The following is a 280,448-nucleotide window of genomic DNA, read 5'->3' on the forward strand; positions in this document are numbered from 1 at the left end:
GTGCTCACCAGGGTGCCTTGTATCCAGCGTCTCCTCTTGGGGTGAAGGGCAGGATGGCAAGGAGGACCATGACTTAGCAGGATGCTGAAGGTCTCAGATCAGGTGGGAGGGAGGGAGAGGAGAAGGTGGGAACAGAGGTGCTACAGTGCCTCAGAGATCAGCTGTAACCAACCAGCGACAGGGGAGCAGCACCTCTGGTCTGGGAGGCCTGTGTTCCTGCTGCTCAGCTGTGGAAACACTCATGTCGTGGGGCATGAGACACTGGAATTCTGCACACCCAAGGTGGATGCAGCCACCCAGTCCTGGCTGCTGGCACCTTGCCCACGCAGGGAGGGAGGGAACACACTGCAGGTTTGCACTCCTTTTCCCCTGTGCAGATTTCACAACTTCTTTTTTTTCTCTTTTGTGCTCACTTATTTTCCCCGTATCTCAGTAAAATAAGTTGGACCTGGCCTTTCACTTGTCTTTTGATAGAGGTGTCCCTCTGAGGGCTGAAGGCAGCCACAGGGAAGGGAGAAGGAAAAGGCAGAGCCCTTTAGTGGTCCTGTATGGGGCATCCAACTACAGCCGGTTGGTTCAGGGCAATAAAGTCCAATCAATATGCCCTAAATAGGGTATCAGGACATCCCCAGGCAAACAAGCAGGGGGGATATGGAGGGACTTTAGCTCCTGGAGTGACCCCAGGCATGTGGAAGGTTTGATGGGAGTGATGTCTAGCCCAGCAGAGGAGTTTGCAGAGGGATCATCATGGGGCAGGACCTCTGGGGAGGAGGTGCTCAGCCATGACACATCCCACTCCGGATGGAAGAGCCTTCAACGAGAACCAAGAGAACTCAAAACTGTTTGGAGCTGAACTCCTTAGGCTTGGGAGACCTCAGGGCAGGATGTTCACAATGGTTTCTACCAGGAGATGCTTCAGCCTACAGATGGACTAGATCCAAGGCACAACAAACCCCTTTAATTTATTCAATAGAAATTCAGCCCTCATAAATCTCACCTCTCATACCCTTGTATGTCTGATGCAACAGCACAAACTTTTCCTTCTGGTGAGGATGCTCTTGAGGAGGAATCATGCCAAAAAGTAGGAGATTAAGGTTGGAGAGAGCCAGGTAGAAAGGATGGGAAACCCTTCAGCCTCCTGTGCTTACAGTCATGGGATCTGTCCCACACCAGCCCCAGCAATTTGTGGTTGGCTGTAGCATCTTCCCATCGATGCCTTCATGCCTGACATGTTTGGATGCAAGAAATTCTCAAGAAAGGATCCTCCTTATATGCCATAATTGTGGGGGTGCTGCAGCCACAGGGACCTGCACTCTCCTTTGCCTAAGGGAGTTTTGTTGGTTTAATCTTATGGCTTTTGTCCCACCACTCAGGTAGTTAAAGTCCTTTTGAGGTTCTCCTACACCCTCACAACATGCTGCTCCTCAGGACAAAGGTTTCTCAGTGGCTTACCTTGAAACGAGACTTGTCCTTCCTTTGGGGCATCCTCTCCGTGGGAAGGCTGCTGCTGCTGGGGGCTCTCCAGAAGTCACCTTCAGATGTGCCCCACAACCCCTCTTAAGAAACCAGCCCCCAAATGCCCACAGTGTTTCAAATGAGAGGGTTTTTAATAAAGTTTTATTGAAAATAATTCTCGTACATAACAAATCACATTAGTGCAACACAAATATCGTGTGACAGAAATATGTAACTTAACAGCAAGGGTCTTAACAACCCTCCGAGCATCTCCAGGGCCTCCTCTGGCCTGGCTCCAGCAGCTCCATGTTCTTCTGATGTTGGGCTCCAGAGCTGGAGGCAGCTCTGCAGGTGGGGTCTCACCTGAGCGAGGCAGAGGGGCAGAATCTCCCCCTGTCCTGCTGCCCAGACAGCCCAGGTATGCTCCAGGTGGACAGGGGTAACTTCATTCTTCCCTCTCCCTCCTTTCCTTAGGCATCTTTTTGGCCCACACCTGACTACAAGTCTTGTCTATTAAAGCCCAAATCTGAAAGTGAAAATAATCCCACCATCACATTTTCCCCAGAAAACTCCATTGTACATTTACTCAGTCATTATTACTGGAGCAGATTTTTTTATTCCAGCTCCTGCAACATCCAGCCTGAGGAGCCTGGATCTGGGCCTGGTTTTCCTGGCTTCACCTCAAGTTCTACACTAAATGTCAGTGCTTGGGGAAGAAAGGAGCAAATTTAATCCCTGGAGTCGTGGGTGTTGTGGGTGCTCCCCATGAGGAATGTCACCTGTCAGCTCAGATTTTCACTTTCAGTAGGAACCAGCCATTGGAGATTTCTGCTCCACACTGTGCCAGGGCATAGAGCAGGAAGGGATTTTCTCCTGGCACAGAGACCCCCAGGTGAGTGCAGCTCAAGTCTCTAGAGCTGTGAGCTGCTCTGATTACAGCTTGCCAGCAAAGCTTGCCCTTTTCCAGAGGGCACTGTCAGGGAGGTAGTCTGTGCAGGTACTTCCCAGCACGGACCTGTCCGAATGCGGCCTTCAAAGGCAGTTGAACAGGGTAATGCGCCTGTGGGGACATCAAGAAGGGTTTGTGTTCTGCCCTTTCGGGCTCACCTTCAGGGAAGGAGTGGGGAAAACTTTCTTCTAGAGGTTGTTGGTTTCGGAGGGCTGAGGAGGAGCCAGTGCCTTGTTCACAAAATAGGAGTTGACATACACTTCAGCCATTTCCTGGTGCTCCTCAGCTTTGTCCTCGCGGAGATCGAAGAAGGTTTTCAGTAAGTCCAAGTTGAGGTGGTGCAGTGCCACAACGGTGATCCCAGCCACAAAACAGAGCAAGCCTGGAAACAAACGTGCTCTCTGGGAGGGTTCCTGTGCACACCAGCACAGTTCCCAGCCCACATCCCTCCTCTGAGGGTCCCCTGCCAGGGGACAGTGCCTTTGCTTATGGAAGATGGCCTTCCACTGTACGAGGGGGCTTCAGCTGCACTGAGTATCTTAAAACCCAGGCAAGTGATCCCCATCTCTTTGCATCTCAGGAACTAAAAGTCCCTTCACTGCCCTTGAGATGGGTGCTCCCTCTTTTGCCACTCCTGTCCACACCTCTGGCCAGGATCTGCTTTGCCAAGGCACAGGCTGGGGCTCCAGGGGACTGCACTTTCCACCTGGGATGAAAACACCGGGACTCTTTCACACCCAGAGGGACAAGGTGGTGCACCCTGGGGCACCGTGGTGTCCTTACCAACCACTAGGGTGAGCCAGAAGGATCCCCCATAGGCTACATGCAGGGTTGCAGCCCCAATCTGGATCAGGCACATTGGGGAGTTCCTCACAGTGGAGAATGAGAGCAGTGAGAAGGTCATGAAGGCCCCTGTGACCAGGAGCATGTAGCCTCCATAGACAAGGGCAGGCATGGAGAAGAGAATGTTGGAGATGATCCACGTGCAAAAGGCCACCCTGGAGACAAGAGGAGACCAACAGATGAGTCGTGTGAGTGCCACGGACTAAGGTGATCTATGTGAGGATTTCCATGTGGGAAGAGAATCTGGGCTCCAGGGTGCATTGTGCAAGGTGGAGAAGCTCTGTAGGCAGGCAGAAGTGATCCCTAATCCCCAGGCTGAGCCAACAGATGTGCAGAGCTCACACTGCTACACCCAGAAGGCAGAAACATGTATTTTCTCTTTGCATTGCTCAGCCCACAGACAGCACCAGCCTGAAGGAGGCCGTGGTAGCCCATTTGGTGTATCTGAACCATCTCAGCTCCCTGCTCTTCCACACATGGGGCCAGAGAGCCACACACAGGACTGAGATAAATGCAGAAACAGGCAAAAGTCATTGGCAGCAGCTCTGCATTTTGCTGAGGAGCTGGGTGACAGGGGAAGTCCTCAGTTATGGGCCAGGAGCTTTTGCTCCATAGCATCACCAGGCCACTTTCTTAACTTCTGCATCCCTGCTGTCAAACACAGAGCAGGGAGAACAGCACTGCAATGGCCCTTGACCTCCACAAGCCATGGTGGAAGGGACCACATCCTGACAGCTGTGGGCCAGCTTTCCCTCATCCCAAGTGAGCAGTGAGCAGTTGGAAGAGTTCTTCATGTGTCTGTGGCCCTCTCTGGGCCACTAACTCCATCCATGGACCTCTGCCATAACTACCACATCACAGCAAGGACCTGCACCATGTCCCTCTCTCCTGTGCCAAGCCCTGGTGGATTTGGCCAGCAGAGAGAACCAGGACCTCCTCTCTGCTCACTCTAAAGTGCCTACAGGGCAACCAGTTTGACTGCAGGCCTTGCAGGGGCCTCTCCATGCACACAGCATTCCTACTAGTAGGATGCAATCCCATCCATCTCAGAGGCCTAGGGAAAAAGCTTCAGAGCCCTTCCTACATCCCTGCATCTCCTGTGCCTGCACGAGCAGAGGAAGGCTCACCAGAGCGTGGCCGAGGCGTAGTGGCCGGAGATGCGGTACTGCCTGTGCACGGCGCAGGGGCTCTGCGAGGAGAACTTCTCTGCCACGTAGAGGATGGGGCTGGGCAGCCCCTTCTCCAGCCCCTCGCTGTAGCTGCGGTCATAGTTTGAACTGAAGCTCCAGGAAAAGTACTCGTTGTAGTTGATGGTCTCATTGATCTGCTTCACTGGGTTTCCTGAAGGAGGGGGAAGCCGAGGTCCTGCTGTGTGCCAGCACCTGGGCACTGCTAGCCAGGAGCATGGGCACAGCAAGGTCCCGGAAGCCTCATCACAGACCAAAGGCTCCCACAGGGCAGCTGGGGACTCCTGGTGCCATGGCCACTCCAGAGCTTCAAATGGGGATGTCAGACTCACCCTTGAGTGTGATATTCACCCCCTCCAGGCCGATGTGCAGCCCGATGTCCGCGTTCACCACGGCACGGTTGAAGGACTTGTAGGAGGTGTTTGCCTGCACCCAGCCAGTCTCCCAGTCCCCTGTGAACTGGACAACTGCCAGGAAAAGTAAAGCTTGGGTTAAAGTGGGGCTGGTCTCAGGCTTTGTCATGCTCAAGGGGAGAATCACGGGTGAGCACCAATGGCAGTGTTCCCACTACGGCACTGGAAGGGAGTGTTAGGAGGGTAGGAGACCTGACTCAGCCACCAGGACGTGCCTCAACCAGCTCCCACACCCTGCTGAGCTCAGGTTCTCCCCTTGCTACACATCAGTCCCCTGGATCTGGGAGCAGCAGAGCTCAGATCACCAGGGATGAACGCCATGACCTGATCCCTCCCTGGACATCCTCTCCAGGGCTTCCCTTCCCCACCACAGCAAGTGCTACAGCACCCAGGGACAGGGCTCAGAGGTGAGTCTGGTTATCAACCACAGGAACAGGGGTGAGTCTCAATCCACATATTAAGCTCCCTAAACTGCACTATTAGTGAATAGTGAAGGTCACTGTCAAAGGGAGGTGACGCAGAGGGGTGGGAAGTGCCATCACAGCTCAGACAGTCATTCCAGCTGGGGTAAAAAGAAAAATTTGCAGTATTTCTGGTATATTTTTTTTGGAACAAGGTATCCTTTCCTGAAGCACTTCTACTTTGCGATGGGCTTCATTTTCCAGCAGGGAAATGGGCTGAAAACGAAGCCAATGATTTGATCTCAGGCTGAACAACAAAACATGCCTGAAAATAAGTTTGGCTGCTGAATCAACTTGTGAGAGCACTGATCCAGTGGCAGCTCCACAGGAATGTTTTCTGGCCGCAGGAGCGAGGGTACCCCGCTGCTGCCAGCAAACTCTGACTCTGGCTCCAGAACAATTCATTCCTCCCGTGTGCCCAAGCAGTACCTCTCTGCATCCTTGTCACGGAGCAGCACTGGATGGCTCTCCAGGGATAAGGCTGGATAAGGCTGTGGAGCCAGCCCTGACCTCTACCATTTTCATCCTGGCACCATGTTCCCAGGCATCTCCCAGCACCTGGACATCTCCAGGGTGGCAACCACATGCCAGGCTGGTCCATGCGTCTGGCAGCTGGTCACAGCCTGGCTACCTGCTTCTCGTGCCTGGTTGAATCAGGGGCTGAGTCTTTTGGATTGTACTTCATCATCCCTCTCTGAGCAGCCCTGTAATCTACCCTGTCCTTCACAGCAGCAGGATTTCTTTGACTTAGTTCAGGGCTGGTTGCTCTCACCACCTGGTGTCTTCTATTCCCTCAGTACCTCTTTTCTTACCCATCCTATTGCCCTGTCCTAGCTGGAAATCCCACTGCCTGGTTTCCAGCATCAGGTATTACAGAAGATTTCCTGTTTTTTACTAAATCAAATCCTCTCCATCTCCTCTCACCTTGCCTCCGGGAAAGTTTTTACCCTACCACCACAGCCGCTGCCCTGCTTGTGTTTTATCCCAGCCTGCTCCCTCCACATCACTACAAGGCTCCTCACATGCCCAAAATGTGCCTGGTCACAGCCCTGGGCAGCACAGGAAGGCTCACACAGCGGAGGAAGAAAATAGAAAGTTGGTGAGGAGGATTGTAACACTCTCAGTCGACTTCCAACTGGAGTGTAGAAAAACCCATAGACCATACTAATCACTGTCTAGCCTTGTGTGTTGGAGAAGTGGAACATCTGTGTTTAGATAGCTCACAGGTACCTATTGAATGGGCTTGAGATCCTGCCCTGCTACAGGAAAGATCAAAGTACATCAGTAAACTACACCTGCACAAATCCCTGGAATACTGAGAGTGAGAACAGCAGGTTTGGTGAGCCTCTAGCATGGACTGAGCCACGCCGTACCAGTGTCCCCTCCCTGCCTGTGTGCCACCACCCGGTGCTCTTAGAAGATCCTCCAGTAGAAGAGGTAACGAAAATAAATCTGCTCTTTGCACTTCACCCCTGGTTTTGTGCCTGTTCCTGTGTCCTGCCTCTGTCGGGTCACACACACGGCAGGAGGAACACGGGGCTGTGCAGCCCGGTGGAGCTGGGGCTGTTTGAGTTAAAGTCAGCAAAGCTCACAGAAGTAACCATGAGCACCTCCAAGTGCTCTCAGCCCCTGTGCCAGGGATGGGGAAGCCCTTTTAGAAAGCTGTGTGAGTATTTTGCAGAGCAGGGGTAAGGTAGGCCCTGCAACTAGTCTCGACCAAACCACGGCTGTGACCCCCAGCTCACATTTCCCAGACACAGACCCTGCCCTGGGGTTTAATCCTGCCCCCAAGTCCCCCTTCGAGGACTGCACAGCACTTACCAACGATCACCACTCCCATGAAGAGGCTCAGGAGAACACGGAGAGTCCAGTACAACCTCTGTAGGGAGAGAGGTGGGACATCAGGCAGGGAGGAACAGCCCCAGCTCTCCTCCTGCATCACCCCAAACCACCCGGGAGTGTCCCAACATCCAGAACACAGGGAGCAGCTGCTTATCCCCGGGGTCACGCACCGCCCGTCCACGGATGCCCGGGATGATGAGCAGGAAGCTGCAGGCCAACGTGAGGAAGACCACAATCACTATAATGATGCTGATGTCGAAGCTGGCAGCTTTCCTCTGCTGCGGGTAGAAGGGGTAGATCCCATCAAAGAGAGTCATCCTACACCTCCGGGAGCCTGCGGGAGAGAGGTGTCACGGCGGGGTCCCTGCACTGCCCTGCCCAGCTGCCCCCAGCCCGTGGTGGCCAACCCCAGCTCAATTAACCAGCTGCAGGAGGTCCTCAGAGCTCCCCGGAGGGACAAGGAAATGTGACGCTGCAAGGAAACAGGCAGGCAAAATTCCCAGCAGAGAATGCACCACCCAAAAGCCCTCGGTGGAGGAGAGGAGGTGCCTGGGGCAGGGCTCCACCAGCCCAAGGAACCAAAAGCCACCGTTCTGCTGCAGCGTGAGGAGCAGCCCAAGGGCAGGAACCTGCTGAGCAGCTCCTGCCCGGACAGAGCTGGGTCTTTCCTTCCAGCAGGTGCAGCCAGGGCTTTCCCCTTTGTGGTGAGCCCTTAGGGGAGGCCCACGAGCCAGTGACTACCACAGAGGAGCTATCCTTCAAAATTACAAGGAACCACTGAGAACACAAATTTCACAGTAGCAAAATTATCCCCAGTCAGAGGCCACCAGTGCCAAGCAGAACAAAGCCCACTACTCCCATTCCTATTCATCTCCTCCAAGAAGCTTTTACCCAGGAGCTGCTGATTTGGGGAACTGCACTTGGTCCAAGGGGGCCAGAAGCAACCCCTAGTCCTGGGATGTGGGTCCAAGGAGCACACAAACACTGGGAGCACATCTCAAGGCTAAAGGAAAGTGGATTATATATAATGACAAGGTGTGTAATTCCTGCAGACGACTTTGAACACCCTCTGACACTCCAGTTCCAGTAACTACACACCTTCACTCTGTGCCTGGGTTTAATCTTTTCTACCAAAACTGATTACATGCTTAGTCCTCTTATTTTGCTTATTTAATAACCTCTCTGCATGTAACTATCCTGGGAAGTCAGCTAAAGTCAGGGAATGCCAGAACTAATCTGACTCATGACCAAACACCATTTCATTCTGTCCCTGTACAGAGCAGTTGATTTTATTCTTATTTTTTGCCAACAGTATTAATCATATTTTTAGGTAATATCCAACCCAGAGCAGCTCAGCCACAAAAAAGCAAGTCCCAAATCGCTAGAAGTGGGTGGGAATCACAGTAAGTATCATAAAACAGTTTGCCTGAGCAGCTGAATCACTTTTCAATGCATAAAGCAGCATTTGGTTTCAGAATCATTTTCTGTCCAGTAACCCAGATAATAACAGCAAAGTGTTTAATGGAGACTGAGGTTTTACAACAGATCTGGACCTGACCTTATCTTGACTCTGCTCCAGACTAACAGAGCTGTCATATGCTCTTACAAATCTTCCTTAGGGTTATTTTGCTGTAATAGCTTTGGGTTATTTCCCTGGAAAGATTAGCCTGGAGAATGATAGCTTTCAATTGCCATGATTACCTGGCAAGCAGGAGCTGTAGCTGATTCCTGATGCTACTGAAGTCCAGTAGGGTCCCGAGCCCACAAAACAGTCAGAGCTGCTGCCAGAGAAGAAATAAATGAGCAGTTAAACCTTGGACGAGTTAAATCTTGATGACTTGAATTCCACTGGTTTCCTTGTATCTTTGCCCAAATTTGCTATGAGATGCAAAAAAAGGAAAGAAAGATTTTCAAGTCTGTATTTACCAAAACACAGCTCTTCACACCTTAAAACAATTAAAAATCAGAACATAACATGGAAAATGTTGCCTGGTTAAATCTAAATTTATCTTTAAACCAGCACCAAGGGGTGTTTGCATTTCCTCTTCGCTTTGCAATTTCTGGGACTTGTTTTATAGAGATTTTTCCAGGGAAACAACTTTTTTGCTGTCCACCCAATCTTTCTCTCTTGATTACCCTGCATAGAAGACCAGCTCCTTGGCATTTTTGCAGCTTTCCAGTGGAAAAGTGGTGCCTGTAGCTCAGGGCAGGAGAAAGCAAACCTCTAGAACCTTGGAAAGCATCCTCTGTGCTGAAGCCTGGTTGTGGCACTAGAGACCCCTGTTTTCCTCTGTCACAGTGTATGGAGAGAGGAAAGACAGGAGATATCTTTAAGGAAGGATCAGTAATTCAGCAGAAATGGACAACTTATCTCACGTTTAAAATATTCTGGCCTTGCAGGGGAGAAAGACAAAGGAAGCAGAGTTTGCCCAAACCCCAGAAGTTTCTCCTTACAGAAACTCTGTTTTCCTGCTCCAGTATGAATTGAGGTAAAAAAAATTTTTGGAAGTGCTCAGCCAAAACCTCCTGCCGGCAGAGCCAGCAGCAATTCGAGCTGGGGTTGCTCAGGGCTGCAGGTCGGCATTTTCCGTAGAAACAAGAGAAATCCTGTCCCCTGGAAACTGAATGATAAGAGCTGCAATCCGCGAGGGGGGAAGCGGGGCGAGGGGGGAGACCTCCTTGCACTCTCCTGCCCCTGTAAGAGGGTCAAACCGGGATAGGAGAAACCGAGGGTTAATTCCAGACGGGAAGCATCCCTGTGAGTCGGGACCACCGGAGTTGGGCGGGCAGTGCCGGGGGCCCCTCGCGGGGCCGCGGCGGGCGGGGGGTGGCCACCCTTTCCCCCCACCTACCTCCTGCTGCTGCTGCTGGTGCCGCGGGCGGCGGGCGCGGGCGGCTCCGTCCCGCACGGCGCTCTTATAGGCGGCGGCGGCGGGCGCGGGCCGTATGTAACCGGAGGCACGGCCCGCCCCGCAGCACTGCCCGCACAGCGCCCGCAGGTGAGCGCCGCGACACGCGTGTCACCGCCTGCGCGGGGACAGGGGCACTGGGGATGGGGGGCACCCCAGTCACCACCTGCGGGGGGACAGGGGGCGTGGGGGATCAGGGACACGCGTGTCACCGCCTGCGAGGGGATCGGTAACGCGTGTCACCCCCTGTGGCGGACAGGAGTCCTGGGTGTTAGGGACGCCCGTGTCGTCGCCTGCGGAGGCGGGACAGGGGTCTTGGGGGATCAGGACACGCATGTCACCTCCTACGTGAGGACAAGGGTCCTGGGGCATCGGGGGACACGTGTGACCCCGCTGGCGAGGGGATTGGGACACGCGTGGCTCCGACTGTAGGGGAAAAGGGGTCCTGGGGGATGGGGGTCACTCCTGCGGGGGGGGGAGGTCGGGACATGCGTGTCGCCGCCTGCGTGGGGAAAGGGGTCCTGGGGAATTGGGCACACGCGTGTCCCCTCTTGCTTGGAGTAACTGGGGGATGGGGGACATGTGTGCTATCACTTGCATAGAGGCTGGGGATTCAGTGTCGCGCGTGTTCCCACTTGGGGTGAGGGGTCTGAGAGACCGGGACCATGCGTGTCCCTGCCTGCGTGGGTGGGGTGGGTCCTCGGCATCAGAGCCACGTGTGTTTCCACTTGCGTGGAAGTGGGGGGTCGGGACCGCGCGTGTCCCCCCTGCCCCCGCGCAGGGACCCGGTAGCCGATGCCATGCACGCTGCTGCCTGCGGGGGATTCTGTCTACGCGCGTTGTCACTCGTGGGGGATACAGGGGAGAGTGCTACTCCCCTTTTCTCCTGCTGGGAGAAGATGTTGGGATGGGGTCGTATAGAAGAGGTCGGGCCACACAGCCATGTCCCGAGGACGGGGGGCTCTGGGTGCTGTGTGAGGACGGGTGGGATGGGGCCATGCGCGTCCTCACCTGCAGGGTGCGATGGAGCCACGCAAGTCCCTGCGGCGAGGGAACGGGGCACGGGACACGGCGGTTTGGGGCGCTGCGTGTCCCTGCGTGGGCACAGGACACCGCGGGGACAGACAGGGACCCCTTATGTTCCACCGGGGGATGGAGTCCCTGCTGTGCTCTGGTGGCACTGAGGCAGCTGGTCCCAGGGGTGTCCCTACGTGGGAAAGCTGGGGAAACCGCTGGCTCCTGTGTGCAGGCTGGGATATTCTGGATGAGATACAACGCTGGGGAGATAGAGTCTGTTCTGAAACCCAGCTGGCTGGTGTGGGAAGGTGGCAGCCCCCCAGTCTGTCCCACCAGCACTGGGGAGATATAGAAATTAGCTGTGACTAACAAGGACCATAGGGATCAGGCTCCAGGCTTCTGGAGTGACTTGGATCTCCTCTCCTCTGCCAGTATGACCACACTAAGTTCTGCAGCAGTGCTGCTGCTCTGTCTATTTTCTTTAGGTTTTAATTAAAATAATGAAAAGCTGAAACCTGTGCATTGCTGCATCTCTTGGCAGCACAGCTCCTCTGAAATGATGGTGGTCTTTGGATACACACCCACAGTGCTGGAATGGAGACAAAGAGCCGTATTTAGTGGAAAACCGTCTTGGAGTTAAATTCAGATTTGGAATTCACGTGCATGGAAAGCCAGCGGTAGTAGCATTGTTTCATTTGTGACTGTAAATCACTTCACTGTTCAGGGCTGGGAATCCCTCTCTTCTGTCAGCTGTTGGCCGGAGTTTTAAAGGTTCAGATCCCACTGATGAAATCTGCTCTGGATCCAGGGGTTTTGTGGAAAAAGAGATGGTAAAGCATCATGAGAAAGGCTGATCATGAGGGAGTGCTGTTGGGTTAGCTCGGAGGGGATCAAGAGGTCCTGTATGCAGTACTCGCACACTTTGGGATGCCTGACTGTGAGCTGAGGCTCTTCCATCATGTTTACAGCTGGATTTTGCTTGGATGGGACAATACCAGAGAAATTCCTAGCTGAAATGTACTTATTTTTGTAACAAAAAGTGTGTTTCTGTAACAGAGCTGGCACAGCTGAATGTGGATGATATGTGAGCCTATAGCTGGGATACTCCAAGGGCCATTGGTCCTGCTTCAGCAGAAATGTCTTCTCAGGCCAACTGACACATCCTGACAGAACTTCCCCAAGGGGATGGGGTCTCACATGCCCCCTGCCAACTTCCCACAGCTGGGAGATACTGCTGCTGATGGCAGCGGAGTTTTACCAAGCAGTAGAAATCACAAGGAGCTGAGATTTTGGCCTGTGCATGTTCCCAGCTTCTGGGAGCAGCCCAGCTCCAGCTCCCTCCATCTCCTCTCCCTTTGCAGGTCTCTCCTTCCAACAACCCAGTGGTCAATGCAACGTGCAGCAATGATGTTGAGTTTGACTGTGGTTCTGCTGGGGACGTGGACCTTGGGGAGTAAGTGCAGCTTCAGGGAAGGGGACCAAAAGGGAGATCCTGGATAGCTGATGCCCCTCAGGGGAGTTTCCTCTATCCCTTGGGGCATCATATCAGAGTAACCTGGTCCAGTGGAAGGTGTCCATGCCCATGTCAGGGCAAATGGAACTAGATGATGTTTGTGGTCCCTCCCAACTCAAACCATTCTGGTAATCTAAGTTTTTATGATGCAGTTTGTGAGGAGATAAGAAAAAATGGAGTAAAATGCAGGTTGGGAGACTCCCCTACTGCAGTTCAGATATATAAATAGGAGTGGCACCTCCTTGATAGTACTACAGTAAAAGCAAAAAAAATTAACATAAAAGCTAACTGATCCTGAAACACTAGCATAACTCCATTGTCAAGGTCTTTCCTTGACTCACACAGACATTGTGGGAATCAGAAATAAGGAGAGACTTCTGATCCAGTGAGAGAGGAGGAGAGGACGGTCTTTTGGGAGTAGACTTGTGGTGGCCACAAATTGATTTGGGGACATCAGGACCACAAGCATGAATTTCTAGTTTTAGATATTATCCCTCAAAAGAAGTGCAAAACTTGTCTAAAAAACTGCTTGTATGGAAAGTCTCAGAAAGAATATGGGAAAATATCATGATACAAATATGATTCTGTAGTGGAGTTGCTCATTTCACACTTCCTTTTTCACTGCTCACCAAGTGTGTCCGATCTCTTCCAGGAGCCCAGGAGAACATCACCTGGGAGGTCCAGCGCTATGACGGCTGGTACAACAACCTTCTGCACCACAGCCGTGGCTCTGTGGGTGAGTGCCAGGCTTGGGGAGGGGACAGTGAGACGGGGTGAGGGGAGCTGGCACATTGGCATCTGGGTTGCTTTATGGCTGAGAAAAGAAACCCTTTCTGACTTCAGCCTGAACCAGGCAGGTGAGCAGGCAATGCCACTTCCCATGGCCCTGAGGTCCCTTGATGCACCTGAGAGCCCTGTTACAGCAGCCTGGAGGGGACAGACAGCGCAGTTTGTCTCAAATGTCCTGTCATTGCCACTTTTAGCTGCTACCCAAGCACTATCTGCAGGTTGGATCAGTCCCAGGGAAAAGCTGTGCCTTTGTGAGGCTGCTCAAAATGTCCAAGACAGGGAGGATCCAACTCTTCCCAGCAGGTGTTTCAGTGATAGTCAGGGAGCCCAGAGTTGCAGAAAGCCATCTTTAGCCAAAATGGGCATGGAGTTCAAGCAGGATTCAACAGAAGGGTAGAGGCAGAAGAGTTCATGGTCCGGCATCCTGGACCTACTAATTTTCTGCCCTGCACAGGGCAGATACCATCTATTGGTCTGTACTGGCTGAGGCATTAGAGATTTCCCTCTGGCAGTGGTGAACTGCTTCCTCATGCCTACAACCAGCCCAGGGGCTCAACTCTAGGAAATGTCCCTGAGCCAGTGACCAGGGCAGATCAAGCAGGATCTTATCTAAAATATTCAAGATTCTGAATTATCTTTACTGCAGCCCAGATTAGTTACTGATCTGGTGATACGGTAACACAATTGCACAGCTTCCTTTGAGTCCAAATGGCTTTATAACATGTTATAAACCAGTCCTTTGGTTACACCAAAGCCTGACAGAGAAAACTGGCAGGTCTCTGGCAGATTTCCCTCTTCCAGAGCGGACAGATCAGACTTTAACTTTTCGAAACCAACCTATGGGAACTAAGCCCCAAACTAAGGCAGGAATTCAGGATTTCCCCAGTTCTGGGGAACTCCAGCAAATGAAACCCACCACACTGGTGAGGAGCCTTTCAAAATTAACTCATTCTTCATTGAGAAACAACCTCTTGCCTCTGGGCTTTTCAATTTTGGGACTGGCAGTGGGTGCAAAGTTTCAACTTCTCATCTGTCTTGCTGCTTCTCTGGCTGTTCCCTCTCCTATTCCTTATGGTGCTGGCAAACCTCACACTTGTGTAGGGTTGCATAATCAACATGCGGCAGCTCAACGTCACTCCAGTTGCCCACTGGAGCACCACCCCAGACCTCCAGGAGGCAACAGGCATGCACATGGACAAGAGAAGGACAGCTGGAAGAGAGGGAGATGGAGATCTCCCTGGTTTTAAGAGTACTGACCCCAGTGCTGCAAGAAGTTTTGGGTAGGGGCACCAAAGCTTGTATGTTCTTGGCCACTAGGACTATCTGTGCCAACCTCTTGCTCTCTCCTGGGATTCTGGCAGGTGTCCTCTTGCTGTGCCTCCTGTTGGGTACCACCTGGGCCCATTCCATGTTGTTTTGGTGCTGCAGGTGCTCAGCTGCGGCGTCTCCTGCCGGCCAACTTTGCCGACGGCGTCTACCAGGCCCTGCAGGAGCCCCACGTGCCCAACGCTCGCCAGCTCAGCACCGCAGTGGCACGAGGCCCCTCCGGGCTGCCCTCACGCAGGAACACGACCGTGCTGGCTGTCTTCTTTGGTAAGACCTGGGGCCTGGCACCGCCTGGAAAAATGCTGGTTTGCGTGGAAAAATGTTGATTTCTCACACACCCAAGGTCACAGGCTGGAGCGCTCCTCACACACCCCTCCATAGCAGGCCTACACCAGGAGCACAAAGCCTTGGGTGCTGCCACATCCCAAAGTAGTGTCCAGCCAGGAGACAGTGGCTTTTTGATGGCCTCTGGCAGTTGACCCAAGTACTGATGTTTATTGTTTGAGAACTTCCTCTTTTGTTTTAGTGGTGGAGTTGCCCCACTGCCTGTTGGATGTGATAAGGCTGTGCTGGGAGTGATTGCTGGCCTGAACTGCAAGTCAGAGCAGTGGGGTCTTGGGTCTCCAAGCCCAGGGACGCCTGTCTCTGGAAAATCGCAGCATCCCAGAATGATTTGAGTTGGAAGAGACCTTAAAGGTCATCTTGTTCCACTAAACCAGGTTGCTCCAAGCCCTGTCCAACCTGGCCTTGAACACTCTTGCTGCACGTGGTGGTCCCCTCAGCCCACCTACAGCTCAGCTGCCCACCCTCATGTCCTGCTCCAGCTGCTGGTGGCAGCTGTCCTAGCTGCTGACCATGCTTGTGTCTCTGTCAGGTTTCCATGTGCTCTTGGACATCCTGGAGACGGAGAAACCCGGCTGCCCTGCTGAGTTTCTCAACATCTACATCCCCCCCGGAGACCCAGTGTTTGACCCTGCTGGCACTGGAGATGTGGTCCTGCCCTTCCAGCGCATCCGCTGGGCTGTGGAGACAGGGCAGAGCCCCAACAGCCCCCGGGAACAGGTAAGTGTGGTTTTCTTTGCCCTTCGCCCAACATCAGGGGCTGCATCAGCCAAGGGAGTTTGCAAAACTCAAATGAGAGCACCACTATTTCCTTAAAAATATACACCTGTCAAGTGTTTGAACCAATGAAATGAACCCAAAGTCACAAAGTCCAAGATTCACACTGAGCGACACCAGTGGTTGCCTGAGGTCAAAGCTTTTCTTGGGAAAGGAAAACATGATTAGGTCAGTTAATCATGCAAGATTGTTTTAAGCATGAACTCTTATCTTTGATTACATATCACAAAGCTGAGCCGGCACTGTATATAAAGCTGTAAAGCTTCCCTGATTTTCAGTAATTTTGGAAAAAAATCCAGGTTTCCCCCCAGTTTCTCTGAATTTTGCTGTGCTGTTTGTGTTCCTAAGATTTCTTTCATGCTGGAAAGCTTCCCAGCCAAAATCACTGGAGCGAAATACCCTCCTGAACCTTTCACGTGGCAAACCATGATGAGACCAGTTTAGCAAGTCATGTTTTTAGCAGCATTTAAAACCCTAGAAAAATGAAAACTCCAGCGTATTTTCAGAATAAAAAGGATGTTTTAATGCAAACATTTGGCAGAGGAGATACTCAACATGCTGCCAGGACAGCGGGACTCCCTGCTGTGAGGATAGAGGAGACAGCTCTTTTGTTCCCAGTTTCCCCAGAGATGGGTTTAGTCCCCTTCCAGCACACATAGGGATTCACAGATGTCTGCTTCTGGTATAGCAAAAATAACTGCGGGAAAACCCCCAAAATGTACTTATGAAAAGTCCAGACGTTGTCTTTTCCGGTACCTTGCACTAATTCCTGACGTTTGCACAGAGATTGTCGTGTTTGCATCCTGAGAGCTCAGGGGATGGGGCGGCTGCTTTGCAAGAACAAAAGAGCCAGGCTGGGGCTTTTCACACCTCTTTTTTGCACCTTTCTGCCGAAACCCCGGCGCCTGTTAACGCCTGTTCCCTGTGCCTGCCCTAGACCAACGGGGTGACGGGCTGGCTGGACGGCAGCTCCATCTACGGCCCCTCGCATTCCTGGAGCGACGCCCTGAGGAGCTTCTCCGGGGGACAGTTGGCGTCGGGGCCTGTCAGACGCCTCCCGAGGCAGACAGACGGGAGGGTCCCCATGTGGAAGGCGATCGATCCATCCACGGGACAGGGTGGTCTCGAAGGCATCTACGGTAATGGTGGCATTCCCAATGTTTTTTCACCTGCTTTGTCCATTCCTGACTGTGAGCAGGGAGAGCGGGAGGTCCCTGGAGCTGAGCCTGGAGTGAAAGGGTGGGGGGTACAGCGGGGCAGGACATGTGGGTCAGGAGGGCTGTGGGAGAGCAGGCAGCTTCCCAGCCCAAGGGGGAGGAAGGTGTGTGCCCCAGTGAAGACATCCCAGCAGGGACACCCCTTGAACTCCAGATGCCACATGCCCAGGGGGCAACAGGTCAGAAACCAGCAGGTGCTGGTCACTCTGATCCCAGGAGATCTTCTCTGGGGAAAGGGGCTGCCACTGATACAAACCTGCTCAGCTTGCTTTGAGTTCCTCACCTGCCCAACCTTTGACCCATGCTGAGATGCCAGTCCTGCTACTCACTCACTCAGGCTCCTGGTCTCCCTGGGGAGGGAGGAAGGGTGAGGAGATGAGGGGACACTGGGCTGCAGCCACAGAGCTGGGAGTGCTTCTTCAGCCATGGGCAAAGCTAGACCCAGTGGTGACATCCCCCATTGAAGGTCCTGGTGGCTCTTGCAGACCTGGGAAGCGCCTGGGGGAATGAGAACCCCTTCCTGCAGGCTGAGAGCATCGCCTGGTTTCGGTACCACAACCACCTGGCCACAGCGCTGGCCCAGCAGCACCCTGCCTGGTCTGATGAGGATCTCTTCCAGCACACTCGCAAGAGGGTCATTGCCACTTTCCAGGTGAGGGATGGGACCCCTGAGCTCTGCTGGGACCCCCAACATCCTCCCTGGTGTTGGCCCTGACCCATCCCCTCTGTTCCCTAGAGCATCGTTCTGTATGAGTGGCTGCCGACCCTGCTGGGGTCAGACATCCCAGAGTACAAAGGTGAGGGGTACGACAGGCAATAGAGTGTGGGAAGGAGGGGTGGGGGGACCGGGGAGGTGGGGGATGAGGTGGGAGAGGGAGCTTGGCCCCTTTTTCCTCCAGCCTGGCTGCTGCCTCCCAGGTTACCAGCAGCACCTGGACCCCAGCCTCTCGCCAGAGTTCGTGGCAGCTGCTGTGCAATTCCTGGCCACCATGGTGCCACCGGGCATTTATAAGAGGTAGGAGCAGCCTGGCAGGGCTGTGGGAATGCAGTACCCCTGCCAGGGAAGGGGACGCCCAAGCTGGGGTGGTAGCTGGCAATGGTGCCTGTCCCTTCCCTATGTCCTGCTCTTGGCTTGGACAGGCAAGCCCTGTCAGCCCTGGGCAGCTGTGGCTAGGGCTGTAGGTCCAGCCCTTCTCTGCTCTTCCAGAGACACCGAGTGCCGGTTTCAGAACGTGTCTGGCCCCAGTGGCTCATTCCCAGCAGTGCGGCTCTGCAACAGCTACTGGAGCAGAGAGGTACAGGGAAGGGAGTGCAAGATTCCTGAGGATGTGGGAGGCTGGCTGGGAAGGGACTCTATTTTATGGAGGATGCCACAAAGGAAATTAGGTGCAGAGCATGACAATCAGCCCAGGGTGTGAGATCCTCCCCATCCAGCATCCCAGATGCCTCCTTCAGCTGCATCAGGCTCAGACTACAAGGTTGAGCTGACATAGAGGAAACGAGCCTGGAAGAAGTCCCTGATCCCCCTACATCCAGAATCTGCACCCCTGTGGGGTGTGTGGGGCTACCTCCCATCCTTGGTCATTTAAGGAATCACCTGCTCTTCCTATCTCCCCTCAGAAGCCAGGGCTGCAGCAGGCAGAGGATGTGGACAACCGCCTGCTGGGGATGAGCTCACAGATTGCAGAGAGGGAGGACAACATTGTCGTGGAAGATCTCCAAGGTCTGTACTGCAGCTGCTCATCAGTGGGGGACCCTCACTCCTGGGGCTGTGCAGGGAGTGAGGTGTGGAGGCAAGCCCCATTGTCATCACCAGCAGCACCCAACCAAACAATGCTTCAGCTTCAGCCTTGTTAATGGAGGTGCAGAGAAGCCACAGGATGTGTTAAGCATGTCCGTGGGACCATTTTGGCAAGGGCATGGAGATGATATCTGCGTTCAGCACAGCCCAAGGCAGAGGCACAAGGCCAGCCCAGCAGCTATAGCTCCTCTGGTTCGGCCTTGCCATCACCATGGCTTCAAATCCACACACAGATTACTGGTATGGGCCCCTGAAGTACTCCCGCACTGACTATGTGGCCAGCTGGATCCAGCGCGGGCGAGACCTTGGCCTGCCAACCTATAACCAAGCCCGGGAGCAATTTGGGTTGAAACCTCTCCAGAACTGGTCAAACCTTGCACCACACCTGGAGCCACAGGTAACAGGGAAGTGGCCTGGGCACCGAATGTATGTGGGTCAGAGAATGCTGGGACATTCCAGGCAGGAACTGAATTCTGCAGCATCATAGGAAGAGGAAGTGCATGCTCTGCCCTATCTGACTTCCATGCCTGCAGAGTTGTTGCATTGGGATAACTGTGTAATTACATGGCATGAATAAATCATCCTGCCCTGGTGCTAAGGTCCTGTGCCACTGGGCACTATGCTCCTCCCAGAGCTGAGATGCCCTGGGAGTGATGCTTAGTTACTCAAGTCCATGCCATGAGCTCCAGGCTGTGTGGGGCTCAGCACCTTCCTAGCCCACAGATGTGTGATGCCTGGGAAATGCACATTCCTTGGTTCTCCTGAGGCTTGCCAAGACTTTCTGGTGCCCTGGCAGAATTCCCGGTGCTCACCTATGTGCGGTGGGCGTGTCTCACCAGGTCCTGCAAAAGGTCGCTGCCCTATATGCCAATGACATGGCTGGGCTGGAGCTGCTCCCTGGAGGCATGTTGGAGGCCGATGGTTCCCTCTTCAGCACCATCATCCTGGAGCAGTTTGTGCGCCTGCGTGACAGCGACAGGTTTTGGTTTGAAAACACCAAGAATGGGTAAAGGCCTCTTCCCTATCTGGCAGCTGCCCACTGCTCTGCAAGCCCCAGTAGGAAACTGGAGCTGAGGGAAAAAGCATCCTCCAGCTTTCTCAGTTCCCTCCTGTTCCTGGTTAGTAACACCCAGGGCCACTCCTTGTCCCTATGTCCTTTTCCACAGGCTCTTCACAGAGGAGGAAATCAAGGAGATCCGTAACACCACCTTTCACGACGTCCTGGCTGCCGTCACCTACGCCAACTCCACAGACATCCAGACTCACGTGTTCACCTGGAGAAATGGTGAGTGCAGGAGCGAATGGCTCCAGCAAGGCAGTGAGGGAAGCAGAGCCATCCTGGTGACAGAGCTGGTGACTCAGTGACACCGGGAACACATTGGGGTTGTTTCCCGATGTGATCCTAAACCCGCAAAATGAGTACAAAATGCAAGGATTGCTTGTGAGCAAAACATTGATGCAGTGATGCAGATATGAAAGAGGACTGAAGTCCAGGCATGACCCCAAGGTGAAAAGGCATAGAATCATAGAATCAAGTGGGTTGGAAAAGACCTCTGAGATCATCAAGTCCAACCCTTGATCCAACACCACCATGGTTACTAGACCATGTCATGGTACTGTGTTTGGCAATATGCCTTTTCCTCTTGGAATCTTGCCACACCCCTCCCATTTACCATAAGCATTTCATCTCGGTCGCATTCCAGCCCTTGTAAGGTGGTTTTGTTTCCTTGGTATGCACTCCATGTAATTGCAGCAGGAGAGCTCCCTGGATTTGCAGTGTCTGGATGAGCAGAAGCTCTGAGCCCAAATTTTCCATAGTCCAGGGTGCTTCTTGCTCAGACCATCCCATTGGGGGAGTGATGGTGCTGAGCCCACAGAGCTCTTGAGTCCAGTTCTGCACTCGGTTTGCTGTGGCAGGCAAAGGTTCAACCCAAAACCAAAGGCTCTACCCAGTATCTGGAGTTTAACTCAAGCATCCCAATTTTGAAGTGCTCCCTGGGTGACTCAGCCATGAGCCCCATCCACACTTTAGGGCAAAGTTTCCTGGGGGTGATGGAGGTGAGATGGGTAAAAGGTTGGTGACACTCACAGGCTGTCTCCCCCTTGCAGGGGACCCGTGCCCCCAGCCCCAGCAGCTGACAGCTCAACACTTGGCCAACTGCACTCCCATGGTGGTGCTGGACTACTTTGCAGGCAGCGGTGCAGGCTTTGGGATCATCATCGTTGTCCTCTGCTGTCTGCCTTTGGGTTTGTCTCTCCATTTCCTTATCCTTATTCTCTTCCACCTCTCCACCAGAGAAAGGGGCTGAGTGCCCATGGACCAAGCACCTCCCAGCAGGAGCTGCTGAGTCCTGGTCGCTCCCGAGGTCCTTGAGCTGGCAGGGTCCTCGGGCACCAGGAGGGAGCCAAAAGTGGGAAGGAGCTTTGTGATATCTCACACCTCCTTCTCCTGTGTGTCCCCAGTGACTCTGTTTGTTGCCTGGATCGTCGCTGTTTTCCGCAAGAGAGATTTCAAGAAGCTGCAGAAGCAGCAGAGCACCAGAGTGCGCACAAAGGTGACCGGCGAGGCCACACACGGTGAGGTGGCACTGCCAACCCTGTGACAGTGTCTGGTGATGCTGCTGGAGTCAAGGCACACAATGAGGCAGGGCTGGGCCTGGGGCTTATATCCAGATGGGATGTAAGGAGGAACTGTTTCCCTAGGATGGTCAAGAAGGGGAGCAGGGAGCCCAGAGGGCTTGATAGCCCATCCTATCCAAGACCTGACCAGATAAATCCTTGAGCAGACTGACCTGTGGCTGGTCCTACTTTGGGCAGGAGGTTGGGCAAGGAACCCTTCCAACCCGAGTCCCCTCCAACCTGAGTCATCATATGACCCTCTAATTCCAACCCTCCCCAGATCACACCTTGCCTGAAGGAAACCCATGTAAAGCAATTGTACCAGTAGCTCCAGGACAGGGACTGTATCTCCTTGCTCTGGGTACTGGAAAAATCCTGCCTCCCTGCTCTGTAGTTTGTACTCCTCCTGTGGCTGTGTGCTTGAGCTGTGCAGCTGGGAGATCATCATTATTCCTTTAAGATGTGCCCGGTCGAGAAATCTCTCCCAAACTGCATCTGGGTGAAGGAGGTGCTAGCATGAGTAGGAGCCTGGGTGCCCCTTTCCAGCTGAGTCCTGTGCTCTCTCCCATCAGCCATGGAGTGGCACGGCCCCAAGACAGACAGCTGTCCTGTCTACATCCAGCTCCAAGCTGACAAAGTGCTCAAAGTGCTGGATGGGAGAGGGTCTGTGATGCGGAGCATCAACCTGAAAGCCTACCAAAGGGTGGAGGTGATCCTCTCCAACAACAAAGGGAACAAAGCTCTGCTCCTGAAGAGCCCCAAGGAGTACGACCTGGTGAGTACCATGGTGCCTGGGGTATGACACCTTTCTCTGGACCCTCCACAGTCCTCTGCACCACTCGGTCAGGGCACTGGAAAGAGTGTAGGTCCTTAAAGGATAGTTGTGGCCTCCTGAAAACCACCAGGTCCAGCTCATACCATGAGCTGAGCCTCTGATGATCACAGCCAGTCGGTGGGGTCCTTTGCAGGTGCTGCTCTTCTGCGAGGAAGCCGAGAGGAGCAGCTTTGTTGGAAAGCTACAAAACTACTTGAATGAGAATGGCCTGTACCTGCATCTGTCTGAGACAAAAGAGCAGAACCTTATGAAATGGGCAGTCACTCAGGAGCAGAGAAAACAAATTCTGGAGACTTTCTTCAGGCACCTGTTTGCTCAGGTGTGTAGAGGTGTGGCAGGCTCTGGTGCCTGGAAGAAGGTATTTCTGTACTGATTAAACAATGAATGCTGGTGCTGTTGCTCTCCATAAGAGCTGGTAAGCCAGATACAAGGAAGCTGCTAACACTTCCAGGACCGAGGGACACAAAGGGAGATCTGCTGCAGTGATGTAAGCATCTAAAGTTGCAAAGAGGCTTTTGGATGATGTAACTGACGTCTCCAGAGTGGTCAGTGGTATGCAGTGTGAAAGTCACATTGTGTAGGAGAGATACGGGACTTTCCCCATGGTATTTGTCATGAGTTTTGTGCCAGGAGAGCCACCAGTCTTTGTGCAATAGGTCAGGAAGGAAACAAGAACCAGTATTCACAGGATTTCTTCTGTGGGACACAACCTGCAGGTGCTGGAAATCGACAGGTTCGATGCAGGAGAGCTCAGCTTCAAATCTTCACAGAAGGCAAGGGAGTCTCTGACGTGTGAGCTGAGCAGGGCTGAGTTCGCCGAGGCCCTAGGGCTAAAGGCCCACTCCATGTTTGTGGAGTCCATGTTCTCCCTGGCTGACAAAGATGGCAACGGCTACATCTCCTTCCGGGAGTTCCTGGATATCTTGGTGGTCTTCATGAAAGGTGGGAGCTGGGGCTGGTTGGTGACTCCATCTATTATCCTTAGTCTCGTCTCTAAGCTCTGACAGAAGGAAGGACAAGGTCCATCCAGCAGGTCAGTCTGTAGACACTGCTACAGATTAAAATTCCCTTCACTTAGGACAAGCTCAACTTGAGTTATGAGGCAGTGACCATGTAATTGTGTTTTCTGGAAGACTGTTAATGAGGGGAGCTACTTTCCACCACCACAGACACATTTGCCCTGTCTCCTGAAGGGACCATACATCCTGTCCTTGAGAGATCATAGCAACTATATTTGACACCTGAATCTCCCTAAATGACCACCGGAAAGCTGGATTCATAGATGGAGGCATTAAATGTCAGAGTCAATCAAAACATCTTTCAGAAAATCATTGCTGTGTAAAAGCACATTTTGACTTTGCAAAATAATGCCCAAGAATATATATCTACCCAATGTTTCACCTTGCACTTGAGAAAGTCGGTGGAAGGGTGAGGCTTCACTGCTGCAGGTCCACGTGCTCAAAGACAGTGTTTGAAAGCATCTTTGTTAATGAAAATGTGATCTTTTTCTTACTTCACCTCTCCCTCTCCCCACTAGGGTCCCCAGAGGAGAAGTCCCATTTGATGTTCAGGATGTATGACATCGATGAGAATGGGTTCCTCTCCAAGGAGGAGTTTCTGAGGATGGTCAGGTACTTCTCCTCTCTCAATATGTTTTCACAACATCTATAGACACACATGTCTTCAAAAGTAGGTCCCAGTTTCTGTGATTCAGTCCCTAAGAAGCTCATGGGCTCAACATTCACAACCACTCCCATAAAACTTGTCAGGGGCTCTGCCATTTTATTTGAACTGATTAACTGATGTTCCCGTCTCCCCTCCTTGCTCCAGGTCCTTCATCGAGATCTCCAACAATTGCCTGTCAAGAGAACAGGCAGAGCAGGTGACTGAGTCCATGTTTCGGGCCTCAGGGTTTCAGGACAGGGATGAGCTGACGTGGGAGAATTTCCACTACATGCTGAGGGACCACAACAGCGAGCTTCGTCTCACCCACCTCTGTGTGAAAGGTCAGTGGGCACGAGCACTGGCTCACCCCAGGCCCTGCAGGGCGGGAGGAAATGGGCAGCACCCATTGGAACTCCCAAATCCTGTCCCATCAATCCCTCCAACCCAACTGCAGTAATGGGGCACCAGCTGTTGCTTCATGTGCAACAGGTCTGGGTCAGCTCAGAGCTTCTCTCTGCCCATGGGAGAATCCTAATCCTTGTCTTGTATGCTCTGAATGGCTGCTTGTCCTTTTGCTCCTCAAAGGTGTCCCTGAGGTGTTCAAGCAAAACCTGCACAACTGTGTCTCCTTCATAAAGAAAGAGCCAAAAGGGTAAGCCCCCCTCCTTGTTCTTGTTTCTGCTATTCCTTCTCTTTCTGCCCCAGTGCATATCCCCAGTCCTTCCAACAAATGCTCCCACCAGGTGTTGGCACTTCCAGTGCTGGGGAAGGGGGATGATCCTGGTGGGAGGTGCACACCAGGCACCAGGGTGGGGCTGCTGCCCTCCTCCCTGGGCACAGCCAAAGGGGAGGAACTGCCCCCTGCAGAGCCCCTATTGCATCCCCTACATGGGGGTGGGAGTCCTGCCTTGCTTTTCAGAGGGAAGGGTTATGTTGAAGCAAATCCAGCCCACGTGCAATTAAAGTTAACAAACAGATTTGTGGGAAAGAGCTGGACACCTTCCCAACTGAGCCTGAGATGGGAAGCAGGGAAAAGGGGATAATTTTGCCAAGCCTTTCCTGCAAATAGGGCTTTGGGCCTGACATAGCTCTATTTCCAACAGAACCATCTCAGAGGAGGAGAGAGACCCAAATCTGGACACTGTGAGTCACTACGTGGAACGAGAAGGGCAAGAGCTGAGGAAGAGACCAGGTAGAAAGTGAGTACAGCCTCTCCTCTATGGTTGTGCTTCTGGGGTTTAGGTTCAGCCTGTTTGCTGTTTCTCATATGCCCTAGTCAGACTGGGCAGCCCTCCAGTCAAATGGCACTCCTGCAAGGAGGCTCCCACTGGCCAAGGAGCTACAGGAACAGCCCCAACTTGGCAGGGACAGTGTCATAGCTGGGTCTGGGTGATGTGCCTCTAAAAAAAAAAAAAAAAATGAAGTGGCCAACTCCAGAGCCTGGGATAGTGGTTTTTAGAGAAGGGTCTTGTCTGACAGTTCCTGCCTGTGCTCCTCCATCCCTTGGGATGCTGCTGGGTCACCTGGGCTCTCTGCAAGATCTGCAGGAGAGACTCTGGTCCTTGCTGCTGTGGCAGCAGCAGGTATTTCTGCAAGGAATCAGTTCAGTTGTTTTTACTGTTGGCAACAATATCTTGGTTTGCCATAATTGCTCCAATTAAGGAAATTGGTCCCATGCAGAATCATTTGGACAGTTGATTATTACTATGAAAATTATCTCTGGCAGTTCTTATCTATGGTTTTATTTATGAGTCACTGTTTACACATTTGTTATCAGGTTTTACAACCGTTAAGGCTTGCAAGGCTGGCCTGAGATCACCCTCTGACTTGCGCTCCGCAGGTCACCCCATCACTGATGTGCAGAGGTGGCCACAGCACTTTGGGAGGCAGCCCCAAATCTGGGCAGCGTGGCCCTGAGCTGGGGAAACCTCGCAGTGACACCAGCCCTCCTGTCTTTGCCAGGGGGAACCAGTACCAGCTGCGCCTGTACACTGAGGCGCAGCGGAAGAGGTACGAGCGGAGCCGAGTTCAGCAGAAGATCCAGGAGTTCAAGCGCTTCGTTGAGAATTACCGGCGCCACATCGTCTGCGTCATCCTCTTCTCCGCCATCACCGCCGGCGTGTTCGTGGAGAGAGCCTACTGTGAGTGCCCACCCAGCCCCACTGCCCCCCACGTGGACTTGGTGCCTCTAAGCTGCTGGTTGTGCTGGGTGTGGTGGGGCGTTGCATGGCACAGCTCTGGGCAACAGTGTCACTCCTCCCCTGGAATAACCAAAGGGTCACTGAGGTTGGAAGGAACCTCTGGAACGGTCTGGTCCAATGCCCTGCTCAGGGCAAGGCCATTTCCAAAGCTGAATCAGGCTGCTGAAGGCCTTATCTAAAGAAGGTGCAAAGAGCTCCAAGGTTGGTGATCTCACCACCTCGCTGGGCCTGCGGTAGTTTTTGACCATCCTCCCTGTGAAGAGTTTTTATTTTACATCAGACCTGAGCTTTTTCCTGTGAAATTCGTGCTGTTGCCTCACATCCTTCCACTGTGCATCTCTCAGAACAACTTTGGCTCTCCCACCTCTGTACACCCATGAAGTGGTTGCAGACAGCCTCCAGGTCTTCCCTGACCCATCTCCTCCAACCTGAACAAACCCATTTCCCTCAGCCTTTCCCCTACGTGACATCCTCCAGCCCTCACCCGTCCTAGTGGCCTAAACTGGACTCTCTTTCAGTTTGTGGAGACCTCTTATATTGGATTCCCCAACTGAGGCCACAGTTCCCAAGGTGCAGTATCCCAGTGCCCACCAGAGGAGGACAATCCCCTCCCTGGATCTCCAAGGATACCCTTTCACCCAGCAGTTCTGGGGGATCATGCCCCTTTTCCCACACAAACCTATCCCTGGGAACCTCTTTTTGGTGAAGCCACAAAGGTGGTCACCCCCTTGTTGCAAGAAAGGTCATGGCTGGGGACACTGACTCCCTCTGCTCTCTCTCCCCAGACTATGCCTTTGCATCCCCCAGCACCGGAATCGCACAGACCACCTTTGTGGGGATCATCATCTCCCGGGGAGCAGCTGCCTCCATCTCCTTCCTGTACTCCTACATCCTGCTTACCATGTGCCGCAACCTCATCACCGTCCTGCGGGAGACCTTCCTCAACCACTACATCCCCTTCGATGCCGCCGTCGATTTCCACCGCTGGATTGCCATGGCAGCCCTGATTTTCTCAGGTGGGTGGGCTGCTGGGGGATGTGCCACCCACAAACCACAGCTAAAGCAAAAGGGCCAGCCCATCACACCATGGCAGGACCAGGCAGAAGCTTGAAGACCCTGTGGAGACATAGATGGGCTGCACTAGAGACGAGGAGGAATCTCCGTGTCCCTGGGGACATCAACAGGGTCTGACACATCTCCATCCACATCAAATGATGCTTCTTTCTCCCTATTTTTGTCTCTCACAGTGCTCCACACTGCAGGTCATGTAGTGAATGTCTATATCTTCTCAGTCACACCTCTCAGCGTGCTGTCCTGCCTCTTCTCCAATGTCTTCACAGATGATGGGTAGGTGGGATTTAGAGCAGAGTCCAGACAGAGTGTCCTGGGCAGGATAGGAATGAAAATGGAAACCAAGAGTTCATTCTGGTCACTCCATGGTGCAATCTCTTGTCCCTCTCCAGGTCACAGCTCCCACAGAAGTATTACTGGTGGTTCTTCCAGACTGTTCCAGGTGAGAACACCTAGCAGATAGACCTGCACACCTTTGTGTGGATGGGCAGCTCTCTGCCCAGCCCAGGGAGAGCCCCTATGGGACTGCTTTGTTCCCCCTAGGACCTTCCAACCTTTCCTCTCACAGGTATGACAGGAGTGTTGCTGCTTGTGGTCCTTGCTGTGATGTATGTGTTCGCCACCTACCACTTCCGACGCGTCAGCTTCCAGGGCTTCTGGATCACCCACCACCTCTATGTGCTGCTCTATGTCCTGGTAAAGGATTTGGGCTGGGAGGGAGGGGTGGTGCCGATGCACTGCAAGCCTGTGGCTTCAGTCAATACAGCTGATGAGATGGTTGCAAGGGAGCTGGTGGCCCCACTCCTGCCTCCCTGCTGCTGCTGAGCTGCCACCAGATTAGCCCTGGGGCAATGGCTTGCCCTGTTAATGGATTCTGCTCCCTGCCCAGGTCATCATCCATGGCAGCTATGCGCTGATCCAGCAGCCCCGTTTCTACATCTACTTCATCGTCCCGGCTCTCATCTACAGTGCGGACAAGCTGCTCAGCCTGAGCAGGAAGAAGGTGGAGATCAGCGTGGTGAAAGCCGAGCTCCTGCCCTCAGGTACCACGACATCCCTGGCCACAGGGCACCAGCCCAGCCCAGGCTCTTTGCAAGAGCATCAGGGGTTGCAGTGATGCAGGAGCCTCCACCTCTCAACATCTCCACCTTACCAGAGCCACCATCCCCATCTCCCCATAGGTGTCACCCACCTCCAGTTCCAGCGGCCACAGGACTTTGACTACAAGTCTGGGCAGTGGGTGCGCATCGCCTGCGTGGCCCTGGGCACCACGGAGTACCACCCCTTCACCCTCACCTCGGCGCCACACGAGGACACGCTGAGCCTGCACATCCGTGCCGTGGGGCCCTGGACCACCCGCCTGCGGGAGCTCTACTCCCCAGAGAGCCTGGCCCTCATCGGCAAGCTGCCCAAGGTGAGCCCTGCACAGGATGTCACGCACAGGGACATCTGAGCCCAAGAGCATCTCAGCAAGGGGTTGTGCCAAGCCTGAGGTGCTTCTCCAGCCCTGAGGGCAATCAAGACCTGGGCAAGCAGAGATGGGAGATGTTCTGCTAATGGCTGACTCCCTTCCAGCTCTACCTGGACGGGCCCTTCGGGGAGGGCCACCAGGAGTGGAACAAATTTGAGGTGTCAGTGCTGGTGGGAGGAGGCATTGGGGTGACACCCTTCGCATCCATCCTCAAGGACCTGGTCTTCAAGTCATCCATAAACTCCAAGCTGCTGTGTAAGAAGGTAAGAGGAAGCATCTGAAAGACAAGCCCTCCCAAGATGCCTCCTGCTGCTTCTGGCCTCTTTGGGGGTAAAATCCTCCAGGGAGCCCATGGACTTGCATAAGGGTGCTGGCCCCACTCTGAGCCTCATCCTCATGTGCCACAGATCTACTTCATCTGGGTGACACGCACGCAGCGGCAGTTTGAGTGGCTGACAGACATCATCCGGGAGGTGGAAGAGTCAGACAGGAACAACTTGGTCTCTGTGCACATCTACATCACGCAGCTGGCCGAGAAGTTCGATCTGCGCACCACCATGCTGGTGAGCCTTGCCCCCCACCAGAGAGGCTGCTGTGCCGTGCCAGGCCACGCCAGGCCGTGCAGGGCCATCTGACGTGCACCGATCTCTCTTCCAGTACATCTGCGAGCGGCACTTCCAGAAGGTGCTGAACAAGAGCCTGTTCACGGGGCTGCGCTCCATCACCCACTTTGGGCGCCCTCCCTTCGTACCCTTCTTCAACTCGCTGCAGGAGGTGCACCCTGAGGTCAGTGCCTGGCTGGGGATGGGGCGCAGGAGAAGGTGCACCCACTGGCCAGTGGAAGACTGGTCCCAGCTTGTCCCCAAGGTCCTGGAGAGCTTGGTGGCATCTGCACCAAGGACAGGGCAGAAGGGACATGGATCCTGCTTTCCCTCTGGAGCCAGGTTGAGCTGCAAGAGTCAGCAGTTTCCCATGCTAGCCAAACACCCCCTGCTATTGCAGGACCCTGGGTGCAACCAGGTCTTGGGGCTCCCATCCTTCCTTCACTGCCCTCACAGCCTCCATAGCCACCACAGATTTAACAGCCCTCACAGAAATGACAGTCTCCCCAAAAGCCTCCAGAGGCTGGGACAGAGAGCACGGCCATGGTCCATGCCCAAAGCTGTCAGAGGGCAAGGGGCCAAGGGGGGCTGGACTGCAGGGAGAGCTGGTGTTCCTGGGTCTGATCCCTTTGGCTTTCCCCTTCCCAGGTGCAGAAGATTGGGGTGTTCAGCTGTGGCCCACCCGGGATGACAAAGAGTGTGGAACAGGCTTGTCGGCAGATGAACAAGAAGGACCAGACCTACTTTGCACATCACTATGAGAATTTCTGACCCTAACCCATGCTTTTTCACCCTGGGCTGCAGTCTGGTCCATCCCAGCACCTGGGCAGCAATGCAGTGGGTGGCCATGGTCCTGGGCTCCCACTCACCATCACACCCCAGAGAAAGCCATCCATGGCCAAGAGCAGGGACACTGAGACCTGCAGAGCTGAGACTGGTGTGCCAGTAAAGCATTGCCATCCCATCATCACCCCACACAGCCCCAGTGTGAACCCCTGAGCCCAGGGCATACTAATACCATCCACACACTGCTGCAGCCCCATGCCCAGGGTTGGGCTGGCATGTCCCAGTCAAAAAACCACAGTGTTTGAGTTAAGCCCAGTTCTGCTACATTAATCCCACAACACAGAGCTTGTGCTCTGCTGTGGGACTCAGGGAATGTCTCTGCCCAGCTTTGGGGAACAGCTTGGTGCCTGCACAACCTGAATCCAAAGCACTTTGCCCCAAGACCAATGTGGAGCACACATGGGGTGAGGAGCCAAAGAGCTTCCCACCATCTCTCTCCTTGAAACAGGCTCAGCTTTACTAATACACTTGTGGGTGCCTGCTTGTTAACTCTCTGAGCCTTTTCTGGGTTTGCAAAGGGCCTTAGTTGTGTTTGCGTTGGCTTCTTTCAGCAGCGTCCCTTCTTTCAGATCACTTGTGCTTTTTTAAGTAATGCCTGGCTTTGCGTTGCTGTCTCTCTTGCAGGCTGTGGTTGAGCTTAAATAAAGCTGTTCAAAGTACTAAAACACTTTCTTGCCTCTTGCAGTTGGTTCTTGGTCCCCTGGAGGTTTGCCATACTCATGGTATAGTGCTGGCCTTGCTCCTGGCACAGAGTATTAACTCCAGCTCACTGGGAAATGGGTTAAACTGGAGTGAGTGTCCCCTGCACTGGTGATGTACATGGGGTCAGAGGTGGGGAATACAGACACAGCCCCCCAGACTCTGCCCCCCCAGACCCATCACACCCCACAATACCCCTGCAGTGGCCATGACCCCAGCAAGACCAGGCATGGGAGCCAATTAGCCAAGGACTCCAAACAGGCTGAGCCGTGGGAATAGCTCCAGCCCTCCGGATGTTAAACAGTCTCCCAAGAGCACAGGGAGCAAGCTTCCATTTCCCAGTAATAACAGAGTGTTGTGATGGCCATTTGTCCCCCAGGCTGACTATGGGGCTCCCTCCAGCATGGGAGTCAGGATGGTCAGTGGTCCCCCAGCCATGCCAGTGGGGATCCCCCTAGCACTGGAATGTGCTGAGCACATACTTTGGCCACTTCTCCTTCTGGCTACAGAAAGTTCCCCTGAATTATGTATCATCCCTGTAAAACTCAGCATGGAGTTGGGGGCTTCCACTTCTGCCAGGATTAATTTGGTCATCTCTGGAATAAACATAAGCTTTGATTTGCAAGTTGTTGGGTCATTTGAGGTCTCGCAGTCTTGCCAACACCGAGCTAAACCTGCAGCCTGGCAAGGCCCAGGTCTGCACAGTCACCAAGGCCCAAAGTCAGAAACTCCTCCAACACTGTCACCCCACACTTTAAGGGACACATCAGGTAGGTCTCAGGTAGGCAGAATTTATTGAGGAAAGTTCAGTACCGGCCCAAGGAAGGAATTGATCTCTCAGTACTAAAATTAACATGACTGTAATCAAAGATTAGATTTTATCTGCAACCTGCTACCTCATTAGTACCTCGTTCATGGCTCACAAACTCAGCAGGAAGGCTCGATATTCCCAAAAAATTATGATTTGTTCACAGTGGTAAAACCTTTGAATGATGCTGTCCCCTTATGGCTCCCCTGCACTTCCCTCTGTGCTAAAAGCAGCTGTATCCTCCAACAGCAGCCCCTCCCTGGGAACCACATAAGGACAAGGCCCTCAGCAGGCCCAGTTTCCCAGCCTGAAGTGGTCCCACAAGGAGCTGCTGGGGGGTGACACAGCAGATGTGGTCCCAGCTGGCCTCCAGACCAGCTTCACAAAAACCCTGGACTCTGAGCTTTGGGATATTCGCAAAGAGCATGGAGAGAATGACCTGAATGTGCTGACGCTTCCTATGGAGGGGGGATGGCCAGGCTTTGTTCCACAGGCTGTACAATCCCTGAGCATCCCTGAGGGAAGGTGCAATGGGAAGGGGGAATATTCACACAGGGCTATCTCACATCCAGGGATTGTCATGCAGGAAGGGCTGCAGCCAGAGTAGTGCAGGGTGAGAAGGTGGAGTGCCAGCACCTCCCCCAGCACAGAGGCATCAGGCCAGGCTCTGCTGGGGGGCTGCTGGAGAAGAGCCAACTGTGAAAACCCTCATTACTAACCCAACATTTTGATTCAAACTATTGGTTGTCCATTTGTAGCTACCTGCTAGTGCTCTAATGGTGAATCCCAGTGCCACTCACCCTCATCACCATTTGATTTTCTAGTTACAAGAAGCAGCTGTGCAAGGTGACTGCAAACACACAACAGCCCCACATCAGCCTCCTTCCTGCAGCCTCATCCTGCACGTCCCAGGCAGGCCGGTGCAGTGGGGTGAGGGCTGGGCACTGTAGCAGCTCAGGGACTCTGGTCAGTGGGGTCACACTTCAGCATGACTTTGACCCCCTCACCCCTCTTAGTGGTCTCAAACGCCTCTAGAGCCTTCTCCAGGGGGAAGCGGTGCGTAACCAAGGGCTTGATGTTGATCCGCTTGGATGCGAGCAGAGCGATGGCCACGGGCCACCTGCAAGGGAAACAGCAGGGGATGAGAGCAAGCACTGCTTTGGAGCCCAAGGAAAGAGCAGGGAGGAGCCTGATTCACTGCAGCTATTTCCTCAGCCCAGGCAGCCAAGGGGACTTTTGCCTGCAAAGGATCTTCTGGAGAGGGAATCTCAAGCATCCAGCATGGGAGATGGGACAAGCCAACTGAGCTGGGCTGTTGAGCACTGAGGAGGCAGGCCCTGCTTCCCAGACAGTTGGCTAAGTAGGAAGCAAGTGAAAATCAAGCAAATAACTTCTTTGGAAGCATCAAATGAAAACCAAACTGCCATGCTCCGCTCCCCCCTCACCTGGCCTCCTCACTTGCACACTGACCACTGTGGAGCTCAAACTCATGGACTCAGTGCAGGAGAGGAAAGGAAAAGCCTCATTCAGCTTCCAGCCTCTTCAATTGGATTGCATTGCTGCTCCACTTAGAATCATAGAATCATTGAGGTTGGAAAAGACCTCCAAAGATCATCAAGTCCAACCACAACCATGGAGTCCAACTAGGAATGGACCAAGTTAGAGCAATAGGGATACAAAGGGGTGCAGCACCTAATCTAATTCCCAAATTACCTACTTAAAGACATTTCTCATTTTAAGATGGAGCTTGACAACATCCCATAAATTCTTCCTTGAGAGCTACCGATCAAGCAAAGATTCTTGCTCCACTGGTAAGAAACTACAGCTCTGAATAATTCTAAAGATGGGCTTGGAGATGCACGAGCCCCCCCCTGCATGAGACTCACGTGTTGCAGTAGCGGAATATCCCCCGGATATCCACCTCCCGCACGGCAGCATTCACAATGGGCACCGTCACCATCTCAGGCCCCAGCCCCACCAGCACCAAGGTCCCACCAGAACGAGTGGCCTGGAGAGCAAAAACACAAACATGTTACACTTTGCAGAATGCAGCTGCTGGAGCCCGTGCAGGGTCTGTCAAAAATAAAGGCACACTTTGCGGCTGCAGTGAATGATGGAGAAGCCAGGGGAGAGGCAGGATGCTGTCAGGAGCCTGTAAGAGTGAAACACACAGTATTCAAGGCTAAAAATGCAATCTTTTGAAAATCTCCAAAGGATTCTGGTATCTAAATCTCATTCTGAAAAATGGCTGGTATTTAGGACTACAAAGAGTGCTTTGGGATTTCAATAGGAAAGATTTAAAACTAAGCCTGGTGCTTCACTGCAATTTCTCTTTTTGCCACTTGTCCCATTCCCCTCTTTGTTTTTCCCTGTGAAACTCCTCACTACCTTCACCCCATCCTCTTCTTAATATGTTCATGGCAGCAAAATATCGCTTCCTTAACTGCTTCCTTCACCTTCTGGAATTAATTTTCTTGATTATTCTCCTTATTTGGATGTAACTTCAACTTAACAGAAGGTGATGTCCTGCTCGTACCAGCTGCCCTGACACTGCTGCACAGCCATGCTTGGGTTTTGGGGTCTTATTGAGGTCTCTTTGGGAAGTGGTTTAGCACCTGAGTATCAAATTAATTATCAATTATCCCCATGCCAACGTTAACTCTTTAATTGCCTCTCTTCTTTTGCTGTCCAATGAGCACCTTCTCTCCCCACACCAAGCCCAGTGAAATTAAACACAGTGAGAGTGAAATAACTCATTCACTGCAGCATCCCAGACAAAACCAGACCAATGCCATCCCTGCTCTGCATTGGGGACAAGTGGTACTCACATAAATGCCAGCCTGGATGCAGGCCTGCACCCCTGTGCACTCCACGGTGATGTCGGGCATGCAGCCAAGCACACCTTCCACTTTGGAGGCCACCTCCTGAGGGGTCTCGTTCTTCACTTGAATGGTAAAATCTGCCCCCACCTCCTTGGCCTTTTGCAGGCGAGAGGCAGATAAATCTGGGGAAAAGCAAAACAAGTCAAGAGCTGGAGCACTGTATGAAACAGAAGGGGAGGAGCAACCTGAGTCTGGAAACTGCTTCCTACATGTGTGCACAGGGCAGCATAACCAAGAGAGGGAAGGGTCTGTGTTCACTCCTTCTGGGCAGGCAGAGAAGGATCATGAAATCACAGACTAGTTTGGGTTGGAAGGGACTTTAAAGCAAATCCAGTTCCCTCCTGTGCCATGGGCAGAGACACCTTCCACTAGACCAGGTTGCTCCAAGCCCGATCCAACCTGGCCTTCAACACTTTCAGGGATGGGGCAGCCACAGCTTCTCTGGACAACTTGTGCCACAGGGCCTCACCACCCTCACGGGGAAGAATTCTTTCCCAATATCTCATCTAACCCTCCCTCTGGCAATGGGAAGCCACTGCCCCTTGTCCTATCACTCTGGATCCTTGTTCAAAGTCCCTCTCCAGCTCTCTTGGAGCCCCTTTAGCACTGGAAGAGGCTCTAAGGTCTCCCCAGAGCCTTCTCTCCAGGTCGAACAGCATGAGCTCTCCCAGCCTGTCTCCAGAGCAGAGGGGCTCCAGCCCTCCCACTTGACCATCTTCATGCCCCTCCTTTCCTCTAACAGGTCCACATCTTTCTCGTGCTGGGTGGCCCCAGATGATGAGGACGATGAAGGATGAGCAGTGAGGAAAACTTTAAGACACAGGAAATGCCAAAGGCTCTCCAGCTGCAGAAGAGGGTGTGCTTCAAAGAGACTAAAGCACAAACCCACAGACGAAACTCACCATGCAGAGCAATGTCTGAGTGAAGGAACAGATGCCACCACTAGACTGGAGGAGTGACTTCTAAAATGATCATTTTGTAGTTGTCCCAGTTTCTCTTTGCTACTGCATGAACACCAATAGTGCCAAGACAAACTAGAAGGCCAAGCTTAACTCCCAAGGGCATGGGTAGAGATACCACAAAAAGGAACCAGAGCAGGAGCAGCCATGGTTGAGCTGTCATGGTTGCCATGGTTGCTGTCCCAACACTGCAGAGCAGAGTAACCTCAGTGCAGGCAAAGGCAAAAGGCAGTAGGAGGCCAGGACAGACAGGGCACTCGCTCCAGAGCAGACTGTGACCTACCTAAAGCTGCCTCTGGCTCTGGCTGCACTGCTCAGTGTCTCTCTGGCAATGACTGATGAAGCAGCTTCACTAGTTCAGGCAGGACCTTCATCCACTAGTGAAATGGACTGTAAGAAACCCTGTTACACACCTACTCAGTGAGTTAGCCCAGGGAAGAGTCCACAATGAGGCAAAAAACCACCACTCTTGCATTTTCCTTCCCTGGTTCTTCACATTATTTACTCCCACCCTCAAGGACGCTTCCCAAGGGGCAGGAACCAGGGGCAAGGTTGCTCTGACCTTGCTCCTTGATGGCCCAGAAATCACCTGGGTATGGACAGCATAGCACCAAGAAGCCTTTTCACAGGAGACTTCGGGCTCAGAGGATCGTTAATGTGGCACCAGATGACAGCAGACCATGAGGTCTCTGAGGGCTTCCTCAGTGAACCCTCAGCTGGTGCTTTTGGCTGAGTGAACTGCAGAAAGCATCAGTTGTCAACAGTACATGTCCCTGCTGCCACAGACATCTCCCACTCCTTTACCCTCCTGGTAACAGCACTGGAGACTGCTGAGCGTCTCTCAGGCAGTTTCTGTCAGAGGTGAATGAACAGACAAGCCCATAAAATAAAAAGGGAGTGGATTTGGTAATAGGGTGGACTTTGGACACCCCATTAAGACAGAGCAACAAAGCTGGTGATGATAAACATCTGTGAGGGCGTGGCTCAATTCCAGTACTCTGTCTCTAGGGTTCTTGACAGCACTGTAAATACCTTCTGAAGATCCACAGGATGGTTTGTACCATGGAGCAAGCTGCCCTGTCAGGTAGCCACACTGTCTCTGCTCTTCCACATCCCATGGAAAGAAGCCACCCACCCCTCTGCAGGCACCAGTGGTGACCAGGACATCTCTGGAGATAAGGAGGTGAACAGCCAAGGAGAAGAGTGGCATTTCCCAGGTCAACAACCTTTTTGCCCTGCACTAAAGCAGTAGTCTACAGGGGTCTGCAGGCTGGCACTGGAAAAGATGGGTGAATCAAGAGCTGTAACAGCCAAGATTTCCTAGACCCAAAACTGAGGGGTGAACAGTGTCTCCTCCCAGGGGTCCTGAGCTTGAAGACTCAGAAAACGATGCCTTTGCCACAGGCACACTCCTCTCCAGGACACACAGTAAGGTGCAAGACACCCCTCTCACCAGGGCACAGTCTTCAGAGAAGTCAGAGATGGGATAGAGTGAAAATATCAAGGGAAAAGGAAAGGAGGTTGAGGCCAGTGCTCTGACATGAGCCCCTCCGACTCAGCCACGTGCTGGGAGGGAGCTGGACCAGAGGCTCTGCCTGACCATCACACAGGGAACAGGATGGGACTCACTGGCAGAGCAGGTGATGGACAAGACCCTACGGGCAGTGGGAGGGCTTGGGATGCCAGGTGTGGCCACACCCACTGAGATGAGCACCCAGAAGAGCTGCGGAGGGAGTTCCAAGAAGGGATAACAAAGGGTAATGAAATGTAGATGAAAGAGGAAAAGCTAAGGCTGAAAAGTAAGGGCAACATCACCCTGGAAGCCTCAATGTGGGCTCTCATTCCTGTGGCTGCAGGAGGATTAGTCAGGTCTGTCCCTCCCAAGCTCTGGGCATTGGGCTCCAGGTCATGTGTATGGTAATGCTAGACCCCAGCTGAGCTGCACTCAGAGACCTCCTGTGCTCCAAGAGCATGGGCAGGGACTTTTGGAGGCACCTGAAGTAATAAGAAACACTTCTGCCCAGCATGGTTGTTGTATCCCAAATCTGTGTATGCCAAGGAGACCACAAGGCCCAACAGGGCTCCCAGCAATGGACCCAACTCCTCGTGAAGTTTGGTCTCACACCAGCTCACAGCAGACACAGCTGGACTCAGCCATTTTTAGTATCTGCCCAGTGACTAAGGTATTTTAAACTGTCTCTCTGGCAGAAATAATCCAAAGACTTTGTCCTGGAGTGACAGAACAGCCAGTGTGTTTCAAAGTGGCCAAAAAAAATCACTCTCGGGCAACAAAAAAAGCCCCCCCGCCCCCACCGTTGCTGTAGTTGGCCTCTGGTTTGCTGACCTGCTCAGGAAGGAAGTCCTGGCTCAGAGAGGCACATGGGACATGGCAGCAAATACCGTCAGCCCTGCTCAGGGCTGCAATAATATCTCTGGCCTAAGTGAATCAGCATGAAGCACTTCCTGAAGCAGACAGATCTGCAGGTTACTGGTTTGTTCGGAGCTCCAGACACTTGTGAGTCTTGGGAGGGACCAAGTCGTTTGAATTTCAAACCTTACTGAGGCCAAACCCCACACAAGTCTTGCAAAAATGGTCCATTATACAATTACAGGGTTGCATCTTGCCTCTAGTGAGAAATCTGTTTTCACTTCCTGGCCACTGGAGCTAATTAAAGTTTTGGCTGCCAGAACAAGAGTAGTCCTGTGTCTCTGCTTCCAAATAAGTTATCAAATTACCTTTAAGCTTCTCATAATGGTTTATGAGCCAATTTGACAGGTAAATATTCTTGAAGCTCTCACACTTTCTGTGTTGATTTTCTTTCTCAAAGGACCTGAGCTCTGGACAGTTATTCGTCCTCCCTGACCTTGACTTCCAGGGTTTCTGGAGGCACTGACACCCAGAACTTAGGATTCAGATAGCACAAGAGGAATAATTTCCCTTACATAGGAATTACTAAATGCAACTTTAGTGACAGACAGAGCAAGGCAAGAGAGCCCAACACTGCCATACAAACACCTAAACTGTCTCTTCGCTTGATGGGGAGTAAGGCTGAACTTCTATGTGTTTCTAAGGAGAAAAGCAGCTTTTCAGAGCAGCAGCAAGGCAGAAGGACAGGAGAAGGTTGTACATAAATATCAATCACGTCCACTCAGCAGTGGAGTGGAGAAAGACATAGACCTCTGTGAAGAGTAGATGAGGACCCAGGAAACAAATTGATCTTCTCACCCAGCTGGAGCCTGCTAAATACATCAATCACTCCAGGTGAGCCAGACAGAAGCTATAGGAGATGAGTTCTCCCCAGGCGAGGAAAAAGCTTTTCTAAATATTTCTAAATATTTCTGTATTTGTGAGCAGCTTGTCAAAACAAACACAAACATTTAAAGCCTTAAGTGCTGCACAGACAAAGCTCTTCACAGACAAACACATCATAAAAATTCTGGGCAATGAATTCAAAGAATCTGATTGCAAAGTACAAGAGGTCCTTTGTGGGCAGACAGGCATCTCACAGGTGTTGGCTCCTAAAGCTGACACAAAAAGCAATTCTCTGAGAAGGGCAGCAAAATCCCAAGGGGCAACAAGCCAAACCAAACCCACTCCTCAGCTCATGTCACACACAAATAATTGACTAGGGACAGCACCTCCATGGGTGTCTCTCAACACCTCAGCCAAACCCCTCTTGTGTGGGAGATGTCTACGAGTCACAATCAATATCTAGGCCAGCACACAGAGATAAGGGGTAATTCCATGTATCCAAGCCTACTGACCCTACAAACCAGGCACCAGGAACTTCCTGTGGCCACTTGGAGTCCTGTGGCACATGATATGCAGAGCAGCTCACCCAGGGCCCCCAGCAGCAGCCTATGGGCACAGGCAGCAGCAGCTCCCAGAGTTACAGGGAAGATACACTCAGGCAGGAGTGGGAATGGGGTGACAGGCTGAGCCAGCTGCCTCAGCCCCACCAACCCCTGCCAGCTCACCAAGCCCTTCCCCACCCAGGAACGGGGTCACCCCCAGCCCCTGCACCAGCCCAGCTGGGCAGCAAAGTTCCTCCTGTGTGATTCAGGAGGAGAGCTGTTTTTCCTGCTACAGCAAACACCATCCACTAATGACAACACTTCTCAAAATCTGAGGTGTGGACTGATCCCGTCCATCAAGCACACACACCTTCAAGGGTGAGGCCAGCAGAACTAAAAATGCCCTGGACTTGGCAGCAAGAGGATTAAGGGAGGAGAAGGCAGTAATCTGCCTTGGTTTTTGATCTGAGCTACTACTGAAGGATGTTTCTGCAAAGGCAAGAGGGTGGGACCTGAATTTTATCTCTCAACCCAAAGATGGAAACACAGTAGTCGAGAGGTCAATTATACACCTGGCCTTAAGAATGGGAGGTGAGTAGCAGCCTTCTGACAGGTCCAGGTTGGGGCTTTGACCCAAAAGCACTGCAGCAACCCTTGCTCATTGTCCAGTGGCACCTGTAACTGCTCCTCCTGGCCATCACCACTCAGAAAGATCAGAGAGTCTCAGTGAGAGCTGGAGACACCACTTCCAGGCCCTGCTCAAACCCCAGGTGGAGATTTCAACCAGTGAACATCCTGAGGTTTCTCCAGCTCTCCCTTCTTTTGGGCAAGCTACAGAGAGAGAGACTGAATCCTGGAGGAGAGGTGGAGGCAGCTGGGCTGGCTTAGCATGAGATAAAAAGGGGAGATGGAACAGCTCTGCAACAACCTGAAGAGCAGCTACAAAGGTGATGAAAACTCGTTTCAGCTCTTGCAGACAAGGGTAAATCCCCACAAATGACAGTTTGTGAGTGGACCCCAGAAAAAGCTTCTTCGTTAAGAGGTGGTGCAAACTTTGAGTAGGTACCTTGAAAGGTGGGATCTCCTTCCTCAGAGGTTTTCCAGATGCAGCTAGACAAAGACATTGCTGTAAGCAGCAGCTGGACCAGAAACCTCAGTTGCGCAAGGAAGGCCCATTTCTGAAATGCAGGGACTCTGAAAAGGCCATTTCAGTCTATGTGGATAACCAGTGGAAAATGAAACCCCCAACAGGAGCAGAAAAAAGGGCAGAGAAAGACAAGTGAGAAGCACAGTGTGGCTGCACACAGAAAAAACTCAGAGCTGACATACAGATGCATTGACTCTTCCAAAATACCTGCTCAAAGTCTGAAGAAGGTTTCTAGGCCTGATCCACAGACCATTGATTGCTTCTTTATTCTGGATTGTTCTCCTTGAGGCTACTCCACCCACACAACTTGTCCATGCTGGGAATCAGGAGTTATGACCCTGGTCCTCTAACCCAGCAGAGGAGTTGCAAACTGCATCTTCTTGGATATCCCAGTTAGGGCAGAGATCTAAGTCTTGTCCCGGGGAACAACAGGATTCCCTCCAGACAGGCACATGCTACTACTCCAGTCACAAACAGATTTGCCTGGGCTGCCTTCCTCAGCAGTAAACTTGAAGGAATAATTTGGAATTAGTCAAAGTGCTGGAGCATATCCAGAGAAGGGAACAGAGCCAGGGAAGGGTCTGGAGCACTAGGAGCAGCTGAGGCAGCTGGGAGGCTCAGCCTGGAGAAAGAGAGGCTCAGGAGGGACTTTCTCATTCTCTACAACTCCCTGACAGAAGGGTGGAGCCAGGTGGGGGTCAGGCTCTGCTCCCAGGGAACAAGGGACAGGACAAGAGGAAAGCACCTCAAGTTGTGCCAGGGGAGGTTTAGGTTGTATATTAGGGAAAAATGTCTTCCCTGGAAGGGTGGTCAGGCATTGAAACAGGCTGCCCAGGGAAGTGGTGGGATCACCATCCCTGGAAGTGTTCAGAAAACATGTGGATGTGGCACTTATGGACACGGTTGGGCTTGGCAGTGCTGGGTTAATGGTTGAGCTCGATGATCTAAGAGGTCTTTTCCAACCTTAATGATTTTGTGATTCTGTGAAAGTGTTGTATCATGGGAAATAGGCACACAAGGGATACAAGGACTTACCTGTGACCACCACAGCAGCTGCACCCATCATCTTAGCAACAATCACATTAACGAGGCCAATTGGTCCTGGGTACAAGGGGGTGAAAGAGAACATGTACCACTGCCAGGCAGCACCAGCCACAGGCTCTGAACACTGAACCCAGAGCCCTGCATGTTCCTGGGTTAAAGGAGGCTCTGGCAGCCTCAAGGTCCCCCTTGGCACCCCTGGAGCTGTGCCATGACCCCCACTGACAGCGGAGCCCAGGAGCTCAACCTGAGCCCTGCCCATCCCCTCCCAGCAGACAGGGAACCAAAGGACTGAATGTGTTCACCATACCAGAGCCAGACACGAAGACTTTGCTTCCCAGAGTGACTCCTGCTCTTTTACAGGCATGGATTCCCACTGACAGAGGCTCAATAAGGGCTCCTTCTTCAAAGGTGACGTTATCTGGAAGCCTGCAAGAATGGGACACAAGCAACAGTCACCAAAGAGGTTTATGAGGGTGATAAGGAAAGCTATGACACTCGAAGACCAAACGTGTGTAAATCACAGTGGCAAAACCCACTCTCACCCTTGGTGAGAGAAATACCAGGCTGGAATGTGTTTCAAGAAGTTCTATTGCCTGGTTTTTTCCTCTAAAGCAGCATCAAGTGCACCTAAAACAGTGAGGTTTGCCCAAGCACCAAACACAGGGACCCACAAACTTCCCCACATCAACACTCCAGTACTTGATGAGTGAACCCAAGGACTCCTTTGCCACTCTTTCCCTTTGGAATAAACGCCCCAGTTGCACATGCACCACCCCAAGGGTTGCCCTATGGCTGGGACCCACCAGTGAGATCCCAGACCTCTCACCTGGGTTGGATCACTCAGCTCCACGCTTTAGAAAACATCTGGTTGCCAAAGGTGATGCCACCAGGAAAGGCAGCCAGGTCCAGGTCTCCCCATAACACCTGGGACCTGCTCCCCTGACGCACTAAGTGTTTTAAACCAGGGGACTGGTCCCAGCACACACCCTCGCAGCAGTCTTTAGACAGAAACAGCCCCGTCATGCAGCCAGTGTGAGTGATGGAAAAAAGCAGAGGGGGGTGAAACCCTTCTGAACAGCTGACAGAATAAATCTCAGCCCCACAATGCTGCCCACCAGGGAGCCACCAGCATGGGCTCCCTCATAGAGGGTGCTGGGAGCTGTACCTGCCAGGAGGGTTTTTCTGACAGCCCTGGGAAGCTCAAGGTCGGATCTCAGCCAGGACAACACAAAGCCAAAGAAACAGAAATTATGGTTGTGGGAAGACAGCTGTAAGATATCTGCATGTCCCTTATCTCCAGGAGGCTTTAAAGGTCTGACTGCAAGAGTTCATCTGTCACAGAGTTTGGCATCACGTTTGCTCCTGCTGGATCTGGGCACTGCCCTGTCAATGGGGAGGGCAGGTTCACAGTGTAATCCCACCTCCATCAAGTTACTTGGAGCATCCAACAGAGAGTCTGCTCACCAGCAGGACAGACAATAACTGGCCAAATGTGCGAGAGCCCACTGAGCTCAGCCATCAGCTGTTCCCAGCAAACCTGTGCTGGCAGAGCAGCTTCATGCCAGGGAATCTGCTCGGCATCAGCCAGCCACAGCTCTGCAGATCTGAAACCAGGAGCACCAAGTCCAGGCTTTGCATTTCAAAGCTCAAAAATAAAATAAGATAGCCAAAGTTATATTTACTCAAATTGGAGGGAAAAAAAGCAAAACCCTGGAAGAAGCCGGCTACAAACCAGCCATGTCCTCCCACGCAAAAACTTGTGACATTGTCAGAAAATGTTATTTTAATACACAGGAAATCAGTGACAGTGGGTCTGGACAGTGAGATGTTATTCCCATCCGGAGCAGCACCTCATCCTGACAGCAGCTGCTTGGGATCTGCTTTGAAAGCTTCCTGCCTTAGGACTCTCAGGAGAAGAGCAGTCAAGTGCCTCCTTCCGACTGCTGCAATCCTGAATGCTCCCTGTGCAGATACCAAGGATCGATCCCAAGGACCTTCCTGCTCATAGAAGAACCAGCTCTGTACAGACTGAGAAAGAACATGCTGGACAGGTAGAGCAGTCTCAGGGGGGCACTATTTTTAACTGGGCTGTTTTTAACTCCTTGTTAAAGGCACTTACGTGGGTATAGCATTGGAGAGGCTTTTTCAGGTTTCCAGAGTGTATGAGGTCCTGGCACAGGTTGCCCAGGGAAGCTAGGGCTGCCCCATCATCCTTGGAAGTGTTCAAGGCCAGGCTGGATGGGGCTCTGAGCAACCTGAATAAGTGGAAGGTGTGCCTGCCCATGGCAGGGGGATGGAACAAGATGAGCCTTAAGATCCCTTTCAACCCAAATCATTCTGGGATTCTATGATTTGCCAGAGTGTTTAAACACAAATTTGCTTCTAAGCAAATGTGTCAGTCCTGCCACAACTAATAACATACTCAGGTTTGCTGAACTGGATATGAAAACAGATGTGTAAAGCTGGCAGCTTAGTGGGGACACTCAGAGTCACACAAGACAAACAGCTCAGCAGGGCCACTGCTTACTGTTCCTGCTCTGCTCCGAGTGGGATGACTCTGTTTCAAACGACAGAGCAAGGTGTCAGCAGTCACCACGGTGTTTCCTGAAAAGCAGCAGCAAAGCTCAGCTCAAAGAACTAGATAGAAACCTTCAGGCACCAGCCTAAGAAGGCAAGGATATAAAAAGACAGCAGAAAACAAACTAAGAGCAGGGAGCAAAATGGGAAAAGGAAAATAATTAAAGGGTAAAGCAGAAGTGACATCCCAGAAGACATGCAAGAAATGTTTATGTCTGGCACCGGAGGGGATAAACTACTCCTGCCTGACAAATCCTTTGCAAAGTGGCTGCCATCCAAGTTTAGACATGTTATTTATGGATCAGAAGGCAACAAAACCTGTTGGGATCATGTAAAGAGTACTCAGAAGGGCCAAGAGGTGATTGCTTCCCCCAGGGAGTGTGTATTTCCCTGCAGAGCAAGCACGGACTAACTTGTAGCAGTAGCTGGCACTGTGCTTGTAGTAGCGGCACAAGTTCCCATCGTCGGGGGGGGTTGCACAGAAGAAGATGGTTGGGGACAGGTTGTAGCGGCCAGTTTTGCAGAACTCATCCATTTCCCTCGGGACGCCCGGTTCGATGGCCACACGGTCACCTGCCAGGGAAAGGCTGTGTCAGTCAGGGAGGGGGTGGCACACAGGTATGAGTAGCACCAAAAAACACAGGAACCCTGGAACAAAAGAGGCATGAGGGACCAGGGCAACCCGGTCTCGTGAAAGGTGTCCCTGCCCATGGCAAAGGGGTGGAATGAGATGAGCTCTAAGGTCCCTTCTAACCCAGGCCAGTCTATGATTCCATGATTATCAAATTGCAATCACGAGGCAATTATGTTTTCTCCATACTAGAGGAAAGAGTGTGACCACAGTACAACTTGCTAGTACACAAGGGACACAAACCAGCCCATTTATTTGGAAAAGGAAGCCAATTGGAGCCAAATCTCTAAGTGAAGCTCCACCAAAGGCTATCAGCCAGACATGGTGACAAGCAGGAGGATGGACAGAAGCAAAGAGCCATCTAGGCCACAGCATCGCCTCTGAGATGGCCTCGGGGGATGTCTGGGGGTGAGAGGAGCAGGACACACACATTCTGAATGCTCTCCCAGCCTCCCAAACTGTATGTGATTCTTCTGTATTTAGTAACACTGAACGATTTCTCCTCCTCTTTTCACTGTGTAAACTACGTGGTCTGCTACATCTCAGTGGATGCTGTACGTGGTTCTGACTGTCCCTTGCTCTTGTACTGGAGGAACCAGAGAACAGGAAACTTTACATGGCCTCTCCCTGCCCTCCATGAGTCCTCAGACATGTGCCACACATCTTTGAGTTGTCTCTCCAGCTCCCAGTTAAAGTTCCTGACTTAGATATGCGTCACAGAGATGCTGCTCCACGTCCCGTCATCTCCTTGTCCTCCTCTGTCCTCACCTCTTTTACATCCCTTTGGAAAGAAGGAGACTGGAACTGCACACAGAATCCAGATGGGCACTGATGTCCTCTGACTGAGTCTCTGTACCTTTCCTAACAGTGATTTGCATTTTTCACCATTGCTGAGGCAATACTCCCATGCTCAGTGGCAGAGCCAAAGGTCTCACCCCTCAGCAGTGAGCATTTTAGTTACAAAGCTGGATTTGTTTCTTCTGTTGTGGACATCACTTTATGTTTACCTGCATGGAATCTCACCTGGATCTTAATGGCACCTCTCAGGTCTCCCTGTAACTCTTGCTAGATCTCCTGCCTCCTCTCCATCCCGCCTAAGTTGCTCTCATCAGCAAACTTTGCAAAATTCCCTGCTCAGCCCATTTTCTAGGACATTCAGGAGCACAGCGAGCAGTGGAGGTCACATCACAAGGCCTGGAGCAGTTGCTCCAGTGACCTCTCTGCACTGCAGGAGGCCTTTTGCTACTTCAAGAACACACACACAGAAGAAACATTAACAGCAGGTTGCTGGCAAGAGCAACGCACGTGGTTTCTGAAGCTTTATCAAGCTTCCTTAAAAGGCACCTTGTACTGGCATATGCTCTGCTCTGCATTAAAATACAGCCAGGCAAGCTCGAGATATCCCAGGATAAAGCTACCTAGGGAATATCATACACCACAGTGGCCAAGCTGGGTGATTAACAGCAGCACAGTGACACTTTGTGAAGGAGAACATCACGCTGTGACCTCAGAACCCCAGATAAATTTATGTGACCTAAAGAAGCCCAGCCTGCTATGGACACATTTTTGGGAGCTGATTAGCAGGAACACCAAACAGTTTTGGTCGCAAATACCTGGTTTCAGATGAGTCACCCCTGAGCCCACTTTGACGACAGTCCCGGCAGCTTCGTGCCCCAACACCATGGGGTCCTTGACGACAAAATCCCCGATCCGACCGTGCTGCCAGTAGTGGACGTCGGACCCGCAGATCCCGACGGAATGCATGCGCAGGAGGACCTCTGCCAGAACAGCAGGGAAAGCTCCTTGTAGAAAACTCACCTTCTCAGGCACTGGGAGAGCAGCACGTTGGCTGGCCCTGGGCCCCACAGCAAAGGCCAAGCCAGTATTGACACATCCAAATTTACTGGCATTAAATAAATACACCAGAACGGCACATTCACACATTCATGAGCCATGAAATACCGAACTACGCATGTACTCACAAATCAGGAAGGTTTAAAATATGGTGAGACAAAAGCTAATGTCAACAAAAAATATGGTCCACAAAACAATACAATTTAAGAGGGGCGTGACTATTGCTGGAGCAGGAATAAAAGAGCAAGTCCATTTAATTTTTCCTTCTCCCTAAGCTGTGGTTTCAGCCCTGGAGAGTTAGTGAATCAAATTTCTATCAGCCCATATGCCCACCCTATTAATGTTTAGTCCTGCAATCAGATCATCTGACATGTCCCAAGAGCCATTTAATGTGACATACATGAACTGATGGAACAGGAAGCAGAAAAAGCCAGATAAAGGGATGTATCTGTGACTGCTCCAGTTCCTCTTTTCAGCTGGAAAAGCAGTATTATCTGTTTCAGCCACAGTCTTTTTCGGATTATTTTATGCTTCCTCTGAAATATTTTATCCATATATAAATTTATAATATCAATGAGTAACAAGAGAGAATGAGAAAACCAAGAGATCAGTAAAGAAAGCAGACAGAAGCATCATCTGTAGACCTACCATTGGGACCTGGTTCTGGGACTGGACGGGTTTCCTATGGAGAAAAGGAAAAAAAAACAACCATTTAGCTGCATGTACATAGCCCTTGGAATACCTTGTGGAAAGCCAGTCCAGGTTAGCTCACATAAATCCAGAAGCAGATGAGGGGTTTGGTCCTGTCTGCTCAGTAAGACCCTGCTGTGCAATGAGGAGCGTCCTCTTAAGCGCAGCTCGTTTTCCAGGCTCAGGGGAGGATTATGGGATCCATTCTGAGTGAGCAACTGCCAGCTTGGAAATCCACTCTCCAAATTATTTTGCAGTACATTTCCCTTCCCTGCCCAAACAAGAGCCACATACTAAACTTCTCTGCCCCGGAGCAGCCTCAAGTTTCAGTTTAATCCTTCATCCCTGAAGGCTGACAAAAAAAATCACCTTCTGTGACTGGGAAGATTCTGAACCACCACTTTCTGTAAAGCCTTAATATTGTGGTGATTATGTTATTATTATAAATAATAGGAAATATTTTTAGTACATAATCAGAGAATCACAGAATGATTTGAGTAAGCAGGGATCTTAAAGATCATCAAGTTCCACCCCCTGCCATGGGCAGGGACACCTTCCACCAGACCAGGTTGCTCCAAGCCCCGTCCAACCTGGCCTTCAACACTTCCAGGGATGGGGCAGCCACAGCTTCTCTGGGCAACCTGGGCCAGGGCCTCCCCACCCTGTTCCAGTGATACATAATTTATGCATAATATTTATGTATAATAATGTGTACATAATAATTGCATAATGATTTATACATAACAATGTATAAATCATCTTTAAACTTTACTGTAAATCCCATTTCAGGTCATGTCCTCTTGTAATTGCCATGGCACCTCTTTATGGGATGAACAAAGTTAGAGTTAGAAGAGTTAGAGAATGGTCACTTGGCCTCAAGTCACCCTTCCACCCAAAAGGTCTGCAGGCATTTTGTCTTCACTGAGCTCCCTCAGCTGCATCAAAACCCAAAAGGAATCATCTTATTGGGTTTTACAACACCAAGATACTACAATACCCATTGAGCATCCACCTCAACAATCACGTCTCTAAGAAAAGCCCCCTCAAAGTAGTGCCAACAATGAACCTTCAGAATCCATCTGCTGCTCAAATTTTGAAGAGCACTGTTCTGCATTTTAACTAATTAAATACATTCTCAATCCCAGCATATTCCTCAACTCCTGCTTTGTACTTCGCCATTCTAAACATCACAGAAAGAGAAACTCTGAAAACACATTGAATTGTTCTCATACAATTCAACCAACTGAAATTTTCCATGATCAGACCTCCTATTCTCCTCCCCTTAGTTTCCCTGTAAAGAATTTTTGTGTTTGCCTGGGAGGTTTTGTCACCCTCAACAGGGTCCCTCTGAAGCTTCTTCCACATCCCAAGGTCACAATTCTATTTCTGACCAACTAGATCAAAATGTTTTCTCTCAGACTGGCAAAAGAAACTGTCTAAGATCAACAAGCACCTCTGACAATGTTAGAAAAAGAAATCAATTAATTAAATTAAATTAATTAAATCAAATCAATTAAAAAACAATACTAACCGTAATAACAGCACCTCAACCATAAAGCCACCATCCTGTGACAGCCTTATCTCACCTCTGAGTCAAAGGGATCTTGAATGTTAGGGCTGTGTAAGATAGTTATCTATCATCGGACCTAGATTAGGATGAAGTTCAGTAATCCTATGGAAGAGCTCCAAGTGGGGCCAATTAGGTTCTGAAATAATAAGCCAACTGCCCAGGCAGCTGGGTGAGGGCAGGAGAAGGCCCTGGGAGCCTTTGTGCAAACGTATGAGTTTTTGCATGATTGTTGTGTTCTGGGTTCAGACCTGTATTTGCAATTTTAATATGTGGGAGGGTTGTTTTGTCCCACTGAGGAACACAGCCCAGAGCATTATTTTTAAAAGAGGTCTTTCTCTTACACAAAAAATGCAATAAGCACTCGATCCGGTGACACACCAGAGGTACAGACCACAGACTGAACAAAATAGTCCATGGTAAGAGATAAAGCCAACTTCCAGCTGAAGATGGGGGTGTGCAAAAAAAAGAATACTTTTTTTTTTTTTTTTTCAGTTACGGTTGTACCCAGAAAAACCCAGACACCTTGGTGAGAAGTGAATCCTCCAGCCTGATTTGTAGAAAATAGGAGTGACCAAACCAGAGAACACCAAAGACACGAGTTCTGCTATTGTTTGGTGTTCACTGAGAAGTTCAGAAATGGTGACTGGTAAAGGAAATGCAGCAAATGTTTTCTGTGAAAGGAGACAGGGAAAGACAGGTCATGGTACAAGCATAAAACCAATAAATCCTCAGCAAGCACCAAACAGGAGCCTGTGGTAACCACCCAAGGGCAAGAGGAGAGTCAATAAAAACAAAGTCAATGCATTTTCACACAGTGCAGGGGTCACAGTGACTCTCTCATGGGAAACATGTCCAAGAATCAAGAAAAGTGTGGGAATTGCAGGAAAATAGTCTCACCCAGCTTTAGGTATCAATAACAGATAAGTTCAGAGCTCACTGCTGAGACTCCTTCGGTGATCAGTGGGTCAATACAGTGAGTACCATCCACATTGTGGCAAAGAAACTTTAGGGAAGCCCAGGAGGATGACACCAAGGGGCTGCCAGTGAGGCAGAGGGGCACTGGTGACCAGCTCCAATGTCAAACATCCCAAGGAAAACTCACACATGTGGGTGTAATCCAGTTTAGGGACCAGCAACACAGCTGTGATGGAGTCAGTGTCCACCTCACATGTGTCACAAATCACAGGAGTTTGAAAACGTTTCTTGAAGTAGAGGGACCACCTCAATCCTCAACCCATTTTATTTCTTTTGGTAGTCAGGCTCCAGGCCCAGGCTTTACGTGCTCGTAGTGAAAGTGCAGTTGTGTCAAAGGTGCCTGGGAGCTGCACAGGAACCACCCCCACAGACACCGCTCAGACTCCGGCACATGCAGCTTGGGCTGGGTGGGAATGGTGAAAAATCCCTGATAACCATCCTCCAAACGAGGCACTGTGGGTATCCAAAGTCTGTGTGCTCCCAGGAGCCCTCCTGCCAGGACTGTGTGTCCTGCCAATGTTTGCCCATGGAAATCTTCCTTCCCCCATTTGGCACTCGTCAAACTGGCAAACACAGATCCCCAAGCAGCACTGTGATGATTCAGCAGCCAGGAAGAGCCAAGTGTTCACAGTGACAGAAGCAGAATGAGCCTGAAGTACTTTAAAAGTACAAAATAACCCCCCTACACACACACACTCCGAGTGAGGGGGTCCTGCAGCACCTGCTCCCTCTGAGACCTCTGTTCTGCTGCTCACCTGGGCTCTGACAGCCCAAAGCAGCTACAACCACCCTCCATCCCTGCTCCCTGGGAGCACTTGTCTCAGCTATGAGAATGGCTTGTGTCCCCTAAAAGCATTCTGCAACTGAAAGCTTCCCAAGCTTGGAAAAACAACAGAAAACGTACAGGATTTGTCATGCAAAGTTGCCAGGACCATCTGAAAGCAGACCGTGCTTCTAACAGTATTGGGCCCTCCTGCTTGCATGAATGGGTGTATTCACGAATTTATTTCTCTGGCAAGAATGTTTCACCTTCAAGGCACACGAGGGCAGGTGCGTTTTCCTTTCCCTGTACCGCTATGGGGAGCCCGAAGCTGCCATACAGGGAGCGGGGCTGGGGGTGCCCCAACCACGGGGCACCCCAGAATTTGGGCGCCTGCGCCCCCCGGGTCACCCCCACCCCCAGGAGTGTGGAAGCCGCTGCCTTTCCCCGCTCGCAGCCCGGCACCGGGAGGGAACCAGAGGGGGAGAACGGGAGGGACCGGGTTGGCCGGACACCCCCGCGTGCGGGGGCTCAGCCCCGAGACCCGCGGGAGCTGCCGCCGGGCCCCCCCAGCCCCGCGGCCCCCCGAGCGCGGCCCCGCTCCCGCCCGGCCCCGCCGCCCCGGCCGTACCAGCCGCAGGTCCCCGGCCCGGTGCACGACCACGGCGATGTTCTGCCCCGCCGCCGCCGCCATGGCTCGGGCTCTGCGCGGCACCGGGTCCAAGGGCCGCCGCCGGGGGGGCCGCCCCTGCCCCGGCCCCCGCCCCCCCTGCCGGGGCCGGCGCCGCCCCCCGGGCACCGAGCGGGTACGGACGGGACGGCGACACGGACCGGGGACCGACCCCGGCTCCAGGCCCAGCCATAGACCCAAGCTCGGCTCCAGGCCTCAGCTCCAGCCCCTGCTCCAGGCCCTGCTCCAACACTGAGCTCCAGCCCCAGCCCTGCCTGCAGCCCCAGCTCCAGGCCCCAACCCCAGCTCCTGCAGCTTTAGCCCCAGCTCCAGGCCCCAACCCCAGCTCCTGCAGCTTTAGCCCCAGCTCCAGGGCCATTCCCAGCTCCAGGGCCATTCCCAGCTCCAGGCCTAGCCCCAGCCCCTGCTCCAGCTCCAGCTCCAGGCCCTGCCCTGGCTCCAACCCTGAGTTCCAGCCCCAGCCCTGCCTGCAGACCCAGCTCCCGGCTCCAACCCCAGCTCCTCCACCTCCAGCCCCAGCTCCAGGGTCATTCCCACCTCCAGCTCCAACTCCAGCCCCAGCCCCAGGCCCTGCTCCAGCTCCAGACCCCGCTCCAGGCCCAGCTCCAAGCCCAGCTCCAGCTCCAGCCTTTGCTCCAGCCCTGACTCCAGGCCCTGGCCCCTGCTCCAGCCCCACATCCAGATCCAGCCCCAGCCCAAGCTTCAGGCCATGCTGGTGGCAACACCGTGCCCTGCACTTTGACTAAAATCCAATATAATGCTGATCTATGGGCTTGCCTGGACATGGCATCATAGGAATGTGGTTATCTCAGCTGCAAAAATGGCTTGCTGGGGAAAAAAGTGCAATTTTCAGGGGTTCTGGTTTTGGGGAATGAGAGGTTTTCCACTCAAAAGGAGTTGGTAAAGATCTCAAAAAGATTATCCCCTCCAGTGTCATAGAATCATGGAATATCCTGAGTTGGAAGGGACCCACAGGGATCAACAAGTCCAGCTCCTGTCCCTGCACAGGACACCCCAACAATCCCACCCTGTGCCTGAGAGTGTTGTCCAAGCACTTCTTGAGCTCTGTCAGCCTTGGGGCCATGCACACTGCCCTGGGGAGCCTGTTCAGTGCCCAACCACCCTCTGGGGGAAGAACCTTTTCCCAATATCCAACCTAAACCTCCACTGACAGAGCTCCTGCCTTTCCCTCAGGTCCTGTTGCTGGTCATCAGAGAGAAGAGCATTCTAAGAACATTCTGCAGCTGAAAGCTTTCCAAGTTTGAAAAAATAGAAAATATACAGGATTTTTCATACAAAGTTGCCAGAACCAGCTAAAAATAGCCTGTGTTTCTACTATTATTTCTTCCTCTTCCTTGCATGAATGGGTGTATCTATGAATTTAGTTTCCCTGTAACAATGTTTCACCTCCCAGTCACATGAGGACTGATGCTTTTCTTTTTCCCCTTTCAGCATAATTCCCTGGAAGACTTATCAGGGTCAGAGTCAGCATCAAATCAGTGCCTGTGAGCCGCTCCTGTGGTTACTCTGAGGGCAGGGGACGTGTGTTTGTGTGTGAGAGAGAAGCTGTGACAAAACACCTTAGTGTTTACACAACAATGCAATTCCCGCCACATCCATTGAAGCGGCAGTATTTGTCTTTCATGGAATAGCCATCTTTTCTTGGATATGGTTGTTTTCTCAAGGCACCAGCTTGTGCCTGTCCTTTTTAGAATGTGTTTGCCTCCAGACTTGACTTGCCACACTAATTATCTGTGTGGGATTCACCATGAAATCCTGCACACAGCACCACACAGCTGGACACTGTGGGCTGTTGGGCTCCCTAAATCTGAAGAAACGCTGGAGGTATGGACTGGGAGCTTCACTGGGAACTCGAGGCTCTTGCTATGATCCAAGTCCTTCGGGTTCTTGTGTCGGTTTTGCTCCCCAAGTGCATTGCAGGGTGTCAAGGTCTCCACTGGGAGCTGTCACAGGAATCATCTTCTGCAGCACTAAATCCTGCTTTCCTCACGGACTCTCTTCCACAATATTGCTGATCTACAGCTAAAACCCTGAATAAACAGACTTCTCTAGAATTAATCATGGCTGGGGATGCATGGGAAGCTGGTCATACCCATGCAGCCTTTTTTCTCCTTTCTCAAGGGAGATTTCTCACAGACTCAGTATTTGCTCTGGACAATTTCTCTCCATTTGAACTCCCTATATTTCCTGGAGCCCAGTTGCAGGCTGCATTGCCAAAGCCATGCTGGTTCCTTGCATGCAGCTGGGATTTCCTCTGTGGGCATCACTCAGACCAGGCTGATGGCAGGTGTGTTGGGCAGCCCCCAAAAATATGTGTTTCAACCACCACGTGGTCTGTCTTGCTGTGAAAATGGCTTCTGTGCATGCCGGGGGATGCTCTGGAGAACCAGCCTGGGCTGCTGGTGTTCCCAGGGTGTCACTTGACAGGGCAGGGGGACAGGTTTGAAGTACTGTGGTTCTGTCTTCTCCCTTCTGGCTCTTCTCAAGGTGCAGTGATGCCAACACACCTCTGCAGCCTCTGCTCCTGCCCTGCAACAAGAAGGGGAGGAAGAAGGTTCCTTGCCAGCCTTTGGGCAACAAGTGGCTTTTTGCTGGGGCAGGGGAACTGGTTCCTTCAGCTCTTCTGCTCCTCCCTGCCATGACTGTCAGCATTTTGCCTCCAGTTGCCTCCCCTTCTCTTTCCCGCTTCCCTTCTGAATCAGATCCACATCACATTTCCCATCTGTGTTTTTCCTGCTGGCATTTCCTGCCTGGCAGCTATCTCCAGTGTGCTGACTGGGCCTGCTCTTGCTTCAGGATCACAAGGACTTCACCAGCTGCTACAAGTCTTCTGAGATCTTCATTTCAAAGATGTTTGGAAGCACTTGCCATGGTCCATTTCTCTTTGTTTGCCTTCAGGTCTGCCTGACAGGCCCTTTTGACTGCCAACCAAAGACAAACCACACTTAGGACTTAGTCCTAATTAATTTCTCTTTCATTTATGTGTGTGGGCATCCAGTTCTTCCTTACCACAGAGGCCATCCATGTTCCTTCAAGGCACAGAATAGCGGTGCTGTGGGGATTATGTCATAGCCACAGGTGACCTCGCACAGAACCCTTCCATTTTGCATTAACTCAACCAAAAAAAATGTTTGCCTGTTCAGTCAATGATCAGGGTTGTTGTGGTATCACTGGATAAGGAGATAGGTGCTTTGTTGACTTGAAAATAACTCAGTTCACTCGCAGCAGTCAAATTCAACAGGTATTTTCCTTGTTTGCAAGTTATGAAACACCTCTCAGAACTAACTCAGTGAGGAGAGGTTTGGCAGGACCTCAGGCTGATGCATCTCCATATCTTGGTGGATGAACTCCCCCAAAATAAATAGCAGCATTGGAGGTCACCTGCCCACCGGTTTCCCGCAGAGGGTGAGGACAGTGGTTTGGACTCCGGGATCCTTGTGGTGATCCTTCAGCATTCCCATGTGCTGGGGCAGCCTCAGGTTTAGTGTTGGCTTGGGGGCCCTGTGTGGAGCAGCCAAATATCTGCTGTAAGTTCAGATGTCGGTGCAAGCCTCTGTCTGGTCCTAAATGCAACCAAAGGGCTAAATTCTCCATAGCCTGGGCCAAATCTCTTCACCTCCATGAGCTCTCCATCTCCATGCAGGACTTACATTGGAGGCAACTACTCCTATTCTTCTCCTCTTAGTTCCCCTGTAAAGAATTTTCACGTTTGCCTGGGAGGCGTTGTCACCCTCAGCAGGGTCCCTCTGAAGCTTCTTCCACATCCCAAGGTCACAATTCTATTTCTGACCAACTAGATCAAAATGTTTTCTCCCAGACTGACAAAGGAAATTCTAAGGCTCCTGTCTAAGATCAGCAAGAACCTTTGACAAAGTTAGAAAAAGAAATCAATTAATTATCACAGTACTAATCTTAATAACAGCACCTCAGCCATAAAGCCATCATCCTGTGACAGCCTTATCTCACCTCTGAGTCAAAGGGACCTTGAGTGTTAAGGCTATGTAAGATATCAGGGACCTAGATTAGAATGAAGTTCAGTAATCCTATGGAAGAGCTCCAAGTGGGGCCAATTAGATTCTGAAATAATAAGCCAACTGCCCAGGCAGCTGGGTGAGGGCAGGAGAAGGCCCTGGGAGCCTTTGTGACTGCTGGTTATAAGTTTTTGCATCATTATTGTGTTCTGCATCAAGACTTTCATCAGTCCCTGCACATACGTGCCACCCCTCCCTCCTCCTCTCCTGTCGAAGCCATTATTTCATCAGTCAGGTATTTACTACACAAGGAGTTATTTGCACACTCAGATTTATAGTTTCCACAGAAGCCATACTCAGTCCTGACTTCCTTGTCTACACCTGCTGACAGCTCTACCTGCTGCTAAGTCATGACACCTCTTATCATCCCATCAATTAATATTTTGCGTGTTTGTCCCCAGAGGGAGGCACCACTCAGGAAATCATTTGAAATGTCCTTCTGAGACAAACGTTTAGGGACCACATGCTAGATTTTTAAGAGTGTGAAGGCGAATATGTTCTCCCTTCCTGGGAGAGTGGCTGTTCCCTTCATGTCAACCATTATGGCAACCACTCTGTCTCCAAACCCGAGACAGGACAGGAGTCCAGTGGCTGACAGTCCCTTGGCACCATGTGTTTACCCTCAGAAATATGGAGCTCACAACCAAATTTTTTTTGCAAAGGAACTTTGTCTGAACAGCAGCAGTGGATCTGGGACGTGTGTTGTGTGGCTGACAGTGGAACAAGTGTCTACCTATTTTTTTGGTGTACTTTCCTGGAATATCCTGTAGCAGAGTGAGTCACCTGGAGCCTGGCAGGCTATGCCAGAGCGGGGTGCACACTGCCAGAGTCATCCAGAGGAGTTTGGGGTTTTGAGGTCAGGGTGACAATCCAGGGAATTTCTGCTTTGCTTTGTGAGTAACTCCTGCTCTACGTGCCCTCAAACACCCCTTCTCCATTCTTCCAGATATCTGTGGTTAATACAACCAGTTTACGAGCACTAAGATCTTCTTGTTAATCTATTTTGATGCCTCCCATACCTCTTCTTTCCTTGTTTCAATGCTACCACCCCAAGAGCAGGTTAACAGAAAAAGGTTCTTCACCAGAGTGTGGTTGGGCACTGGAACAGGCTCCCCAGGGCAGTGGTCACAGCACCAAGGCTACCAGAGCTCAAGAAGCATTTGGATGATGCTCTCAAGCACATGGTGTGACTCTTGGGGATGGTCCTGTGCACAGCTATGAGTTGGACTTGATGATCTTTGTGTCATTCCAACTCAGCATATTCTGTGATTCTCCCATATCCATGCACCAGCACTGTTCTGTTAGTGGTGTTGCTGTGCCCCCACCTGTCTTCTCTGATCCCCTTCTCTTTGAAGTACAATGTTATTGATTTTACAGCCATTTTTCACTCAGGAGACTGACAAATTTCCTTTGGCAACTTTCTCTCCAGCCTTACTATCCTCTGTGGGAGCCAAACACTGTCTCAGTTCCCCAGGCTGCTCATGCTGCACATTGGTGGAATACAACCAGAAGTGTTTGGACAACACTCTCAGGCACAGAGTGGGATTCTTGCAGTTGTCTTGTGCAGGGCCAGGAGTTGGACTCGGTGATCCTTGGTCCCTTCAAACACAGGATATTCCATGATTCCATGATCCTCTGATCTACTTTTTGGTTCAAACCAGCAGAACTTGGCCTTCAGCCCAAGCTTTGCTCCTAACGATCTCAGTCACATAGGCGTCAGTGCTGGTATAAAGTCTGTGTTTGCTCTTCCCTAGAAGAACATTTTCAAAATTATCTGAAGCAGCTGACCAGTTTTCCCCACAAAGAGTTAATGCATCTTTTCATAGTGACCAGAAATATCCACAGTAGCAGGAGATCCTAGAAAAGGAATAAAAGAGCGGGATGCAAGTGACAGAGAGAAGGGATGTGTAAATCAGTCCAGAATCCATGGGAAGAGGAGGTAGAGGAAGGTGTTCATAAGAGCACTCTCAGGTGCTGGACATGAGTGTGCCTGTCTCTCTAGCCCCAGAATATCCACAGGGCAGGTTGGTTTTGCCCATGTTTACTCTGAGGCTTTGCTTTGAGCAGTAGTGGGATCTTTGTAGGCAAGTCAGGGCACCCCTACTTACAGAGGTACACCTCTGTAAGTATGAAACAAAGACTGTCAAATGCTTTCCTGACACCAATGGCATTTCTGAGGAGTGAGATCTCTTGCTAGGTATGACTCAGGCCAGGCATGGCTTGCTGGGCTGACATGGAGCTGGTTTCCCTCAGTCAGGTCCTCTGTTCTTTCTGGGGTGGTTTTGAGGACCAGCTTGTCCAAGGAAAGGCATGTATCCCTGCTCCATTACCTCAGGAAGGAGATGTCTTCTCTCTTAGCAGCTGTCCATCATCACAGGCTCTGGAGGTGCTGTTCCTCACTAGTTCTGGTAGCACTCTGACACTTGGGTTTTCTTCTGGGACTGTCCCAAAATGCTGCCTTACACCCTGCCCTGTCTATGCAAGGCTATGCTGGGAGGAAGAGATATGAATTTAAATGGAAGTAGTTATAAAAATGCTATTTTCCACAGTCCACTGCAAAAAGCCTTTCATGTGGTGGGTCAGTGATAGTTCTACCCTGAACAGCTCAGCCCAACTCTTCCCTTTCTTTTCTTGGCTTTGGCTTTGGTCAGTCCCTCTCTGTCCTTGGGGCTGCAGGATCAGACATTCATGCCTGTAACTTTGCCCAGAAAGGACAAGTCCATAGTTCTGGCTATTCCCACTGAGCAAAACATGAGAAAACCTTTTGTTTTCCAGTGTTCACCCAAAATCACCTTCTGTGAGTGTCACCAGTGCTTCCTTCCATTTTCTAACTCAGGGACTTTCCGTGCATGGCAGCTTTACTCTGATCAGATCCACAAATACCCTGCTGGGAGATCGATTTTCTCTTAACTACAAGATATTTCCTTTAGAAACCAAATATTTACTTACTGGCTTGGGATTTGTGCGTCTGTTTGTAATGGTCTTTTTTAAGAACACAAACAGATTAAAAAGAAGTTACTATCTTTCAGTTTTCTGTTATATAATGCTTTTTTTTTTCTAAGGGCAGTTGTGATGAGAAGTGAACACCAAGACGTGCCCAAACACTTCAGAGATGTTTAAACCCTTCGGAAAACACTGGCTGCATTCAATATCATGTATTTAATCCCAAAACAATAGGTATTTTGTATTCTGAGCTAGAAACTTAATTTTTTAAGCAAACAAACAATAATCTCTTCGTCCATATGTATTAAGTGATAAATAACCACTGAGTGTGGCCAGAGAGACCTGCTTAGCCAGAGCTATACCTCTCCCATGCAATATCCCCTAAATTGTGAGGACTGGGGGAAAGTTTGAGGGTGAAGGGAATTTTGGAGGTCTCCAGGGATGAAGATCCCCCTCACCACATCTCCGTCCTCTGCCCAACCACTCCACTGCTCTTAATGTGAATTTTTTTCCCTTGGAAAAAATCCCTTCCCAACAAGGTTGCTTCCCAGCCACAGGTCCTCTCTGCCAGAAACGAAAAATAGTAATTTTAAATTGTTAAATGCTAAGAAAGGAATTTTAGCTAATTATTTAAATTTTAGCTAGTTTAGTTAAATGCTAACATTGTTTTTAAAACTGACTTGTTTTTGGTTTTGTACTTGTTTCTGTTTTTGTTTTTGGAGAAAAGAAACCAAGACAACAGGCACAATGGTCCTTGGGATTTCCAGGGAAGCCTTTTTTGGTAAATAATAATGAAACAGGTCCAAGTCAAAGTGCTCAGTTCAAGCCAAGAAAGGGTGGTTTTAAGATGCATCTATTGAAATCCACTCATTGCATTTCAGGAAGATCCTCGCACAGCCAGGCTGATCCACAAGAGAAATACTTCAATTTCCCCAAACTGCCACCAAAGAGGCAGGGGGCAACTTCCGTGGAAGAGCAGTATTTCCTTACTGATTCTCAGCCCACGTCTGAGTGCTATGCCCGAGGAGTAACCCAAAAATAGGGGGTTTATTTTACTTTAATCGAATTTTACCCTGTTTGGTCCTTGTCAACGTTTTCATGTGCTCAGGGCACATGGGCAAGGGCTGGTTCAGAAACAGGATCATAGAATTCTGGAATTATCTAGTCTGGGAAAGGCCTCTGAGGTCATCAAGTCCAACCGTTCCCCCAGCACTGCCGTGGTCACCACTAACCCATGTTCCCAAGTACCACAACTGCACACTTTTTGAACACTACCAGGGGTGGTGACTCCACTACTTCCCTGGGCAGCCTGTTCCTGTGTCTGACCAACCTTTCCATGAAGATATTTAAAAATATCCAAAGAAGCCTTCCCTGGCACAGCCTGAGGCCATTTCCTCTTTTCCTGTCCCTTGTTCCCTGGGAGCAGAGCCCGACCTCCCCCTGGCTCCACCCTCCTGTCAGGGAGTTGCAAAGAGTGAGAAGGTCCCCCTTGAGCCTCCTTTTCTCCAGGCTGAGCCCCCTCAGCTTCTCCTCATCAGACTTGTGCTCCAGTCCCTTCCCCATATGCCCTCATTACAGCCAGGTCTGGGACTGGGAAGCAGAAGCTGCAGGTGTCTGGCAGGAGGGCAGGAGAAGGCACATGTTTTTTTGTGACGCAGGGACGTGTTGTGAGGCTGTTTCCCACCCCACCAGGGGCTCTGTGGATGCAAGCATGCGGAAGCTGTGCCGAAGGCTGTTGACTTTGGCCAACAGTGGCATCCGTGGCTCAGACTGTTGGCATTAGCAGAACCTGTTCCCAAGGCAAGGTGCTGGAATGGATTGATTGGCATCCACCTGCACCAGCAGGCACTTTGTGAAATGCCACATGTGGTCACCCACAGCACAAAGACCTCCCGGGGGCATTGGCAGAGATGAACCAACTCCTGGCAGGGAGGTGGCAGATTTTTGGTCTTCCTGGAGCTCGGCAGCCATGATGCTTCTTGCTGAGGGAAGCAGGGCATGATCCAGCTCAGGCTGAAACCACCGACACTGTAGGCAGAGTGGAGCCAACAGCCTTTCCCAGACATTTCCAAGATTCATGGTCTTCTGCCAAAACCTTGGTCGTGAGCCCCCCCCAGCCCCTGTCCCTAATGTTGGCAGGTCCCATGGGAGCCTCTCAGATGGGGCCAGCAGATCTCTGGGGAAACTCAAGCACATCCTGTGTGAGTCCGACTGGGGGTGGACAGATCTTGATGTCTTTGCCACCAGAGAGAGTAAAAGCACCTGTTGAGGACAGCAGGTACCCACCTCACCAAGACAGCACGAGGTCATGCTGTCACCCACAGACCCCTGAGCAACCAACCCAGCCCTCAGCATGACGCCAAGGATAGAGGACAAAGGACAGATGGAAGCACAACAATTGTGGGACCAGCCTGCCTTGGAAGCCAGTAGTTGCTGCACCAACCATTGGCTTTGACAAGCTGGCAAAAGCTGGCACTCCCATTTTGCCTGTTCCAGGTGAACATTTTGCACTCCCATTTTGCTGTCCCAGGTGAACAGCATGGAGATTTGGAACCCAGGAGAGATTCAGGAGGTCCCACTCACTCCTGTCACCTCGAGGAGGATGAAAGGAGTGCGTCAGCCAAAATGGAGCCCAGGGATGAAGGCCACCAGGTGAATATCACCTGAAGAAGCCCAGTGGATGAAGCTCAGGTGATGAGGCATGCTCTGCCTGCCATGCCTAGGGAGCAGGGGAAATGGAAGGAAGGGAAGAGCTGTGGATCCCCACAGCAGCACAAACATCCTAGAGATTCCAATCCATCTGCATCTCAGAGGAAGAGCTGGGATTTCCCCTGGTTTGGGTGCCCCAGACCAAGGGAGCAGGATATTTCAGGTGTATTTGGAGACCCTGCCAGGTTTTTATCAGGAGCTGGTGTTTTCCTGCTTTTCCTGTCCCTGGGGTTGCTGCAGCTGGTTCTTTCCTCTGGGTCCTTCCTGTGCTGGGCCAAGACCTGCAAGCCCAACAGGTCCCTCTGGGCACCCCAACACGTCCCGAGCTGATGTCCCAGTGTCATCTGCTGTCTGTCCCGACACCACCAAGATGTGGCAGCGGTGCTCCTGCTCATCTCCAGACTCACTTTCCAAGGGAGCTGAACAGGCAGCCCACTGCTCCACTGGGGAGGCTCCCAGTGCCCTGCACAGAGTAGAGCTGAGTGTGTCATCACTCTGTCACCACAGAGGGCATCACGTATCTTCTTTTTTAGTTAAATGAGTAATACCAGGAGCTATGCATGGGAGAGGCACCCACAAGAGGGACAGCTCCAGCCTCAGGGGGTTTCCCGGCTCGGCTGGAACAAGCCACGACTGGCCTGAGTGGTGACAGTCCCACCACAGCCTGGCTGGGCTATGAACCTCCCCCCCTACGCAGCTGAAATTGAGTGTATTTTTGGTAACAACGCTGCAGCTGACCAGAAAAAAATAAAAATATTTTCCTATATTAACTTAATACAGAGATTCTTTGCCTAAAATACCTCTACTTCCCCATCCCAAGGAGAAGTGGAAGGTCCATGGCAAAACCCATGAGTGTTTTCTCCACTGTCCCAAGCTGCAACCTGCTGTTGAGCTCTGGCTGCAGAAGTGTCCTGGTTTCCTGTGCTCAGGTCTCGGATGCCACCTCCTGGCTTTCCCGCTGTACTGTGCATGTTGTGATTCAGCGCAGACCGGCAGCACCTTTCCCATCGCACTATCCCAAATAACATAGCCGTGTAAAGCCTGAATGGTTCAGAGCAGCTTTTGTTCTTTGAGGATCTGACCCGATCCTACGTATTTTGTAATTGCGATGGAGGTAACTCCTATACCTAATAACCCTCAGGACTCCCACTGCAGCAGCACCTTGACTCCCAAGACACCTCTGGGATGTCATCCATCACTTTGGGGGTGGGACTGGTACCTCACCTTTCCCCAGCATCTATTGTGTCCCCGCAAACTTACATGATCCCTGTACCATCCGTTGTACCATCTGCATCTTTCCATAGGGGATTGGGATGCCATTTCCAAATCTCTACACTCTTCTTGCTAGGTTGGGGAATGATTTAACAAGTGGATGGATGGCAGGGGGATAACAGAGGTATTTTTGGAGCTAGAAAACCGTGTGGTGATATCCAAGCAAAACTCCTGAGCAGGGGCACTGTGCAATAAGGAAACAGGAGGTGAGGAGCAGCCAGCACATTGTCTCCTCCCTGCTTGGTCTCCATGATTCCCTGCCTCTTCCTGCCTTCCTGGTGACGTTTGGGTCTTGGGTGATCCTGCTTGTACACCCAGCAGCCCTGCCTGCCTTTTCCAGAAGTGCTACCGAGTTCATCCAGCATCACACAGCTCAGACAGTCATTTTGTCTTGTCATATACCACAGCTGGGCTGGGCCCCCACAGGGCTGGGGCTGCTCCCTGACCTGCTCCTCATCTTCACGGGGCTGCACCACATGTGTTTGCCAGGGGAATCCCAGAAATGTTGCATGAGCTGCAGCTTCTTCCCACAGCTCAAACCTTGTGCTCAGCTTTGGGGCTCTCACAACAAGAAAGACATTGAGGGTCTGAAGCATGTCCAGGGAAGGGAACAGAGCTGGGGAAGGGGCTTGAACACCTTGGGGAAGGAGCAGCTGAGGGAGCTGGGGGAGCTCAGCCTGGAGAAAAGGAGGCTCAGGGAGGACCTTCTCAATCTCTGCAACTCCCTGACAGGAGGGTGGAGCCAGGTGGGTGTCAGGCTCTGCTCCCAGGGAACAGGACAAGAGGAAACGGCTTCAAACTGTGCCCAATACCAAACTGGGTACTGGGGAAAATCTGTTCCCTGAAAGGTTGATCAGGCACTGGAACAGGCTGCCCAGGGCAGTGGTGGAGTCACCATCCCTGGAACTGTTCAAAAACCATGTAAATGTGGTGCTTGGGAACATGAGTTGTTGGTGGACCTGGCAGTGCTGGATTAACAGTTGTACTTGATGTTCTTAGTGGGCTTTTCCAACCTAAACAATTCTGTGATTCTATGATTCTTGGAAGTCAGCTGGGAGCAGTAGGTGCTAAATCTTGCTGCAGGATGAATCTGGGGGTCTCTGAGACATCTCACAGTTATGCCTGTCGCTGCCTGCCCGACGGACCAACAACTGGGGGGGTCATGAGGAGTATTCAAAATGGTATTCAACCACGACAAGGCTTCAGCCCGAGAGAGGATGGGTGGAAAGGAAATGTTGGCAGCGGCTCCTCTCCCTGCACTGCCGGTGCAGACCAGCAGGTGGGAGTTGCTGGGGTTTGATACTTTACAAAAAATAGTTCATCACATTTCCCGTAGAAATGGGCTGAAGGCACCGATCGTGCACCTGCAAGACTCACCTGCATCTGGGGACCCTTAACCATCAACAAAGGTGTGTGGGACCACGAGGGGAGCACAGCACTGCGGGATGCTCTGACCTCGGGGACAGGACTCCCTGGGAGCAGCACATCCCTGGATGAACGTAGTGTTGACATGAATCCCTTCCTACCTCTCTGGTTGGAGCAGGGACCAAGTTTTGGATTTGCCCCCCCTGCACACGCCCTAGTCGGCTGTAAGTGTGTCTGATCAGCTCCAACAGGAGCAGCTTATCCAGCACAGCTGTGCTGAGAGGCCCTTTTGCGTCACAGCAGCTGGATTTTCTATTCCCAAAATGCTCCTTGCTGCAGTGCCCAGACCACGCTGTGGCAGAGCACAGCATGTTCAGGAGAAAACAGCCTGAAAGAGCCCAAATTGACTTATTTTTTGTCCCACTTTCAAAACAAGGAAAAGAGGAGGAAGTTTCCAGTAAACTGTAAAATGAAAGTGTGCCCAAAGCAGCCTTTTTCCCTATATTTCTTCCAACCCCAATGCCAGCTTCCTTATTCCCTGCTCAGTTTGTTCTACAGCCACTGGCCAACAAGCCTAGGCAGCACAAGGACCAAAGGTGCCATGACCTGATCCCTTTTTCCTGGTGATGCCACCAGCCTATGCCCCATTCAGAGCTTCCCTGCACCCCAGAGCTTCATCCTGTCTGGGAAGATGGACACTTTGGGGACATTCTCTGTATTCCCTGTATAGGAAGGACATTGATCTGCTGGAGAGAGTGCAGAGGAGGCCACCAAGATCATCAGAGGAGCACCTCTGCTATGAGGAAAGGCTGAGAGAATTGGGATTGTTCAGCCTGGAGAAGAGAAGCTTCAGGGTGACCTAACTGCAGTTTTCCAGTATCTGAAGGGAGCTGAGAAGAAAAATGGAGAGAGACTATTTACAAGGGCCTGGAGTGACAGGACGGGGGAATGGCTGCAAACTGACAGAGGGCAGGGTTAGATGGGATATTGGAAAGAAATTCCTGGCTGTGAGGGTGGTGAGGCCCTGGCACAGGTTACCCAGAGAAGCTGAGGCTGCCCCATCCCTGAAGTGTTCAAGGCCAAGCTGGACAGGGCTTGGAGCAACCCACTGTAGTGGAAGCCGTCCCTGACCACAGCAGGGAGCTGGAACTGGATGATCTTCAAAGGTCGTCTTCCCACTCAAAATATTCTGTGATTCTATGATTCTACTCCCTGAATTTTGAGGACATTCTCTGTCCCCGAATCACTGTCCAGAGCATTCCTTTGAGCAGGACCCCAGCAGGGAGCAGCCAGGGAGGGGCAGAGGCATTGCACTCCTGGCCGGGCCGAGGCAGCAAGTGAGGACACACGTGTGTGCCCACACGCCTGCACCAGCCCCGCTCCGGCCGGGGAGGGGACGCCCGGGGACCCTCGAAGCAGACGTGACCTACTTTAGCTCCAAGGCAAGCTGTGTTGAGCAGGTCCCAGTGTAAAAGCTTAATAGAGCCAGGCGTAAATTATTCATGGCCTGGCCATGTTAATGCATGTGCTAAAGGCTTTTTTTTAAAAAAAAAAAAAAACAAAAAACAAAACCAACAAACTCAGAAAAAAAATCTGCTCTATAATTTAAAGCCTCGCACGCTCCCATCACCAGGTCCCGCTGCTCTCTGGAGTGTTTCTGCTCAGGTGAGCAGAGCTGTGAGATGTGGACAGACCCAGCAGGGAAGAGCTGGCCCGCTGGAGCTGGGATTGGAGCAGGAGCTGGGATGGCGGGAATCCCACGGGGAAGGGGCTGGCAGTGCTGCTCTGGCCCGGGCAGCCCATGGCCCCACAGCGAGTCACTTCCCGGAGCAGCAGCACTCAGCCGAGCCCATTCCCAGGCATGGTGGCCAGCAGGGCTATTTTTAGACATGCCTTTTGCTTTTTCTGATTTTTTTCCTTGCTCCTTGCTTTTGCTCAGCACTGCCCTAGAAGCCCTGGGGAGAGAGGAAAACACTGATCCCTGGGGCGGGAGGCTGTGTGGGAGGGCTTTGGAGTGCCCACGGCAGGGACTCAGGGAGCTGAGCCCCAGGGGCTCCTTGGGCACAGCAGGGAAACCCCAGGACACCCCACAGGGACAACCACCCCCTGCCCCACAACTGCCATTCCCACAGCTGCTTTGGTGGGTTCGGATAAGGCCACAGAAGGATTTGGGCAGTCCAGGCCAGGGTGTCCTGCACCAGAGCAGGAACTGGGCAGTCCAGGGCGACGCTCCAGTCGTGGAGGACATTTGCCTTCTATGGACATCTCCTTGCTGACTGCTGGCACGAAGGAGAGGCCTCAGCCTCCCCAGAAGCTGGGAGGGGGAACAAAAACACCCAAAAAAAGCTCAGGGCTGCCCTCTCAGAGGCCTCCAGCAGAGCTCAGCACCAACAACCCCTCCAACACATGCCAGCAAGGACTTGCCCTTCTCTGAGGGGGTGGGGGAAGATGCCATCTGATAGTCCAAAGCAGCATCCCAAATCAGCCCCCCTCCTTCCAGGCTGGGAAATGGAAGTGGGGAGGGCACAGGCCATGGGTAACACCAAGCATGAAGCATCCCACCCTAAGCCCACAAGAAAACACACGAGACCAGAGAAAGAGTCACAGCAGCCTCTGGGTATATATTTTTTTCTTTTTTTTTTTGGTTGCATTTCATATATTATCCAGTTTCACATTCTCATAGGATCAGCAATTATAGAGCAACTTATTCTCAAATCTTTTAATACAAGCGAGACAGCCATGGTCAGATAATACTTAAAGCACTTCAATACCAAGCAATAAGATGCTAAAACAAAAATTGCACAATTTCTTGTTTACTATGCCTGACTGAATCATTGGTACAGAAGACAACCCTTCTCTTTCAAGCTTTTAACTAAACATTAACTTATCTTACAGGATTACAATTTCTCTTTAATAATAATAATAATAATTAATTGCACACAAACACACAAGAAATTCTTTATGATGCATAAATATTTCCTTATTACACATGGTACAAAAATACTCGTACTTTTTATCTTTTTTTGTTCGGTATTCCCATAAAGATGGCTGATTATTTGGCAGGACTGGATGCTCTCCAATCAGAAGGATGTGGAAAACAAAAAAGAGGTTAGATATTTTACAGCCGTTCTATATATAGAAGTCTGAAGAAGGAAGAAAAAAAATAATAACCCTGACTTTAAAACAGGAGCAGAATGGATGAGAACAGAAACCCAGTGCATCGTACTTGGAGGAGGAGAAAAAAAAAAAAAAAAAAGAAAAAAAGGCGTTTTTCAAATTTTTCTGGTCGTCCTGGGGAGGGGAGGGTAGAGGTGGGAGACAGGGTGAGACAAGGACAGTTAGTATTTCTCAAAGCCAAGTCTTCACCGGAGCAAGAGGAAAACCTTGATGGATCATTCCGTTGGGCCAAGACCTGTTGCTAACGGTTACACAAACGCTAGAACAAACAAACTTACACTCACACAGACACAAGTTAAGTGTTTTAATTCATGCCAGAAAACATGCAAAACCCATTTTGCCTTTCGATTCCTTCAGCCGAGCCGCCCCCCACGCAGGGCGAGCCCGGGGAAGCCCAGGACCGAGCCCCCCCGGCTGGGTTTCGGCGCAGCCGGCCGGCGAAGCTCGGTCAGGGAGGATGTCCTGGGGATGGATAGGGGGAAGGATGGAGGGAGAGGGGGATGGAGGCGGCGCACAGCCCCACGGCTGGGGCCGCGGCGGCTTCACAGTCCGGGGAAGGGGGTACCCCACAGTCCGGGGGGAGCGCGGCGGGGCCGGGCGCCTTGTCCGCTGGCCGCAAACCAAACCGAGAGGAGTCGGAGCGATCGTCCCTGGCACATCCCTCCGCGGAGAGGCAGGGGGGAGGAACACGAGTCGAGGAGAGACACTGCGGGAGAGGAGCGGCCGTGAACGAGGGGGGTTGGCTGGATCCGCCCCCTGAGCAGCATCACGGCCCCCTCTCTACCCCGGAGATCGCTGGGTCCCCCCGCTCCCATAACCCATCCCTGAAACACAACCGCATTCTTGGGGGATGGGTAGGACTGAGCTCGAGCTCCCATCCCTCCTCCCGCACAAGAGCCCAAGGAAGAGCAGGACAAGGATCTGGCTCCAAGAGTAATTAATTACTTACTAACGAACTAACAAAACTGACGAGACTTCCATCCTTGCTGAGTAGCTTCAGAGGGAGGATACCAGCGCATCTGGAAAAGAAAGCCATGGCAGAGGTCCATGATCCAGGATTATTTCAACCAGAGCACAAACCTTCAGCTCCTTCAAGCCATGTGCAAAGTCTACGGACCAAAAGATGTCTCCAGTACAGGAAAGGAGGCTCCAGGTTGAGCCCCAAATACTATTTGAGTAGCATCTCATCCTGGGGCTGCACCACACCGGCACAGCCCAGTATGCCAGCCTCACACTGGCCAGCTCTGGTGGCACTGGGACCTGGCCAGGTCCTCCCTGAAGGAGCACGGCAGGATCCCACACGTCCAAGAAGGAAGCCAGCAGCCCATCTCAGGGCTTGTCTCAACACCTCGAGCACTCTCTGTCTATTGGCATAACCAGAAGGCAGCCCCAAAATTCACACCCACACCTGGCCCCCACTCACTACAGCACACACCACCCTTCATGCTTGGGAAGCTCCTCACCACTGAGCTATCCATGAAGTTCACCACTACAGAAGCAGGCACAAGGAGGGACTCTTCACCCCCAGCACACTCTCATTGCCCCCCCCCCTCCAAGTTTACTTCTTTCCCCCCTGTTCAGCCTCAAGCAGGGAAGAGGGGCTCACTTTGAGCACATAGCATCCCAAGGTGGTGGCTGCTCCACCCTCAGCCAGCCAAAGGAGGCATCTAAAACTACGCATTAAAACCAGACAGCCTCTGCATGACATGGGTAAGAAGTGGCTCATCCACCACTGTAAGACTCAGAGTCACAACTCAGCCACCAGAACAAGCTGCAGGCAAACCACATCATGGGAAGAACCTGGTAGAGCTGCAAACTAGCAAGGCTTGGAGGCTTCCCTGGCAGGTCCTTGCTGCTACTTCTATTGCTCAGACCTGCTCCTTGCCAAGGAAGGAGCTGCATGGGGCCTCAACAAGCAGACAAGGGACAGTAACTGAACAGACACTTTCCAGCCCATCAAGAGACGCAGAAAACCTGGCAACATCCAGCAGCATGAGACATCCAGATGTTTCTGCTGGGTCAGCAAGGCTGGTTGTCAGGCTGGGCTGTGTTAGCAGCTCCATGCCTGGGAGCAGCAGGAGATGAGCCCATGCCACCTGACTGAGCACAGAACCAGCAGCAGGAGCAGCGAGTGGAGCTTCATCCTGCTGCTGGTTGCAAAGGGAGCTGGAGCACAGCAGTGATCCCACGCTCCTCCCTCCCCAGCTGCTGGCAGGGGAGCACAGCTTGGTACATTCAGGGCTCTGGGAACCAGCAGAATGATAGACTTGGCTCTAAGATGGGGAGAAAAGCAGCAGAACCCCCCCTTTAAGGTCCCTTCCAACCCAAACCATTCTATGGTTCCATAACCTGCTGGATTCTTGCCAGACACTTTCACAAGGCAAGTGGGTGCCACTAAGTCAGCTCTCAGCTGGCCCCATACCTCACTATATGACACAGCAGCCAAGTGCATACCAGTCAGTCCAGCCTTGAGGACATGAATATTACCAAGACCTTCCTCCCCAGAGAGGGGTCCCATCCAGTGCCAGGACCAAAGTGCTGTCTTGGTGCCACACCCAGCCTGTTTTCACTTCTCCATTAGCCTGTGAGAGGGGCCCTTGCTGCCCTGTCAGGGCCACCATGCTGCACTAGACACTGCTGTCCCCTTGCACTGACACCACCAGGAAGGCTCATAGTGGGCAGCAGCATCATAGACAACTTTACAGGGCCACCACAACAGCTGCCAAAGCAAGGACAGTTGCTCCCCCCAAGCCCTGTCACCAGGAGGTGCTTGCTCAGCAGAGCCACATCTCCTCGGCAGCCAGCAGCCGTCATCCCTGGCCAGTGTCTCCCACTCCAGCACCCCTCCCCTCAACAGCTGGAAGCAGTTTCCTCCTGCCCAGCAGCAACAGGAAACTCCCCCTTAGTTCACAAGGCTTCGAGTGCTTAACCCCGAGAGCCGCCTCCGTCCCACGCTGGGCTCCACTGAGCAGCAGGGCCGTGTGTGAGCCGGCACAGCCCACTCCACTCCCTCAGCCTGGTGGCCCTACAGCCTCTCCTCAGGGGTCTGAACTACCTTCTGCCCCACGTGCAGAGCCTCAGCACCTCTAGTTTCAACAAAAATCCTGCTTTTCTCTTAAAACACACACTGTTCATAGCTTTGGCACTAATAAACCTTCACTGCTGATGGACACCTCTCCTCACATTCCTCCTGTAGGTCCTCCAGTGCTCACACACCAAACCCACCCAGCCCAACCCACTGTGGCCCCACAGACCACCAGCCTAGCCCTGTATCCAGAGAGGCTCAGCCTGGAGCCCAGCAGGAGCTCCTGCAGACGTGACAATCCTGGGTATAGTCCAAGGCTCTGACATGATGTCAGGGCGAGGGAATGACCTGCCATGTCTTTCAGCCCACAGAAAGATTAAGGGCTTGATGGGATGAGGCAGGAACTCACTAGGAGGGACGTTTCTGAGGGCAGCAGAAAGCACTGGAAGCAGCAGATCGGAGGCAGTAGCCAGCCAAGAGGACACACTCTTTAGGCACCTGCCAAGGTAGTTTTCTCTTCACACCCCTCAAAATACTACATCCGTCAAGGAGGAAGCTGAGAAAGAATGGAGATGTCCAGCACTGGGCAAGGAAAGCAGAACAAGGGAGGTTTTTACTGGAAGAGACACAGTTGTTTCTGGAGAAGCATTAGCTCACAGTTGGAAAGGAGGCTGGTCACACCACTGAAATATCTCCTGCTCGCCCGCCTGTAGGGACGAGGCAGAAACTGCCAGCTGACTGCAGCAGCCTCATGCTGCCACCTTCAACATCTGTCCAGAAAAGAGCTGGAGAGGAGAAATGTGTGTCTCTACCTGCCACCTTCCAGAGGCCAGGTGATACACCCCTCACTTGCTGCAGCACACCAGCAGCAGCTGCCTAAAAGTCACAAAGAAATGATAAATACAGCAGAGAAACACCACATCAGCACTTCACTCTCCTTGTAAAGACCTCCTTTGTCTCTCCCAATTACCCTCAGAATTTAAGTATCCATTGCCCACCATTCTCATGGAGAGCAATTCCTTCAGAAGGAAAGAGGGAAAGGACTGAATATACAGGTCCCTCTATCCTCAGGCCACCTTTGACTTGGAGGACCTGCCTTTCCTCCTTAGTTACCTTTAGGTCTGCAAGCAGCCCCAGCAGCTCTCGGAGCCCCGAGCTATCCCTACAGCTGGAATAGTCCCAGGGACCAGAAAGGCTTCTGGTACAGGCAAGAACACAGTACTCTATTGTGCTGCTGGGAGCTGGTAGGATCCAACCAACACATCCAAGAGCTGCGTTTTGTTGCCAGCTGCTCAAATGCAGAGCAGCATCTTCACTCGTGCTGCTGAGATCCTCAGCCTCGCAGCCACTGCTCCCCTGGCTGAAGGTCACCAGGAGAGAGCCTTGGGCAGCCCACACTGATGGCCAGTAAGAGCTGCTCTGCTCCAGCTGGAAACACAGCCAGTGGGAACATGACCCAGGCAGGCCAGGACAGCGGTGCAGCTGCACCCACAAGGCACCTCCTCACCCATTAGTGCACACTGGACACACACCTTCTGCCTCAGCAGCGGGCACTGCACCCAGGTCACCTGCTTCCAGGGTCCTCCAGGGAGATGGGAACAAGCATCCAAATGCTGGCATGATGTGTGAGACCCAAGCAGCTCAGCCCACCATCAGGAAGGCAGGATGCAGTCAGATTGAGCACACATGTCTCCCCAGGCAGCTCTAGCAAGAGAGAGCTGGAGGATCAGCACATCATCCCACCCCAGACTGAGGAACACACAGGAGAAGACAGGCACTGATCCATCCTCTTGCTTAGGAATGTTTGGACAGGCATCCATCCATCAATCCAATGCCTTGTACCCCTACAGCTCATGGAGACACACTCGCCTCACAGACTGCAGCAAACAAGCATTTCCCTTTTTCCTGGAGTGGAAGCAAGTTGTGCTGCTTTCCTTTGGGTTGAGCCAGGCAGGGAAAGTCACTGATGGCCACAAGTCTCTTCTGATGGCATCTCAGTCCAGTTCACCCACCATTTAGTGAGGACGGCTGCTCAGCAGGTACCTGGTGGAGCTCGGAACATCTCCTGCCTGCTTTTCCATGGCTAGGAGAGAACTGCCTAGGGCTTGGGGCTGCTTGGTCAGCTATGCCACCACTGAGTCACTTGAATTTAGGAAGACATTACGACCATGAAGGTCTTGAAGAGGTTTCACACCCCTGGGAAGCATGGAGCTTGCCCAGAAAAAATAATCCTGCCAAGCCCCTACACAACCACCCAAATAAAGAGGCAAGAAGTTATTAAGGACAGAAAATCCATCACTGTCTCCATCCATCCCAGGGAGGATTTGTCAGAGTTTAGCTGCAGAGAAAGGGGTTTTGGGGTACCAACCTCTTGCATCACCACCACCCACAATCCAGGACTGCTCCTTCCAACCACCACTCACTTGGACAGGTTCCAGCATCAGAGACACACCTCTGCTATCTCTTCAAAGTCTCCCGACAAGGCAGCAGCAACACAGATGCCCTGAGGGCACCCGGGGCAGCCCACTTCCTAAAAGGATTGGCATCTCCAAGCTTTCAAGCCATGACCTGGCTCCCTGCCTTCCAAGGGCCTACCTGGGCTCTGGATATCCAACAGGTCAGCAAGCACCATGTGGCCGCCACCAGCAGATTCACTCATGCTCTTATGAGCCAATCCTGGGCGCAGCCCATGCTTCCCAGGGCAAGCCCTGCCCAGAGCAGAGTCCTGAAGCCACAGCCAGAAGCACCTCTTTGCAGAAGAGCTCCAGGAACATAGTGACTTCTTTCCCCAAAATCACTTCCACAGAGAGGAAAAAAGTCTGCTCAGAACCACTACAAGGAGAACTGAGGCAGGACTCGACTCCTTCAGTCAAACATCAACCATCTCCCTGCCAACCAGTCCACCTTCCCTCTTCCCAAGCTCCCAGTCTCCTATGCCACTCCCCTCTCTCCCAGGCTGCCAATTCCCTCCGTTACAGCTCACACAACCTGTGTCCTGCCTGTGATTTCAGGTTGCACGAGAGAAGCCAAGCTCCAGGTAGGAACTGGCTTCGTTTCCAGTAACTGGAGAGGAAAGATGTGAGATTAGACCCATGATTAAGGGCAGGGTCTGTCCCGGTATGCGATTCTGGAACAAAGTGACCGGCAAGTGCTGTTGTCTAAGGTGCCCACTAAAATTTAGTCGTGTGCTATCACTATCACGTCACTCACCTCCCCCACCGTGTGCCAGGAGTGAGGTCAAGGTGTATTTCTGGTTGCCCTCAAAGGGTCAAGGTTGGGGAGAAACCAGGTTTCTTTCACGCCAAGTGGCAGGGTGGTCTCTGCCCTGGCTCAACCGGGCTGCTCCCCTCTGACCGGCGGGGCCTGGCTGAGCCTGGCTCAGCTGGGAGGAGCTGATGTAAGATGGTGCCATGCTGTGTGCGCCATGTCATGTGCTGCCAAGTTGGAGATGTGGGTTAGAAAGAAGGCCTGGTATCTCATTCCCCAGGCTCTGGTGGGTGGGTAGCGTGAGGCCCATGCACTGGGTTGCCAAGGAGATACGGGCTACAGAGATGGGCAGAAGCTTGCAAATCCCATGGTGCACCTTGGAGGAGAGATGGTTACCTTACCAGTCTTTCCAGATGTGGCTGCCATCATGCTTAACACTTCTAGGAATGGAGCTGTGGTACAGCCACTCCACTAGCTGCAATAAGGCATCACTAGGGCGTCCCATGTCCAGGGACAGCTCTGAGCTTCAGGGCTAGCCTGCGCTGGCATCATGGCTGGAGTTCACTAGGGACATCAAAGGAGGGATTTGAGAGAAGGTGGGAGGGAGGGAAGGCAGATGGGACAATCTTAAAAGTCAGCAGAGTCCCCAGCAGGGCAGGGTCAGGCTGCAGTCACAGCTACAGCTGCCTGGTGCCGCCAGGATCGTCACCGTGGCGCAGCAGTGCCGGGAGCAGCAGCCATCAGTCTCATCTGGGAGTGGTTTACCAAGGGTTCCCAAGGCCAAGCCAGCCTCACACCACCTCCTGCCCCTCATCTCTCCTGCCAGCCCTCTGGGCAGCCCTTCAGGAGGCCAAGGGTAGCCACCTCCTCTCCCCCTCGCTGAACTTGGCGCTGCAAAAGGACGAGTCCTTCAGGTTTAAATCTCTTGCAACAAGATCTCTGTTTAGCTACAGCCTCCAACTGCTTTCCTGCCTCAGGGCTGATTGCTGTGGAGCTGCTACAGCTCCACCATCCCCATGAACGTCCTCCAGCCAACACCAGGTTCGGAAGAAAGAACTGTGGCTGTCCTGGGGAACAACCCATGAACCCATCACATGTGCAAGCCAACCCCTACAGTGAGGGCAGAGGGCTCAGGACACTGGGACTAAGGGCACAGGTTTTAGCCCAGTCTGTGAGCAAAAGTCACCTCCCTAACTTACTACACCCTGCCTCAGCTCTGCAAGGGAGAGAGCTCCAGCCTGGAGACTGGGCAGCCCACAGCTGCCAGCCCAAGTAATGTTTAACCACGTAAAACTTTATTGGTAACATATACTGTGCCAGAATGTGCCCCTGCGAGGTCACCGCTGGCTCAGCACAGTGAGGAGCAGTTGTGGCTGGCAGCCTCTTGGGAAGAGAGCTGGGTCCAGCCACGGCCTGGAGGGGCTGCACTGGCTTCCTAAGGGAGCCATCACCACCCATAGACCCTCTTAGGCAGGGAGAGCTCTACCTACACAGGGGGCTCCTTGGAGTCTCAGGGTCTTATAGTCAGGCCAGAAAATCTCTTTTGAAACTAGTAACTTGCCAACTGGAGGGAAGAAACTTAGACCCCAGAGGGTAAAGATCTGGCTGAAGGCCTCCTTGATAACTTTCCTCTTTCCTTCTCCCCCACCATGCTCCATAAAGTTTTGGTGTCCAACCCTCACACTCAGGGTCCTCATACAGTCACCAATGACCATCTTTGAAGGAACAGCAGTAAATGTTTCACCTCCCTCAACCAGGTTGGAGGGGTGGTTTGTTTTTTCTTGGTCCTCCCTTCCAGGGACAATTCAACCTTGGCTCCACCACCTTACACACAAGGGGCAAGAAGACACCTGCTCTCCTGGGTCAGTGAGGAGCACAACACACCCCTCTAGTTATGGGCACCACCACTTTTGGAAAACACCAGCAAGCACAAGCCTCCCAGGGAAGGACTAGCCTGGCTATGGAAGTCCTTGGAAAAACATCCCAGTCCCTGGTCCAGGTCTAAACCCCACATAATTCCCACCTACCCTACGGGAACTTCAGCACAACACCAGCTCACCTGTAGAAGGGCAGAAGCAGGAGAGTTCTGCAGGTGTGAGAGGGGCAGGACAGAGGCCAGGAGTTTGCATCCCCTTCCATGTGGCATTTGGGAAGCAAGCTTGGGTTGAAGCTGGGCAGTTACCATCACAAAGCTTGCTGGAAGCACAAGGACGCCAAAGGGCCAACAGAGCTAACTGCCAGCCAGGAGGACAAGATGAGTGGACACAGCTCCTCTGCCTCTCCCTTTAAGCAGGGAAGAGCAGAGGCAAATGCCCTGCTTGGCAGGCAGAGCTCAGAGGTTAAGCCCCAATGGTCAGTCCCGCTGCCCCAATCCCCCACAGCACCGCTACGGGAGCAGAGACAGAAGCAGGAAGAGCACAACTGGCTGGGAACACTGAGCAGGGCAGGGACAGGGCTCCAGCTTCTCCTGACAAGGGCTTCAAGTCAAGCACCTAAACCTGGAATTAGGACACTGCTTCTGTTTTGGCTTTCCCTTTGCATTCCATGGTTTCAGGGACTTTGTGCTGGTCTCTGTACCTTAAAGCATCCCAGTTTCAGACCACTAAAGGCATCCCTACGTCCCCAGCTGTCAGCAAGCAAGCCCTGGGACACCAGGCAGCTGGTTGCACCACCATCAGCACTTCCAGAGGCTCATGCACAGAATGACCCTTCTCTCTAGCCTGCACCCAAAGTGGCTAACAGGCTGTCCCATCAGAATTCCTCACTGTGGCAAGGCTCTGGTCACTCATCTCCTGCTGGACACCCTCCTCCAGCTTTGAAAGTGTTTGAGTCACTTGGGTCACAGTTGAGCCCCTCGGTTTTAGCACCAAGATGAGCCTGTTGCCTTTGCTGTGACTTCAGGGAGGATCTTTCATAGCTATTTTACTTGCTGACAGGTAGCATTTCCTCCCAGCAGTCCCTCAACATGGTTCTCTAGCCATGGGGACCAACAGAGTCAGCCAGACATCGAGCCCTGGCTTCCTCCCACCTGCCTGCCCCTCACAGGAAAGCAGGCTGGACCTGCAGGGTCAGAAATCATGGCCCAGCTCTGCCTGCTCTCGGCCACACAGACCCCTCCCCTGCAGCTGGCTCGGGGCTGAGCCCCCCATGCCCACAGCCAGGGGCAGGCTCTGTCCAGGAGCCAAAGGTGCAGAGGCCAGGGTCAAACTGGCAAGCAGAGACCACGGGAATGAGCACCAGGGCAGGGAGAGAGGAGGGCCTGGATCCTGGCACGGGAGGTGGGGAGCGACTCACCTGAGCGTGAAGAGCAGCAGCCGCAGCAGCGGCCGCCGGGTACGTGAAGGCGGCGTGGGGGATGGCAGGGGTGAGCTCCGTGGTGTACAGGGGGTAGGGAGCCCACGCCTCAGGGGACGCTGGGATCAGAGCCGCTCCAGTCAGGTCATCTGTGCAGGAGGAGACAAGGGGACAGACCTCAGTACCTCACCCCAAAGGCCTGCTCTGGGGGCGGGCTCTGGATTTCCCACCCCAGCTTTGTGCTGCCATCCCAGTGAGGTACAAAATCTGTGTGCCCAACTGCTCCTCTGACCTCCCGGCCTTGCCAAAAGAGGTCATGAACAGGCTTCACAGAGGCTCTGGACAGGCTGGTTCACACATGCAGCACAGGGCTGGTGCCACAGGACAGAAGATGGGGGCTCTCAGAGAGGACATCACTCGTCACCCAATGATCCTCAGTGGGGCTGCTCACCCTACCAGGCCACACCAAGGGTGATGGCACAGCACTCATTCTTTATGCTTCACACCTAGGGATGATTTAAGGGATTTATGGTATCACTTGAACTACCAAAACCAACTCCGCTCTCCCAATAGTTCTACTGTTGGCCTCAGCAGATGTCTGTTATTCTCCTGCAACTCCAACCTCTCTGCACCAGGCAGGTTTCAGTCAAAGCAGATGTGGACCGGGGTTCCTTTCACCCTGACAGCATTCCCAGGGGGGACCAGTAATGATCTCCAAGCGCTTCCCAGCATACTTACAGGGGTCCCGTGCAATGAAGTGTGCACCCAAGGCAGGGTGGATATTGGTGGGGTTCGGTGTGGCCATCAGCTTGCTCTTGGCCATCTTTGTGTTGGCTTTAGCGAACTCTAACCGCAAGGTCTGGGGGTTCTCAGGGTCGAAGCGGATGCCCTGTCACAGGAGAAAGCACAGGAGTCTCTCAGACGTGAAGTTTCCAATCCAAGCACAGACTTTTCCCCTGAACCAGGGAACTAAGGCCACCATGCTGCAGTCACATGCCCAGATTTTTGTCATCTCACTGCAACACTCAAGCTCCTACATGCTTTTATTTTTATGTTTAGCTGGCCCAGGACCACTGCTTCCAACATGAGGGACACAGTTCTGCTCCTCAGGTGCAGTTCATCAACCATTATGGCTGCCAACATTGGCCAGGAAAGATCTGTCTGCTGGGGCTGAGATAACCCTGTCTGTACTCGAGTTGGTATAACCCCCATCTATGGTACCACTACATCTTCTGCCAGCCTGAGCAGAGGCACTTGCTGGTGTACCAAAGCCCAAGGCAAGGTCTATACCAGAGCAGAACCATGTCTTGCTGACCAGATCCCACCAACTCCTGCAGGCCCACATGGGATAGGGATTATTTTGGGTCCCATGATGACCATCCTCCTCAAGACCTTCTTGAGCAACAACAGTTCCCCTCACCCTCAGAGGCCCCAGAGCTGTCTTCCAGCCGTCAGAAACAACATGGACACAGCTTGCATCCATTTGCTCAGCTGATGTCAGCCTTAAGCAGCTCTCTTGCTTCCCTGGTGTGATGCTGCAGGACTGTTTTGCTTCCTTACTCAAAGGCACAGCTGGGAGATCCTCCTGTCCTATCCTACGGCCAAGCCAAACCCACAGCTCCAGGCCTAGCTACAGCAGGGCATGTGGCCCCCAGCCCCCACAGTCCCCCAGCACTTTGGAGACTCACATTCAAGGCGTTCTTCGCTGCTTCAGCACCAGCCCGGCTGTCAAAGGTCACAAAACCAACTGGCTAAAAGAAATAACAACAATTTCAGTTTTGAAGCCTCTTGCAACTTCTCAGACTACCTTCCCCCTGCCTCTGCCCCAGACAGCAAGCAAAGGAGACCATCCAAAGCTGCAGAGGGGCTTCAGGCAGAGCTTGAAGGGTCTTGGATCATCAGCCCAAGATTCCCACTTTGTGCCTTCTCCCAGCACACCAAAACATTTTGGCATCCCCACGTGTGGGGACACCACTCACCCCAACAGCCCCCAGATAGGGGGCCTGCTGCCTTGGTCAGGATGGGAGTAGGGAAGGCTGATGGCAGCACAAGGTGTGAGGCTGAAGCCTCAGGTCTCACCCAGGGCAGCAAGAGAAGACATGGAAACATTCAGCTTATGCTTGGGACCACCAGGACAGTGGGGTCAGCAGAACCCAGCTGTGTACATGGTGCTGATCCCAGACAGTGCTTGAAAATAAAACGGGATCCCCCCTCCCCTTCCGGCACGTCTGGTTTTCTAGCAGAAGCCAAAAATACCCAGGCTGGAAGAAGGAGGTACCTGCTTTGAAGTCAGCTTGATCAGTGACCCTTCATAACCCTGCAGGAGGGAAGAAAGCAAGTCAGTGTCAGGCTCCCAAAGGAGCCAAGCTACAACTGAGACACGACATGACAGCCCCAGGAGTTCCTGTAGCACCAAGCCCTCAATAAGGCAGCAGGAGCAGGGACAGTAACACTTCTTTCCCACCAAAGGAGAAGACTGAGGGCAGAGCAGGTATCTTAGCTATCCCATCCTGGCCCCTGGGGAATAAATCCCATTTTCTAGCACTCCTTCCAGCTACGAAGATGAGCACCTTGCCCTGGCTAGTGCCTACAGAGCACAGACCACCCACCCTGTGCTAGAGGAGTGCAGACAAGGGAACTGCACTTTTCCCAGGGACAGCCCAGGTGGTGATTAGAGAGGGATAGAGAGTTTAGGGGATCAGGATACATCCCCAAGGGAGGGCTGGTCCAAGCAGATTTCATCAAGCTTAGAGACAGCACGATTCCAATGGTAGGCTCCCGGGGAGGCTCTCCATCTGAGCACAAGCATGGGACACCATGTTGGCTTCAGGTTCCCCAAGCTTGCACAGACACCACCTTCCCACATCATGCTCCCTTCCCCCTGACAGACCTTTGCTGCCAGGTCATCCACAAAACAGCATCTTTGGCACCAAAAATCAGATTTGAAGACCTTACCTTGAATGGTCGGAAGAGTAGGTAAAGCTCTCTGGGCTTGATATCCACAGGAAGGCCACTGACAAACAGCGTCCGTACCTAGGGGAGAGGCCAACGAGCTCTACTGAAAGGAGGTGCTTGGTGCCAACGTGGGAGCAGAGCTTGGAAGCCACGTGCAGCAAGAGTAGGACACCTTGAACCAAAGGTCCACTAACCCTTCCCTGCATTAGAGGAACATTGTCCAGGATAAAAGACACCCAGCCCTTTCATTCCTGCCACAAAGGATGGAGATCTTTACAAAAATTCAGTGCCCAGCAGAAAGGCCTGGGTTGATCAGGGCAGAATCACCCACCCACATCCTTGATGGCTAAACTGGAAAAGACCATACATTCCATAGGAACTAACAGTTTGACACATCCCAAAGGTCCAGAAGAAACCAGCAGAAGACCCAGTTGTCTCTCCAGCTCTTTCTACAGATCACACACTAGATGTCCTCTCCTAAGCCTATCCTGACACTTTACTCCAGTCATAGATTCAAAGACAGCCCTCAATTTTGAGAAACACTTCACTACTCCACTCACATCCTTTGACACCTACAAGAGCCCTACAACACCACCGGAGGAAGATTTTTGTGTCCCGGCCTAGATCCTTCCCCAACACACATCAGACCCTTCAGAAGTCTCTCCCAAAGCCATTCTCACAGTGTTTGTTCTGCTGTGCCTTGCCAACAGCAGCCCTGCTGCACCAAGGCCCTGAGGGCTGCTGCTCTTCCCAGGCTGTAGAAGTCATGGACCAAGTCCAAACACACTCATGTGTAAGCAAAAAACACAGTGCCAGAGGAGGATTTCAATAGATAATCTATTAAAATTAGAGAGAATAGTTCACTTGAATAGCCGGGAAGAAGAGTGCTGAAGGCTCATGGTCTGGTAGAACTCTGCTCAACAGGCAGACCATTGTGGCCACTTTCTCCCTGCACACTGGCTGGCAGACTGTTTCCACAGGAAGCAGCATGATGAAGCTGCAGAGACTTCTTGTAAACCAGCAAAGAGCTGGAAAGGGAAGTTATGCATAATGGGGGTCATGAAGACACTCGTCATCATTAACAAGGAGCAGGAGCCTCAAGCCAGAGCCCATCTCCTGGCCTGCTTCCAGTATGGAGTGACCCCATTACATTTGCAGGGCAGAAGGACTCTACTCCCACATTTTTGGTTTTGCTCAGCCTTCCCCAGGGAAAGGGGTTGTACCCAAAACCTCTTTTACCATCAAACTGAGCAGCACACACTTGCCTTGCTCCTGGGCTAGAGACAGTGAGCACATGAAAACATGGGAGCCTCTGCACTCCATAATTCCTCTGGGGCAGCCAGATCAAGATTCCTCCATGCAGAGAAGTTTCTTCTATTTGCAGAAGAAAACTCACCTCTTTGACCTCCTGTGCCCAGGACAGTCCTGTCAAGGCAGAGAAACACCCCTCACATCAACTCAGGGAGCAGCTGAAGCCCCCCAGGATGGACAGTGATCGTGAAAGGCTGGGGTGTTCTCTGTGCATGCTGAGATTGAGGGCTGCCACCACCCCCCACCAGTGTGGGGAGCCCTTCTCCAGCCCAGCACATCTCACGACTGGAGAATGCAGTCACTGAGCATCCTTCCCATCCCCTCCCCTGATCCCTCTCAATATGGATGGCCTTACCACACAACTTTGCTTTGTCCTACCTAGGAAAGCAGGATGTTATGTGGAGCACTCCGGGAACACACCAGACAGTCCAACAGACTCCCCACCCCAGCCACCCTTCATTTGATGCCTCAGTGCCTCACTCCAGGGGCACCACATGCACAGACAGAGGGGGCAATGTCACTGTTTCTCAGTTTTCTGGATGCCTTGAAGACTCCAGCGCTTGCGCTCTGGCATAAGCCACAAGGAGCGCCTGCAGTGCATTCCCAGAAGACCCACGGCCATCTCTTGCAGGGGAGGACTGCAGAGTGTGGTGGCACACATGTGCCTCAGCCATGTGAAAGCTCCATCCCTTTTCAATATTTCAGGATCTGAGTGTGCTCAGCCCCCAGAATGGATGTTTCTTTCGAGCAGATAGAAATCTGCATCCCTGTTGGGTCTCTAAATGGCCCCGTGACACGTCGCTCAGTAAGTCCTTGCGACAGGCATGACAGGATGGAAGTTGTGCAGTGGCTCAGGGAAGGGGAAGTCGGCACTTGGAGCCCTTACAGTGGCCTGAACAGAGCAAGGCAGGTGCCCAGGAAAGCTCTTTGTCAGGGGCAACAAGCTCCCAGTACCAGAGGTAACAAGCTCCCAGCGCCAGACGTGTAAGTTGCTGCCAAGGATGGGAACAAGAAACGTTCTCTCACAGGCCAAAGGATTCCCTTTGCCTCCAAGTCCTGTCTGCCACCATCCACAGCATTGGAAAGGGGGTCCCACAGCCAAGCCACAGCACCCACCAAGGGTCGGCATCACCCCAAAGCCTGGGAAATCCCAAATGCCACCAGCCAACCACCTCAAAGAGGGTGTATGCAAGACAAACTAAGAAAGAAGTCCCTGCTCAGAAGAGCTTGTTAGAAGCAACAAGACCAAGAGGTTTGTTTTCCAAGATCTCTGCAATTTAACACATCCATAAGTGATCAAGAGAAGGGTAAGAGGAAAGAGAGACCAAGTTATTCAGGGAAGGGAGGGTGAAGCTGATGAGAGACCTGAGCAATAATGCAATGGATAGAGTGAGGTAAGCCAGAGGAAGTTCACTTCTAACACCAGGCATAAAGCAAAGGAGATCTGGGTTATCCCACAGAAGAAAAGCAGGAGGCAGCTCAGCAGTCTGAGCCTCTTGTGCACCAAGAGCAGTCCTAGTCCAGCCTCCTCCCCTGCTCCCAAAGAGAGTAAACTGTAGATGAGGGCAACAGGATCTGAACAAGCATCTTCCAGTGAATTAACCAAACTGAAACTCTCCGGTCAGCCCTTTGCAGCCCAAGTCCTGCAGGCTTTGAGAGGCCGGTAGGACCACGCTGAACTGACAAATCTAGGCATTCAGACCTCACACTCAATATGCCATGACAGGGTAAGCTTCTGCTAAAATATAATTGCCCTGCTTCAACTCCCTGCCACTAAACACCAGATCCATGTAGATCTTGAATCTCCCCACTGCACAGCTGGAAAAGCCACTGGACAGAAAAAAAAAAAAAAAAAACACCCACCAAAAATATCCATCCAGGGCTGGGTCAGGAGCTGCCTGAGCCAAACTGCACATCCAGACGTTCAGCAGGAACAGATCCCCAGGAATACCACATTCTAAGCTTGCTCTTGGGTTCTGCTGCCACCCACTCAGATACCAGGTGAGAACAACCCCATCCTACCCAGGGCTGATGCAAACTGGACACACAGGCACAGAGGGAAGCAGGGCAGGGAGCGGCTCTTGCCTAGGACAGCCCAGCAAGATCACACTGCTGCAGGCCCTGCAGAAAACACTCTCCCTGCCCCATCCCTGCCCCTCTTGGGATGTCCCCAGTCCAAACACCTGGCAGAGATGAAGGAGAGCCACGGAAAAACAGGATTCATGCCAGGACGGACAAGACCATCTAGGTCATCTCTTAGAGAGGGAGGATCCCAGCACAGCTTCCCACGCAGGAGGAGGGAGGGACAAGGACAAACCCATTCAGCCCTCAGTTCTCAGTGTCAGTCCTTGCACAGCTGCGTCTCCCCGAAGAGACACACACCTTGTGCCAGCACACCCAGGAGCTTCACACCAAGCCCTCAAAGGAGCCAGGCAGCAGCACCTACCTCGACCTGCCACAGCTCCAGTGCCACCAGAGGGTCAGTATGGTTCTTACAGCATCCACAGCTCCTGGCCATGGCTGCTTTTAAATAAGAGCTCTCAGAAGGGAGCCCTAAGCAGAGCCAGAGGCTGCCCCACAGCCCAACAAGGGTCAGGTTATGTCAGAGGTGCCCACTGTAAGGGCACAGGTATCTACCCCCCACAAGGCTGCTGTGGGTGATGGGTTTTTGTTGGGAGACTGCTCTGATTCCTCCCGTGGGAACCAGTAAGGCTGACCCTCCCCTTCTGTGAATTCAGGCCTTCAGCTACATCACCAACAACACAGCTGGGGCCACTCCAGCCCCTCCAAACTGGCCGGGTCCTGGATCCACAATCCCAGCACCTGGAGCACACAAGCCTTTCCCAGCAGTGATTCCAGACACCCGAGGACAGCTACAGCAGGAATGGGCTCTAGTGCCTCCTCCAACGCTGTTCCACTGGACACTCCCCTCTCCAGGAAGCTACCCCAGCTGCATGCAAGTTTTTCCTGCAGACAAGCCATCTCCCACTCGTTCTCACAAGGCCCATTGAACCTTCTTCCTACACCACCAGCCCTGTGTCATCCTGCTGAGGACAGGGAGAAGCTCCATGGCAGCATCCTAAAGGCACTCCTCACTTCTGGCAGCCAGGACATGTCCCAGCTCAGGGACATGGACTCCAGCTTTTCCCAGAGGAGAGCATCCCAGCGGGGTGCCTCTGAGGTACCCGGGGCCACCGGCAGAGCCGCAGCAGCACACGGAGCCCCGGTCCCGGCCACGGCGATGCAGCCAGGGCCACTTGACGCGAGGCCGCTGGAATGCGGCGAGGCTGCGGCTGCCCCGGGAGCCGGGACTTATAAGGCACGGGAGCGAAATCAGGGAGGCGAGCTTGCACAACAGGGCTGCGGGGAGGGGAACGCGAGAGTCCAGCGGCGGGGCTGTAAAATGGGACAGCACCTTCTTCTCAGTGCAGGTCTTGCCACTGCTCGGGGGAGACCCAGCACGGGGCAGTTTTGCTCCTCAGCGCATCCAAGTCCCAGGAATCACAGGGGAGGGGAAAACTGGGGAAGAGAGATGGTGGTCTGTGCAAGGGACAGCTCGGCAGGACAGCAGGGCAGCCTCCACACCATGGGCCAAGACACCGAGAGAAGGGGCTTGTAACAGGCTCCTTCCCTGATCCGTGTTTCAGTTTCCCCTCCCCACATCAGCAGAGAGGTGGCAAGAGCTGGCTTCCTGCTGCCATTCCAGCCGTGGCAGAGCCCTGATGTCCTCTGACAGGGCTGCACTGAGCTCCAGTGCAGGATCAGGTCAGAAGCTGCTCCAGCCAGGAAGCCCCAAGCAGGCACAGAGCTTCCCTTGCCACCAGAAAGATGTTCACCCATCCCCAGATGGGAAAGAAGGCCTTGAACCTTCCTAGCACTTGAAGCAAGGTGGGGCTTCAGGCATTTCCCTCCAAAATCAGCCTTTTGCATGAAAGACATCCCAGGAACAACATCCTACTCACCCAGAGGGAGGGAGGCTGACCACAAGCAAGCCCAAGTGCACAAGCATTTTGTCCCCAAGGCTGGGGTGTTTCACACTGCTCATCGATGGATCAGCCCCTCCTCAGCATTGCTTGTCTCCCACATCAGGCAGGGGGATGTCAGCAGGGCTCAGCCACCCCTGCGGTCAGGGTGAGGGGGAAGCAGGGAGAGGCACCAGCCCCTGCCCGGGGGAGCAGGAAGCACATGGGAGCTGATAAGGCACAACGGGATAGTACCCAAGAATAGCCCTTGGCCCTGGCAGAGGAAGCACTGCTGGTGTGGCTCTGCCATGGAGGCTTCCCTGTGCTATCAAGTCCCATCCCCTGTGTCTCTGCAGCATCTCATGGAAAGGATGGCACCTGGAGGTGTTCGGACCACAACAGGAGTTCAAAGCTGATGAAACATTTGGAAAGGCCAGCCCTGCAATTCCTAAGAGATTGTTGTCCAACGGGGCAGCTCCCAGCTCAGGAAGATGCTGGCTCAGTACCCTCAGGATGTCATTGTCACCTTCCACCTTGCCAAGAGGTCCACTAAGCCAGGAGACAGGCACAAGCACCACAACCAACATGCTGAAGGACACTCACATCCACACTGGCACTACCAGCCACCACACTAAGCCGTGGGCTCCAGAGACCCACACTTGCCACCCTATGATGTCAGGGACTTGCAGACACTGGTCACCATCGGCTGGAGTCACAGACCTTACCTGCTGTGGACCAGCTCCTCCTGCCCACACCCAAGCAATCCATTCTCCTGGCAGGAGGCAGAGAGGTGAGACAAGTATCTGCTCAGAGTAGAGGCTGGTAGGAGACATGAATCTGGGTGCAGGACCCCCACAAGGAACATTCTCACCTCAGGTCTTTAAGCAATTATATCTGTATCTGCTTTGCCCTGCTACACAGTGATTCCTGGGCACTTTTCAGTCTTGTGCCTCCCAGGACACATCCAGAGGCAAATGAGTCTCTCCTCAAATCAACCCAATTCAGGACAGCACACCACTGGCCATGCCCCAGCCCCATGGAGCAGGTCAGGTACCTCCACAGCCCAACAGCAAAACCCAAGTGATGGTGAGCTAAAAGCTCACAGCAGCTCTCAGCTGCGGACAGTGAATATTGGAGTGTCACCCCCAAACACAGGGAGATCCTTGGGGACACCAGGAGGATGACAAGCACCCACAGGACTAAGCCACCATTGCATCAGTCCAGCTCTTGGCAAGACAAGGCCACTGGGCAGCAGGGAAGGGCTGTGCCACTCAAACGTGGACCAAAAATACCAACCCTAACCAGCAACATGCCCTCCTAGGTGCTCTCACAATCCATAGCTTGTTCTGCACTTCAGACCACTGCTACAGGTGACCCAGGGCAGTTACACATTTCAGGAGACATTGGCCTTCTGCCCTTGGAAGCAGATGGGAAGGACACACATCCCCAGGCCAACAGCTTCTGACACGCGGACACGTGCCAAGACTGACCCCACACCAATGCAAGAACCTCTCACCACCTCCTGCAGCACAGGAGGGAAGGCACCATCCCAGACAGTAAGGTGCAAGGTTCCCACAGTCTCTCCTGGGCTGTACAGCAGGGCTGGAGATCCCCCCCATGGGTAAGACCACCTGACTGGGCCCTTGGGTTTCCAGTCACCCAACCCCACTATGACCCTACGGGGCAGTGGCCAAAGCATCCTCGCCAAACCTGCAGCACCAACTTCTGCCATGCCAAGGGCAGGGTCACCTAATGCCACTGCTCCTTCCTCATTGGCTGTGCTGAGCTGGCTCAAGATCACACAGTTCTGCAGCTCCAGTGCCCCATTACCCTGCCCCTCCAAAGGTCCAGCTCCACAGTGCTGGGCACACAGGAGGAATTCAGTTTCCAGCATCCCTTGTGGTGCAAGAAGGTGTTGAGCATTGTAGTGAAGTCTGACCACCTCACTTCTACACTCATGCCATGGTGAGACTTCAAGCTGAAGTCTTTCTTTGAGGCACTCAGAGCTCCAGGACAGGCATTGCTAATTGCTCCGTGATCCAAGCAGCAAAGTCTCCATGACTTGGTACGGCCAAGACCAGCAAGCTCAAAGGATCTTTTTGGCTCTACAACCTTCCACACCAGTTCCAACAAGCAACTCTTGAATTCCCACAGCACCAGATCCTCTAGCAGAGCCATGAGGAAGGACAGGAAAACCTGAACTACTCTTAGCTACCTCCCAGACATCTCCAAGGGCATCCTTTCAATCTCGGTGAGGGAAAAGCAAGGGAGCCTTCGGGTTTGGCCCTTCCTAACTTCCACAGGCACCACCGAAAACCCCTTCATTCTGAGGCCAACTAGGGAAAGCTCTGCTCAGCAACTCCTCAGATTAGCTGAGGAGGAAAACTCATTTCTGAAGCCACAATAAAGAATGCCTGCCTGCTAAAACTCAGAAACTAAGTCTTAGAGGTTTCTTTGAGAGCCTGAATTTTAGGCATCAGCTGAGTCTCATTTACTACCCCAGTTACACAGCCAGGTGGCAGGTGGAAGAAGTTACCCCCATCACAGGACTAACTGGGACGTTGATGCTCAGACTCATGTCTAAGAAACTTAGATTTTAAAGAGCAAGAAAGAAGAAGAAAGCTCCTTCAGAGGGTATTCACAGGCACCAGAACACAAGGAGACAATGGGGAGATTCCCATATCCCTCCCCCGTCAGTGCAACTCAGTGATAGACCAAGAGGAGGTCTGGGAACACACCAGTTCCCAGAACCTCTGCGCGCATGGTGACTCCAGGGTGTCTGCTCAGCCAACAATCTGTCACTGACAGAAAGCTGCATCTAACACTGAGGAGACTTCTAGGATGCATGAAAACAGCTCTGAGGCACCATCCTGCTTCAGCCAGGCCAAGTGCAGAAGGATTAGCGAGTGGTGACTGTAAGCACTACAGCCTCACATTCTTCATAGTGGAGAGCAGTGTCACAGAGATATTTGAATCCAGAACTTACATTAATCTTGCTTGTTTCCAGCCAGAGAGCTGGAATCCACACATGCACGAGGTATCTAGGTCCACTCAAGCAGAGATTACAGAAGTCAAGAGATGCCTGGCACCAGTCCATGAAGTGCTACAGACATCCAGCACGTAACCTGCTCACCAGCAGCATTCCCAGGCGATTCTGGCAGCCCTGGTGCACAACAGCCAAGGAAAACCAGGGATGAAGGACTTGCTACAGAGGGGGTTGTCCGGGAGCCAAGAGCTTCTGCCTCCCCAACAGGGCACTTTCTGACTCTAACAGGGAACACTGCAGCCTTGCCAGGGACCAACAGGGAAGATCATGGAATGGTTAGGGCTGAAAGAGGCCTTAGAGACCATCTTGTTACAACTCCCAGCTATGGGCAGGGACACCTTCCACTAGACCAGGTTGCTCCAAACCCCATCCAGTCTGGCCTTGAACACTTCCAGGGATGGGGCAGCCACAGCTTCTCTGGGCAACCTGTGCCAGGGCCTCACCCCCTCACAAAGAAGGATTTCTTCCTAAGACAATCCTCTCCAAGTAGAATTTAGCCAGGTAACTTCTCCTGGTCCTCATCTGGTCTCTGCTCACATTACACAACCTCACGTTTGATGCTTTCTACCTTTAGCAGTCCAGGACACCCAAGCTCTACAACAACAGCAGCAGCCACCACTCACGGAGCTGCGATCAGGCCCTTGAGACCAGCCAAGAGGGCACATGGGATAACCACAGACTTCAGCTGCCTGGTTTGGGCATCTAGACAGCTAGCTCCAGATTTCTCACACTCCCTCTGGGCCTACAGCCTCCCAGGTACCTCCTAGGAGAGCAAGGATGAAGTTCCAGAGTAGAACCAACACTTCTGCATCAGGCACCCAAAGGAGCAGGGTGAACACACCTTATTGCAATATGGCCATGGACACAACACACAGCATTCACAGGAAGCAAGAAAGCTCCTCCAGCTGCGAGAAAAAGCTCTGCCTGCCACAGGGGTGGGAGTGCAGCACCCAGGCAGCTGCCCATCTCACAGCACCCCTCAGGAGCACTGGGATAGATGCTGTCACGCAGATTGGCGGCTGCCTGGAAAATTAAACAGAAGATAGCAGCAAGTGGGGAGGGACCACGTTTGGGGAGGTGTCTGGTGAGGAACAGCAGGGACTGACATTAGGCCCTGTTTGTTTAACATTCCCGTTAACGACCTCGAGAGGAGAGAGAGGCATTCCTGTCCTCCGCATGTCACCGGCCAGGAAGCGGCTGCAAGATCCAGGGGCTCGCAGATAAGATAAAGGGAAAGGCTGAATTTGGGAGCTTCGCCTCGCCATATCTGGGGCACAGGGAGCCCTTCTGCCAAGGCTCGGGGAGGTGGCGAAGGAGGCACACGGCAGGGGGGACGGAGGAGTGTCCACAGCGCCAGGATCTGGCAGTGTTATCCATGCAGTGTGGGAAAATATTCCAGCACACCCTCCTGCGTATAGTGGGACTGAAGGATTCCGCTTTACTCTAAACGTATTTATCACTTTGTATCAAGGGGAGCTCTGGACAAGAATTTGGGCCCCTAGACCATGCTTGGATGATGAACACAAGGTCACTCCTTGTGCCTCCATTAGCTTCTGCAGTGAGGAATAGCTCCTGGTCAGCCAGAAGGAGCTACCAGAAAAACAAGCGTTCAGAGGGCTCCTGTAGGCTCAGAGCAGCCACCATGAAGCCCAAGCTGTGCTCATCACCCACAGCATTTTTTATGGTGGATCCTGGCAGAGAGAGGGCTTTACAACAGCAAGTCCACCAGGGACTGGGACATATCCCCTCCCCAGTCCCAACGTACCACCTCCCAGGCACCCTCAGCCACCTCTAGGGTGGTGGGTCCTTTGCTGCAGCTGTGGGTGCAGGGTGACAGACACACCCAGTGAGGCCACAGACCATCCAGCAGGGTGGATGGGACCGTCCCCCTCCCCACAAACATGCAGAGGCAGCACAATGGAGAGCAGGAGCCACTTCCGTTCAACCCCCACCATTCCCTAGAGATGCCATCTTTAACTCGGTTTTCCAGTCACCGAGCACCATTCCTGGGAGGACCAGCCTCTCCAAAGAGCAAGGATTTCTAGGCTCCCAAAATGCTGCAGCACCTGCTTTGCCAAACCACCGCCCAGCATTGGGGAATGGACCAGCTTTGCCCCAGCACCATGAACTCACCCTACCACCACCCATGAGGCACCAGCCTAGCTGGAGCAATGCCATGGGATGGGATGCCTCAAGCGGCAGCAACCTCGGGGGACTTTGCAGGCCAGTGAATAATTGGATCAAGGAGCCGCATTGAGTCTTCTGCGCACGCGTTCACAGCCCGTGAAACCCCGTTTCTGAGCCTCCCCACACCAGGAGTGGCACAGGGCCCCAGATGCTCCGGCTCTCAACCCACCCACACCAGTGCCACCCAGTGAGGCTGGGACATCCCACCAGCAGCATCACATTCACCTCCCATCGCAGCAGCGCATCACCTAAGCCCTGCTCCACACTGGGGACTGAATTGCTATGGCCACCACCTGCCAATCCATTCCACCCCATTACCCGGGTCCCCCTTGCTGGGATTGAAGCTCAGGGGACACGATGGCCCCAAGTCAGCTGGCACTCAGGGCCAGTCCGGCCCCAGTGGGTGGTGGAGCAAGCCAGGCGCCATGTTGCGGCGGCGCGAGCGCACGGAGGAAAGCGAGGGGAGGGGACTGAGCACCTCCCTGGTCCTGAGGGCCGGGCACGGAGGACTGCAGCAAAACATTACCGATACCAGGCATTTTCCAGAGCCCTCTCCAAGATGGAGGGCAGCTGGAAACCCACTGCACCAACACTCGCTCAAGGGGTGCAGTGATGACAGCAGCCAGTGGCTCTGACAGCCAAAGGGCAAACATGGAGGGTTGCAAGCTCAGCTCTTGCATGTGGCTATAGACAACTAACCCCTGTTAGCCTTCCCAGCACTGAGTCCAGCAGCATCTAGGCTCTGGCTTGTAATGGCATCCAGGGGAAAGGGACCACTGGCAGGGCAGCTCACAGCCCTCCAGCCCCAGCCAGGCTGCCAGCACACAGGCAAGGACTCCATCACTATCGTCCAACTGCGTCCCTTGCAGCCCACACGGGCAGAACAGTGCTAGATCCAGAAGCTGCAGGGACTTGGGGAGAGGGTTCACTGGAGTGAGCGGGGACCTTCCAGCCCCCTGCCCTGCAGGGCTACAGGAACACGGGGCTGAGCAAGGAACTCGCCCCACCCGGGTCCGGCCCCTCCTCGGGACGGCCCGGGGGCTCCAGCGCCGACTTCCCGACACCTCTGCACTCCGGCTCCCACAGCCCGGCCTCGGCTCCTCAGCCCAGGGCATCCTCGGCATCCACGCTCCAGTCCTCCGACGGCCCGGGAGTCCAGCCCCGGCGTCGAGTCCTCTGTTCCGCGATCATGGCGCTGCGCTCCTTCCCGGCTTCCCCGACGCCCCAGTGCCGCTTCTCTGGTCCCCGACGCCGCCGCGCTCCATCCCCGACACCCCAGTCCCGGTTACCCGACGGCGCCGCGTTCCATCCCCCGTCCCCCAACACCCCGGCGCTCCACCCCCGCCGCCCCATCCTGCTCCCGCTGCCGCTCCCGGTTCTCTGCCGCCGTCGCGCCCCAGCTCCGTTGACCCGCTCCGTCCCCAGTCCCGGCGGCCCCGGTGCCACAGTGCCGACGCCGCTCCCGTTTTCCCAGCGCTCCATCCCCGACCCACCGTCCCGTCCCCACCTCCTCCTCGACGTTGCCGCCGCTGTTGGTGTGCTCGGTGTCCTTGTTGAGGTTGCTCATGGTGGGGTGCCGGGGCAGGGGGTGGTGCCGGCTGCTCCGGAGCTCCGCAGGGCCGAGCCGGGGTGCCGGTGAGGTGCCGGTGAGGTGCCGGTGCGCGGGGGCGGTGCGGGGCGGTGCGGCGCTGCCCTCCCGGTTCACATGCGGCGTCCCGGGACGGCGCCGCTGTTAACGGCCGGGCCGGGCCGGGCTGGGCTGGGCCGGGCCGGGCGGAGCGGGGCCGAGCGGAGCGCAACGAGCCGCAGCTGCGGGGCCGACGCGCCCCAGCCCCCGCCGCCGCTCCCGCCGCTCCCGGTGCCGCCGCCGCGCACCGAGCAGCGGGACCGGGACCCGCCCGCCTGCCCCGCCCGGGGCCGCCCCCGGCCGCCGCCGCCGCCAATCCCGGCCCGGCCCGGCCCGGCCCCCCCGGGGCCGCGGGGAGTTTTTTTTTTTGTTGTTGGGCTCGAGTTATTTTAATTATTTTTTTTCCCCTCCTTTCCACGAAAAACTGTCTCAACTTTGATGAACTTTCTGGTTTCGACTTTCTTAAAGGGCCCGCCGGGCTCTGAGCTCGCGGCGGGGCCAGGCCGCTCCTCCCGGCCATCCCCGGGTCGGGGGAATGTGGCTGAGCCCCGCGGGGGTCCGAAAGCCCCGAGGCGGCATCTTTGTGACACCCCGATGAGAGCTCCGAGCCCCATGAACAGCAGCCCTGGGAGCTCAGGATGGGGGTCCCGTAACTCCAGGACAGCAGCCCTGAGCTCCCGGGTAGTAGCCCCAAAGTCCCCCCATAGCAGCCCCCAGTACCCTGGGAACAGCAGCCCAGTTCCTTCTGCCAGGGCAGCCCCACATCCATCCCCACAGACATCGGTGGGTGCCCGGAGCAGAGCCCTGTTCTTAGGCTTGGGAGGAGGAGCAGGATTCAGGCATAGAATCATGGAATCTCAGAATGGTTTGGGTTGGAAGGTACCTTAAAGATCACCTCATTCCAATCCCCAGCCATGGGCAGGGACACCTTCCACTATCACAGGTTGCTCCAAGTCCCATTCAACTTGGCCTTGAACACTTCCAAGGATGGGGCAGTCACAGCTTTTCTGGGCAACCTACACCAGGGCCTCACCATCCTCACTATCCACCTCCAACCAGCCTTATCCTAAAGGACAGCCCATGGTTGGGTAACATGAGCAGAAAATAGAATACATGGCCCATTCCTGCACTCTGCATCCCCCACCTTGGTCCCTGTGTGAGGCAAAGGTGTAAAACTGCAAGAGTTTGGGATCAACCTATGAAGTGGCAGATGTTCAGGGATCTGAGCCCTGTTATCTTAACCAGCATTGCTTGTACCCAGTCCTTACTGCTTCCCCAGCACCGAGGACAGGTGAAAGTGAGGGGAAGTGTCAGCCCTGCCCTGCCCAAGGGGTCCCAGAGTCCCCTGGGCTGCAAAAGAAATGAGTGCTCCCTGTCCTCTTCTGGCCCTGGCTGGAGACACCTGTTCTGTCCCCCCAGCACTGAATGTTGCTTCAAAATCCTGGCTCCGTGATCATTTCCTTCCAGCAGGAGCTCAGGGATATCATTTTGCTCATGTGCATGTTGTGAAGAGGTGTGAGCCTCTCTGGGGACAACCACAGACGATTTCCCCACCACACCTGGGTCCACTGCCCTGTTCAAGCCCCAGCCTCTGACTCCATTCACCACCTGGTTACAAAGAGACTCCCTATGAAAATGTAACCCTATAAACTCAGCTTTCCCCATGCACAAGCATTATCCAGCACAACCCACGGTGCTCTGTGGCCAGTGCCGGAGAGACAATGCAAGGAACACCATCACCAAAGTGGTGCCCACAGTCAAGTGCTTGTCGGGGGCGAGTGGTTCCATTGCAAGAGGTGTGTTGGAGGAGAGGAAACATCCTCCTGGGAGCACTGGCTTTATGTTTCCTTGCTTTCGAGGTTAAGGCTTTCAGCAGTAGCAGCTGTCTGCACGCAGCAGGGCGGGTTTGTGTACAGAGTCCTCACACAGACAGCGGCAAAGCCACCGCTTCTTTTTCCAAGGCTTTGTAACAGGCTGCTAAGCCAGAGATCCCTGCCAGGACCTGCACAAGGGGAGAAAACCCCCACTCTTTAACTAAAAAACTGCACTTTATTTATTTAAAATGTTGTCCTACAGAGTGCTCTTTTGGAGGACTTCACACACCAGCCCTGTACACAACAGTGAGAACCCCTCAGTTCATCCACAGAGCTCGGCATGGACAGATCTGCAGCGGAGCAAGGGCTTTCCCTGATCTTCAGGGTTGCTGTGCTTCCCCATAACTTCATCCCCAGCGTAAGGCTGCACAGGAGTAACTAGGAAGAGCATTGCCTGCCATGCCACAGAGACTCCAAGTGAACTCGCCCTGATGAAGACCAGGAATATTTGCTTCCTGTGCTAATTAAGCAAAACCCAGCATAACCTTGCAGCTCCTTCTCTGTGTTTAGGTTTGGTGTTTTACTTTCTACAGACTTTGAGTCCAGAGCCTGCGGCCAGAGGAAGAAGGCACAAACGGGTGGACTTCAGAAGCAGCAGCGGGTTTTCATCAGACTCCCAAGGAAGCCACACTGCACACACATGTAGGGGAGACGTGCTGCTTCTTCCACGGCAGGAAAACCCCAGCCACAAGCAGAAGAGCTGCTGCGTCCATCACACTGGAGTGATGATGGTGGGTCTGCCACATCACTGCTGCACTGATGGCCACAAGCTGTGGTTTATTCTGTAGGCAAGTTCATCCCATTGGGCTAGAAGAGCAGCATCCTCCTTGCATGCTCACCCCTCAGAGCTGTGTGTGGTGTCAGCATCCCTACGTCCCAGCATCCTGTGGCTCATCATCCCTTTGATGTCCCAATAAACATCACACCCAGGCAGACTCTCCCCTCCCAAAGTGCTGAGGCACAGCAACATATGCTTCAGCACATGGAGCCCTTGATGGTCCAACCAGCTGTGTGGGGAGATATTCCTGCCCCTGGGAACCCAAAGGGGTGGACACGTGAAGCAGTCACTGCTACCAGCTTGTAAAGGTGAGCCAGTCCACCAGGTTTTGGCTGACAATTCTCTCCACTTCCACATGGAAATGCTCAGCTTTAAGTGTGCAATCAGAGGCCACACCAGCTGAACCAGTGCAGAACCAAGCAACACTCTGGTTTGACCTTGATTACCCACGTCTCACAGTGATGTATTTTTACACCAACACTTTTTCCCCTGAGGCCCCTTCCACATCTGGCTCTGCAGTCTGGCCAAGATTTGCACCACAGCCTTGTCCTTGCCATACTACATCCATGGAGATGTGCTGGTTAGAAGAGCAGAAGTAATGCTGTGATGCATCCACCTCTCCCACATCAATTCCACAACAGGGTGGACAAGCTGGCAATGAACCCTGTGACAACGTCCCACACAAGCAGCTCCAACCGTGCAGTCCTGCCTGCAAACAATGGGAACTACAGTGCCTCACCAAGGAAAAGGAGTGAGGTGCTCACAACCAGCAAGCAGGTGTTAGAAAGGGGTAACAAAGTACTTGGGATAGAAACAGATTGGAATCAGCTGAGAAATTGAGGTAGGACTTGAAATGACAACAAGCTGTGGACAATCTTGTGTTTTCACACAGTTTCTCAGCTTTACATTTTCTCACTCTTCAACGAGCAGTGACCAGCTCACCAGTTAACCAGTTAAGGTGATAATGGAGGGTCATCTCTCTCCAGCTGGGCTCCTGCATCTGCTGCTCACTCTGCTGCCCTGTGCTCCCAGGCCTCATTCATCCACCTGTAAAGAGGCCATGAATTTTATTTTGGGGATCATAGTAGTTGTCATAGGGGGTACCTTGGCCCCCTGTTTCTCCTGACCCCACTGCAGGTGGTGCCACACACTTTGGATGAGGTGCTGGATAGCTTTTACTGTTTCTCACTACTTATCTGGGACAACAGCTGAGCACTGGCACTTGTCCTAGGGCAGAGAGAACACTCCCATGCCACTTCCAGCATTTCTGAGGTATGGGGAAGGGAAGGGAGAAATTCCTCTGCTTGCCACTGGTGCCAACTTTTCTTCCTCCTGTCCTTGCCCAGGAGGCCCCACATCTCCCTGGCCTGTGCCAGCCAGCACTGCTCTGCTGCTCTCCTCCATCCTCCATCCATTCCAGCTGCTCTTGCCTCATGCCCTTAGTCTTTCTGGTTAATTATTCTGGACTGGGATTTGCAATGCTGGCTGGGAAGAGGCCACCAACCATGGGACATGGAGGAACCCTGATTTCCAAGCAAGCAGTGAGACTAGCCGACCCCACTGTCATTGCTGAGACCACTGATGGGCATGTGCAAGCTGGGTGCTGGTGTCACTGAAGACTCTTCACAGGACCTCAGGTGAGTTTTCAGAGACCTCTCCAGCCACAGGCAGGTGAAAGCTTTAGGGCTGAGGTGCTGGTTTTTGTATGGATTGTCATCCAAACATCTGTAGATTTGTTGTAGCGATGGTGGGAAGGGATCTTGGGAGTCTCCCATCCAACATCCTGCAGGACTGTCACCAGCACCAGGTCAGGTTGGTCCTTCCTTGAAAATGCCTAAGGATGGAGCAACCCCACCTCTCCAAGTGTCCATCCCAAGGCTGCACCATCCAGCAGGGAAGGAGTCTTCCCTAACACCCAACCTAACCTTCCTAAGCCGTCACGTGTGGCTGTTGCCTCACGTAACATCATCTGCCACTATCAAGGGAAGTGTGGCTACACCATCTTTGTAACTACACCTCTAAGATATGTAACCTGTGAGGAACCCCCTTTCAACCTCTTTTTGGCCAGAGTAACCCAGCCCAGCTCTTTGCTGACCTCTCATCAGCCACTTCAGTGCTTCCCCACCTCCCAGTCCACATCTCTGCCCAGTGCAGAACCTGCCCAGCCATTCCTCCTGGCCCCACAGCCTCCTTTGGTGCATCGGTCCCCAAATAGCAGGGATGGCACTTGGCCGAGGCCAGGCTGAAGAGCAGCTCCCAATCCCTTCCATGGATTTGGTCCTTCTGTTGGTCAAATGCCACGTGGCTATACCAGCAAAGGACAGAGGGTGAAAGTCATGGCAGGAAAATCAGTACCTGAGACAACTGACATTTGAGTACCGAATGACAGGATGCAAATAGCCCCATCCTGGGAGCTGTGCAGGACTTTGGGTGGCCCAGTGGGTGCAGGGCAGAGAAGCAGTGGAATTACAGGGCTCATCCAACATCACATGCCTGTAGTAGCTGCTCTGAGGACAGCAGTGAGTGCTTTCAAACTTTAATTCCTTTCCGTACATCACCGCTCGTCTTCTCCAGCTCTGCCTTCCCCCAGGAGGACGAGCTGAAGTTAACTGAGAGAGACAAGGGCTCGGAGGTGTGCGCAATGTTTGCTCAGACGCATCGGATCACTGCAAAGCTGCTTTTATGGGCATTTCGGAGCGGCTCCTGGCAGCGCCGCCAGAGCCGAGCTCTGCGGACGCTCGCTGAGCCCCATGACGTGAACCCACCGAGTGGGCTCCCGACCAAAAACGGGTGAGGAGAGCTTGTGTTTAGACAATTTGAATAAAAAGATAGCGCCAAACAGAAAATACTGTTTGGAGCCAGGAGCGGGAACAATAAACCCAAACGCTTTCTCTGATGGGTTGCAGATGCAGCAGTGCCGGCGATCTCCCAGTGGAAAAAGCACGGCTGCATGGAGGGATTTACCACTTAGTCACCTAGGAAATGAAGACAGGACTTTAGCCTGCCCCAAAACTTGTAGGTTTTTTGCCTAGAAGATGAAATACAGAGAAGAAAAAAGGCAGTGCTCCTCTTTGCTTGTGCAGCACTGAAACAATGCACTGTTACCTCTTTAGTTTCATAATTAATGTGTCACTTGCACTGTCTGGGCATATTAATTATGAGGGAATGAACCAGGGGGAATCCTTTATAGAGAATTTGTTAATTAAAGGCCCTAGAGCCAGCCCAGCCCCATAGGGTGGCCACAGGCCTGGCTCCTGCACTCATCCTGCACTGAGCTGTTGCGCACAGGGCATTCACAGCTGGACTTCTCCAAATGCAGGGTGCGGGCTGTCTCAGCTCCAGGTCCAGGAGATGTGCCCAGGCCTAGCAGACATGGTGGAGCATTGGGGCTGTCCCTCCATGTCCATCCTCTGCAGTTTCCTCCTCCACCATTCAGTCAGGAGAGCACCTGAAGCCACCACCACAGTACTCTCAGGGGCCAAAATTCTTCCCACAGTGCAGCTGGACTTCACCAACAACCTTGTCCACAGAGGAGCTGGGAGCTGCCCAGGTTCCTGTGGTCCCATACCAGCCATAACAGAGGGATTTTTTAGTTGGATCCATCCCACCTCACCGGAGCTACTGGAAAAGGCTCTTGGCTCCGCAGAGGAAGGCTCCTCCCAGCCCCACTATCGCTGCCTCCATCAGGAGCAGCTCTGCTCAGGGCCTGGCACTCAGCACTGACAGAGTGGCACCAATGGTCTCCAGACCTGTCCCAGCAGCAGGGAGGAGGCACAGCACAATGTGGCAAGTCCTGCTGGGCCAAATCCTGCCCCTTCACTCTTCTATGGTTGTTTGACTGAGGTTTTGATCAGATGCTCAGTGAGAACATCGGCTTCAATGCCCACAGGGGTGGCTGGAGCAGCAGGGACAGAATGTGGCTTGACCCAGGGCACTGAGAGACATTCAGTGTCATTGGTGTCCTGAGCCCTTGTGTGTGGTCCTACAACTAAGACCTGGCCAAGGCCCCTCTGGGTGTCAGCAAATCCAGGTTTGGATCCCTCAGCCAGGTGCTACCAAGTGGAGGAGCCCTGTCCCAACCTGCTCACCAGAGCCACCTCTGCCCATCAACGTGGTCTCTACAGACCTCATCCTCTGCTAAATTATTTTCATACTTAAGTAACAGGCATTATGGATCACATGGAGGGCAGAAATGCTCCCAAACTTTGCCATTAATCATCTGGACAGTCAAGAAGGAGGTGGGGGGCAGCTTCAAGCTGTGCTGTGTGATATGTCCCCTGGTCACCGCCAAAGGCACTACTCAAACTCCCCAGGGAAAGGCGTCCCATTTTCACGAAGGTTATTAATGTCCAGCCCCTCTGCACACTGGAGACCTTGTCAAACAAAACAAAAGGACGTGTTGTGGAGGAATCCTTGGCAACATGACCAACATACACATGACCTCCCGACTTGGAAAACAGATTGTCAAAAACCCAAGTGAGCAATCCCGCCACACACAGCACAGCTCAGCTCCCCTGCCGCCCTTGCTGCCGGTGACAACCCAGGATGCACCACAGTTCCCAAAGCCTGCTGGAGCAAGCCAGGGAGCAAGAGGGGACATGTGGGACAACCCTGGATGTGGCACTTTCTCTGTGGAAGCCACATGCTTGGAAAAGCCCCATATCAGCTCATTTGTCGAGTCCTTCCCCAGGACACCTCCCATGGGTTCCCCTCAGGCAGCACATCTACCCTGGTGTACGTGTCCATGGGTGACTTCAAGGGTAGGGAAGAAGTCTCCTGAAGCTTCCTTCCTCCTTCCAGCTGTTCTTCAGGCACTGAGCAATGCAGAGGGCAGTCTGGGACATCTCCATTTTCAGAGCCTGCAGGATACTGCCCCGCACGGGGGAGATCCCAGCATGGATGTGGCATGGAGGAGACTTCCTACTGACTCTAGCCTCCCATCTCCTCTGGCCAAGCAGGATCCATGCCCTCCTCCTGAAGATGACACTTCCCAGTGAAGGCTGCTCCTCACTCTGTGGATAATGACAGGGATTAGCAAGTCAGGGGAGGATGAGAGCTAAACAAAGGGTCGCCTTGCAAGAGGCTGCTCCATCCATCCTGCTTGTCTTTCAATGAAGAAGAGAAGGCAGAGGGCAGTGCCAGGGCAGGCCAGGGATGGCAGTGCAGCTCCACCATCACTCCTGCCCTCCTGTATGGGGGGTACAAAAGCTAACACAACACAGCAGCACCCTCCCAGTGCCGTCCCCACACGAGGGACGCTCAGCACAGCCAAGGTTCCTGCACCACCTGCGGGGTCTTTGAGGGCTCCTTTGCTTGGCCAGAGCCCAGGATTCCCCACAGGCACAGTTAGTGGGCCATTCCCATCCCCAAGGCACCCCAGGTCTCAACCCTTGGAGTTTCCAGCCTTGGCAGGAAACCAACGCAATATATCTTCCCAATTCTCAAACCCAGCAAGGCCAAACTTGCTTAAACTGGGCTGTTTCGATGAATTGGTATATGTTGGACACCCAGAACGAAAGATTCAGCTCATGATGAAAGTTTGGCAAAGCCCTAAAAACCACAGAATACAAAGAGTGTTATCATGGGAAGCACTGGTCCTCGGGACAAGCTATAATTACTTCTGTTCTGCTTCGACCACAGGGCATAAACACTGAGGACCAACAGCACAAGGGCCCATTTTCCAGAGCTGATCCCTTCAGCTGATGGGACAAGCCTTGTTGCAAAATGCCTATGTCCCTGTGAGCGACACACTGGGCTCACACCTGCAGTCCAGGTATTTCCCCCAAAACCTTTGTGAAACACCCGTTGCATCACTGACCATTGCCAGCTCAAACTTCCCTGGAAAAATTCATTTTCACTCAGGGAATACAGCCTGGAAAATTCCAGCCTTGCTGGGGAATGACAAGTGAGGGGCTGTGATGGAAACTATTTTGCAACCTTAATTATTTTACCCCAAAGGCCTGCAGCCCATAATCGCATTAGTCTCCTTGGGAACGCCTGCCCCACCAGAGCCCCTCTTGCCCTCTTATCACTCCCCCCAGGCCCCGAGAAGAGCTCCTGGGGAAGCTCAGGGGCCTGGTGAGCCCCCCGCGCACGGCCTGCCAGGCAGATCCCGGGAATGCCTGATTTATAGTGTTATGCCTCATTCTGTTTACGCCAGGCGAGTTATTTAAAATGAGGAGAGCGAGAGGAGCCCGGGTTTTGTTTAAAAGTCCGGCGAGGAGATTTGCCTTAAATAGTCAAGAGCTGAGGTTGGAGGGGAGGCCGCCCGGCAGCACGGACCTCCAGGGTGGGAGCAGAGCTGGCACCCACGGGGGGAGCTGGCTGGCTGCAGGAGAGGTGGCAGGAGCCTCCCGTTTAACCCTGGGGAGTTAAACCATTCCGCAGGATTGCTCGCAGCCCTGGCTTTGTGTTGCCTGTGGCACTGGAGACACAGTTCACCTCCACACATGAAACAGTGTCAAAGGAGCAGCAGCACTGGTCCTGCAGGCCAGCGTTCACTCTGAACCCTAATGATGGCAATCCAAAAAGCTGCTCCACGGCCAGAATTGGTGCACCCCCCTAAAGGAAGCAGTGCGCAGCCTGGCACAGCCCCAGCTCGGAACCCCCCAGGCGGCCCCCATCAGCCCTCGAGGCCTCCTCCTCCTCCTCCTCAGGGGCAAGGCTCAACGTGAGGCCACGCTGGTGGAAGGGCCTCCCTCAGGGGCTGACACAAGCTTGGTTTGCTCGGTGCTGAGCACAAATCTGATTGCTCTCTATAAATACATCCGGGGTCAACACCAGACACAGGGAAGAGCTATTTAAACTCAAGGGGGATGCTGGCAAAAACAAAAGGCTATATATAAACTTTCCATGAGCAATGCCAGGATAGAAGGAAGGTTTTAACTCCTGGAGCAGAGAGGTGGAGAAAGAGCCCCCCAAGGAGTGGGGTGAGGCAGTGGGATGGAGTCAGACATGTTTCTGTGTGTCCCCAGGGTTGGCAATCCCAGTTTCCCTCCATCGCCTGTCCCCAGGAACAGTAAAACCAGCTGAGGGGGCAGCAACCGGCCTTGGCACCGCAGCGAGAGCTCCCAACCCCAACCCAGGCAGGACAGCAAGGGGCAAGAAGCTCTTCAGATATTTTTCCATTTTCTTGACTTATTTGGTCAAAACTGCTGATGAATTAATCAGAATAATGAGTAACTCGGGTGCCTCGAAGCACTCAGCAGCAAGGGTCGACCGCTGAAAGGTTGAGCTGCTGTGCCAAGCCTGGCACCCTTTGCTATTCCCCACATCACTGCTAATGCCTGTGTCCCCCATAATCCCTGTTCCTCTTGCTCATCCCTGCATCCCACAGTCCTGCACCCACTGTTAGCACGTGCGTCACCTGCTAATCCCTAATCCTGGCAACCTTGCCCATCCCTGAACCTCGCTGATCCCTGCACCCCAAGGAGCCCTGCTGTCTGCTCCCAGTGTCCCCGTTGGATTCACCTGCCAGAACTTTGAACAGTGCTCATGGAAACAGCATGGGGAAGAAACACAATGTTTGCGAGGTGTTATGGAGACAGCAAGGAGGAGGAGGAGAAGGGGCAGCATGGTGGGGCAGGCTGGTGTCACAGCCCCAGCAAGCAGACAGGCTTGTGGGGACACCAACCTGCCTTTTTTGGAGCTTATCTCAGAGAGATCTGAGCCCAGGACGTCACCAGCCCAAGCAGAACCATTTGCAGGGAGGAGGATGAAATATTCAGAGAGGTTTAGAGCAATTCGGTGTCTCCAGCGGAGCACACTGATGAATATTTCAGAGGAACGGGCACCCGAAGGAGGGCTGGGAGCTGGCTGAGCACTCCACCAAACAGCCACCCTGTCCCTGCAGTGCCATGCACTGGTAGGGATGCTGCAGCTTGTTGGGTCAGTGACTGAGGAGGACACCTCTTCTGCAGGTGTCCCATGTCTTCCCACTCTGCTCCCAAGGGGGACAGCAGTGAGGGCTCATTCCCATGCACATATCCATCACGGCCATCCATCAGCTATCCTGTGACACTGCAGAGGAGCTTCCTGGCAAGAGCCAAGGCAGACCCCATCTTCCCAGTTCCTCCCAGCTCACCTCCATCTTGCTCATCCCCTCCAAGCAGCATGGTCTCTGTGCTCTCACACTGTCACCCACATGTTGGGCTCACTGCAGGGGGAAGGTGACAATGGTTGGTACAGAGGACATTCATGCTGTCATGGAAAACCCCTCTCTCTGCACCAGCTCACATGATCTGGTCCTTTCCAGGCTGTAAGAGGAGGACAGTGAAGTGTGGACTCAAGCATGAGGCCCATAAACACTTCTCACCCTAAATTAAAGCAGAGCTGCCCACATTTGCCATACTCCCAAATCCCCGAAGCCGCAGACCTACCAGCACTGGTATTGCAACAACCAGGACAGTGTGGGGAGTCACATCCTGAGCAAAAAGTTCAGGTCTGAGCTGAGAAAGCCTCTGGGGCAGAGAAAAGGCTGCAGGGTTTGGGATGCACCACTCAGGGATCCATGGGCACCCTGCTGTCCCCAATCCAACACGGAGCTGCAAGTCACCACTCGACATGTGCCCTCTTGGCTACCAGCACAGTCAGCACGGGGCAGGACCCCAGCATGCTGGGAAGGGGCTTTAATTCCTGCTACATCCCCTGGGAATGGCAGCAGTGGGTCTGGGAGCTGGCAGAGCAAGGATGTGGCTGGCTGAGGGAAACTTTGGGGTAGCAGGAGGGAAGGCGGCGTGGCTGTCGGCACTGCTGCCACTGCCGCCACAGGCGGCCCAGCTGGCGCTGGGGCCACATTCCCCAGGGACAGATAAAAGCTACCGTAAAAGGGGAGACCTGTCACTGGGGCTGGCCTGGCTTCTCTCAGCACAGCAGGGAGAGCGGAGCACCACTCAGAGAGCAGTGCCGGGAGCTGAGGGCCACCTTATCGGCAGCATGCCATGGCCCCAGCACTCAGGGATTGCTGAGCGATGCCGGAGAAGGCACCGACCCACCAGGCACCTCCGAGCTGCCTTGGCCCTGTCCCCTCTGAGATGGAAACCTGCAGCTGTATGCCTGTCTGGAGCTGTCACATCCCATCAGGCTCCACTGGCCACAGAGCCCCCGGTCTGCACACTGTCCTCCCACCACGGCAGCCGTTAGGTGGGAAGCCAGGATGGCTTCTGGACAAGTCCAGGGTTTCCAGGGTACAGCCTGCACCTGGCTCCCTCCATCACCTTCACACAACCAGGGGAGGGGGAGCTCAGGCTAAGGGCAGGCAGAAGAGAGCAGCCCCCTTCAAAAGAGCAAGAAACAAGACCCTCAGCACTGCCAGCGCAGAGCAGGGGCCCGGCTCGGGCAGGAGCTGTGGGGGGGCTGCTGACTGCAGCAGCTTCTGCTTACGATGGGCAAAACGCTCAAGATCCATGAGCAGGAAGAAGCTCTTTTGGAGTGAACTGCAAAATATTGTCTTTGCACAGCTAAACTCCCCCGCCTGCGTCTTCTCCTTGAAGCCTCAGCAGCTCTCAGGGAGAAGGTTCCTTCCTGCTCACCCCTCCACGAAGGGCAGTTTCCCTCCCCGCAGTCAATTAGTGAGCTGGGGTCGGGGGTCAAGGGGCTTCCTGAGTTCACAGCGCTGATCCTTAGACCTCTGCCGAGTGGAGCCAGCATCAAGTGGCACATACAGGGCAGCCCCCATGGTCGTCCTGGGACACCCTGGGGACAATCAAGTTGTGTGTGTCCTCCGAGGTGTCCAAATTTCCCTCTTCATCAACAACCGCCACGTTCCCTCTGTGCCTGGCTCTCTGCTCCATTCCTCCCCAGACCTGACAGCCTCCAGCTGCCAGCCCGGCCCCCACGCATCTCTCCGCAGAGCCATCATGGCTTCATCCCACCACTGGCAGGTTTGCAGAGCTGGAGGAGGAGCCCACGTCTCTCCAGCTCTGTCTCCGCACCGCCACACTAACACAGGCAGCCCCACTCCATGCCAGCCCCATCGCCAGCCCCCCACAGCCACCTCCCTCTCCTCCGTGGGCCGTGCTGTGGCGGGCTGGTGGCCACTATCAAATATTGATGGAACTGCGTGGTAAATAAGCATTATGAATTTATGACTTGCTGAATTAAACAGGCCCCGGCTCGGGCCGGCTGCCGTTCAGCGAGGCGGAAGGAACAGCGGTGTTGCTGGCACATGAGCGGCAAAAGCTCGGCCCCACAACCGACCACGTTCAAACCCAAGCCCAGGTTTCAGGAATACCCAGAGCCCTACAGCCCCAGGGAGCTTGCACCAAGGCTCCTTCTCCTCCTGCAAATCCCTCACTGCCCTCTGAATTTCAGCTCTTCCCAAGGCAGCTGACAGTGCAAACTTCCCCCTCCACGGAGCTGCAGTACCTCGGAGCAGAGAGAAGGGCTTGGGTTCACCAGTTTAAACAATAGCGAGTCCAGCGCTACGGTTACGTGACTAACCAGGTTAATTAATAACATGGCGACGGGAAAGAAGCACAAAGTGAGTCTGCTCGGCACAAAGGGGCTGGCAGAAACCCACCTGTGAAAACCTCAGGCAGAAGGAAGGAAAGATGCCTGGCTCTCTTGGAAGAGTCTGGTTTGCCACAGCTGATCCAACATGCTGAGTGCAAGGTGAATCACAGAATTCCAGAATGGTTTGGGTTGGAAGGGACTTTAAAGCCCATCTCATTCTAACCCCCTGCCATGGGCAGGGACACCTTCCACTAGACCAGGTTGCTCAGATCCCCATCCAACCTGGCCTTGAATGCTTCCAGGGACGGGGAAGTGTGAGAGGGAGACACAGCTTGACATCCAAGTCTGGCTGCCTTTTTGGAAGATGTTTGGGTGTCCTTGTGAATATCTTCAGGAGAAGGGAGATGAAGGGACAGGATGGTGGGAAAAGAGATGGCATAAGCACTGCAACAGCAAGACATCACCTGACCTGGGCCAGGGAGGTAAATGCCAAAGGAAAATCCAGGTGATGAATGGGATTTCCAGGACTGACACGGGAGGGAGCCCAGGAAAACATAAAAGCAGTGAGAAAGGCTCCCTGCCAGCACCATTTCCCAAGGGAGCACCATGCAGGGCTGCTCCTGTGTGAGGATCACAGAATGGTTTGGGTTGGAAGGGATCGCAAAGATCATCTTGCTCCACCTCCCTGCCATGGGCAGGGACACCTTCCACGAGACCAGGTCATTCCAAGCTCTATCCAGCCTGGCCTTGGATCAAGTCCAGAGATGGAAACATTGCCCATGCAAATACGGCCCTTCACAGCTCCCTCCCACACTGCAGGTTGGCCACTCAGTGAGGCCTGGGATGTTGCTGGTACCATGTCCCCTGTGAGGTGGTAGCATGGTGTCACCAAGCCTAGCTGGTCCCCCTGCTCAGCAGATGGGACCCCCACCCTCACAGTTAACAAAGCAAATGACCTCCTCAGGGTCCCGTTGGTGTGCCAGGCTGGGGCTGGCTCCTGGCACTGGGCACATCCTCCTCCAAGAAGAAGCACCGCCAGGCCCTGGCAGGACATCACAAAGCCATCATCTGGGAATTTCAAAGTACCCTGCACTTGGGTGACCTGCTTCCCAAATCAGCCCTGGCTGATTTGTCTTCTCCAAGCTCCTTTTCCTTGAGCAATAACTGAGCCACCAAGGAGGATTGGCAAGGGGTTAGGCTGGCTGGGGCTGCACAGGTCAACACTCCCCACTTCCCACCCCATCTTCCTGTCCCCACCTGATGACAGCAGGAGCCACAGCCACCCCTGGCACGCTTGGCTCATCGCACAGCAGGCAGAGCCAGCTGGGCTCTTTCAGCACCACTAAATTTATCCCTGAAGACCCTCTCCTTGGTACAATCAGTTCCCATCGCCGGGTGATGCTTCGCTCCCACCCCCGCAGTTCCCCCACTGACCCCCCTTCCTCCTCCACCAGGACAGGACGTTCCCACGTGGTCACACATGAGCCGGCTGGGCTGGGAGCAGCCGCATTCACACGGGACAGCAGCAGGGCTGGACCCCCTGAGGATGCTCCAGTCTGGCCGCCCCCAGCCCCTCGTTACCAGGGAAGAGCCTGTGGGCTTCAGCTCAGCCCGGGGGGGAACCTTGCTGTGCCCACCACAAGCCAAACCCTTGGACCACCATCAGCTCTTCTCCCCAGCCAGGCCAGGTGTCTCAAGCTGAGAATGGGTCCAGTGGGTCTGAGCCCTGCTCACACCAAGAAGAGGGGAAAACCAAACATGGGATAAGCCCTCTCCACAGGAAGCCCAGCAGGGTCCTGGCATCACCTCACACTCTCCCTGCACCAGCACCACAGAGGTTTTGAGGTGCCAAGGAGGGGCAGTGACCATGACAAACGCCATGGCATATGTTCATGTGCCAGACCTGGGGATGACTCTGTGAGCTTAAGCCACATCGTTTCCCTCCCCACTGATGACAGCTGGGAGAGGCCAGACGATGAGCAGATTCCAGCTCCCTTGCTGGATCCACACCCAGAGAAGCCCAGGGAGCTTGAACACTAATTTATTGAGCTTCCGAGGCTACATAAAAAGCTTATTCCTGCATGGCTACACTATTAAAATCAGAGATACTGCTGACCGTGCGTTTGTCCAGCAAAGAGAGTCCCGAGAGCTCGAAATCCCGGCCGGCACGTTAACAGGATGCAATGCTCGGGGTTCCTCCTACTGGAAAGCGCAGCTGGAGCTCGGGAGAAAAACGCTCGTTGTGAAAGAGTGACCCCAACCGTCGCGATGGAAGGAAACGTCTGCTGGAGAGCTCAGCTGGGAACCTCTGCTGAGAAACTCTGCTGCCGCTCAGCCCTGCGACGCCAGACGGCGAGAGCCGAAATCTGCAGGGCAAAGTGTGAAACCACTGCGGGGAGACACGAGACAGGAACAAAAGTTACAGGGTATCGCAGGGAACTCAGCTCCGTGTCCTTCTCCAGCAGCAGTTCTTGGGGGGGGAGAGGGGGGAGTGAAGGAGGCTCGTGAGAACCTGGTTTGGCATTAAAACACTGGAAAATACATTTGAGTCCCCAAGATCCAGGTGTTAGGAGGTGGGATTTAAATGCATCGAGCTCTCTGTTTTCACTGCCAGCAGCACTGAGACATGGTGCTGTTCCTGGCATCCTCTTCCCGGGACCAGGAACCCTCCCAGTCCATGGAGGTTACCTGTGCCCCTGTAAGACCACAGGAAGATCATGCAGGAGTTGATATAAAACAGAGGAAAATGCAGTGACTAGTGGGAATGTAGGGGACAGAGGATCAAGTTACTATTTTTTCAACATCACCAATAGAAATTTCTACATAATAACTCTGTCTGCATCTTGCCTTTGCCTCCCCACTCTGTTGCTACTCCTTTTGGGTTCAAAGCAATCCCAGACTCCTGTCCCAAACAAACCACAATCCCCACATGCAGCCCCACTGCAAGAGACTGAGCTGGAAATGCAAGGAGCAAACAGCTGGAAGATGGTGCCTGAGCTAAATACCCCATAAAAGCCCCACAGGGCCGTTGGTGAAAGCGGGCCAAGTAAGGCTGCACTCGGGGACAAGGACAGTGCACTGCTGTGCTCACATTCCCGTGGCTCTTCTGGCAGGATGATGGCCCCAGCAAGTCTTGGGAGAGATCTGGAGGACAAGGAACTCCAAAACATAGCCCTTTTGGATCAACTGAAAGGAAAACTTGGCAAATAGTTTTAAAAATGCTTCAAAAAAAATGCTGTCAGAGCTAAAAGTGACACTTTAATAATTCCCTAGCTCTCAGAGGTTTCAGTGTTCCAAGGAAGCTCCTCACTCAATAAAAAGGAAGAAAATGCTAAAAGGCACATGAGGCATTTCAGCTGGTCCGTATAACCTGCCCCCAGGCTTCCCTCAGCACCTGGAGACGGGGGGTACAGTGGGGCAGTGATGGCTGGGGAGGGAATGGGGTGAAGGGAGTGCTGGGCACCCACACTTTGGTGAGGGGCACTTGGGGGGCGATGGCAGGAACATGGTGTCACTTGGCGAGGGGCCACGTGCCTGAGTTGGTGGCACATGTACCCCGTGTACCCTGCACACCCCGTGTACCCCGCACCGCATGTACCCTGCGTAACCCACGTCCCCCAGCCCCTCGCGGCGTTCCAGAGGAGCAGAGGCAGCGTGCCGGGGCGAGGCGCTTGGCTCTCACGGAGGCTCAGCCTCCTGTCCTCGGGCCGGTTCCCATGACCCGCTGCACTTCCTGTGGCTGGATGGCTCCGGGACGTGGTGGCGGAAGCGCTGCGATCCCGGTGGAAGGAGAGGCCAAGAGCCAGCCCAGCCTGGGAACAGCCTCCGTGCGGAGTTCCCCACGGCCGTGACACCCAGGGTGGGATCTGCTCGCGGCCAGGAACTGCTGTGCCTCCTCCAACAGGTCTGTGGATGTCTCAGGAGAGCAGCTTCCGGGACACTCGGTCCCGAGGGATTTCAGCTCCGTGTCCAGCACAAGTCTGTGCCCCGAGCAGAGCTGTTACACAACAGTTTGTAAAACGACCAGGGTTGGCTCCAGCCAAAAACCACATCCCCTGAGAGGGGCACTCTGTCAGTGCTGCCAGCCTTGCACTGGTTCCCATCCCTTCTTCCAGAGCTGTGCAGGAGGAGGCAGGAAGCAGGGGGGCTTCCTGGTCAGGGTCACCCCTTGCACACTGGGCACCAGAGCTCTCAGGTACGTTCCACACCATTCATCACACACACACCGAGGCAGAGCTATTCAAAACCTCAAATCCAAAGGATCCAAGTGCCAGCCTCTCTTCGAGAGGCTTCACAAGTCCCCTCCTCAGGACATCCTACCAGCTACTATGGTCTTCAGTGAGGTTTCCAACACGTGTAGCATCTTTATCCATGCCCCAAACCCATAGGTGAGATCCAACATCATATACACCCAGCTTCTGGTGCTGAATTTTGGAATGCCCTCCATGCAGGCGGCTCAGGAAGCTTTTTATCAGTGTTGCAGAGCACTACAGATGGCAGCTCATAGATCCCTGACTCTGTTGTTTGATGGGCATGTTCTCAAGTTTCTTCTTGCAAATCATTTAGACCTTCCCTGAGCTTGAGATCACTTGAAGCCTGTAACTAGAGCCCAAGGAACAGGAGACTCCCCCTGCACATAATGACAACAGTGTTCCAGACCAGCATGTTTGGGTATCCTGAAGGAGAGAGGTCTCTGGAAATCTGTTTAGCCATAGGGTCTTGAAGACAAAGGCATTTAGTTTCCCAGGGACTCCTCTTGGTGGGTGAAGCACCAGGACGAATCCAGCTGGAATCACCTGCAACACAAAGGTGTTTCTGTTCCAAAAGGAGGCCCTTTTCCTGTCCCCCCCTTGCTTCTTTCCTCTCTCCATTCTTTGTACAAAGCTGTGTTCAAATAACACTTCCTATATTCTATAGATTTGAAACAGGAAAGGATTGTAAGTTTATATCAAAGGAAGGAATTTAGCATATTGTAAATAATGCATCATTTGGAAAACTATCTGTTAGATCACAAAGTACAAATTCAAGGAGACAAGCACCTACATACAAAGACATTAATGATAAAACTACCCAGAGGACAATTTTAACAGTATTTGGATAATATAAAGGAGCAACCTAAGGGTTAGCAGCGCCCTGGCTTATGGTGAACATGCTGCAGCTGCTGACAAGAGCCAGGAGCCGCGTGTGGGCTCCCAGGCCACAGCAGGGCAGGCAGCTCTGCGGAAAAATTTTCTTCCATCAGCCTTTTGCCTCTGTTCACAAATGATCTGGAGGGTGAACATCCAGCCAGCCTCTGCAGGGAGCCCCCAGCAATTTCACTGAGCCTGCAAATTCCTGCAGGGCCGCGAAAACTGGAACTTTATGAATCCGGCTGCACCGGAACAGAAACGCACCCAGCAGACGCCTCACACGCCCAGAGAACCACGGGAGAGAAGAATCCAAGCACACAGGTTTGGGGTTTTTGCAGCCAGTGCATCCTCAAGCCCCCTTGGCAAACTCCATGTGACATGGAAGGGGACAGAATCAGGATGAGGTTCTAGAAATATGTGGATCCTAGACCTGGACTGAAGACTCACTGGAGTGATCCAGTGCAGTGAAACAGGCCCAGACACATTATCATGGGAGGGTAGAATTGAGAAAAACAAAATTATTAAAGCAAAAGGAGGGAGGTGTTTTGCCTGGACAGGTCCTCAAGCTTCTCAGCTCTTTGTTTCCAACAGCTGCACCGCCAGCACAGGAGGTGTCAGCAGACAAGAGCTCAGCAGCCGGGGGCGAATCCTTGGCCCAAACCACTGGTGCTGCTGTGCAGCATCCCTGAGACTGGTCACGAGCCCCTTTGGAGGACGGGACCAACCCCCTGGTGTTGGACCCATAAGACCTACTCCTAGGCTCAGTCTGCTTAAAGCTGTGATGTGAAAATGAGGGGAGAGCCAGACTTACAAGGGGAGAGCCAGGCTTACGGTGCTGCTGGTGTCACCTCTCCAGGGCAGAGCTTTGGGACAGCACTTTAAGGACTTCAGATTTTCAGATTTGGGACTTCCAAGATTTCCTATTTTATGGTACAGCCCTAGGTTAAGACAAATGACACAAAACAAGCTCCTCCAAGACAGTTCTGAGTTCTTGCCATGTGAAATTTTTAAGAAGCCTTGCTCAGGTACCACAAAATGTTCTGGGAAGATGCAACACTTTAATTTTCCAACGGCCCTTGCAGTGTGCAGTCACTCGTGGTCTTAACAACGCAGCTCCAAGAGGCCTTTTGGATTTTTGGCTGGAGTAGCAGTGGCTCCCAACATCACCGACACACCACTCAGCCTTTTCCACAAGCCATCTCCATTCATAGGAGCATATCCCAAAGCACCAAAACCAGACAGCAAACCAGCTTCTGCCAAGTCCCGCTGTGCAGAGGCAGCACACAGGCCCCATTCTGGTTAAGTTCAGGCAGCTCCATCAGAAACACTCCCAGCTCCATCCATCCCACCTTCCCACAGCACCTACAAGGAGCCAAGATAAGACCTATTTTTCTCCAGGGATAAGCAGTGGAGCTGCTGTTCCCAGCTCACACGTGGGTAACTGCAGAGAAGTGAACAACGCCTGGTATGGAATGAACAGGGAGCAGGGATGTGCCAGGAAAGATGAGCTCATTGTAAAAATAATTGAAAGAGCTTTTAAAAAAAACAATAGAAAGCCCTGGCTGCATTCAGATGTGCAAAATCCAGCAGCAAGGCAACTCCCCACCACCTGAGGCCTTTCCTGTATGCTCCTTTTCACCAATTTGTCCTTGATTTTTCCCCTTTTTGTCTCTGTGCCACCCGCCACTGCTGCACTGAGTACCCTGGAGTGTGTCCTACTCGACGAGCAGCCAAGGAAAAGAGCTCGGGGCACAGAGCAGCAGGGATGACGCAGAGGAGCTACAGGCAGTGGAAGGGAATCACACAAGTATTACTTTTGGCTGAGGAAGAGGTGACCTCTGGAGTGAACCCTGGCTCCTGCAGGTGCTCCTTGCTGCCAGCTCGGCTGACACAGGCCGGACCTGAGAGCCACATGCCTCAAACTCACACCTACACGTTCCCAGGAAAGCTGTAGGCCATGGATTACTTTTTCCATCTCACCCTATTCCATCACACCCCATTCCTTGGTTCTGTTGTGCCAGATCACCATGGGTGGAGGGATTGCCTTGGCCTTTCCGGAGCAACTCATCCCAACACTGGTGCTTGGAGGGACAGCCAGGGACTCTCCCTGGCATGTTTTCTGCAGTGGCAGATCCCAGCAGAGCCCTCTCCAAAGGTGTTGGCACTGGCACACAGCACCCTCTCCAGGAGCACGGAGCTCATCAGTAACACGAGTCCATGACAGACCCTCTCATGCTGGGCCACCACATCACATCACCAGCTCATCCCCCTGACACCATCTAGCTCCTCAGCCCATCCAACACCCCCAGATTCGTGCCACAGGGGAACACCTTCCCTTGGTGCCGACACACATCCCACTGGCATAAGGAGGGGCGACACTTCCTCATGGCACAGCAGAGGGAATTCATCCCTTGCCATGATTTCTATGTTCTGCCCATTCCCTGGTTCCGGGCCTTGGAACACGCCGGTTATCACAGCGTTCTGAAACAAGACGTTCCCTGACCTGCTTTTCCCTCATCACTAATTCACACCGAGCAGGTTTCAGCTCAGCTCATGCATGAACTCCACGCTGGCACCGCTTAATGGCTAAAGAACGAATTCTGACAAAGCTCATTAAAAAAGCAAGCCACTGATGTCAGCAACATGCCTTCAATCTGACCCCCAGCTCCAGGCAGGTCTGCCAAGGAATCAACTCATCCTGTTGGAAATATAAAGGGAGAGCAGAAAACTATTGCCATGGCCTGGAAGGAACCTCGTTTGTTGTTACAGATGTGAAGCAGATCAAAGACACGGGTGAGTGACACCAACCAATTCAACTGCTCAAACAATTAAAATCCACCTTGGAGATGGGCACTCAAGACACAGTTCCAGCCGCACAGATGGGCCAGCTTTAGGGAATTTATCCACAGCTCACCTCAAAACACTGGGAGCCAAAATCCCAGGAAAACTCCTGGTACTGCTGAGGCTATAACAGACACAGACATGTCAGCACAGGAAGACAGAGCTGGCAGCAGGGCTGGAAGGACTGAGGTATGAAAACAAAATTCCTTGGCAGTGTTCATTTTTGTTTTTCCCTTAGGAAAACAAGATCCTCACGTCAAAAAAAAAAAAAAAAAAAAAAAAAGAGCAGTCACAGAAGGGGGATGAAAAGGTGCTGACGAAAACATAATTCCATCCCTGGATACATGTCCAGCCCTAGAAAGTTCTGAATGACACATTTCTAATGATGTTTTTAAATAACTACAGGGTATTAATTACATTTAAAGCTACCAACCCTTTTCCCTCTTTGTCTGGAAACCTCTGGAAGTGTTTTCCATTAGGCAACACTTCTAAGCACAGCCAGCTATGCAGCGCTGCTGCAGGTACCGAGGAACTGCGTCAGCAATACATGGTACCCACCACACACCCCCCAACCTCCACTCCCTTAAGGAGGGCACAGCCGAGGGACAAGTGTGTGGTAATCCCTGGGGAACAGGCACAGAGAAGGGCTGCATCCCGCCGCTTCCCTGGTACAACCCCCCCTGCAGAGCTGTAGTTTCCCTTATCTGAGCGACCGCATCATGGCGAGGTCAGCGAGAGCCCCTGTGACTGTACGGCCACGGAGCTGTCGAGCAGGTGGACCCGCTCCAGGAGCTTCCTCACTAACAAGGAGATCCAGGACTGCAGCCAAAGAAGAGCACGGAGTGAATGTTGGAGGGACAGCCCATCCCACAGGGACCCCACTTGCCTCCATGGCCCTGAATACCTGGGCAGTGTCTCTGCTGTCAGCCCCATGCGCAGCAAGGCTGTGACTGAGCGATCAACTTCCCGTCACCTTAGCCTTGCCTCTCTCCCTCCCACCTAAGAGCTTCCATCCCAACATCAGGCAGTTCTGAGAGGCTGGAGCCACCTGCCCAGCCTCAGCCCACAAGTGTCACCAGCTCCAGGATCCACGTGTCACCAGCTCCAGGCACAGAGGAGCTCTGGGTCTCCATTCCCCAGCTGGGGAAAAACCTATCAGTTCTCTCCGTAGTTTGTCCCGATGGACAGTATTTTTAAGAGCTACATAGTCCACAATTAGCCACAATAATTAATGAGGATAATTAAGGAGATGCTCAACTAGTGTTTGCAAGCCTCTAAAACAGAGAGGTTGCAGATGTCTTGTGTTCCGCATCTAGAATTTGGGATAATCGATCCCAAAACCTGGCAAAGCTATTCAGAGGTGTGCGTTCTCCATCAGACTGGCTGCACCAAAAAGAAACTGTCCAAAAATGTGGCACAACAGCATTTCTCACTGCCAAAGTCCTGGGTAGGGCAGTAAAACCAAAGGAGAATCCCCAGCACAGGTGGGAACGAAGCCGTGCAGGGCCTTGTAGGGCAGGGAAAGGGAGAGTCAGGAGTGCTGTGGGCAGTGCTGCCACTGCCAGTACCAATGGAGAGGACAGGCAGGACCTCAGAGTCCAAGTGAGGTGGGTTTTTCTCTGTGAAATACTTGCCTGCCCAGGGGCTGGGGGGCTCAGGAGCAGCACGGAACTGCCACAGTCCAGCCGTGCCCAGAATATCCCACAGCAGCTTCGTGCAGGGAATGGCCTCGCATGGCCAAGAAAGGCAAAAAAAGGAGCCCACTGGCCTCTGCTAGCAGCAGCACCACATGAACAGTGACACCACAGCCCAGCTGTCAGGCCCAGCCTCGTGTGACGGCTCTGCCACCCCAAAACTGCGGTGTAAGGGCACATCTTGATTCTGGAACCCCAGGCAGGGCAGGAACGATGAGCCCATTGTTCCCAGCAGGATTCTCCGTGTTCCCTCCTCCGTGCCTGGGGGACATTGAGGCACAGAGCAAGTGACATGATGGGCTTGGCACCCAGACAGGGGCTACCAGCGATGCCCCTGTGGCTTCCAGCCCCAGGGCTACCAGGACACCTCTCAGAGCACCCACCACCCACCCCAAAAGGGGCTCATGGGCACAGACACCCAAACCAGCAGCACCTCAGCAAAGTGTTTGAGAGCCATGAGCAGCACCAGAGACCTCGTGCTTCGCACACTCTCCTCCTCAGCACAGATGGGGACACAGAGTGACACGCAATAAAAAACACAAACCCTTCCCGGGGGGATACAAAAATAATACCACGAACATTCCAGCTTCCCGAACAACAATCGCCTGAGAAGCCGGCACTGTGGGAAAGTCTCAGCTTGCTTTTCCTGGGCATTATAAATAGAACCACGGCTGCAAGCAGGGCTGGAAATGTGAAGGAAGGGGGGAAAAGCCATTTAATGGGCTCTGTTTGAACTCAGGTCCTGGCTGGTGTCCAGCTCTCTGCAGAACAGCTGGTCCCTTCCTGCCGAGTGAAGGGCAGCGCTGGGAACCGGGAAGCCCAGGCCCAGGGCTGCCTGTGGGATCCCAGGGTCCGTGAACCCACCAGGGCATTGCACCCCAGGCTGCTGCAGGTGCCACTCAGGAGCTCTGGCATGGGGCAGGGCTGAGGTTGCCCGGGTGGGTCAGTGTGAGGTTCTCCAGGACTTCAGCCCTCAGGGCTGGCATCCACAGGGTCTCCCAGAGCTTCTCTTCCAAAGAGCTTCCCGATCCCTGACCCTATGTGAAGGCTCAGCACCCACCAAGCCCTGCAGGACTGAACCTCACAGTTTCCTCACTCTGCCTGGTTCTCCAGGAGCCTCACCTTTGGCTGTGTGACTGCTGCTGCCCTTCCCTTATGGATACACTGCTCACCAAGAGTCCCTGCAGAGCCCTGCCATGGGCAGCTCCATATCATGTTATCCATGTATTCATTCCTTACTCCAGCTCCTACTCATCCAGATTATGAGCTTTTGGCATCCCAGGTCACATTTAAGCACCAGCCCCATACTTTAAGCAGGATATAGAATGGAATGGGTTGGGCTGGAAGAGACCTTAAAGCTTATCTCATTCCAACCCCCTGCCATGAGCAGGGACATCTTCCACTAGACCAGGTTGCTCCAAGGCCCGTCCAGCCTGGTCTTGAACATCTCCTGGGACGGGGCAGCCACACTTCTGTGGGCAACCTGGGCCAGGGCTCACCACCCTCACAGGGAAGGATCTCCCTGCCCAATCTCTCACCTCAGCGCCAATGGCTTGTTCCGTGTGGCACCACCAACACTCGGCTGTTCATTCCTCGGCCCTGATGCTCCCAAACCTCTTCTCCCATAACCTCGGCTCCAGTTCCCACCCGGGGCCTTGTCACTTCCCACAGCCCAGGCGGTCGGCCCTGCTCCCACCCCTGGGTTTGCTGCCAGCCCCGGGGCCTAGGGACTACGTGAGACCTGCCCCACGGGGGGGGCTGAGGGAGCCGAGATGCTGAAGGGAGAACCGTGTCCCTGAGGAGAACCGGGATTCTGAGGGGAGAATCTGGAGCCTCGGGCGCGCGCCCCTCGCCCCCTCAGGAGACGCGCGAGGTGCGCGAGGTGCGCGAGATGCGCGCGCGGGGGGCGGTGACGTCACTGGCGGGTGGGCGTGGCCGGGGCGCGCGCCTTTGTTTGGGGCGGTGGGTTTCCAGGCTGCCCGCGCGCCGCGGGGCGGGGCGAGGGGCGGGGCCGGGCGCGCGGCGCGGGAGGGCGGGGCCGGGCGCGTGACGCGGGGGGCGTGTCGGCGCGCGGGCCCGCGGGGTCAGTCGGAGCGCGGAGCGGAGCGGGGCAGCAGCCGGGCACCAGCGCGACCAGCCGAGCCGCAGCCGGACCGGAGCCGAGCCCAGGATGATAAACACCCAGGACAGGTGCGCGGCGCCTGTCCTATCGCCCCGCAGCGCGGCGGCGGCGGGCGGGCCTGGGGCGCGGGCAGGCGCTGAGGCGGTGGGGAGGCCGCGGGACGGCGGGGAGGCCGCTCCGCCTTTACGCGATCAAAATCCCCACTGAGGCGTCGCTTCCCCGTGAAGGAGCCCCCCGGGGGTGGGTCTGGGCTCACCGCGGCCTGAGCACCTCTCGCCGACCGGTCCTGGCGCTCCCTCCCCGCACCCCCCGCACCTCTTCCTGCCTGCGGGAAGGTGGCTTTTTCCAGGCAGGTTGGGGATCAGCAGGCACCAACTTGCAGGATCTGTGTATTTTTCTCAGCTGACCGATTTTATCTCGTGTGTCTGTTCCTTGTTTAGAGTCCCCAGAGTGTCATTTCCTGCGCCTCTGTCGCCGATAAGAGCCCAGAGGATGCGCACGGAGCAGCCCCGGTTCTTGGCTGCTGCCTTTGTGGGAGATGCTTGACCTGTGCTGTGGTCATCAGATGGTTATTTGCAATTTGCTCCTCAAATCCTGGATATGTGTCTTGCAATAATAATATATTGCTATTATTGTGCGCCAAGTGCAGCTGCATCTCCATAGCCTGTTTTGGAAAGGGGCAGAAAGGAAAACAAACAAAAGAACGTCATTTCTCCAGTGTCAGGGGAGCTCTTTGGATCCTTCCTTCTGGTCTTAAGTGTTCAAAACAATTAAAACCCCTAAAACACAGGAAAGTGTGCGGATTTCAGCCCCCGAGGTGCTGGTCCCGGCTGGCTCCGCGTGCGAGGGTCGCTAAGGAGTTCCCAAGTTGCTGAGGTCTCCTTTGCGCTTCCCAGGGACAGGGCACGGGGTTGGGATCGCTGGGAGCTTAGGGAGTTAAAATTACACCCGCGGGATGAGAGTGTAACGCCGGCTTCCAGCTCCCCTTTCGGGCAGGGCTCAGCTGAGCCACTTTTGCTGAGGAGTTTCTCCAGGGAAAGGTCTTAATCTCAACCAAGCTGTGGGAAAGCTTCTTCAAGGAGGAGAGAGGTCAGAAGGGAGCACAAGCCTAATTTTTAAGCTACAAACAGGCCTGAGGGAGCAGGGTTGCAGTGGGCTGTTGGTGCACGGATGCATGGAGGGATCAGACGTTTTGGGAGTTTGCGTGAACTTTTTCCCAGGAGCTGGAGAAAGCAAAATCTCTTTTAGTCTGTGCCCCAAATACACCCTGAGGGTGCTGCTCTCGGGACCCTAATTTTGGAAAGGGATAATGGTGATGTGCAGGGATCCTAATTTTGGAGGGACAGTGGTGGTGTGCAGGTCTGGGCAGTGCCACAGGCAGGGCTCGGTGGCTGAAGGGGGCTTGTGTTTTGACTTCTGCATGTGTCAGAGGAAGCGAAACTGGGAAGTGTCTTGAGCTGCTTTGCATGAAAACTACTGCCTCTCTGTTTGATTTTTTTTTTTTCCCACAACTCCACTTCATTATCCAGCTTCTCCATGCCTTGGCCACAAGTTGGAGAGAGCTATCAATAGTACATTGTTGGCTGGGGGGTGAGGGAGGAGGGAAGGGAATAACAAAGCTGCCAACAGCTTTCTGGGGGTGGGGAAGGTACAAAGTGCTTTGTCATCCTCTCCACAGCTACTACTACTGAACACACACTGGCCCATTGATAGCCCCGGGCACACCGGGGGAGCACAAAACACCCGGCTTCTCTGGCTTCCACTTCGAACATCTTGTGGTGTATTTAAATAGCCGGTTCTCCAAGAGGTCCCTGCTCTAAGCCATGGCACATGGGAACCCTACGCCAGAGCCCAGCCTAGCGAACCTGGAGGAAGAAACAAGTGGAGGAAGAATATTTGTGTTTCCTGTAGAAAGATGGTTTTGGTAGGAGGTGGGAAGCCGAGATCCTTGGGGGATTCTGCCTGTGTTGTAACTGCGTTTGTGAGTTTTGTTTTTGGCATTCAGAAATGCCAGGTTTTAGTAGCTGCTTTGCAGCCTGCACAGGCAGGTTACAAGGCCAGGTTGGACAGGGCTTGTAACCTTGTTGCTCCTTGTTGGACAGGAGCAAACTGGTCCGGTGGAAGGTGTCCATGGTAGGGGCTGGAACTGGACATGCTTTAAGGTCTCTCCCAGCCTGAGCCAGTCTGTGATGGCCAGCGGTTCAGGTGGTTCTGACAGTGCAGCTCCATACTTGGTGTTTGGATATTTAAGCCTGTCTGCCTCGTGGAGAGGGATTAGAGTGGAAAAACACTGTATTGGGAACAGCTCAAGTGAGAAGTTTCAGGACAGACAGTGAGTTGTCAGTACAGCTGCAGAGTTTATCCACTTTAGCCTCGTTCCTGGCCCTGTGCTCATGAAAACCCTCCCTCACCCCTTTGTTTTGGTGCTGCTTCTACAGCTTTGCTCTGGTGTGTTCCATAATGTTCCACTGGGGAAGGATTGGTTTCCCTGCATGGCTTTTGCAGACTGTGTTAGAGGAACACTGAGCCTCCACACAGAGCTTTTGTGGTGCTGGAGAGGAAGCAAAGCTGCAGAAAGTAAATTAGTTTGCTTTCATGAGCTTCCTAAAAGCCAGAGCAGGTATTAAAGGTTGTGTCCAAAGTGAGCATGGAAGACCACGCGTAGGACTTCCAAACAAACTTGGAAATTGGAAGGGAAATGTGTTTTCTTGCTTGTAAAAGTAGATCTCTGGGGTGAACTTACAGTTTTTAGGGTTGGGGTGAGGGACACTTGTCTGATGCTTCACGTGCCTGTGAACACGTTGCCGCGGATGTTGTGGAGCGCGTTGAAGGTGTCTGAAGAACCAGCCCTTTCGCTCCTCCTCGGTTTGAAAACATGAAACTTAAACCTCCTCCTCCTGGGCCCTGTTGATCTATTTGTAGATATTTGTCTCTAGAAAATGCATGCTCATCTGATCATGCATTCCCAGCCATCTGCTCCTGGCAGCCTTCCAGGCCTCTCTGATTAGCATGAGGTTGCTCAGCACTCTCTCCGGGTTCCTGGCTCCAGCCCCTCCTCCATTCCTAACAAAACACTCGAGTTCTGGTGCCACTGGGGCAGTGGGTGGTTTTGATGTCGACATCTGGGTGCTGTGGAGGAGCAGGGATACGAGTGATTTGGGGTTTTGAGGAGCTAGAGCCTCCAAAACATGATCCCTGCTAATGTAACCTAGTGTTCTCTCTCTCTTTTTCTTGCAGTAGTATTTTACCTTTGAGTAACTGTCCCCAGCTGCAGTGCTGCAGGCACATCGTTCCAGGGCCTCTGTGGTGCTCCTGATGCCCCTCACCCACTGTCGAAGATCCCCGGTGGGCGAGGGGGTAGCAGGGATCCTTCTCTTTCGGCTCTGATATATAAGGTGAGAAAGATTTTACGTCTAAGTAATGACCTGTACCCGTGTTGCAACTGTGTTTGGTTCCTTTTGCAGTCCGATGGGAATAAATGCAAAGAATTCCAAGGTAATAAGTGGGAGAACAGGTAATTTTTCAGCGACTGAGCTGCAGGCAGGGCTCTCCTGCTTAAATATCACCTGTTTATTAAGAAAGGAGAGCCCATTGTGCAGCAGATCATTCAGCAGCCCTGCTCCCAGGGGCCTGTTGCAGCTATTGTCAACAGAGCCTGCATTATCAAAACATGAAAGGACTCCTGAAAATGTCTGGCAGAAGGAGGAAGCGGGCAGCAGAAAGGTGAAACAACGAGGGAAGGGTTGATAAGCTCCTTTCTGTGCCCCGGTCTGGAAGGTGAAGCTGTCGGGACCTGGGAGCTGCCTGAACCCAGGTACAGGTGGGAAAGGCAGCCACCCACCTCCCAGCCTGGGGTGTTTCTAGAATATGTGCAAGGGCAGGGCAAGATCAGGAAGGTTCGTGTCTGCAGACTTGCAGGAGCACGTGGCTCTGTGCAGTTCTCTCATTTTTCATCCCTCTTTGTTCCGTGGGACCTTTCCTTCTGAATGAGATCTGGCTGCTCCTTCCTGTAGAATAATTGGCACTTGTGCGACTTTGGCTCACATCTGTCTCTGTTTCTGGGACAAGGGCTGCTTTTCCACATGCCAGGGATGAGGCAGCCTAAAATTATGCTCACCTTGCAAATTTGGCTGTTGAGCCAGGGGTGTTGTCATAGGTGTGAGACTTGATTTGTAATTACCCCGTGGGTGGCACACAGACGTTACATGATGAAAAGATACAGACCCTTCTGGGCCACAGCTCCCAGAACCTCCTCTTGGAATTCATGAGAGAATGCCAGACCTCACAGCTGCTTTCAGAGTTTCCTTTGGTGAATTTTTAACACGTTCCTCACCTCTGAGCCTCTAGTGACAACGTGCTATCAGCTGAATGCTCGAGGTGAATTGTCACAGATGTTAGAGGGGTGTGTACTCCAGAGAAGCAGCACAAGAGGCTCCTTGTTACAGAAAGAAGGTACAAAAATAGCTTCAAGAGGGCTCAGGACAAGTAATGAATCCTGTCTAGGTGAGAAACAGGAGACCCTGCAGGTGAAACTCCTGCCACCCAGCTTTGCCAAGCCTCGTGTACACCACCAGGCAAGGCCCAGAGGCAGAAAATGGGCTCAGTGTGGAGGGGGAGCTGGTGGAAAGAATCACAGTTCTGAGTTTTCAGTACAGCCATGAACTTGCAGAGATTTTGGCAGTGGTGTGTAGGCACGGGGGATGTCATCCTGATAGCTGCATCCCAGAAATATGGATGGAATTCTTCCTGACTTTATTGCTTGACAAGACTAGCAGAATCTGTCAGAAAATCAGCCCCTTCTGTAACATAGAATCATGGAATTGTTGGGGTTGGAAAAGCCCTCTAAGGTAAAGTCCAACTGCTCTCCAGCACTGCGAAGGCCGCCCACTACACCATGTCCCCAGGTGCCACATCCACATGGCTGTTAAATCCCTCCAGGGATGGGGACTCCACCACTGCCCTGGGCAGCCTGTTCAATACTTGACAACCCTTTCAGTGAAGAAATTTTCCCTAATATCCAACCTAAACCTCCCCTGGTGCAACTTCAACCTGTTTCCTCTTGTCCTGTCTCCTTCCCTGGGAGCAGAGCTTGACCCCCACCTGGCTCCGCCCTCCTGTCAGGGAGTTGTAGAGAGCAAGAAGGTCCCCCCTGACCCTCCTTTTCTCCAGGCTGAGCCTCCCCCAGCTCCCTCAACTGCTCCTGGTGCTCCATACCCTTCCCCAGCTTTATTCCCTTCTCTGGACATGCTGCAACCCCTCAGTGTGTCTTGGAATGAGGGGCCCCAGGTGTATCAGACCTCAGGTGGGGGTTACAGGGGTTCTCTCTACCCCCTTGGTTGCCCAAGTCTGGCAGTGCTGTAGTTACAGCAACCTGAGCTTTTCAACCAACAGCCTGACCATCAGAATGACCTGGAAAGGCATCTGGATCCAAAAGCTTAAGTCCTTTTTCCAATTGTATCAGCTGTTGCAGTCCAAGGGATGACCTTTCCGAAGGAGCTGCCTCCTCCAGCACACACAGCACTCAGATACAGCAGCGCTATGGATTAAACAGCTGGGGCTCCCTATAGGTGTTGGTATTTTTGCGTTAGGAGACTTAAATCTCAGCCCTCCATCCAAGGAGCTTTGCTGGAGCTGGGAATGCCACAGCAACATCCAGGATGTGCCCTGGCTGGCAGACTTGGCAGGAGGCTGCAGGTGCAGCACATGCCAGCAGCCGGAGCTTCTGTGGCTCTCTACAGTCGCTTGGCCAGCGTGGATCATAACATCCTTTCTCCTGACCCTGCCAACACGTCGGGGCCTCCCCCCCGTCCTTCCCAGGACATCCGAGGAGCGGAGCTGGGCTGGAAAACTTTGTGCTCAGGGAATTGGAACCAAGTAGAAGCTGGTCCTTGTGGCTTTGCTTCGCTGAAACGGAGCCGAGGGCTGGAGAGCTGGTTTTGGGCAGCAGTTTGTAAGAGAGAGTCTGCTGGGGTTTTTTTGCCCACAGTAACATGGCAGGGGGATTTTGTGGGGGGATTTTTCCAGGGTGAACTAAAACTGAGCGCTTGTTGTGTAGACAGGATTTTGCTTTGAGCAGCTTCCAAAGAATTTTGGGCTACTGCTACTTCAGAGGAACAGCTTCTCTTCCCCAGCATCTCTGTTTGGATGCCTAGAAATAGACTGTCAGCTGCCTGAGCTGTGTAAACATAATTCCCACTGAACCGGGGGAACTGGTTCTGTTAATCCCTGTGGTTGTGCTGCCTTTGGTTCCTGGGTTGTCACGGGGGGGTTCAGGGAACAACTTTGCTGGGTTTGGAGCACAGGGCAGAACTGGTGACAAGGAAGTTCCAAACCAAATGGCTCGGAACACTTTTCCCCTCCTATGGTAGTGCTCCTGCCAGTCTTCCCACCCAAAGGCACACCTCTCCCTCCAACATGTCAATCCCAGCCCTCTTTCCTCAACTTCCTCACCCTGGTTTTGGTTTTGTGAGTATGAGAAAAGCAGCATCTGTGAGCTTTTTCTGGAGAGAAGCCTCTTTTCTGGAACAGAGATGCTTTCTGCACGCTAACAACTGTAAAAGGCTCCTATAAATTCAGTGCTGAGGGATATGCACATAATCCCCTTGGATTTGTTTTTTTTAAATATGTCTGTAGTGCAGGGCTCAGCCCTGACTCGCTCTGCAGCAGCCTGACCTCACTGGAGCAGCTGTGGGTGCGTTTCTTGGTGCATTTGACTTAAAACTAGTGAGCTCAGCCACGCAGACTTCTTTCAAACTCCATGAATAAACTTATTTCCTACAGGATATTTATTCTGGTAAAGTGTAAACTTGTTTTTCAGATCAGCTTTGTGGGCTTTAAACGAAGGGCAGCTTCCTCTGCTCTGCTCACTGAGGCCAAGCAGCTCCCGATTTGCAGTGGGGTTACTTTGTCCACCAGCATTAAGGTCCTCAGTGGCCTCTTTGTCACAACAGTCAAACCAAGGGGCAGCTATTTTAAGACACGAGGTAATAGGAATTAAAGCACTGGGACAGCAGCTTGAGGAGGCAGGAAGGGCTTGTGAGGAGCTGTTGAATTAATCACCCTGTTAAATTAAAATACTTGGAGGCTGGACGGCTGCTCCCCCAATGACTGAAGTGGAGGAAACCACTGCCCAGCCCACCTGTCGAGAAGGGAGGGACACATGGCTTTCCCAGGCATTCCCGTGACTCGGGAGCAGAGCACACATGACCCTGGATATCTGCTTTACTTATGCCCTTCAGAGCTGTGCAGGTGACTGGGAATGTAAGGGAACAGGGATGCAGGAGCTGTCACCAACACACGGGACAGTTCAGCTTCCCCTGCAGTGACAGCGTTAACTCAGGTCTTTGCTGTTTCACTGGAGCTCTTAGCAGTGAAACATGGAAATCATTACGGGGCAAGCCAGCTGCCTGCCGGAATTGTCTGGAGGAATGGTGTTTTAACCATGGGATTGTTTTCTAGGAACTGCCAAACTGGATCTGAGATCCGCATGCTTGGCATTCTTGCTGGGGCAGGGCTGGAGAGGGACATGTGCCTTTGTGGTCTATGGAGACGACCTTCTCACCAGCCTCAGATCTGCTCTGGGATCTCCCTGCACTGTGTGTTTTCCTCTCTTACACCAGGAGGCAAACCATGGGTTGGAACATCTGGGAAAGCAATTTGTGGTCATCCCTGGAACAGAAGGGCTGTGTTGGGGATGGGGGAGGCACTGGTTTGGACTGGTCAGGCTGTGACAGCAGAAGCTCTGCCATTGTATTGGGTCCAGTTGTGTTCTTTGAAGGACAGTTCATGAACCATCACTACCGTTGGCTAGAAATCACTCTGAGGGCTGAGAACTGCAAGATGTGTCCCTGAGCCAGTGAAAGGGGAAGGGAAAAGCATAATCTTCTTCTCAGTAAAACCCTTACGCCATTTATTTGCATTTGCTCTCTGCAGTTGTCCCCTGGCTGTTCAGTACTTGACAATTTTGTTTTCCCAGGACGAGAAGATCACTGTTAGCCAAGATGTCCCAGTGCACGAAGGGAAGCCTCACATTGTCCACTTCCAGTACAAGGTCACAGAGGTGAAGACCTCCTCCTGGGATGCAGTGCTCTCAAACCAGAGCCTCTTTGTGGAAATCCCTGATGGATTATTAGCTGATGGAAGCAAAGAAGGGTAAGTTCAGGATCCCAGGGCTGCAGCCATGGCTCCCGGGGAGGGTGGGGCAGGGCAGGGCTTTGCTTACATAGGTGATTGTGGACTCCCCATCCCTTAAAGTGTCCAAAGCCTGTTTGGATGGGGCTTGGAGCAACCAGGTCTTGTGGAAGGTGTCCCTGGTATCACTGGCAGGGGATGGTATGAGATGAGCTTTAAAGGTCCCCTCTAACCCAAACCATGCTGGGATTCCATGCTGTGGGTACAGGGAGAATGAGCTGAGCAATAGCAGCTCCATTCCTGGGTTGTGTGTCTGAAGCACATCCTGCTCCCATGCCTGCAGAGAACTGTCCTGTTAGGCCTTCATGGATATATTTTGATACTTCAGATGAGTTACCATTTTTTGAGTCCCAACACTAATGAAAAACAAGCAATAAATGAGCAGATGAATCTTTGCATACTTAGGTATGGAAAGCCAACAAGCCTTTCTCTGATATTTTACTATTTTTTCATTTTATTCATTATATTTTTATTTTTATCTTGGCCGCTTGACAAGTCTTATCCTGGCAGGTTTTCCTCTTTTTCAGGAAAAAAACCCCCTCCATCCTATGGATGCTCTCCTCATTAGTAGGTGGATCTGCTCTTGGAGCGCTGCCGCGCTGGCGCTGGGCTCTGCCAGGAGCTCTGATTTTTCTCTTGGCAGAATCCAGTCGTGTTTTGTCCAGACAGCTCAGCTCTGGGAAGTTTGTGTAAACGCAGCTTCCAGAGCAGCTCCTTCCTGCCAAGTGCTCTGCCAGAGGTCTCCGCTGCAATGGAGCTGTGGCTTTGCTGGATTCCTTTGTGGAGCTCTCAGCTCCTCCTAAATCTCCAAGTAGGCTTCATCCCTAAGAGACGCAGGCTAATTAAGGAAAAACCCCTCACCGGGCACCTTCAGGAAGTGGCAGTGCTGTTGCTGTCTCACACTTGTCTCATTTGACCCCAAGTCCAGATAAATGTTTGTGTAATTTCTCCGGTTGGCCCGTAAATCTCTCGGCTCTCCGGGGAGCGGGTCCTTCTGAGAGGGGATTTATTTGCCAGTGTCATTGTGACTTAAAGCACAGTTTTGTCAGGTTATTTTTAGCTGGGTGAAACAGCCGAGGAGAGGCCATAATTAAAGTAGTTCATTAACATATTAACAGAACCCTTGCAAATTTAATCCCCCCGTGCTGACTGCTGGTTAATGAGATGTGGAGTGAAGGCCTGTTTGTCACCGCTCTGGCAGCGCCAGTGGTTACAAGTGACAGCGGTGGCTCCATGTGCCACCCCGGGGGCTCGCAGAGGGGTTAATGCAGCGCCGCTTCCATCAAGAGGTGGCAGAAATAATCCAACTGGAAAGGCAGGAAGCGAGGATTCAGGGTGCAGCAGCTGTGCCATCCAGTCCATGCACTCAGGAAACAGCTTTGCCTGTGCACACGCTCCTCCAGGGATGGTTTGTTCTCCTTCTCTGCCTGCCAGGAGCTCATTTCTGAATGTTTTTCCTTCCCAAAAAGCACAGAATTCCCACATCCCCCTGGTGTGCGTTGCCAGTGGAGGGGGATGCAGCCTGGCCTGGGACCAGCTGTGATATTCTGCTTCCTGCCCACTAAGGCTTCAGTCCCAAAGCACCACGGGTGGGGAGGGTGTTCACGGCTGCCAGGACAGGGACTTGTCGGTTACTCACAGCAAGGACAACTCTTGGATCTGCAGGGCAGGAAGGCCATTGTTTCAGCACCCATTGTTCACTGGAAGGGGGCTGTAAACAGTCTTTGTGCCTGAAAACATCCAGTTGATAATTTGATAACACACAGAGGCTTCCTCAGGACAGAACTTCCTAGAGCTGATATCCTTTTGTCTTCCCCCTCCTTGGCAGGTTGTCAGCACTGCTGGAGTTTGCTGAAGAAAAAATGAAAGTCAACTACGTCTTCATCTGCTTCAGAAAAAGCAGAGAAGATCGAGGTGAGGACTGGCCCCTGGGCTTGGGTTTGTCCCGACAGCGCACATAGTGCTGCTGGAGCTGTACAGAAACCTGGGAATTCCAGGGCAAGACCCATGGGACCCTTCCTGTTGCAGAGGTCGTTACATGTGAAATTCTCACGGAAATAGTTTCTTGTGGAGGAAATAAGCCCTTTTTGGAGGGTAAGGGTGAGGGAGTGTTTTGGTTTCTCCAGCAGGTCTGCTGGACAGCAACATCACAGGTGGCCCAGGGAAGCTGTGGCTGCCCCATCCCTGGAGGTGTCCAAGGCCAGGATGGATGGGGCTTGGAGCAACCTGGTCTAGTGGAAGGTGTCCCTGCCCATGGCAGGGGCTGGGACTGGATGAGCTTTAAGGTCCTTCCAACCCAAACCCTTCTGTGATTCCATGCTAAGACCTTCTTTTATGCCTTGCCATTAAATACTCTGGTGCAGAAAGCTGCTCCTGAATGACTTGGGAGGCTTTTCTCATCCAGAATCAGTTAATATTCCCCTTTTAGTAAGCAGTGAAGTCTGTTTGGCACCAGGCTGCAGTGATGTGGAAGGTGAAACCAGGGAGGAGTTATTAGGTGGGAAACAAGCACTTCCAGATTAGTGTCCTGTAGTTCAGCTGCTTTTTAAAGATCTCCTGGCACTTTTGCCCTTCCCAGATTTACAGGTAATCCTGGCCCTGGCTGGAAACTCTTACAGCTCCGGGGGCTTTAGGATCTAAAGACAGACGCATTGGGTGAGGAATTAAAGCAGGGGGAGCTGGGGGAGGTACCAGGCTGGGGACATGTCACTTTAAGTCCCACCAGGCACAGGCTGTAACCCAGCAAGTAATTCCAACCCCAGCTCTAATTTTACTCTGCAGCTTCATGAGCTGCACCGACTTCTCCGAAACGAAGGGCGTTAGCAGAGCTAAGCTGAGCTGAGCCCAGGAAGATGTCATCATCCCATATTACCATGCCAAGAATAATTTGCAGATTAAGTCCTGGCTGTTATGTCACCACCAGCGGCAGTTGCGTGGGTGACAGGCTGGGGACAGGGGACAGCCCTTAGCAGGGCTCGTTTGTAGGAGTTGTGGAGCACCCCAGATCCCGAGTGCAGCTGAAATTCAGTGCTGCCTGGAAGATACCTCCAGGAGCTCCTCTGCTTGGCCATTCAGTGCCCTGGAGCTGATCACCCGAGGGGCCTGTAGGAACCAGACGTTGCACTGGAGTGACTGTCACAGGTCACAGGGAAGCCATCACTTCAGTAACAGTCACTGTGTCACAGAACCTTGTCTGGCAGCCCTGAGGTGTGGGGGCTTCTGGGCTGACCCCGCTCGGAATTCCCATGTGTGAATTTCCAGGGCTGCTCCCAAGCTGTGCAGAGCTGTCTGGAGTTTGCACTGAGCTCCAGGACCTCCTCATGGAGACAGCAAGTGTCTGCCTACCTCCTAAGCAGGTTCCTGCTTGCTGCTGTCTGTCCTGCTTTAGGGCCCAGAGAAGTGCAGGATAAAACCTATGGGATGGCCACGTGTGTCCTGGGAAAGCAGGGATGTGCGCCTGGTGCAGGTAGATGACCAACTGCCACTGTTTGTCAGAGGAAGGAAGAAACATGGACAAAGCTGCACAGCTCAAATCCCTTTCACTTGGATGAGCACAGGAAAAGACAAAACCTCCCGCTGGAAAGGGCTGTCACCTTAACATAGTTCCTCTCTGTCCAGGAAGCATTCCCAGAGGGTGTTCAATGCTCTTGGATATTCATGGCTCGAGGGCGAGGCAGGTAAAGAGGATCATTCCCGGTGGTAATGAGTCTCCTTCTCTTTGGTAGCTCCACTCCTGAAGACATTCAGCTTCTTGGGCTTTGAGATCGTGCGGCCTGGTCACCCCGCAGTCCCGTCGCGGCCGGACGTGATGTTCATGGTGTACCCCCTGGATCAGAGCTCCTCCTCCGACGAAGAGTAGCTGCAGTGGGGACCCAACATGCTGTGGAAGGGAGAGAGGGTTCCACCTCCTTTCTTGAGGAAAGGAAAACCAAGTTTCTGTTGGACTGCAAGCGCATTTCTCATTGTTAGATTGGGCTGTGTATCCCCAGAGTTGACTCTCATTGAAACGTGTTGCCTAGAGAACTATCTATCACACATGTAATCATCACTAGGAAAAGGAAGATGTTTATGAACTGGCATAGAAGCTCTTCCCGTGCAGCTGCGTGGTGTGGGAGCCCCGGGGCCTGGGCCCTGCTTGGGGTGCAGCACCACCCCCGGGACTCCACCGGACCCACGGCGGTGCCTCTCACCTGCCCGGTGCGTGCTCAGCTGGGAGACAACGCTTTCATTTCCCACTCAAGACTTAAAGCAAATGGCCTGGTTTGGTGTGGGGCACGTGCAGGAGACGCTCGAGTTTATCCTTTAACACTACATTAAACCCCCCATGCGTCTCTGCTCCAATGCTGGTTTAACTGGTCTAACTTTTTTTCCCTTTTTTTTTTTTCTTTTGAAACTTCTTGCTCTTCCAGCTTTTGTTTTATGCAGTCTTAACCCTGTTCCATGTTCCCACTGCGCTATCACGGCGTTCAATAAAAGGGGCATTCAGATGAACTTCACACACCTGGGGCTGCTTATTTGGGACAAACAGTTTCCTGACGTGCACCATGATGGTTGGGATGGTCCAAAGAGCCAGAAAAAGCTCCTGCCTTTACCCTCCACCCAGGATGGGTACAGAGCAGCCCTGGGCCCTCTCCTCTACTCCACCTTCCCAAAGGCATGAGCTCAAGCCTTGAGATGCTGCTAAAGGCTATATCCAAACCAAAGGGTTGTGTGGGGGCAGGAAGTGGGATGGTCTCCCCATCCAGCGGCTTTCCCAGGATTGGGCCATGGTGCTGGCAGTAGGTTACATCCCTGCCCTGTCTAATGCTGGAGAGGTAGTGCTCTGTCCCTGTGCCATGGGAGCTCTATCCTGGCTGGCTCTGACAGGCCCCAGGGAAGGGGGATGTGTCACCTGTGTCCTGGGAGCCCATGCCCTCAGCTCTTCCAGCATGTGGGATTGTCCCTGTCTGCTCTCACATTCCATAACCACCATGGTCAGTGTTTCATCAGGGGGGGAGTGAGGTAGGGCTGGGATATGAGTGTGTGTGAATAAATAATCTTAAACTTTGTGTCTCTTTTGCCCTCCTTCCCATCCCATGAAACCAAGGGGCCAGTGGCTCTGCTCCCTCCTCAGACCCTAAATCAGTTTAGAATCAGAGCTGGGCTGTGCCGATGGACCCCTGACAGAGGAGACCTGTGGACTGGGTGTTCCCTGGCTGAAGCAGCACCGAGTGCTGCTTCTGGCTTTTGAAGGGCCCAGTTTTATCCCTTCTTACAGCTGGAGCTGCCCCTGCTCCTGCCCCTGCATGTGCCAGGGCCCTGCTGCCACCACATGGTGCTCCCCTTGGGCACATCCTGAAGGTGATGGGAACCACTTTGCTCCTTTACTAGTCAAGTGCAAGATCCTGGTTCATGGGAGCTGGAGTGAGGCTGATCTGAGCTCCTTAATGAGCTGTAGTGACAAGGGTGTGCCACTGCATGGTTCGGCTCTGACAATTCCAAATTCTCCCCTGCCCTGCCTCCAGCACAGGCAGGCAGATGTGGAGGTCTCAGATCACTGGTGTCTTCAGAAACACCCTAAAGAAAATGTGGAAGGTGCCTCTGCTGCCCCTGGGTGCTGCTTCTTGCACGGATCAGCTCCATGGTGGAGCTGGAAGAGCCAAGCCCTGCCCCGTGGCACCCCCCCGCTTGCCCAGTGCCTTTCCGGGGGCAGTGGTGGAGGGCAGGACCTTGGTGCCCAGGGGTTCAAGCCTGGGGGGTTCTGCCCCAAATTATCCCCTCTGAGTTCAGCTGCAGCACCCCCAGGAGCTGTGAGTGCCAGGGCAGAGTGGAGGGGTTGGATGCAGGGGCACAGGGATGCAGCCTCAGATGAATGAGGCTGCTTGAGCCCTCTCACATGCCGCAGAGATGGGGTAACCCCCTCTCCCACCCCCAAAAATCACTAGCCACAGCTTTTGGGGGATAAAGGACCAGACTTGGGGGGAGCAGGAAGAAAAAGCCACCCTCACAGGTTTGTGATTGTCTCTTAAAAAGATTTATTCTCCCTCCTTGCCCAAATGTACAAAGGCAAGAAGAGTACAGTTTGTATATATATATATTTATATATATATATATATAAAAAAACAAGGAACTCGGTAATAATGTACACTTTACAGAAGGGCAGAGTCAGGAAGACTGAAATGAAACCCAACACAGCAACGCCAATGGAAACAAGAGCTATAAACACCAACGGTCCGACGCCCTGGCCAGGGGCCGGGCAGTGGGGACCCCCCCAGTGCGGGGGCCGGGTGAGGCCCCACGGGCAACAACTGACCCAGAGAACCCAGATACGTCAAACCTCAAACCTATTCTGCATAAACGGTTGTTTCATTTAACACCTAAAGGGAGACTCAAGTGGGACCCAACTGGGAAGGTGGGGAGCAGCCCCCTGACACCCTTCGACTGCCAACAAAGCCTGTGGCACCCCCCAAGCCCCCCCTGCCCCGACGCCCTCCTCTGTGCCCCTGGAGCCGCTGGTGGGCCCCGGCCGTGCTGGGAACCAGGCTGTGCCGGACCGGCCGAGGCTGGAGGTAGGAGCAGCCAGTGGGACACTCCTCCACGGGTGTGTTGTGGGGCTCCCTCAAGCACCCCGACCCCTCCAGTCCCCAGCCCCGTGGCTGCGTGTGGCTCTGGAAGGGGCGCGGGGCGGGTGGAGCCGCCGCTGGGCACAGCCCACCCCGTCCCTGCGGAGCGTGCTGGGGCACACAGCCCCGCCTCCTTCCAAAGACAAGGAAGAGTGGGAGAAAAATGAGTCTTAACAAGAGCAGGCTGGGGCCACCGCGCTGCCAGCACCCGAACCAGGGCCGAGAGAGCCAGAGCCTCCTTTCCAGCTGGGTACAGTGGGATGGGGGAGAAATGGGGAAAGAAAACAAAACCCAAAACAACAGCTTTCAAACAATTGCTTTTTACAGTATGTACAGAGCCCGGCGGGCAGAGCATCCCCGTACAGCGGCCCTCGGGGCCGGGTGCGACATGGACACACACACACGACCGAGACCCACGGCCCCCATGTCCCCCCAGCCGGGCAGCAGGAGAGGGGGCAGAGCTGGGGCGGCCCAGCCGCTGCGGGGCCGAGGTAGAGCATCGGCCCAGGGAGAGCTGCTCTGGGGCTGGGGGCAGAGGACCAGAAAGCCCCTGTCCTCGGTGCTGGGGAACAGCCGGGAGCAGGGACCGGCTTCCTCCAGGGCCTGGTGCCCCCAGCCCCGGCACGAGGCCAGAGCAGGGACCAGCACAGCCCCACGTGCCTCTGGTAGAACCTAAGTGTGCTTGTTCTTCGCTGCGCCCTGCCCACGGCCTGGGGGAGCCGCCCTAAAAGCAAAAGGTGGATAAAAAGGGGAGCTACAGCCACCCCCCAGCAGGATATGCTGCCCCAGGGTTCAGGGAGCATTTGCCAGGATAGGGGGGCAGAGGAAAGGCTGGGGGTGTTGCCGAGTTACAGCTCAGAAACCAATTCGAAAGTGACGGGTGGGAGCTTCAGGCAGGTCTGGACTGTGCACGGCACGGGGTACCCCAGCAGCCCCAGGTGGGGTGACAGGCACAGCCCCCGACTCTGTGCCCCACTTGCCCCCAGCCCCATGGAGCCCTGGCCCTCCGGGGCAGTGGCTGCTTCACTGGGGCAAAGAGTTCCCCCAGCTCCCTAGCCCTGCTCCAGCCATTGGCCACACCAGTGGCTCCTGCCCATGGACACAGAGCAGCGGGTGCTGTGGGCTGCAGGACCAGATGAGGGACTGGGAGAGGGAGAGCTTCACATGCAGCACATCCCCGTGCCCCACGGCTCTCTCCGGCCAGGCTGACACCACCTTCAGGCTCAAAACAGCCCCCCCCAAGCCCATTGTGGCTCCATGTGAGCCAGCCCTTCCTTTCCTGAGACCCCACAGCAGGCTCAGCCCCACACTCCGAGCCCCCGCCTGCCCCCAGTCCCATCATGAAGCAGCAGCTCGAAGAGACACGGTGGGGTCCCAAATCCATCAAGAAACCTCAGTGCTTCTGTTTCCTCTTCATATGCACCAGACGGGCAAGACGCCTCCATCCCGAGCACTGGTGCCCAGTAGAATAAATATTTCCGCAGGCACCAGCTCACCCACTCACCAAAGGGGGTGTGGGGGGCAGTCAGTGTGTGTCCGACAGGGGGGAGAAGACAGAGTCTGCCTCGGATCGCGGCAGGAACGTCAAGCAGAACAATTAACACCATTCAACTGATGTCTAAAGGAGTCTCCAGCGCTTCCCCATGTGAGCCAGTCACATGTCTTGTACAGCCCAGGCATCCCGGTGCTTCACGTCCTGCCACAACCCAAGGGCAAGTCAGCTCCCGCGAGCCCCTGGGGCGATGGGCGGACCCTAAACCCTTGAGGGCACCCCCTTCGTGCCCATCCCAGCAGGAGCAGAGCCTTACCGTTCTCACCTCCGGGGAGGTGGGTATAGGGAGGGAGTAGAGCCTTGCTGGCTGGCAACGATGGCTGTAGAGGAGAGACCTGCGGAGGAGAAGCGGCATCAGGATCCAGCAGCCTGGGCCAGGCACCCAGCCAGACCAGGGAACAGCACAAGGGCTCCCACGGCCCAAGGGTGGGTCCAGCTCCCTCCCAGCTCCCCTGAGCCCGGCCCCAGCTCTCACCTGTTGCATAGGGCAGGTTGTACTGTGCCGGCAGCAGCGAGTACCCGAGGTGGTGGTGGTGGTGATGCGTCGAGAGCAGGCGCTGGGAGGGCGATGTGCGGGGTCGGTCGCCGCTCCGTTCTCCTGCTCCAGCTCCCCCGACGCTGCTGCAGCTCCCGCTGCCCCCCACCACCCCACAGCCGCTGCGGTCCCGCTCCTGAGATGTTTTCTCACTTATCTGGAGAGGAGAAAGCAGACACACGCTTAGGGACGTGATCAGCCACCCCAGGGCACGTCTCAGGGTGATACTCCCCACCTTTGCCCAAAGACGCCCCATGAGGTGACCAGGCTCACAGCCCAAAAGCCGTGAGGAGGACACAAGTCCTGTCTGAGGGCAGCTCTTTCCTCACCATGTCCAAACTCCATCTCCCAGCTCAGCCCAGCAGAAGCCATGGGATGGAGACAGCCCCTGCATCTCACCCACTAGCTCCAAGGCTATGGACAAGTGTCACCAGGTTCCTGCAGGGCTTGGAGGAGCCCCAGTGCTTCCCTGGGCCAGCCCTGCCCACAGGTTTGGCTGGTCCATCCCAAAGGATTTGTACTGTGGTAATACACCATGGCTGTGGGTCTCCCACAGCAGCAGGTACAGCAAACCCCATGGCAGGCGGAGCTGCTCCCAGCTGGGTACAGAATCCCAGGACTGTTCCACAGAGCTGGGCGAAGCCAGCGTGCTCCTGACCCTCACCGTGGGTGATTTGCTCTTGTAGTGGCTGGCGTGCTGCTGCAGGATGTCCAGGGCCTTGGACTCTGAGCTGGATTTACAGCTCACGCTGGGGCTGGCTCGGGACTTGTCGCTGTCGTCGCTGCCGGATGCCTTGCTCCCGTACGGAGAGAAGGAATAGCTGGAGGGTAGGTATGATCCTGGGGGGAGAAAAGCAGTCAGAGGGAGGATTCGGGCAGCACAGTGGGAGCACATGGCTCTGTATGTGTGCGAGAGGATGTCCTGCAGCTGCCCCCCATCCCGAGAGCAGGGACAGCTGGGAAGGGACGTCCGCAGGAAGGCCCTGGCTCCCTACCTGGGTAATTCTGCATCATGACGGTGGGCATGGCGCGGTAGCTGGGGTGGCTGGGGTCGTACGACTGGCTGTAGGAGTAGCCGTGCATGTAGGGGATGTAGGACTGGTGCTGCGTGAGGGGTGAGGACACAGGGACATGGACACTGGGCCTGGGGTCCTTCCCCACCATGCGAGGCTCCTCAGGGGGGGTCAGCTTGCACTCGGAGCTGGTGCTCTCCTTCCCATCCTCCTTGGATGTGGCTTCTTTGCTTCTACTCCTTTCTTCCTTCAACTTTCGGTCCCTCTCCTCTTTCCACCGCTCATCCTCCGTCTTGATGTCCGAGTACTTTGCCGGGTACACATACGTCCACATCCGGGGCTCGGCTTCCTGCAAGAACAGCCAACCATCAGAACACCCGCCTCCCCCCAGCCCTGCCTGTCCCAAACCCAGCCTGAGTTCGGAGGAGACCAGTGAACTCCACTCCTCTTCCCCGGGCTCTCCTTGGCCCATCCGTGGCCTCACAGCCCCATCCCTTTTCTGGGCCCCAAGGGAATCTCATGGAGTCCCACCACAAGCAGAGGACAACACGTGTTCTCCAAGGTGATAGTCCCAGCAGAGCCCTGTGGCAAAGCCACGGTGAGGGGCTTCCTCCAGAAGCAAACACCCAGCTGGGCTGGCGGACAGGGCAGGGCATTACCTGTCTGTACCAGAGCACAGGGTCCACCTCCGCTTGCCGGCCACACTCAGAGCCAGCCTTAGTCTCGGCAGCTTCCTTCCCGAGGTGACTGGCCTCACTCAGCTTCACCTTGAGCCCCTCGGCGACCTGGCTGCCAGACAGCTTGGACGAGTCCTCCAGCTTGGGGATGATGACAGATTTGGCCATGTCAGGACCTCCCTGCTCCTTGGGCTTGTTCAGCCCTGACTTGACGAGGTCCGTGAGGCTTGGGGCTTTGGTCAGTGTCGGTGGCATTGGTGGCTTCTGCTTCCACTCCTCTTTGAGCGCTGCCTCCCTCTCTTTCAAGCCCAGGTCTGCCTTCTTCTCCAGACCCCGCTGTTGCTGCTGCTCCAGGCTCTGCCGCTGCTTCTGCTGCTCCTCATACTGCTGGCGGTAAGCAGGGTTGGTGCTCAGCAGGTGAGCATGGTAGCCCTGCTCATTGTAACCGTAGGGCGGCACGTAGGCATACTGGTTGTAGTAGAGGGACTGCATGTACATGTTGGGGCGCTGCTGGATGACTGAGGGCTGCTGGCTGGAGCCACCACCAAGCTCTGCCTTCTTCTCTTCGCAGCCTTCGCTCTTCACCTTCACGTCTGGGTTCTCCTGCTCCTCGTCCTTCTTCAGTTTCAAGGCCTGTGTCTCAGCCACGGACTGCCCGCCGGGGTTCAGGGGACCTGGGCTAGCCTGGGGGTAGCCTGGGGAATAGTACGTTTCAAAGCCTTGGTAGTAGGGAGACTCTTTGCTCTGAGGTTGTGGGGGGAAAAGAGCTTTTTTGGCGCCTTCCTTGACCAACTGCTCCGGATCCTTCGCCTTCACGCTCTCCAGCTTGCCCTCCCCGTCCTCCCCAGCGTCAGAGATGTCTGAGTAGGCTGGGCTGTTGGTCTTCACTGAGCTGGCCTCTGCCCCGTTCTGGGTGACGACATGCAGCGGAGTCAGGGGCTGGGCTGGGTTGGTGTTCTCCAGCCTGCTGGCACCGCCGATGGAGGGGCTGGGTGCGTTGTCGGTGAAGCTGTAGATTTTATCCGCCTCAGCCTTGATGCTGGCGAGCCGGCTCTGGTGGGGGTCAGATGAACCATTCAGCAGCCCCTCGCCTTTCATTCCCAGGTCGCTGGATTCCCCCCGGAAAGGGCTCTTGCCTTCCTCCGCTCTGCAGGCTTTGCCAGGAGTCAAAGGGTTTTCCACCTCCTTGGGCTCCTTCTTCTTCTTGTCTTTCTTCTTCTTTTCCTTGGAAGGGGTGAGGGCAGGGTTGACAGTGAAGGGCTCTCCCATCACTGTTGGCTTGGGCTGGATAGGTTTGAGCTGGGGGCTGTTGGGCATGGTCTGGACCACGGTGGTGGCGAGGCCGGCGGATGAGCCGGGGCTGGCGGTGGTGAGGGTGGCGGTCTGGAAGGTGTAAATTGGCTGCGGGGGGATGGCTGGTGCAATGGGTCTGGCAGACTTCAAGCTTTTGGAAGGGATCTTCTCCTGCTTAGCACCAGAGGCCTTCTTTGACTTGTCCTTATCAACACATCGCTTCTCCAGAGAGTCAAAGTCGTCGTTACTCGTCTCATCAGCCACCGATGGACCATCCTCAGAGCCATCATTGGACAGGGCACCTGGGTCCGTGTCCCCCTCCCCACCCGCCTTCTTCTTACAGGGGACCTTGGTGCTGAACTTGCTGGATGGGGAGGGGCTGTGGGGCTCCATCAAGCGCACCTTGGGAGTGGCCGAGCGAGCTGGTGAGAGCGAGCCCTTCTGAGAGCCGGCGGCCCCATTGCAGCTCCCGACGTCGGCGTGCAGGGAGGGCTCCTCACCATACTCGCTGTCCACGTCCGCCTCCAGCTTGCTGTCGTCGTCTGTGTGCGCGTGGGCCTGGTGGTACTTCAGCCCGTTGATGTGCTTGTACTTCTTGTTACAGTTGGGGTGGGGACAGTCGATGAGGATGGGAGAAGGGCAGTTGCGGTCCAGGACAGCCGGCTCCACCTTGACCGTGGCGGGTGGCACGGTGGCCGAGCCCATCGAGTTCGTGCGGATGCGTTTGCTGCCCTTGGAGTCCTCCGAGCTGGAGTTCACCTCCATGTCAGAGAGGGGTTTGCTCTTCCGCTTGGTGACGGAGGAGGGACTGGCCTTCACGTCTTCGGCCGTGCCACCAGGTGGAGTGCGGTGGTCCGAGGAGTTCTGGCTGCCCCGGCGCCCCTTGCTGTTGGCTCCTGCCCGGGTCTTGCTGCTGTTACTGGTCCCTTTGCTGTCCGAGGCGGCGGCTGCCTCGTTCACTGGCGTGTTGCTGTTGGGGCGCATGCGCTTGCCCCTGCCCCGGCCATTGCGCATCTCCAGGTCGCTGGTGGGAGAGTCACAGAACCTGCCGGGAGGAGGACATGGGAGTTTTAATGGAGAGACAGTCATGGCCGTGGCACGGTGGGGACCCCCTTCTTCCCCTTGCTACCAATCCCATAGACTCATCCCCCCACTGGCCAATAAAGAGGAACTAGAGAGGTCCACCAGGATGTGCTCAACCATCCTCACTTCCCCAGGACAATGGACCTGTGACTGCGAGGGCAAAGAGCCACGGGAGCAGCTCATTTGTGCAGGCAGGAGATGCCAACCCCTGTGGCAGCCCCACAGGCACAGAGCAGAGTGTATGGGGGCTGTATGGGGCTGGGTTTGCCCTCAGTGCCCAGAAGCCCCCGAAGCCCACCACCCACTTACCGGGGAGGAGCCCAGTCGTGCTGTGTGCAGTCCAGCAGCGTCCCCACATACGTCTTGTTCCTCCAGGTGACATTGACCACCAGCATCCCTGCAAGGCAAGGGGAAAGGGTCAGATGGGGCCAGGTTTGATCTAGCAGTGTCAGGGACCTGCCTCTTCAGATAGGCAGGAGGAAGAGCTCAGCTCTAGTGCTGGAGGAAGGCAGCCGAGGGATCCTGGGCTTTTGGGAGAGGTGAGATTCTCTTTTGGGAGAGGCTGGAGGGGCACCAAAATGGAGCTAGAGACCTCCCAGCTCATTCCCTCTCTCAGCACGGCTCTGGCCGGCATCCACTCAACCTCTCCTCCTCTTCCTTATTTTCGTGGGGATGCTAAACTCAGCCATCCCCAAAAGGCTGTGGGATCTGGTGGGGGGGCTGAAGATCCACTATAACTGCATGTGCATTCAGGTAGGGTAAGGAAGGCAATCTCTGGGGAGTGAGGGCTGGGAAGCCCCCAGGGGAAATGCAGAAAGCCCTCAGCAAGCCTGTGGGCCCCAATGTGGAGCTGCAGACACACCAGTGGGGCTGTGACACCCCCTGAGTGTGGTCATGAATCTCATGGCTCTCTGGAAAATGTCATTACTGCCACTAGATGGCAAGCTGAGCTCAGCATTCCCGCTCAGGCGACTATCCCTGGCAGGAAAACCCAATCCTGGTGGAACAACCCCATGTTGCTTTGCTCCAGCATCTCCAGTGACACCCCTTTGCCCTATATCTCCACCTGGAGAGGCATCTATGAGGCCACATCCTCCTCTTTCAGAGCAAAGGCATTCAGAAAACTCAGAGTTTCAACTTTCTCCCACTAATTCAGAAGAGGAGCAGCCTGGCTCACACTCATGCTAAGGCCGTGGACTCTCAGCACCACTTTTGGGAGGCAGAGGGGTCTTCCACAGCATCCCTCAGCATTGGGGCACCTCCTCCCTGCCATAAATTTCTGATTTCCGCACTAGTAGAGCGGATTCCATTTTGCCAAGCACGTTTATCCAAGCAAGGTAAAACTCAGGAGATAGGAAACGCGTTCGCAAGGGTTGATGAGCGCAGCGAGATATACGGCCCCGGGAGATGGATGGAGCTGAGGGAGCCTGGAGCAGCTGTGCCTGAAGCATGTTTATAAATCTCAGCCCACAATCCCTGTTGTGCTGTGCCAGCAGCCAGCTGCAGACTCCGGCATGGATAATACATGGAGCTGAGGTCCGACATGTGGGTTTCCCTCAGAAAGAGAAATGAAATTCAGACCTTCTCTTTCTCCTTCTCCTCCAGGAAAACATTGGGAGCAGGTCATGGGAAGACACAGTGCCAGCACACAGCCAAAACCCACAACTGGCTCATCCCTGTGAGCAGGAATGGCTGGGTCCTGCCTTTGGAGGAAGGTGCTGAGGACCTGCCTTAACATGGACATGGGCAAGATATGATGATGGAGATGACCTGAGATAGAAACCATGGCCCACACGTGGAGGGATGGATAGGAAGAGGGGAATGCTAGTCCCAGGCATCCCAAGAAGGGCACATGGAATGTGCTCTTCTATCTCTGTTCCTCCTAATGCAGCGTTTTTTGGCAGGCAGGAGCCTGTCCACCTTTCCTTAAAACCCAAAGAAGCTGCTGGCTGCATCCTGTGCCCCAACCCAGCCCCACCATTCCCAGGACACCCCTGTGGGGCTGCTGTGGGATGCTCCCAGGAGCTGCTCAAGGACCTGGCAGCCACTGAGGAGCAAGCAGCCCTAACCTGGACCCCACCCCTCCCAGTCCCTCTGCCCTCCCTGCCAGTTCAATCCCTCTTTGAGCTGGCGAAGCCCACATGCGCCACTGGAAGTTAATTGCGTGACAAGCCACTGGAGTCCCTTGTGTATCTCAGGGCCAAAGTCTGATATTAGAAAGGAGGTGCTGGCGTTTTTTCACTCCCTGCCACCGCAATCACAAGAGAGAGATGAAAGAGGAAAGGGCGAAGTGAGCCAGCACTGTCCCTCCCTTCCCTGTTGGAACACCAGCCCTCCAACACACATCAGCCTATATTTAACCCACTGCAACCAATCATACCAAATCCCTTCCTAATCCTCCAACAATAACCCAGGACAATTTAAACCCTGGGATAGATCCTAAGCAGCTTTTTTCACCCACCATGTCCCCCTCCCGTGGCAGGATGATGGGCAGGCACAGGCATGGCAAGAGTGGGCAGTAAGGACGTAACACCCCTGCGCCTCCGAGAATGGAGGTGCTCTTGAAGAGGAGGAATCCCACTTGGATAACTCCAATCCCACCTGGTTTCATGGGAAGATGACACCTTTGAAGCTCTTAAGGAATCAACACCACTCAAGTCTAGGTGCAAACCACTCAGCACCCTGGTCACCAACTGTTCCCATCACTGCAGAGTCGCATTCTGGCTGGAAAAATTAAGGGTGGATGATAGTGTAAGGTTGCCATCCAGGTTGGCAATGTATGAAAAAATCATGGGATTATGCAGGATGGAGGACAATGCTGCTGTGGGCACCAGGAGCCACTGTATTAGTGCACGTTTCACCTCTTTTCAAAGATGAATCTCCCAAGCCCAACCAAGAACATCCCCATGAATTCCTCCTCTAGCTGCATCACTTCCAGAATGCCCTGACTTTGGGATGCCCCTTCTTCCATGAACTTCTCCTCCAGCTGCATTGTCTTCTTCTTCACTTCCCCTCCAGCTGCATCACTTTCAGGATGCTCCAGCTTCTCCATAGACCCTGCACATGTGCAAAGATCCTGGCCATAGTGCCCAGGCTTTGGAACACAACACCCCAAGGTCTTCATGGCCAGCATGCCAGGAAAGCAGGGGACACCACGGGGCAAGGGATGGCCAGCACAAGCATCACCTCACCCACTGAGGAGCAATCACTCACCAATGACCATCACAGGCAAAATTTTCCTTGGGGAAATCTTCTGTCATACCTGACAAATTCGGTGGCCTTCTACAACAGAGTTCCAGTGCTGGTAGATGAGGGAAAAGTGACTGATGTCATCTATCTGGACTTGTGCAAAGCATCAAACACTGTCCCACATGGCATCCTTGTCTCTAAACTGGACAGACATGGATTTGATGGATGGACCACACAGTGGATAAGGAACTGGATGGATGGTCACACTCAAAGAGCTGTGGTCAATGGCTTCCCTGTGAGGGTGGTGAGGCCCTGGCACAGGTTGCCCAGAGCAGCTGGGGCTGCCCCATCCCTAGAAGTGTTCAAGGCCAGGTTGGATGGGGTTTGGAGCAACCTGGTCTAGCGGAAGGTGCCCCTGCCCATGGTCCCTTCCAACCCAAACCACCCTGTGATTTTATGATTCTATGAAACATCATTAAAGCAAATGAGAAAGCCACATGTTCGCTCCACACTCTTCCTGCATCAGTCTTAAAAACACACCTCCTGATTCTGGAGCCAAGCAGACACGGATAAGAAGACTGTAGTGTGTACGCAGAGGAGGGTGTATCCCTTTGGAATCCCCAAAGCCCACCCATTGCAGTGCAATCTTGGCACATCCTCCATTTCAAACATCCTTGGGCACTACCCAAGGCTGTGGGTGATGATGTTTGACGTGCAAAACCAGCAAACGTGGGTCAGGCTTCCTCACAGTTAGAGTAAAACCTTCCAGTTTTTACCTTCGCCCTCCCATCTGTCTCCATTCTCTCCCCATCTACTGTATCTCCCTCCTGCTCCAAGCGAGGACATGTCCACAGTGGCATCTTCCACCCCTGAGGATGCTCACACTCCATCGTACCCTCAAGAGAAGTTTGCCAAAGGACAATCCAAACACCTGGAGTGTGCAGTGCTCGGCCATGGGTGACCTGCCACCACCATCCCAGCATGGAGCTGGAGGAAGGGACGTGGAGTGTACTGACATTTTCCAGGTGCTGCCACCCCACGATCCTTGTTGCTCAGAGGTTTTGTGCTTGTTTCGGCTGCAAACAGCACTGGTGTGCTGCTGGATCCTAGTCTGCTCACAGGGAGCAGAGCTGAGGAGGTGCTGTGCTCCGAGCCAGGTGACACCAGCTCCACCGAGGGGGATGGAAGGGACCTGGCAGCTAATGAGGCAGCAGAGTGATGTGTCAGGGAGCACAAAATCATCACTCCCTGCCAATTCCTGGTTGAGAGGTAGTGCCATGGGAGCCATTTCTGTTCTCCCCTCCCTTTTCCCCTGCTCATTCTAGAGAATGAGATGATCTTCAAGGTCCGCCCCAACCCAAACCATTCAAAGATTCTGTGATTCTAAGTTTGATGCAAGTCAAGAGCTGTTCCTGCTGCCCACAGTCCTTCCAAGCGGCTCAGTGAGGCTGCTACATCCCAAGGGAGATGGATTCCTCTGGGTGAGGTGCTGAGATCCTTCTGGAGATCTGGAGGGCAGTCTCCAGGTGCTGGAAGCACCTCATTTGGCTGTGGAGACATGCCCTTGGTGTAGTTTTCTCCCCCGTACCCTTTGGGCGAGAGGAGATGCTCACGACATCCAAAACACTTCACAAGCTCCAGCTTTGGACAGCCAGGTCAAGCATCACCACCAGTGAAAATGGGAAGGCAGGAGGGAGATGCCAGGCAAAAAATAGGGATGGTTCTACCCTGCCTTTTCACTCGAGGACGGGAGATGCCGCTATAACCAGAGCCAACACATGCAGCCGACCAGAAGCAACCAAAGGAAACGTCAGGGCTCGTCTTCTGCAGGGCTGGCTGGATGTGAAATCCTTGCTCCCGACGGTGGCAACCATCAGCAGCCGGCAGAGAAGGATCTCTGTGTGAGTTCACTGAATTACCACAGACTAAAAATATCGGGGCTGTGGGAAATGGCAGGACGCCTCCAAGGCATGCTCCGAAACGGTGGCTGCAGAAGTGAGGGGTAATGCAGACGGACAGGCAGACAGGCACAGAGCTTCACGGTGGGATGAGGAGCAGGGGAAGAGGGAGGGGAGAACAGAAACTGCTCTCATGGCACTGCCAGAAATTGGCAAGGGAGAATGATTTTGTGCTCTCTGCCTCAGGGATATTCAGTTTATCCCTCCTGGCATGGCCATCATAAGCCTCTCCTGATTTCCATCCAAAAAAACCCATACAAGCTCTCATCAGCTTTGCTGCTGCCCGTGGGGGTCTCTAGCAGTCCTGGGATTTTCAGGCAACTCTGCAGCTCTGGGGATTTTGGGTTGAGGAAAGTCACAACAGAAGAACAGACTGATGGGGACAGGGAGGTGGGGGAGCTCCATGAGTGGGGGGGTGCCGATGCTCCTCTGCAGTGCTGCGTGTCCCAACCCCCAGCCCGGCTGTGCCTCAGGTTCCCCATTGAAGGTGCTGCATCCTGTAAAGCGATGGGGCTCTTGCAGACCTGGAACCAGCAGTGCCGGTGCTGGGAGCTCAGCAGAGACCTTCCGCAGGTCTCCTCAGAGCACCTTCCCCCAGCAGATCCTCCAGTTCCTGAGATGTGCAGAGCAGGGCTCTTGAACATTCCTGCTTCTTGTTTCCTTCTCCCAGATTTTGTAATGTGTGATGTCCTTCTCCCTTGGAGCACCATAAAAAACACGTAGGCTCCCAGCTGCCTCGATCCGGATGAGTTTTTCCATATGGAACAGATGTTGAAGCAGAGAGGGTAGAGGAGTGCAGAGGTCCCCATTCCAAGCTAGACATCCCAGTCTTCCTCAGCATGGTCCATGCATTCCTCTCTTCCCAATAGCTCAAGTGCTATTTCTCAATACGCTTTTTCCACAGGGAACAACTTCTGTGCTCACATCAGGGGCCACTGCAGCACTCAGTCCTGCACCAATCAGTGTTTCAAAACCAGTTTCCCAGTAGGGAGAGGGGGAAGGCAAACTGGGCCCGTCCCTGTCCTCCCAAAGCACAGGGCAAGAAGGGAACCCCACTGAAAGCAGCTCACAGGAACACAGATTTCAGTTCAGCTTCCACTGAGGATAAAGGCAGTCACAGTGAGAAGCAGCCAGGGATAAAAGCCAACAGCTTTGTTCTCTGCATGGAATAGCGATGGGAGAGTGGGAGCAGATGTCCAAGAGGAGCGCATGGATACCTGGCTGAGATGACTGTCAACCAGCCTCCACCACTGCTGTTCTCTCACCTTTGTGCTTCCAGGCTCTTTCTGCTTCCAGACACAAGTACAAGGAGCTCACCCCGCACTTCCCAAGGCAGAAACCTCCAGCACCCCAGCAAGGCTGGAGGGAAGGCTGGGTTCCAGTGCTTGCCGTGGGCTGCTGAGCCACCTATTCATCCCTGTGTTCCTTGGCAGAGCCTCAACAGCAACGAAAACCCATCAAAGAACCTGGGAAAGCAAACCAAGCTGTGCGCAGATGAGACGAGCTCCAGTGGAAAAAAAAGATTCGATTGGCTTGGCAAGAGAGCCGAGAGGCTGATCTCCTGCCGAGTCGATTTTGAGAGCTCTGCTGGTGTTTTTTAATCCAGCAGGAGATTTCTGCTGCCTCCCAGGGTTTGAGCGTTTTTGTGACAGACCTGCGGGTTGCCAAGCAAAAATGAAGTCAACTCCGTTGAATTCCCGTGCCGGCTGGCACGGCCTTTCCCCGGCACCTCCGGAACAAGTCAGCTCTTGTCGAGAGGCAGAGAAATGGCAGCTCAGATTTTTGCCCGCTGTCTGAGCAAGGAGAGAACACAACGAGCGGGGCTGACGCAAGTATTGGCCCATTACTCCCTTTGCCGGACGGATTACAGGCCGCTCCCACACGGCTCCTCTGTCCTGACCACCCAGCTGGTGGCGGGAAAGCCCAGGACGTGCCAACAAATGGCACAGCAGGGACATGGGAAGGAAGGGACTGCCACAACTCCACCAGGACACTGGTGGAGAGCGAGGAGCTCTGTGACACTTACCGTCCTCCGTCTCCTGCCAGACAATGCCCTCCAGGTTCACGCTGGTCCCGGGCTCGCAGGGGCCCAGGCACTCGGGCTCGGTGGCCAGGGCCACGTCACAGGTGTTCACTCCCACCGAGCGGGTGCGTACCATGATCTGCTCGCACGGCGACGAGATGTCGTTGTTGACCACAGGCACGAGGAGGTGCAAGGGCAACACCGCGGGCGTAGAGACCGGAGACTCCATCTGTGGGGAAGGAGAAACACGTGGTCACCGTCAGGAATACTGTCGGGAACATGGAAGGGAGAACAAGTATCAACAGGCATCTACATTCCTGGAGAACCACAAGCCCAGGGCTGCCACCTTCAGTTGACGTCCCACACCCTGTCAGAGGACAAGGATCTCACAGGGCTGTCCCACCCTGGTGTGCCCATACCCACGTAACCCTGGGGAGCCGGCGCTTTGGAGTCACAGAGATCACACCCAGAAATCCTGCAGGAGATATCTGCGCTCCTGCTTGAAAGAGCTTCTGCCAAGTTCCTTCCCCGACGGCTTCTGTAATCATCCCTGCTGGGGATGCCTCTTGGCTATGGCTCAGATGTTAATGCAGCCAATGACTTTGGACCTGATGGCTCATTAGAAGAGCTTCTGCTCAACTGGCAGGACAGGACAAACGAGTAGTGGTCTCCTTCCAGCACCAAATCTACCCTATGACCACCTGAAGACGCAGTCACTTGGATCATATCCCTCTTCCCTGTGCAAGTGTCTGCTTTAGAGCCTGATCCAGCCATTGTGCTCTCCTTGCACATGGAAACCACATTCCATGACCAGAGCTGGGCTTGGAAAGCCAACAAGCCAACATGCCAAGTGAAAGCCCAGCCAAGCCACCCTGCCGCTGACAAGCCAAGATCCTTGGCTGCTCTGCCACGCAAGCAGATTACAGCAATGTCAGGAGCAGGATGGCTGATGGGCTGATTCTGCACTGGCCAAGGGAAGGGCTGGGGGGGTAACTTCCTGTCCTTCAGGGTTCACCAGCCAAGCCAGGCACAGCCAGCCAGCCCCTTGCCTTGGCTCATGAGGATCTGCAGCAGCTGTGGGCAAGCTGCTCTTTCTCAGCTCAGATCTTCTCTCTTCACCATCTGGATCTGGATCAGATGCTGGGCAACCTCAGAAGAGAAGCAGGCTGAGGAAACTCATCACATCATCAGCGAGCACTCACCTGGGCTATGGTTTCAAGCAGGGGAAGATCCCTCTAGAGCACCCAGTATACTACACCCAGAGAGTCCCCCTAAACCTCTGCTGAGGGGAGACCTGGAGAGCCCATGTTCATGGTCACCAAATGTGGGTACGACACCAGCCTATGACCACTTCCATCCTTGCTCCTGACTCCCACCCTGGTCCTGACCAGCTGCCAAGTTCACCTGCTCCCCTCTCTTGCTCCCACACCTCTATCCTTTAATCTGACTCCAGCAGAACCTTGCACGTCCAACCTCACCCACCCCACACAACACAGCAAGTGGCTAGAGAATCCCACCTCCTCACCAACTCCTGACCCCACAGAGCCTCCCTGCATCCCCAGCGACACAAATCTCTAGGCATAGAGAGAACATCACATTTGCCAGCGGCTTCTGCCTGCTCCCACAGGGGTGGCTGTGGGCAGGGGGTGCAAATGTGACCCTCGTGGAGAACTGCGAGACCTTCTGGCTCTGCCAGTGCAAGTGGATTTGCTCTTCCAGCAGGAGAACACAAAGCATCTTCTGTCTGCAGCCCTCTCCTTGTCCTCCTGCATCCATCATCTCTCCAGACAGCTCGTCAGAGCACATCCACCCCACTGGGCATTCAAGATGGCCCATAGGTCTGAAGCAGCAGTGGCTGGACTACATGTTCCCCTCTGCCAGCAGCATAGCTTGTGTTCCACAGCTCTTTTTCCCACAATTACCTCCAACCTCCCACCAGCAGGACCAACTCTCCCCCAGGAGCCCAACCTCACCTCCAAGGCTGCCCAACTGCATCCCATGGGATTAGAGGAAGGTGGTTTTGGTATAAAACAACCCCAGGAGGCTGCCAGAGGAGCTGCCAAGAGGCTCCCACCCCCCAAAAAAATCACCCCCCCAAAACACAGCAACCTCATCTCGCGCATCTCGCTGGATCCAGGACAAGATGCTCCAAGGAAGCGTGAGGCTCCTTTGAAGGGGCTCCTCAACGCCACATTTTGCAAACCACAAGCCAGTCTCCAGCAATGGGAGAGCCAGGGAGGCACCAGGCAGGATTGCCTGGCTCAGGTGGGCACCAGGAACAGCCCAGGGGGTGATGGGGACCGCTTGCCCCCATTTCCCCCATCACCCTGGGAGCGGCGGCTGCATGTGCACGTCAAAGACCTGTGGGTTCTGAAACCGTTCAGCTTCCTTCCACTCTGCAACAGAAACCACAGCGCAGCACAGGAGCGTTTAATTACAGTTCCAGCTCTGCTAATTATCGCCCGGTCACATTCGTAATCTGCATTATGCCATGGTGCATAATAAGCAGCTCGCTGAGATCTCTCTAATAAGCGAGGCGGCTTGATGGGATTTCATATCTCACCCTGCTCTGGAACAAATAGCCTCTTTCAGCAGCTGTGGGGAGACAAGGCGGCTCTCCTGCTCCCTCGCCCAAAGCTCCAGAGCAAAACAAGAAGGGCCAGGGTGGTTCTTCAGGGGTGAGGGCAGGAACAGAGGTTCCTCACTGGAACATATCCAAAAAAAGCCAAAAGCCAGGCTGGAGGACAAGACAGATGGATCAATTCCTGGATTCACCTCCCCCCCTGCATGTGTCCTGGTGGCACACCATTTCATCCTCCTGCTTCCCCAAGCAAGGTCAGGAGATGCAGGATGGCTGGGGGAGCCCTGGGTACTATGGAGCAGCTCTGCCAGCCACTCTCCCCCTCGGTGGGCACCCAGCTCCCTCCACCTAGGGAAATGCTGGCAAGGGGGTGGTGGGCAGCACTCAGCCCGCAGAGCAGTGGCTTTCACGTTGCCTCCGGCTGTCAGGGATACACTAGTAGAGATCCCTGGCTCCCAAAGCCAGTCCTGCGCCTTCTGGCCATCCCCCTTAAGACTTCTAGGCCCTAAATCCCCTTTGCAGAAGGAAAATTTATTTCTCTTTCCAAGCTGGGTAGGCTCTAAGGTTAAATGCTGGCTACACACTCGCTGCTGGAGGGAGCTGGTGTGTCTCCAGCCACCCCTGTGCAGGAGTTACGTGGGGTGAAGCCTCCCGGTGCCGGCGCTGGCCGTCCGTGGCCACCCGCCGCTGCCTCCCCTAATGAAAGCCCTTTGTGTTTCTGGTGGAGGCTTTCCCATCACGAGGAACGTGCTTTCACCACCGCCGAGGACAGAAGTGGAACTGAGCCAAGCCTGGGCGGCGGCGGCCAGAACAGGCGCTGCTCGATGGGGGAAAAGCAAATCCAGGGAGAGTCCGAGGCAATACCGCCGGCACCACGTGATGCCAGGCTCTGGGGGGGTAATTAAAACCTACCCCTTGTTATAGCCCCCGCTGGAAGGTGGGATGGGGTCCCACATGAAGGGAAGCACAGTGTGGGTGTTGGTATAGGGAGATGCACACAAAGCAGCTCCTGCCATCTTAGAGCTGTGCCAGCAAGGGTTCGTTAGCATCAGTCATTAAAGGGGCACCACAGCACCAATTAGCTATTGGGAGAAAGAGGGCAAACCAAACATAAATACACCCCACAAATTTTGATGCTGTCCCCTGAACCACCTAGACCACTCATTCGTATTTCTAAGAATTTTGGTTTGCCCCCAGTAATCAAAGTCTGGCAAGAAAAGTGCATTCTGGAGCAATAAGAGCCAAGAGTGATGCCAAAACCCCAGAGAAGAGCAACCAGCAGAGATGTCTGTGGTGCATCTACAAGGGCAGAGAGGATGTGAAGTGTAGGGCACCCCCAGAGCTGCAACCTGTCAGTCAGCCAGGACCTTGCAGGGCTCAGTGTGAGATCATCAATGCACCCGAGGTGGTTCTAGGCTCCAGTGAACCCCCACGTGAAGGAGCTACGCCGTGCATGGCCTGTTTCTCTCATTTAGAAGGTCCTTTCACTCCTGCAGACATAGAGACAACAAAAGCCAAGAGGGAGCTTTATTACTGGTCACAAACTCACAGCTGTGTGTGTGCCAGGAGACAAAACATGGACCAGAACTGCTCCATCAAGGTGCACTGCTGGAGGCTGCAGCCAGCATGTCCCATGTCACTGCATGGCTCAGCCCAACCTTTGAGACCTTTGATGTTGTCACTCCTGCCGTGCTCAGTCACTACATCCCCCATGGATCCTTATTCAGAGTAGGAGCTGGGAACATGAGCTTCCAGCTCCATAGAGAGAGATAACCAGGGAGCAGACAGATCCAGATGACAAGAATCTTTGGTGGGCATCTCAAAACCTCCAAACCACAGCACTCACGGTGCCTCTTCCCCACTGCTGACCGTGGCAGGGATTTCAAAAAGTCTTTTCCAACCTGACCTCCAAAGCTGGGTATGCAGAGCATGAAGACAAATCCCTTTGTTGGCTCTGGTGCCCACCATGCCTACGATTCCATCTCGAATCCACTTGCAAGCAGAGCTCCCAGTCATGTCCCCCAGCAGCAACATCCCGACACACTGGAGGTACTCAAGGCAATTATATGGCGTGGAAAAGGATCCAGAAGATCCCCTCCCCAAACAGCACAGGTGGCACCAAACCCTGACTGTTTGCTGGCTGAATTTCTCCAGCAAGAAAGTAGCCAATAAGAGCTTCCAACAAATCCACACATGCAGAGAAATAATGATGGCACAAGCAGCAGGTCCAAGGATGGAGCTGGAAGTGTGGTCTGGGGCACTGATCCCAATGCTGCTGCCTGTTGCTCTTCCCTCTTGCTATAGTAGGAGGTTGAGGTTGCTGACACCAAGATGTGAAAAAAGAAATCTGTTCTAGAAGACAGTTTCCCTTCCTTGGATAAACTCCAGCTCAAATAAGCGAAGCCAGCTATTTCTATGGACCACAGGAACACAGTCAGGGAAGACACTGGGTACCTTAGTTGGCAAATCCAAACCCACAGGACAACAAGGCAGCTGCTCCGAGAAAAAAGGACTGACATTTCCAACAGCCCCTCTAGCAAGAAGCAGTAAATGCCACAAGGAAGGATCAATACTTCCATGTGCTCCCACATGCACACAGGGGAGAGGGCTCAGCATCACACTCCTTGAGTTTGCTCCACAGAAGACAGGAGAGTCTGCAACCTCCTGGCCAGAGCCATCACTGAAGAGCCGGGCAATTAGGATGGGAAGTAAGGATTTTTAAGGAGCAGAGGTCCCAATTTCCCAGCCCCAGGCTGGATGGGAGATGGTGAACACGTTCCCAGACATTCCGGACTGGTTCTGCCACCCAAGACTTTCACCATCTCCCTGAAACCAAACCAGGAGAGGCCAATTCCCCACCACAGTTCTTGGCAACTTGTCCCTGGTGCTCCTCACCATCTGCTCCCACCCTCCAGATACCTGCTTGAGATTCATGGCATCTCCCAGCCGCAGGGTTACTGATGCCAAGGTGTAACAGGAAGGCTCTGCCTCCAAAAGGTGCTTCCCTGTCCTCTCCCGGCCATGACAAGCACCCCAGCTTGAGATGCAGGAGGAGGTTTGCCTCCACCCATGCAAACTCCTTTCCTCACTAGCAAGTCCCTGTAGAAGGGCCAGAGGAAATGGTGGCCAACTCAGACTCATCTTTATCTGAGCACTTTGGGGAGGACCTGGCTGGGGAGGCCTGACCTGGCCTCATGTAGGCAGGCCAGAGGAACCAAAGCCTGGAGGAGGATTTCTGCACAAAGCTCATGGCCCCAACGCCAACACCGTGTGTATTCCCCTGGGCCTGAGGCCTGATTAAAGGACCCGCTCTTTTTATCTTATCCAATACACTAAATTGGCCTTGAGTCTTTTTCTCCACAGTCTCTTTAGGATACAGTTTGTCACTGCTGAAAACAGACGTGGCCATAGTTAATGGGAATATCGGGGTGCGACATCCTACCCCGTAATGCCGGAGGTACAACTCCCACCATGGCACCAGTGAGGGACTGATCCAAACAGCCAGGTGATACAAACAGCCGGATGCCTATCAACCCCACCACATTGCTGGAGAAATGCAAATACAACCCAGCACGACCTCCAACGAGCCGCTTTCTCTCTGCAGCAGAGAGGGGATAAAATCCCTGCTTGAACACAGCCGGGCTTATCTGAGCACTTGCAGCATTTCAAGATCAAGAGGAGGCAGACGCCGCAGAGGCACAGTCTTGCATATTACTGTGGCTTCAATAAAGCCAGGAATAGTATCCAAGGCAGACGTGCTGGCACCAAGTCACCTGCTCCAACCACTTACAAGACTATCAGATCTGCTGTCGGAAGGGAAAAAAAAAGGTGTCTCCAGTAGGAGGGAGGTAGCGAAGAGCAGCGATGAAAGGGGACAGGTGATGTGAGCGAGAGACATGGGAAAAAAATCCAAGCTGGGACCTCCGTGCATTGGTCCCACCAGTTGACTGAGAACATGTTGTTGAGTCTCTGTTCACCTATCACCAACCACTGAAATCCCATGTAGAGGCGGCAATGGGCACTCCTCCTCTCTTGAATTAAAACGCAAAGCAGCTTGTTTGGTGGGGAAAAGGGGAGAGATCCCGTGTGGAAAAGCACTGGAGATGTGTCTGTGTCACAGAGATAGCTGGAAACATGAAGCCCACAAGTGTCCTTCACACTGACCAACTCAGTATTTGGCCTATTCTTCAGCATCAGTGCTGCCACGGTCACCAGAGTCATCTATACCTCTGGCCGTGTTGTCCAAGCAGGAAAGTTCTGATGACAGCAAGCAGCTTCCCACTGGGAACCCAGATCCCACACATATTAAGCCCTGCAACCTGCACCCACCCTCCTGTCAACATGGCCAACACTGCTGATGTGTGCTTGGCTTCTCACATCCTGCATCCTCCAACATCTCCTGTCGACACCAGCTGTGTGTCCTTAAAGCCAGGATGCTATGTGGAAGAACCACCACGGGGCAGAGTCTTGCTTTTGCTTATTCTCTTTCCTCCAAAATAACCAGGCAACTGTACCCAAGGATCCGAGCAGTGCTCAGCAGCCACCGTTAACACCTGCACTCGCTGACCAGCACATCAGGGCAGGCAAAGGAGAACATAAAAGGTTTCACAAGCGCCTCAGTGTGTCAACCTCCTGGAAGGAGGATATAAATCTATGAGACCTTTCACGAATCACTTGCTGTGATGCAGCTCCAGCCACTGTTAAAAGCTGGCTGATAACCACCAGATCCATAAACCTGGCCAAAGGACACCGAGGTTGCAAACAGCCAAGCTAGAGACATCCCTAAAACCCAAATCTGCAAGGCAGGCAAGGGAAATCACATCAGAAAGCAGCATTTTCATGCCAAGTGGCTTTAACCCACCTACAGGGTCTGTGTTTGTGCTATAGAGCACCCTGAGCACCAATCACAGGTTCATCCAGGAACAACCCACCACCAACTAGGGATGAAGAACATATTGCAGAGCTTGGCATCTCCATTTAGGCAGATCAACAGGTCAATCTGAAAGAGGCTGAAAACAGGCTCCTGGAGACAGTGAGAACACAAAAGTTACCACCAAACCTTGGCCAGGATTAGCAATCAAGGACCACAAGCCAAGGCTGACACTTGGTAGGTCAGGGCTGAGCGCGAGAAGCTGGCACAGCAGCTCAGCTCTCCGTTAGGGAATGGCACGGCTCCACCTGCCTGCTTCAATCTTTCCTGCAGTTTCTTCACCCAATTTTTCCTCTACCTCAGTCTTGCAAGTCTAAACCTCCAACACTCGGAGGTGGTTGCGGCTGTTGGGCCTCCGGCAATTCGCACCAGGGCACAGCCACGCACACACACCCCCCTACATGCAAACTCAGAGCATTAATAATTCAATCATTTAATTAATGCTTATCCAAGCACAAAGTCCTTACCTTTGGAAAGCTGCAGTACACGGAGTCAACCAGAGGGGAGACAGCTTGGGATTTACAAACCATTTCAGCATAAAACTAGATTCTAGTAAACGTGGAAGGGAGGAGACGGATTCAAGGCTTGAAGCAAAAATGAGCCGGGTTCAGACCTGTCTCATCTAGGACAGGTTCCTCTGCTTGCTGGGTGCATGGTCCAGGGACCACCTTTCCACCTCAGTATCCAGTGCCCACTCCCAGGTGAGAAGGGACAAAGCCACTGCAACTACTCTGCCACTGTGGACCCATGGTGACAACACAACCATGTGCATTGATGGGGGTTTATTACACCACTAAGAAAACAACTTTTACACTGGTAAAGCACAAGAGATGATGTGGAAAAAGGCCCTGGTGTTTGCAGAGCAGAGCCAAGAAAGAAGAGATGGGATGTGGGATGAAAGGTGAGATTGGCTTTCGGGTGTTTTCATCAACCAAGCTGAGTGTGGCATGGGGTCAGCTGTACCTTCCACAGCAGCCAAAGCTACGGCGTTGGGTTGTGCTTCCCAACATCCAAGGGCTGCAAACGGGTCCAAAAGCAAGTGTCACTCACACTCAGGGTCACTGCATAAGAAAAGTGGGGGGATATGGACTTACAGAGGTACATAAATCAGTCAAGCACTTCCCCAAGGTGGTCCTTCCAATGACCCAGAGGGGATCACTTCCAAGATGCCATCTTAACAACACAGAATGGTTTCCGTTGGAAGGAACCTTAAAGTTCATCTTGTTCCAATGCCCCTGCCATGGGCAGGGACACCTTCCATTGGACCATTCATGACAAATAAGGGCACAAGAGACAAACTGAAGGAAGTTCAGAGAAGAGGGACAAAAATAACGAGGCTGAAGGGATTGGTCTGGAAGAGGAGATTAGAAGAGCTAAATATGGAAAGGTTGGTTCAGTGACAGCTATGTGGGGACACAGCCGTAATCTACAAACACATGAGGGATGAAAACATCAAAGGAGAGAGAGGAATTACGCAGGATGATGCAGAGGAACAAGGCGGAAACGGGATGAATCAAGCATAGGAACATTTAAGACAGACGTTGGCCAGAGCTTCCTGGCAAGGAGATTGTTCCTAAGAACACCAGTATTTTCCAAGTGGGAAAATCCTTCATCCTTCCACTGCTCTGCTTCTTCCCCCTTTCTTTCCTACATCTCTCCAGCAATATCATAAGGCACCCACATCACTTCCCATGGCACCCCCTCAGTACACCTCAGATCTGCCCCATGCCGGGCTCCAAACTGCCAACAAGTCACATCCATGGTTTTCCCAAGACACAGCAGTGGTCCTCCTCCTTTCAGAGAGACAACATCCATCACTTTTGGACTTGCTCAAGCTCAGACGAGGCACTGGCAAATCTCAGCCTGACCATGATAACGAGCATCTCTGATGAGAGAGCAGTTTCAGCTCTATGGTCCACCTCCATGGCCAGACTAGGAGGTCCATGGCCAAGCAGATAAGGAAAAAATCCTTCTCTCATCCCATTGGTCTCCCAACAAATGGTAGCAGTGAGCTAGAGGATTTTCTAAGCAGTTTTCCAGCACAAGAAACTCTAGGGTCCATGGCTACACACAGCATTTGGTCCTGAGGGTCTTGTGGACTCTTCTCTCCAAGGTATGAGAAGTCTAGCTCCGTGCTTGTGCCTACAAAATTTGTCTGGGGAAGGGTAAAGAGGGAATGAGGCAACGCTTGGTCCCTGCAAAGCAAGGTGCACCTCCTGAGGCACCCACACAGCTCCTGGAGGAGGTCCAGCACTGAGGAAGCACCACCCTGAGGGCACCAGGGGATGGCAGCTGTGACACTTGCCTTGGTGGCACCACGAGAAGTGTCACGTCCAGACCGCGTGGTGCACTCGGCTATGGATCAGCGGAAAAGAGGCAAATCCATTCCTTGGATGCTTCATTCAGAGACCTGCTGTCATACCACATACACCACCTACACTGGAGCATTTTTACACACAGGTTGTAGCAAAGGATTGGTGGCTTCTGGAGAGGCTCAATTTCAGGGCGAGACACACATATTTCGGATGCAACAAGCAGCAAAGTCTAGGAGGAGTTTCAGATCTATTTATCCCTCAGGCAAAAGGAGACATCTTCCTTCCATCTATTTAATATTAAAGACCTGCTCTGGTATGATGTGCACGTCCCAGCCCCCGCAGGCTGCACGTTTAGGAAGCTGCCCGCTTGGCTCTCATCTCCCCGTCTTTGTAGGTTTTGCTCCAGTTGCCAGGAGAGATCCTGGTGCTTTCCAGACACAAAGCCAGCTCTGTTCCATGGCCCGATGGGGAGGTTACAGGAGGAGAGTGAGCAAGGAATGAGCCCAATCACATGACACATGAGGATGTGGGCGAGGAAGAGGGTGTCACTGCGTGTCCCATTCAGGTGGCGCTGGAGAAGCAGTGGTCGAGTAAGTGCCTCTGTCTCCCAGAACACAAGACAGAAACCTCACACTAACATGGGCATGACAAATGTCTTCGCTTTTTGTGCTGCATCCCATGACTGCATCTCCCCCCATTCCTCAAATCCCAGTTTTCCAGTAAATTCTTTCTAACGTGCTATTTTTAAAGCAGCATAACCCAGTGCTCCTATTATGGCTGATACATGCTGGGCTCACCCCAATCCCTCAAGCAAAGGTTTGCACCCGTGTCCACGAGCTCCCACCGGGAACACACAGGAATCGGTGCCTGCTGGATGCAGCAATTTCAACAGAAAGCTTTTCAAGCCGATTCACAAGGTTTTATTAATTATTGAAATCAAGCTGCTGCCTCTCTAAGCCCCGAGCAGAACAGTGCCCGGGCACCCCAAAGCAGCACAGCACACGCTCCTATCACCAGGATGAGCTGCAAGAGGAGGAGGAATGAGCTTTGCATGTGAACCCACAGGCTCCCATCCCCTACCATCACTCTGGGTTTTAGTTCCACCCTCGCAGATGAAAAGCACATCCCCTTTCTTTGGCTCAAATGCCTCTCAGTGCCTCTGCTCTGATCACACAATCACAGACTGCTTTGGGTTGGAAGGGACCTTAAAGCCCATCTTGATCCAACCCCCCCACTGCAGGCAGGGACATTTGCCAGGAGGAGGCAGAGCTGATCCCATGCTGCCCATGGGAGTCGGTGCCTGGCTGCTGGACACGGCTGGGGCGTGAAGGTCTCACCTGGTGGGTCTGTGCTGCCGACCGGCAGCCGCCGGCTGGGGAGGATCGATGGCTCCTCGTGGGGAAGCTGAGCAGCCACGGAGAAGAGGAGCCAAGCCAGACCATAACTCACCACCTGCAGCCACCAACCAGCCAGGGAGCGGTGGAGCCATGTCGGGGCTTTCAGCCCATCTCAGGGAGCAGAGCTCTGTGATTCACATCCCAGGACTGTGCTGACTGCAGCCATGCTCCTCCTCGAGAGCACTCCATGTAAAAATAGAAAAATAGCTTCAAGTGGCTGTTTCATCAGCTCCTCCGGACCGTAGCGAAGGGAAGAGCTTGGATCTGAAATCCAAATCAGCCCCCACCAAATGGGGATGCTGACACCACCCACGGCTAAAGCTTTCTTCCAGCCCAATTAAGCTCCAGGAAGGTTTTTAGCCTCTAACCTCGCATTTCTCAGGTTGCGCTCAGGGATACCCACAGGTCACCAAGTCCCAGCTAACGAGAAATCATTCCCCTTTGCCACGAAACAAAGCAAAATGAGACAGAAAACAGTGACCACCAAAGAAACACCATCCAGCACAAGCAGCCACCGTGCCTCCTTCCACCCAGGCAGCACATTTTGCACGCACATGTAAAAATGAGATGCCAGGGGGGCTGGTGGGCACCTGGATCAGAAGAGCAGCAGGGCCAAGGTTGTGTTTAATCAACATGCTGGATTTTTACCTGGTGTCCCTAAAATAAGGCAAAGATACTGCTGGAGATAGATCCACCATAAGCAAGTCAGATCTTCACTCATTTAATTCCCCACCCTGCTGAAACTTCACTGATTCTTCAAATTACCAGCCAGCTACGGCAGGGCAATCCTAATGCCATGAAAAAAGTGGATTGATAATAAATAAGGGCATTTTAGCCCCAAGAATGGCATGCTCAAGGTGGCCTGCTGCATATTGGGGTTTGCTGGCCACTGCTGCCCTGAACTTGGCCACCCATCATTAAAAATCAACCATTCCCCTGGGGTAGAGAGGGATCATGGTGCTCTCAGCCCAAAGAGGCAGCTGTGGGGGAGAGCTGTTTTGGAAAGCTCTGTTGGAAAGGCAACAGATTTGTAAGCCAGAGCCTGGAGGATTTTTATGACCAGCAAGGCAGGCATAAACAGAGGTAGCCATAAACAGAGGGAGCCCTCAAAAGGAATGGGGAGTGCCCATGCTGCACCCCGAGCAGCCCAGTTGGCCCAGGAAAGCAGCTGTGGGCTCAGCGAGGGATTAGCCCGTGGTGGTTGTGAAGAACCCCCAAGCCTGCACACGGAGGGTCCCACTGTGGAGAGCTCTTCCAAGGCAAAGAAAGTGAGCAAGGAGCCAGCGTTGGGGTTAATGACCTCCCAATGACCTGCTGGCTGCATGTTTCCACCCCCTCCATCCTCCCCACCTGCCTTGGTGAGATGTGGGATCAGAAAGCTTCTTATCTGCTCCCCAGGGCTTTCCATGCCCAAGGGTTGGCTTTGAGGGATGATAATAGTCATTTAGCCCCAGAAATGCTGAGGATTCAGGGTTGGACTCCATCAAGTGTTCAGAGCCAGCCCGGAGGCCATGGGTGGGCATCACATACTGTTCAAGTCATCCTTCAGTCGCTTCCATAAAAAGGATGCCCTTAGCACAGAGGGAAGCCACCATCCTACAGCTCCACATTTCCAAGCTCCTTGGGAAGCTGGTCCCACAGTCTTGGCATTTAATTCCTAATTAGAGATTTTTTTTTTTGCAAGTCCAGGATCTTGAGGAGGGAAAATAAAAACCACAAAAATACAAAGTCAAGGCAAGTGGGACAAGGCAGGATACCAGAGTCTCTCCCAGTAATGTCACTGGATCAGTGTCATGACCCAGTGGAACCCTGTAAGAAAGGATTCCCCACTACCAGTGGGGCAGTCTTCCAAAGCCTACACTGGAAGCTCCAGGACCCACACAATGGTTGGCCAACAGGTTTTGATACCTCTACTTCCTTGAAGCAGCAGAAATGCATGTCTGCCTGTAATAAACCCATCTGACCTTTAATCACACCATCTCTCCTGAAAACACGGAGCCGGCGTGTCTGTACACACTCATCTATTCCTGCCTTGCACCTGAGGGAAAGGAGCAACAGCGTTTTATTGACAGTCATCACATGAGACATTATTTGGACAGAGGGAGAAGGTTCCCAACATGCCAATCAGCATCTCTGGGATGGCCAGAGCATACCAGCAGGCTGCTTGTCTGCAGGTCAGGGCTAGGAAACAAGGCATTGGCCAGGGAGCAGCAGGGCTTTGTGCAACTGTAGGACACAGGAAATGGGCTGGAATGTGCACACAAAGGCAAGAAGCAGATGGATACAGGGATGGATGGATGGAGGGAGGGAGGGAGGGAGGGAGGGAGGGATGTTTGTGGTAATCCCTGAGATCAGAGCAGTGTGGGCAGCAAAAGCCCTTCCCCATCACTTGGGATCTCTGCCAACATCTGCCCCTGATGGTGGCTTTTGCCAAGCCAAGGCAGAAGGTGACATCCTGGCACCTGTCTGAACACCACCAAAGTCTTCTCTACAGCAGAGACCTCGACCATGTGCCCTAAACATCAGGTAGCTCATGTGGTGACAACCAAGTAGCTCCCCAAGGGCCTCCCAGAGGCTGCCGGGAAAGGAGACGGGCACAGCTGATACAGCAGATCCCAGAGATGCTTCTTGGCCACGGAGACTAAATGCTGGTGCTTGAAAGGCAGTGCCTCAGACAAGGAGTTTGATGCTTGCAGGGATGAAAGGCTGAGCAAAAGGCTGTATGGGGACTAGGGAAGGACCTGGGGCTGGGAGAGACTCAACAGAATTAAAGAGTTAAAACCTGGTGTGCCAAGAAATTATTCCCTTCACGTGGAGGAACACCAACAGACATCATGGAGAAAGAAGACCTGAAGAACATGCCTTGATAAGGTAACAGCAACCAGAGAACACAGATAAGGATGGGAAAAGCCAACGTGGTAGCCAAGGGGCAGCAGAGGAAGGAGTGAAGAGAGCAGAAGACAGAGCTGGTGCCCAGCTGGGACACTGTGGTGACACTGCCTTGGGCAGTGCTGAGCAGGCAGGGAGAGACGTGGGAGGCAGAGTGGCAGAGGGAAAAGCCTTTCTCCATCATATCCGCAACCTCCGCAACCTCCCTTCCCACCCAGAGCGGAGCAGGTGCCCTCTCTGCCCTCTGTGCTGGCAGCCTCCACAGCTGCCATCCCCAGAGATTGCTGAGTTGCAGTCCTGCTCCTTTAGCTGAGCATCTCCCATGGTCCATGACTGTCACTCTCTTCCCTTGAAAGCCCAGAGACCGTAACTCATCGCTCAGGCGGCTTTAGCTGCTGCACAAATGATCCCCAGCCCTGAGCCATGTCCTGTTCATCAGTCATCACCACCTCAGGCTGGCAGCTACAGCCATTACACATCAGCTGCAGGAAGCCAGACGGTCCCTGTTCCAGCCTATTCGCATCCTCAGGAGTGCCGGGAGACAGCCAGTCACCTCCTCAGGCCAGGAGAGACATCCCTGCTCTGGCTCTGGCTCTGGCTCAGCCACTTCCCCTCTCTGGGGGATCAACACTATGGGCATGAGCCAGCCAATGTGGGGACTTGCCCTTTCCCAAGCCAGCAGCTCCCACGTCCTCACAGGCAGGCAGAGGAAGACCTCGGAAAAGGGGGGTGAGCGCCGAGGCTGCAGACACATCTTGCTTTAATTGCATCAGCAAGCACTGAGCAATTAATGGCAGGGAGAAGGAGGAGGAGGAACAGGGCCAGGAGAGAGAAAGGCATGCAGCAAGCAAGGGAAAACCATTTACTCCTTCCCTAAGGAGAGGGGCACTATTTACAGCTGCAGCTGTGGTGGCCTCACCTGCTGCATCCTGCTCCCAGGGCATCTCCTGTGCTGTACCTGGACCACTAACGTGGCTCCAAAGTCCTTTACCTGAAGTCATCTCTTAGCCCCAAACTGAGATCTCCAACCCCTCCACACCCACAAACCTTTCCACATGCTTCACAAGAGCCAGGCAAGCATCCCTGCCAATGGCAAGCAGGGACTGGAGACAGAGCCTCCCACCACCACCCTGGAGCTCTGGTCTGCAATGGCACCGCAACTCCCACCCAAAGCAGCCCAGTCCCTCAGCAGTTGTGACCTCCACTGACCACGGCAAGCAGGAGAGTGAAGCTCATCCCAGGGAGACATCATCCTTCAAAGCCTCCATAGCTTGACCCCAGAGACTGCAGCTCCCCAAATGCAGCCTGGAAAGTGGAGGCACTGGGATACCAGAAAAGCATCATCTCTGAGGAGCAGCAAACCAAGCGCCAGGACCTGTGATCAGCTTTGCTACGCCTTTAGCCATGGGAAGCAGAGCTTAGGGAAAAGCCTGAACACAGCAACACTGACAGCTGGAGAAAAAAACCTTCAAGGAAGGGGAAGTCAAGGAGATACTAGCCTGATCCCCAGCTGGAAAACCTAGCCCTGAAAGGAAGGCAAACAAATGAGGAAAGCATCCACAGGAATTGTACACCAACTGGTTTGTAGCCATCTCACTTAACTCTCCTCTTCATCCCACTGGCAGCCCAGCCTGTGCCACAGCCTGCTCTGGGATGGCAAAGCCAGGCAGAGGCAGCCTCCCCTGGCAGCTCTGCTCACCTCTGCTCCTGCTGGAATAACACACTACAGCAATTTTTTGCTCTGTGTTGCAACTGCCAGCACTGTCAGTGCTCGCAAGGCTCAGGCCTAACTGTGCTCCCACCAAGCCAGCCCTGTGCACTTCACCAGACAACACAAAAAGGCTTTTGCATCATTAACAAGCCCGTGCCTTAACAAGCCCATGCCGAGATCAGAGGATTCCTCCCTATCTGCTCCCTACAATGTGAAGCACCCCAAAACTCAGTGCTGGTAATCCCAAGCACTGATCCAGCAAAGTCCTTGGCCAGATCCCAAGCCCTCCTCCTGCTCATGAGCAAACCTGTTGGTGGCTTCAAAAATCCGAGGAGCAGGACTCCAAATTCAGGTGTGCTTAGAGAAGCACAAGGCATTCCATGTTGGAAAGCTGCCGGCTGGAGTGGGGAGCTGTCAGGAAAGGCTCAGCTGGCAGCAGTGGCTTCTTTCCGAGGATACCCCCAGGAACAGCCTGCTTGGTACCCCCAAAGTGGACACCACAACATGTCACTGCATTGATTTTGCTGCTTCTAGAAACAGGCTCAGCAGCGCAGACCCATTCCCAGCACACCGGGACAGTTCAGGACCAATCACAGCAGAGCAGTGGAGACCTTGTGAAATTTAACCCCTATGAGGTAGAAACTTGATGCACCCTAAGGCTGGGCACTGGGTAACTACTCAAGACCCAGCAAACCCACCTTGGCTGTGAAAGTTTCAGGCTGTTAGTGGGACCAGGCAGCAGTCCCAGTGTCCATAAGGAGCTGTGCGCCCCGGCACAAGAAGCATGAGCAAGGAGCACGGGCGGAAGGGCGACCTGGCAGTTTATCAGGCTCATCTCTTGAGAATTGACATTAAAGGGGGTGAGAGGACCAGACAGAAGCCTCTCCTGTCTCCTCGCCCTGCACAGACACTGATCACACACTTGCCCAGCGGCGAGGAGCCATCCGGAGCCTCGCGGCGGATACCAAGTTTGCCAAGAAGCTGGAGAGAGGTGCAAGGCACCGGCAGCAGCAGCAGGCAGTGATTTATGGAGCCGTCGTGCCTTCCCAGGTCACACATGGATGGGAGCCTCGCCTCCTCCGCGGGCCAGCAGCCAGGCCGATTATCTGTCATATGCTGCAGGACGCGGTGCCAGCAGCCGAGCCCAGATCACCCAGCTAGTTTGCAAAAAAAAAAAAAAAAAAAAAAAAAAAAAAAAAAAAAAAAAAAAAAAAAGATAATAATAAATAAAACCCCACAGATGCAGGCAAACAGCTTTTGTTCAAGCCCCTGCTTGCCCGTGGTAGGTGAGCAAGCACATCAGGCTTCGTGAAAGCATGTAATGCCTGGAGGCTGATCCTTCTCGAGCTCCTGGAAAGCGCGATGGCAGCCAGCAGCAGGAGCTGTGCTCATGGGAGCAGCTCTGCAGCTGCCTGGCATCTGCCCGTGGATGTTCTCCCACCTCGACTCACCCCAAATTTGGCCCCGGGGTTTTCGTGGTGTTACAGGCGCCGGGGTAGAGCCGGTTGCTTCATGAATCCCGACACTGGTGCGAAGCTGCCTCAACACAGAGCAAGGAAAGCAGGAAAACAGTTTGTGAACAGAGGGTGCTCACAGGGCCACACTCATGAGCCACGTGCCTTTTACAATTAGCCCGTGTTGACAAATGCACTTTTTTCCCAAAAAATCCATTTGAAGAAATCAATTTTTCAGAAATTCAGATTTAATACTGTGTTTCCTCCAAATCCCATTTCCTCTGGCAGACTCGAGGGATAAGCTGAGAACCACCTGGACCCAAGTCGCCGAGCTGAATCATGGAGGCCTGAAGGACACGAGCTCCTGGAGCTGCCACCTGCCAACACTGCATTAACTGTTTTTCCCTCCCTTCTGTTTCAGTGAGTAATCCCCAGACACAGCCGCTCAGCAGCAACATGCCATTCAATATTCCTCGGGGAGTCGCAGAGCCTTTCCTCCCTCTGGGATCAACAGGGGGAAAAGGTCTGTGGTGCTTGTTTGACAGTCCTGCAAAGTGAGTCCCATCACTTCTGAAGTATATCCCATCAGGAGTTTTAAGGGAGAAATCAAATTTCACAGGAGAGAAACTCAAAGATATGTGGGTTGAGACTTTGAGAAACTGATTTTTTTTCACTTGGGTTCTGCCAAATGCCTTGGAGGATGTCGATTTTCCAAGGCAGGGATATTCAGAGATGCTCCAAAAGAAGACACGCAATAACTGAAGCTTCAAACCTAATCACCAATAAAAATACAGCCCAAGGCAGAGATCCAACCTTGTGTTTTGAAGGAACAAATAAACCTGGAAGAGCCAAACAGTCAATGCACCATCATCATGGCCAAGAGCCAAACTGCAAAGATGTGAGGGTTTGGGTGCAGACATGGGAGCATGACCACAAAAAAGCTTTATTCTAATTTTTTAGCCCATTTTGGCCCCACCAGCTACATGTCCAGCTCATGTAGACCAGAAGAAGGGCCAACACACACTGCCCTGCAGGACAGGTGGCTCCTCTGAGAGGTGAGACCTCATCCACATAAAACCTAAGGAACAAATCATCACCCATGACATCAAACCACCTGACACACCTGGAACCATCACTGGGTAATCCAGACCCTGAATGTTCTTACACCTCAGATATATCACCACAGGCCATAAACCCATCTGCTGCTCCACAGCCATGGTGGGGGAGCCTCCAGTGATGGCCAAAACTGGGACCAGAAAGGACAAGGAGGTGATAATCTGGGAACAAAAATAAAACCTTGGGGTTGTGAGCCAGGCTCTGTCCCAGCCAAGCTTGCGTGCTAGAAGTTTAAGAAGGGGGTTGTTTGCTGACAGCTTAAAGGATTTATGGGAAGGATTAACCATGGCTTTGCTGATGAGGGAACCAGTGGCAAACTCAGAGCAATCCCATGAGCATGGGGAGAAGCTGGAAGAGGACAGGGAAAGGGCAGACAAGCCCACAACAGCAAAAACAACAGGGATGGTTTTTTTTGCACAATGAACTCAACTGGGAGCTGCTCTTCCCAGCATTAACAACCCTGGTTTGCTGCCCACTAAACACAGGACAGCCAGATCTGGAGTCCCACCTTCACAGAGCAGGACCGTTGGGGGAACCAGAGGTGCCCAGGAGCTGTACAAGTGAGAACATCACAGACCTAAGCCATGAGGAAAGGTGCCCAAAAAGAAGAGGGTGCAGAAGGCCTGGAGGAGAAGTATGTGGGTGTGGGAGTCCTGCTCTGTAGATGGGGGAGGAGGAAAATCCTGCTATGAGCAGCAGGCAGCAAGGAACCACAGATCCGCAGCACTGGTTGCTTCAGGAAAGCATGAACTCCATGAGGTGTTTACAGCCAAATCAGGTTTATATCCAGGTGGACATCCCAGGTAAAAAGCAAGAGGCAGCAGATCTGCTTCAGACTGGCCAAGGAACACACAACCGGAGGGGTTTGCTGAAGCAAGCACAGGATGCTGGTCACCAGGAACACACGTAGACAGATCGATGGACTTGTCTGGCAAGCTGGAGCCCAGCAACAAGGGCATGTTCCAGCTGGGAGCAGCTAATCCACCCTCTCAACCCAGTGCAGCTGCTCAGCAAACACGCGTGGTCCCCTTAAGAGAAAGCGCAATCAGCCCAGATTTAGCTGGAAGAGGGTGGGGATATCGCTGAGCTCCAAGCCATGGTCTGAACCTTATCTGCTGCTGTAATACCTATCAGTGTTGATACAGATTAAAGGATTAGTCAGGATTACTGCAGGCAACCCCCCTCGCCCCAGGCAGTGAGGATGGGCATGGGTGCGGTGCAGGTTCAGCCTTCCCCTGCGCCCACAGCCCTTGGCACTGCACCCCTGGGAGAGAAGGAGCCTCTGGAACGCCTGGGGAGGAGGCTCTCCATGAGCAACGGCAGCCATGGAACATCAGCCCATCCACAAGGGAGCGAGACTGAGCTCTCTGGGAAGAAAACAAAGCTTCATCAGCCAGAATCCCAGAGGGAGTTGGGTTTGTTGTCCCTACAGTTGCCTACCAACACAGCAAACCTTCACAGATCAGCCTCACCACCAGAAGAAACCATCCCACCACACTCTATCCACATCTGTCTATTCCTGCCCAGGCCCTAAGCCCTCTTTTCCTAACACGGGCATTTGTGCAGCGTTGGGAAACCGCCTGGTTAAAACCTGCTTTTGATGTCGCCCAGCAGAGCTTTTAATTGGATCACTTCTGTGACCCAGTTCCCCACATGGCCGCACAAACCCTTGAGCATCAGTGTGGGAAGGGGTGGCCAGGAGCAGGCAGGACACCTCCTCGGGGAGCAGCAAAACTCCGATGACCATGCAAGGAGGCAGGAAAGATCCCACACCAACCTTAGGCTGAACATAAAACACTGTGTGGGGAAACTCTCCACTGAGATCATCACCAAATACCTGCTGTGTCCAGAGAGCTGAGACCTGAAACCTGGCTGGGCAGAAAGTGGTTCAGGACAACAGCAAGACTGGAGATCTCAAAGCAGAACAATCCCCCTGTGCTGCATCCCATCCTCGTGTACCCTGTTCCCTTCTCCAGGTAGAAGCCATCAAACAGGAAGACCATGGCTGTGGTCTTCCCAGGGCAGCAGTAAGTGTGGCAGGACCTCACATCCCAGCCAGCCACCCAGGACAGTCTGACTCTTAAAAGACACCGGTGGAAGAAAACACAAACAAGAAAACATTTTGCCCAGGTGAAGGCTGCCCAGAGAAGTTGTGGCTGCCCCATCCCTGGAAGCGTTCAAGGCCAGTTTAGACACAGGGCTTGGAGCAATCTGGTTTGTGGAAGGTGTCCCTACCCTCGGCAGAGGGCTGGAATGAGATGGGCTTTAAGGTTGCTTCCAACCCAAACCAGTCTGTGATTCTATGAAACATCAAGGTGGCACCAAATGTGGCTCCTCCAGCTCCTCTGCTTCCGCCACCAGGAAAACTGGAGGGAACAGCAGAGGTACTGAAGCAGTCAGCCATGAGAAGACAGGCACAGACACTGGGGCAAAGTTCTGCAGAGCAGGACACCACCATTCTGAAATGAACACCTGCTAGAGCCAAACTCAACTTACAGAACCACAGAATGGTTTGGACTGGAAGGGACCTTAAAGCTCATCTCGTTCCACCTCCCTGCCATGGGCAGGGACACATTCCAAATTCGTAACACACTCACATCCACATACCAACATCCCACATGGATTCAGGGATGATTCTTTAGATCAACCTGCAAGCCCAAGGCAGTCTCCCTGTCCATCCTCACTCCCCGAAAACCATCTCCTCTGAAGGGTGAAGCCCAGGCAGCTGCTCTAGTCTACAGTTTCTTCCCAACAAAACACCACCAGGCTGCAAATGACCCAGGTAACAATGTGGTGTCCAGTCCACAAAAAACACAAAAAATAAAAGACTCCTTCCCCTTGTGCAGAGTGGATCTGAGTAAGAGAGAGCATCAAAACCTTCACCAAACTGGTCACACTTCACTCCAAAGCACACACAGTACGATCACCTCTCCATAAGAAACAAGCTGAAGACCCACACTGTGGACATTCAAATAATATCTAAAAATGTCTAATCAGTTCTGCTGAAATTTTAGTTTTGATCCAGCAGGGTTTGCCCAACCAGAAACACACCAGTTGTAGAAGCTGCTCCCGGTGCTAGGGTGACCGGGGGCCATCAGCAGTTAAATCTGACACTGACATCAGTAAATCTGACATCATTCCAGCCCAGCACCAGGACAAGGTGATTAAACCTCTACAAATTCTTGGCCCAGGTGGAAGAGTGGCTGCTTTTGGCCCTGCTGTATCACACGCCAGCTGGAGCCCTCCAACGAGTCTCCAGAGTCAGGCTCCCCATCCTGCCCCATGACCCCCGCCAGGAGCCAGCACAGCTCCTGCCCAGCACGGATGTGTTCAGCCATCCTGGGAATGTGAGGAGCGTTGTGGGCAGAGCCACCAAGGTGTTTTTTGATGATGCTTTCTGATGGTGCTGTCCAGAGTTCATGTTTCTAGAGCCAAGAGAAGCCCCTGAGGAAGGAATACACTGTCCCACTAACACAATCTCCTCCAAGTTAGTATCAGAACCGTTTATGGAGTCAAGGCTACAAGAATTGGACTAAATGATCCTTATGGCTCCCTTGCAACTTAGGATATTCTATGCAACATGACTTCAACCCTCTGCTCATGGGGCTGTGATGCCATTCCTAAGTGAGATACACAAGCCACTAGCCAAGAGGCTCAGAAGAAAGTCCTCTTACAAGCACACTTTTAATACCCTGTTAATTGTGAATTAATCAAGCTCACCCAGTACAACCATTCCCAGACGCTTTGGGAGAGGCACAGGACAGCACACAGGCAGGGCTGGATCTCATGGATCCTGCAGCAGCTCTAACTCTGCCCCCCGGGAAGCAGATGGCATCCAAACCATATTTTGCTTCATGGCCACGCAATTTGGGAGAACACATGCCACGTATACCTACACGTCTCGTCAGGGAAGGAGTGCAGCTCCCTGTCACTGCACAAGTTGTCAAACAAAGTCACAGCATACGGACGTGATTTTTAGCAAAAACACTGCCAGAAGGGGGATGACGAAGGGGGCAGCGCTGAGGCTGCTGAGCTCCGCTTAGCTCGGCACTTCCCAGGTGCCGAGAGCCAAACACACAACTCCAAAGCGTCACCAACCTACTTTTCAGATGGCTCTTCATACAATACCTCACGGATCATCTGTACCACACTGCCACCATCGCATCCTCAACACCTAAAGCTACACCAGCTATCAGGCTTGTTATGTCAGCTTGTCACAGGAGATGACAACCCATTCATGAGCAATCCATTGCAGGGCGCAAGGAAGATGAACGTCTGCATCAGCAGATTCCAGACTGTTCCCGTCAATCCCGACTACATGCATGCAGATCTCTCCTCTCAAGGATTCAATCACCTCAACCACAATTTCCTGCAACCTCCCTGACCGCTATTAGATCACCTCAGGCAGCATGTGACAAACTCAAACACTCTCATGGAGAATTTATAGTCCTCCAACCCCCCAGCAGGAATGACCATCTGGAGTATTCGGGGCTTCCTGGGGTTGTTCTTCGTGCTCACCCACAAATTGTTTTACAAGACGAAGTCCCGAGAGCGGTACTTAGTCTCAAGCAAAGATTATTTTTGGCAGCTTTATCAGAACAGTTCTCACTCCCTTAACCTCTTCTTGGACGAAAGCACGTTTAGGAAAACAATCCAGATGTTGGAATATCAATAAAACAAAAAGCCGTGGTACAACAGAGTCTCAAAGAGGCCTTTACAAATAAACACAACTTGGGGGGGTTTCTGCTCAGCAACGCTAGGCTCATGCTCATAAACCAGAACTACATGCTTCTCTCCCCAGGAATCGGAAAATAAAAGCTGGTTTGGGTTACCCAGCTGCAGGACACACACGCAAGAACTGCTCCTGCAGTTCTCCTGCCCCTAAATGGTCAAGCTACTCCTACCACTCCATGGATTTTTAATCAAATTTTCCAAAATAACCATTTACAGAAGGAGTTACAACAGAGCCAAACCCCAAAATGAGAAACTTGGGCTGAGAAGATGTTATGGGAAACCTGCCATCAGCTCTAAGCAAGGGGCTGGGGAGCGATGAAATCTCCCATCACAGCAGGTTTGTCCACTCCTCACACACATCTGAGTTTGAACCTAGACATCATCCACAAGGGCTTTGAACCTCAGAGCAGCATTTCTCACTCCAAAAAGCACTCACCATCCACAACTGAGCACCACTGAATCACAGACTGGTTTGGGTAGGAAGGGACCTTAAAGATCATCTCATTCTAACCCCTCCCTGCCATGGGCAGGGACACCTTCCACTAGACCAGGTTGCTCCAAGCCCTGACCAACCTGGCCTTCAACACCTCCAGGGATGGGGCAGCCACAGCTGCTCTGGACAACCTGGGCCAGGGCCTCTCCACCCTCACAGCCAAGGATTTCTTCCCAATATCCCATCTAACCCTGCCCTCTGGCAGTGGGAAGCCATTCCCCTTTGTCTGTCCCTCCAGGCCCCTGTCCCAAATCCATTTCCAACTCTCTTGGAACCCCTTTAGACACTGGAAGGGGCTCTAAGGTCTCCCTTCTCTAGAACTCCCAGCTCTCCACTTGCCAGATACACATCCTTTGGATGGAGCCCCGACTGGCTTTCTGGGCTACGAGCAGACATTGCCAGGTCATGTCCAGTTTGTCACCCACCAATATCCCCAGGTCCTTCTCCCCAGGGTTGCACTCAATCCATTCTCCCCCAGCTTGTCCTTGTGTTTGGGATGGCCCCGGTCCAGGGGCAGGACCTCGCACTTGGCCTTGTTGAACTTCATGAGGTTCACACAGGCCCAACTCTCCAGCCTGCCAAGATCAACTTCTTGAAGAAATCCAACCATACCACAGTACTGCCCCGAACTCCAAGGCCACTATTACCATAAATTAAGCAATCTCCTCCTCCTGAGCCATGCTGGCCATCTCCAGCAGGTCTGGGATGACTGTCATCAACTACTCCCAGAGGACTCAGCCTCATTTCCAGCTGACAAGTCTCTAGCACATTGAAGAAGGCTTATTTTCCCTCTCCCCATACCCAGTCGGGGGGGCAGGAACGTTAATGTGATCCCATTAAACGAGCCAGAAGAAACCCAACCCACTCAAGCCACGGCCCCGTTGTTGCCCTTTCCATTCATCAGCAATCTCAGCGTGAAGTGCGGTTGTCAGAAGATTTCTTGGGTTTCCTTAAGTTCTTCTGCCAAGTTCTGATTAAAATCCTCCTAAGTGGTTTCCTCTTTATTCCATTTCCTAGAACTGAGAAGCAAAGCGGACCTGAGGGCGGCTCTGAGTGCCGGAGCTAACAGCCCCCAACACAGCCCGGCCATCCGAGTCTGCCACACCGTCTCGTTAAGATCAATGGGAAATTGAAAGCGATGCTCTTCCCATCTCCCGTATCAGACCATCAGCTCCCAGAGGAGACTGGGTTTTAATGGCCTTACTGGCTGGTGGGAGGCTGGGATCGCTCAGCTGACGGGGGCTGCCGAGGCACCTCACCGGGCGCTGCTTCAGTGCCACATCTCAAAGGAGTTCACCAGGGAGAAGAGTTCCAAAAGGCTTTTGGGCAACACACAACAACAGAGCAGTGGGAAAGGGGCAAAGCACCGCACTGTAACCAGGTCTCCATGCCCAAAAACATCCAATGTACCAAAATTCCAGTCCCTCACCCCATCTCAACATGCTCTGCTTCATGACAGAGGCTTTTAAAGAGAAGCCAATCTCTCATCATGGGCTCGTTATGCTACCAGCTTGGGAACTGCACCAAATTGGATCCCCTCCTTGCCCAGGAAAATCTGGCTGCTTCAGTGGCCTGGAGGATGAAGTTGTTGGTTTCTTGCCCAGAAACAACAGGCACTTGCAAGTCTGGTCACTCTTGTTCCTGCAGCCAAACGCTGGAGACCATCAGGACACCACAAAGATACGCTTCATCTCACCTGTCCTCTTCTCCCAGCCAGCAGTAGCCGAGGAGAGCCCCTTCCCTGCATAAAGGTGGATGCATTTGGCCCCAGGGCTCAAGCACACAGAGAGCGCTGGGTACAGAGGTGGTGCAACAGAACCCCAAAACAGCCTCTGTTCACACAAGAAAAACCAGAACAGGATCTGCTGCTGCCCTCTGCGCCAGGCCTTCTGCCTTTGCAGGGCCTCACAAGGGGAGGTGCTGACGGACCCAAGGCACTACTGAGGAGTCCACAGCCTGGAAACCCCAATGTTTCCAGTTTTCAATGCCATGCACCTCCTTGGGCCCTTGGGAGCAGGTAAACACTGAACCTACTTACAGAGACCAAGTGGACAGGACATACACGCTGGCCCAAGCTACCGTTGAGGGATCTATCACAAGCAACACCAATAGCTCCTGTTTTCCTGGTCTGGAGGAAATAGGAGAGAGGAACACAGGCTGCGAGCCCCTCAAAAGCAGGGCCTTTTCCAGGGACATGGCTCCTCCACAAACAAACCAGGCAGCAAGATGGCAGAGCCGTGGCACGTTCGCTCATCCCCAGGCTGGGGCGTGGTTTCACATGCAGCCGTGGTTTTTTTGATGCAAGATCCAGACCCCGTCCAAGAGCTGAACCACCCACCTGGTTACCAAGGGGCTTTCAACTTTTCCCCCAGGTCAAGGTAGCTCTGCTCGGGGCCACAGGGGTTCAATCAAAAGGCTGATTTCCTTCAAAGGGACGTTCATCACTCAGCCCCTCCTGCTCCCTTACCTTGCCCACAAAGCAGAGCACTAAGCCAGCCTGCAAAACCATAAAACACTAAATACCCAAAGAGTTCCTGCACCTTGAAATGCTAATGCTGAGCAAAGAAAGAAACCTTCCTGTCAGCAAACCAGCTCTGTGATACATAGACATAGTTGCCTTCCTCCCCGCTCCAAGAGACAGAACAGTAAACAGCCCTGGAAATCCTAAAAGGCCATTCTGTGTACAAGGCATCCCATAGATCTGCTGATCTCTCCCATGCCCAGGTAGGAGAGGCTTTACCAGCATGGACGAGCTCTGCCAGATGACAGTCACCACCTCAAAGAGCTGCCAGGCACCAAGCCATCCTCTCCTTACAGGATCCTTTCAGCCCTGGAAAACAATTTCCCCTGGCCCCTGAGCACACATAGACTGGACCTGGTGCTCACCTGTTCTTCCAAGCTTTCCTCACTCAGCTACAGTACTGACATCCTCCCTTCTCTCCTGTGTAATCACAAAGGCTGGAGGAGACCTCCAAGATCAAGTCCAACCATTAACTCAGCACCACTCTGTTTATCACCAAACCACATCCCCAAGTGCCACATCCACACACCTTTCAAACACTTCCAGGGATGGAGAGTCCACCGCTTCCCTGGGCAGCATATTCTAATGCCTGAGCACCCTTTCAGTGAACCCTTTCTTTGCTCCTTCTCCTTGTAAAAGGCATCTCTTCCCTACGCAGTGGTGGTCAAGAGGACACAGAAGCACAGATCTGGGTTCAGTGTCTCACCAGGGAGGGTGGGCCAGGATCCCAAGCTGGCAGGGTAGCACCAGCTGGAAACACTCACTTGGAGCTGATGTAGTCACATCAGCTCTCAGCATGCACCGTGCTCCATGTGGGACCATGAGGACATCACAGCCCCCCTGCCACACCACGCCAGTGATGGAGCATCCCAGCACCAACACCAGCTGTAGTGGTACCGATTCTTTTTGGGATGGCCTCCCCTTTCGGACAACACATGATTCCACTGGCCACCATCCACAGACAAGCTGCCAGGTGGATGCAGCTCTCCCTCCTCCAGCCCCCTCGGAACCCACCACCAAGCCCCAGCTCCAGGGTCCTTTTTTGAGGGCTTAGCCCAAGTTTCGTGGCCACCAGCCACGCGGTTCAAACAGGCCACAGCCATCTGTTAAACAGCTGAGCGGGGCCGTTCTGGTGCAGGAGGCAGTGTACCTGCATCCCAACAAGCGGAGGAAGGGATGGGGGGGCGAGCGAGGGGAGTCTGGGAAGGGCGTTCGTTTGCATAACACCTGGGGAAAATATCACAACACTGCATTTCCATGGCTAATTGGGGGAGCGAGCGAGCTTCCTGGAATGAAATTACTGTCTGTCTTGGGAAAAAAAAACAAAACAAAAACACAGTGCCACAACCACAGGATTTGTAGCTGCAATGGTGTCTTCTGCACCTGGAGCACCCAGTGCTCTCCCCTACAAAGCCCATGCTCACACCTAACAGGGGAGCATCCAATCCATGTAGAGGATGGAGGAAACTGAGGCACAGAGGCTCCGGCATTTGCATTAAGGGAGGGCAGTCCTGAGCCCAGATGGATCCTCTTGCTTCCTCAGCACTGGATAAAATGCACTTTTGAGTTTTATCACATTCCATCCCCTCAATGGGATGTAAAACATGGCGACCTCCATGTCCCAACCAGAATTCCAGCTCAGCTCTGCAGAGTGGGCATGCTCTGTGCACTATTCATTGTGACACATTTCAAGATACCCCAAGTGCATTAGGGTCAGACAATATTTTAGAATAAATCTTGACATCAAGTTTTAAACTCACTTCAGTGTCAAGCACAGGGGAAACGTCAGCAGATATGAACACATGCCTTTACCACACCATACAAAAGCTCTGTAGTAGCACCCTCCTGCGAAGGGATTTATCCTGCCCACAGAATGCTGAGATGGAGCTGGCAAGGTTCAGCCAGTAAGGCTGGGGGCACAGGGGGAGAGGAGGGATGGTGAGCACAGGCACCACATGCCTTCTTGAGCCACTGTGAGCCCTGCAAGAGGCCAGTGAATCTCTAACCCTCACACCACAGCATGACCCTGGCAAAGCCCCTGTTCCCAGCCCCAGGTGCCACCACCACTGCTTGTGCCCCCAGCTCCAGCCCCAGGTGCCACCACCATTGCTCATGCCCCCACCCATCCCAGCTCACCCGCCCATGCCAGCCCACAACCTGAGCTCACCCCAGAAAACCCCGAGCGCGTTTATTTACATCAGATCAGTTCCCTGATCTGGTCCGTGGGCAGGAATGAGTAACAGGGACAGGAATATCTTGAGCAGATGTTGTCACCAAATACAACATATCGTCAGGCTGCTGGTGGCTTTAAATCATTCCGGAGCCTGGCAGTTGCTTCCCAGCCCTGGGCTGCTCTCCCAGCTGCTGGCTCAGCTCCGAGCCCTGGGGTGGCTCCTCTTGCACCCGATGAGGGATCGAGCTCCAGGCGCTGGTTACCACAAGGTAGTAACGTCACAAAGTCACCCCAAAAGTCCACTGTGATCACCACTGCCTTTTCTCCTTCCCGCCTTCAGCTCTGGGGATTTGGGTGCCCTCTTGTCCAGCACCTCTCCGGGGTTGCCTGCACACAAGGATTCACAGGAAAGATGGATTTCACAGCTCCAGCCCAAAGCATCCTCAAGAGCAGCAGCAGAGCAACGCAGCACTGTGAAAGCAACGGCACAGAAGATGCCATAGCTGCAGAAAACAGGGAAAAGGCAGCGAATCCCCAGCCAAGCAGCCTTTAAAAGCAGAGGAGGGGGAATGCAGGCAGCACTGAGCTCTGCAGCCCTTTCCCGCGGCCTCCCTGGCTGCCTGCTGGAGGAGCAGCTTTGCTCATTAGCGGGTTATTCCTGGCACACTCCCCCCGCATCAGCTCCCCGGCAGGGCCGCGGGAGCAGCTCGCTGGGTTTTGAAGCCTTCGGGGTCCAAGCGCTCCAGAGGCGCAAATCTTCCTTTAAAGAAATCTCCCTCAGCAGATAAATGGTGCTGGGTAACTGGGGTCATTAGGCTAATGAGCAGCCACCGCCAGCCTGGAAGCAAAGCAAAAAACACCACAGAGTCTACCCGAGCCCCTTAGCCTCCAAATCTGACCCGTCTCCAGCAGTTCCCATTGCCCTCGGAGGAAGAATCAGGTCCGTGAGTCAGCAAGATCAATCACCCGCCGGCCTTGCCATCAGAATCTCTAATCAAAGCACTGGGGGAGCGGATTCACAGGTCGCTTGTGCCAAGGAAGCAGAGAAGGGGCCGTCCCCCTCTCTGTCACCCCCTCGTTAGCACAGTGTCGTTCTGCTCTCACGGTGTCATTCCACTCTCACGCTTCAGGAGCGGGGAGATGTTTTCTCCGCTTTCTCAGTGCTGCTCCATTTCCCATCACCATGTCCTTGATGGGGAGCCGTTATGTCCTGCTCCCACTCCAGTGGAGATGGGGCCGCATTTTGGCACGACGACCAATTCACTGGGATACGGCAACACCGATGGGTCGGGCGTCAAAGCTAACTCAGCCCTTTAGTCCTTCCTAAAACTGCCAGTTGGGAAAGCAACCAGGGAGAGATGCAATTTTCCCTTTGTAAAGCCTTCAGAGGTGGGATCAGCTGGAACTCCCAGCCTGCTACATCCAGCGGTTATAAAAAAAAATCCCACATATAAATAACCTCTCAGCAGGAGCCAAAACTCCAGGACTAACCCCATGGTTTGAAGTGAACGAGGCCAATTTCCTCCTTTGTAGCTCTTGACACATGTTGGCTGCGTGCCCCCTTCTTGCCTTGTTCCTGGAGCAGAAGGCTCCAGGCAGCAGGGCTGGGGACGATAAGGAAACGAGCAGTGTCATTCCCAAGGCCTCCCAACACAGCCCTGTCAGCAGCTCCGGAGGGATCTGATTCCAGTATGGCTGGAGAAAAGGAACCACAGTGAGCAGAGCAGGCAAGAGCCGGCAGCTGCCTGCACCCCCCTACACCTCCCTGGGCTGCCAATGTCACTCTGGCTGCCATTCCCTGGAAAGAGCTGAGTCCTGGGGAGTAAGGGGTGGGAAACGGCTTCTCCCCAGGGTTTTCTGTACAAACAGGTCCCTACCCAAGTGCTGGGCTTCCAGGGTGTCCTAAAAATCCCTCTGGAAAATGAAGCACAGGGTGAACACCAGCTCTGAAGGGATGGACGGAGCCAGTTTTGGAGGGTCTCTAAAGCAGCAACTGTTTTAACCAAAACACCTCCACTGGGAGCTTCTCCACCCAAACTCTGGCCCCAAGAAAAGGAACTCCTTATCAGTCAAAATCCCAAGCACATCTTCAAAGCACAAGGCTGGAACCAGCCCACAATTTCCCATCCTGGCTCTGCCCCACATCAAGAAATGTCCCTAAAAGAGTTGGGCTTGGACCCAGTAGAACTACGGGGAGATCTCACCTCTTCAAGCTGGAGTCACCCAAGCACCCCACACCCCAATCCTCACCGTTGCATCCACCATCAAAACTCATCCTTTCCCCCAAAAATGGAAAAAGGGCTAAAAAAAGGCAATTGTGCTTTGATTCTAGGTAAAGGATTCATGGGGGGATGCCTGGGGATCCATTCCACATCCTGCTCAGGCTATAGGACCAACACTGGAGACACCGTGCAGGTGCATGTCCCTGAGTTAGAGGAAGAAGGATCACAAAGGTGACACCAAAGCCACACTGCAAACTGCCAGACAAGCCAGTGGCAGCAAGAAGAGCCCAGGGATGTATTTTTGAGGAACATTTCTTTTTTGGTAGCTGCCACTTGGCACGGTGTGACCACCCACCCCCTCCCCTGTCACGCTCTCCTCCCACAGAGCCACAAGTACATTTTCACACCAGCTTTGGGGTTCAGCCACTGCAGTGCCCCCTCCCACTTACAATGTCCCCTCACCACTGCGCCACCCATAGCAGGGATCTTTACTTTGAGCACACTCAGGGCATAACCATGCGGTGTCCAGGGGGAAATTCAGGGGGAAAAATGCACCAGCAGCTTTCACCCCCTCTCCCACAGAGGGACACGACCGAATTCACCCTCCTGGCTGCCCGAAACCGCAGCGCGCGTGACCCAGAGAGGCTTTTCAGAAGAGCAGAGTCTCCAGCGGCTTCTGTTTGCCTTTCCCTTGTTTGCAGCAGCGTCGCATCTGGACGCTCGTCAGAAGAGGAGGAAAAAAAACACCCCCTCCCTCCTCCTGCTGAACAACCTCTCAATCAAAACAAAGCCGAAGCGGCAGCCAAGAGCTGGGAGGCTCTTTTGTTTAATGCTCAACATCCCCTGGCCGGCCCGGCGTGCCCAGGAGCGGGTGCAGGGGCCACGGCCCGGGCAGCGAGGTGGGTGCAGAGCTGGCGACCGAGCGCCCACCGCCGCAGCCACCGGGCCCGGGGCCGGCTCGGCCCTGCCACGGCAGCCGGTGGGGCAGGGACTGCACAGCGGGCGCTGCTCCTCCGTGCACGGCCATTTTGCTGAGCGTGGCTGCTCGCCGAGAGCTGCCGTTCCCTCCCAAACACCACTATTCCCCCAGACCAAACCCCCATCGCCAATAACCCAGGGACTGATCCAGCCTCCGGTCCCCACACTCTGGTCATGGGTCCGTCAGCACAAGCTCTTTTCTCTCCCTGGTGCAAGAAGTATTAAGCTTCCATTGCTGGCCCCCCAAATATCTTTTGGGGCTCCAAGAAGCTGCCCAGGCACCAACCACAGCCTGAGGCAAACTCGTGTGAGGTGCTCAGCCCATCCCAGAGACCCTGGAAGGTCTCTGCAGGGTTATTGCCAGTGCGTTTCATCACGATCAGCCTCCATCCCTGGAGAAGTTACCACTTGTGCCCCAACACACTGATGGCATCAGGTTCGAGGAGAGCATGTAACAGGCCTGGACAAGGCCAAGATCCACACCAAGAAAAGGGACATTTGGGATATTCAGTTCCTGAAGCTTCACTCTGGAAAGCAGCAACCAGAGGAGCCATGGGGGTCACACTGGCAAAACAAATTCCATTAAACCCATGGGCCACATCCACAGGCTTCATCGCTGCGATGTCAGACATGGGAGTAAGGGTGACCTCGCCTGTGGACATGGCACCACAGAGCACTGGTTGACATGGAAGGGTATCTGAAAGAACCGACAGCAAAGCTCCTTCCTATACCCTTCAAAGACTTGAGGGCTGCCAAACCCTACAGTGAGATACTAGAAGAGCACAAAAACAGAAGCAGAGGCAAGTAGGGTGAGCTGGCTGGGGCATGAGCTGGCTGGGGCATGAACTGGCTGGGGCACCAAAGCACCTCATCAAGTCAAAACACTCCCTGCTAAAGTGTTCATTAATCCAGCCATGGAGATACAACAGAACCTCCTGGCTGAAGATGCCAAGCTCAGCACGCACCTACAGACGAGGAAGTCACCTACGCTGGGCTGAAGCCAGTGGAGGGACAGACAGTCTCCCTTCATCCACAGATGGAGACCAGTTTCCCTGCCCGGAACGGAAGAGGGAGCAGCACAGGGTTAAGCAGAGGACAAGCTGATGGAGTCCAAAGGTTGGGCTGAGTCATGTTGTGGCCGTTCCTGTTTCAGTCTGAGCAAGTTTCTCGCTTCCCAGGCAGGGTTTGTTGCCAGGCCAGAATGAACCTGCCCCCTTCATCCCCTCAATGCACTGCCTGGAGGAGTGTCCCTCCCACAGTCAGCATGTACCTCCGTTCTTCACTTCTCCTTTGGACTCCACATGCAGTTTTTAGGGCACCTCCACAGCTTTTAGGAGACAGGATGAGCCCAATGCCATATCCCCCATCACCACGTCCCCCCATTGTACCCCCTCTGTACTCCTCCACCCTATCCCAGGCATCTGCCCAGCCTCAGGCTCTTCCTCAAGAAACAAAACTGTCTTCCCACCCCTTGCCATGCAGACACCTTTCTTCTCCTCGCCCACGGCTTTCCCGACCCAAAGGAAGCCATCCAGCTGCCCCCAGGAGGCTGATGAAACAGTCAATGATTCCTAAGTGCAAATGCAACATGTGTTCCTGCAGATCCAGACATCAAATCCCTTCTCAAAACAAGGATCAGCCCTCCAAGCTGAGCACTCACTGAGGTGGTTGTGCCTGAATATAAACAAGTAAAATGGCAGAACCTTCCTCACAGGGTATCAGCATGGAGATGACAGAACGGTTTGGGTTGGAAGGGACGTTTAAGATCATCTTGTTCCATCCCCTGCTGTGGGCAGGGACACCTTCCACTAGACCAGGTTGCTCCAAGCCCCGTCCAACCTGGCCTTCAAACACTTCCAGGGATGGGGCAGCCACAGCTGCTCTGGACAACCTGCGCCAGGGCCTCACCACCTTCACAGCCAAGAATTTCTTCCCAATGTCCCATCTAACCCTGCCCTCTGGCAGTGGGAAGCCATTCCCCTTCACCTGTCCCTCCACACCCTTGTCCAAATTCCCTCTCCAGCTCTCTTGGAGCCCCTTTAGACACTGAAAGGGGCTCTAAGGTCTCTCTGGAGCTTCTCTTCTCCAGGCTCAACACCCCCAGCTCTCCCAGCCTGGCTCCAGAGCAGAGGGGCTCCAGCCCTTAGAGCAGCTCCGTGGCCTCCTCTGGACTCACTCCAACAGCTCCACATTCTTCTTGTGCTGGTGCCCCAGAGCTGGAGGCAGCTCTGCAGGTGGGGTCTCACCTGAGCAGGGCAGAGGGGCAGAATCCTCCCACCTCTGCTGCCCACACTGTGGGACCAGCCCAGCAGACAGGGAGTTTCTGGGTGCCAGCTCACAAGGCTGGGGTATGTCCAGCTCCTCCTCCACCAACACTCCACCTCCATTTTACCCCTCCAGCTGCAGAGGATTTCTGCAGCTGCATTAGTGAAAGAAATAAATCTTTGATAGTAACAGCACAGCAAGTCATGCAGGGTACGACCCAAGGTCCAGCCGGCTCCAGTGCTGCCTGTGACAGCACAAATGGCTGTGATGGAATGTAACAGCCAAGCACGTTGAAATACTTCCCAAACCACTTCCCAAGCTCCTGTCCTCCTCATGCTTTTCCCAAGCAAAAAAGACATTGTTCTGTACAAACCCTGATGGGCTTCTCCTCCACAAACCCACCAAGTGCCCCAGAGCACTGGCGGACCTTCACCATCCATAGTTTTTAGCAGTAACGTTCCAGTCCATCATGTAGAACAGCATCTGCTGCTCTTCCTGTTCTCATTCACTCTGGTTCCACTGCCAGAACAGACAAGGGAACAACACATCATCTCCACACCACTCCTGAATTTTACAGGCTTCAGTCACCTGCCCCAGGGTCTTCCTCTCAAGTGGATATAGCCCCAAGCCATTTAGCAGCCCTTGTCCCAGAGCCATCCCATGGCTAACCATCTCCACCACTCTTCTCTCTATACATGCTCCCCAACAAAACCCTAGCCTCAGAACCTCTCCCAACTCCATTGTGCCCTCCCCACCTATCCTGGTGCCTACACTGTGATCCCCACACTAAAGCAGAAATCCTCCTGGGAGCCGCCAGCTGCAGACACGGCGATGCGCACCCCGATGCTGCTCAGCCACTCTACCAACCCCAGCAAATGTTGATGGCAATAGGGCCGAGCCACCCCAAACACACATGCTTGTGATGCTCACCCCATGTGCGGCAAACATGTGGCTCCACAGGCACACGCTGGAGACACCCGTGTGCAGCTGGCACAGAGGAGAGCGCAGACCTCCACATGCTCAAAGTTTTCCCCATTTGCCCACAGAACTCCAAAATCTTCCCCATTTACCCATCAGCCACTGTGATTACTGAGAAACAAGAAAAGAGTCCCAAAATGGCCATGTCCAGCCATGCAGCCACCCAGAGCCCAGCACCACCTGGACAGATAGCCACTCACCCTGTAGGCCATGTGCCACTGGTGGGGCTTTTTGTGCCCTTGGTGACCTGGAAGAGCAGCTTGGCCAGCTCTGCATCGCTGCCGCATGTCAGCAGAGGAGCAACACAACAAACATCACCCACAGCCCTGGCTGGCCCGGGCTGGATCATCACCACCCATGGGACAGAGCCCACGTACCATTGGCAGCTCCAGGAACGAGGCGGTGACTCCTGTCAGCCCTGCTCCTTGTGCTCACCCACGAGCCCATGCAGATCCCACGCTCACTGACACATTAAGGGATCCTTCTCTGCACATGATGCAACCAGAGAGAAATAAATTCCTCCAGGGGCTGCAGGGAGCCTTGCCACTCAAGGGGAAGCCAGCGGGACACAGAGCACAGTGGCCCACAGAAGCCATGTGTCCCGTTGGGAGCTGGAGCTCAGCACCAGGACATCACCTTGACTGCAGAGTGACAGAGGCCAGAGAGGCCTGGACCCACTGGCACAGCCACAGCACCAAAGAAACCAAATCCCAGAGGGCACAGCAGGATGGTACCCGGAGCACAGTGGCTGCAGGTGATTTGCTGACACACAGTTCCCAGCAGCCAGGCACAGCTTGACAGCGCCATTCCATCGCCACGTCCAGACACTGGCACATCACATGGCCAAACCACCTTCACACCAGAACCAGCAGGCACCAGCCATCACCAGTGTTGGTCCCAACAGTACAAGACACATGGTCCCGTTCCCTTGCCACCCACACAGCAGGACATCCTGGCACAGGAGCAGCAACGTCACCCACACCCTGACACCTTTCTTACCTTCTCCGATTTCACCTTCTTCAGCTGCCGGCACTCACTTTCCCCATCCTCCAGCTCCGACTTAACTCCCAAGGGATTGAGCGCAGCTCCCGTGTCAATAGCTATACTCCCAAGCTGCTCGGCAGCAGCAGGCTCTGTCCCCTGGCCTCCATCATACTGTCCCACCCTCACTGCCAGGGCCAGGGGCTGCAGCACACTGGACTCCTTCTCCACCGCAGCCCCTGCACCCTCACTCCTTTCCTTCTTGCTTTTGGATGAGCCACCCTCCTTCTCTTTCTTGGAGCCGGCCACGCTGCGAGACGCCTTGGCCGACTTCTCCGAGCCCTTCGGGGTGACGGCAGGCACCAAACCACCTGAGTTCGCGCCATCCCCAGAGCGTCCTTGAGCCTCCTTCTTGCCACCAGCTCCCTCACTGGGAGTGAACAGGGAGGACCCCGGGGTCGGCTTCCCACTGTCCTTGCCAGTCTTGCTCCTTTTTGACTTGGATTTGCCCTCCTTGCCCTGAGGGCCCGGCACTGGGCTCACAAACTTGATGTTATCCGGTAGCGTCGCCACTGCGTTGGGTGCCGGGAGCCCCACCTCCTTGGAGCCCGACATTTCCAATTTCTGCTGATCCTTCTCCAAATCAGCGTCCAGGTCAATGATGAGATTCCCTACACCAATGTCCCACTCATCCCCGCTGTCGTACGTCTCAACCGGGTTCGCATCAATTCCTTTCCCTCCGGAAGCTCCGCTGCTCAAGGACATCTTAGAGTTAACAACCCCTCACGATTCAAGGCTCTTCCCTGTCTCCACGCCCTGGGGGTCACCTACGTCCTTGGGGGGCTTCCAGTGGTCGGGGTCTGCCCAGGTGACGGCATCGCTGCTGGAAGGGAAAGCAAAGAAAACAAGGTTACACACGAAGAGCCACAGGCAGGCAGATCTGCCTTCATTGGCAGCCGCACCTGCAGCCAGGAGAGATCTGGGCAGGGTGAAACCCCCAACCTCCCAAATCTCCCCTCGCAGAATCCTCCTGCCATCCCCCAGGCTGGGGCTGCTCGGCAGCTGCCCCCACAGCAGCAGCCATCTGGCACCGGTCCTCGATCAATACCAGCCCTGGCAGGTCGCGGCTCTCGGCTCCAACAAGACATTACTCACACGTTTCCCCACTCGCCATTTCCCTCTGAATTATCGAGCGCTGCCCCTGGGAGGGAGAATTGATTCCTCTCCTGCCGATGCCACCCGGAGGGAGGGCTCCTCTCCACACCGGCCTTGCTGTGAGGGACGAGAGCCGCTTGCCAGGGAAGCAGAGTGCCTCAGTGGGAAATAAATCCCAGGCTTCAGAGTGCTTGTGACACTTGGGACGCATCAGAGCGGTCGCCAAAGGCCAAATCGCAGTGGGAAGCATGGGGTTCCCATCCCACACCTCCGGGCAGCACAACACAGCACCCGGATTTGGGATGTTTACCACCATCACCTCCACAATAAGCTTCCAATGGGAAACCAAGACACAATTGTACAAGTACCCAGTGTTAACTGGGAAGTGGGGGCTCAGCCCTACCTGCCCACGCCACAGCTGACCCCCGTGAGCCCAAAATATCTCCTCCCAGCTTCCCAGCCCCTCACCCCGGAGGGAAACAAAAAAAGACACCCACGCGCAACCTGACACAGCTACAGAGTTGTGGCAATTACCCGACGAGACATAATTAACACATGTAACAGCTTCTTCCCAGCACCATCCAGCCGGGCCGCCTGCACTCCAGAACCCTTAAGAAATCCTTGACCACCCATCTGGATGAGGCTCCTCTCCAGGAGCACTGTCCTCCCCTTCCCCACCAAGCTCCGAGCCTGCTGGCTCCTGGTACTATTTACAAGCAACACTTCAAAAACAGGTGACTTGAAGAGAAATGAGAAGGGAAGGGGAAAAAAAAAACACACACACACAAAAATTTCTTCAAACCCCAGCAGGCAGGAGCCTGGAAAGCAGCTTCACGGTGCGTTTCCAGAGATGCAAACACTGTAAAAATGCCAGGGATTCTTTCATCAGCCAGGCTGCCGCAGCCAGACCATTTTCCATCTGCTCCCCACAGCATCCTCGGCTCTGTACAGCTAATAATCCGCTCTCTGACAGGTCATTACGGAGATTTTTAACCCTAGGAGCTGGGGGCTTGCGTGCAAGCTGGAAATGAAAAGCACTGACCTCTCATTTCAGCAGCAGGGAAAGTGCCGAATCAGGATATCACTTTATGCACCGGAGTCACTAACGGCTTCCCAAAGCTGCCCTGCGTGTTTCTACTATTACCTCCTCCTCCTCTTCCTGCCCCAGGACCTGCTCCCCAGTCCCAAGCCAGGGTGTCCAGCCCAACCCCATCAACCTGTCTCTTCGGAGCCTCTCTCCAAACCACCGGTGGGGCCAGCAATTGGCAGCGACCACCTCACCTCTGCATGGCACAGCCATCTCTCTGTGCCATGGATCTACAACAATCCCTTTGTGCAGATGGGCAAAGATGGTAACAAGACGGATGAACCAGATTTTTGGCTCGTAACAGCCCCTTCCCAGCCCTAAGCTGAGGCATGGAATCCAGGAACAACCCCAATGGACAGGTGGACACAGCGCTAATGCGCAGGACCAACACACAGGAGCTGCTGGGAGAGGATGAGGCTCAGCCTCCAAATCCAAGAATTGCCAACCCAAGGTTGGAGCAGGCAAAGGGTCACGGCCAGCTCGGATCAGAAGGACAAAGGACAAGGATCTGACCTCGTAGTGGCAGAAAAGCAAGGGACAATCCGCAGGGTTGTACTGCGACAGGCACAGCATCTACCGCTCCATGCAACAACTCCACGATGCCGGCTCGGCCGGCTCTCCGCTCCCACCAGGGAATTCACCTTGCTGTTCCAAACGTGCAGATACACACGCACACACATCTCCATAAATATTATTTATACATGTGGAATAAGGAGAGCAGATGAGCGGGACTTGGGTCTGAAACTCTGCAAGCAGCAGCAGTTTTTGCCAATTCCTACCACAACAAAAGGAAGAAGGAGCCCAGAAGTCCACTGAGTCCTCGGCAATTAGAGAGCTAGGAACAATCAAAGGGTTAGAAAACAAGAGGAGCAAAAACCCTCACCCTACAGAGGAGGCGCCGAGGGAGCCCAGGCTCTGCTAATGCAGAGGGAAGGGAATCAGGACGGACAGGAACATGCTGGATTGGCAAGAGTCAGGGGAAGGCTCGTCATGCCAAGAGCAGGGCAGGGAGCTCATGACGTGCCGCAACGGGAAGAGGGACTGGAGCGGGGATGGGCCCTTTCCAGCCCTAGACTGAAGGCTGGGACCCCATTTACATGATGTGGGGGGACCCCCTGAACATCCTCAATTGCATGTGGCTCTAAAAAATTCCCCACAGCTCTAAAACCCCCTCCCTGAAACTTCCAATTCCCCATTTCTCTTCTCCACTCTTGCAGGCTCTACCTTGCAGCTGAAGGAGCGTTTTGGGTCCCTCTCCCAAGCCAGACCCCCAGGGATTCACAACCTACCCTATCATAGTTATTTTGGTAGATGGGGAACCCTGGCTCCCACAGCCCATGTCCCAGAGAAAGGAGTGCCTTTCCCACTGCCTGCTTTGCCCAAGCTGGAGAAGTGCCGGGTTCTATCCAGATCCTCCCTGCTCTCCTGCTGGGTGGTGTAACGCCACCATAAATCATGGCATCTCAGAAAACAGAGCGAGGAGATTGATTCAGCTGTAAATGTGTCCTTCCCCTTACCTCCTGCCATCGCAGGATTGATCCCCGCACAACATGAAAAGCATGTGCTCACTTGTTGGCCTGGAGACCTGCCAACGAAGCGTTTTAAGAGCAGTCCTGGAGCGCAGATCCTACAAGGAGACAGCTTTCTGCTTGGGAATGCTGCACACACACAGCACCAGACATGAATAATTCAGCTCCATTAGGTGCTGAGACCTCTACAATCCACATCTACGGGCTGGGACAGAGCCAAACCGTATTCAGAGGCAAACCTGAAAGTTCACTTTCGGGGCTGCACACACACCTAGAGACAGCTCCTCCACCAGAACATTCGCATTCCAAAAGGCAGCGAGGAAACCGCAGGAGCCCCCGGCTCTTTGTGCTAAAACCAGTGCAGGATGCTCAGAACCTGCCAAGCCCGCGCCACTCCAGCTTTCTCCGCCGGTTACCGGAGGCCAAGAGACCAAAGCAAGGAAGCACTGACCGCCCAAGGGCAGCAAGATGCAGGAGAAAAGCTCTTCTCCTGGCAGCAGCCAGCCCACACGTAGGGAGACTGTCTCATAGCCATGTGCTTCAGCCTGCAGCGCTCCAGGATCAGCCTCTGGTGGCTTCCAGACATGACCGACTGCAATTTTCACCCTGATTAACTTTCAGGAATGCCCGCAAGAAGGAGCAGCAAAGAGGACAGGGAAGGGGGGGAGAAAATCTGTAGGACACGGCATTTCCTCCAGCGGGGTACGAGGCAGGGAGCAGAGGGTTCGGCGAGATGCTCTCTCCAGCCAGGAGCAACCCCGGAGAGCAGACAGAGCCCTCCGCTCCCTCCTGGGTGAGGCAAAGGCAGTGGTGTGGAAGGGCTGCTGCCCCCCCCAACAGCTTGCCAAGACCCCCAAAGGGCTCCCCACGAGCCCCCAGCCAAGGCAGCAGCACGAGGGGCCACAATGCGAGGCCCTTCCTCCCGCGGCTGGCAGCCAGCCGGCCGCTCTCCCCATCCGCTGCCTCTGCACAAGATCCCTTTTTGTTTCCTTTTACGACTAAAGAAACTCGGGGTGGTGGGGGGGGCAACGCGGTGCCTTCTCCGAGCTGCCGCACTCGCTCCCCGCTCGGCTCCCACCGCCGCGCCTGTAATCCCCCAGCTGGGCTTGTTTGGGTTGGATTTTTGTTAAGTAACTCCCATGTCTTTTCTGCAGATTTCTTTTTAAGATGTTCCCTCTCTCCCCGCCCCCTCTCTCTAGAGCTGGGGGAGAGGGAAGAGAAAAAAAAAGAGAGAGAGAAAAAAAGAGAAATGTTGAACGCGAGCCAGCTGGCACGAACAAGAGGAGACGGAGAAATCTGCACAAAGGAGCTTCCTCACTCACTTGCTGCTTTCAGCTCAAGAAATCACGCAGGGGAGGAGGGTTCGCTCTCCCCCAGACATCAGTCAGGCCGTAGCAGACAAAGGAGATTTGCCATGACACCCTCCAGAACTGCCACCCAACGTGGGCAGGATCCCTCCACCGCCTGCGCCCGGCGGGAGTCCGAGCTGTTGCAAAACACGCTGAAGCATAGGGCTTCAAAACAAGCTGTTCAATGTGGAATTAAGCAAGATTTTGAATGGAGGAGCTGCGCTCCCGCCTCCGCGCTCACACAAGGCGCCGGGAGAACTTCGGTGGCTCTCGGGGCTGAGTGGGACGGCGCCGGCAAGCTGCCAGGAGGGAGAAGGCTGAACCCAATTTGAATAAAATGGAGCCACCCTTCTTTTTTTAATATGGAGGTGCACCCCACTAAGACTACATGTTCCAGCATGCACTGCAGCCAGAGCACCGGGAGAGACACTGCCAAACTTAGGCCGGGACTCCAAGTTTCTGTAGGCTGAGCCTTGACACTGGAGATGAACCTGACGCAGGGCAGCGCTCGAGTGATGAGTCATTTGTTGGCATTCTTGAGAAAAGCCTGAAATATTTCAGTCCAAGCATGACAGAAGCAGGACAGAAGAGGTCACTGGAAGAGGCTGGAGATAGAGGAAGGTGGAGAGGTGAGCAGAGCTTTGGCGTTGGAGCAGCCAGGCAATCACCCTACCTGGAGGAAAGCTCTGGAGATCTATCAGCCATAACACCCAACTGCTCCCAAATACACACTCAGGCATCCACTTCACATTCTTCATCAGGCAAAAGATGCATCTAGTATCAAAATTCAACCTCACACCCACCCCCGTCTACTCCTGACCTTAAAACACAGCCTTTATAGCAATGTTCAGGACAACTACGGCACACGACAACGTTCAGCAAAGCTGTCAATACAAGAGATGTGTGCACAGTGCCAGTGTTTGATGAAAATACAAGATTAGCTAAAGCTCAGCGTTTGCTTCTTACTGACACTTTTTTAACCTCAATACCATGAGGAACTTGACCTAGGGCTGAAAAACCCAACATTGTTGAACACGGCCGACAGGCAAAGCCACTCTTGCCAGAATCCCTCGCTTCCCTCAACTCCCAACAGGCCACATGCAGCCCCAATACACGAGGCACACAGAAAGGGGGAATACAAAGACAGGCAAACATTTCAGGTTTTCCTTTATATCATGGAACGGGGAAAACTGGAACAAGTACCTCTTTAATCCTCCTGTCAGTCTTGGAAGTGTCATCACCAAAGTCCCAATTTTTTGCCTGTTCGTGCCTTGAGAGCCCAGGGTTCTTCAGATTTGCAAGTATTTGATTTTGATGTCTCTCACCTTGTGTGTTTTTTTAAGGTACCTACTTCTGTACTGAATGAAACATGGCTCACATTTCCTCTGCCAACTCACAAGGAAGTCCAAGAGCTTCATGTTTCAAGAAAACCATTGGTGAGAGAACCATCACACAACTGCATGGTGTTCAGCTCAAGCAGGAGGCACATCCATACCTACAGGCCCACAGGAAGGCACCAAACACTCCACTCCGTTCCCATGAAGGACAGCAGGCAAACAGCACCTTCTTGGAATGCCTGCTCACTCTCCACCGAATCGCGCTGCTGGAGTCACTTCTCCAGTGGAAAGCTGAGCAAGAACCATCGTTCCACACAAGTGTGAACATACATGTCAGCATGACTCAGGTCACAGAACATAGAGCAGACCAGGTTGTAAGGGACCTTGAAAGGTCACCTTGCCCAATCTTTCACAGGAAAGGGAGCCCAGGTGAGATTATACCACCCCGTCCAGTCGTAACTTGAAAACCTCCAGCGACATGGACTCTACCGTATCCCAGAGGGGGTGGTTTCATTGAATGGTTGTTCTCACCATAAAAAATTACTTTCTTATGTTGAGATGAAACCTCTCCTGGCACGATTTGTATCTGTTGCCCCTTGACTTCTCCATGTGGCTCCTCTTTGTAGCTGCCCTTAAGTCCAGCAACGTTTCTGCACACACAGCCCTCCTACAGAGAGCTGAGGACTCTCCTGCCAGGCAGGAGCCAAGTTTGCAGGGAAGGCCACAGTGCTGGGATAACTCAGTGGCACAGACTGGAGGAGCATCAAGCACAGCATGAGCAGGCAAGAGCCATGCCAGTGCTTTGTTACAGCTCTGAGAGCACTGACTGCCCTGTCGCTTCCCAAGCCTCTGCCATGGAATGAGCAGGGAGCAGCAAGGCTCAGGCTCTGGATGCTGGCTGGATCACAGCCTGCTCATCCAAGAACGCCAGGCTAGGTGTCTTCCAGCAAGCATGACCTTGGAGACTCCAAAATCTCTGGCAGGTGAAAATGGCCAAGAGCCTTCTCAGCACCTCAGCACCCACATCCTCAAGCACAAACTGCTGCCCAGTGCTCTAAACATTCGGCTGTACTGGGAAAGAGGAACTGAAAAACCTGCATGCGTGGGAGAAAAAGCATTCGATGGTTAAAAAAACGGAGCAGCTTCCTTCCTGCAAGTTCATCTCTCAGACCTATCCTGAATTAGGGACACCCAGCAGGATTTTCCCCTCACTGTTGTGTCTGCACGCTGGAGGACACCCCTGTGTAACTGCGGTGCCCGGACCTGCACACGATGGCTTAACACTAACTAGAAACACAGCCCCATCTTCACCCAAAACCTGCATCTCCCGCTTGCCCCATGATCCCCACGTGCCACCCTCTGGGTGTCATGGCACCACCGGCACACAGCACCCAGCAGGTGCCCGGCAGGCACAGGCAGTGCCACAGGAGCGGAGAGGCGTCACCACAGAGTTTGGCTGCCGAAGGCTGACACACGGACCGTTGGCAGCTACGTGGTGGCAAAAGCAAAAAGCAACACTGCGAGCAATAACCAGCCAGGATTAACTCGGAATCGCTTTGGATCAGCCTGCCCCAGACACGCCAGTGCATTCCAGCAGCACCAGACACAGCCCTGGTGCTCCCCTACCCACACAAAGCCCATTCGTGTTGAGCCCAGCCAGCCATGTCACTGCTGGCTGGTGCCAAAAACAACATTAAACACTCAAAACAGGATGTCTGAGCCAATCTGTTTGGCACTGCAATGCTTCTCATAGGGACAAACCTAGGGGCCGATTGTCCCTTGAGCAGAGAGCTGGTTTCCACTGGGAAAGCCGAGCAGCCATGTGGATTTGAAAAACAGTCCATTTACACCCTTGCTAACCCCAGCACAGAAGGGAACTGAAATACAAGAGGCTTAGAGGTGTCTGAACTGGTGACCTGTCCTCACACACAGCCCAGACAAGGGTAGAGAGCACATAAAAATAACCCAAAAAGCTCCCAAACTTCAGAGCTCTGCACAGGCTGGAAGATCGCCAGCAGCGAGAGGAAGCAGCAAGATGGATGTGACCAGGAAAGATCCTTGCAGCATCAGTCACAGAGATGGGAAGAAAGAAGAGCTGGCGAAGACCAAAGACAATCAAGGGGCATAAATAACTGCTGGAGTAAGTACTGGAAAAGGGAGCTCATCCTTTTCCCCTGCACACCCAATGCCGTTAACAGGGATGTGGGAAGGCACCCGGGGTTATTGGCATCATCGTGAGCTCAGGGTGTCGGGCACCAGTGAACCGGCCATTTGTCCCTTTTCCTTCCAGGGCTCTGGAGGCAGGGAAGCTCCTCCACTTGTTCCTGGTCTCCCTGCCATCCTCCTGCCCCATGGTGGGCCCAGTCCCACCATGGTTGCAGACACGCAGGTTTCCAACAAGGATCACCCTCCATGGAGGTACAGCAGGAACAGGAAACCACTTGCTGTGCTGCCACTCTGTGCCAAAGTCAACGTCTCTTTTCCATCTTCTCCATCCAAAGGAGCAGCACTGGAGTGATTCCAGCTGAGTGGTATCTCCCAGCCACAGCTCTACCTTGACAGCGCAGTTTGGAGAGGACAGACAGCCACTGGCTTGCTTGCTCCCAGGTTGCTCCCAGGGAAGGGAGAGCTTCTGGGCTTTATTTCCTCTATTTTTCCCTTTAGGAGCAGAGCACGCAGCCAGCCTTGGCCGTTTCCCAGCCTTCAGAAGAGGACGAACATCTCTCCGCCGCTCCAAAACCAAAGGAGCTGCCACTTCACCTATTAATGCCTTTAATTCCCTTCATTCGATAACCAATTAGGGCACCTTGGCTCCCTGAGCAGAGGCTCCGTTTGCAGCCAGGCCGGTGTGTGCAGCTGTAATCGCTCTTCCTGTCACACCATCAGCCTGGGAACACTTTGGGAAAAAACCAACCAGACTGTGAAGTAAAGGAGGAGGGAAGGCAGATGCAGACAGGGACAAATGCAAGCGGAGCGAGTACCATGCTGAGAAATCCCCTTTTTTTTCCCTGGGAGGGATAATAAATAGGTGTATCTCCTAGATTAATAAGGCACATTTGCAGAGCTCTGATATCCATCAGAAAGTTGCTAATTCGCGCTAATGACCCATTGCAAATTGCCAAATTTTGTGAATTAGCCAGCATGTACAGGAATACAATAAAACCCAGCCAGAACCATGTATCAAAGCGGGCTCGGCTTATTTGGGAAGTCCTAGTGTACTTGGAATTACTTGTGGTGATGGATACAGAGGGAAGCTGCAAATTAGATGTGAAATCCCCTCAAAAATAAATAGGAAATCCTCAGGACAAGAAGAAATTTCCCCATGGCTGCTAAACCTTTGGGGAAGGAGCAGTAATTCTCCTGGAGATGAGCAAGACTCTCCACCCACTGGATTCATGGCAAAGTCATTACACACCTCATTTTCACTCCTTTAAAGCTGTACAGCACAATCCTCTAGATCCACCCTTCATCCCTTTGAAGAAGCACCGGGAAAACTCCAAGCCAAATCTTTGGACCCACCTGAACCAGGAATGCTCTGTTTAATCCAAACTACAAACAGGCTCAGCAAAGTCACTAAAATCAATTTCGTTATCAATAAATCAGTGTGACCACGTCGCACATGATGTAGCACTGTACAGAGATCTCATCCTTCCAGCCATTGGAAGAGTGGTTGAGCAGCCCAGGAACTGCTTGGAAGGAAAATCCAATGCCACAAAACCTTTCTGTGCTCAGGGAAGGAGCAGCATAAGGTCACAACATTATCTTCCCTTTTTCCTTCTTTTCTTACACCATGCACAAGGCAATGAATTGTAGAAGTTGAGTATTTAATGCTTAAATACAAAATACCAAGGTTCTCCTGAAATCATCCTTATTCATCCACAAAAAAATGCACTTGCATCCTTTCATACCCCCTCACACCACATCTGAGCTGACGCTCAGCAGCTACGTCAGTGGGTTTTGTGCCTGTGAAGGACACTCAGCTGCAGTGAAAACAAAACAACCTCTTGGGCTCATCTCAAAAACTGATTTTCCATCCAAATGCAGAAGGGAATCGGTTTCCTTTAAAGAAGTTATATAAAGTCAAGAAAAACTCAAGCAATCACAAGAGCAAATGGAGTCTCAGAGCAAGTTTCCTGGTCAGGCAGCCATCCTCTATTTTCTCACTGTAGGATTGCCCAAGCTCAACCTCACTCCTTCCTCTGACACCACATCACACCTCAAGAAGCCAACTCCTGGTAGCTGGAAAGTGCATATGCACGGCAAAATAAGCCATATCCCAGTAGGATCTCTTTTCCTGCCCTTTCCTAACACCAAAAAACACCCTTCCTCATCTAAGTCAACCCAGCACGGGTACATGGAGCAGACTGGTTGCTGCCAGGGTGGCCAAAGCTCTGGTTCAGGAGTCACACATGGCCACCCATGAGCTCCTAGAGAGCCATGTGCTCCAAGCTGGCTCACTTACCTACACCCCTGATCTTACAAAAGGTCCTTCACACTTACAAGGGCTCCTCAACACACCTGCCACGTCCCCAAACCCTGATGAATTCAAGCACCCCCACGTCACAGCATCATTCTCCCTCCAGCCACTACCACAAGCACCCAAATTATGACAGTCTCAAGTAAGCAGGCAAGATCCATGGGGAAGGGACCAACTCTCCCCATGCCCAGAGAGCCCACGAAGCATCAGAAGGGGCATCACAGGAGAACTGCAGACAGCCCGGGCCATCTCCAGGTCCTTCAGGGACTTTGGTGCTTCCCAAAAAACCTCTCCACAAACCACCATCAGCTTCAAAGGAACACAAGGTAGGTTTGGGAAGAGACACATGACTCTCACAACCCCGAGGTTGCGGAACCAGCAGCCCGTGTTCTGCAGGAAGTCTGCAAAGATAACCACGGACCTCTCTGTGAACTCAGTGGGCGACCACCCCATCCCTGCAGACTCCAACGCTAACCTGCTCACTGCCCTCACCACGTACCGGCAACCGAGTGCAGTTAAACTGTCACCAGCTCCTGGCAAGGTCACCTGCGGCCTCACCTCCTCTCCGTAGGGAACCGGCATGTGACGTGTTCCCCCAGAGCATCTGCCCCCAGCAGGTCCCTGCCTCCGGCTGGGAACACCAGCAGCGGTGCCAACACTCAAAGGGCATCACTGCGCATGCAGGCTGTCACACAGCCCCGGAACAACATACCTGGGACCATAAATACCATCTTATTTACATAATGCTCTGGATAAAGGGGACAAAGAGGCTTATTGCATTACATCTGGGACTAGTATTGCATCAGCGCCCACAGGCCCTAATCCCAATCGGAGCTGTGCCGTGCAGGGAGCAGCGGGACGGCCGCGAGGTGCATCCCTGCTCCCAGCCCGGCCAAGCCCAGCTCTTCCTCTTCCCATCACAAACATGCGGAGAAATATCCCTACACCTAGGAAATGCCAAATAAATCGGGCACAACACATGACTCTAGTCCCCAGCCACCATCAGTCCAGGAGTGGGATCCCACCACCTGTCATGGCCTGGACACAACGTGCGGATATTGACTTTGTTTTGGGAATGATGCCCGCGCGGAAGCGCGAGAAAGACCAGGCAGATCCTGGTTTTCTTTAATTTATGCAATCACAATTAAAAATACACTGTAAATACAACCCAGAGGCAATTTTTGATTTGAGGCATCCCCGTTCTCCAAGAGAATAAACCAGACGGAGCAAACTCCAGTCTGTCCTTCCTGTTAATTCATAATAAAGACACACAAGCTGTTGAGTACCTCCAACACCACACGAGAACCCCTCAACCGCCTTCACAAGCCCTTTCTTCCCAAAAAATGGCACATTTTCAGCTCGATTTACAGGGAAAAAGCTTTTGAGGCAGCAGAAGCAATGTTGTGACCACCGACAGAGCACAAGGGGACTTTGCAACCCTGCAACTGTGGCAAGGAAGGGATTATTTGGGGTTGCCACCCAGCACGGAGCTACAGACAGACAGATGAGTCCACCCCAAAACATTGTGCCGCTTTCAGCCCATGTAGAGGTAACAAGCGTGCTAAGAGATACCTCTGCACACACACACACACCGGCCTCTCCAGCTAATGAGCAGCCTAATGGCGACTCACCAAACACACAGACCAGGTCTGAGTGCTCAGCTCGGAAAAGGGAATAAAACCTCCTTCCCATGCCCTGGCTGTACTCAATTACAGGTCATTACAACTTGTTTGATAATTAATTTCCTCCGGTGGCTCTAACTGAAGCAGCCCTTGCCCTGCACAACAGGCCAGTCCAGGTGAAACATTAAATCCTCGTCCCTTTGCACCACAGAGACGCTGTGCTCCCGGCGCTGCACACGTCTCCCTTCTCCACTGCACAGGAGAGGAGAAAACCTCACTGGATGAAGGAGGGCGTAAAAGGGCAAGGATTTGCGTTTCGTGACCAAAACGGCTTCAAAATAATAAATTATAAATTATTTCTGGTCCAGAGTTAATCAATAAGATCAGCTGCCTGGATTTTCCGAGTGCCGTGCGTGTGCGGTCGCACACTGCCAACAAAGAGCTAGAAATGTGCGGCATAATCCGATGCCGGAGTCATCGCACAAAGCGTGGAAATAGGTTTTCCTGAGGATGTCCAGGCGAGGAACTGCCTGCGCGCGCCGGAGCCGGACCGCCAGCCCCGCCGCCGGCATCCTTGGATCTTCTGGAGGGGGGGAGAGGGCCTGTGGGCTCTCCAGTGTCCGCCACGGAAAATGAGTGGCTAACAACTCCTCCAAGGGAAAGAGCCTTCCCAGAAAAGGGGGAAAAAGGAAAGGAAAAAAGAGGGCTGCTGGGAGATGGAGGGGAGCCAAATCTCACAGACCAGACCTGAACCTGTGACCTTCCCCGTGTACACAACGGGCGGGAGAGCTGCACGCAGGAACTCCGTCCTCGCCCCACCGCCCTCGCCCCGCCGGCCGCCCCAGCCCTCCTGGGACACTCGGCCACGTTGTCACCACCAGTGTCACCCCCGGATCGGCCCGCTGGCTCTCGGGGGCTCAAAGGCCTCGAAGGCGGGCGGCACATCCTGCAGCACCAGGTCACCAGCACACAGTACAGCCCAGGGGGAGATGCCTGGAGGGGCTCTGCTCTCAGGACCTGACACCCCCCCCCCCCCCCGCCCCCCCCCCCCCCCCCCCCCCCCGACAACTCACACTTCCTAAACGCCTTGGAGAAAATTTAACCTTGTGGGATTTGTGCCGAGAGTCCCCCTTCCTGTTCCAGGGGAACCTTCACTACTGGGGTCCTCTCTGCTCCTGTGCCCCCCAAACCCTCCCTGCATAGAGACGGGACTCAAGAGGGGGAAGATCCCCCCAACCCCAGGGACACCGCTGCCCCTCGGCAACCTCCTCCCCGCCTGCCCCCCCATCCCCGACCTGCCGTGGCGGTGACCCCACGCACGGGGATCTCCCCCCCGCACCCCTGGGAGCGGCCTGACGCACCCGGGACACGCAGGGGACCAGCCCCCTCGTCCCTCGCAGCCGGAGGGATCCGCACCCCCGCATAGGGTGAGCCCCCCGGGACCCTGAGCGGGACCCCCGCAGTGGCGGGGGGGGAATCCGGCACCTCTGCGGGGGGACCCGACCCCCAACCGCCGCGACACCCGGGGGGGCTCGTTCCCAACGGCCCCGGGGAGCGGACACACAACCGCCCCCACGGTCACGGGGTTGGGTGGGCCCAGAGACCCTCGTCCCCAAGGGTCACGGGGGGGGCACAGCCCCGTCCCCATGGCCATGGAGTAGGGAGGGGAGGGCACATAGCCCCGTCTTCAATGGTCACAAGGGTGGAAGAGCACGCAGCCCCTCGTCCCCAGTGGTCACAGCGGAGCGGGGGGCAACCAAATGCCTGTTTCCGAGGGTCACGGGGGGGACACACAACAGCCTCCACGGTCACGGAGCGGGGGGGCACCCAGACCACCGTCCCCAAGGACTACGGTGGGGGAACAGCCCCGTCCCCGGGATCACAGCAGAGGGGGGCACCCAGACCCCCCGTCCCCAGTAGTCTCGGGGGGGGAGATGGGGGCACCCGGACCCTGTTCCCAAGGGTCACGGGGGGGGCACACAGCCGCGTCCTCGGGGATCACAGGAGAAAGGGGGGGGGGGCACATACCCCCGGCCCGGCGGTCACGGCCCACGGCAGCGGCCCCGGGCCCAGCCCGTGTGACGGGGGGGGGAGCAAGGCCCGATGCCCGAGGAGGAGCCCCAACCGCCGCCCCCCCCCCCAAAAGCCCCCCCCGCGGCGGGTCGGCGCGGGGCCGGGCGGGCACGCACTCACCCGGTCGCTGGGGTGTCCGCGCTACGTGCGGTCCATGCGGGGCCGGGCCGGCGCTGCGGGGCCGGGGCCGGGGCCGGGCCGGGCCGGCCGGGGCCGCCACGCGCTGAGGCCGCGCCGCGCAGGCCGCGCCGGGTCCGCCGGGCGGGGCGGGGCGGGCGCGGCGCAAAACGCGGAGGGCGGAACGCGGAGCGGCGTCCCTGGGCGGGGGGGAAACACGGAGCGGAGTTCCCCGCATGAAGGGATCGGGAGCCGGAGTCGGGCAAAGCCCGGAGCGGAGCATCCTCCGCCTGAGGAGCCGGAGCCGCCGCGGTGCGGGTGGGGAAGAGCTTTTTAGGGTGTTTCACGCTCTGAGCGGTGCCGTGTGAGACCCCAGCCCGGCACGGACCCCCCCTAGGCCACGTTTTCAGCTCCTTGAGCTGGCACAGAAAGGCAGGTGGGGGTCACCACCCTGGGGTACCCACACCCACCCCAAAACCCATCACATCATGCCCCACACTGCCACTTTTCCTCTCCAAATATTTTTCTCAACTGAAGGAGCACCTGGATCCCCAGTCACCCCCTTCACCAGGAGATGACACGTCCCCCAAACCCTCTGCTTCCCACCATAAAGACTCAGCACCGGCCCCACTGACTGGGGAGAAAATTTCAGCTCATCTCAGCCCTGGTCCCAGGACCCCCCAAAACCCTCCACTCCCTTTCCCAAATCCTCAGCATCCTCACCACCCCATGGTCTGGTGAGGAAATTTCGGCTCATCCTCATGGAGATATCCCAGTGCTGTCCTCAGGACACCCCCAAACCAGTCCAGCACAAGGCAAACCAGTACATCAAGCTGGGATGAATGATCCAAGCTGGCATCTGGAGCACAGAGCAGGGACATAGTCCTGCAGCAAAGGTGATGGAGAGGGGAGCACCACTTCCCTCTGCCCAGCCAGGGGCTGGGGTGGGTATTCCAGCCTGGAGAGGTGCCACCATCCCTGGGGACAGTGCGTGTCTTCCTCCTCTGGTTTCAGGACACCAATTTCTTCCGAAGTTTTTTGACCCAAACGAGGAAAACACAAGACTCAAATCCCTGGTAGAGGAGGTGGGATGCCGTAAAGGGCTGAGGTTTGGGTGTCTCTCTGGCTTTTGGGGCTGAGGCAGGTGGGAGGGAGCCAGAAGAGGTTTAAAGCAGCAGGAAAGAGGAATGAGAACTCTTACAGTCCAAAAAAGAGAAAGAGGAGAAATCCTTCCTTATCCCAATGATGAGGAGAAACTGTTCTCACATGGCACAAAGACAATGCTGACAGGCCCCAAGACAACCTGCATCAATGAAACCAGGTCGTTTTTTACTGAGGTATTTTGAAGGATTGCGTAAAAGGTTTTTTTGGCGTTTGGTGTTCATGTTCAGCACATCCCAGACAGGAATTATGCTTCCCAGGGTGGGAAAACCAGCATCAGGCAGGAACACAGGACAAACCAGGGATGGGTCAGTTCAGCTTCCCCAGCAAAACCATAAGTGATGTCACTAATACAAGAGCAGGGTGGGCTCCAGGTGACAAGGAAGAGCTCTCAGGCCGAGCCTGGAGCACCATGGCACGAAGGGATCACAGCCCAGTGCACAACAGCGCATAATGAGCACAGACACGGTGACACGGGGAAAAGCTGAATGGGAGGGGTTAGAGAAAAAGGCAAAATTCATCTTATTCAGAAGGTGTTTTACACACAGCTGCTGGGGGGCAGGTTTTGGGGGGGGGCTGCTGCTTTGCTACAAATCAGGAGAGAGGGATCTGAGGCTGGGCACTCAGCAAGCAATTCCAAGGGCTGGAAGGGCATCTGTGAGCAGAAAGTCTCTGAGCAGGAACAGAGCCCCCCTCTCACCCTGGGGGGCTCTCCATCCCTCCATCCCCACTGGGCAAGACTCAGGCTCTCTGGCTGTTGGGAGCCATCCCCCTCATCCCCTTCTCCTCCATGTGTCCAACCCCATCCAGCCAAACACACCTCGAGGCAATTTTGGGGAGATGCTGCCAAAGCCAGGATGGAGCTGGGCTGGCTGCTGTTGGGGAGCTCCTCTCAACCCTCCTGGGTTTCACTGCTCCAAGGAGGATGTGGAGATGCCAGTGCTTGTTGAACCCCATCCCATCAAGCTCCATCTCCCACCCACCCTTGTGACTTCCCGAGAAGCACAGAGCTTGGTGAAAACACATCTCTTTTAATGCTTTTGGAATACAACAGATAGAGCAATACCTAAAAGCAATCTGGGATCATGGATCTGTCTTGCACCTGCTTTCCGGAGCCAAGGACCACGCTGGCACTTTTTGGAGGCAGCCGGGTGCTTCGTGGGAACCGGTGCTGCTCCCCTGGCGCTCACCCCACAGCTTTCTGCTTCATTAACCCCTTCTTCGCTCCCTGATGGATCTTTGCATCCAGTTTCCCTGTAAAGAGAGGATTAAAGAAAAAAAAACCACAACAAACCCTCATCACTCTTTATTTTTAAATGCTATTTGCAATGCAAATGAGCTGGAGGCAGCGAGGTCTCCTAGTTAGTGTGTTCCTGTCACATCCAATTATCCTGCTTGAGGAGCCAGGCGTTTCCAGCCACCGCGGCCTCCTCCGCAGGCACGACACCGAGGAGCCGGGGGCAAGCGTGTCCGACGCGGCCAAGAGACGCCAGAGAGGGGAAAATTCAGCGAGGAGGAGAGTAAATTAACATCCAGCACTCGCCTGCCACTACCAGGGGGGAACCGATCCGTGTGCTCGCCCGCGGGGTGTGTGTTGACACACTCGGAGGAGACGGGGGACCATCAAGCACCGTGTCGGGGACATGTTTGTCCACGGCATGGCCGAAAGCCGGGCTTGGGGACAAGAAACCCTCAGCTTGGGGACGATGGTGCAATGGGCACCTAGTGTGATTGGGACAACCACTCTCTGCTGCCAAGTGTCAGGTTGGTGGCCTCCAAGGCCACCAGCTGGGAGGGCTGTGCTGCCTTTGCCACCTCGGCCAGGAACTCTGGTGGGACCTGGAGCAAACACTGCCTCCCCTTGTCCTTCACAGTGCCTTCGCTGCCAGCTCCGCTTTCCCATCTGGGAGAGGGGCAGGACATCAGGACGTGGGATTTGGGGAACTCCTGCATCAGAAGTCAGAAGCCAGGTACAGTGAGCAAGCCAGGAGCGTGATGAGCTGCTTTGGAGGAGTGTCCCCGTCCCCTTCTTCCTGCCTGTAAAAAAGCCAGGATGCTCCCGCTCTCCCAGGCAAAGCTCCTGCAGCTCCCAGAGAGGCTGCGCCAGCGCCAGTCACCTCCTCTAATGCCATGTCTCCCCAGGAACCCGTTTCTCTGCTGCTCCCCTGCATCTTCCCATCTTCCAAATGCCAGCCTAGGCCTATCTCTGTAGCTGGGAGTAGGGACGGGGCTCCAAGGCATTGCAGAAGGCAGCAGCAAAAACTGCAGGCCCCATCCTGAGCTGGGGAGGGTGGCCCTAATCCCTGGGGAGCATTCCCTGCATCCTCTAGGAGGAACATCGGATCCGCTGCAGGCATACCATCAGGAGAGGAGGCAAAGGGATCAGAGTTCCATCTCAATAGAAGATAGAGTCCATCCCAGCCAAATCCCAGTGATGTGGATGGAGCCGGAGCTGGCAGTACTTCACCCTCAGCATCATCCTTGTGGGGTATCAAGCCCATGGATGAAGCACAGCCCATGCAGTCCCTGGGAGAGCTGTGTTGCTTCAACCCAGCTACAGCATATCTGTGGTGGGGACAAGATCCACCAAGCTCCAAACAAGTTCTACTTTGGCCACTGCTCCAGAAACATGCCCATGTGCCTGAGAAGCAGGTACTTCTCTGGCTCAACAAAGAGGTTTGCAGGTCACCGTGCGACTGATCCATAAACTGAAATGCGGTTTGGAATCTGGTCTGGGAGATCCTCCATCCCTTTGGCCACCTCGGAGAAGAATTTCCCCACCACCACCTAAGGCTGGGGAAGAAGCCCCCTCCTTGCTATGGCTGGACACTGAGCCAGCCCATCTGGACACGTTTCCAACCAACCTGTCCCCACACCATGTAGGGGTTGGCAGAAAGAAGGCAGCAAGTTCCCACTCTCTCCACGCTCTGGTCCCCTCCCCACCCAACACTGTGCCATCAGGGCTGTCAGCATCCTATTTCACATGTCTGCCTGCTCCTCCTGGACCCCAAAACCATCAGGAGGCTCTTCTGCTCTTCCAGCTGGCAAACATCACACATCACATAGGTAACCTTTAAGAAAAGGCTAAAAATAAGGCAAAGCCCCAGGGTCCTCGGCTCTTTCCGCTCAATGATTTAAGGCTGATCTCACACACTGTGTCCCTCCGCCCGCTCTTCCAGCCGCTGGCTGTTGGAGGGAGGTTTCTCAACGATGTTTCAGGGAAGCTTAGCCAGGATTCAAGGAAAACTCCCACGAGAACAGCCAGTGAGCTTTGTCCTCGTGCTAAAACTACGCAGGGATGTGTTTGGGGACAGCTGTACTCTCAGATGCAACAGAAGCACTGTGCCCATCCCTTCCACGCAAACAATAACCCTGGAAGCAAAACCCAAGCCACATTAGGGGTTTTTTTTCCCATCCCCAGGCTGCTAGAAACAACTAATTTGCAACGGAGAAGCATCCGGATGTCATCGCGGCGAGGTCCATGCTGTTATCTGGCAAGGAAAACTGCTCTGGCTTGGCTTCCCAACAAGACAAACTGGCATTTTGTCATGGCTTGAGCCAGGCTTCAAGGAGATCAGGGCAGCCGGCAAGCCCAGGTGGGGATGTGAGCCGGCACCTTCCCTCTGCTCTGCTTCCAGCTGGGAGAATTAAGTTTCTGCCTGCCTGGGATGCAATGCCAGCTCCTATTAAAACAGCGCCTTGCCCTGATGAAAGGTCAGAGGCTTCCCTGCTCCTTCCCTAGGCTGTCACAAATATCACCCAGACGGACCATGTCCCTTCCAGGGGGTGAACATGCAGCTCCACAGTCCTCCCGCGCTGCTCCCGTGACAGCTCCTGTCGGGATGGAGGGCAGGGAAGGCTGGGCCAGCAGCAGGAGCACAGGCAGCTGCCAGCACAGCCGGCTTCCTTCCAGGCTGTTAGACTGATCCTTCTCCAAGAAGGGAAGTGTCACAACACAAAGGAGACGATGTGACAGATGGGGAGGGGACTGGCAGCACCTGCACCCGGCGAGGCAGACGCGCACAAGCCGGTCATCCCGTGCTCACCCCGCACGGCAGCATCCCCTTCTCCTACCCCTGGATGGTTGGAGGCAGATGTGGGAGCGAAGGGGCACAAGAAAGCCTAGACAAGAGCAAGGAGAGGTTCAAACAAGTTAAAAAAAGGATGCAGTTTCTCCAGCATGCAACAGCCACAAGGATATTCCCCCACAGCCAAGATGTTTGCATCCTTAATAACTCCTGCCTGCTCACTGGCACTGGGAATGACCCATCCAGAGGGAGGACTGAGTGAGATCCAAATGCTGCAGCTCTCCAAGTATTGCTGGTCACCATTGGCTGAACGCACCTCCCAGGTACTGCCCCAAAAGGCAGAGAAGAAACCAAATGGTTTTGCAGGAACACCCCAACGCTCAGGGAGAAACTGAAGCTGTGGGAGAAAGGTGCTTCCCTGAGCAGAGAAGAGAAAAAAACTTCAAAACCAACAAAAATAACCCTACAAGCCCTTTCCTGAGAAATCCCACCGCTCCTGCGCCCCAGGTAACTGCTCCCAGAGATCCACATGGCAAAGGAGGGAGAACACCCAGGTGTCAGCTCTGCTAAACAAACAGCCAAGACTGTTCCTGCTTCTGCTGCTTTTAGCCCGTCAAATTAATTTTTCACATCCCCTGCAAGCGTGTGCGGCGCCTTCCCCAGGCTGTGTGGTGGGGAGGCTGCTAATAAGGCTGGAGCTGACTGCGGGCTCCCCAGCTGCCGCATCCCTCCTCCATCCTTTTTACGGCAGCGGGCAGGAATAACTGGCAGCCTGCGGAGGGGCTGGTGGCTCGTAAAAGGGACCAACGACACTGGCAGGCGGAGCACGGACAGATGCTGCAGCGCTTCCCTGCCAGCTCTGCCAGGACATCCCAGCCCGCTGGCCTCTGGATGGGGAGCATCCATCTGGCCCTGCAGCTCTTGCTGTTCGAGCCCTCATTATCGTCAGGGGCAAGAGGGCGATTTGGAACTACAGGACAAGGAGGTCACGTGGATCCACCGGGGCATTGCCGCACCCTCTTGTATCCCAACTCAGGCTGATGCCGGCAGCGGATCAGCCGCCGACACAAGCACTCTGTGACTCCCCAAGTGTTTGCAGAGGCAGGAAGAGGCATGTATTTGGAAGCAAGCAACATCTGGGGCAAGGGGAACCGAACACAAAAAAATATTACAGATGTATTCGAGCCATTAAACAAACACCTCCAGATCAAAGAGCAGAGGGCAAAGGTTGGGAACTCATCTGGCAAAGGCAAGCCGGGGTGCCAAGGGGAGCAGGCTCCAAGGGCCGATGGGGCAGCTGGGGAAACTTTACTACTTACAGATTTTGTGTTTTCCTTTGATGGGAAACTTCACAACCATCTCCTGGGGATCAGTGCAGATAAAGACAAATGGAGACCCGGACTCTTGGCTCAGGTCTGGATACTGTGAAATACAGGGAGACACAGGGAACAGAGTCAGGGCGGCTGCGCAGGCATGGAAAGAGCTCGGCGGGCAGGAGCAGAGGGATCTTAACCAAGACATGGGTTATATTGACACTGTAGCAGCTCAGATTAAATCACTTCAAGAACTTTTAATGAAAAACCCCAAACAATTGAAGGTTTGAGTGTTATTCAGAGAGCCCCTCACTCAGCCTCTTCCCACTGCGCTTCTGCCAGAGTTTGCTGCATTTTTGGATCCACTCATCCTGGCTGCTTCCAAACTCCTTTCAACCCCCTTTAGCACTGACCTGTGTTTCCCCTGTGGTTTCACACTTGACTTAAGCTGATCAGAAACATGGTATGTTGACAGGGAGGTGGTCGGGGCCCTGCCCTCTCCAGCCTGCCTGTTCACTGGGACAGGCTCAGGACTGATTTTCAGCCTGATGCATTCCCTGGAATGTGGGTATCCCCACCCCGGTCACAGGCAGCACGACAGCGCCTCAATCAAAACAACCTTGCCAAATTCAGCTTGAAGATGACCACCAGAAGGTTGGCCACTTCCAGCTGACCCAGCTACAGATACGCCCCCAAATCTTCCCCACAAAGCTCAGTCCAGACACAAGGATTTGAGATTTGCAGAGTGTGCGCTGTCCTCCTGTGGGACACACAGCCCTTGAGATTCATCTGCATCTAAAAGGTGAGCAACGCACCTGCAACACGCCAAGGTGATGGCTCGGAGAAGTCAGCTCAGGGCTGGCTCTGTGCAAGGAGTCCACAGAGGGATTTCACCACGATGAAGAAATGGGGGAATTATATAGGAAGAGTATAAACAGACCATAGAATCATAGAAGCATTTAGGTTGGAAAAGACTTCTAGGATTGCTTCTCTCATTAACCATGGGGGAGAAAAGGAGATAAAACCTACTCCATGCAGGAAGTGCACCAAAATCCTGACTGGCTGCAGCTCAGCCTTGCTGGCATTCAGAGGTGAAATGCAAAGCAGTAATAAAAAATGTATATTCCAACACTCCCCTCAGATTGTCCATGAGCTGCAGAACTGGTGCTGACAGGCGCCGAGGCCAGGGTGTGCCATGAAGGTGCTCCAGCCCAGGAAATACTGCTCAAACAGACTGCGGAAGTGGTTTTCCTTCCATGGGAAAACTGCCTTCTCTTTTCTTCCTGCTCCCCTGCCTTCCCCAGGCAGATCTGTCAAGGCTGCTGGAGGGGACAGGATGCCAGACCAGATGGAGCTGCGTGTCCTGGCAAATCCCCCATTTGTTACTAACAAATGACTCCTAGGCCGAGTGTTTGAAAAGCTCTCACCGACCTGCCAAGATGAGTTTGGATTTGCCCTGGAACAGCTGGACATGGAGAGGGAAGCAGGGAGCGACCTGCTCTCCCTGTGCTGCAGTGAGGTTTGGCAGCACTGCCAGCGGTTAGGGGGGATTTACAGAAGCCCAATGCTGGGATTGGATCAACCAGGGAAAGTGTTTCCAACCCCTCTCATTTTACAACAGCGTGTAAGGTCTGTGCACTGAGTAAGACAGAGATGTGGGGGCACTCAGCTGCTCTGTGCAGCACTGTGCTGGGGGGAAGGGTGCCCTGATCTGCACCGCATGCTGATGCCCTGCTGCACCGATCTGGGCTTGGACAGGTTTCCTCCTCTTTATTTTTTTTTTGGCTGAGTCACCTTACTTGACTTGCTTCCACTGCTCCATGCCAATGCCAAGGATTTTCATTTCCCATCTGCAGGGAAGGAGGATCTTGGAAGGTTAGAAAGAGCCAATGTGAATATCCCAGCCAATGCCTGGAGAGTACGAAATGCTGGCGCAGCTTTATCGCTCTCGGCATCATGCAGGTGACTGGCAGTACCTCCATGGCCAGATGACCTGAGGTATCCAGCAGCCTCTGTGTCACCACAGCCTCCAAAGGTCACTCCATAGACTGGAGAGGAGTAAGGGATCACCCAAACCTGTTCACAGAGGTGGGCCATCCCCGCTCCACTACACCTCATGGCTGGGTGTCCAGGATCAGTGTGTAATAGAAGTCCTATGCCTGGAGTGCAGCTGTTTCCCAAATCTCCTCAGCCACCATCTCCCAGGTGGACCTTGACACCACTATGTCCCCCTCACATCCCTTACAGTCCCCAGCCAGGGAACGTCCCCCAAACAGGGACCCTGCCTTCAGCAGTGAAGGCAACAGCCAGGTTGGCTTCTCCACTGACAGCTTTCATTCAAAGCCAGGACCAAGCCTTCAGCTCCAAGAGCTTCCAGTTCAATCCAATCCCAAGACCAAGGCGGATGCCACAGCTGTGACTCGGGTTCAGGCTTCCACACCACAGCCTTTCATCTTCGCTCCCAGGGTATGTTTCTGTCCCTGTGCCAAATCCCTTCATGTCCTGCATTTTAAAAAGCCTCGCTCCTTCCTCTGGCATCTTAGTCCCAGGAGGCAGAGAAGGAGCCCCTCGTCCAGCCCCTGCATTTAAGGCTTCCTATTGTACCTACCCTGGAAATCTCTTATCCCATCCTGCTGAACAAAAAAAGCAGAATATTCTTGCCTCCTGGAGGTGAGAAAGAGCCGTAACCCTTTCCTCTGCCTAGAGTCAGGATGCTCCCAGGTGAGGAAGTTAAGGGTGAGCCCTCACAACATAATGAGTCAACCCAATAGCCCAGCTCTCCTCTTCCCCCAGTCCCTTCCATGACTTAATTCCATTCATTCATCCCACAGAAATATAGGGAGCTCCACTCTCAGTGGAGATGCTGCCACCAAGACACCAAACACATTCACCTCTGTTACATTTTCCACAGCTGCCCAAGTGTCTAACAAGTAAAAAACCTCCTTTCTCAATGTTTTTGTTGGGAGAGATCAGTCGAGTCACTCTACAATCTGCAATGCCAGAAGTTTAGGAGACAGAGAACAAATTTATTCCCAACTACTACGTCCCACAGACAGTGGTCACTGCCCATCAGCGCTTCAGCAAATTTGAAGCTTGGAATAAAAGCCCAAAACCCACATGGAGTGTGGTAGGGAGAGAGGACAGAGCATATCCTGTCATATTGGCCAGGTTGGACGGGGTTTGGAGCAACCTGGTCTAGTGGAAGCCGTCCCTGCCCATGGCAAGGGGTGGAACGAGATGGGCTTTAAGGTTCTTCCAACCCAAACCACTCTGGGATTCCACGATCCCCAGTAAAGAGGATCTGCAACAGCATTTTTTCAAATAAAAGGCCAATTCAGAAGGACACCATGCTCCCTCTCCTCTGGCAACTGAGAATCAAACCCAGTCAAGAGTCTGATGGGGGATGTTCCTTCTTAAATTCAATGGTACTCATCATTCTCATCTTGAGGGCATTAACAAAACAGGTGCTGGTACTCTAGGCTTGACATTGCCTCTACCTGGAAGCAACTCTGCATTTAGGAGAAGGTGGCCACAACAAATACAGTCCAGAGGCCAGGTTGCCCAGCAAGAAGGAGCAAACTCACCCTCCTGAAATCCTGCAGATGAGCAGAGAAGCTTGAAAGAGAGGGGTTATGCAACGTAAAATGATTCAGCCTCCTCTCAGACCTTCTGCCACCTCGGAGCAGGCTGGTGACGAGGCAGCTGGGAGGCTGTGGGCTCCGTGGGCTGTGAAGAGCCAGCACAGCTTTACCAACTGCTGCTCCTGCCCACTGCTTCGCGCTGAAAACCCCACAAACGTGCTCTACACACCGGCGTCCACACAAACACCACCCTCCTTGCTCATCCCACCACTCCAGTTGGGCCTCGATTTGCTGCTAACAGGTCTGTAAGATCCTGGCTGTGAGGAGATTAGCTGGGAGGGGAAAGAAAAGCAGATCTCAAGGGCTTAATGCATGCAGGAAGAGCTCGAGGTTAAATGTAGCTGGAAAAGGGAGCTGAGGGCTGGGCTCCTCTGAAAACTGGCCACCAGACTCACCCTCCCGCCAGAGCTGATGCTTTGAATGTGTATTAAGTGGCTATCAGATGTCCCCAACAGCCACCTCGCTCAAGCTGCAGGCAGGGCTAATTGCTAATGAATGTTCCCTACACTTCGTTTTCGCCATCCCTTGTCTCCCATCAGCAGCTTGTCAGCACCAGGAATAGCAGCAGGGCTGCCAGCCTCTCGTTCCACAGCCCACAGCAAAAGAGCAAAGGAGGGGACGAGCCAGCTCGGAGCCAGCAGAGACACAAACCCACCTTCTCTGACAGCTGAGAAAAAAACCCTCCTGCTATTTTTTTCCCCCTACACCAATCTGTTAAATACTTTTTCCCTGATTTGGGTAAAGCCTGCAGTGGGATGCCAGGGCCATGTAGGGTCACTGGTACCAACGCAGCGTTCGGGACCCTAAGCTCGTCCTGATTCCATCTTGGAAAAAAAAAAAACTTGGAGAAGGGCCGTCCCGAACCCCTGGATTTCTTCACCCCTCTCCAATAAGCCGCGTTGGCTTGAACCCGAGCGCCGTGACCCGAAGGCAGGGGAATGGAAAGAGCCGAAAGAAAACGTGCTGGGAGGAAGCCAAACCATCACTAACGAGATGAGCTCTGCTCCGGCGCATCCGAGGCAGGAACAAAGGCACCGCGTGCAGGGAGCAGCGGCTCCGCCAGCACAAAGCCCAAACACTGCCCGGCAGCTCCGTTAGCGACCTTTTAGGAGCATCCTTCGTTCTCATTAAGGCTTCGGGACACAAAGGGAGACAACGGGGTGGGAATAGCCCCGGCGTTTCACACACGCCTGCCTACGGAGCCCTCAAAGCAGCCTGAGCTCTCCCCGGCTCCCCGTGCCCGTGGAGCACATCCCGGTCAGCCCGAGCGGCGCAGAATTGCACGCTGGAACCTGTAGTCCTTCCCCGGGGCACTACCACCCTCTCCATCTTACAGCTGCCGGGGGTGGCCGGAGGCACTGGCAGTGAGGAGGGGGTTGAGATGCTCTGCAAGGTTCATAATGGAAAGGGGTGAATCATTTTCCTGGCGTGGCTCCTCGGTGAACAACAGGGAAAACACGGCTCGCTCTGCCAGGCAGTGCCGGGCCAGGACACCAGCTCCAGCCTTCATTTCCCTGCTGCTCTCCAAGAGCTTCGGAATAAAAGAGGCAGCACTGGAAAGCAACGCTGTCTGGAAAGAATAAAAGCAAGCAGAGCCCATGTGTTGGCAAGAGAGTTCACCATAAAACGCATTCAAAGGGAAAAAAAAATCACCCTGGCGGAGATGACATCCCCTCGGAAAGAGCAGGGCTGCTGGAACCAGCAGGGGCAATAAATCACTCTCCCCAGCAGGCAGGAACACGCGCTGGGCTCTTCCCGGGCGCTGGAGAAACCCCTTGGCCATGCGCAAGGAGAGCAGTGGGATGTGAGGCATCCCTGGGGAGCACAACTTCCTTCACCCCGTTTTCTTGGTGATTTGTGGGAGAGGCGGATCCGCTCTTCTTTCATGCCTCATAAGCTTCATCGCTGTCAGAGCAACGTAACAGGTAATTAACTACTAAACAGCCATTTTCTCCTCCTCTCTGGAGGGAAATTGCTCACCATCCAGCTAGAAAATGCTTCTTTAGTGGTTTGTAAACGGGAAAAGAAAGTTGGTAGTTTTTGGGGACTGACAGGGGTGCTGCGGCCAAAGAAGGGCACTTACAGGAACACCTGCACCGTGGACATGTGGATCCAGGAGAAATAGAGCCATCAAAAATGAGAGAGATGATGCTTAACTGGATGTTAAGCCACATCCATCCTTGTCACTTTTCCAAGGAGAGTGGTGTGGGAGCATCAGTTTCCTGTCTGTTGTTTCCACAGCAGTGGTCTCCATCATCTCTTTGCAAGGACATTCCTTTTGGCAGATTATCCAGCCAATATTCCCAACCCAGCCTTCACCCAGGAGTGCTCCAGGGCATGTTCACCCAAAGGTAACACCCAACTGGGAACAGCAGACCCAGCCTTGCAACTGCTCTGTGTCACCTCCTGACTCAGCCCTCCAGTTCTGGAAAGTACTTGCACAGCACCAAGCACTTCAATCCAAGCTTTGATCCCCCTCATGACATGGTTTTGCATCACACTTCCAAACTCTGAGAATATTTTCAAGCATCATCTTTTAAGGACCTGCTCCCTCTGCCTCAGCACTCAGCTTTTGGCCTGTGAGAAATGTAACATTTTCCTAAACAGAAAGCCTAAAGCAGATCCAACTTTCTAGAAACGCCAAATTTTCTAGCTTGAGGCAGAAACATCCAGAACATGCACCCAAGGAACACTACAAGCTGTCCTTGGCCACAGAAGAGCTCAGGGGTACAGAAGAGCCACTCCACAGCGGCTGGGATACACATCCATGTTCAATCTGAATCAACGGAATGGGAAAAGAAGGAAAGAAACCAGGATCACAAAGAAATCCAAACAAAAGCCGGCAGCCAAACTTTTGTTTGAAAGCCTGTCAGGTCTAGACTGCAACGTGTGAGGAAGGAACAGCTCGAAACCACAGCTGCTAATGGTTATGGATTTGGCAATCAAAATGTCTTTGTTAAAAAAAAAGAGAAAAAAAACTTAACTGCCTGACTATTGAGGTTACAAACCGCAGCCTTGATGCATTGTTGCAGTCAACATCCTCCCTGCTGTTCCTGAGCGCTTCCAGCTGCTGCTGGCAGCTCGTGCGCTGGCACACGCTCCCTGCGCCAGGATGCGCAAGGAATTCTGTGAGCCGGCCTTCCTTTCCCCTTCTTCCCACCGTGATGCCTGGCAACCCTTGTCTGCTCTGCCCCTCGCACGCCTGGATGGTACACAACCAGCTCCAGGCGCAGCAGGCCGGGATCGCTGCAGGATCCTTCCCCCCGGCCGGGCGGATCCATCCAGTGGGTGTTCTCCGCCTCCCAGCCTGGAGCCCCGGCTCTCATCGTGCTGTTCCTACACCACAGGCTGTACTTTGATTCGAAGGGCAGGGGAAGCAATTAAAACGTAATAAGTAATAACAGGACTTTGAAATGTAGATTTAATGTTCAAACTCGTGCTGATGCACTCCGAGCAGTCTGTCCACAGGAAGACCCCGAGGACTCAGCGGCGCCGGCAAACGCTGCACCCCCCGGCTCTCCCTGAACCGGCATCGCGGGACCTACAGCCACCAACACCCTTGTGCAGCTCAAATCCCAGCCCGGGACAACACCCGCCCATGCTAAACCCTGGAAGGGCTGGAGATGTTTATAGAGCGCCTGACAACCGGTCTGGGAGAAACTGGGTGGACCTAGAAAAATATTTGGGAGGGTACAAGGCCAAAAGAGCTGTTTTATCCCCCCCGTGCCAAGGAATGGCCGAAGCAGGGCTAAGCTCAGCTCCAACACAGCCCCACCGCTTGCACCCTCGGCTAGACCTGGTAAGGAGGAGGAAAAGGCAGTGGGGAGGAGGACATGATGGGGAAGCAGGGCACCTGCCTCTGGCGCAGGCAGCTCACAGTGCCTGCTGCATACAGTCAGACAACTTCAAGCAGCTTCACAAAGTCCTGTCATAAATCAGAGCTGGGAAGCACAGGGGTAGGACACACACAAAAGAAGTTTGGAAAACCCCAACTTTGGGAACACAGCCTTGCACAGAGAAGGCACCACTGTCCCTGGTTCCCTTGGACAGCCACCACTCCGCACAGTGACCCTTGCTGCTGCTCCCTGAGGAGGTGTGACCCAGCAGCTGCTTCCAGGATTGATTCAACACAACAAATGGGATGTCATTTCTCACAGGACCAGGATGTGGAGCAACCAGTCTGTTCAGGGTTAGGGAATCCATGACATGCAGAGTCCTTGGGTACGTGTATGGTGACAGCTGTATTTTGGAGCTGATCCCCAGCATTTGAGGACACCATGGAAAGGGTGGGCACAGCTCAGCCTAGCCAGGGAGGTTGTGAGGCACCCGAGCAGCAGCCAGGCCCCAGGTCAGTTTTATCTAACCCCTGGTTTCAGGATTAAATAAAAACCAAACACCGAGAAGGCAGCAAGTCTCAGTGACCAAATCTGAGCGAGGGAAAAGGCCCTGCCAGCTCGTGAGTAGTTTGCTGAAATGGTAGCAGAGGCTAAGTCCACAGTCATCATTAATTAAGTCATATGCTTCAGCCTTGGCTTCACTTTTTCCCTTGGGTCTAGGAAACCAGAGGAGAGGGCAAGCAGGCCTCTATCATTCGATTTCTTTGGCATGTTAATGCATTCCTAAATTAATCATCATCAAGTGACAATCTCTCCTTCATCTTAACAGCCTGAGCAGTGGCCTGAGCAAACCTGCTAGCGTATGTGAGGCAGCTGGAGCCTCAGAAGAGCCTCTGATGAAAACCAAAGCACTTCCCATACGGAAAAACTCCCCCATCTCTTACCCTCTCTAATCTAAACCAGCTGTATTCCTGCTCTGCTCCAAGAACCACGAACCAGGGGGCTTTGTGGGGTGAGAACCCAAACTAAAGAGATGCATCACCCTGCGAGCCAGCCTAATCCACCAGTGGATCTGGCATCAGGTTATGTGGGAAAGACAAATTCAGCTCAGGAGAATGCAGGGACCTGTAAAGTTCAAAGGCCTTTCATGGGTTGCAATCATTAACAGCCACCTAGACTGCTCCAGGAGGAATCTGATCTAGTTAAAAATCTTTCATCGGGAGAGGTGCCTCAGGAATGAGAAGGCAAATATCCCGGTGGAGGGGGTGAGGAAGGTGCCAGGACAGCCCCAGCACCACACAAACAGGCACTTGTCTCGCTCAGAGCCTGCACTAAGAAACCTTTCCTTCAGGGAGAAGGTCCCCATTAAAAAGTCTCTATGTATTTATACTGTTCTTCAAAGTACACGTCAGTGTCTATGTTTGTGTTTCTCCCTCTCATTAACTCCTTAGGAAAATATTCCCAGCGGGCTATTGTTCCTTTATTTGGAGATAATCTAAACAGGCACCTTCTGGAGGCTAAATATAGAAAGTCTCTACCCTTCTCCACTCCTATTTGAGGATCTAAACTGAGTCCTGTACACTGGGCACCTGAGTCTCATGTTTTTTGCTGTTCTTTTCACTGGAGAGGGAAGAGGAGGCCAAGAGATTAAACCCAAATTTCCTGAGAGGGAAAGCTGGAGCTATTTACATGATAGTTGCAATCTCGTGGCACAAAAATAGCTTTGCCATGTTCCCCTGTGCTGATTTAAGGACACTAAGTGATCACCCAGAAATGAAAAATAAACACTTAACTCCCATCAAACATAATTACCCAATATTTCAGCCTGGGATAATAACTACAGCCAGATATCATCATGTGCGTACGCCTGGACTCAAAATAAGCCCAAACACACCTATCAGCCACCAAAATAGCAGCAGGAAACATTCTTTTCCCAGTCAAATAGTCTCTCGGATCAAAGTCATTAGCAAAATGAACATGGACCTCAGAGCACATTGAAATGGCATCGGTGTAAACACTTCCCTGCTGGCTTTAGGGCTGCGCCAAGCCCTGCCTGCCCCATCGCACATATCCCGAGTGGGTGCTGCTGAAGTCACCGACACCTCTGCAGGAAAAGAGGGGCAGCTCCTCGCTTGGCTCAAGGTGTCGGTGACGTCAGCCCCGGAGCAAGGAAAAGCCGTCGTCAACACTCGGATCTCCACGGGGGGAAGAAAGTTTCCAGGTCACCTCTAGCACCGAAAGGTGTAACAAAGGGATCATTCTGGTCTCTACCAGGAGTTTTTGGGTGGCTGCCAGGGAGAGAAGGAAACGAGCTCAGAATGCGCTCTGAGGAGGGGCAAGATGTGCAAAGCTCAACTGGAAATCCTGAGATTTCAGAGGGATCTCCTGGCACCAGGCAACCAGGGCTGAGTTCAGGAAACAGCTCCTGCTTTGATCCCCTGCAGACAAGGCAGATGACACTGGACATCTGGGCTGGACTTTCCTACCCAACAACAGCTTCTGCTCCTAGAGCTGCTTCAATCCAGAGATCAGAGCTCTGAGCAGTAAAACGAGGTGTAAATAACCTGATGGAAGTGCTTCTTTATTTTCCATGTGGGAGAGACCCAGAGGAGCTGATTTAACTAGTTTATGCAGTAAGCAGCACAACTGGGATTAGGGCAATGTCACCAGACATGCCACTGGTCCTTATCCCAAGGACACCTCTGCTCCTCCTCTGCTCCCTACCAGCTACAGCACATCAGATCCTGTTCCATCATCGCTTCCCACACAACCCTGAAGATCTGCAAACCACCTCAGCAATGTCAGACAGGTCTCAAATACTGCAGGTAGGGCAGAGGTAGGTAGGACTGAGCCCTCTGAGGGGTGATGCAAGGCCAGGCTTACGTGTCCAGTAAAAATGTGGATAAATAACCCCTCCCTGACCATAATGCAAGAGCTCAGGCAGGGAATGGGTCTGACTCTGCTGGAGCATCGTTGCTTAATTTTGGTTTTTCGAGCACAAGTGTAAAAAAAAATAAAATTAAATGAAGATAATGACAGAAAAATACCAGCAGGGAGCCACAACATCTTCATTAGCAACCTGAGAGAGGATGCAAACAGCAGGGAAATTAAATCTGCAGACAGTGCTAAACAGGGAGTGGGTGACAGCAGCACTGAGAGAGAACAGGAGAGAGACAGGAGGGACAGGCTGTGGAATCATGGAATCACAGACTGGATTGGGTTGGAAGGGACCTTCAAGACCATCCAATTCCACCCCGCTGCCATGGGCAGGGACATCTTCCACTAGACCAGGTTGCTCCAAGCCCTGTCCAGCCTGGCCTTGCACACTTCCAGGGATGGGGCAGCCACAGCTTCTCTGGCCAACCTGGGCCAGGGCCTCACCCACTCACAGCCAACAATTCCTTCCCCATATCCCATTTAAGCCTGCCCTCTGGCAGTGGGAAGCCATTTCCCCTTGTCCTGTTCCTCCAGGCCATTCCCCCTTGTCCTCGTCCAAAGTCCCTCTCCTGCTCTACTGGAGCCCCTTTAGGCACTGGAAGGGGCTTTAAGGCCTCCTCAGAGCTTTCTCTTCTCCAGGCTGAACAGCCCCAGGACCAAGAACAGACCCAAGACCAGGAAGAGTCTCCCTTGCCAAGGGGAACAAATGGTCACAAAAGTCAAACCAGCCTCCATGGCTGCCAAAAAAGGCTGGACCACCATCAAAACACCATAAGCAAGCCAGGGAACTATTTCATCCTTGGGAGGTGGGTATAACCTGCAAGCATGGTTCACCCTGCACTTGTGAAATGATTTCTTCTGGAACATGCAGGAGCTTCAAAGAGGAGGTGGTGAAGAGGAGAGGTGTGAGTCAAAGCACAGCGCCTGGAAAAGCTCCGCGGCAGCTCAATCCCCACGAGGTCTCTGCTCTGCATCACCTCCCTTTGCCTGCTAACACACCTCTAGGAAATATCCCATGTTTCTGCATGCCAGAAGTGGGGAAAACACATCATCTTCCTTCCCTCTCCCCCTGAGGCACAAGGGATCTTTGCACACCGGGAACTGGCTGGATCACGGTGCTGGCACGCGGTTCCTGATGAACCTGGGCTAAATCACCCACGTGAGCAACAGGGATTTACTCCTCCCAGCGAGATCCAACTCGGATTTCTGAGCTGGCGCTGCACACTTTGTCATCATGCTGACATTTGCAATTAAATTCAGCTCAGCTTCCTTCACATGCACTTGCTGCTCATGAGAGCCCACAAAACCAGACACTTCCTCATAAAGCAACTGCAGAAAGAGGCTCAGATCTCTGGATTCAAGCTTACCAGTGAGGGAAATGAACACTGCTTAAAGCAATCCTGGGAAAAAACGGACAAAACCACTGCAGAAAGGCAAGAAATTAGGAGTTATAAGTAGTTTGCAATGTGGGAGCAGCAAAAAGCCAGTGAAATATAGCCTTGGAAGTGCCATGGCATTGAGGAGAGAGGGGAATCTCTCACTAATAGGGTGGATAATGGTGCTCCTTCTGGCACTGCTCTTCCTCCAGTGCCTCTGTGGCCAAGCAGTGCCAGCAAACTGGGAGAGATTCCCAGAGAACATGGCTAATATCGTGAGGGTCCTCCGTGGGAAGATTGAAACCCAGTTACCTACAGCGCAATTCCCAGACCAGAGATGCTGTCACAGTCGTTCTACCAATGTCTGGAGAACACATCCACAAAGGAAGAGGAGGAAAAGTACTGTGAGAGATTAGGATGTATTTCTTCACCACTGTTAACAGACAGCAGAAGATGGACAAGAATCTCCATTTAAGACCAAACTGTAAATTAGTGGATGCTACAGAAGAAAATCCGTACACTGGCCCCAGTGCCCCTTCCTCTCTCTCTCCCATTGCTTGTTCCCATACAAGGCCAAAGAGTCCTGTAGATTTCATGGTATTCCAGTACCAAAGCTCCCTCTGCTGCTTGTACTCCAACCTCTGCGCCCTTCTCCCATGACTGAAACACAACCTCACCAGGTTGTGTCCAGGCATCCCTTCCTTCCCTTTTTAATGGTGGATCTAACAGTTACCAGGGTCTTCTCCCAGTCTCCATAACCTTCCCAAGGTAGGAGTGGCCTCACAAAGCCACCTGCCAACACTCTTAGCACATCTGGAGGCACAGCACCATCACCCATGCACTTGTACGGATTGAGATTTCTCAAAAGACTCCTGATTTCAACCTCTCTTCACTACACATAATCCCTCTCCTCCTCCTTGAACCCTTCTCCAGGATCTCTGGGAGATCTTTGCTGGTGAAGCCTTAGGTGAAGGCAGCCTTGGTACCTTAAACTTATCCTGTCCCTGGACACCAAATCACCTGCCTCATTGAGAAAAAGGCCACTTAAATGTCCCTTGACTCCACTGGGAGCCCACTGTACTCTCCAGTGTCCCTCCTTCCTGTATCCATGGGCTTTGGATGTCCTCTCTGCAGGGTCTCCGTGAAGACCATGTGGCTCTCCTGTTCATCCCTCCCTGGTGGGAGAGGACTCACCTTCTCCCACAGCTCCTTCTTCTGATGCCCCAGCCAGAGCACAACTCACAACTCACCAGTAAGGCCAGTGTGATGCCACCAGTGAGGCCATTGTGACCTCCAGCTCCAGGAAGAAGCACCGGGCAGATCCAGCAGCTACAGACCATGATGCCTCTGCATGGGCCACCCTCACCAGGGCAGGTGATCCCATTGGCACCACAGGGCAGGGATAAGGTCCTATGGCACAGCACCACCATAGCTGCAGAGTTTTCCATGTTTCCAAGCTGTCTTGAGTTTCCAAGCCCCTTCATGTTCTCTGCCACCCAAATCCCTGCAGTAACTTTTGTCTTCTCTCAACACAGTCTAAAATCTCCACTCAATGTCTTCTCCAGAGGTGAGTTCCACCACTTTAAAAGTCTGATGGTTAATGCAAGCTTGGAAAGGCTTATTTGCTGTACTCACCTGCTCCTGAAATTGTTCTTGTGATAAACAATCAGTCACATCCACGCAGCCCAGGAGGCAACCTGAGGGATAATCGCTTGGAAATTCCACATCTGCAGCAAAAGAAATATGTCTTCAGGGGATTCACATCCCTGCACACACAGGTGGGGTCTTCCAGCCCCCTGTGCCCTTCCCTCTCCTACATGCACCTCTGCTTTTTTAGGCACAAGAACACATACAGCGATTTTAACAACCTGTGCTTTTACCAGCTCAGGATCTTCCCCATGATAGGACTAAGACTGGGAAATTTAATTTTATATACAGCTTTCCCTGCTTCTGACAGGAACGCAGAAAGGATGAAGAGAAATTCAAGACTAAAAGGTTAAAAGCAAAGCAGAGAGGGATTTCTGACACTGCTCATTACGTGGCTCAATGTACCAAATCATTCCAAGATCCAAGGAGAGTTCACCTTTCTGGAGCAGCATTCTGTAGGTGGCTTCCAGTTCAGAGATTTCCTGAGGGGAAGGTCTTTTAGCAGTAGCTGCAATCCACAACCTCCCCCGATGAGATGTGTACCAGGTTCTGCCCTCCACCCTAGAGAACAGAGGAGAATTTTGGACTAAAATTCCAGCAGAGATTACCCACATGGACATATTTTTCAATCAAATATACCCAATTCCTGCTGCTAAGCTTTGCCCTGATTATCCCAACTCAAGTAATGTGCCAAGACCACGAAGAAAAGCTGACATGGGCAAAAAATGACGTCACAAATAAAGCAGAGCACGTCCTCATGGCTGGAGAGGACATCAATTCCAGCAAGGCCAGCACACACGGGCAGGACAATCTGCTCACACAATTCCCTCACAAGCTCCAAAAGTCACACAGAGCAATCGAGAGAGCACTGAGGGACCAGGCATCTGCATGGAGCAGTTAGTGGGGGATCCTGGAATTCTGCAGCTGTATCGGAGCAGCTCCAGCATCCCCAGAATGCCTTAAGATTTATATCATCTTTAGCTTGGGAAGTGAAAAGGCTTTGCTCTCTAAAATGAAAAAAATCAGTGAAGGGAAAAAATGCTCAGGAAGATTCTTTGTTCTCCATTAACAGAAGGAGCTTCTCTTGGTACCTTGATTCCCAGCCCACAGGGGGAAGGTAATGCCAAGGGGAATGTGTCCGGTTGGGTTTTTTTTAAACATGGTGCCATTGTTGCCTTCTTTATAAAGGCCAAAAAGGCCAGAATAACATATTTTACACTGTCAGCTTCTTTGCTTTTCAAATTCCACACAGGTATGTCCCAACTACAGCTCAGAAATCTCAGCCTCTCTCTACATTCATGGAGTGGGAAGAAACTTGTCCCTTCCAGGTTAGATACTCGCCCAAAAAAATACTCTCCAGCTCCTCAAACCATTAATACACAGGAAGAGGAAGCACAGGTTCCAAACCTGGAGCTATCACAGCTACCAGTGACTGCACAAAGCCAGTGGGTCTACAGAAGAGAAACACAACTTTCCATCTCCCCTGGAGCAGGAGCTGCCTGGGACACCTTCACCTTTTGATTCCTCTCACGAGCAAGGAAGCCCAAGGCTGGTGCATGCTGAGGCACCAACCATCATCTGAGATCTCCAGCAGCTCTCGATCCTGAATCCGCAGCCTGTTCCGCTCCAAGCCAGACTCACTTTCAGCATCCATGGAATGAATATTTTTCCTTTGCGGGAGCAAACCAGTTTGGTCCACCCACTAGAGAGGGTTCAAAAGAAACAGGGAAAAGGTTAGCACCTCTCCAGGAACAATGTGTATCAAGTGTAAATCCTATTTGGAATTTTCCTTCCCTTAAGGACAGAGGTATTACCCTTATGCCTTTTGGTAACAGAATCTGGCAGAACAGGCTTCAGAAAATAAAGCCGAAAGGGTAAAAAAGCCTTATTCTGACTCTGAGAAATTGTTGTGTATTCCTGAAAAAGGAGGTAGGAGGCTAAAATTCCCATAAACCAACCCACCAGGAGCAGGAAACAGAGCAGGGCATTGGCAAGCCTTCTCTGGCCGACGAGGGACACAGAGGAAAAAGGGGATAAAACACAAGGGGAAAGAGGGGGAATGGCTTCCCACTGACAGAGGGCAGGGTTGGACTGGATATTAGGGAGAAATTCTTTACTGTTAAGAGTTGTGAGATGTTGAAACAGGTTGTCCAGAGAAGTTGCTCCATCCCTGGAAATGTCCAAGGCCAGGTTGAACAGGGATTGGAGCAACCTGGTCTAGTGGAAGGTGTCCCTGCCCATGGCAGGGGGTTGGAAAAAATAATGTGTAAGGTCCATTCCAATCCAAACCATTCTGTGATCCTGTGAGGTACTAACAGACATGCTAGAATTGAAAATTCTTAAGCTCAACTCTCCCAAAATGAGTCATTACTCTGAAATAAATCATTTGAACCCCACTGACCAAAGGAGCAGGTTGGAGGAGACGGGGATTCACCAGAACACCAGAATTCAGCATTGCCTTTGCCTCTGAGTTCCCTCCTGGCTCGCTCAGAGCACCACGATTAATGGCTTCAATGGTCTCATCCAGCCTGCAAGCACAAACAACAGCCATGAAAATTCCCTGTTTCCCCAGGCAATGTCTCCTTTCTTCACACACAAACATTCTGATCCAAAGTGGTTTTTCCCCACCTCCCTCAACTAAACAATTTCCTTGCTCAGTCTGATTTCCAATTTGAACAGTCACTCCCCTCCACCACAGAAACTCAGCTTGGTGTGAATTTGAGCTGAATTGGTTCTGTTGAGACAGGCCTTCTGCAACACCTCTTTCCAGGGCAGCTTTTATAGACATGTCAGACCACTATCCCTGAGGATTTTCACCTCCATGCTCTCGGGCACGCTGCCAGTGCTCACTCACTTGCTGTGGTACTCAGCCATGCTGTTGTCCTCCTCCAGGATCTGCCGGCCCGCGAAGTCAATGGTGATTTTTTTGGCAAGCCGAGAGGCGTGGCGCAGCTCCCGCAGCTCCTGCTCTCTCTTCTGGAGAGCTTCCCTCTCCTGCTTGGACAGCCACTGGTTGGAGTCTGTGGCAAAATAATCTGACTCGTCGTCAATGACCTGGGTTCGCCGCACGCTGTGAGGAGCAACCAGCACGGCAGAGGATGAGCACAGTGGGAATAGGACGGAGCACTGACCACCCCAAACCTGCCGATAACCTGCCCCAAACCTGCCCTCCAATCCGCTCCCGTCTGGTCTCTCCAGAGAGCTGGAATTACAGGGACAAAAAGAAAGGACACCCAAATGGGATCCGCTCCAAGGGCTCCCTCTTGTTCCACTAAACACCATCGTTAAGGTGTCTGTGGCTGCAGCCTGGGTTTCAGAAGGAATTCCCAACATTTCTGCAAAAGGCAGCTTGCCTGACAGGCCACTTATGCTATTTCATGACAGTCTCCCACCTGGTATCTTACCTTGTCCTGTCAAATTCCAACAGCTTGTCTTTGTGCTTCACAGCCATCTCCAGGCCTGCTTTGAGTCTCGCTTCCTGGCGAGGCAGCAAGTCCTTGCTTATGGCATCCAAATTCCCTGAACTTTCAGCACCTAAGATAGAAAACATACTATAGCCCTGCAGTTGGTGAGTTCAAGCCCAGTTTGGGTGGGCCAGGCTGCAGATACGCCCCCTAAACCAAATGCCATCCCAGAAGCTAAAAGAACAACATGGCATCAAGACCAGCATCTTTCCAAGGAGGCTGAAGCCCTGATTTTCCCTTGAGCCCATTTCACAGACTCCTTCCCTGGAAGAGGAGAAAGCATCTAAATACTACAGTGACAAGGTCTGGGTATAGTTTGGAGAAAAGCTCTTGGTCTTTGATTCTCCTTCACCCCTCCCTAACAATTTGGGCAGTCAAAATTCTGTCCATCACCAACCACAGGCCTTGAGTTACAGAATCATGGAATGGTTTGGGTGGGAAGGGACCTTAAAGACCATCTCAATCCACCTCTCTGCCATGGGCAGGGACATCTTCCACTAGACAAGGTTGCTCCAAGCCCCATCCAACCTGGCCTTGAACACTTCCAGGGATGAGGCAGCCACAGCTTCCCTGAGCAACCTGTGCCACGGCCTCACCACCCTCACAGAGAAGAATTTCTTTCTAATATCCAACTTGAATCTCTCCTCTTTTAGTTTAAACCATTCCTTTTTGTCCTATCACTGCTTGTCTATAAAGTCCCTCTCTCTCTTCATAAGCCCCCTTTAGGCTCTGGAAAGGGCATTAAGTTCTCCCCAGTGCCTTCTCTTCTCCAGCAACCAGCTTTTTTAGGAGTCCCCTCCTAAAAGCCAAACCCTCCCCTATACGTTGTTACCCCCACAAAGAGCCTCTTGCCCAGGACAAATCAGTGCCAATTCCAGGGATGTCCAGAGCCTTCCACCTGCTGCTGTTTGTGCCTCTCACAACTACATCCTCCCGCGACACACAGGTTCTCCAGCCCAGCTGTTGCCAGAGATGGAGAAATCTATTCCAAGCAAATGCTCTTTCTTCTTAACCTTCCTGGCAAAGGCCCCAAAGCCAACCAACCAAACAACAGGGAACAACAAAAAACCCATAAAAGGTTTGCCCCAAAGCCTAAATGGCACAAACCAGTATATTTATTCCACCAGGCAGGCAAAGCCTTTATTGCAGGCAAACAATTGTCTGTGTTTCCCTGTGGCCACTGATCCACATTTTTTCACTCCCAAGACAAACAGCAAACCACGTTCCAGCTTTTACCTACACAGATAACAAAGCAAGAGCTGGCAGGGGCAGGGGAGGAGAGGTCGAACTGGTAAGGAAAAGGATCCTGAAGTACACCAAGATTTCTACAGGCAGGATATAACATTCCAGCTCTGTGACTAGATGGTGTTCACAAGGACTTCCAGGACCTCCTGCCACTTCAGTAGCTCTAAGGAGAAGAAATATTCCCCCATTTCTTCAGCAAAGTGTATTTTTCCACCAAGAACACCACGACCTTGGCTCTATTTCAGCTAAACTCAGACAAACATCCCCACAATGCACAGGTCTTCGCTGGGACACTGGGTATTATTTCCTCTTGCTTGTCTTGGCTCTGTTCCTATTTTTAGCTCCCAAGATAAGTGTTAGACAAGAAGAGCCATTAGGAAATATTAACCACCACCTCTGCAGACCCAGCACATCAGATAGCAGCACTTCATCTTCCACAGCACACATTCCACAGGAGACTTATCCTAATTTTCAAGGACTGCTACAATGATCCAGTTCATGTGATTGATTCTGGAATGCCTAAGGAGCAGCCTTGGGGCCTCAGGGTAAGGACATCATACACTGCCATTTGACACTGGCAGTTGTCACCTCTGCTGAAGCCCAGGAGTGCTGCCGAGGCTCGCAGGAAAGATCCAAGGAGCCAACTTCCAATCCATCCTCTTAACACCCACCACAGACACCGAGAAGTAATGAGGGCAAGCAGCTCAGTGAAGTCTGAAGCAAATAACATGCACAAACTGACTGGATTCACTCTATTCCAGGTATGGAATTGCTGCTCACCTGCCATGAGCTTCTTCAGCAGCTTCTGGCTCTTGTTGGAGTCCCGCTGAAGAATGTCCTGCTCTTCTTTAGTGCACACCTAAAGAAAAAGAGGAAATGAAGACTTGGGAAGCCCATCAACAACCCTTAACTCAGAGGTGTTCTCTCTTCGTTGGCCACTGGAATTTAAACTGATCTGTCAAAGTAGCAACGAATCTGATTTAAAACATTTTGTCCACCCAACCAACATTTTCCTCTCACATGAAGAGGAATTTCCTCTCATCTGCCATCACTAACTTCCCCCCTTTCTCCAAAAGGTCCCCTTTAAACAGAATACGGGTGTGACAGATATCCCAAAGGATTCATCTTGCACAAGCATTGAAGAAAAGTCAGGACACTGGCCTTGGCTGCGGCTCTTGCCCCTGACAAGGCAGCCAGGGCTGTGCCCAGGATGGGGCTGAAGCTTTGCAGATATTTTGGACACTGCTGTGATGCATAGGAGACTGTCAGAAACCAGACAAGCTCCAAACTGATATAAATGATGAGGGAAACCTCCTAAGAGGTTTCTTCCTGCACAGCTTTAGAACTTTGCTAGAGGAACTTCTGTCTAAGAGGCTAATCCAGCAAACTTCTCCAGGTCCAAGCAAGGCAAAAAACCCCCCTGGTGACTCACCAGGGCCCCGCAGAACAGACAGGGCCCGGAGCCCTCCTGGGCGCAGACGATGCGCCCGCACGTCAGGCAGTTGTTGATGAGCTTGTGCTTCTGGCCCAGGCACTCGCAGGCATGACGGCCTGGGATGAGCACGGCCAGCCTGTCCTGCCCCTCCTTGGTGTACAGGTTGACGTATTTGGGCTTCTTCTTACAGGAAATGCTACTGCTGCCGACAACACTGCTGCTCTCCTGGGCCTGGGGAAGCAAAAAAATAAGCAAACAAACAGTGCTCAAAGTGCCAAACTGGCAGCAGAGAGTGAGCACTGACCCTCGGGCAGGGGACTCACAAGTGTTGTTCTGCCTCACTGCAAGGAAACTTGGACCAGACCCCAGACTGAACGGAAAGACAAGCTCAGGCCTGCCAGAAAAGCTCCAAGAATCCAAACAAATCAAGGAACAAGGATGTTGCTGATGCACTTGATGTTTGTTGCCTATGTGAGTTGGAGCTGGTCGGATCGAGGCTGCAGTAGCAGCTCACAGGGGCTTAACAGCTCCAAACAGCAGCTCAGCTACTACCAGATTTATTCCAAAGACTATTTAGGCTATGGCAATGCCCTGGGAAACCCTGTGTGTGCCTGTCCCAACACAGAACTATTGGTGGCAGCAGGGCCACTACATTCACAGCCAGGGCACCTCCCAGCAGCTTTCCCATGTGCCACCCGGCACAGCAACCTCAGCAGAGGTTTTCTATGCACAGCAGGTTCCAGTCTTGAGCTGCAAAATAAACTCTGCTCCTCCTTCTGAGACTTGGCCTCAGTGATTCTGGGATTCACCTGAGTTTCACTCTAGTGATGCAGCATTTCCAGTCCCCTCAGTAAAGCCCAACTGGTTTTAGTGCCACTGCCAGATCCAAACAGTGCCACCATGAAAAAAACCCAAACCCAGATAAAGTGACCTTGGCAGAGCTCTCTCACTTGTTTTTTTTTAATTTTAATTAAATTAGAGGATAACTCCAGGGCAATGGAACACCAATACCCATTTTTAACCCTTCAATTCAAAAGCGTGGGGTTTTATCTTACAAACACTTTTACAAACACTTTGCAGCCTCCCTGCTCCAAAAACTTCCATTTAAAAACACGAATTCAAGTTCCACTCCTTACTCAGGTTCATCTCTGCCTCTCAGGGCTTGGATGCTGCTACAAAGAGTAAGTTGACTACCACAAAGGAAGGCAACTACTGCTTGTTGCACAGCCTTGTGCTGCTTGGAAACAGCAGCATTTCTTGGGATTTAGCATTTCTACGATCTTATTTTGCAGTTTCTTTCAGAAATATTTCAGCTGCCAATTCAAGTTTATTCAGCATGACTGGAAAGGTTTAAATACAGCAAGAAGGAATGTTCTATCCACTTGGTGGCTTCCTCAATTCCTCACCACCACACCTCTGCTTTAAAGAAATCCCTTTTATTCCCAATTACAGCCTCAACTTCCTTCGCCTGCTCTCTCATCCAGGCATTTGAGGGGAGCAAAATCCACCCTGACATGGATTTGCTACCTGTTGATTATTTTACTCCCCATTATAGACACAAACACACACAAGCTTTCTCCCCAGACTACATATCATAGAATCGTAGGATCATTTAGGTTGGAAAAGCCTTACAAGATCAAAGTCCAACCACTAACCCAGCACTGTCATGTACCACAACTAACCCATGTCCCCAAGTGCCACATTCACGCACCTTTTGAACACTTCCAGGGATGGGGACTCCACCTGTGCCAGTGCCTGACCAACCTTTCCATGAAAAATTCCCCCAATATTCAACCTAAACCTCCCCTGGCACAGCCTGAGGTTGTTTCCTCTCATCCTGTCCTTGTTCCCTGGGAGCAGAGCCCGACCCCCACCTGGCTCCACTCTCCTGTCAGGGAGTTGGAGAGAGAAAGAAGGTCCCTCCTGAGCCTCCTTTTCTCCAGGCTGAGCCCCCCCCAGCTCCCTCAGCTACTCCTGGTGCTCCAGCCCCTTCCCCGGCCCCGTTTCCTTCTTTGGACACACTCCAGCCCCTCAATGTCTTTCTTGGAGTGTGGGGCCCAGAACTGACCCCAGGATTTGAGGTGTGGCCTCAGCAGTGCGCAGCACAGGGGGACAGTCACTGCCCTGGGCCTGTGGCCACACTACGGTTGGCACAAGCCAGGTTCCATTGGCCACCTGGGCATGCCAGCCCCAGACATCCTGAATGCTCATTTCCACTTTCCAATCCCACCTTTATTGGTGTTCGATATTCCTTTTCCCACACCTCAGGTTCCAAGCCTGCCCAGTCACCCCCAGCCACCCCAGTGTCCCCACCATGCTCACCTTGGCCAGGTCCAGGGGGGTTTTCACCTCCTCCACGTGTGTGCTGGGCTCAGTGTACGCAGGCGTCTCCTGCTTGTTCCTGCCTTTGCGTTTCCCCTTCTTCCCTTGGTCTCCAGCCCGTGGCACTTCCGAAGCCTCTGGAAGTGTGTGCAAGCACAGAGAGGCTGGGTGAGCACCAGCAAGGGAAAGATGTCCCTGGACTCTACTCGGTGACTAAAAATGGGCTTCAACCTGTCCCTGTAATCAGGAATGAGACCATTACCCACGCAGGGGTTCATGGCATACAATTCTTCATAAACACAACAACCCAGACAAGCTTACTGGAGACTTTGGTTCCTTCTTCCCCGTGGCACTCACCGTCCTTCTTCCGATATGCTGGGAAAGGCTCAGATGGCAGCTGGGAGGATTTCTTCCACCTGGAAAGCAGCTCTTCCACAAACCAGCTCTTCTTCCCATCGGTGCCCTGGAGGAGGTCGATGACGTACTCCCGGATCTCGTCCTCATTGGTTATGGACAGGATGTACCTGCGAGAGGGAAAGGGGATAAATGTGGGTAAGGGGCTGCTCTTCTAGCTCTGATCCAGGAGTTTAATGGTACAGGTGTGTCATTGCTGTCTCCATTTCAGATCAGGTTTGTGGATACTGTAGTAAGACCCTGGCAGGGGTTGGAACGAGACGAGCTTTAAGGTCCCTCCCAACCCAAACCAGTTTGTGAAGGAGCAGGCAACTGCTGAAGAGTTAACAGTGTGTCTCCAAACCTCTGTATCCTTATGGAAATAATCTTCCCAGAAAAGTCTGGCAAAGTGCAGCATCTGTCTCCAAGGACCTCAGGGGGGTTTCTGAAAATGGGTGAAGTAATTGGTAGTTCAGGTAACTTCTCAGTGCTCTGACTTACTTTGTTAGTGATGTTCTAGAAAAGCTTAGGGGAGCACTGGTGACTTCCATGTCCCAGCAACTGAATTGCTTTTCCAAGATGAAACCTCAAAGATAAACTTGTAGGCTGCCTTGCTGACTGAAACGCTGGCAGTATAAAATGCCTCACTGTTTACAGTAGAGAATTCTCTGCCGAACCTCCATTTTCCCACCAAATACAGATATTCCTAAACTGCCTGGGGGGCCCCCCATAAGAATCAGCCCGGAATTGTCCTGCAGGATAAGCAAACAAAGGCCTTTAAGTGCGTGATTCTGTGACCCCATACACCCTTCCCCGCCACCTCCCGCCCCTCCAGTGCCCCCACCCGAGGGACAACCCTGGGCACAGACCCCCGAGCGCCGCTCTGACACACTCCGTTCCCTCCGTGTTGGACCGCGGAGGGATGTCGAGGGGCACGGAGTCCCGGCTGCGCTCACCTCACCACCTCCTCGCCCACGTCCAGCCCAAAGTCGCCCCGCAGGTGTTGGACGCACCAGGCCAGGAGCGCGCTGGGCGCCGCCATCTTCCGCAGGGGACGGGAAACGGCACCGCACCGCCCGGCACCCTCCGCTTCCCTTCCCTCCGGCAACGCGCCCGCGGCGCGACCGTTCCGGGCCCGTTCGTAGAGTCCGGGAATGGTTTGGGTGGGAAGGGACCCGAAGGATCATCCAGTCCCATTCCCTGCTATGGGAAAGGACACCTTCCGCTAGACCAGGTTGCTCCAAGCCGCGTCCAACCTGTCCTTGGACACTTTCAGCGATGGGGCAGCCACAGCTTCTCTGGGCAACCTGTGACAGTGCCTCATCCCTTCACATGGAAGAATTCCTTCCCCATATCCCATGTAGCATGCGGGTCCCGGGTGTTCGCGGGGACCGGGGCGGCCCCCGCGCTGCCATTGGCGGCTGAGGGCGCGGCGGGGCCGGGGCGGGGCCGGGCAGTGCCGGGATGGTGCGGACCAAGGCGGACCAGCGCGGCGGCGCCTTTCGCAAGGGTGCGGGACGGGGGATGGAACGGGACGGGATGGGACGGGACAGGACGGGACGGGACAGGACAGGACAGGGGGAAAAGGGGACCGGGTCCCGGGTGCCGCCGCTGATCGCCCGCTCTCCCCGCAGTGTTGGGCGCCCGCGCTCCCCGGAAGGCGCTGGGCCCCGCCAACCTCAACGCGGGACCGCCGCCGCCGGCCAGGAAGGGTGAGCCCCTTCTCCTTTCCTTTTCCTTTCTCCTTTCCTTTTCCTTTTCCTTTCTCCTTCTTTTCCTTTTCCTTTTCCTTTTCCTTTTCCTTTCTCCTTCCCTTTCCCTTCCCTTTCCTTCCCCTTCTCCTTCCCTTTCCCTTTCCTTCCCCTTCTCCTTCCCTTTCCCTTTCCTCCCTCTCTCCGTCCTTCCTCCTTCCCTCTTTTTCCCTCCCTCCTTCCTTCCCTCCCTCCTTCCCTCACTTCTTTTCCTGTCTCCTTTTCTCACTCCCTGCCTCTCTCCCTCCTCCCCTCACTTTTCCTGTCTCCTTTCCTCCCTCCTTCCCTCTCCCCTCCTCCTTTCCCTCTTCCCTCCCCTCCCTCCTTCCCTTTCCCCCCCTCCTTTCCCTCTTCCCTCCCCTCCCTCCCTCCTCTTCTCCTCTTCTGCCTTCCCTCCCTGCCTCCCCTCCTCCCTTCCTCCTCCCCTCTTCTTTTCCTGCCTCCCTCCCTCCCACTTTTCTTCCCTCCTTTCTCTCTCTCTCCTTTCCTTGCTTCCCTCCCTCCTTCTCTCCATCCCTCCTTGCTTCCTTCTTTTCCCGCTTCCCTCCCTCCCTCCCTCCCTCCCATCCCGGTGTCTGACGCCCTCCCCGCAGGTGACCGGCGCCCCGTGGGGCTGAACCCGGTGTGTGTGCGGCCGATCCCCGCCTGGCAGAGGAGCATCGGCGAGTTCCTGCAGCTCCCGCCCAAGGAGAACCGGGCGCCCGACGGAGCCATGCCCGGGAGCAGCGGCCTGGGGTGCGTATCGGGGGAGGCACAAATCCCTACAATTAGAGGAGAGAAGGAAGTGCAGAAGTGTCGCCCCGTGGGGTAATGGGAAGGAGCAAAGCACAACGTGGAAGGGCAGGTTTTTTACGCCTGGGGAGTTTCGGGGGTTGGTTGTGCCTAACTTAAACTTAACGTTCACTTCCTTTAAAAAAAAACAAAAACACCAACTGAGGCTCCCTGGAGTGTGGCAGAGAGCAAAAACCATCTGCAGAGCTGTCGTGGGGCAGCTGGGGCTCTGTGGTGCTGCTGTAATGTGGATTGTCAGAGAGTGGTCTGGGGGGTGATATCAAACAGCAAAACCCTGGCACTTCCAAATAATCCCGAGAGTGACATTCCTGGGGGCCTGAGAGGGTGGTGTTGGTGTCCTTGGATGATACAAGTTGTGGTTAGTGTTCCTCCCTGACTGCTGTGAAACCACAATTTGTGAAGGAGCAGGTGACTGCTGAAAAGTTGACAAACTTTCCAAACTCCAAACGTTTGTATCCTAGTTTCCAGCAAAGTCTGGCTAAGTGCAGCATCTGTCTCCAGGGACCTTGGGCAGGGGGGTGTATGAGTGGGGTAATTGGTAGCTTAGGCAAGTTCTCAGTGCTTAGACTTAACTTTGCATGCCTACAAAGCACAGTGATGTTTTGGAAAAGCTTAGAAGAGCACTAAGCTGCTTCCATGGGCCAGAGAATTGCTTTTCCAAGCTGAAACCTCAAAAATTAACTTCTATTCTGCCCTACTGACTGAAAACATGGCAGTATAAAATACTGTCTTACAGACACTGTTTCCAATTCTCTGTTGAACCTCCATTTTTCCACCAAATGTAGATATTCCTAAATTACCTGGGGGGGGAGAGGCATAAGAATCAGCCTGGAATTGTCCTGCAGGACAGGCAAACAAAGGCTTTTAAGTGCATCCTATCTCTTGGTGAAACAGAAAATGTGGTGAGAAGAGAACACAGAGTGTCCCCATACAAAACAGTTTGCAGCTTCCAAGTGTGTTCTGGAAGAAGCAAGAGCTGTACTCGCTCAACTGCACAACCTCTTTGGTCAGTAAGTTAGGTTGAAACTCAGGTGTGAAACGGGAGTTATGCAGCTTCCAAACAAAGCTGTGGAACCTGCGTGTGGCCCTCTGGGTCAGGAACACACAGAGACCGTCCAGGGATATTTTGATGTGGGATGTTTTCTTTCCCATTTGAAAGGAAAGTCTGTGCTGATCATGTGGGCTCGCAGCCCTTGGGATAAAGCAGCTTCTGTCAGTCCTGAAGCCTCAAGATGCTGTCTGGGGCTAATTAATGTCATTTAGGTCACTCAGGCTCTGGGAAAAGGGCTTTGTTGGCCTTTCAAACCTTTGATTGAGTTCTGTTAATGCTTTTGAAATGCTTCTTACAGAGCTCGGCCCCTGCCACCGGATCCTGACGAAGATGGAGAGTCCTCTGAGGAAGAGTAGACATTATCTGACCTCACTTTTCGTGATAAAGTTCTCCTCCTACTTGAGCTGGGTTTTGTACATTTTTATAGTTTTTTATAATTTGTTATGGCTTACATTCGGCTGTTGTACAGGACTAAAAGTCTGAGAGACAGCAGCAACACTGGGGAGAAATTAATTTATACATTTTGGCACTTAGCATTCAGTGTAAATCGTTGGTTTAGTTTTTATCTGGTTTTCCTTGAGTTCCTCGGTGCCTCCTGCATGTCAGGCAGCTTTTATCTTTCATCTTCTGATTGCCTTTTTCTTGTCCAGGACTTGCTTGGCCGTGGTTGTTCTGTTTTTAGAAAGCAGATCCTTATTTTTTTTAATACATTGAAGCCTTCTGAGCACACACCGCTGTCGAGTCTTTATTGAAAAAGCTGTTAATGAAGATTTCTTTGTCCAGAGATGGGAAACAGGATTTGGAAAGACCCCGGTGAGGTGGACGGGCAGCTGGCACTTGCTATGATTAGAGGTGGAGTTTAATTAAAACAAACGGGATTGTTCTAAAGAATCAAGACCCCAAAAGCTTGGAGAGCAATAAAAGGCTAAAACTAAATTAAACTTGTTACTGTGAAGTGCCTGAGTCTCCCACACAACTTTTAGGGTAATTTATAGGAAAAAAGCGAATGGGGTCTTGTGATGGGTCTTAATCTTGAGAGTTCTGCTTCTGCTCTTAGAAGCTCCACAAATGATCAGAGTAGCATTGAGTGGATGAAAAGAGGAATTTATGAGATCTAAATTTGAATTTAGCACATGAGGAGAACTTAGTGGCAGCTCTAGTAGGTCAGCCTGGTGTGGTTATGGTGGGGAAAGTGGTGACTGCTGTCAAAGCCTCTTCCTAAAAAGTCTACAGATAAAAAGGAGGGACGTCACAGAAAAGCAGTTTGAGTTGGTTAAATGAGAAATAGCAAGTGGTGATTTCTCTTTAAGAGAAATTTTTGGAACTTTTGTCAGTTAAGGGGAATAAGCTCGTGGTAACATGCTGTACAAACCACAGACTTCTGTACCCCGACATAACACAAAACATCATCCCAGTGCCATGTCCCACAGCCGCAGCAGCACCGTGGGCGGCTCTTCCTTTGGCCATTTCACCTTCCAAATCAGCTGTATCCTCAATCTCCATTTCTCCTCTGAAACTGCCTGGGAAACAGCCAAGACTGTTGGGCTCTGATCAGATCTGCTCATCCCCTGACTCCCCTCTGGGGTTATCCATGTTTAGTGCCCCAGGAGGGCTGTGAACGTCAAGGTGAGGAGGGGAGAAGGATGATGAGCTGCTTGTGCTGGAGTTACATCAAGGCTGCTCTCCCAGGTCAAGGAGCAATAGCTGGTGGAGACCTGAATCACAGAATCCCAGAATAATCTGGGTTGGAAGGGACCTTAAAGATCATCTTGGTCCAGAGGGCAGGGTTAAATGGGATGTTGGGAAGGAATTCTTGGCTGGGAGGGTGGTGAGGCCCTGGCCCAGGTTGGCCAGAGAAGCTGTGGCTGCCCCATCCCTGGAAGTGTTCAAGGCCAGGCTGGACAGGGCTTGGAGCAGCCTGGTCTAGTGGAAGGTGTCCCTGCCCATGGCAGGGGGTGGAACAGGATGAGCTTTAATGTCCCTTCCAATCCAATCCAGTCTGTGATTCCGATATTTTCAAGCGTCAATACCCCGGGCTGACCATAGATGTCAGCAGCCTCTGCAGCTCTGAACGCGGGCTCTGCCAGGGACCAGGGCAAGGCTCGTTCTGCCTTGGACCAGTTTATTTACTTAGGCAATGTGCAGGGAATATATAAATGTATGGATGACAGACTGGAATTGCTCATTTCCTGAGAGTCTGTGTTATCTCACCAGGTAAGGAAGTGGCATCAGCAAAATCACCCACCGTGTCGCCAGCTGAGTCCCTGTGTCCTGCTTAAACCCAGAAGTGCTGGAGGGACAGGAGTGGGCAGTGAGGGGAACCTGCTCTCCCAGCAGATTTTATACCCATCCCAACACATGGAGTTTTCTGTCAATATTCCAAATTACTCATTTGACCCCTGACCTTGAGAATGTTGCAGCCTTGAGAGCACAAATGAGCAATAAACTGTCCTCAGCTGAGCCCCCCCCACCCATGCTCAAAGGTCCTTTTGACCCAGGCTGGGGACACCCAGACTTTTCCTGGGGGATGTTGGATGTACCTACATCACAAAGGAGAGCTCAGGGGTTCACTGCTGGCACAGCTGGACATGTGTTTCTGCAGGAGCTCGTGCATGCTCTGAAAGCAGCTGCAAAGTGAGCACACAAAGTGTTTAGGAGATGAGATGGAAGTGTTTAGGAAATAAGAATTCCTGAGGGTCTAATATGTTGGATTTTAAAGCTTAGGGGGCAAAATTATCTTTGGGCAAGAGAGAGTGATGGGACAGATGCCATCCTTTCCCATCCCCATAGCCTAAAGGCTTTTCCAAGTAGGGATAATTACAAATTGCTGTTGCTCCAGAGTGGTTTTAGCTTTTCCCGGCAGCCCCCTTCTCTCCTCGTGTCCGAACCAGGCCAGACGGCACATTTCTGTTGGATGTAGCTGGAAGGAGGGATCTGCTCCTGCTGGAGCGGTGCAGGGGGCAGCTGGGCGGCGGGGACAGCAGATGTCCAAGCTGTGGGGAAGCAGCCGGAGGGGAGGGGGCCGGGCTGGCAGCTGCTGACCTCTCACCCTGCCAGGGGAAATCCAGCGCCAAACCTCGGGGCCTCATCCCCCATGTGAGGGGTTTGCAAAGCTTTTTCTGATTTCCAAGGTTTTTCCTAAAAAAAAATGTCTGATTTGTATCCGTGATTTTTTGCTTCCCACTCCTGGGAGTGAAGCCTCTCTGCCGTGGACTCTGTGAGTCTGTGTTCAGGTGCTGCCTGCTTATGTTAAGGGAGTCACACCAGACTCCCTCTCACACCAGAGTACTATTAATTTTGGTAAATTCAAGCCTGGTCGAGTGTAGTCCTGTGCTGGATTGAGTGATTACAGGGCTGTTTCCATCTGGAGACAGGATGAGACCCTGGTACCTTCTTGCTCTATGTGGTTGCTCCTCTGCTCTCACTCCTCTGCCAAAAATGTCCTTTTAGTCTTTGTTTTCCCTTGGGCTTTGATTTTTCCCTCTTTGCACATTATCCAGAAGGATCCGAGGTCTGTGTCTGCAGGGTCCCCCCGCCCACGCTGTCCTGTTGGGGTGGTGCCTCCCTATGCCTGATCCTCAACAGGAGCTTCATTGTCCTTCCTGCTGCTCTGGACAAAGGGGGATTGTCCTGCCCACCAGCTCCAGCCGGCCACGAGCCGCTTCATCCCGACGGGAGACGCTGCAGCAGTTGCGAGAAGAAAAGCAGGATGTTTCATTTCTGTTCCTAACAAGGCACTTGGGAATTGGTCTGGATTCTTACCTGTCTTTGGTCGAGGATGAGGGGCTGAGTAAAACCTCTGTTGGGGTGGCCTAGCCCATCCAAAACGTTTTGGGGTCAGCTTTGAGCTCCCTTCATGTGTCATTCCACATGCAGGCCAGTCTTTGGATAAACTCCCGAGGGATTAGCGCAGGGCTAATGAGAATCCGCATGTTTAATAGGACTTAGCAAAAGAATTACTTGGACTAAAATTGATGATAAATAATTTTTCAGAATTAAGATGCTCCTTTGGAGGGCCCAGATGGTTCAGAGCAGAAAAAATGGGAGCTGAATCACAAAAGTGCCTCTCCCTTTCATCAAAGATGGGGGGACATTGTGATATCCATATTATTATTAATTTCCATGACTAATGTCACAAAGAATAAACAAAATAAGCTCATCCTGGAACAGAGGCTCAGGATGGCATTCGACATGATGCTGCCAGGACAGGCTTTTCAGGTGGCTGGATTGAGACATTCTAATTTTGATATTAATATTGAAAACTTAAATGGTTTAAAAATAAATATTAATCCTTTATTAACCCTATACCCGAGTTGGCCGATTGCACATAAATATTTTAAAAAAAAAGAGTCAGGAAAAAAGCTAAAGTGAAATAGTACCAATTTTATTGGAACTGGGCTTTGTTTTCATGTTAATTATGGTGCCAGGGGAAAATTTCCAAGCTTGGCCATAGGAATATGAGGTACTAAGGGAAATGTATAATTTTAATGCCTAAATTCTGGATCAGGACACATTTTCCAAGTGATTTTTCCAAATAGACCTGTGGTTCATCCTTGGTGGAGTCCAAGAGCTGACAAGCTGTGATGTGTGTGGCTGGATAACGAGATTGTCCCCAGGCTGGGGGGCTGCATGCCAGGGATAAAGCTTTTCCTCATGGTGTTTTTTAACCATTTTCAAGGAATGAGCAACCTGATTTTGTGGAAGATGTCCATGCAGAGGGTGGAACGAGATGGTCTTTAAGGCCCCTTCCAACCCAAACCAGTCTGTGATTCTATGATTCTCTGAATATGGCAGTTTAAAAAATCCTTCTGGAAAATGCCAAGTTCTTCAGCAGCAGCAGCCTGGGAGTGTCCAAGTGATGACCCCAGAGGTTTCCCCTCCATAGAATTATAGAAAATTAAGGGTTGGAAAGGATCTTAAAGATCATCTTGTCCCTGCCATGGTCAGGGACACCTTCCACTAGACCAGGTTGCTCCAAGCCGCATCCAAACGGGTCTTGGACACTTCCAGGGATGGGGCAGCCCTAGCTTCTCTAGGCAACCTGTACCAGGTCCTCACCACCCTCACAGCAAATATTCTCCATCATATTTCCTACTAAAAGCTGGGAAACGTAGAGACTTTTTGGGTGCAAGGTGTTTCAGGAGAAACATTTTTCCTCCCAAGAAGGAGCGGGGGGCCGGGGCCGTGGTGTGGCGGGTGACGAGCCAACGTGTGTGCTGAGCCCAGGCAGGTGCCGAGCTGAGCCCAGGAGGATGCAGAGTCCCAATGGGTGCTGAGCCCCGGGCGGTTCTGAGCCCCGCAGGATGCTGAGCCCAGGTTTGTGCCGAGCCCCGGTGTATGCTGAGCCCCAGTAGATGCTCAGCGCAGGTTTGTGCCGAGCCCCGGTGGTGCTGAGGCGCGCCTGGTGCCGTTCCGACCCGCGCTGCCCGCCGCCTCCCCCTGGCAACGCCACGCGGTCTCCAGGCGGCCGCGGTGCCCCGGAAGCCGGGCGGGCTCAGGGCGGAGCCGCGCGGGGCGGCGCCGGCGCCGAGCGCTGCCGGGTCGGGCCGTGCCCGTCGAGCGCGGCCGAGGGAGGAGCCGCGGCGGGCGCGGGGAGAGCGGCGGCGGCGGCCCCGGCCCAGCGCAGCCCGGCCCGGCCCGCCCCGCCCGGGGAGCGCAGCGCCGGAGCAGGTACGGGCGGGGGGTCGCGGCGCCGCGGGGTCCCGGCGGTCGGTTCGCGGCGGCCCGGCCGCCCGCCCGCGGCGGAGGCTTCGCCGGGCTCGCCGCTCCAGCCCTCCCGGTGCGGCGGGAGCGGCTCCGGCCGGGCGGAGGAGGCACCGTGCAGCTACCCGAGGGACCCCGGGCAGGGCGGCGGCCCGAGGGGGTCGCGGGTCCCCCCGGGGCGTGGGCGAGGGGGAGCGGGGCGGGTTCGGGGTCTGTGCGCTGGCGCCGGCCAGGGGATGGAAAGGGGGGATTTGGGGCGGGGGGAGTCTGGCAGCCCTCCCTCAGGGGCTGGGGGGCTGTGCCGGGAGTGCGGGGCAGGGACCTGCCGCGGGAGGAGCTGGAGGTGCCTTGGGAACTCCTGAACCTGGTGTTGTGCCCAGTGTGAGGAAGTGGAGTGCTCTGTGTAACTGGAAGTGTACCGGCAACTTATTTGCTTGAAGAAGTTCTATATGCCCCCAAAACCTGGGAAGTTTGTATTTCCATGTGTTGCTTGACACAGTGTGGAGCTCTGAGGGCTGGGCTTCGTTGTCTTGTCCAAGTCATGGAATCACACAGGGTGGTTTGGGTTGAAAGGGACCTTAAAGCCCATCTCGTTCCACCCCTGTGCGGTGGGCAGGAACGCCTTCCACCAGACCAGATTGCTCCAAGCCCCATCCAACCTGGCCTTCAACACTTCCAGGGATGGGGCAGCGGCTCATGAGGTTGACTCTTCCCTTCCCAGTGTTTCTCTGCTGCTGGCCTTTGGCCTTTCTCTGATTTTTCAGCTCGTAGGAAGCATCGTGAGCAGATTCCAAACTTGTGGTCTGTCAAGCTGCCTCCTGTGTCCCAACTTCATGTGGAGCTTTCCACCTTTCCCTGTTTCTCATTACCAGGCTCACGGTGACCTGCTTGAAGTCCCACTGTCATGGGTGTAACCTCAGACTCGATTTTTTTTTTTATCAGTGACCTAATGCCTGTGTGTAACCAGCTTGTGCTGCCACTCCCCAAGTTCTTCAGGACTTGTCTTTTCCTTCTCTCAGCTAGCCAGCTGTTCGCTGTGATTTACCCAACTAAACCATCTCTGCATCCTTGGTTCAGTACTGTGTTGGTAACGTGGTCTCTGCTGGGAGAGGATAGTGTGTGTACTGGGAATCATGAGCTTTGTTCCCATTTGCTCTTATCGAAGAGAAGCTCTTGTCAGATATTAGCAGCATTTTCCCACAGACACATTCAAAAAAATACAGAGAGTGCCTTTGAGTTACAAGTGTGGGGAGATTCGGGCAGCAAAATCCACAGAGGATTCCTTGCTGCTTGCCAGTGGCTGAAGTTTTGGAAGTGCAGCTGAGGTGTGACTTGTTACTGATGGGAGAATTTGGGTTTCATGAGGTTGCTGTTGTAGAGAGATGCACACAGTGGTTGTCTCCACGTGAAGCTGGGCTCACACTGGAGCTCTTGGAGTCAGGGGTGAGCTGGAGATGCCCCTGATGATAAATATCAGCAGGAGCTGTTGGATGGGGAAGGTGACCACTGGCAAGTTGTGCCCAGATAAGAAAAGAATTTGAATATTGTGGTGTGTAGAAAAAAATGATTCTTAGTAAAAAAACCCCATGGATGTACTTAGGAAGCATGGAGGATGGAGGTAAGAGCTGGCCAGGGAAATCTCTGCTCTTCGTGTTGAAGTAGCAGCATCCCAGCACTGCTGATATTCCGGCCTTTCGGCAAAAATCTTGCCAACTCCACTGAAATTTTAGACTGTTGGCTTGATAAAATCGGGCTTTATGCTCGCACACTGTGTAAGGACCTAAACTTTGAATACAAGTGTTTTTTCAAACCGTGCCTGCCCTGAAATCACTTTTTCTGGACTTGGCTGGTGTCTCTTTTATTTTTTTTAAGAACTGTTGGGTGGTGAGGAAGAGGAGGCTCAGCTCTCTCCTTTCTCTCGCAGGTCTATAACTGCATATTTTCAGCTGCTGGCCAAAAGTCCTTGCAGGTTTGGGCCAATCTGGGCTTCTTGCTGTGTTTTATGTGTGGAAAGTTCAGTTATCTGGCCATGATGGCTGGAAACTCACTCCAGATTCTCACAATACATTGATCTGTGGCTGGTACGTACCTATCTATGTTTGTGCCAGTGTTGCTTCCTAAAATCAGCTCCTCTCTCTGCTGATGCTTTCAGAAGCTTGGCTCAGCTCTTGGCTCCTTATTTCCAAATCACACACACCACCCTTGCAGTCGCTCTGTTCCTGTTCTTGGTCGATCTCTTCCCTGCACGTGTTTGCTCAAAGCTAATCCCTGAGCGGAGCAGGGCCCGGAATGGCAGGGGAGGGCTCTCTGGGATGCTGTGCCATGTGTTGGGAATTCCTTTGTGCCTGTATCCTTCATGTCTGAGTCAGGTTGGTGGCTCTCAGGTCACGGCAACAAGTTAATACCCTATGTCTCTCTCTCCTTTTCTTTGGATTAAAGAGCTTTCCAGTTCATAGTAGCATTTCTTGTGAAGTCTGAAGTGTGTGACCTTGCCTCATTCCAGCCCATCTATCTTGCTCTTCTGTAGGAGTTTTTAAGCTGTTCCAGTTCTCTACTGACAAACTTGACTTGCTATTCCAGAGTCACTATTGGAAAATATTTGGTCAGGTTCAGAGTTCCACTGCAAGGGGAGTTGAGAACTAGGCAAGATCCTCAGTCCATCCCAGTCCACAGTCACTTGCTGCCTTCCCTACCCTGACACTGCCCCCTTTTTTGTGGTTTTTAAACTCATTTCCAGCTCTTTGGAAGCAATCAGCTGCTGCGTATTTTCAGGTTAACAGATGAAATCCTGTGTAATGCCTTAAAAAGTGCTACCAGATGAGACCAGGAATCCATCTGGCCTGGTATCCTGCTCATTGGTAACCAGGAGCAGATGCTTGGGGAGGGGAGAACACAAACACAGCGGATCTAATCTGGGGAAATAGGGCTTTATTTTTCTCTCTCCAGCAGTTCATGACCTCCCTGAGCCAGGTGTTGAATTTAGGAACCTTCACACTTCTTTTTGTGATGTTCATGATTTTAGGAAACTGCTTTTTCCATTCCTGGTGGTCTCTTGGCTGAATTGTCCTCATATATTTAGACTTTCCCTTCCACGTTTCTTCTCCCTCTTCATGTCATTGCCAGCTCTGCTCCAGCCTCCTTGAGACAGGTGTGGCAGGAGGGGCAGCACAGGTGAAAAGGGGAGGTTGGCAGAGGTGCTGATCAGCTCAGTGGGTGATATTTAGGGTGCAGGTGCCTCTTGAGAGGTGTTTTAGAAGTATTTTATCCTGTATTATTGTCTCAATAATTACAGACATTCTGCTTGTTTGTTAGTGATCTAAAAACCATGGGTTTTGTGGAATACTCAGCTCTAGTCCTACTCCCCAGGGTTGGCTTGAGTTCAGTCTGTCATATTTTTTGAAGTCAAAGTTAGGTTGGTAGTTCCTGATGTGCTGTGCTGTGAATTGTATCACCCACTCGCATCACGAGATTTTACTGCAATTCCTTGGAGTCATGGCTCTTATTTACTGATCATCCTGAATTATTCAGAGTAGCAAATGTTGTCATCTTAGTAAGTGCACAGCTCAGTGTCATTGAGCAGAATCCTTTGGCGAGTCCCTTCTGCTGCAAAACCAACCAGTGATGTGTTCTTCCCCCTTCCTTACCCTTTTTTACCAGTTATTTATGTACACGAAGGATTCTTCCTTTTATCCTTTAGACTTTTGTTCTCCAAAGAGCTTTGAAGGATCCTGCCATGTAGGATTCTTGGGTTTTTTTTTTTCAGTGGAGCGTATCAGCTGCCTTTCCCTTTTTCACATGCCCATCCACTGCAAAAGGAAGAAGGAAAAGAAGACAACAGCCCCTAACTGACTCCTGAGACATGACTTCATTTTTACAATACAATAAGCCCTGTGGCCATTTAGGCCGAGTTCAGGCCAGCTGTGGTTTGCCTGGTGTGGGGTTGCCCAGATGCCCTGAATTGTTCTGTGAAAGCTGGGCCGAGTGTCCTTCAGGTACCAGCTTAAACCAAGGGATGCTTCCCCATCCTCCTCCTGCATGACTTGGAGTGTAAAGGGAGGATGTTGCTGTCACTTTGTCTTCTGAGTGGTCCTTTGCCACCCAAAGCCTGGTGTACTTCGCTTCTGGGGTCAAGCAGGGAGAGTGGAGGTGGCCAAGCTCAGCATGGCAGGTGTAAAACACAGTTTTAACTTTCGGGAGACATCGTCTATTGATTCTTTAACCCAATAATAAATCATGTGATTTCTAACCTATTTTTTTTTGTTTGCTTTCTTAATAAAACCATATAAATTTAGATTTTGTTTCCTTCTTGGACGCTTAGCTTTGCTGTACAGGATGTGTTGGCTTTGATTACTTCTGCGGCACGGTCAAATCGCACCGTGGGGCTCACACCAATATTCCAGCTGCTATCCAAGGTGAAGGCAGGAAGTAGTTTAGATTAGAGATGAGGAAGAAATTCTTGGCTCTGAGGGCAGTGAGGCCCTGGCACTGGTTACCCAGGGAAGCTGTGGCTGCCCCATCCCTGGAAGCTTTTCTGGCCAGGTTGGATGGGGCCTGGAGCAACCTGGTCTAGCGGGAAGGTGTCCCTGCCCATGGTGGGAGGGTGGGATGAGATGTGCTTTAAGGTCCTTTTCAACCCAAACCATTCCATGGTTCTATGAATTGCTGTTTCTCTCATCCATTGCTGAGGAGGAGTCACTTTATGCTCTTTAATAACTTGGTCCTGGCATTTCACACTGACCTGACACTGGCACCGGTGACATAGGTGATATGGAGCCTGTTCAACGCTGTCTCCTGCTCGTACAGCCTGCTGGTGACAGTGTGACAGCTGCTGTCACTGCCTGGGTGGCTGAGACTCTATTTTTCTGGTTTAAGTTTGGAATTCTGATTTACAGAGCATTTCTTGCTGACTCAAAAACCCTAAGTTACTCAAATGTTGGTGTCAGCTTAGGTCCTCTAAATGTTTGCTTAGTCCCTGTGTTATTTAAATGTTCCATTGGCTTGTCTACTCTCCACAGTGTTTTGAATGAACTTGCTACATCCGTGTTAGCATTTTAAAACCAGATATTTGACTTGTACTCTATTGATTTTTTTCTAGCTATGGATTTTTGCATGGCTAATTGTCGGCCCATCTGTAGGAGTTCTTGAGAAGATGAGGTTCTTATGAATCACCTTCTTTCCCCCCAAAGCTGCATCATTCTCCAGATACATCCTCCTCTGGAACTGCTGGCTTTCTCTGCTTTTCTTCTGCATCTGTCTTGACTGATCCATTGATCCATTCAGTCCTTGTTCTTTTACAAGCTTCCAGTCATCCCAAAACCTTCCCAGTTCCTAATGAATTCAAGCACGAGTGTGAGAGCAGTTCTTTGAGATGCTGTCACGCAGGTCTTGATCATTGTCTTCCTGTTCTCGGCCTAAATTTTGCATCCAGAAACTTCCCTGTCCTGTGCAGACCACGGGCAGTGGCTCCTTCCCAATGTTATTTAGTCATTGCTGCACAAACAGGGACTCGCTGCAGACACACCCTTTGGAGTCCTGCAGAGTTCCTGCTTTTGATGAAACTTTGGCAGTGGTCACCTTGACCTGAGACAGCTGAAGGCTTCAGTCTTCAGAGGCAGAAAGGGCAGTGTGGAATGCATGGATTGCACCTCAAAGGATGGAATTCTTGCCCTCTATTCCACTCTTATGAGACCCCACCTGGAGCACTGTGTCCAGCTCTGGGGTCCTCAGTGCAAGAAAGACATGGACCTGATGGAGAGGGTCCACAAAAATGGTCCAAGGGCTGGAGCCCCTCTGCCATGGAGAGAGGTTGAGTTGGGATGTTCAGCCTGGAGAAGAGAAGGCTCCAGGGGGAACTTAGGGCCCCTTCCAGTGCCTAAAGGGACTCCAAGAGCAGGAGGGGGACTTTGGACAAGGGCGTGGAGGGACAGGCGAAGGGGGAATGGCTTCCTGCTGCCAGAGGGCAGGGTTAGATGGGATGTTGGGGAGAAATTGTTGTCTGTGAGGGTGGTGAGGCCCTGGCCCAGGTTGTCCAGAGAAGCTGTGGCTGCCCCATCCCTGGAAGTGCTGGAAGGCCGGGTTGGACAGGGCTTGGAGCAACCTGGTGGAAGGTGTGGCTGCCTGTGGCAAGGGATGGAACAAGATGATCTTTCACTGTCCCTTCCAATCCAAACCCTTCTGTGATTCTATGGAAGGGTAAAATCTCAGAATTGTTATACCTACTTCATCTCTATGATCCGTATTAAACCCCCCCGACCTTTTTTTTTTAATAGAGGGAGGAGATATTTGAACTCCCGGCTAAATTACCCATTTGATTTCTGGTTCATTAGACACTCCCTACCTTTTAAAGGACTCCTTTTTTCATAGAAATTGGCAAAAGCAGCGATGAAGCTCAATCAGGGTGAGATTGCCACCATTTTCTCCTGGCTTCTCATATGTTTCTCCTTCCTGTCGGATCCATTTAGAGCAGCCCGTCTCCTGCAATGGATACGTGTCTCTTACCTGTCTGAATCTTCTGGCTTGGTTTGCTCGTCTGTGAGCAAATCTCTTCCGGATAACAGCTTAATAGCCTGAAGAGTTGACAGCAATTCCACCCTGAAGATCAGCCTGACAGTTTCTGTGTTGAAGAAGACAATTGAATAGCTTGGATTTGCTACTCCGATCGTTTAACGCAGGAATTGGGGATATTCACTGGGGAGATGGGAAAACTGTTTTCCTCTCTGCTTATGCTCTCCTGCTCCTTTTTTTTTTTCCCCCTTATGATTATATTATGACATTCCTTTAGACTGGGAAAATTGTGGCTGTTTACAAAGAAGTGGAGGTTTCTCTGCAGTCCCAATTTTTTTCCTGAAGCCGTTGAGTTTCTGTAGCTCTCCAAGAGGAGTTGACCATGCTGGAGGGGGGCATTAGAGGGAGTCACATAATTTATTAAATATCCTGAGTAGCTGCTGTCCTATATATGTGTTTTAATGTCTAGTGATAAAGCCTGGTGAGTTCCTGCAGTTTGTGATGAGGCTAAGAAAACTCTGGAATACCTGCTTCCTATAGAGCTACTCCTTTTTCCCAGCCCACAAGGAATCGCTGTGCGCCAGCGCTGAAAGTAGTTAAATCAAGTTGTAGGAGAAACCTACTTGAACTCTGTGAAACCAACCTGTCTGAAGTGTTCCTTGGAGCTGTTTATTTTATGTTGGAAAATCTAGTCACTTCCATCTCAGCAATTTGCTGTGGAGCTCAGTTCATGATTTAACTTCCCTGTGTCCTGGGCTCATCCCACAGCATGGGCAGTAGGGGAGGGGGGATTCTGCTCACTCAGGTGAGACACCCCCCCCAGCAGAGCTGCCTCCAGCTCTGGGGTCCAACAGCAGAAGGACATGGAGCTGCTGGAGCGAGTCCAGAGGAGGCCACGGAGCTGCTCCAAGGGCTGGAGCCCCTCTGCTGTGGAGGCAGGCTGGGAGAGCTGGGGGTGTTCACCTGGAGAAGGCTCCAGAGAGACCTTAGAGCCCCTTCCAGTGTCTAAAAGGGCTCCAGGAGAGCTGGAGAGGGACTTTGGACAAGGGTGTGGAGGGACAGGTGAAGGGGGAGTGGCTTCCCACTGCCAGAGGACAGGGTTAGATGGGATATTGGGGAGAAATTGTTCCTGTGAGGGTGATGAGGCCCTGGCACAGGTGTAGAAATAAGACAAACTCAGTGTTCCTCGGCTTTGCACATTCATTTCTGAGTTACAAGTCAGAGTATGGATTCAGATGCTGTTGGTTTTTGTCCTTCATATTAATGGAGAGCTCACAGAAAGGATGAAGGGGTGTATGAATGACCATAGAACCATCAAGTTGTTAAGGTTGGGAAGACCTTTAAGATCATTGAGCTCAACTGTTAATGTTATTGGAGAAAAATTCCTTAGGTGGGTTTTGGAAGGGTAGCAATTTCAAGCATATCAGACTTGTGACTCAAAGTTCCTTGTAGATCTTTCTTATGCTTATTTAGGTTTATTAAAAAAAATGAGAGAGGAAGTCCTCTAAAATATAGTTTGTTATATTATTCACTGACAGTGGCAGTTCTGGCATGTGTCATGAAAGAGCTCAACTCTTTGAAAGTTTGGTACAAGCTGCTTCATTGTGTTGCAATCCCATTTTGGCTAAACTGGCTGTCCTTAGGTACTGTGTAACTGTCTTCCTTTCTAATGCACCAGGCCAGTTTAGTTTCTGCAGCTTGTTTTTATTTCCTAGATCTTAAAAGACCAAGTTTCAGTGAGCAAATGAAACTTAAGAACATGTAACGTCTTATTTAATGAAGCAGATGCCACAGGCTTTGTAGTTGTCTCTTTTCAAGTCCAGGTTAGACTTCAAAGGTCCCACCTTTAGGAGGCTCATGCTGACTTGTTCCTGCTGTTGCTTTTTGGCAGGGCTGCAGGAGCAGGTCACAACACTCTGGTTTGTGCTGGGAGGGAGGGACTGGGCCAACGCATGCTTTAAGTAACTTCTTAGATGGAAATAAATGCTCCCAAAATACCTGCTGTGTGCTGGGTAGTGAGGTTCTTGGAAGTGTCCAAGGCCGGGTGGGACAGGGCTTGGAGCAACCTCATCTAGTGGAAGGTGTCCCTGCCCATGGCAGGGGGTGGGACAAGATGGCCCTTAAGGTCTCTTCCAACCCAAATCAGTCTGTGATTTTATGATTCTTCTTCACCACGAACAGTGCTTGTTCCGTGGTTGCACTCCCATCTTGAGAGCCATGGACTACCTGAGCTGGCTTGGCTTCAGTACCAGTTTGGATGCTTTGGAGACCCTCGGGTTCTCCAAATGATCACCCTGCGGCTGAGATCAGACCTGTAGCCACTTTGGCATCTGATACTGCTTCCCAGCTGTCCTCTGTTTGGAAGGGTTTTGACAAGTTTCTCACTCTGAGGAATCTGTGCAGTGTTGGCAGCGCTGAGGCTTCAGTTTGACTCGTGGTAGATGCAACACCAGTGCTGGTAAATCATCGTTGGGCTGCGCTCCGCATCCGTGGGGGGAATATCTCTGCTGAAATCCCTGTTGTTCTGTGGTTACCACCCAAAACTGGTATTAGGCTCCAAAGCAATTCAGCAATTCACAGCCCTTTGTCTGGATTTACTGGGTACAGCGCTGGAACTCGGTGTTTTTTATCACTTCTAAATGCTACGAATTACTGTGTGTGCCAGAGTGCCTTCACTTGTCAAGATCCATGATTGGGAGCGGGATGTTTTGGAACCACTTGTTCTGTTCTTTCTCGTGCTTCAGTGTTAAAGAGACAACGTGATCAAAGACAGGGGTTTGGGGGTAACTTGGCTGCTATGGCCATAGAGATGGGGTTTGCCTGGTGGGCTTGTGGGTCTCGGCATCCTCCTGGCTGGAGTCGCTGCAGGGACAGGTTTGGTGTAAGAGCAGCAGTGGATGTTTCCTTCTGTGTTACCATCTGTTTGCAGACACGTGAGGGGATGGATTGTGACTTCCAAGTGCCTTGTTGGACCATGTGCACTCAATATTCAGTATGAGAAACCTTGTGCCCAGTTGGACTTGGTGCAATCATCTTAGTAAGCCTGGCTTTGTGTGGTTGCTCCTATTTAGGTTTCTGGCATTAAAATAGGTCCTTCAGCATCTCTGAAGGCCTGCAGGGCTGAGGCAGATAATGCAGATATTCCCCAGCGGTGTCTTGAAACCAGATTCTTTAACTTGTTTTTTCCTGTGGGTAGATTCTTGCAGCGATCTTGGACGATGGACCTCAGCTGAGCGCTGTGGTCCTGTCATGGGCTCATGGCTCATACTGATCCTAAGACCTCTAACACATCTGAAAAAAGCTGAGTCACCACTGCCTTTTTTGGCTTGGAAAATTAAATGTTTGACAAAACTGTTTGCTGTGACACTTTTTGGTAAACCAGGGCTTGTCTTCACAAACTGTTTGATCAGTCTCTGCTAACATTTACAAAAGCTTGGAATAATCCCTGAGTTCTCGTCGATCTGCTCTTGTGTAGCTGTTAGAACTGTAGCGTGAGGTGTGTTAGAGTAGGAAATGTGCTTGCTAAGGAGGTGTTCTAAAATACATTTGTGCTGAAACCCCATCTGTTAAATCTTCTTGAGCTCCTCCTGCTGACTCTGACACTAAACGTAGTAGTACTTTACACACCTCGAGCAAACCAGCCTTGACAGGATCGCGGTGTCCTGGTGCTGGGTTTATGTGGCATTCAAAGACATCGCCTCTTTGATGGATTGAGATTGGGCTCCCCATTAATAGCTTCGAGATCATTTGCAATTAAATGGAGTCGAGTCTTCCAAGGGATTTACCCAGGGACCAGTGCTCCACACCAGTATCTGAGCTTCCCATAACTAACAGACTTGCCTGAGGCACAGGTGGCTAAATTTAGTCTTCTAGCAAGCTTAGTATGACCTTGTGCTGCAAGGACTTTTCCTACTTGTATCTCTATCAACACATAAATTCTGCTTTTCTGTGGTGGACGGAGCTTTGAGGCTCGATGACGCCAAAAAGCTTTTTGTGTTTGTCATTGGCCGACGCCTCCCGTGCTGCTGTTGGCAGGAATTAACTCCGGATCTGAATGCGGTGCAAAAGGTCCACGAGTGATCTACTGGTACAAAGCCATCCTCACCGGTGGGTATTAAGGCTTCAAAGAAGACAGACACAACATGGTGCGTAGAGCAGATTACTTGGTAATGAAGGTCTCTAATTGACAGCTACACTGGAGATTAGGGCTTGAAAGAGGAAGTTGAATCAAAGCAGCTTCATACAGATGCAATTTCTGAACTGTGGGAAGGGTAATGTTTGCCTTCGAGGTAACATTAAGCTTATCTGTGCAAAATAGCACTTTACTCCAGCTTCTGGGAGAAGTTTGCAGTGTGTGTAAGATGGTGCACAGAGGTGGCCAGTTCTGGCATCTGCTTCCTCGTGTGGGTTTGCCTTCTTGTGTGAAGTGAGACTTATCCTCCGTGTTCAGCTTTAGCAGCTTCTCATTGAAGCTGCTTCTAATTAAATATATAATTCATCCTACAAGCATAACGAAAAAGATGCCTTCAGTGTGTACTCAGGCTTCTGGAGCTCTTCTGCCACCCTCCAAAAATGGCAGACTCCTCTGAAGTTGGTAGCGCTGCCAGCTGAATGGGGAGAGTTGTTGCTGGGAAGTCGAACAGGATTTTCAGGTGTCTGCCATGCTGTGTTTAGGAGACCAGTGAGTGGTGTGGGTTTTTTGGCTTGGGAGAGAAACTCTTTTGCAGGTGAGTGGGCAAACCCCTTTTTGTTGGCATGGGCACGGCTTGGGGCCGCCAGGATTCACCTCCCCAGCAGCGACTTGGTTATTGTTGGCACGCTGGTCTCTTGCTTGGTACAGGTAGTACACATTGTGTTATTTTTTGGAGGACTGGAGTATTAATCTGATGAAGGATTAGGGTCATTGAGTAATATGCTGAGTGAATTGCAGTGGGTGAGTGTGTGACTACATCTCTTGCTTTGTGTGTTTCTGGTTGTTGCATCTTCACCAGCGTTGGAAAACATATGGAGAAGTTGAGTTGAAGTCAGAGGAGCAGCTGCCTGTCCTGGGGAGTCTGAAATGCCTGAGACTCTTAGGATCAGAAGGATTTCTTTAAAAAGCGGGCAGCAAACTTCTGGATCTTGTTGTAGGGGTTTGTGGGAGCTGCTGTTTTAGCTGCATTCAAAAAGTGGTTGGACAAACCTAGGGTCAGCAGGTCCGTAAAATGAATGGTGGTGGGACTGGGCAGTAGGTCCGTGCTAACATCCGTAATCCAGCGGTGCTGGATGCTGGAGCAGACTGCAGAACCTTGTTGCTCCCTGGATCATCCACCATCGTTATGGACAGAATTGACACAAGAAGTGTTTTCTTGGTGTTAGTCAAGAAAACCTCCTGCCTTCCCAGAATCCTGGGGCAGCATGGGGAGGTGGTGTTTCTGAAGAGCTCCGGAAGGTGGCTTAGGGATTCTTCCAGGAGGGGCAATGTCCAGCTGTTTCCCAGCACATTTTCCATACCTCCAGCTCTTCTGTGCTGTGCCTGGCTCAAAGGAGATGTGATGCACAATGTACTGCGGCTCAGGAGTAAAAGCGTTCCAGGATGGGATAGGTAGAAACGGAAATGAGGGAAATAAAATTAGAAATAAGGGATGAAGAAAGTAATTCAACATGAAGTTCTCAGTCCCTTTAAAAGGGAAAAATTCTTGAAATTCCACCTTTTTATGGAGAAAGTGGGAGGAGGTGATCACAATGCCTCTCTTCAGCTTCCCTGGTGTGGGATCCAGCAGGGAGCCGGGCGTTCCTTGCGGGAGGCGATGGGCTGATAGCCTGGAATGGGGCAGGGACAACCCTGAGTGAAGCTGCACATGTTAATGTCCTACCCCGTGTCATACTAATTACAGGCAGTGTCTGTGTAATGATGATTGCAGTGCGTCCCCGGTGCTGTTTTCCTTGTGCTCATGTCATGGCTGACCAACCCTGGGTTGCTTTTTCAGCTCGCTGCTCTGTGCCTGCTAAAAATCTAGTTTTAATCAGGAATTGGACTATTAAAACAGTGTTTTGTAGCACGGATGAGTTGTTCACGTAGTTTTGTACCTAAACTGAAACTTGGTGTTTTGATACCTTGCCTGGGATTGAAATGTCCTGTTGTGGAGTGTTCAAAGCTTGTAATGCTTTGAAGGCTTTTTTGTTACCTCCACAGAGGGAACTGCTGTACCCAGAAGGGGAGGTTTTGGTCCTGCCTTTCTCATATACTGCTGCTGGTGCTCGTCAAACCTGTTCCTGAGCTGCCCTGACTCTCTAACCTGGCACAGAGCTCTCCGGGTATTGTTGGGTTGGTTTTCTCCTGTTACTATAGTGAGTTAGACTTGCTCACCAGTGGGTCTGTTAAGGGGAGAAACCAGCAGGAATTCCAGGGGGTTGCTGCAGTTTTTCAGTTGCTCCACATTAGGGAGAACACGCTTGGGTTTTCTTTCAGAGATGCTGTTTCATCCTGGTGCCAGTTCTAGACTGCAGGCATCGTCCCAATTCTTGGGGCACGTGTGGATTGTTGTGGGGTTCACACAAGGAGGAGGAGAACCAGGAGGGAGATTCAGAAGCAGCGAAGAACCTGAGGTCTCCAAAAGCTCCTGAGGAGCAGCAGAGGCCCTGAGGAATGGAGACTAGTCAGCTTAACTTAGTGTCACCCCCTTTCTTTAGAGAGCCATAGTGTCACTTGAGCATATGACAAGCTTTCTGAATCTCTCAGGTAGTGAAAAAGGATCTGCATTTGAGTTTGTGGCTTGTACTTAGGCTTGAGGAGGAGTCTCAGCTGAGCCGGCTGTTTGAAAGAGCATTAAATCAAGAGTCTGTTAATGATTGAGTAAACCAGTGTAAGGGGGGAACGTGGAGCAAATCATCTTTGCTCTGAAGGGTGGGAGAGGCAAGTGCTCCAACAGAGCTCAGTTATCCTTCCTTCAAAAGCATGTGAAGAACTGAAGCAGCTCATTTTCAGATGTGAATCAAAGGAATCTTGCAAGAGAAGTCCTTAGACTAGATGGGATAATTTTTTTATTTTTCTTTTAAAGTACTATTGTATGATGGTCCAGGTTGGGATTGACACCTGGGAGCGTGAACTCGGCTGTGCTGAAGACGACAAATGCCATTTGTCATGACTTTAAACTTTACTTAGGAGGGGTTTATCCCTCTTCCCAGAAGGACTGGGAGTAGGAACATTTCTTGTGCAGAAGGATATTAACTGTGTGACTCATGTAACCCATAAAGGGATCCTTGGAAAAAAAGAAAATAGTAATAATACAAAATATGAGCAAAGTGCACTGTGATAATGGTAATAGGAGTGTGTGAGCCAGGTACTGTGTGTGTTTCAGAAGGAGATGAAGGGGAGCGAGTGCTGTGTAGAAGCACTTAGGGCAGGTTGTGATCAGTGTTCCTCAAAGCCTCTTTTGATACGATAATGAGAGTTCAAAATCCCACTTTTAAATATTTTCATGACTCAATATTTAGTCAAGGTGGATGTTCCATTTTGGCCCTCCCTGAGCTTGGGACACCCAGACCCTCACTGTGCACTGTGTCATGGGGTACCCTCTGCTTTCGTTTCATGGGAAGCCAAAAGGGAAACTCTTTCTTTGCAGTTAAAAAAGAGTAAAAAGCAGATGTTTCATGTTAAGATGTCTGCTTGTTTTTCCCAGAGCCCTGCATTCTCTTTCTTGCAGGCTACTGTTCCTTGCACAGTATCTGCAGCTGCTGGGAGGAAAAGGTTAAATCATCTTGAAGTGAAAAGTAAAATACTCCTTGGGTGGGCTTTCCCTGTTTGAGTTTGAGGCTTTGGAGGCTGTACTAGACAGGTCAGGGCTTGGGGAGCAGAGGCTCTCGTGGAAAGGATAAAATAGAGTTATCTTTGTGAGTGTCCTTAGTGGAGCCATCACATCTCTGCGCTCCCAGGCTGAGATGTCATCAGACCACATCATATAAAATGATTGCTGCTGGAAGCACGTAGTCGAGCTCTGTGCTGGGAATATCTGAAGCATAGTCAGGGAAAACATATTATATAGTGACATTTAATTTAGAATAAGCAGGACTCTGTTCCTGATGAGTCAAAGGATTTAAAGAATTTAATTCCATGACATTCCTGTGTTGAGAGGAGACTCCAGCTGAACCTGCCTTCTCTAAATCTTGTAGTCTCCCTTATATTATTTGAGGCACTGTTCTGTCCCCTTCAATCCCAGAGAGCATTGGTATCAGGTTTGAAATCTTCAGTATTCTGCTGTTAACAAAATGCAGGCTCCTGTAATGCCTTAGAGGTACATGCAAGTTCTGGAGCTTAGTGGGAATATCAAACCTTCCCATGCCAGGATGGCAGCTGGATATACCATGAGGTAACTCAAAAAAATGTTTGCTGTTTTCCTTTTGTGAAGGCAGGATTGAGATGTAGACCTGGTTGCGGTGTTCTCTTGCTGTGCTGGAAATGTGTGGGCTACTCCTGAGTTGAGGGAATTGGGACAGAGATGTCAAATGGGGTTTGCAAGCAGCAGGTTTTTATAATTTCATTTTTTCACTCAGGTGTCAGCTAATAAATGCTGTTATGAGCATTGCCCAAGTACAGTGTGGGATAAAAGCTGCCTCTCTTTTTCTCCAGCTGAGCAAAATGAGTGTAGATGTTGGCTTTGGGGTATATTCTGGGAGGAATTTGCAAATTAATGAGTCCAAGCAAGAGCTTTGCTTCAAGTGCAGTGGTTAAGGCATCCGGCTTTCTGTCCAGCTCTTCTCCAGGTGTTGAATTTATTTGGTTTTGGCAAAAAGACTGCAAAATCTACTCAACAAGGCCTGACTTTTCCCCTTTTGACCCTGCTAATTTCCAGGTTTTGAGGGCAGACAACCTTAATGTGTCATCGGGGTCCTTTCTGCTTTACTGCTGCTCTGCTGGTTTTGATATCTATTGATAATTGGCAGATAACGCTGCTGATTTATTCCTAGGACAATGCTGCTTATTTAGTCTGTGCAATTGAAGTTCACGTCTCACTCTTTCCCTTCTGCCAAGAAATGGTTATTTACATCCAGCTGATATTAAAGGGTCAGCAGTGGCGTGGGTCAGGTCATGAAATCATCAGTGGTGGATGTGGGAGGGCAGTCCACTTCTGCTGCCCTGAGATTCGGAGAGGATCAGGTGGAGCTAACAGGAGGCAGGTTCAGATGTTGTTGTTCAGGCAACCAAGAGCTATTGTGGCTACAAAAAGTTTCTATCTGGAGAAGAACTGGCAGCACTGAGTGTCCTTCATAGAATATCCGGAGTTGGCAAGGACCCACAAGGATCAGCAGAGTCCAGCTCCTGGCCCTTCACAGGGCAACTCGAACAATCACACCCAGAACACTCAGAAGCCCAAATTGACTTGGGAAGGCCTAGAAATACAAACCACTGGAGGCTGAAAAATGCATGGAGAAGTTCAGTCTTTTGCTTTCTTCCTTTCCTTCCCGAACATCTGTGTACAGCCACTGTTCCAAACTGGAGGGGAAGCTGGCTGGGCTGTATTGTTTGGTTCACTGCTTTGGCTCTTGGAGGACATGACTGATCATCAAGTGCAACTCCTGTCCCTGCACAGGACACCCCAACAATCCCACCCTGTCCCTGAGGGTGTTGTCCAAGTGCTCCTTGAGCTCTGTCAGCCTTGGTGCTGTGACTACTGCCCTGGGGAGCCTGTTCAGTGCCCAACCACCCTCTGGGGGAAGAACTTTTTCCTGATATCCAACCTAAACCTCCCCTGACACAACTTCAGCTTCTATGATTGAAGGTTTATGCTGAAGCTGTCTGGCACAGTTGTGGTGTCCTGTATGGGCTTTCCCACACACCAGAAATGGTGTTATCTTTTTCCATATTGGGTGTGGAATGCTTTAGTTGAGGGTCTGCTCACCTAAACATCCTTTGATCCAGGACTGGTGGGTTGCTTTTCAATAGTCCCTTGTTTCTGGAGAATTACACATCCTGTGCACTGCTAAGCCAAATTCTCGTTGTCCAAGCTTGATGTGAGTCCTGGAGCATCGTGTTCACTGTTGAGGTTTTGTTCCATCATCTAATGCTGTTGGGAGCCATTGTACCTTTTTTGCCATGCTGAGTGGTGTGAACGCTTCGGAGTAGGGATAGTCCATTAGATTGGAATTGTAGTATTGTTCTCTTCCTCTAATTTGAGAAGAATATAAACACCTCAAGCCTGAAGATGAGGAGCTCATTTGAAGTGTTAACCAGAGTTTTGTGCTGCTAACTGGTAATAAAATAATAATGAACTGAAGTACAAAAGGTCCAAAAACTGTGTACCAGCTTCCTGAGAGAACTGAGGAGGAGTGGATTTGTGGAGTCACCTTCCCTGCTGTGGCAGAAGCAAAGTCCTCCTCGGGGAACCCAGAGGTGTCTGTGCTATACCCCAACTTTGAAGCACTGTGCCATGAAAGTTGCATCTCTCAGTTCAGGCTGGCACATATTTTCTGGCCCCCAGAGGAGATGAAAGACCTGGTTGCGTCCTCTAGGTAGCAAATATCAGCTCTTCACACGCTGCCTTCAGAGCCATTAGTTTTTACTCTGAAACTGAAATAAGCTTCTCATCTTTCAAAGCTCCTTGCTTTGAAAAGTAGTGGGGAAAACATCTAGTGGGGCTTAAAGCCTCTGGTGGAGCCCTGTTCTCTCCCACTGACAACTGGAAGAGGTTTAGGGGATCTGTGAGGCTTCTCCAGCCGATGTGATGGTGCTTCTGTGATTCTTTGATATTCAGATAATGATTTGGGCTGGGAGGGACCTTAAGGCTTGTCTTGTTCCACCCCCCTGCCATGGGTGGGGACACCTTCCACTAGACCAGAGCCCTGTCCAACCTAGTTTTGAACATTTCCAGGGATGGAAAGTCCACAGTCTCTCTGTTCCAGTGCCTCACTACCTTTACAGTACAGAATTTCTTCCTGAAGTGGCCTTTGGGGGCCAACAAAGATGCCGCTTGTTGTTTGTGTGCTGAGAATGGTCGGCTTTGCCACGGTTCTGTCAAGTGACACAGAGGGGCACATCCTGAAGACAGGGGTGTGGGACCTGTGCCCAGCTCCACACCCCTGAATGCTTCATGTTCTTCTACCTTTGGCACTCTGGAAAGTAACTAACTCTCCTTCATGAAGTGGCTGGTAGGAAGCAGAGCAGCCTCCTCCTCAGATCCTGCATGACTTCTGTGTGGTCGTACAATGCCAAGGCCTGTTGATTTCAAGCTGAGCTGTGCAACTCCAAACCTAAGGCTTCACTAGAGCCATCAAGGAAATGTGTCAGGAAATGGGCTCTCTGTCTGGAGGTGTTTAATTAAGCACAAAAAGAGTTAATTATCTGTCAAGAGCTAGAGAGGGTCCCTCTTGTTCATAGTTTCCTTGTCATTCTTCTTTCTTCCTTAATCTTCCCTTCATGCAGGGACATGGTCCCTGGGTTTTTCATAATGTTAGGCTTTGGGCAGTGGGGCTTTATGGAAAAGGAGAGGCTGGAGCTCGTTACCAGGATAAACTGGTACTCCACCTGGGCTGCCCACATATTCTTGGTCATTAACCATTGCTTTCTGCTGCTGCCAGAGGTGCCTGTCTGTTCCATGCCATGTTTGCAGCTAAATGTGGTTCCTGCCTTCCTGGCCTCATTTAATGGGGTCAGGATTTCTGAGTGTATGGCCAGGGAAAGGATGGACATTGAACTCTGCCTTTTGAGCCCTCGTGGGCTCTTGAGATGCTGGAGTCCTGTCTGTGTGAACATGGGAGTCGTGTTTGCTGTGCTGCAGGTCGAAAGCTCTGTTAGGAAAGGTCTTGAATGAGGTGGGGATGGGTTTTGTCACTTGTCCTTGCCAGTAGGAAGTGGCAGAGCCTGACCAGCGTGGAGGGTTTTCCCACGTTACACTTTGATCCTCTGTAACGTGCTGGTCATCTTGTTCTTCGAGCAGAACATGAATAATGCCTAACCCCTGGTTCAGACCTGAACCTTGGGACAGCATGAGATGATTTATTTACCTTTATTCCTAAAGTGAATCATTGTGCATGGAGTGGGTTATAAATAGAGTTTTCCGTTTTGCTTCCTGGTTTGGAGTCACCACCTCCTACCGGAGGTTGGGATTGATGTAAAGAAACTGAGTAACTTTCTGGCCTATGAAACCCATTTGGAATTTTTATGCACAGTTTTTGTTTTTCCTTTTAAGTTTAAGTGGGGCGTGTTCAAAGTGGCAAGACAGCAAAACTGAAAGGATGTTCAGCATTTAAATGTGTGGACTGTCCTGGTAATTGGATGCTTCTGTTCTTTGCCCAGGAGTGGATGACAAGTGACTAAATAAAGCTGCAGTCCCTGCTTCCCTGGGCATAGGTGTTTGTGTTTTCCTTTCTTGTAGGTCTTGGCTTGGTACAAGTTTGGCTGGTTCTTCCTTGCTGCAGCCTCTGACCCGGTCAAATAACTTGGAATGACTTTAGTGTCAAGTAGAACAAAAGCTGACCTTAAATGCTTCGTAATAAACTTAATATTGAGGACTCCATTCAGCTCCCTGATGCCTTTTCATTTGAGAGGGATGGTTGTCACTCACAGCTGGAGTGGTGGTGTGTGTTCCTCACCTGTGAGGTTGACTTCATTCCAGAGCTGATGCTGGATAATTGCAGAGGAGGATTGATTAATAATAGCTGTTGGGAGCTCCTGGAGACTTTTGAACTCTGCTCTACCACCACTGAGCAATCCTCCAAGCTTCTCGAGGACAGAAACCGGGAATGGCATGGGGAGAGCATGGATGTGACTTGGACTGGACTGACCACGAACTTCTGAAAGTACAGGGCAGAGGTGGACATCAAATTCCTGCGTAATCCAGTTAAAGCAACGTCACTGGGCAGTGCAGCCACAGCAGCTCTGGGCTGTCCTACACTTGATGTCAGAGAAAGCAAATATGCTTTCCAGTATCCCCATGTGCTTAACAAGAAAGAGGTTTAAGATGTTAATATGGGCCCTTAAACTTCTATCCTTGCTGTAATAGTTGGGAACATAAGGATAGAAGTGCCAACTTAGGCACGGACTTGGCATGCCCACTGGGCACTGGGGAGCTTGGTTGCTTGTAGCCTGTGTCAGTACCACATGTCAAGGAGTCTCCCGTGGTGTTTTAGCAGAGCCTGTTTTATAGTTGACAGTCAGAGCTACTCAGAACTTAAAGCTGCTTTTTAAAATTCTTATTTTTATTAGAACTACCCAAGTGTTTTCTTCAGAAGGACATTAATGTGCCCAAGTTTTGAGTGGGGAACAGAACAGCGTGACTTCGGTCACTCCGGGAGGGGTTTTCCAGGAGTCATTTCATACCCCTGTTACAGCACACTCCCCCTCAAAAATTGGTGTTTGGGCCCTGTGCTCTGGAGGGTATTTCTAAGGAGAAAAAGTCTCAGACAAACCCTTGTGCTTCCTTCTGACCAAAGTGCCTGGAGCATCTCAGGAGATGGAACCAGCCCAGGGGTGCTGCGTCACGGAAGGTCAGGTTTGGGAACCTGTTTCCCAAGGTGGGGAAACACAGTTTACCAAAAAGCAAACCCCAAATTACTGAAGAGCAAGAAACATCTATATTTTAAGAAAACACTGCCTTCTGAACTAAAATTCCTGTTATTTATTGCATGGAAAGCTCTGAGTTTGCCCTGACATTGGGTGAGGAGAATGATTTTCCTCTAAGTGGGGGTGTTTGGCTCCGTTTCATCTCTGGTACTTGGGAGCTGCCACATGCAACTGAAAACAAACAATGCCTTTTTTGTTTTTTAAGCAGAATACAGCAAGATTTGAAGTTGCTGGTGTGAACTGTTGCATGGAGACTTTCTAAAATGTCTTTTCTTCCTCCCCAGGGTCAGTACAGATATGCCTGCCTGGCTGCTCCACTGTTCCCGTGCCCCGGCACTTGCTGCCCTGTGATTTTGGGTAACAAGCCTAAGAAGTTACGAACCGTGCGGTGAGTGTCGCGTGCCTTTGGTGTTCTGGAGTGTCTGAGCATGGAACTCAAATATTCCTTCTTAAAAAACCCGAACCCAACCATATTTGATAAGAGGCACCTCCCCTATGGAGACAGGCTGGAAGAGCTGGGACTTTTGAGCCTGGAGAGAAGGTTTTGTGGAGAACTCAGAGCACCTTTCAGGATCTGAAGGGGCTACAGAGAAGCTGGAGAGGGACTGTTCATCTGGAACTGTAGTGACAGGACAAGGGAATGGATACAAACTGACAGAGGGGAAGTTTAGGTGAGATGTGTGGAAGAAATCCTTCCCTGTGAGGGTGGGGAGGACCTGGCACAGGTTTCCAAGAGTGGCTGTGGCTGCCCCATCCCTGGAAGTGTTCAAGGCCAGGTTGGAAGGGGATTGGAGCAACCTGATCTAGTGGATGATGTCCCTGCCCATGGCAGGGGAGTGGAATGAGATGAGCCTTAAGGTCTCTTCCAACCCCAACTGTTCTGTATATAAGGGAAGACACTAAAAATCCAGTGACTTCTCACTGGGTGTGAAATACCTGCCAAGCCTGTGGAAGGATGGTTAGAGACCTGAATGCAACTTGTTCAATTCTTACTCCTTATATCCGTTTCAATATTTTTTTCCTCTCAATTTTCTCAGCATTTTTCATCTGAAGTAACTTCTCTGGGAACTTGCATCCCTGATTTCCTTTCTCTGGCTTTATTTTTAGAAACACACATGTTGAGCTGAGAAGTAGGTGACTGCAATGCTGCCTGTCAGTGACAAATAGCTCCAACAAGGAAACTGGGCAGGATTAAAGTGAGGGAGAGTCCAGAGACTTTTGTGGTGAACTGAAGCTTCTCTAAAACTGCTTTAAGTTTGTTATTGAGAGGAGACTTGATGTGGTCTGTTAATGTTTGTTCCAGTGTGACAAGTAAAATAGGGGCTGGGTTGCCTAGTCAATAACAACTGACCTATGGAACGAGCAGAAAACTGAAAACTGAAGTTGTTGGGAAAATTTTCCTCTGCAGAAGTCAAAAGGAATAACATTTGTAGGTGAGAGTGTTGGACTGACTCCAGCACGGAGACATCCCTTGATTTCCTGAAAATAAACCAGCAAGTGTTGTGGTTTAGTGAGAGGGGTGACTTTGAGAATGCAAGTCCCTTCTTGGCACAAGAAGTTTTTGGGTGTACATAAAGTCTGAAACTGGCACTAGGTTTCCCTCTCTGGACTTCTGAAAAAGCATTTATATAGTGATGAACTGTTCTTCTGTGCAGCCTAAGTGATCCTGATTAAGTCCTTGGAGAGTTTTGTTTAGGGCCATAATTGTGCACCAATCTTTGGGAATGTTGTTCCTATTTTTGGCCAAAACGATGTGACAAAACAAATTCTTTCTAAATTGTAATCTCCAGTTAGAATTTTCTCTGTAGAAAACTTCATGAGCACTTGCCTTTCGGTAATTTCAGCTGAGAGGGGGCAGATGGATGGACAACAACTTCATGCTCTCAGTAGCTTCCAGCCTGGAGGAGAAATCTGGTTTCAATTTTGCTTGATATTGTATCTCAAATTATTTTTGCAGCTTCATCCCCTAAAACCAATTTGTCTATTTTTGGTGGCAGTAGTAGGAGTGTCATTAATTGTTGAAAAGTGTTTCGTTTGAGCAATTCAGGCTGGTGCAGTACAGTGCTTTAATATCTTCTCTGAGTCCAGCAGAGACTGTGTCTTCTGCCTGTGCCTTGTGTCACATTGTTTTTTCTCAAAGATAAGCCCCTGCTGTGTAAGGCTTTGCTGCTGTAATGTTGTGAAGGATTTCTTTTTTGACTGAAGTCATTGCCTTGTTTTTCTATATCCTGCCTGTAAAATGTCTGGGATCTTGGGAAGTTTTTCAGAATCAGATAAACCTATTTCCATGAGGTCTGGGATCATAGCGTGCTTTTTCACTTGGGTGAAGCTTCTATCCTGTTTCTGTCTCCTTTTATCTTTTTGTATATTTTAATTTCATATTGAGAGAATATGAAATGGTTTTCCCGTTCCATGACTTGCACTTGTGAGCAGCACCCTGACTCCTGCCATTACTTGTCTGTTTGTGTCTTCACCTGCATGTTCCCTGCCTTGGGATCCTCAAGGTGCATTGGCCTGACTCCTTCCTAGCTCCAGTGGAGCCAGTGCCTGGTGCTTCCCCTCCTGCAGCTGTGTGTTATCCCCACGAGTGAGGAGCTGGCTCGCGGTGTCTTCAGCGTGCTCGATGAACCACGTCCAGCTCGAGGAATCTGACTTTAGGAGCAAATTTTTTTCCCTGGATGGCAAAAATGAGCAAGAGAAGCAGCAGCTGCAGCCTCGGAGCCCGTGTGAGAACCAGGGAAAGCAGTGAAAGCCGGAGGTGCCTCTGCTGTTCTCCGGCTGCATCCCAAGAGCAGCTCTGGTGATGTGTGGAAGCTGAAATATCCTTCTGTGCACGGAGCTTTCTGGTTGTATTAGTCATCCATCAGGCTTCTGGATTATTGAAGTGCTGAAGCTCTCCTAAAGAACAGCAATATCTATTTGTAGAAAGGTACACCATGTGAAGTGCAATTCCAGTATATTAGAGCTGCCTGCCTGGAGATGTTCTCGGGAGTGCTGCCCCTCCTGTGCTGGGACTCCAAGAGATGGAAAGCCCCCATCAAAGATCTTAAAGGCTTCTGGGTGGTCATGGGGACACAGATGGTGATGTGTTAGAGCTCCTGCTCAGCTTCTCCCACAAAATCACTCCTCCTGTTCAGCCCAGTGTAGAATCAACTGGTGGGTGTTGGTCTCCAGATGCCGAGAAACCCTGAGGAAAAGGGCATTAATGGAAAATACTCTTCCATGAGGTATGGGAGAACTCCTGACTCAAAGAGTTAAAGACCAAAACCCTCTTCTCTAACTCTTTAACTTGTCCTAGCTTGAACTAAATCTGAAAGTGCCTAGAGCTGAACTGGTCCATTTTTAAGCTGTAATTCATCTGTCTCTGCTGTTTACAGAAAATCTTTAGGACAGTTGCTGGCTAGAAGGTTAATTCCAATACAGCATGATTATGTACTCATGAACTTAGAGAAAACTTGAATCTTTATGCCTTCAGTTGTGTGTATGGGTTCACTTCATTGTATTCTGACCCAAAAATGAAACACAATGTTTCATGTAAGGTTTGAGATTCACAGACTGGCAAAACACTGGTCCTTGCTTAAGCAGTCTGGCTTTTATGTAACTCATTATTTTTGCTCAAATGTTGCAGATAGTCGGTTTCCTGTAGCAACAGCCACCAGATGTTTCACTGAACAAGACTTAATTCTTTAAAATTGACCTGTGAGAAATGTGTGAAGGCGAACGGGGGGGGCGGAACAATTGTGTGTCAGCATGATTTCCATTTCCTTGCTAAAATCCCATTGCAAGCCTGGCAGTTCCATTCGTGCAACGATGGGTCCTGTTTTTTTGGTACGCTATGAGGCCTTTTCCATGGTTTTCCACAAATGCGCTGTTGGGAGTGGGGGGTGGGATCAGGCTGTCTTAGGAGAATTAGCATTCCTGGGGCAATTAGCACTGTTTGGGTTAAGTCTGTCTGGTGGATATGCCAGCGTGGGGATCCTGCCATGGATCTCTAGGTCTTCTGTGATCAGTCCTTGTTAGTTTTGCTAGACTGGCTCTATTTCATATTTCCATGGGAAACCAACTCCTACCTGAGTTTTTCAGCTGGGGAAAAAGAGTGTCCGAATGTTTTACTGGTGGACTTGGGGTGAGTGGTCCTCGTGGGCACTGTGAGGAGGTCCCAGCAGGTCTTGTCTCTGAAACATCCCCATTTTGGGAGTTTGTATAGCACTGTCCTTCCAGGAGCACTCTGCATGGGACAAGACTGCACAGGGACTCCTCTGCTGGGATTGAATGATCTGGGACCTGGATTTTTGAGTCTGTTGTTTTCTTGTCCATGTCTGCAGAGACCAGATAAATCAAAGCAGAGCTGTGCCATTTCCCTTCCCCACAAGAATATCTTGCTCCCATTGTGCCTCCCCTTCTTGTGCAGTTTGGACCTGGAGGTGTGTATTGGACAGATAATCTTCAAGAGGAAATGCATTGGTCTTTAGCTGGGGGTACTGGTGCCAGCTCTGTACCCAAGAACTATGGATTGGGTAGAGAAGTTCAGCTCTGCAGAGTTTGGTTTCAAGGTTTCAGAGGTCAAAGTGTCTGCTGGTTTAGGTTAAAGGTGTTTCTGCTGGAAATAAGACTTTCCTAGTGCTGGAAATGCTTCAGGACAGAGTGTGGATGCTCCAGCCATCATCATCCATAGGGATTTTGGTATGTGTTAGACTTCGTTTTAGTGTTTTTTCAGAAGTTCTATATGCCTACCACAAAATTTTGGTATTAAGCAGGAGGTAACTTGAATGTCCTTTTCTTGTTGTAGTAGGATGTGAGACTGGTACTTGAAGTGGCATCTTGAACTCCTTTCCCATCAGCACTTGCAGGTGATCGGATATTAAACATGTTCCCGTGTATCTGAGCGACTGTCAGATCAAATACAGAAGCAACCTGACCTAATGAGTGGCATCTCTGCCCATGGCAGGGGAAAAAGATGAGCTTTAAGGTCCCTTCTAACCCAAACCATTCCATGATTCCAGGAGTCTCTGAAGCACTGTACATATGGAGCTTTGACTCACACCCTAACTCTGTTGTTTAAACAGAGCTGGGAAAGCTGGTTTTGAGCTGTACGTGGATGCTTGGTCTCAGTGATGCTTTCCTGGGAAACAAAACCACCAGCATGAAAACTACAGCTTAATTGCCTTGGTTTGTATCTGATTGCCACAAAGATTCGGGTATATGCTACTTTCTTATATGTGAACCTGAACTGGGAAAACTGTCGTACAGTATAACTGACCTTTCCTTAAAACAACCAAACCCCAATGCTAACATGCACTTACCACAGTAATCCAGGGAATGATTCCTGGAAAGGGCTGTAAAATCTGCATAATCTTTTGATTTCTCAGCATGCAAGTGTATAAGGGAGGTCAGAGAATACGTGGGCATCATCACGTGTATTTGGTAGCATTTCAAGGGCCACCAGAAGTGCTGCCTCCTGGAAGTGGCATCTCCTGTTTCTTGTCAGAAATCCTTTGGTGTGAGAGGTCCCAGGTTGTGCTGTGCAGCATTTGCACGTGTGCCCTGGGGAAGAGGAGAAATTAACTGCAGACAGGGAGTATCTGACCTGCTTCCTGGCCAGCTGGCAGGTGATGGTGAGCGATATCTACAGACATGGTGGTTGTCATCCCTTCCTCAAGCAGCAGCAGAGGTTTGCAGAAGAATAGTGGCCAGATCACCATGGTTAAGAGTTTATTTTCTGTTTTAATATTGTCTTGAGGTGCTGGGATGTCCAATTTTTAACATTTTCTATGACAGATGTCAGATGGCCCTCAGTTTCCTTCTCTCCTAAACTTTCTTCTCCAGGTGAATGAGAATCAAATCTGGGCAGTTTCTGTGACAAAACAATATCTTTCCAGTTCTTGTGCTCTCACCTATCGATGGAAATGGAAAATAGGTAAAAAAGACCTTTTTGATGTAGATGTCCAAGTTGGCTGAAATTGTATCAAGTTTTGCTTTTTCTGGGATGCTGTCTTTGGGGACAGAGTGCTACTGCTGTGAACAAGGATGGTGGTTAACCTCAAATGAGCTCTGAAGGTCACGGGTTCGAGGAGGAGATGAGCTGCCCCGTGTGACACAAAGCTGCAGAGCTCCATTCTGTTAGCTGCAGGGACCAGGAGGCTGCACAGATTCTCACAGAAGCAGGAGAAGGTCAGTCAAGTGGGGAAAAACGGTCCAGCACCATTGCACTGATGGTATCACAGGTCATGAAACAGTCTCCCAGTCCTTTGCTCCGACACAGAGCATCACTGTGCATTTCCCGTGCTCCTGTGGTCTTGGCTGGATGTTGCTACTGGCCACCCAAGATGGGGTGTTGCGTCAAATGTGATTGCCCCTCACACCTGCAATCTCAGGGCATGAATTTCTCCTGAAAAATCTTAAATGTCCTTGTGCCAGTTTTTACAATCTGACTGAGGAGACTCAGCTAGAAATAGCCTGAATTTTCTTCCGCGTGCGGTGATTCAGAGGGGTATTTTGTGGCTGAATACGGAGCCATTTGGGGATTTGCAACCGCAAAAGATGATGTTTGATGCACCAGGCCGTTGTGTAGAGATGCAATTGAGAGGTGCTGTCTTTCCTTGTGGAAGAATTGCCTTGTAGGCAGAAGAATTGGGCTTGTTTTTCCAGCTTTCTCAAGGTTATGTTGTTGGCATGGAAGGGGAACAGGCGCTGTAATGGAGTAATTAATCTTGGAAATAGAGTTTAAGGTAGTACCTAAAAGGGATTTGTGGTTGACGGAGGCAGGGTTCCAGCAAGGGATTCTTAGAGACTCAACCTGTATTTAAGTGAAGATATGGTGGTGGGGAAGGATTTGGATCAGAGGTTGGTGCCTTTCAGAGGACAGAAAGAGGCTTGGTGGCATCTCTGACTTCTCCCATGGTTAGGAGGCAAGTCCTGCATGGGACCAAACCTCCACTTCTTGTTTTACTTGATAGTAAAACTAATAGGATGGAAAAAGCTCTTGTCTCTCTGCTCAGTGGGATTGGTGCTTGTGAAATAAGTGCTACAACTCGAGATGAAGGAACCTGCCAGTTGGGATTAGTCCAAGGCCATGTGTTGCCAGACAGAGGAATATTATCATCAGGATGTGCTTTCCTTGGCTAAAGATCTCTGCAAGTACCCATGTGGCATCTCTGCTTTGTTTTAAGAGATAAAAACTCTGAAGTCTAACTCTGAGTGTGAGAGGGTAGAACAAACAGCTTTCTCTTCCAGCTTCAAGGACCAGGGAATCCTCTGATTGTCACTCCTTGCTCACTATTTGTTTCCTTGCTGGGCATTGGCTTTGGTTTCTCTAATCCAAGGAATCCATCAGGTGTTTGCTAATCTGTCTGCACCAAACTCATCCAAGTTGTCTTATCTCACAGCACTTTTGGTTCTTGAGAAACCTTTAGGCTTCTCTACAGTGTCACTGATTTTTAAGTCATTCTAGGATGGGAAATACGGTAGCACAGAGCTGCACTTCCTTCCTACAGCTTCTGTTGCTCTACTGCCAGAGTAAATGACTTCAAGGACAGCTTAGGAAATGTGGTTTCAGTGTTTGGATAATCCAGTATCTAATAAGGCCCAAGCTGTGAAGCTTTTCTTCTGGACAGAGATGAGTGACTCCTCTCCCATGTGGATTCCTCTGTGTTACACTGCATAACTGAGCTGGTGCTTCATTGTTTTCCCCAGTGAGGGAACACATGTGGATAGGTCTCCTTTGGCTTTAGCATCAGGGGGGAAATTTGGTTTTGAATTCTTTGTCAAATGGGATTGATGTCAACTCTGCAGTGTGGTAGGCACAGAGGAGGGAAGAGATGGTATCCAGAGGGTCCTGGAGAGGTGGGGCTGTGCAAACCTCGTGGAGCGCAGCATAGCCGAGGGCAAAGTCCTGCCCCTGGGCCAGGGCAATCCCAGCACAAACACAGGCTGAGGAAGAATGGTTGGAGAGCAGCCCTAGGGAGAGGGACCTGGGGGGTTGGTTGATGAGAAGCTCAACACACCCTGGCTGTGTGTGCTGGGACCCATAAACCCTTGGCTGATCCCACAGCGTGGGCAGCAGGAGAGGGGGGGATTCTGCTCCTCGCCCTGCTCTGGTGAGACCCCACCTGCAGTGCTGCCTCCAGCTCTGGGGTCCAACAGCAGAAGGAGGTGGAGCTGCTCTGGAGACAGGCTGGGAGAGCTGGGGGTGTTCTCCTGGAGATGAAAAGGCTCCAGGGAGATCTTAGAGCCCCTTCCAGTGCCTAAAGGGGCTCCAGGAGATCTGGATGACAGACTTTGGACAAGGGCCTGGGTGACAGTGCTTCCCACTGCCAGAGGGCAGGGTTAGATGGGATACTGGGAAAAAATTATTGGGTGTAAGGGTGGTGAGGCCCTGGCCCATGTTGGCCAGAGAAGCTGTGACTGCCCCATCCCTGGAAGTGTTGGAAGACCAGGTTGGACGGGGCTTGGAGCAACCTGATCTGGTGGAGGGTGTCCCTGCCTATGGCAGAGGGTGGAATGAGGTGGTCTTTAAGGCCCCCTCCAAACCAAGCCAGCCTGTGAAACACATGAATAGGTTAGAAATTTCTGAAACAGGGGAGTGCCAACACATAAGTAATTCCTTGGGGAATGGAGGAAAATCCTGGATGTTGTTAACCACAGGTCTTCACTCTTTTCCATACCAGGGTATTTATAGTTTTAGTGGTATGCGCGTTGCCCTTCCTTCCTAATAGTTCTCTGGACCACAGGTGGGTGGCAGATTTGTTTATTTTGGCGCAATATTCCCTTTACATGGGCATGTCTGGAGTTTACAGCAAACAGAGGAGCCAGGCCATGACCTGTGCAAAGTCCTCAACACAAGGGAAAGGAGGGAAGCAGGAAAAGCTGTCATGTAAAATTACCTCTCCGAAACTGAGACATGTCTTCAGCTTTTTTCCCTGCTGGTTTGAAGGCCATTTCCTTAAGCTGACGTTGCTCCATCAGATGCATCATGAGCTTGAACATTTGTGTCAGCACTGCCTGTTCCTGCCACGCGCTATCCTTGCTCAGAGCTGGACGTGCCATGGGTTGAGAATCAAGAATCGTCCTTCAGGGTGTTGAAGAGCTTCAGTGGGAATCCTCTTCTGGCACTGGGGAGTTCAAATCTGAATGGAAGTAACCAAAACGGTGAGGTGACCTGGCAGAAAGGTGGCTGAAGTGTTTGCTCACTACCTAGGTGCCTTATTGACCTGAGGGATGAGCATCAGGTGGTGGGACAGTGCTGAGGTGCAGATAAAGCGTTATCAGTGGCAGTGGCAGAGGTTGGTGTGAATTAAATGTGCTGCCATGGCCTTGGTACAGCAGCATCGGTGAATATCTGGCTTTGATAATGAAAATAAATGTCCTGTGGAAGCTGGATATGGCTTTGGAGTTAGTTTTGTGGCTTGAAATATCATAGATCATAGAATATTCTGAGTTGGAAGGAACTCACAAGAATCATCCAGTCTAACTCTTGGCCCTGCCCAGGACACCCCAACAGTCCCACCATGTCCCTGAGAGCATTGCCCAAACCCTCCTTGAGCTCTGGCAGCCTTGGGGCTGTGACAACTGCCCTGGGGAGCCTGTTCAGTCCCCAACTACCCTCTGGGGGAAGAACCTCTTCCATCCAACCTAACCTTTCCCTGACACAGCTTCATGCTGTTTTTCTTGACATGCAGGGATTTTGGGGATTACCAGATGTCCTTGCAGGCATTAACAACCTCTTGGCACATTCTCCATCATGTGGTGCAAAGGCAGGTGATGTCTGAGCATCCCTGTTTGTCAACCTGTGTTCAGAAGAGTGTGAACAAGGAAGGGATGGTGATGTCTCGTAACCAGGCTGCGCCTTCACAAATTTAAGTTTGTCCCATCACTGGGAGCTTAAGGGGGGAAATTTGATGAGCTTGATGGTGCGTGAAGGCTGGATGGGTACAGGCAGAAAACACCTCTAGAGCTTCTCCAGACTGTCACTGTGAGAAACCAGAGTGTTTGTTGCCATCTCTGATGCTGCTCGTGCCACCCTGACGTGTCCTGGTGTGCCGAGTGGTTTCACAGGGATGCTGATGTGGAGTGGCTGCTTCCCCTGATGCTGCCTCACCTGTCCTAGTGCATGGACCTCATCTCAGGGTGATTATAGAAAGAATATGCACTTGAGAATCACAGGGAGAAAAATGACAGGTATTGGAGGGTGCTTCCAGTTAATCTGGAAGAAGCTAAACCACCCATCCAGCACACGGAGGCTTTTAAGGCGCTGACAACTCCCTACCTTGAGATTTGCGGAAGAAAAACCCCAGAAAACCAACCAACCACAGAAACCTTCAAGTATTATGTTTTTTTAAAGCCGTGTAGCTGCTCTCTGGAGTATCAATGGCTTCTGCTTGGCTTCCCCCTGCGGGCGGGTGCTCCGGGCACTTCCTTGCCAGATTGAGGAAGGAACTCGGCACAAACATTTACTTTCTGTGAACAAACGCAACTGTCTGACTGTGTATCTGGGGATTAGGGTGCCTGATTGCTCTGCCGAGGAAGTGCAGGTTTTTATGGATGAGGTTTGTGTGGGTGTAGCCATGGCAGGCACAGAATGAAACCAGTAACCGAGGCTGGACCTTGCACTGGGGAGGAGGCAGCTCCTCCGCCAGCAAACAGAGCAACCTTTGCTTTGTTTAGAAATAAATGAAGAAAAATAAAATAAATGAAATTTTAAAAGGCAGGAGGCAGGATCTAAACGTCTTCTGGCCCTCCTGCGAGGGAGTTGTGCTTCTCCAGTGGGTATTTTGCTTGTTCTGCGGGTAATTCCTGGCATCTTTCAATCCGAATCCATTTCTTCTGACAGCTGAACTGCTTCATCAGGACACAGAGCTGGGAGATCTGAACAAAGGAATCCTAAATCTCAGAGAAAAAGGAAGGGGTGGTTCTTTATGTGCTGTGAGGATGCTGCCCTGTGGGATAGGTGGGTTTTTTCGACAGTTTGTTGTGGGGCTGCAGTGTTGACTTCATGGAGTTTTTATAATCCCATAGCAGGAAGGGAAGACAAATTGCTGCAGGTTTCAGGCTTTGAGTGTAACAGTGCCTTAAATATCAATCTCTGTCAGTTTTTAATGGAAATGATCTATCCCAATCAAAACCTTCCTCTACCAGAAACAGAGATGGGAGAGAAGAAGGTGCTGGCAGGGGAGCAGGGCACTGGCAGCACAGGTAAGATTTGTTTGCAGAGTCTGAAGCAACATATTTATTAAGCCCAAACGAGCAGGATTTATTACTCAGGAATCTTGGTTCTTACCTTTTCAACTCCCTTGTGCTCTAAACCTTGTAACCAGGTGCAGAGGTCAGTCACCCCTGTCCAACAGCAATTTGCCTCCAAATAAACAGCACATTAAAGGCTGGGGCAGGTTTCTCTCCCCTGGCAGGTCTTAGGTATGTAGTTTCTTTTTCAAGACATGGTTTAGTTGCAAACAAAATATGTAGGTGATGTCAGTTGAATTCCTGCCAAATGTCTCATTACATGAGGTGACAGCGTGGTCTGATCCTCTCTCCATGACTGCTGGAAAAGGCAGTATCTTCACATAAGGAGAAGGTGAAGTTCAGGCATTAAAATGAAAATACATATACATTAAATAATGAAGTATCAACTCTTCTTGTGTTTCCCCTTAGTACACTCCATCTCTCTCCTTTTGGCATCACCATTACTATTTTTTTAAGAGATGCTGCTGTTCCAGCTCACCATCTCTTACATCACTGTGTTTCCAGTTCGTTCCCCAGCTCTTAGGAGGAGTTTCTGGTGATGAGCAACACGGAGTCGAGCCTGTTGGGCAATGTCGAGAGTCTGTGGGATGGAGTGACGCAGACTTTGCAGAGTTCTCCTCCTCCCTGCTTGTTGTGGGGCGTTTGGGCTTTGCCCGCCAGGTCAGGTCTCAAAGTTTAGCTGCACAGAGTGTACCTGTGACTTCTACCCACCTAAACTGTTTGTGGACGTGTTCCCTTCTTCTGGGTTTCTCTTTTCATCCTCTCTTCGTATGAGGCTGTGTGGTGGTGAAGAATAGCTGCTTGAGTTCTTGTGGGGTCATACTCAGCATCACAGAAGAACATGGACATCTCTTACAGCCTGTCATCCTTTGGCTGATGGCTGCTGTTCATCCCTGCAGGACACACCTGAGCTGGGCTGAATCTTCCTTTGGCACTCGATGCCCAAACCCTTGCACTGAATTAGGTACTTGCATGAAATTCCTTTTCTGAAGGCACCTCGTTCTGATGCAGCTTCATAACTTCACTCCTGTTGCATGGAAGTGGAATTTTCTCCAAGGCTTTGCTGCTTTGTAGTGACCCTTGGACACTGAGAGAGCCCTTACTCCTGTGTTTAGGGCTCAGTGCTGCGAGAGGTCAGATGTTCTCCTATCTCCCCAGCCATTACGTACTCAGCATCTAATGGCTCATCCTGAATCTTGCCTGTGGTGTCTGAAGCTCATTTTAGGAGCTGGTATGAGACTTGGCGGAGGTTTGGTGTCCTTCTGCTCTGAGGTAACAAAGAAACCATTCTCCTTGTTTGTCTTCAGCTTTTTGAGGTGCCCTGGGTATTGGTGGGACAGAAAGGAGGCAAACTGTTCCCATCTGGCAACCCCAAACCAAGCCTGAGGACCTGGAGCTCTTTTCAAGCTGGGATATAGAGAGGCTCCATCTGAATACCCCCTCATTGCTGTTCTGTAATGACACTTTTTATGGATACTAGGTGGCACTCGACACAAATGTGTCCTTCCACAGGGGAGGCACGTACCTCCTGGATGCTGGGCTCCCCTGGACACACGGCCTCTCAGCACCTCAGGGCTGCCTGTCATCTCGAGCTGAGTTCCACTAGCACAGCTTCTACCCACCCTTGCCATCAAGGGGTCTTTGGTTTCCTTTGATCTCATCTCCTCAACTTCACAAGGACTTTTCTTCTAATAAGAGGCTTTTCCTTGCCCCACACACCGTGAGAGCTGCATTGGCTCTGAACTTGATACTTGAGTTCCTTTCTGAAAGCAGAAAAGAAGCACTTCATGGTTTGGATACTGCAAAGGTTTTTGGGGCTTTTTTTGTGTTTAGCTGCCAAATTCACCAGTCTTTTCAAGCTCTTGGAGCCTGTCTGCAGTCATCCTCCGGGCTGCTTTTCCTTGCCAGGCAATGTGCAGATAAAACACTCGTGGATGATTGAGGTGCACCTGTGTTACATTAGGCTGTAAATCTGCAAAATCACTTCTGCTGCCAGTGATCCAAGGCTGCTCCAGAGACTGGGCTGCTGTGGTGGTCTTGGAAAGGACTTGCTCATCATCGTTGACACCAGCAAACTACATCCATCAGCCACCATGGATGCACCTGAACCCTCCTGGCATGGGTCATTCCTTGATGATGGATGTACATGGCTGTCTAGAAGTTATCTTTTCCCCTTTCTTCTTCAAATCCGTTGTCTGAAAGGAAGGGGATGGCATAGGCAGGTCTGCACCGCTCTTTTTACTGTTAAGCAACCTGGTATTTGACGATGAAAATAAAAATACAGGTCTATAAGATGCCTGGATATCAGAGAAGGGAATGTCTGCAAGGTTCTCATCCTGCCCCAGGTCTCTTGCAGACCCTTTGCTGCTGCCAGTTTTTTCCTCATTTTCTCTGTAACATCCCCATAAATATCTATTTCTGCTGGAAACTGATCTTACATGGCTTCACACAACCTGTTTTGTGAGCAGAGCTGGGATCCTGACCACCAGGCTCTTTGAGAAGCCTTTCAGAGATTGGACTTGACGGTCTTGGTGGTCTTTTCTGACCTTTACAGTTCTGAACGCTGGATTGTAAAGCTGCGGTCGGTTGCTGTAAAATCAGGAGGGTAGATCTCAAAACTGCTGTTGGTGTGAGGGTTCCCTCCCATGGCAGGGGCTGCAGGACCCGAGGGCACTGAGGGCTCTGGGGCTGGTGCTGGGCGGGCTCAGTGTGTGGGCCGAGCACCTGCGTTGGTTGGTGCTGCTGACAGCAGGGGTTTGGCTCTCTGACAGGCTTTTCTGCAGAGAGATGGTGTCTGATGTTGTGCTCAAGCCTCAGAAGATAGAGGGGAGCTGATCTGGCAGTTGCTTTTCAGTGTTTTCTCTGCCCAGCCTAAAAAAAACCCCGAAAATATGCAGAGCTCAGGTTTCATTAGGGGATTTTGTTTTGTTCGAGCATTCAATGTTCCTTAGCTGCTCCAGCATAATCCACCTCTTCATAAACAGCACTAACCCTCTTTTTCTGACAGATTATGGTCTCTAGTGCTTTGTTACATCTATAGGAATATGCATCTGTGGCTGCTGGCATGTGCTTGGCTGGGACTCAACTGGGGAAGAGAAGTCGATGGATTGAGCTCAGTCACACAAACCACTTCCCTGGAAAATGCTTTATACTTTGTTTTGACTCTCCTTGTGTGAAAGAACTAAATTACCAAGTAAATTTCTTTTTCCCTCCGTAGCATTCCTGGTTTCCCTGCTAAGCTTGCGTGGAGGGGATTGAGAGCAAAGTTCAGGAATGAACTTAGAGAATGAATGCTTAGATTGCTCTTGGTGAAACAATCAACCAAGACCTACTTGGAAAAGGAACTTGCCAACGTATTTAGTTGAGGATTATATAATTAATGTGTTTTAGCACATTCACAATGTCTTCGAGGAAAAGACCTCATTGAAGTTCACTTCCCTCAGATGGAAAAGGGTATTAGTTTGTTTGGGTTCATCTCTGTCCATAAAAACTGTAATTGGGGGATGTCAACTTGACAGTCCTGGGCATTCATGAGTCAGGAATGAGTGTAGTGATCCACAGTTGTTCATCTTTCTCTCTTCCCAGCAATTTAGACTTAAATACTGTTTGTGTGCCTCCTTGTTGTCTGCCTGTGAAGCACTAAACAAAACTAACTGCAGAAGCTGAAGATTAAATTGTTGGGTCAAATGATTCAACAGAAGCAATTTGTAATGTTTGAAAGGCATCTGCAGCCTTCAAGGCTGGGAGGAATCTCCCAAGTGTGGGGCATCTGACGTGACGTGCACCTGCTCGCCATAGTCTGCAACCAGCTTTGTCAGTGCTGTTCCCAGCTTGAAACTGCAACAGAGAATTTTGACCTACTTTTTCAGTTTTTCTGTTGTTTTGCACAACATTGAGGACACTGAAACCAGGTCAGTCTAGTGCTGGTTGGAGAAGCACAGATAAATGCTGATCTCCTCTGTGTGGAGGTGCTGCTGGGGTACAGGCATGAAATGCATCTCCTGGTAGAAAACCCTCCACATATAACCAAAAAGCTCTTGAGTGGGAGAGAAAAAGGCAAAAAAACCCAAAAAGATATTTCTTGTGGCTAAGTGGAGAAAGCATTCAGCCTTGAATCCTTCCTTCCTTGGCTTGTGTAATAGCCAGGCACAAGAGGAGAGTCCTCTTCCAGGTCAGACCAAGAGTGTCAATCTGCTGGAGGGCAGGAAGGCTCTGCAGAGGGATCTGGACAGGGTGGATTGCTGGGCCAAGGCCAGTCTGATGAGGTTCGACAAGGCCAAGTGCCAGGTTCTGTGCTTGGGTTGCAACAACCCCATGGAAAGCTCCAGGCTTGGAGATAAATGGCTGGAAAATGGCCCAGCAGGAAAGGACCTGGGGGTGCTGGTGACAGCTGCTGAACATGTGCCCAGGTGGCCAAAAAAGGCCAGCAATATCCTGGCTTATACCCGCCATAGTGGGGCCACAGGCCCAGGGCAGTGCCTGTCCCCCTGTGCTGGGCACTGCTGAGGCCACACCTCAAATCCTGGGGTCAGTTCTGGGTCCTTCATGGCAAGAGACATTGAGGGGCTGGAGTATGTCCAAAGAAGGGAACGGAGCCAGGGAAGGGTCTGGAGCACCAGGAGCAGCTGAGGGAGCTGGGGGGGCTCAGCCTGGAGAAAAGGAGACTCAGGGGACCTTCTTTCTCTCTCCAACTCCCTGACAGGAGCATGGAGCCAGGTGGTGGTCGGGCTCTGCTCCCAGGGAACAAGGACAGGATGAAAGGAAATGGCCTCAAGTTGTGCCAGGGGAGGTTTAGGTTGGATATTGGGGAAATTTTCTTCATGGAAGGCATTGTTAAGCTTTGGAACAGACTGCCCAGAGCAGTAGTGGAGCCACCATACCTGGAAGTGTTCAAAACCATGTGGATGTGGCACTTGGGGACATGGGGAAGTGGTGACCATGACAATGCTGGGTTAACTGTTGGACTCTTAGAGGGCTTTCCCAATCTTGATGATTCTGTGACTCTAAGATAGGATATTTGGTTATCTGTTCGTTTTTCTCCTCAGGAGCAGGGTAGATCTCATAACTTTTATTTTCTCATTAGTAGAACGGTGGCTTTGCCAGGAGTGAGTAACAGGATGGTTTTGGAAAAAGAAGAGTTTTGTTGGGGCCAGTTGGAAGGACAGAAGCAGAATAAGAAATGGAATGTCGTGAAAGGAAGGAGATGAGGCAGTGGGATGAGAAGGCGTGAAGGGACCTGAAGCCAGTGGATTGTGTCCTTGTAGAAGAGAGCAGAGCTGTCAGCAAAGGGTTTACTGATTGTGTTTTAATAAAGACAGAGCAGTGACACCTCGAAAGCTGTTCCTGTTACAGTGAGGCAGAGGACACAAAGCCAGCTTGTTCCTCTAAATTTAGGGGTGTAAGCTCATAAAATGAGTTGGCAGATGCTGAGAACGTGAGTGAACACATCATATATGTCCTGGTTTCCACATGTTCCTTGTTCCCTGCTGTCCCTTTTCCAGAGGATGAGCCCTTTATCCCGATCTGTGGTAAAGCCAGCAAAGTTTTCTGCTGCTGAAGGCTCTACTTTTTACACAGTCTGAGGGTGGAAGCTGATGAGCTCATATCCGTATGTTTATAACATGTCATTTGAGAGTCCTGGAGGATTTTGACTTTGAAGTCATGTGGGAAGTAGCAGATCTTGTCTGGAAAGCGCTCTCCAGATCAGGAGACTCACCAGACGTATTACACAGGCACATGGGGTGGGTGTTGGAAAACCCAGTGATAAGGCATATACTTTGTCCTAAAGCAATGATCTTGGAGCTGCTTTGAGGAATTGAGGTCCTGTGTCCGTAGACAGCAGGGTGACATCACCCATCCTAACAGAAAATGGGGCTTTCTTGAAGGTTTCTTCTTAAAAGAAGAAAAAAGGAATTGTAGGGCTGCTTGTTGGGGTGTTGCTCCATCTGCCAGGCATTTGCAGTTTGATTTCTGGCATGTATTGACTCTTTCATGGATCAAAACCACACACAGACCCAGACTAGATCTGCTTGCTTTGATTTGAAGTAGAGGGGATCCATTCACCATTTCAGACTGGACAGATTTCTGAAATCATGCCACAAACCAAGAGTTGGACAACTCTCATTCATATCCTGGAAGGGTCTCCAGAGTAACTCAGGGAGATCAAAGAAGTTTTGAGTGCAAGGGAAGTGAGCTTCTTCTTGGAAGGGTAGGAACAAGGGTGGCTTTGACTTCTTCACACCAGTCTCTCATTTACTTGTCCTATCCTGTGGCTGCTCTCAGACTGAAGGGCTTCCCTGTGAAACCAGGAGGCTCTGAGCAGTGTCTGGGCCATAACGAGGAAGTGGTAAAGTGATTAAAGCTTCCTTCACACTGCGCTGTGCTACTGATCTCAACACCAACAGCAGCTGCCTTCCAGTGCTACCTGGAAGTGTCCAAGGCCAGGTTGGACAGGGCTTGGAGCAACCTGGTCTAGTGGAAGGTGTCCCTGTCCATGGCAGGGGGTGGAATGAGATGAGCTTTAAGGTCCTTTCCAACCCAAACCGTTCTATGATTCAACACCATCTAGAAGCTGGTTTGTAGCTGTGACACTGCGGTTTTATTGATGGAGGTGAGGTCGTGACTTAGATCTTGGGTCTAAGTGTTTGGAAGTGTGTAGGACACAGAGCTGTTGGTTTTTATTTAGCTAACTGTGCTTCAAGTGATTTCCTTTCAAGCCTTGTGTCTTTCATTAAATAACTGTTCCTGTGTCTCCAACTGTATTGTAGTGAAATGAATCCTGGAATTGGGCTGAGTCACCATTAGGAAAGTATCTTCAAGCAGCTCTGTTCAAATGGAAGTAACTTTGAAGAGCAATCTTGCTGAGTGGGTGGAAAGGTAGGAAGGGAAATCGTTATGAAGAAGTTTGAATCGTGGCAGGAAATCGTCCTGGTGTTCTGAGCAGCCTTTAAATATTAATGCGACTGAATTCAGGTTGCAGTCTGGTCTTCATTCTTCTGCCTCTCCTCCTCCAAATCTGAGAGCTTTGCTAGTCCTCCAAGGCCATACTTGATGCCGTATTTACTGCTGTTGTTTTAAATACATAGTAATGACAGTGTGAGATCTGTGTGTGATCCCATGTGCTGAGAGCTGGGCTCTGCTCGTAGGCTTGGCCCTAATAAAGAGGTTCTCAAGCGCTTGGTTCGCTCATCCATCACTGCTCTGAATTCCTGTTTGCGAGAGGCTTTCAGCTGAGAGAGGATGTTTAGTGTTTGCAGACTGTCAGACGTGACCTTTTCATCCTTTTCCCTGGGGAGACCTCATCCAGATGGGGAGCGGGGGAGGGATGGAGGCGTAGGAGCTCATAACCGGTAACATCTTATTTCACAAGCCAGAAAACGCGTGGTGGAACTCTGGGCCTGCCTGAGGAAAACGGAGTTACTTGTCCCATCTGAGATGTGCTGAGCAAGGGGTAAACTGGGCAGGGTGTGTGCTCTTGCTAGAGACATCTTTCTGTTTCCTTTTCTGAGGTCTGGAGTTGTTGCTCATGGATTATCCAACCTTGATGAAAATAATTAGTTTCCTGGGGAAATAAATCCTCCTCTCTGGCTTTGGTGGGATCAAGTGTGTTTTCCAAAGTGCTGCTGTTTTTTGCTCCTGGAATTCCTGTGTTCTGCTCATCTTTCTCAGGGATCCAGCCCTAGAAGCACTCCAGCATCATAGAATTGTTTGTGATGGAAAAGCCCTCTGAAATCATTGGGTCCAACTGTTCCCCCAGCACTACCAAGGCAACCACTAAGACATGTCTCCAAGTACCACACTCATATGTTTTATCACATGGAAGATGTAGTTTAACTGAAAGTTAAAACATTTGGCTGCAATGGTCTGTGTCTACTTCTCTTGCCACAGCAGAGATAAAGACCAAAACTTCCCCCACTCCAGCTTTAGCTTTCTAAATTTTACCAGAAGCACCTAAATCCACCAGCTACTGGAGGTCATCTTCACATTAGGTTACAGTTCCATAGCAAAATTCTGTAGTTTCACTAACTGTCCTTTTCAAAAACTTTTTGGTTTGGATTTGTTTTGAAGCCAACCCAGGGATGGCCTGGGGTGGGGTCCAGCCCAAGTGCTTTTCTGATATCTGATAGAGCCTCCTCAGCACTCCTGCAGGCCGGTTCCACAGGGCAGACACAACTGTGCTTGTGTCTACACTGGGCAGGGCACCTGAAGGACGTGGAGATGTCTCTGATGAGAAAGCAGTTCATCCAGTTTGCTGGTAACGGACGTTTGCTGCTTATCCATATTCAGCTCTAAGTATTAAATCTTGAATTAATTGGAGGGACGAGCAAAGCTTGGTAACGTGAAATAATTTCTCGTACATGAACATCTCCAGCTCTCCTGTGTGGGCCTTTGTGGTACTGAATCACAAGTGGTGTTTCACATGTTGTTTCGGGAGCATGTTGGGAGCTTGACACTTCAGGTTTTGGGTCGATGTGGCCAAACCAGTGGTGTGGCTGTGACACAGAGGTTCTCAGGTGACCTGGTGATTTCCAGACCTCCTGGATGTGCTGCAGAGATGCTGTGTGATGTTTCCTGCAGGGATCCACCATTGTGCAGAGCAACAGGGAGAATTCCAGTGCCTAAAGGGGGCCTACAGGAAGGCTGGAGAGGGACTTTTTGCAAGAGCAAGCAGTGATAGGACAAGGGGGAATGGCCTTAAGCTGAAAGAGGAGAGAGTTTGAGAACTGCATCACAAGCATCTCCAGAGTACCTGATATCATCTCCTGATGCAACATCTTACGGACAAAGCATCCATCAGCCTTTCCCTTCATCCTGCCAAATGCTTGGGGAAGCTCACACACTGCCACTGGTACTTCTAGGCAGTGCCCTCAGGCCCTCTGTTCCTACAGAGGCTTCAGTTTCATGTGTGAATGGTAGAACTTCCTCCTGGCTGCCATGGGGCCAAGCTGAACCATTTGGCTGCACTAATGACTCAGTGTGAGTTCGTGTCCTAGGAACGGTCTCAGGGTGAAATATTGATCTTCCGTGCACTCCCTGGACTGCACCTGTGGGACAGGACCTCCAGGGTCCCTACAGCTCCTGCCTGCCTCCTTTGGGCTGGTCTCTGAGCACAGAAGAACCACTTGGCCTGCAGAGGTTGAGAAGCATCTGTCTCTTGTCCCCTTTTGACTAAGTTATCAGGAGTTATAAGGTGCTCAGGAGGGGTGCTGGTCGCTGGCTGGAGTACTCCAGAGCTGCTCACCCACAGAGTTGTGGTCGTGCCAGGTTTGGACATATGGGAGGAAAGTTTACTTCAGTTCCTCTGGGAGAACTGTCAGGCTTTGGTTTGCCTGTCATGGATGTGGCTGCTGGAGAAGATGGGGATCTGAGCAACCTGCTAGTGGAAGGTGTCCCTGCCCATGGCAGGGTGTTGAAATGAGATGAGATGACCTTTGAGGTCTCTTCCAACCCAAACCAGTCTGTGATTCAGTGATTATCTGTATTTCCAAGATCTTGGCTCATGAGTCCCTTATGCAATTTCATTAGAATGTCTGGTTTTCCAACACCTCATTTTTTGGGATAATTAAATCCTGTGAGCAGTGTGGACTGTGTGTGAATGTAGCTTTCAGGAAACTTTTGGCTTTTTCAAAATAATCTTGCTTTGGCTACTGATTTTGGTCATATCTGTAATACAGCGGTTTCAATTAGCAAATATATCTGAGGTCGATTTGGAGTTGGACTTTGATGGTCCTTGTGCATCCCTTCCAACTTAGGTTATTCAGGATATTCTAGATCAATTTGGAAAGAGGTAAAAAGAAGGAGAATTTTACTTCAGTGCTTCAGAATTTTCTTCTCTTGGCGTCTTTCATTGACCCCTTTGTATTTTTTGTCTGGCTTTTGCATAACACTTTAAAAATATATGAAGTGAGAAGAAAAAAAACTTTTCTCATTGGCTTTAAAGGTGGGACGTGTCTCAGTGTCCACCTGACATGCTTGTGTTGTTGGAATGGCTTTGGTTAGTGAGTGTGACATCAGTCCTGGAAACTCCAGTGGAATCACAGAATGGTTTGGGTTGAAAGGGACCTTAAAGCTCATCCCATTCCACCTCATACCATGGGCAGGGACAGATCAGGTTGCTCCAAGCCTTGTTCAACCTGGCCTTGAACACTTCCAGGGAGGGGACACAGAGCAAGCAGTGGATGGACAGCACTGAGAACTCTTCATAAGGTTGGGGCTTTTTATCAGAAAACTGTCAATAAAATGATAAAGTTCTCCTATAGCTGTTAAATTCCTTCAGGCCAGGAAAGTTCTGGACATTGGCCCTGTTGTACTTTTCTCTCTTGGTATTTTAAAGTAATGATTTTTATTTCATAATATCCTTTTTCTTTTCTCCAGGTAAGAAACCAAAAGTAACCTGCCTTTATTGAGTTCTCAAGAACATAATCGACCCCTTGGTACATTATCAAGATGCATTAGGAAACTGGATCCGGTGCCAAAAGAACTCCATGAGTTTCCATGACTCTCTTGAACCCTGACTGATACTTTTGGATATAAATTTCTGTTCTAAGGAGAAGAGTGTGTACTCCAAATCCTTTCTGCCAGCTTGCTGGCAGAGATATTTCACTAAGATCATGGACCATCCTAATAGGGATAAGGATGAAAGGCAGCGGACGACGAAGGGAATGCCAGGAAGGAGCGGGCACGGTTCTCGACCAAGCTCATCGGCATCTTCTGGCGTTCTTATGGTGGGACCCAACTTCAGAGTGGGCAAGAAGATTGGGTGTGGGAACTTTGGAGAACTCAGACTAGGTAAGAAGTAACCGTTTTAGTGGCCTGCGTTATGCAAATTAGCATTTCACCACTGGAATATAAATATGTAAAAACTTACCCTGGCTCGAGAAACGCGTGCGCTTGTCTCGTTTCCCAAGTGTCGAGCTGCCTTACCTGAAGCTTCTGACTCAGAAGATGTAACTCTTAACATGATTTTGATTTGCATAAAGTCAAAGGGAATACACTGGAGAGGCCAAAGATGCAAATTTTGAACAATCCCAACAAATGAAGACTGTTCTCAGCGCTGAATGTCTTGCCTAAGGTGAAAACAAATCTTCTTAACTGTGTGAATTGCTAAATCTTGCTCTCAGATTTTTGTCCATAAGCTAGAATACTCTTTTAAAGTGCTAGGTGAGACTCTTTCCATGCACTCAGACTCGATTCCACATCCTTCTCTAACCTCACTGCCCTAATTCCAGCCCCATCCCAGTATCCCTGCTCTGTCCCATGCGTTGGACTCACTGGCAAGAGCAGGGCGTGGGATTGGCCATCTGGCTCCACTCAGCCAGCCCAGCAGCCCGTGAATTTTCATGGACTGTTGGTCTCCTAACCTCATCTTGCAGCTGGTCACTCAAACAGATGGTTCCACTAATGCATTGTTTGTTTAGGACTACTCAAGAGCTCAGTGCATTGGGCTCTTAAGTCGTCCTAACCAAACAATGGTTGTGTTTTAAAAGAGGTGGGGGAAGCACCAGTATTGCTTCCTGTAACCAAAGGGTTATAACAACTAACTATTGATAGTATCTTTGTAGATTCCTGCTTGGAATCTATGTCAAATTAATCTGTGTAGTCTCTCACTCTGAGGTTGGGTTGTTGCATCTCTACAAACTGCTGCTTCTCCACAGTGTGAAGATTAACCAGCTCACTTATGGTGTGTCTCAGTAAACGGGTAGTTTGGTTTCAGCATTACATCAGAGACATTTTATTGATTTGCAGGAGCAGAGATAACACTCCAGAGGTGGAGAGAAACCAAGGACAGGGACGGAAACTCCCGTCTTCCTGCACATGAGTATAATTGGCAGCTGTAGATAGGTTTGGATCCTTACAGTGACATAACATTAAAAGCTCTATTGCATTCTCAACCCCCTCCCCAACAGCAAATGTCAGGATCCCCAGGGAGATGTTGAATTGCTTTGTAATCCAAGCTCTGTGCTGAGGTTCAGTGGCTGTAGTGGATCCCTCCAGGTACAGGGCTCTTGGGTTTATTCAGCTGGTGCCCAAATCACAGAATCACAGAATAGTTTGGGTTGGAAGGGACCTTAAAGCTCATCCTGTTCCACCCCCTGCCATGGGCAGGGACACCTTCCATTAGACCAGGTTGCTCCAAGTCCTGTCCAACCTGGCCTTGAACACTTCTGGCGATGGGGCAGCCACAGCTTCTCTGGCCAACCTGGGCCAGGGCCTCACCACCCTCACAGCCAACAATTCCTTCCCAGTATCCCCTCTAATGCTGCCTCAGGCAGTGGGAAGCCATTCCCCCTTGAATTGGACTTCAGGCCCTTGTCCAAGGGGCTGTTTTGGAGCCCCTTTAGGCACTGGAAGGGGCTCTAAGGTCTCCCTGGAGCTTCTCTTCTCCAGGTGAACACCCCCAGCTCTCCCAGCCTGGCTCCAGAGCAGAGGGGCTCCAGCCCTTGGAGCAGCTCCGTGGCCTCCTCTGGACTGGCTCCAGCAGCTCCATGTCCTTGTGCTGTTTGACCCCAGAGCTGGAGGCAGCTTTGCGGGGGGGGTCTCACCTGAATGAGGCAGAGGGGCAGTATCCCCCCTCCCCTGCTGCCCCTGGTGGTGCTGTGGCTGCAGCTCCTGTTTCCATGATTGTTTTTCACATTTTTCAAAATTTTAGTGCTACTGGGTTTGTGATTAAAGTACAGTTTCATAGCATGTACTTCGGAGAAGAGATTTCACTTCTGAAAAAGTCACTTTACAGAGAAATTAAGTTTTAACTGTGGAAATGCAACACCTGCTAGGTGAGTGGCTGTTTTGTTTTTAATAATACATGTATTGTTAATGCTGGTTAACTAAGAATTTGGGCAATGAGCCACATGTACTGATAACAACTATTAAGTGTAAGGTCCTTCCCGGAGCTGTATTACCCTTTTTTTTAAACTCCTCTTGCTTTTTGCCTGTCACTATCCTTTAAGAACTCCTGTTTGCTCAAATAGCAGCTATTTCTCTTGCACAGACTGGTGGTAATTATGTCTGGGGGAAGGAGAAGCTGAAATCCGAGCATGCAAGTCTCTGATAACAGTTTTGTCCTGTGAGGATGAATGGTGTGCCCTCCGCTTTTTGACTTTTTTAATATGGTTTCAGAGAAGTTAAACCCCAGTAGTACAGGCAGAGCAAAGCCTGATAAACAAGGGGAAAGGAGATTTTTCCAATTCCCTGGAGAGTTTCTCTGTTTTCAGGTGTTGTGTTTTCACTCCAAGCTGCTCTTGTATCAGGGGAGCTGATTGTTCAGGGAGGAGATGGCACGTGCCTACGGGAGCTGTTTGCTGTGAATATCCAGCTCCCTGCTCAGGGTTGATCTTTCTTCCTAAAAATACAGATTGCCCCGGGGATATGACTTTTTTGGAGCATGTGGGAGCAGCACAGTCGGATCCCAGCCCAGCGAGGATATGGGATGGGGAGATGAATGAACACAAAACTCAGCATTTGATAGGAGGAAAGGGGGAAATGGCCACAGCCTGTGCCAGGGGCAATTCAGGTTGGATATTAGGAAAATATTTCTTCACTGAAAGGGTGGTTGAGCATCAGAACAGGCTCCTCAGGGAAGTGTTGGAGTCACCATTCCTGGAAGTGTTCAGAGAAGGAGTAGATGTGGCACTGCACAGTGTGATTTAGTGGGAATGGTGGGATTCAATTGAAGGCTGGACTTGATGACTGATGACCTTGGAGGTCTTTTCCAACCCTAATGATTCTGTGATCTGGAACAGGGTTAACCAGTGGCTATTTCTTCAGACAGGCTGCAGAGGAGGGGGCCTGGGAGGGCTTTGGTTTCCCAACTGGCTCACCCTACTAGCAGGAATATGGTGCTAGGAGGGAGCAGGGGGTCCTGTTTGCCATTCCCATGGCAGATGCTGATGGATTTGGGATTTCATTGCCCTCTGTGCAACACCAAATCATGCAGCTCCCTGGTATCTGCCGAGTCCAACCTCATGCTGCCTCAGGAGCTGGAGCAACAGGAAATTTTTTCCCAAACACTGAACCATGAGCCATGGTAGGGATAAATAAGCCTCCACAAAAGTCTCTTTTTTTCCCACTGTTTGATACCCTTATTTAGTAATGCAATTAAATAGGAACTAATGTAAAGTTCTTATTGCAGTTTCAGTAAGTTGGGGGGTTTTCTAAAATAAGGATTAAGTTCTGGATAGAGCAGATCATAGAATTGCAGGATGGTTTGGGTTAGAAGGGACAGTGAAAGATCATCTTGTTCTAACCTCCTGCCATGGGCAGGGACACCTTCCACTATCCCAGGTTTCTCCAAGCCCCGTCCAACCTCACCTTCAACACTTCCAGGGATGGGGCAGCCACAGCTGCTCTGGACAACCTGGGCCAGGGCCTCCCCACCTTCACAGCCAACAATTCCTTCCCAATATCCCATCTAACCCTGCCCTCTGGCAGTGGGAAGCCATTCCCCCTTTGCCTTTCCCTCCATTCCTTGTCCAAATTCCCTCTCCAGCTCTCCTGAAGCCCCTTTAGGCTCTGGAAGGGGCTCTAAGGTCTCCCTGGAGCCTTCTCTTCTCCAGCTGAACACCCCTAGTCTCCCAGCCTGGCTCCAAAAGAGAGGGGCTCCAGCCCTTGGAGCATCTCCGTGGCCTCCTCTGGACTCACTCCAACAGCTCCATGTCCTTCTTGTGTTGCAGACACAGAGTTTTTACTGGAGACCAAATCTTTTTGTTCTAATGCCAACATTATCTGGCATTTTCAAAACTGTATGTCCAAGTATTTAAAAATTACCATTAATGCAGCTTTTTTCCCTGCTTTGGGGGTGGAAAAAATAGTTAGGATGGGCTAGATCTGATCCATATCTTGATTCCTCCCTTCATGGGTTGCTGCACCAAAGATCTTTGGGGAGAAGTCTGTATTTTTATGTGCATCCAGAAGTCAGATGTCAGCATGATTCACACAGAGTTCTCCTGAAGATTCAGCACATCTCAGCAGCAAGTAGCAAGCCCCAGACTAGCAGAAAAGTTTCTTATCTGTAGATTGCCAGGTCAGAGCAGGTGGATCTGATCTGGGAAGGTGCCCCCCAAAAGCAAGAACCACCCGGGCTGTGGTTTGAAGCCAGGAGCTTTGCTTCCAAACAAGTAAAACAATCAAATAAATAATTAAAGATGATAATAGCATCTGGTACTGGGGCTGTAGTTCCCAAATAACAAGGCATAATGTGAATATTGGATGAGAACAATGTGTGATGTGGAGGGTGAGAGCAGATCCTGGGTAGGGTCTACACCAGGAGCTGTTAGCAGGAGACATGTGCTCTAAAAGGGACAACAATCAGGCACATCCTGAGTGCCCACAGAGTCTGGTGTGTGTGCAGATGCATCACTTTGTAGATGGCTCGCTTTGGGCTCCTCTGGTGCCTGCAATCTGTCCATGTATTTGCTGCGTCTCACTGCCAGGCCTTGAGAAATCCGCTTGGCGAGGTTTCCCACGTGAATACCAGCAACTTAATGCATCGCTTCTCCTTTGGAATATGTAGTTCATAATTGTCAGTGGAACTCCCCAAAACTGAGGCATGGACTTACTCACTGCTCCATCAAAAGCTTTGCCTCAACTTGAAAGGCTTTTGTTAGCACAGTTATACGGATCGTTTGTCGTACCAAGTTAAGGTGCAGCTTCTGTTCAGGGCTTGTTTCACTGCACAGGTCACTGTCTCCTGGGAGCCTTTGCTCTTCCATCCTAATCTGCCTTGGGGGAGGAGGAAGGATAAACCGTTGCACCTCAGACAGTGTGACAGCAAAACTGAGGGGTAGATGTCAGTCTGGAGCCAGCAGAGAGATTTTGGGGATTTGCTTTGCCATTCATTGTAGCTGGCAAAACAAGCATCTCATGCTGCAGCTTTGGGAAGGGTTTGGAGTTCAGAGGCTGGACCCATTTGTACCCCCTTATATTCAGGGTCTCCCTGTAGTGCTCTGGTGGGGATGTACTGGAGGATGAATTAGTTCATTTACCTTTGGCTGTTGGCCTGATTTCCCAGGCTGGTGTGCTGCTAATCCCAGCTCTTTAACTGAGGAACTTCATTATGAAAATCACCTTCTATCTAGTCCTCACCCTCATAAACCAGACCATAATAAGATGGATTATGGCTCTGTGTACATGGAGGGTGTTGGCCATGTCCGTTTTGCCTTGAAACAAGTTTGGAAGAGCACTGTTTCCCTGATGCCGTTGTCCTGCATTGGTGGGAGAGCACA

The 280,448-nt window shown here is 52.3% G+C and overlaps 9 protein-coding genes and 1 long non-coding RNA gene across 19 annotated transcripts in view; 4 read left to right on the forward strand and 6 right to left on the reverse strand.

Moving 5' to 3' along the window:
- Positions 1-2,592: 2,592 nt before the first annotated feature.
- On the reverse strand, positions 2,593-7,467 carry LOC113998807 (dual oxidase maturation factor 2-like). The gene is made up of 6 exons (XM_027741830.2): positions 7,321-7,467; positions 7,130-7,187; positions 4,767-4,901; positions 4,375-4,588; positions 3,188-3,402; positions 2,593-2,786 (listed from the first exon to the last, which is right to left on the reverse strand). Exons 1-6 carry the CDS (start codon positions 7,465-7,467, stop codon positions 2,593-2,595), a joined length of 963 nt encoding a protein of 320 aa, XP_027597631.1.
- Positions 7,468-12,465: 4,998 nt separating this feature from the next.
- LOC113998800 (dual oxidase 2) lies at positions 12,466-30,804 on the forward strand. The gene is made up of 33 exons (XM_027741821.2): positions 12,466-12,529; positions 13,242-13,325; positions 14,807-14,971; positions 15,579-15,766; positions 16,761-16,962; positions 17,526-17,692; positions 17,777-17,837; positions 17,959-18,055; positions 18,248-18,335; positions 18,661-18,763; positions 19,075-19,238; positions 19,681-19,847; positions 20,008-20,126; positions 20,951-21,088; positions 21,305-21,418; positions 22,033-22,235; positions 22,429-22,614; positions 23,012-23,237; positions 23,833-23,926; positions 24,126-24,301; positions 24,546-24,612; positions 25,064-25,159; positions 25,923-26,101; positions 26,947-27,177; positions 27,409-27,508; positions 27,625-27,674; positions 27,801-27,928; positions 28,122-28,275; positions 28,414-28,646; positions 28,808-28,966; positions 29,111-29,266; positions 29,361-29,489; positions 29,954-30,804. The coding sequence occupies exons 1-33, from the start codon at positions 12,466-12,468 to the stop codon at positions 30,074-30,076; spliced, it is 4,611 nt and encodes a 1,536-aa protein (XP_027597622.2). The 3' UTR covers positions 30,077-30,804.
- Positions 30,805-31,621: 817 nt separating this feature from the next.
- Positions 31,622-51,320, reverse strand: SORD (sorbitol dehydrogenase). 2 transcript variants are annotated; one of them, XM_027741827.2, is made up of 9 exons: positions 51,174-51,317; positions 47,196-47,229; positions 46,307-46,471; positions 44,476-44,635; positions 41,793-41,911; positions 41,477-41,542; positions 34,487-34,662; positions 33,545-33,666; positions 31,622-32,778 (listed from the first exon to the last, which is right to left on the reverse strand). In XM_027741827.2, the coding sequence occupies exons 1-9, from the start codon at positions 51,234-51,236 to the stop codon at positions 32,613-32,615; spliced, it is 1,071 nt and encodes a 356-aa protein (XP_027597628.1). In that variant the 5' UTR covers positions 51,237-51,317; the 3' UTR covers positions 31,622-32,612. The 2 variants fall into 2 exon arrangements, with proteins under 2 accessions (XP_027597628.1, XP_039246044.1); XM_039390110.1 differs by lacking the exon at positions 41,477-41,542 and having other exon boundaries at positions 51,174-51,320.
- A 15,720-nt stretch (positions 51,321-67,040) lies between these two features.
- RBPMS2 (RNA binding protein, mRNA processing factor 2) lies at positions 67,041-91,487 on the reverse strand. Of its 2 annotated transcripts, XM_027741856.2 has the most exons (8): positions 91,246-91,487; positions 79,233-79,310; positions 78,556-78,594; positions 77,966-78,028; positions 77,016-77,166; positions 76,278-76,426; positions 67,701-67,770; positions 67,041-67,457 (listed from the first exon to the last, which is right to left on the reverse strand). In XM_027741856.2, the coding sequence occupies exons 1-7, from the start codon at positions 91,303-91,305 to the stop codon at positions 67,708-67,710; spliced, it is 603 nt and encodes a 200-aa protein (XP_027597657.1). In that variant the 5' UTR covers positions 91,306-91,487; the 3' UTR covers positions 67,041-67,457; positions 67,701-67,707. The 2 variants fall into 2 exon arrangements, with proteins under 2 accessions (XP_027597657.1, XP_039246054.1); XM_039390120.1 differs by lacking the exons at positions 67,041-67,457; positions 67,701-67,770 and adding an exon at positions 71,558-73,547.
- Positions 91,488-106,492: 15,005 nt separating this feature from the next.
- LOC120325018 lies at positions 106,493-116,018 on the reverse strand. The gene is made up of 2 exons (XR_005566780.1): positions 115,672-116,018; positions 106,493-106,858 (listed from the first exon to the last, which is right to left on the reverse strand). It is a non-coding gene; the product is annotated as an uncharacterized LOC120325018 (long non-coding RNA).
- A 174-nt stretch (positions 116,019-116,192) lies between these two features.
- On the forward strand, positions 116,193-128,943 carry OAZ2 (ornithine decarboxylase antizyme 2). Its single transcript, XM_027741857.2, is given in 6 exon segments — positions 116,193-116,323; positions 119,493-119,568; positions 119,570-119,650; positions 124,231-124,406; positions 126,274-126,359; positions 128,171-128,943. Coding segments are annotated over 6 exon segments (573 nt in total). The 5' UTR covers positions 116,193-116,303; the 3' UTR covers positions 128,305-128,943.
- Positions 128,944-130,435: 1,492 nt separating this feature from the next.
- ZNF609 (zinc finger protein 609) lies at positions 130,436-194,947 on the reverse strand. 6 transcript variants are annotated; one of them, XM_039390080.1, is made up of 10 exons: positions 194,858-194,947; positions 180,127-180,991; positions 144,374-144,599; positions 137,510-137,597; positions 134,807-137,162; positions 134,130-134,496; positions 133,799-133,974; positions 133,075-133,291; positions 132,856-132,934; positions 130,436-131,771 (listed from the first exon to the last, which is right to left on the reverse strand). In XM_039390080.1, exons 2-9 carry the CDS (start codon positions 180,871-180,873, stop codon positions 132,861-132,863), a joined length of 4,251 nt encoding a protein of 1,416 aa, XP_039246014.1. In that variant the 5' UTR covers positions 180,874-180,991; positions 194,858-194,947; the 3' UTR covers positions 130,436-131,771; positions 132,856-132,860. The 6 variants fall into 6 exon arrangements, with proteins under 6 accessions (XP_039246014.1, XP_027597651.1, XP_039246010.1 ...); XM_027741850.2 differs by having other exon boundaries at positions 130,436-132,743; XM_039390076.1 differs by having other exon boundaries at positions 130,436-132,934.
- A 2,078-nt stretch (positions 194,948-197,025) lies between these two features.
- Positions 197,026-224,815, reverse strand: TRIP4 (thyroid hormone receptor interactor 4). 2 transcript variants are annotated; one of them, XM_027741828.2, is made up of 13 exons: positions 224,609-224,815; positions 223,617-223,783; positions 223,260-223,396; positions 220,935-221,168; positions 220,283-220,361; positions 218,198-218,327; positions 217,648-217,863; positions 217,195-217,321; positions 216,308-216,495; positions 215,230-215,354; positions 214,782-214,873; positions 201,363-201,465; positions 197,026-197,269 (listed from the first exon to the last, which is right to left on the reverse strand). In XM_027741828.2, the coding sequence occupies exons 1-13, from the start codon at positions 224,692-224,694 to the stop codon at positions 197,202-197,204; spliced, it is 1,752 nt and encodes a 583-aa protein (XP_027597629.1). In that variant the 5' UTR covers positions 224,695-224,815; the 3' UTR covers positions 197,026-197,201. The 2 variants fall into 2 exon arrangements, with proteins under 2 accessions (XP_027597629.1, XP_039246041.1); XM_039390107.1 differs by lacking the exon at positions 224,609-224,815 and adding an exon at positions 224,154-224,259.
- A 92-nt stretch (positions 224,816-224,907) lies between these two features.
- On the forward strand, positions 224,908-228,182 carry PCLAF (PCNA clamp associated factor). The gene is made up of 4 exons (XM_027741823.2): positions 224,908-225,162; positions 225,287-225,364; positions 225,997-226,138; positions 227,545-228,182. The coding sequence occupies exons 1-4, from the start codon at positions 225,117-225,119 to the stop codon at positions 227,600-227,602; spliced, it is 324 nt and encodes a 107-aa protein (XP_027597624.1). The 5' UTR covers positions 224,908-225,116; the 3' UTR covers positions 227,603-228,182.
- Positions 228,183-232,753: 4,571 nt separating this feature from the next.
- CSNK1G1 (casein kinase 1 gamma 1) overlaps positions 232,754-280,448 on the forward strand; it is a 101,682-nt gene continuing 53,987 nt past the window's right edge. For both annotated transcript variants that reach the window (XM_027741841.2, XM_027741843.2), the window contains exons 1-3: positions 232,754-232,916; positions 253,275-253,378; positions 274,603-275,016. In XM_027741841.2, coding sequence (XP_027597642.1) covers positions 274,839-275,016 — 178 coding nt within the window. In that variant the 5' untranslated portion in view covers positions 232,754-232,916; positions 253,275-253,378; positions 274,603-274,838. The remainder of the gene's footprint in view (positions 232,917-253,274; positions 253,379-274,602; positions 275,017-280,448) is intronic.

The sequence above is a fragment of the Pipra filicauda genome, unplaced genomic scaffold (assembly GCF_003945595.2).
Source record: "Pipra filicauda isolate LSUMZ 115617 unplaced genomic scaffold, ASM394559v2 scaffold7_size6619720_pilon, whole genome shotgun sequence".
NCBI lineage: Eukaryota > Metazoa > Chordata > Aves > Passeriformes > Pipridae > Pipra > Pipra filicauda.

What these genes read in the sequence shown, in the direction of transcription:
- LOC113998807 (XM_027741830.2), bottom strand. Translation starts at nt 7,467, where the DNA reads ATGACTCTCTTTGATGGGATCTACCCCTTCTACCCGCAGCAGAGGAAA. An exon ending in CATGGGAGTGGTGATCGTTG is followed by an intron (nt 4,902 to 7,129) that starts GTAAGTGCTGTG and finishes TTTTCCTGGCAG; the next exon opens with TTGTCCAGTTCACAGGGGAC. An exon ending in TACGCCTCGGCCACGCTCTG is followed by an intron (nt 3,403 to 4,374) that starts GTGAGCCTTCCT and finishes TCTTGTCTCCAG; the next exon opens with GGTGGCCTTTTGCACGTGGA.
- LOC113998800 (XM_027741821.2), top strand. Translation starts at nt 12,466, where the DNA reads ATGCAACGTGCAGCAATGATGTTGAGTTTGACTGTGGTTCTGCTGGGG. An exon ending in ACAGCTACTGGAGCAGAGAG is followed by an intron (nt 18,336 to 18,660) that starts GTACAGGGAAGG and finishes ATCTCCCCTCAG; the next exon opens with AAGCCAGGGCTGCAGCAGGC. An exon ending in ATGTGCTGCTCTATGTCCTG is followed by an intron (nt 27,929 to 28,121) that starts GTAAAGGATTTG and finishes CTCCCTGCCCAG; the next exon opens with GTCATCATCCATGGCAGCTA.
- SORD (XM_027741827.2), bottom strand. Translation starts at nt 51,236, where the DNA reads ATGGCGGCGGCGGCGGGGCAGAACATCGCCGTGGTCGTGCACCGGGCC. An exon ending in AGTCTTCGTGTCTGGCTCTG is followed by an intron (nt 41,543 to 41,792) that starts GTATGGTGAACA and finishes CCTTGTACCCAG; the next exon opens with GACCAATTGGCCTCGTTAAT. An exon ending in GCATCCAGGCTGGCATTTAT is followed by an intron (nt 33,667 to 34,486) that starts GTGAGTACCACT and finishes TTTGCTCTCCAG; the next exon opens with GCCACTCGTTCTGGTGGGAC.
- RBPMS2 (XM_027741856.2), bottom strand. Translation starts at nt 91,305, where the DNA reads ATGAGCAACCTCAACAAGGACACCGAGCACACCAACAGCGGCGGCAAC. An exon ending in CAGCGAAGAACGCCTTGAAT is followed by an intron (nt 77,167 to 77,965) that starts GTGAGTCTCCAA and finishes CTCCTGTGACAG; the next exon opens with GGCATCCGCTTCGACCCTGA. An exon ending in CTGCTGCTCTTCACGCTCAG is followed by an intron (nt 67,771 to 76,277) that starts GTGAGTCGCTCC and finishes TTTCTTTTCCAG; the next exon opens with ATGCGCTGGTATCCTCCCTC.
- ZNF609 (XM_039390080.1), bottom strand. Translation starts at nt 180,873, where the DNA reads ATGTCCTTGAGCAGCGGAGCTTCCGGAGGGAAAGGAATTGATGCGAAC. An exon ending in CATGATGCAGAATTACCCAG is followed by an intron (nt 133,975 to 134,129) that starts GTAGGGAGCCAG and finishes TTCTCCCCCCAG; the next exon opens with GATCATACCTACCCTCCAGC. An exon ending in ACAAGAGCAAATCACCCACG is followed by an intron (nt 133,292 to 133,798) that starts GTGAGGGTCAGG and finishes TCTCCTCTCCAG; the next exon opens with ATAAGTGAGAAAACATCTCA.
- TRIP4 (XM_027741828.2), bottom strand. Translation starts at nt 224,694, where the DNA reads ATGGCGGCGCCCAGCGCGCTCCTGGCCTGGTGCGTCCAACACCTGCGG. An exon ending in AGCATATCGGAAGAAGGACG is followed by an intron (nt 223,397 to 223,616) that starts GTGAGTGCCACG and finishes ACACACTTCCAG; the next exon opens with AGGCTTCGGAAGTGCCACGG. An exon ending in CAAAGGAAAACACAAAATCT is followed by an intron (nt 197,270 to 201,362) that starts GTAAGTAGTAAA and finishes CTCTCTTTACAG; the next exon opens with GGAAACTGGATGCAAAGATC.
- PCLAF (XM_027741823.2), top strand. Translation starts at nt 225,117, where the DNA reads ATGGTGCGGACCAAGGCGGACCAGCGCGGCGGCGCCTTTCGCAAGG. An exon ending in CGGCGGCGCCTTTCGCAAGG is followed by an intron (nt 225,163 to 225,286) that starts GTGCGGGACGGG and finishes CTCTCCCCGCAG; the next exon opens with TGTTGGGCGCCCGCGCTCCC. An exon ending in GCCGCCGCCGGCCAGGAAGG is followed by an intron (nt 225,365 to 225,996) that starts GTGAGCCCCTTC and finishes CCCTCCCCGCAG; the next exon opens with GTGACCGGCGCCCCGTGGGG.